This window comes from Ammospiza nelsoni, chromosome 6, assembly GCF_027579445.1.
Source record: "Ammospiza nelsoni isolate bAmmNel1 chromosome 6, bAmmNel1.pri, whole genome shotgun sequence".
Lineage (NCBI taxonomy): Eukaryota > Metazoa > Chordata > Aves > Passeriformes > Passerellidae > Ammospiza > Ammospiza nelsoni.
Window position 1 is genome coordinate 63,897,338 of NC_080638.1, and position 287,758 is coordinate 64,185,095.

General features: G+C 46.9%; 1 protein-coding gene across 1 annotated transcript; it reads left to right on the forward strand.

Annotated features, from left to right (window-relative positions):
• The first annotated feature begins 9,403 nt into the window (after positions 1-9,403).
• MDGA2 (MAM domain containing glycosylphosphatidylinositol anchor 2) lies at positions 9,404-219,097 on the forward strand. The gene is made up of 17 exons (XM_059474248.1): positions 9,404-9,602; positions 74,965-75,104; positions 93,122-93,296; positions 105,693-105,889; positions 110,677-110,809; positions 126,718-126,987; positions 141,844-142,173; positions 153,469-153,762; positions 172,999-173,268; positions 185,491-185,639; positions 196,638-196,815; positions 199,038-199,058; positions 205,234-205,389; positions 208,240-208,398; positions 212,156-212,286; positions 216,439-216,544; positions 217,001-219,097. Exons 1-17 carry the CDS (start codon positions 9,530-9,532, stop codon positions 217,087-217,089), a joined length of 2,871 nt encoding a protein of 956 aa, XP_059330231.1. The 5' UTR covers positions 9,404-9,529; the 3' UTR covers positions 217,090-219,097.
• Positions 219,098-287,758: the final 68,661 nt, after the last annotated feature.

Genomic DNA, 287,758 nt, shown 5'->3' on the forward strand with positions numbered 1-287,758 from the left:
GGGATTTAAATCCCTGTGGATGTGGTACTTGGGGACATGGGGCAGTGGTGGCCTTGGCAGTGCTGGGGACAAGGCTGGATGAACGTTTCCAACCTTCATGCTGGGAGGGTTTTTCCAACCTCAATGATTCCATAATTCTCTGGGGAATCAATTCTGGGGCCTCAGCATCCTCACACCTTACACCATCTCAGTTGGGAAGGTTCCAGATCCTAATCCAGGTCAGCAGAGTCCATCCTACTGGAATTTCAGTAACACTTTCTGCAGACACCTGCAAGCTCCCGGTCCACGGCCAGCACTCATCAGTGACACTCACAGTGCAATAGCCCAGGGAAAATTTCATGTGTTCCTCTCCAGCTTCCTGGGATGTGGAATTTTTCATCACTTGGGGTCACCAATTGTGGTGGAGCTCACAGGGGTCCCCAAACAAGGAAAGAGATGAGAATCTCACTCCATGTTTCGGAAGGCTGATTAATTATTTTATGAGATATATTATATTAAAAAGATACATTAAAATGATACTAAAATAATAGAAGAAAGGATTTCAAGGCTAACAAAGACTAACAAAGGCTAAGGAAGAATGGAAACTGAAAGGAATGATAACAAAAGCTTGTGACTCTCAGAGAGTCTGAGCCAGCTGGGCTGTGATTGGCCATTAATTAGAAACAACCACATGAGACCAATCCCAGATGCACCTGTTGCACTCCACAGCAGCAGATAACCATTGTTTACAGTTTGTTCCTGAGGCCTCTCAGCTTCTTAGGAGGAAAAATCCTAAGGAAAGGATTTTTCATAAAATATGTCCATGACACTGGGAAGTGTGAGACTGATTCCTTAGAGCCTTCCCAAGAGGTCCCATCCCATGTAATCCAGGAGGAAACTCCCAGCATCCCATCAGCCCCACTCAAAACGGGATTAAAACAAAGATATTCCTTTTCATCCTTGATCTCAGTGCGTTCTCCTGGAAGGGGAACTGGTTCCTGCATGGATTTCGGGTTGGGAAGCATGGCAGAACTGGGTGGTGCTGGGTCTCCTGGCCCATGACCACTCCAGAGAAATTCCATGCCTGTGGAAACTTTATCTCCTGCTGATAAAATCCCCCCTGTGCTCAGTGTGGAGTGGCTGCAGTGAGGAGCTCCTGGAACAATTTAATTGTTTCCCCCTGAGTGACAGAGAATGGAGAGGCTCCAGTGGGATTTCCTTTTATTCAGGGAAATAAGCTCCCTTTCATTGCCTTAGTCCAAAGAATTCCCAAGCTTCATTTCCATACTGCAACAGGGGCAGCTTCAGCAGCACAAGTGATGTGGGTTGATAATCTCATTTACCTTCACAAAATTTCCCTTTTTTCCTGGTTTTCCTGCTGATAATGCACAAGACACTTGTTATTTTTGGAATGTCAGCCATGCTGGAGTTATCCTTGTCCACTCCTTCTTTGTCCAACTGCCAATCTTTGGGAAGGAGCACATTTTCCATGTGATTTCTTGATGATTTCCAGGATGGAAAATTCAAATTTCGTTGCCATCATTGTGGCCACCCAATGGATTGAGCAGCCTCATTTGTCCCTGGTTAATTAAATGTGACCCATTTCTTTCCCATTCTCCCCAGGGACTCGCTGTTCCCATGCCAGGGAATGTTGGCACAGCAGGGCACGAGATTATTTTGATTATTTGACACCACAGGGTTGAGTTTTGCAGCCAGAGCTGGGGGAGAACACACAGAACCAACAACAGGAACATCCACACCCTGCTGAGGAACAGCAGCACTGCGGTCAGGAGCCAAATCCTGAACAATTCTATCCTTCCTTGGCAGGGCTTGGGATGAGATGGGCTCCAAGGTCCCATCCAAGCCAAACTGGGATTCTGGGGTTCCATAACCCAGCTCCAGGCAGGAGGTGCTGGGGGGTGAAAGGGACTCTGAGGACATTGAGGCCTTTCAGGAGTTATAAAAATGATGGAGAGGGAATTTTCCATGGGCATGGAGTGATAGGAAAAGGGGGAATCATTTAAAGTAAAAGAGAGTGGGTTAGATGGGATGTTGGGATATTGGAATTCCTGGCTGGGAGGGTGGGGAGGGGCTGGGATGGAATTCCCAGAGGATCCCTGGCAGTTCCCAAGGGCAGGTTGGACATTGGGGCTTGGAGCAGCCTGGGACAGTGGGAGGTGTCCCTGCCCATGGGAGGGGCTTGATTAAATGATAATTCGAGTTCCCTTCTATCCCAAACCATTCCATGATTCCATGGAACACGAATGTTCCTTGTGGTCACCCCACGCCCAGTCTCACAAGGAATTCTTGGATCTGCTGCTGGTTTGCAGCTCTGGAATCAACAAAAAACCACATTTCCATGGGGAAATTCCTGCTGTGCCCACCCTGAGCTGCTCTGGCCCAGCCTGAGGCCGTTCCCTCTGCTCCTGTCCCTGTTCCCTGGGAGCAGAGCCCACTTCTAAAAAGGAGGAACTGGGAATTTTTATATGGACAGCCAGCACCAGGACAAGGGACGTGTCAGAGCCAGAAGGTCCCCTCTGCCTCTCCCATGGATGGAATTCCAGGCTCTTTCCACCCCCAGCCATTCCATGATTTTCCTGGGCACTCCCAGAGGTTGGGCTTGGAGTTCCCTTTCTCAGCCATTCCTGAAAAACCCGAATCCTGAATTCCTGCATGCACAGCAATAACCCCAAAACCAAATTCAGCCACTGAACATCCCACAGACCTTGACATCATTGACACCCTTGACATTATCCTGGGATGTTTTGATCTGGGAAAAAAGGGAAATTTCACAGGGAGAGGCAGCCTAAGGCACAGCCTAACATTAAGCTTGGCCTTACACGTGTGTATATCCCACCAGCAGCACAAATTGTTTCATTCATATAAATATTTGGACATCAGGAGGATTCCTCTTTATCCCAAAAAATCCTGGTGAGCAGAGCTGGGCTGAAAGGAGATTTGATGTAATTTTTAATAATTCTGAGATTTGAACTGCACAGGTGTGGCTAACAGGTCTGTCACACTCTGTTATTTATCCCAAAACTCCATCCCTCTGAGGCTTGGCTCTAAAAATGGTTCCAATTTCCAGGACAAACTCCAGCTCATCAGGAGAGTGGGAAAAGCACAAGGCAGATGCTGCTGGAAGCTTTGGAAGAGCTGGGGCCAATTAAAATGGGCCTTCGGTGGTGATTTGAAATCCCAGCATCTGCCCCAAAAAAGGAAAATCTCTCTGGGATGGACTGAAATCCAAGGGCTGGGAATAAAGTTAGGAAGAGCCTGTGCTGGCCTAAAGGAGAGGGTTTGGTGTTGGGGCTCCTGATTTGTTCCTCTGCTGGTTTGAAGGGGAGAGAAGGATCTGTGAGAATCTGTGAGAAAAGGAAAAATTCCATGAAACATTTCAGATCATGGAGTTTTGGAATGGTTTTGGGGGGGAGGGATCTTTAAGTTCATCTTATTCACCCTCTGGGACACCTTCCACTATCCCAGGTTGCTCCAAGCCCTTCCAGGACACCTCCAGGAATGGGGAATTCACAATATCCCTCTTCCAGCGTTCCCCACCTCATTGTGGGACGATTTGTTAATTGTCTATAATCTGTTCCCACTCCAAACACACCCCAAATCCATCAGAATTATGAGACCAAGTGAAATTATTGAGTTTTCCCTTTGTTTTTATTGGAAGTTGGGAAAAGGAGGGGAATACAGCACCACAGAGCTCACCCACACCACGGAATTACTCAGGATTTTAACGGTGCTTAATGGTCTCCTTCAGTCAAATCCCAATTATTTGTGGACTTGCTCCCAACAGGGAGAGAGAAAATAATTTGCTCCTGTTTGGTGCTGAGTAAAATGGAAAAGCTGTCCAAGAGCTCCTGGAAGAAATGGCTGCTGGAATGTGGGAAGCGTTAAAACCCCGGAATTTTTGTTATTTGAGTGAGACTAATTCAGATTGATTTGATTTATCTGTGATTAAATTTAAAGTTGGTTTTATTTAGCTGCAATTTGTTCCCTCCTGTAGCAACTTGTGGAGGTTGTGTCCCCCCTCCACACCTTTGCACAATCCTCTTGATCTGAGAGTTCCAGTGGTTCCTCATTGCTGACGGGAGGAAAGCACAGTCAGGGATAACTCTGCCACTACATCCCACAGGGAAGGGCCGAGGGTGAAATCCTTGGGATCCAAGGGTTTTTATCCCTGTCTTAGGTTGGAAATGCCAAATGTATCTGGGGGTGTGTGTTCTGTCACCATCTGTCAGAGCTGGGGCAGCTCTCTGCTGTTCCTGGGGCAGTTGTTTCTTTGTCTCTCCCCCAGCCAACCCTCCCTGCAGGAGATCTCTGCTGTCCATGGCCACTGAGTGTCCCTGCAGGGCTGATCCAATGCCAGCATCCCATGGGGAGATGCTCCGCCCAGGGGAGGAGCCAAGCATTCCTACCTGGGCACAATCTGAGCCTGGCACAGCACAGCAGCCTTTGCCCCCTGCACTGCCAGAGGAGCAGCTTTCTGCTGCCCTGCATGGCCAGAGGGAGCCCAGGCCCATCTGCAGCAGCCCTGGAGCTGCAGAGGAAAACTCCCCCCTTGTGCAGGATCCCTGCTGCAGCAGAGCCACAGCTGGCACTGCAGGAGGGCTGAGCCCCCCTGGCATGGGGCTGGGACACCCCCTGGCACACAGGGGACAGGGACTGCTCTGGCTCTGTCACTGCTATTTTGTATTACATTTATATTTTTATATTGTCTTCCAATTTTTAAAATTTTTTCCTAATAATGAACTGTTATTCCTACTCCTATATCTTTGCCTGAGAGCCCCTTAATTTCAAAATGACAATAATTCAGAGCGAGTGGGTTTACATTTTCCATTTCAAGGGAGGCTCCTGCCTTCCTCAGCACACACCTGGCTTTTCAAACCAAGACAACAACCAGCCCTGATATTCTGATGGATCAAACCATTCCAGCTGTGGTCACCCACTGGACAATCCTTGGAATGTGAGGGATGGCTAAAGTGAAGAAGTTAAAAGCAAATTCCAGTGCCTGCTAAAAATATTTTTATTTTTCCCTTTTATAAACTAAGAACATCCTGGTGCTTGCAGAAATGGGTCACATTTAATTAACCAGGGACAAATGAGGCTGCTCAATCCATTGGGTGACCACAATTTTGAATTTTCCATCCTGGAAATCTTCAAGAGATCCTACGGAAAATGTGCTCCTTCCCAAAGATTGGCTGTTGGACAAAGAAGGAGTGGACAAGGATAACTCCAGCATGGCTGACATTCCAAAAATAACAAGTGTCTTGTGCATTATCAGCAGGAAAATCAGGAAAAAAGGGAATTCTTGTGAGGGTAAATGAGATTATCAACCCGCATCACTTGTGCTGCTGAAGCTGCCCCTGTTGCAGTATGGAAATGAAGCTTGGGAATTCTTTGGACTAAGGCAATGAAAGGGAGTTTACTTCCCTGAATAAAAGGAAATCCCACTGGAGCCTCTCCATTCTTCCTCGTGCATGGAGGGTGGCAAAAAATTCCAGGATTTCGTTAAAATCAACTTTTATCGTGAGTTTGGAGAGCTCTGCCTGTGACCGAGACCCCCAGCGAGCCCCTGGCTGCATCTCTGCAAGGTGTGGATGGATCCCAAATCTCCTGATTCCCTCCAAGGGATTCCCAATGCACACCCAGGATTTGGGAATCCTCACCTGCTGCTCTCCCAGCTCTTTTCCCCATGGATCCCATCCCAGGTGTGGTGGCCCTCTGGACACACTTTGCCAGCCCTGGCTGAGTGAGAGTTGAAATCTCCTGGGTTTGGGAGCAGGGACAAATCCAGGGATTTGTTTCAGGGTTAAAGTGATGGATGAGCCTCGTGAACCTTCCCAGTGAAGTACAGCCAAGGGGCTTTGCAGGCTCTGAATTTCCCATTCTCTGGGAAATGTTTTCCCACAAGTTCTGGAGATGCTGGAGCCCAACCACAAACCCCAGTCCTGCTCCTGGTTCCAGCTGAATTTCACAATTCCCAGTTAAATGATTCCAGCAGGGAGCAAGTCCGTATTTAACATCACAGAAAGTGATTTGGGACACGCAGGAAAATCAGCTCTGACTCAGTGAGGTCTTTTAATTCCTCCTTTCTCCTCCCTGTCCAGAGGGATTTCTGGATTTGGGATCACAGCTGAACATCCTCGAGCAAATCTCAGCAGTAGCTGCAATATTTAAACTTTTAAGAACAAATACTTAAAAAAAAAAAACCCACCTCAGGCAGAAATAATTTGGGCTCTCACCCCACAGAGATTTATGCACCTGCTTAGACTGGGAATTATTTTCCCCAACTCCAAGTGATTTTTTTGGTGAGGTTTCCTCCTCTGCAGTGCCAGAGGCTGAATTTCCAAGGAATGCTGTCAGTGGTGTGCTAACAGCCTGCTAACAGCATCCCTCCTGGAGGCTGTTTCATCCAGGTGATGATTCCAGCCTCCAGGATCCAAGAACACCTGGCTGTGCTGGAGGATCTTGGAATTAACCATGGGAAGGTTGGAAACAGGGAGAGAAAGGCCCAGCCCTTGAGCTTGTTCTTGATGTTCAACACACAGAGCAGCCAAAAGGGAACCTGGCACTTTTCCCACCATTTCCACCTGAGGAATGCCAGCTTTTCCTCCCAAACCTGCCCTGGATGGAACTTTACAGGTGAGGAAAACACTCAGAGAGGTCAAAAAAGTTTTGGAGCGTGGCCACATTTGTGCTGTGGGGCGTTTGGGTGGAGGAGGAAGAAAGGAAACTGGGGGGAAAATCCTTGGGAAGAGACCAGAGCTCTGGGTTGGGATGGGCACAGCCCAGATGTTGCTTGGAGGGCACAGAGAAATAGGGGAAAAGGGGAAAAAGAAGGGGCTGAAGGTAGAAAAAAGCCAAAATGCAGCCTGGAGGTTTGAAGGTGTTGAGCTGGAGGCTGAAGGTGATGGGCTGGAGGTTGAAGGTGATGGGCTGGAGGTTGAAGGTGATGGGCTGGAGGTTGACGGTGATGAGCTGAAGGTCATGCTGGGAGTGCAGCCTCTGGAGATGTTCCCAAATTCTCCTGGAAACTGAAAACTAGAGAAAAAGGAGCATCAGGTGGACTCAGAGAAGCCACCTGAGAGTCCCTTCAGAGAGGAGACCAAGCAGTGAAGGGGGTGGGAGGCAGCCAGAATGGCACAGAAGTGTCCCTTGAGGGGGACGTGGGATTTGAGCACAAGCACGGGGCCTCCTCAGTGCCACCCTCAGCACCCTCTGGGCACTGCTGGGTGCCAGCCTGAGCTCTGGGGGCACGGGAAAGGCACAGGGAAGGGCTGTAGCCATCCCTTCTCCTACTTCCCACATCCTCACCAGGCTGGGAATGGGGAACAGCCCCAGCTGGGAGGGAATTCAGCTCCCTGCTGGAATTCCAGTGATGGATTGGATGCCCCAAGCCCTCAGTGTGCTGGATCATCTCATGGAAGGGATGGAAAGGCTCAGCCCGTGTCAGGAGAGCTCTGGAAGCGTCCCAGCCTTGTTATCAGTGTCCTGTGGTGTCACACAAACCCTGACAATGCAATTGTCCCTTCCAGAGATCTGTCACTGCCCTGGCCGGGAGCACAAATCCTTTTGGGGCAGGCAGAGGGAGCTGATCAGTGCCCAAGGTGCCCACGGGTTTGGGGCAATCCTTGGAGAAATCAAGGAAAAAGGGCAGAGGACAGGGGCAGCCTTTTCCACAGAAATCCTTGGCTTGTTCTGAGGAATTGGAGAGAAGAGGCTTTGGCCAGCACGGATCCCATGGGATCCCAAAACGTGGGGACACCAGGGAGGCTGGGAAGGGGCTGGGAACCAGTCGGGGCTCTCAAGCATTTGAGATTCCTAAAGGGGGAATAACCCGATAAAAACCCAGCGGCCTCAGCTGGATCAGACACAGAGAGCAGCTGCTTTGTCACCTGCCTGTGCCCTCTGTCACTCCAGGGTGGTGACCTGGGACACGAGCTGGACCAAGCACAGGGGTTTATTGGGGTTTTATTGGGGTTTTACCCGTGGGGCTGGGGAAGCAGCGGGGTCTGTGCCCGGGGGTGCCCCAGAACTGGGCAGAGAGGGAGCGGGGTGGCATGGGGGGGACAGCGGGGGACAGAGGGGGACAGCGAGCTCGGAGCCGGGCAGCGCAGCCCGGGACGGACCCTCGGGCCGGGAGCGCAGCGCGGGCTCAGGGCGCCCCTCACCGTCCGCACCGCACCGCGCGGCACCGCGCATCCCGGGACAGAGCGGGACAGAGCGGGACCGAACCGCGCATCCCGGGACAGAGCGGGACCCCCTGTGCATCCCGGGACAGACGGGACAGAGCGGGACCGGGACAGAGCGGGACATCCCGCGCATCCCAGGACAGAGCAGGACTGCTCAGACATCCCGGGACAGAGTGGGACCCGATACAGAGCGGGACCACCCGGGACAGAGGACCGGGGACAGAGCGCGACATCCCGCGCATCCCGGGACAGAGCGGGACTCGGGACAGAGCGGGACCGCCCGCGCATCCCGGGACGGAGCGGGACCGTTCCACGCATCCCTGCTCCGTGCGAGCCGCCCAGCTCCGCGCATCCCGGCTCACAGCACCCCGTGCGCCCGGGATGGAGCGGGCCGGGCCCCCACGCACCGGCTCCGCGCGGGTCCCGGCGCTCCGCGCATCCCGGAGCGGCGCGGTCAGCCCGCGCATCCCTCCCGGGCGGCGCCCGCGGCCATGCGCGCCCGGCGGCGGCGGCGGCGGAGCCGCGGGGCCACGGGGGGCGGCGGCGGCGGAGGAGGAGGAGGCGGAGGAAGGCGCTCAGCAGCAGCAGCGGCAGCAGCCACGCAGCTTTGACGTCGCCGGGCTGCGGCTGCCGGCCCCGCACGTATAGCACAACGTGACGGCCCCGCCGCCGCCACTCGCGCCCGCTCCCCCGCGCCCGCTCGGCAGCGCACCCGCACGCAGCGCGGCCGCGGGAGCCCCGCGCCGCCCCCGCCATGGGCCCGGCCGCCGCCCCGCAGCCGCGCTGAGAGGAGGGGGAGCCGCTCCCGCAGCGCCGCAGCCGCAGCCGGAGCCTCCCCGCGGCCCCGCGCCCGCCCCCGCCCGCGCCGCCCCCGCCGCCCCCCGCGCTCCGCGCTCCGCGCTCCGCTCCCTCCGCGGGCACCCCGCGCACCATGCGGGGGCCGCGGCGCCGCGGTGGCCTCTGATGGCCGCGGGGCGCAGGCGGCTGCGGCGGCCCCGCGCGGCGCTCGGCGGCCCCGGGAGGCGGCGGCGGCGGCGGCCGGAGCTCTGAGGGCGCCGCGGCCCGGAGCGGGTGCGGGGGCTGCCGCTGCCGGGGGCTCGCTCTGAGCGGGGCTCGCCCCGCGCCGCCCGCTGCGCAGCGGGAGGAGGAGGAGGAGGAGGAGGCGGAGGCGGAGGAGGAAGGAGGAGGAGGAGGAGGAGGACCGGCGCGGTGCCCGCCGCCTGCCCCCGCCGCCCTGCCTGCGCGGGCGTGCGCGGCTCGGCCGCAGCGGAGCGCGGGGCTCCGGCGGGCGCTGCGCTGCCCCCCCCCCGCCCCGCCGGGCTGGATATGTGGATGCTCACGTGAAGATGGATGTAGCGATCGGGCTGCTGGGGCTGCTGACGGTTCTGCTGGAGGGCAGCTCCGGCCAAGGGGTGTACGGTGAGTGCGGGGCGCCGCGTGACCTTGTCGCGACTGTCGCCGGGGCGGAAGGGCGGGGGGGGGGATGGGGGGGTGGGGGCGAGCCCCGCTGCGCGCCGCGGGAGCCGGCGGAGGCAGAGCGGAGGCAGCGCCGTTGCCATGAGACGCTGACATTTCACGGCGATAACCGGGCCGGGGGGCGGGCGGGGGGGCGATTCGGGGGGTCCGCAGCCGGTCCCGGGCCGCGCTGGCCGCCGCCGGGAGCCGCCTCCGCGGGGCTCGTCCGCGCCCGCGGAGCGCCCGCGGCCGCCGCACTTGTTACCGGCGGCGCTGCCGCCCGCGGCCGCGGAGCCAGGGGCGGGGGCGAAGGCGCCGCAAACTTCCCGGGGCTCCGCCGGGGGCGCGCGGACCCCGCGGGCGGGCGGCTCCGCTCCCCCGGCCCCGCTGCCCCCCGCCCGTGACTTGCACATCACGGGCGGCAGCGCCCGCTCCGCGCTGGGGCCGCGCTCTCGTTGCTTCCCCCTCGCCCCCGCGCCCCGAGGTGGCCCCGGTTCGGCGCTGCCCGGAGCCCGGAGGGGCGGGGGAACCGGGCGCTCCGCCGGGGCCGCGGCCGGGATGCTGCCCCGTGCCCCGGTGCCGGCGCTGCCGCGGCCGCGGTGCTGCCTCCGTGCCGGTGATGCTCCGGTTCTGTCGATGCCCTGGCCGCGGTGTGGCCGGTCCCGGTGATGCCCGGGCCGTGGTAATGCTTCGGTGCCAGTGATGCTCCGGTTCCGGTGATGTCCCAGCCCCAGGGATGCCCCGGTTGTGGTGATGCCCGGGTTGTGGCGATGCCCCGGCTGTGGCGATGCCCCGGTTGTGCCGATGCTCCGTTCTCGGTGATGTCCCAGTCCCAGCGATGCCCCGGTTCTGGAGATGCACCGGTAGTGACAATGCCCCGTCTCCGGTGCTGCCCCATTCCTGTGCTGCCCCATTCCCGGTGCTGCCCCATTCCCGGCGGTGCCCTGGCTGTGGCGATGCCCCCTTCCCGATGCTGCCCGCTTCCCGATGATGCCCCGGTTCTGTGATGCCCCGTTCCCGGCGGTGCCCTGTACCCGGTGCTCCCCCTCTCCCGATGCTTCCCCATTCCCTGTGCTCCCGGTTCCCGGAGCTGCCCGCCCGGGCGGGGGGGTTATGTAAGCGGCTCGGCGCCGTGCGGTGCCGCCGGCAGCTCCGGCACCCGGGGCTGAGGAAGGCGATTCACGAATCTCCCAGCAAATGCTTGGTGTGACATTGCCTCCTCCGAGCCCGTCCGCTCCCACACTTCCACATTCGCTTCCCACCTGGAACGGAGCCTCACTTCGAGACTCAGGGACTCACTCTCCTTTTTTTTTTTTTTTTTTTTTTTTTTCTCTTTAATTTTGGAAAATCTGGACGTGCCCGCGGATGTCAGAGGGGCCGGGCGGGCGGAGGAGGCTCGGCTGGTGCGGAGCTGGCAGCGGCTCCTGCCTCCCCCGGCACACAGGCACATATTGTTGGATGCTCGGGAAGAGCAGCGAACAGGAGAGGGCTTGTTCAGGAAGAGCGAGGTGGGGGCTGGAAGGAGGAGATGCGGACTCAGCTCCGGGCTCTGGGCTTTGGAGTAAAGACTTTGGTGCTGCTGCTTTTCTCCGCCTGATATAGGCTGAGAGCTGAGAGCGCTGTGAACTCAGCCGTGCTTTGTGCTCCAGAGCGGTGCCCCGGGCATCTTGGGTGCCTCCATCGGCTCGGGAATGTGGACAAAAAATAAAAAATATTCCAAGCCCGGGGTGTGCCTGCAGCCCCCGGTGCAGCAGCAGGGCCATTTTGGGGAAAGGAGGATGGGAAGGCTGGAGCCTGCAGATTATCCAAAGTGAGCCCCAGCCTGCGAAAGGACCTCGCTGCTTTGGAAAAATCGGTTTGTGGGATTTTAACAAGTTTTTGGCCTTTTTTTTAAACATTTCCAGAGCCTGGCAGCTCTGCTTGCGAGCGTGGTGCTGCCGAGGAGGTGTCTTGCCATGTTAACACTTGTTCCTGGTTCCTGCGCTCCTCTGGGAGCGGGCACAGCTCCAGAGCCTCTCCGTGAGGAAGGTGGCGAGGGGAAGGAAGGAAGGAGCAGCCTGGAATCCATCCCTGCTGCTCCCTGTTGATATTCCCAGCCCTGCAGGTGGCTCAGAGCCGTCCCTCAGGCTCCTCCCTGGCTCATGCCACCTGTCCTTGGCACGGCACGGCTCTGCCAGGCTGTTTTCCAGCCCTGGATGCTCCCGGAGGTGCGGGAAGGTGCCGGCACAGAGCCTGGCACGGCACCGCCCGTGCCCACCCGGGGAGCAGCACCGGCGCCTTGAAATGCAAAATAAATGCTCAGTTTGTGGATTGTGAGCTCGTTTAAACTCCAGGTTAAGGTGCCGGGCTGGGCAGCACCTCTGCAACTTCCCTCTGTTCTGGTGGAATGCTGCAGCTGGGATGGAAAACTGGGATCCTAAAGGGAAACTGGGAGAACTGGGAGCAGGGCAGGCCCGGCCCACGTTCTGCTTCCTCAGGGGATGGAGGAGAGCAGAGCTGCTGAAATCCTTGGGGATTCGTGCAGTTCCTCAGCTCTCCCTGATTTCCTGGCCAGAGATGGAGAACAACTCGAGATCTGTGCACGTTTCCTCCCCTTTCAGTGGTGCATGACTTGCACTGCTAACAAAGCAGGAAATGTAGGGATTCAGGACATGGTGGCTCTCCTTTCACCCAACTTCCAATTTCCAGAGGGAAAAAACAGCTCAGCAAAGAGGCCAAGGTGGGCACGGAGAGTTTTTGACAGATCAGAGGAATTTTGGGAGAGTGGAGAAGGGATTTTTGGGTTTGTTCCTGAGCTGCCTCAGCTGGAGGGGCTCACCAGGCACTTGGGGTCGGATTTTGTGCCCTGCAGAGTGAGGAAGAGCCCAGAGAATTCCCGGACAGGAGCCTGGAGAGCCTGAAAGCTTCCAGTACCTCTGGGGTGGGGGCTGGAAAAATCCTGGGAATGGGGGGGGACCTGGCTGGAGTGAGGCTCTGCTGGGGTGACAATCCTGCTCCAGGGGCAAAGCCAACACCTCCTGACCCTGGGAAGCTGATTCCAGGTGGTGACAGGGATCTGGGAGCAGCTGTGGGATCCCCTGGTTGGGATCGGGGTCACACAGGGGATGCAGCCCCCTCTGAGATCCTGGCTCACTGGGCTGGGATTTGTCCACCCCTCACCAAGATTTTAGGGTTTTTTCCATGATTTCAGCTGGAATTAAGCAGGGCAGACCCTCAGGATGTTTCCTGGGAGCACCAGGTGTGACACAGGAAGGGTGTGAGGGTGACAGCGACCCCTCTGTGCCACCCCAGCTCCTGCAGGGTACGGGGCTCAGCATTCCATCTGCGGCCATGGAAAACCTCAGGATGGCTTGGAATTCCTCCTGGAATCACTCATGGAGGGAGGAGTATCAGAGCCTTCCTCAGGCTTTGCACCAAATCCGGGCATGCAAAATTTTGGGAGAAGCACCCACAGCCTTGGGAAGAACGAGGCTTCCAGGAGTTTTCCCACTGGGAAAAAATGATATTTCCAGGAGTTTTCCCATTGGGAACAATGAGACTTCCAGGTGTTTTCCCATTGCTGGTTCAAAATGCCCGCAATTGAAGGTATTTAAGGTGTTAACTTCCAGCGAACTCGTCCTGGTTGATCCAGGCACCAAATGTCATCCAACGGCCTCAGCCCTCAGTGCAGCTGCAGGTTTTCCAAAGAAAACTGGAATTGGGCATCCCAAAGGTTGGAGCTGCCCCTTTTTCCCAGGATCCAGCTGGAGTGGGGCTGCTGGAGCTGCTTGGAGCCCAGGGGAGGTTGGAGTATGGGTGGAGGATGTCAGGAAAGATCTGGGAAATATCAGGGAAAGATCTGGGGAAAATCTGGGGGAAAATGATCAGGGAAAGATCTGGGAAAAATCTGGGAAAGATCAGGGAAAGATCAGGGAAAGATCAGGGAAAAATCTGGGAAAATCTGGGAATGTTCTGGGAAAGATCTAGGAAAGATCTTCCACTCCTGCCTCTTTGTGATGCTGGGATAATTCCCTGAGCTCCGATCCCGGAGGGATTTAAGGAGCGCTGCCTTTGGAGCTGGGAGTGGCCTCTGACCTGGCCTTTCCCAACATTTTTACGGATCCAGGAGTGGATTGGAGGGATGAGGGGAGGGGTGGGAAAACAAAATCACTGGGAGGGCATTTGGCTCATTAGAAGTGCCGGCTTCTTGTTGGGAAACCTCTGGATCAGAGGGGAGGAAACCTCTGGATCAGGCAGGGAAACCTCTGGATCAGGCAGGGAAACCTCTGGATCAGAGAGGAGGGAAAAACGTCTGGATTGGCAGGGAGGGAAACCTCTGGATCAGTCAGGGAAAAACCTCTGGGTCAGCGGGGAGGGAAACCTCTGGCTCAGCAGTCCCAGCTGGAGGATATTTCCATGGATTGTACTTCCAGGGGGGATATTTCCCTGGGGGATATTTCCATGGTGCTGCCGGCCTCGCTGGGTGAATGCCGGCCTTGTCCGGGGCGCTTTAACCCCGCACAATTCCCGACTTTGTGCCAGGGAAGCGTCCCTGGGAACAGGGCAGGGATTATGCGCTGCCGCAGGGGCAGCTGCGCTCCTCCCGCTCCTCCCGCTCCTCCCGCCTGCTCCGGGATCCCTGCGGACCCTTGGGAACTTTAACTCTTCCCTAAACCCTGAACAAGGATCTTCTCCTTCTCCTTCTCCTTCTCCTTCTCCTTCTCCTTCTCCTTCTCCTTCTCCTTCTCCTTCTCCTTCTCCTTCTCCTTCTCCTTCTCCTTCTCCTTCTCCTTCTCCTTCTCCTTCTCCTTCTCCTTCTCCTTCTCCTTCTCCTTCTCCTTCTCCTTCTCCTTCTCCTTCTCCTTCTCCTTCTCCTTCTCCTTCTCCTTCTCCTCCTCCTCCTCCTCCTCCTCCTTCTCCTTCTTTCTCCTTCTCCTTCTCCTTCTCCTTCTCCCGGGGATTTTTGGGATGAGCTTCAGCTTCCAGGGAGGGGAAGAATCCCTGGAGAGCTGAGGAATTGGGATCTGCTCCCATGGATGGGGTTGTGGTCAGGGTAAGGAATTGGGAATTCCAGAATTCCAGCAGGGGGAATTCTCTGGGTTCAGGTGTTGGTTGTGATTTGGGGTATGGAGTGCAATTGTTGAGCTTTCAATCCAATTTAAACTTGGTAAATGTGTGGGATTTAAGCTGAGCCTAAACTTCCCTGAGGTTTGGTGATCCTGGGATGTGTGGAGAGCTCCAAGGATCCTCCTGGAATGCCCAGAGCTGCATCCCAGCTCTGCCTCCCATGAAATGTCGCCTTTGATTCCATGGGAGGGGAATTTGGAGGGAATCTGGCAAGGAAATTCTTAAACCACCGAAAATTAAAATTCCTGGGTCTCAGAAGAGCAAAATCCGGTAAATTCTGAGCAGTGTAAGGAAGTTGAAGGAAATGGAAATGATTAGAGTTCAGTTCTGTCTTCCACATTCCTCAAAATTATTTGGGATTCCTACCAGTGGAGGGCTGACTGATCCTTGTCAGTCCATATATGGATTGCGTAGGATTATATAGGATTATATTGTCCTCATATAGGTTATATGCAGGAGTGTTCTTGTAGGCAATGGGGTCTGGATGTTTGGGATGAAACACAAAGGATTAAAGTTCAGTTCTTATCTTCCACATTCCTCGAAATTATTTGGGATTTCTGATCGATCCCTGTCAGTCCATATATGGATTATATAGGATTATTATGTGCATTATATCCAGGAGTATTCTTGTAGAGAATGGGGTCTCCTGCATTAAATTCCCCTTTTCCAGTGGGAAAATCCCTTTGGGATGGGATAGTCCCACTCTCCCTAATCTTGATGGGTTTAGGGACAAGATTGTTTATTTCCCATATTTTTAATAACTGGGAAGGAATTTATTTTTTGGAGAAAGGGGATTTTGGGAACCTGGTCACATGTTGGGTGTTTGTCTTCCACATTCCTCAGAATTATTTGGGGTTTTGGCCAGTGAAGGGCTGATTGATCCCTGTCAGTCCATATATGGATTATATAGGATTATTATATGGATTATATTGTCCATATATGGGTTATATCCAGGAGTATTCTTGTAGGGAATGGGATCTCCTGCATCAAATCCCCTTCCTCCAGTGGGAAAATCCCTTTGGGATGGGATAATCCCACTCTCCCTAACCTGGATGGGCTCAGGGACAAAATTGTTCATTTCCCATATTTTTTATAGTTGAGAAGGATTTTTGTTTTGGAAAGAGGGAATTTTGGGATCCATCTCACGCTGGATATTTGGGATGCTGCTGCTCCATCACCCTTCCCTCAATTCCTGACAAATCCCACCCCATCATCTCCTTGATCTTTTTATTTCCCTCTTTGCAATTCTGAGCCCTGTCTGGATCCAGAGGAATTATTTCCTGCCTTTTCCAGAAATAATCTCCTCTCCCAAAATCGCTGGGAATGGAGGGCACTCGCTTGGCTCTTCCCAGACAGATTTTGGATTTTTGGGCTCTTTTGGGATGAGGAATTTTTCCCAAGCTGTGGGATCAGGCTGTCCATGTGATTCCTCCTTCCATGCAATATTGAAGGACAACTTGAAATTCCTCATGGGAATTTTTTGTTGGATCTCAGGAAAGCACCCAGAGGGTGCTGGGCTCTGAATACAGGGAATGCCACAATCCAGAGGCTTCCAGAATTCCAGGAATTTTTGGAAAATATTTGGAAAATGTTTAGAAAATATCCCCAGGGATGTGCAGGGTGGGATTGCTGGGGTGGCTGGGCAGGCTCTGGATGATCCTGGGATAATCAGGTGCTTCCAGAAGGATCCTACAGAGATCTCCCAACCCGGGAGGCTGTGAGGTTTTCCTTGGAATTTCTGGCATCAGGGGGATCCTTGTGAAGGATTTTCCCAAGGATTTTCAGCTGGGAAGTGATGGGAGCTGGAATGTGCCTGCAGGGAATTGGGGTGGTTTCCATTCCAATCCAACCTTTTGGGAAGGATGATCCAATCTGAGGAACTGATGAAATTCCCAAATCATGGAATGTTTCTAACACCATTTTATCCAGCCTCTCCTGCCTTTCTATCCCTTTATACCATAGATATCACTCCTTTTCCCAAGAAAATTGTTTACACTCTTTATGACAATCTTTGATATAAATGGAGCTGGAAGACTGAAAAATACCTGGATTTCCATAGGATTTAAAAAAAAAAAAAGAAAAGAAGAAAAAAAAAAAAGGACTTTTGGCATCCCAGCTGCACCATCCATGGCTTTTTGTGCTGGGAATGGGAAAAGGGAGTGAGGAGCAGAAGGAAGGAGGGAAAAGGATGGGATGGGGGTTGTTCCTTCCCAAATTCCCACTGCATCCCATCCCCTTCCATCGTGGATCCCATCCCAGATTTTCCATCAGCAGCTCTCATCTTCCTTCCCCCTGAGCTGAAATCTGGGAGATTTTGCACCTCTGGAATGTGAGTTAGGAATTAAGGGAATATTCCAGGGAAGGGGAGGTTCAGGAATTGGGATCACCCTGGGATTGGAGGCTGTTTTCCGTGGAAATGGAAACTCTGCTCCCTGGATATTGGATTCCCCTCCCATTTTCCTGAATTTTAGCCTTCCTTTGATGGAACATGGAGCAATCCAGAAATTAGGGAAGTGTTCCACTGCAACACTCAAATCCACACAGGAATGCTGCCACAGGAGTTTTGGGACAGGCTTTAAGCTGGAATTTGCTCTCCTCAGGCACAAAGTAATTCCCTTTTTTCTGAGCTCTCCCTGCTGTAGGATGAGATGCAGAAAATGGGAATTATCTCAATTTGCTGCAGCTGGAGCACCTCGTTAACCAACCAGAGCTGCTCCCACTCCCTTCATTTTTAAACTCCTCCCACCTGGAGCTAATCCTGACCATTATGTAAAGATGGAGTTTGGTTTAATTCCCAAAAACCACCTTGGAATGAGCTGTTTGCTCCTGTTATCCTGCTTGTCCCAATGTAAGTTTTTATTTTATTAAAATCCTTCCTTTGTCTGAGAGGGTGGGAAATCTAGGGTTTTCCTAGATGTGAAATTTGGAATAAATTTGGGAGGGAGTTTCTTTGTTGTGCTCCAGGTTTTTCTGTGGTATTTGAGTGAAGGTCCTGGAGCAGCTTTTGTGGAGCTGGAGGGGCTTTCTGATCCCAGTGCTGCCTCTGGGTTATCCCATGTGGATTGATGGAATTCCAGGGAGAAAAAAGACGTTTGAAGGAATTTGGAGTCTCTGGGATGAGCCTGATTTAGGGTTTTTAAGGTTGAACCGAAGGGGAGAGATGTGGGGTTTGGGATCAATTATGATTTCCAAGAGTTATCCCAGGTGAGCTTTGGAAAATCCAGTGTTTTCCTAGGAAAAGCAATTTAATTCCAAATAAAGGAAAACAGAGATAGGGAGGGGATTGCCTTGTTGTGCTCCATTTTTTGGTGTTTTTTTTTTTTTTTGGGATAAAGGTCCTGGAGCAGCTTTTATGGGGCTGGAAGGGGGTTCTGCTCCCAGGGCTGCCCCTGGAGTTGCTCTCCCATGTGCTTTTCTAGGGTGTCCCATGTGGATTGAGTGAAAAAGGAGGTTTTGAGGAATTTGGAGTCTCTGGGATGAGGCTGATTTAGGATTCCTGAGGTTGAACCTAAGGGGAGAGATGTGAGCTTTGGGAGAAATTGTGATTTCCAAGAGTTATCCCAGGTGAGTTTTGGACAATTCATTGTTTTCATAGAAAAAGAAATTCAATTCTAAGTAAATGAAAACAGGGATAGGGAGGGGATTTCCTCGTTGTGCTCCATTATTTTGGGGTTTTTTTTGGGATAAAGGTCCTGGAGCAGCTTTTATGGGCCTGGAAGGGGGTTCTGCTCTCAGGGCTGCCTCTGCAATTGCTCTCCCATGTGCTTTTCTAGGGTATCCTGTGTGGATTGAGTTAATTCCAGGAGTTGTGGTAGAAAAAGGACGTTTTAAGGAATTTGGGAATCTTTGGGATGTGGCTGATTTAGGATTCCTGAAGTTGAACCTAAGGGGAAAATTGTGGGGTTTGGGGAAAATTGTGATTTCCAAGAGTTCTCCCAGGTGATCAGAAAAATGGGGATGTGCTGGGAGTTCTTCTGCTTTGAGCATTTGGTGTTTTTATTTTCCTGCATGAGTTCTCTGTTATAAAACAGAAGAGAACTTTCAAATCTGAGGAGTTTTGCTTCAAAGCTGTCACAACACTGAGATGTTTTCCAGTTATTCAAAAATCAGGAATTCATGGGATACGTCAGCCTTTGGAATCCATCCCTTTTCCTGCTGGAACAAAAGTTGGGTGGGAGGAGAGGGAAGGATGGAGCCATATCTTGGGTGGGTGAGGAAGGAGCTGCTCCCCATTCCAATGGGAGAAATCCCAGCTTTTCCAGAAATTCCTGTTTTTTTTTTTTTAAACCAGGCTGTGGATGTGCCATGGGCAGCCCTTATATTGGGACACCAATTAATTAATTGGAAGTTTTTGGAATTATTTATTTGGGATCAGCAAGTCTGGGCTTGCTCCTTGGCCTGGTTCCTGATCCCAGCTGGGCTCTAATAAAATTAAATTTGTTGTGTTTTGACACCAATTAATTGATTATCAGTTAATTCATGTCACCTGGCTGATGGAGCTGAAATTGTTGGGGTTTTCCTGTTCAGGGCCAAGGGCTGGATTTGATCCTTGTGGGATGTGTTCCTGATCCCACCTGGGCTCTATCAAGCCTAAATTTGTTGTTTTGGGACAGCAATTAATTGATTATCAGTTAAATAGTTGCATCTGGCTGTGGGTGCTGATGGAGCTGGAACTTTTGGGATTCTCCTGGGCAGGGCCAGGGGTTGGATTTGATCTTTGTGGGATTTTTGACCAGAGGTTCCTGGGCTCCATCAGCCATTGTATTGGGACACCAATTAATTAATTATCAGCTAATGAATGTCCACTGGCTGATGGAGCTGGATTTGTTGGGATTTTCCAGTGCAAGCCCAGGAGCTGGATTTGATCCTTGTGGGATTTTTGACCAGAGGTTCCTGATCTCAGCTGGGCTCTAGTCAAAATAAATTTCTTGTATTGGGATGTGAATTAATTGATTTAGTTAATTAATTGCACCTGGCTGTGGGTGCTGATGGAGCTGGAATTTTGCGGTTGCCAGGAGTTGGGTTTGATCCTTGTGGGTTCTTTGCACCTTGGGATATTCTATGAGTGGTTTGTGGCAGCAGAAAATGGGACTGAAATGATGAATTAAGTTTTTTCCCAAATTTATGGGGTGGGATTTGCCCTGGGTTGGTATCCATGGATTCCTGGGAACATCCAGGCAGTGCCAGCTCTTTTCCAAGGGCAGAATTCCACACAGCAGCAGATCCCAGCAATCTGTGCTCAGCAAAGCCTTTAAATAATACAATATGAGGGAAAAATCCCCCTGGAATGGTTTGGGTTGGAAAGAACTTTAAATCCCATCCCATTCCCACAACCAGGGAAGCTTCTCCATATCCCAGGCTGCTCCAAGCTCCAGGAACACTAATTGGATCTCGTTAGTTTAATTAAACTCTTTTTGCCTCATAGCAAAGCTTAGCTTTACCTCAGGCACCAAAACCCCCGGAATTCTCCTGCTGGGATCCCAATCCCAAGAAAAGGAACGCTTTTGCCCACAGCTACTCTGTGCTCCAAAAAAAAAAAAATCCCTCAGAATTCTGGGTTTTTTAGAAGTGCAGTGTCAATAGCCTGGAAACAAACTCCCACCTGGGGAAATCCAATGGGATTTCTCCTCTGGGTTTTCCCTCCTCCCCCAAGAGCCCTTTGCTGGATGTGATGAGGGAAGGCAGATCCTGAATATTTTTTTGAGGGTTTGTGGGAAATTGTAGGAATGATATAATACCAACCCAGGGTAAACCGCACACCATAAATCTGGAAAAAACTTCTTAATTCATCATTTCAGTCCCATTTTCTGCTGGCACAAACCATTAATGGAATATCCCAAGGTGCCAAAGAATCCACGAGGATCAAATCCAACTCCTGGCAATCCTAATATTGTAGGAATGTATGCAGGCCTTAAATGAGGGGGTTTAAGGCATAAATGGGATCCTTCCTTTTTTGTGTTTGCTGGGAAAGCTGTGGAGTTCTTCACTCATGGGTGGGATTTTCCAGCTGATTTTTTTTTTGGGAGAAGTTAAAGGTTCTGTGCTCTGCCTGAGCTGTTTGGGGATTTGTGGATGGGATAAACTGGTGAACCCTGGATAATCAATGACCTTTTCCTTATCCAGACTCTGCAGTTGGAGATTTGGTCAGGAAAAATCAGGGGTGTGGGAGAATCTGTGTCTGGATAAGGCCTGGAGTGCCAGGACCCAGGGAATGGCTTCCCAATGCCACAGGGCAGGGAGGGATGGGAGATTGGGAATTCCTGGCTGGGCTGGAATTCTCAGAGCTGCCTCTGGATCTCTGACAGTGCCCAAGGCCAGGCTGGATGGGATTGGAGCATTCTAGAATGGTGGAAGGTGTTCCTGGATTGGAATGGGCTTATTGGATGTCATCAAAGTCCTGATCCAAAGGAATTCCAATGGAATCTGGATGTTTTTTCAGCCTGGAAAGTCCTCACTGGACTCACACTGGGAGGCTGGAGGGTGATTTTGTGATCCCTGAGCTGTGCTGATGGATTGGGAATGGTTGGGTGTGATGGTGTTCGCAGGGGTCTCAGGTTGAGGGAAGAGACGAGGATCTGACTCCATGTTTCAGAAGGCTGATTTATTATTTTATGACATATATTATATTAAAACTATACTAAAAGAATAGAAGAAAGGATTTCATCAGAATGCTGGCTAAGAATAGAAAAAGAAGGAATGATAACAAAGGCTTGTGACTTGGGCTCTCTGTCTGAGCCAGCTGACTGTGATTGGCCATTAATTACAAACAACCCCATGAGACCAATCCCAGATGCACCTGTTGCATTCCACAGCAGCAGATAACCATTGTTTGCATTTTGTTCCTGAGGCCTCCCAGCCTCTCAGGAGGAAAAATCCCAAGGAAAGGGTTTTTCAGAAAATATCATCACTACAGTTGGGAATTTCCTATGCTCCAGACCCTCAGATTGATCTCTTAGTAGTATGGGAAATATTACCAGGATCCTTTGAGAAAAGTGGGAATGAGGTGGTGTTTTGGATTGGCAGAATGGGGGAAAGTTTGAGAGGACTTTGGGATTCATTTCAGCTGGAATGGGAAGGGGAGTTGGGAGATGGAGATTTGTGGAGCTGAGAATGGGAATGATTCCATGGAGAGGGACTTGGGGACAAGGCATGGAGGGACAGGAGCCAGGGAATGGCTCCCAGTGCCAGAGGGCAGGGATGGGTGGGAGATTGGGAATTGGGAATTCCTGGCTGGGCTGGAATTGCCAGAGCAGCTGTGGCTGCCCCTGGATCCCTGGCAGTGCCCAAGGCCAGGCTGGGCACTGGGGCACCCTGGGACAGTGGGAGTGCTGGGGTTGGAATGGGATGTTGTGGATTTTCCTGCAGGAAGTTTGGTTGCTGCTCCCAAACTTTGCAGAACATCTCCAACATTCCCAAAGGCTCCAATCCCCAGAATTGCTCAGATCCTGATGTTAAAAGGTTTCTATTTGGAGTTCATTTGGGATCAGGTCCTGGGAGTTTGTATCCAGCTGGGATCTGGGCTCTGCTCCAGGGAACAGGGGCAGGAGCAGAGGGAACGGCCTCAGGCTGGGCCGGGGCAGCTCAGGGTGGGCACAGCAGGAATTTCCCCACGGAAAGGGGGCTCAGGCCTTGGCCCTGCCCAGGGAGGGTTGCAGTGCCCATCCCTGGAGGGATTTTTGAAATCCATGTGGATGTGGCTTTGGCAGTGCTGGGAATGGTTGGATTTGATCTTGGAGGACTTTTCCCACCTCGAATGATTCCAAGTGGGAACAAAATCCTGGGTGGAAGCATGATCCCCTCAGAGATTTCTCTCCATGAAGACTTAGAGTTTCCAGCCCCTCCCTGGGAGAGGGAATTGCATTTTCCCTCTTCAGAAAATTCCTTCTTTAATTAACTCCTCATTGTGAGGTTATTCCACATCCAAATGTTCCTAAAATCCCTCACAAAGTGCACAAACCCAGAATTTTTATGGATCAGCTGGAATCAAGGTTATTTTATGCATGGACCTGGATTTTCTGGATTCTCCAGGGGTGCCTGATCTTGGATGTTCACAGCCAGAGAAATTCAGGATTCCTGGAGCATTAAAACCCCCAAATTGTGGGAAGAGAAGGATGATTCCTGAATTTAACAGGAGGTTGTTAAATGGGAATATTTCTGTTGGGAATGGAAGGGGAGAAATGGAGAATCCCAAGGAATAAACACCTTTGGCAGGGAGTGGAAATTGAAGCCGTTTTCCTTTTTATCCCCACTTGGATCCAGCTTTCCTTGGCCTCCAAAGCCTTTAGGGTGGGTTTGTGCATCACCTGGCCCAGTGGGATCTCAGCTCCTGGCACAGATTCAAGGATTTCTGGCCATGGAAATAATAATAGTCATCATAATTAGCGTGTCCTGAGGAAGCTGCCATGCTTGGATTGAGTTTAAGGGGAGAAAAAAAAAATCCCAACAAAAGGAGAGAGATTATTAATTACTGTAAGAAGCATTAAAGGATCATTTGGATTTCATGGAAAATTCAGGAAATCTGATCCCAGGAGCTCTTTTTAGTGGGAATTCCAGCAGCTTTGAGCTGCCCAAATCCAGGGGCATTTCCAGGAGGTGCTGGGAAATAATTCCCACTTTTATTTCAAGGAAAAATGAAGAGAAATTGGGAATTTAAAGAAAACATGGCAGGGGCTTGTCAGCTTGGTGCCTCTTTAAATGGGGAGAGGAAAATGAGGATTGTGGAGAAATGAAGTGGAAATCAAAGGATGGTGCTGCCTAAATTTTCCTTGGAATTCTCCTCAGTGCATCCAAGAAATCCAAATAAATCCTCCCAAACTCGAGCAGAGGGAGAGGTGGGAATTTAGGGCAGAGTCTGGGAATCTGATTTGGGTCCTGGGTTGTTGATGCTGAGGATATTCCCTAATTATCTTATGGAAAAATGGATTTTTTTCAGCATCTCAGAATTGTTTGGAGTAGAAGGGAGCTCAAGGCTCATCCCTGCCCTGCCCAGGGACACTTGCACATCCCAGGTTGTTCCAGTCCTATACAACATTTCTTTTCCAGGGAAAAATCTGGGTTTTTTTCTATGATGTTGGAATTCGGCAGAATGCAGATCCCATTCCAATTTTTCCCTGAATTCTCCCTCCTCTGGGCACCTCTGTGGGGTTTTGGGTGTGACTGGAAGAGTTTGGGGCTTCAGAGAGCCAAAAAAAGTCCAAAATTGGGGCAGGGATAAGGAAAACATCCCAGGGGCATCCACACTTAATCCAGGAGGAATTCCAGGGGCTCTAAAAGGATGAAAGGAAAAACAGAAACCTAAAACAAAGCTGGCGGAGCTGTCGTGGTATGGATTTTTGGGATCTCTTCCCTGATCCCTGCAAGCTAAAATAGATCTGGGACATGTCAGGAAATAATTCCCTTTGGGATTTGCTTTTGGGGTTTCATTTTAGGCTCAATCTGGAATTTCCTCTCATCTCCTGGATCTCTGAGCAGGGTTTTGGTCCCCTCTGAGGGTTTCAGGGATATTTGTGAGGAATTTTGCTCTGCAGGCTGCCCTGGATTTAAATTTGGGTCCCATCCACAACCAAAGTACCTCTCAGACCCCTCATCCCTGCAGGAAGCAGCTCTGCCTCAGCAAAAATGATGGGAAAATTAATCCATGATTATTTTTTAGGAAAAAGGATTCCTCTTGGAATCAATCCACGTGACAATTAATGGGGACGTTATAGGAGCCTAAATGAGGGATGTGGGGCTCCAGGGGCTCTCCAAATGCAGTTTATTGTACACAAAATGCAGTTTATTGTACCCAAGGTGTCACAGCAGCCCAGGGCCGTGGGTGACAGAGCTGTGCCCACAGCTGTCAGCTCCAGCTGCAGGCAGCCCTGGACACCCTTAGTTTAGGTTACAATGCATTATAGACTTTTCTGTGCTGAGCATCTTCATACAGCAGAACCAATCTATGCCTTAACTGTTACCTGTAGCCCATCATAACTGCTGTAATCACCATATTCATGTCACTGTTCTCCAGTCACTAGCAGTCAGTGCATTACAGTTTCAGCTAGAAGTTGTTTTCCAGTTTTCTTGCAGTGGAAAATTCTGAGACCTCTTTTCTACTTGCCACATTTGCTGCCTTGTTTGCCTGTGCTCTCTTTGTGCTTGGTAAAAACATCTTCTTGTTTGGGGTGGGTTTATCCTTTGCTCTAAGCCATAAAACCCCTTCTAACTAACACAGCCTTTGCCTCCTTGGTTATCCAGTGGGACTGGCTCAGCAATTCTTTTCTTCTATATCAAAACTTGCTTCCATCTCTATTCCTTCTTCGGATTCTGCATTCAAAAATCTTTCTGCCAAGCACACACATCTGTGAGACTTTCTTGTCAAACTTTCATCCTTCCCAGCAGACATTAAACAGCCACTGCCAGAAGTTCTGTTGTCCCGCCCAGCAGCTCTTCCAAAGCTCCTCCTCTCCCAAAAATCCCAGCCCAGCAGGAGCTCTGATGCTGTTTTCCAGCATCCTGCCCTCCCTGCTTTTCACTCATTCCTATCAATTTGAGTGGGGCATTCCTTCTCTCCCAGCACATGGAATAACCAGAGATGTTTGGATAATCGTGAGGGGAGGATGATTTTTTATTTTTTGGGAGATGGAAGGGACCTTAAATCCCATCATGGATGCGCAAGGACACCTCCCACTGTCCCAGGGTGCCCCAGTGCCCAGCCTGGCCTTGGGCACTGCCAGGGATCCAGGGGCAGCCACAGCTGCTCTGGCAATTCCAGCCCAGCCAGGAATTCCCAATTCCCAATCTCCCACCCATCCCTGCCCTCTGGCACTGGCAGCCATTCCCTGGCTCCTGTCCCTCCATCCCTTGTCCCCAGTCCCTCTGCAGCTCTCCTGGAGCCCTTCAGGCCCTGCCAGGGGCTCTGAGGTTTTCCTGGATCCTTCTCCTCTCCCGGGGAACATTCCCAGCTCTTGGAGCAGCTGTGACCTCTTCTGGCGTTGTTCCAGCAGCTTAAAAAAAATCCTTTATACCCACCAAAAATTCTTATTTATTTTTTTATAAATAGTAAAAACCACAATATAATAGAGTTTATCCATTAAAAATATATCATTCCCATATCCAAGGGCATCAGACCAAAATAAACAGGAAAAGGTTTATCCAACTTTTCCCCCTCCTTTGGATCATGAGGGCTGAGTTCAGCTCTGGCTTTATTTTATTTAATTTATCCTGAATAATTCATTCCTGTGGAAACAGCTCTTGGATAAAACCACATCTGAGAAAAGGGGGAAAAAGCTTGGAGAACTGTAAAGTTTCCCCTATTAAAATGTTATTGTCATCTCAATATTTTCATTTGGGGTTTTGTATATTTAATGACCTGATTAAAGCAAAGAACAGCAAGATAAATATTTTGGGTTGGCTAAAAGCACCCCAAATGTTGATATTTCAACAAAATCCAAAACCCAGCAGTGAAAACAAAATCACTTCGCTTCATCTTGGCTTAATTAATTTTTTCCCCTTTCATTTTGGCGAGTGAACACAATAAAAAAAAAATAAATCAGTGTTTGCCCAGAACTGGGTCACAAAGAGATTAAATGAAATTATTTCTGGGCCATCCAGTGGCAGCAGGAAGAGCTGGAAGTCCCCCTCCTGCAGAACTCCAATTGTTTAATTCCTTTCACGTTGATCTGGGATTGGGGGCGTGGGGAGAGGAAGGGGAGATTTGTAGGAATTTGTGGAAAGATGGGAACTGCCCAGGGAGGGTTGCAGTGCCCATCCCTGCAGGTGTCCCCTGGAGGTGGCACTGAGAGCTCTGGGCTGGGGACAAGGTGGGCATTGGGCACAGCTGGGTCTGATCTTGGAGCTCTTTTCCAGCCTCAGGGATTCTGTGGGGTTTGGATTGGATATTTGGGGAAATTTCTTCCCTAAAAGGGTTCCCTGGCACAGGTACAGGGTGGAGTCCCCATGCCTGGAGGGATTTCAAATCCATGTGGATGTGGCACCTGGGGACACGGGGCAGTGGTGGCCTTGGCAGGGCTGGGGAATGGTTGGATGAACTTTGAGGTCTTTTCCAACCTTCATGATTCCACGAATATCTGTCCTCTGGTTTGGAGTCCCCATCCCTGGAGGTGGCACTGAGAGCTCTGGGCTGGGGACAAGGTGGGCATTGGGCACAGCTGGGACTGAATCCTGGGGGGATTTTGCGAGCTCAGGGATTTTGGGATTACAAACTCAGGCTGGATGGGATGTGTGGCTGTGGGGTGGAAGGAGCAATCCCAAAGCTGCTGGAATTCAGCACCTGGAGCTGGATGAACGTGGAGGTGCTTCCTCTGTGCCCAGAATGTCACTCCACAAAATCATGGCATGGTTGGGATTGGGAAGAGACTTGGAAAGGTCATCCAGGGACCAAGCAGGAACAGCTCCCACTGTCCCAGGTGGATCCAAGTGCTCTCCAGCCTGGCCTTGGGCACTGCCAGGGATCCAGGGGCAGCCACAGCTGCTCTGGCAATCCCAGCCCAGCCAGGAATTCCCAGTTCCCAATCTCCCACCCATCCCGGCCCTCTGGCACTGGGAGCCATTCCCTGGCTCCTGTCCCTCCATGCCTTGTCCCCAGTCCCTCTGCAGCTCTCCTGGAGCCCCTTCAGGCCCTGCCAGGGGCTCTGAGCTCTCCCTGGAGCTTTCTCCTCTCCAGGGAACATTCCCAGCCCTCCCAGCCTGGCCCCAGAGCAGCTCCATGTAGAGGGGGCAGAATTCCCCCTTTCCCTTTTCCCACACTGCGGGATCAGCCCAGGGAATGGGAATTTCAGTCTGAGGCACTTCCAGCACTCCACTCCTTCTCCTCACCCCTGAGCCAATTTCCAGCTCATCCCAATTTTAGACATTGATCTGCTTTGGCACTTCCAGCCCCTTCCAGTGCAACCTGGAGGAAAATCTGGATTTTTCCACACAGGGAGTGAAGGTTTGGCCACATCCCAGCCTTGCACCCGGCATTGATCTGCTCCAAGCTTTCCCTGTTCCTCCCAGATAAATTGGAATACAAATGGAGCTGTGGGGAAGGGTTGGGAGCTTTTTTTGGGATGACAACTTCCATGTGGAGGATTTATAAACTGCCTGTTTTCCTTAAGGAAGAATCATCCTCCCTTTCCTGGGATATTTATGGGTTTATTTTGCATCCAATGGTTCAGGCTGATTTGTGGCAAGAGGAAAATCCAATCAAATCCCAACTTTTGTGGATGAAGGAATGGATCCGTGTCTCTTTGGAATGCTGCATTCGCTTTTTTGTTTTTTCAAAGGAGCCCTTGTACAGCAGAATCAATCCCAGGTATTTCAGGGCTGAGCCCAGGAATGTTTGGAGTATCTCAGATCCTGACTGGAATGCTGAATCTGGCATTAATCCTCATCTTTCCTTAGGAATGTGCTCTTGTGTCCATGCTGGGAGAAGAGCAGGGATTATGGATCAGGATCATGCTTAAAAAAGTAGGGGAAAAATTCCCTTTTCCTGTGCCTGTGTCATTCCCTTTTACAGCCAAGGACTTCCAATCAAATCCCAACTTTTTTGGATGAAGGGATGGATCTGTGTCTCCTTGGAATGCTGCATTCCCATTGTTGTTTTTTTTTTTTTTCCTATTAAATGGGCACTGATGGGCTCATGTACAGCAGAATCAATCCAAGTTATTTTCAGGATGAGCCCAGGAATATTGGAGGATCTCAGATCCTGACTGGAATGCTGATTCCAACATTAATGCTTATTTTTCCTTAGGAATGTGCTCTTGTGTCCATGCTGGGAGATCAGCAATTTTTCCATGGATTGTAGGGGTTGCTGGGAACTGGGAATTTATGTTGGATCAGAAGTCTGTGGTTTATTCCAGATGATTTTCTGCAGGGATTACGGATCACCGTAACCCTTAGAAATCGGGAAATAATTCCCTTTTTCCAGGCCTTTGTCGTTCCCCTTTGCACCCAAGGATTTCCATGCCTGGGGGAAATGGACAGAAAACAATTCCTCCCCTTTCAGTGGAGCTGGGAATGTGGGTCTGGGCTGCAGGGCATGTCTCCTGTGAATATTCCATTTCCCTAAACCTGTGAATTCTCCTGGATTTCAGTTCCTGGCAATATTTAATTTCATTTTCCCCATCAAATCTGGGATTTCTCCCTCAACCCCAGCCACACTCTCTCCCAAGAGCTTTCTTGGGAGCTGTTTTGCATGGATTTGTCCATCCAAACATTTTTGGAGGAAAACCAGGAGGTGCAACCAGAACCTTCCCCCGCAAATCCCCCCTGTTGTTCCTTCCCAAATTTCCAAACACAAAACCCAACCGGAGCCCTGAGATGTTCCAGGAGAGGGAGCTGAGAAAATGAGGTTGAACCCCAAGCAACCGCCTGACCTCCTCTCATCCCTCCAAATCCAGGATGGAATGGCTCTAATCCACAGTTTTAATGGAATTTTCCCCTGGAGACCCCACTAAGAGGCACTTTTCCCTCTCCTGATTGCCACCAGCAGGGCCAGGGGTGCTGATGTTGCAGAAATGCTTCATTAACCACTGAAAGTTTAATTGCTCCTTAAGTGCCGGCTGCATTCCCAGAATTCCCTGCAGCCTGGATAATCCATGAGCTGTTCCCACCAAAATGCACTGGGGGCGCTCGGAGTCATTTGGCCCAAATTCCAGAGTGGCCCATTTGGCGCTGAATTCCCAGAATTCTGCTGGAGTTCTGACTTCCCATGCCTAAATTACAGAGTTGCCCATTTGGTGCTGAATTCCCAAATTATTTTGCTGCAGCTCTGAGTTCCCTGGCAGCCAAATTGTTCCTCCTTGGCAGAGGGATGAGAGACATGGGAATTTTAAAAGTGCAAATTTGGATTGTTGGAATATTCCAGGCAACCAAGTCATGGGGAGATGATTAAGGAAGTCTGGGGATTCAAACTGGGATTGAGTTTTTAGCTCTGGGATGAGGGTGCGCTCTGAGTGTGTGGGGCTGCTCCATCAGAAATCCTGATTTTTTTCTTGGCTAAAGCAACTGGGAATGGAGCCCAGATTGATTTATTCCAGTGGCAAAAGGAGTTTATGATCCTGGTTTTTATTTTTGTTGTGGATTTAATTTGGTGGAGTGATAATCAATCCTGATTCCAAGGATTTATGCCCTTGGAGATGACCTGGTGTGAGTGAGCAAATAATCCTGGGAATGTCAATGAAGCCAGCTTTGATCCTGAGGTGGTGCAGTGTTCCCTAACACCTGGATATCATGGAAAAATGGAATAAACTTCAGGATTTGAAGAGGCTTCTCACATGGAATCAGGCTGGGAATGTTCCCCTGGAGAGGAGAAGGCTCCAGGGAGAGCTCAGAGCCCCTGGCAGGGCCTGAAGGGGCTCCAGGAGAGCTGCAGAGGGACTGGGGACAAGGCATGGAGGGACAGGAGCCAGGGAATGGCTCCCAGTGCCAGAGGGCAGGGATGGGTGGGAGATTGGGAATTGGGAATTCCTGGCTGGGCTGGGATTGCCAGAGCAGCTGTGGCTGCCCCTGGATCCCTGGCAGTGCCCAAGGCCAGGCTGGGCACTGGGACACCCTGGGACAGTGGAAGATCCCTGCCCATGGAAAATGGCTGGAATGGGATGAAATTTAAAATCCCTTCCATTCCATGTTCGGGATTATTTCGTTTTTATCCCAATTTTAAACCCTTTCTTCCCTAAGGCTGTAGTGCCCCAGGAATGAAATTCCCACAGGAATTTTTGGGTGGAGTCAAGGCCACTGCAAGTGGCTCCTGTGGGATTTGTGCTTCCCAAGGATTTGAGCCTTGGGCTGGGAATTATGGAGAGGTCCCAGGGTGGTTTGTGGAGGTCACCTCTTGGTGCAGGAATTTGGGATTTCCTGGAATTCTCTTTCCTGATGCTTTAAATTAAGGATTAAGCGCTTGGGGAAGATCCCAAAACAGAACCTGTGGATGCCCAGTCCCTGGGGATCCATTTCCAGCTGATTCCACCAACAAAACCTCATTGGACATGTCCCCAAGGCTGGATTTTGCCTCTGGAATTTTGGAACCAGCAGGGATACCAGAAAGCTGGGAATGGCTGCAGAAGGTGGGAAAACCATCCTTTATCCAGAAAATGGGAATGGCAGGAATTATTTCAGCACCTTTTGCAGCTGTACAACAAAGGGAGCACTTCCCCCCCCCCCCAAAAAAAAAAAAAAATTGGGATTGAGGAAGGAAAAATGGGGAAATTGTCTCTGTGTGTGATGCTGCAATCAGGGATTTGTGCTGCTGGGTCTTTTTATTTCCAGCTCCACAAATGCTCCCTCCCAAATCAGCTGAGTTTTCCAGTCCCAGCTATTTTTAGGGAAAAGGTTTTATTTTGGGTCCAGTTGATCAAAGGAAATGAGGAAAATTTTCCAAGAAACTCTGGAAAGCGGGAGAGCGGCTTCGCCAGCAATTGGCCTTGAGGGACACTGGGAGAGGCTCAAACTGGAAATCAGGAATTGTTTTATCCCAGTAAGGCTTGGAATGGGCTGCCCAGGCACTAGTGGAGTCGTTATCCATGGAAATAATCCCAGAAAAATGTGGATATGGCACTCAAGGACACAGTTGGACTCTGATACTAAACGTTTCTCCCAACTTAAGTAATTTTAGGATTCCTCTGGAAATCCTAAATTCCACTGTTGATATTCCTAGCAATTCCTGGGAATTCAAACCATTTTGAGCACTGCCAAATGGTGCCAAAATCCCACAAAACCCATGGAACGTGATTTTTATACCCCTCTGCTCCCAAATTTATAAGCTTGGAATTGTTGTCACTGGGGCTTGGAAGAAGGGGAAATCCCAATTCTTGCTGCTGCTGATTATTTGGATTATCTTAATTCGATTTAATTCCCTGGATCCTCATACATTTCAGAGGTCATGATTTGGGGGGAAAATGGCTTGGATAAAATACACGAAAGTGGTTTAATTGCTGGGCTAACTTTTTGTGAGATTGATGGAAAAAAAAAAATCCCATTAAAAAAATATCAGAATTCCATAACTGCAGTTTTCCCTGAGCTGGTGTTACATTTTCATTTCCACCTTGGATTGTTTTTTCCTGATCTTTGGAAATCATATCCCACCCATCCCTGCCCTCTGGCACTGGGAGCCATTCCCTGGCTCCTGTCCCTCCATGCCTTGTCCCCAGTCCCTCTGCAGCTCTCCTGGAGCCCCTTCAGGCCCTGCCAGGGGCTCTGAGCTCTGCCTGGAGCCTTCTCCTCTCCCGGGAACATTCCCAGCCCTCCCAGCCTGCCTCCAGCCCTGGAATCACCAGTGATCCCACTTTCCTAAAAGCTTTAAATGAAAGATTTGTTTTATTTTTTCATGGGTACTCCTTGCTTCCGACCCTTATTTCCCACACTAAGATTTCCTGTCTCTGGTTCTCCCCATTCCCACGTTTTCCCTGTTTAGCTGCTGTTTTGGGGTGCTCTCCTGGCCTTGTCCCTGCCCTTCCCCAGCAGGGTCACAACATCCTCCTTCCCCTTTGGGCTGAGATTTCATGGAATGGGATCTGAGCTGGGCTGGAGCTCCGTGTGGAGCTTCAAGCCCATCCAGAGGGGGAGGTGGAACATTCCAATCAATTCCTTTGAATTATTTAGGAATCCATCTTGCAATCCTGAGTTACTTTGGAAGACAAAACCCCTGAAATGGGAAACCTTTTTCATGGATTTTTCCACTCTCCCATTTCCTAATGGGAACATTTTGACTTTGCCACTTGGACACAAGGTTCTCCTTCAGAACTTCCTGTTTGGGATCTAAAAATCCAACAGAAAATTCAAGAAATTCACAACCAAAACCTCATTTTAGCTGATTTATTTTTCTTCTTTCTCCTCTGGAAAAATTATTTGCTGCCTGAGGATCCATATTTCAGTTGATCCCTGCTCCTCCTTCCTGGTGGGAATCCTGTCAGGATTTTGGGGATAATCCACTGAATTTTGAGTCTGAAGAAGTTCCTGTGGTTCCCAGATTTGTTATCCATGAGAATGGAAAGGCTCCTCCCAATTCCCAGTTTGGAGCCAGAGCGGTGCCAGCTGCAATTGGGGTAGGGATTATCCCAGAGATGGAAAATTCTCCTCAAGGCTGGAGAGAGGAGAAAATTCTGCCGGTGTTTTTTTTCTTCCCTCTCAGCTTTTTCCAACAGAGAAAAATCTGGATTTTTCCCTTTTTATGGCTTTTTTTTTTTTTTTTTTTTTCTCATGGAATGAAGGAAAATCAGTTTCATGGATATGGATCCCTAAGGGTGGGAGGAAGGTGAGGATAAGCCATGGATTGAGGTGGATTCATGTGGGAAAGGGTTGGAAAATCCCTGTTGAGGGTGCTGGGGGCAGTGAATTAACAACTACGAATAACTGAGCTGAAATATTAGGGAAAAACAGGGAATTTGGAATGTTTGTGGTCAGGCTTGGGAAGCCTTTGCTTCCTCAAAGTGGAGCTCCAGCTCTCCTGGATGAGCTCTGGAGCTGGGACAGCATCACTGGGGCAGATTTTGAGGGGAAAAAACCAGGAAGATAAACACTTGGAAAAGAAACATCCTTCTTTTTCTGGAGGGTTGGATCCATCTTTTTTGGGCCTAGATCCTTCTGGGTTTTTTTGGAGGCTTCTGTCCTGGTTCTTTTGGGTTTTTTTTAGGCCTGGCTCCTCCTTTTTTTTTTTTTTTTCTTTTATTTTTGGAGGGCTGGAAAGAAACACAAGGAATTATGGAATCCATGTCAGGATTGGTCACAGAATTCCAGAATGGGTTGGGCTGGAAGGAACCTTGAGGATCATCTCATTCCATTCCTCTGCCATGGCAGGGACACTTCCTTGGACATTCCAGGATTGGGGACTCCACCTTTTCATGGAGAAATTCCTCCCAGAACTGAGAAAATGAAGCACCAGAACAATTCCCAGAAGGAATAATCCAATCCCTTTATCCCCATTCCTATCAGTCCTGCTACAACTCTGGAATAAATAATTCCTACATCGTCAGGAATATTTCTCATTTAGGGAGCTGCTAATGAGTTTAATTAAGCTCAGCCCAAATTAGGGATTAGGAATTTGCACCTCTGAGCTGGGGAAGGTGTGAGGGTGAAGAGCAGCTCTGGATGAGGACATTGCTGGAATTGGGGAATTTTTTTCCTTCCCTTTCTCAGCCTGGATGTTTGGGAAACATGGATTTGGGGTTAAACTGGGCAAATTCAGCCAATAACTCATTTTTCCCATCTCTGCTCCGGCCTGGGGCTGAAAGGATTGTCTGGAATGTCCTTCCAGGGAAGTTTTCTGTGCTGCCTGCCTGAAGATTGGTGTCCCAATGCTTCCCACTGAAATATCCCCACTCTTTGAATTGCTGGGAAGTTCTCCTGATGTTCCTCAGCTCATCCCTCTGAGCTTGGCACCTCAGGAAATGCAGGGAATTCCTCAGGAAAAGCAGATTTTGGTAGAACTTCTCCTTCCAAGGTGCTGGTGAAGCTCTGAGGTCCTTACGTGTGTCCCCTGCTCGCTGTCCCCTGGGAGTTTGGGGCAGGACTCACTCCAGGAGAACTGGAATGACCTGAGGCCATAAATCCCTGGGTGTTTCTGGGATAATTCCTTTGGGAATGTCCCACTTGGAATTCCAGCTTTTCATGGCACAGTCTGGGAGACCCCCAGGCTCATCTGTCACCTCTGTCCCCCCCCCTCAGTGCCTGGCACCACCTCCAGCCCAGCTCAGCCTTGTTGAGCTTGGATGATGTGCTCTTGGACCTGAGCTGAAGTGCAAACTCACGAGGCTGGATGTTGGAGGTTTTAGGCCCGTTTGATCTGGATCGCCGGGATGTATGAGCTGAAGAGAAAACTGCGGTTCTATTCTTAAAAATGCAAAAAAAAAAACAGCAAAAAAAAAAAAAAAAAAAAAAATCAGAATTTAAACTGAGGCTCCAACTTCCTCCTCCCCATCCGGAAAAGGGATTAAAAACCATCCCAGATTTCTGCATTGGGAAAATGGAGATGAGTTCATTATTTTTAGCCCGTGGAGCTTTTCACGTTAATCTGGGGCTGACACACTTTCTATTTTCACACAATTCTGATCCGAAGGCGCCGGCGGTGATGTGCTCCAGGAGCCGCCAAGGTCGGGAGTTAATAATGACCTCTAATAACCCAACGGTGCTTATGTTAATTAATAATTATCAAATTCCTATTAGCATTTATAGGTTCTCTAGGATTATTATTATATTTAACAATAAAGTGTTATGAATTGAATCAATAATATGATCTATAGGTTCTATAGAACTGATATTACATTTAATTATAAATACTAAATTTGCGTTAGTTAATCAATATGGAACTATTGATATAGTTTATAGGTTTGGGAGAATTAATATTTATTAATTAATATTAAGTATTATTATAATCAATATCAACCTATTATTAGAATGTATAGGTTCTATAGAACTGATATTATATATCTGAATACTAAATTAATGTTATTTAATCAATATGAAACTATTAATATAGTTTGAAAGTTTTATAGAAGTAATAAAATATTTAATAATGAATATTAAAGCAATGTTATACTCAATGCAAAATTATTATTAGAATTTATAGGTTTTATATAATTGATATTATATTTAATAATAAAATTAAATTTATATTAATTTAATCAATATAAAATTATTAATTGAATGTATGGGTTCTATATAATTGACATTTAATTATAAATATTAAAATAATACTAAATCAATACCAAACTATATATTGTTTATAGGTTATGTAGAATAGATATTATCTTTAATAGTAAATATGAAAGTAATATTAATTTAATAGAAAATTATTACTATATTTTATATATTATTTTAAAGTTATTATATGTTATAGTTTATAGATAATTGATATTATATGTAATAATCAATATTAAAGTAAGAATAATAGTTACTGTTTGTTTTGATTAAAGTGATATTTAATCAGTATAATAGCAACATAATTTATAAGTTCTATGGAACTGAAATGATATTTAATAATATAACCTAAAGTAATGTTAATTAAATTAATTAATATGAAATCATGGCTGGCTTTAGCCAAGCATATTTATTAAGCACTGAGACAGAGTTCCCTGACCTCCCCAATCCCCTCCAGAAAATGGGATTGATTGGAAAAGCACTGGAGGAGATGAGCAGGAATTTGCTGGAAAGCCTGGAATGTTGTGTTTCCACTGGAAATTGCTTTTCTCCTGGAATAATTTTATCTTAAAACCTCTGGATTTATCCCTTTGGACCAGGATGAGGTGGGAAAAAAGGAATTTCCTGGAAATTGTTTTAGGAATTAGAGCCATAGTGATGGAGGATGGGACAAAAATGGCCTTAAATGTCTTAAATTTGCTAAAAAATTGAATTTTCTGGAATTTTTAGTGTATTAGGCCCAGATTCCCAGAGAAGCTGTGGCTGATCCATCCCAGGCTGGGCTGGATGGGTGTTGGAGCATCCTGGGATAGTGGGAAGTGTGGAATGGGATGGGATTTAAGGTCCCTTCCACCCCAAATCCTTCAGGGATTCATCATTAAGGCTGCATTTTTAATGGATTTATCAATTATTGATTAATTTGGGATTGGATGAATCCTGGCCCAGACTGTGGGATCAGAGCTGGGAGGTTTTTTGGAAATGCTCTCCTGAAGAAACCTCACAAAATCTCACCATGATTTATTCCTGTTAGCTCAGATCAGGAGTTTCCTGGAACACAGGGGAAAACCAGGTGACATAGGGAGAAATGGAATTCTGCCAACTCCCAAAGCTCCCACTTTTATCCCCTCTTCATTAATTCCAGGCCTGAGCTGTGTCCTCTTTTCCCTCTGCTCCTCCTTGTTGTGTCCCTTTTGCGCTGAATGATGATTCCAGCAATGAAATTCCCTTTTCCAGGAAAATCAGCCCAATTCCAGGTCACTGCAAGCCTCATCCAGCCTGGCCTTGGGCACTGCCAGGGATCCAGGGGCAGCCACAGCTGCTCTGGCAATCCCAGCCCAGCCAGGAATTCCCAGTTCCCAATCTCCCACCCATCCCTGCCCTCTGGCACTGGGAGCCATTCCCTGGCTCCTGTCCCTCCATGCCTTGTCCCCAGTCCCTCTGCAGCTCTCCTGGAGCCCCTTCAGGCCCTGCCAGGGGCTCTGAGCTCTCCCTGGAGCCTTCTCCTCTCCAGGGGAACATTCCCAGTTATCCTGTTCCCTAGCAGAGGTGCATTTTTGAACAATTTTGGCTCCTGGGTGGTAACTCCTGCCCAGAATTCCTGGAATTGCCTCACCCTTGGATCCAATTCCCTTCTTTCCAGCTCTCCCAGTGCCCATCCTTCCTGGTTTTCAGCTCTTTCTTGTGGAACAGCTCCTAAATCCTGTGGGTTTAATTAAACCCTAGCTGTTTTTTCCTCTCTAAAATGTGAGGATTTGATCAATTCCTGAACCTGGATGGCACCATCAGCAACTTCTTCTGTCCCTTCAGGCCCTGCCAGGGGCTCTGAGCTCTCCCTGGAGCCTTCTCCTCTCCAGGATGAACATTCCCAGCTCTCCCAGCCCAGCTCCAACCCTTGGAGCAGCTCCGTGGCATCCTCTGGATCACTCCAACATCTCCATGTCCTTCCTCTATCAGGGACACCCCAGCTGCTCCTCGTAGGATTTCCTCCCTATAATCCATGGAACCATGGAATGATTTGGATTGGAGGGACCTTAAATCCCACCCCACCCCCTGCCATGGACGAGGATCCTTCTTCTATCCAGAGTTTCTCCAATCCCCACTCTGTGCCCATCCCACGTGTCCCTAATTACTCATTCCAGCTCCTTTTCTCCTTTACCTTTAATTACTGTTTCCACCAAGGCTTCAAGCACCCGGACCTAAAGAATAATTAGCAAGCGCTCCCTAACGAACCCCCCTGCACTGAGACGTCTGAAAGCTGCAATCAATCCTCTCCCACCTGCAGGAGCATCCAGGCTTTAATTAGCAGCTCGGGAAGACCATTCCAAACCCATTTGTTCCTCCTCTCCCCCTCTCCCCGTCGCTCCTGTTGCTCGTTTTTCATTCGTGGGGTTTTTCCTCAGCCGTAATTCATCAGCTGAGGGAGGTTTGCAGAAGCTGGAAAAGCAGGATGGGGAGTGTGGAGCCAGCCAGGCACCGAGGGGGCTCCTCCACCTTCAGCTGATGAGGAGGAGAAAATCAAAAATAAATCCCCAAAGCCCTGCTGGTTTCATTCCTTCCTCCATACCTGCAGGATTTGGTGCTTTCCCTGGATTTCCTTATTTATAGTTGTGCCCATCCCTGGTCTTGCAAAAAGATTTTCCTCTCCCAGGATATCACAGATTCCTTCTCCTGCATTCCCTGGGTCACTGGGAATGATTTTTCCAGCCTGGCTGGTGAATTTTTAGGAAAACTGTTCAATCCAGGTGCGTAGATTCCAGCAGGGGTTGGATTTGTTTGGAGGAAGGTGTCTGGGTCCTTGGATGAGCTTTGTTCATGGAAAGGTGCAATCATCTCACTCCAGGAACCACTTCCCAAAATATCAATGCCATTGATCTCCTTTCAGCTTTAATTATCCCCATTTTCCTCCAGGAGAGCACATGGAAGGCTTTTCCTGTTTGTTGCTGACAAGGATTCAGCCCTAATCCTTCCCCTGCTGAAAAATCTATGGAAGCAACACCCTGACGCTCTTGGAAGCATTTCTGGGAAGGGCATGGATTGATAGGATGAGGGGAAATGGATTCAAACAGACCAAAATTCAGTTTAAGTTGAAAATGAGGGAGAAATTCTTGGCTGGGCTGGAATTCCCAGAGCAGCCGTGGCTGCCCCTTGATCCCTGGAAATGTCCAAGGCCAAGTTGGTCATTGGCACCTCGCCTGGGACAGTGGGAGGTGTCCTTGGCCATGGAAAAGGGGTGGAATGGGATGGGATTTAAGGTCCCTTCCCACTCAAACCTTTCTGGAATTCTAGGATTGCTCTTTGGGCCGAAGTTGGAAAACTGAGTCAAACTTGGGTAATTCCCAGGGCACATGGAATCATCTTTGTGGGAATCTGCTGGGATCTTTTGTCTTCGGCCTAGAAAGAGAAAAATATTTGCCTGAGTCTTTCCATTTTCCTGTTTGTTTGGTAAAATGTGTGGAGGCCAGATTTTAATTAAAGATAACGATATTTATTTATATTTATTTCCAATAAGAAACTGTGGATAATTTGTATTTTACTGGATTTCCTATGAACAAAATCACTGCTGTCAATGGCTTGTTTCTTCCTTATCCAGTGGCATTAATAGAGGGGGATAAAGTCCTTCCTATCCCACTCTGGTTAATGGGATGATCCTTGAGGGAATGGTCCCAACCTTGTGTCCTTGGGTTTCCTGGTGCTCTGATGAAGCAAAATTTATTTCCATTATTATTTCCATGATTATTCCCACATTTAAGTAGCCTGTGATTGCCAGGTTGTTGTAAATACTCAGGAATATTTTGTTTTTCAAGGTTTGTCCTTATTTAATTTGTTAATTTTCTTGTGTGAAACAACTTGACCATGGAAATAATTTGTGTAGTTTTTTTCTGGATTTTTTTCTTCTTTATTTTTTATGGAAAAAACCGCCCTGATAACTTCAACTTAACCTGGAAAACTCCCTAATTAGAGTGGCATGGCTGGTTTCTTGTTTTCACATTTATTTTTAGGTATAAAAGATGCTTTTCTGAGGGCGGAGGAAAAAAATCCCAGAAGAAAAGCTGGAATCCTGAAGGGGAAAAAAAATCCAATATCAAGCAGCCACTGAAGTAGGTCAGGTTTTAAATCCAGCAATTTGTCTGAGCCTTTGGAAAACAGGAGCTGTCAGATGTCCAGGTCCTCTGTCTGCCTCCAGGATTTCTGTCTGGCTCTGCTGAACCCAAGACAGAAATTCCCATTCCTGGACTGACCTTGGAATGCTCACGTCCTTCACCTCAGTCACCGTGTTCGGCATCCACATCTGAATTTGCTGAGCAGTTCTGAGTGTTCCTAAATCCAGCAGGACTTCCCAGAGATCCAGACTTTGGCTCAGGTCTGCTGAGCTGGCAGAAACCTGCATCCGTGGTTTTTTAGGAGCTGTGTTGTTGCTTCTGGAGTCATCCCAGAGGATGGGAAGAAAAGGGAGCGGTGGGAAAAGCTCATCCCAGGGTGCCCGAAGTTAGGATCTCGTGGATGGGGTGGATGCAGCTCTGGAGAGGAAGCAGAGGAGACAAAGGAAAGTTTGGGTGAAGAATTATCCCAAAGTAAGGAAAAATGTGGAGGAGGGAATCCTTAAAGTTACGGACTCACTGGATTTTTTAGGATCAATATCAAGACCAAGCTGGTGCTGTGGGATTGTCCCTGCCCTCGGCAGGGCTTGGGCAAGGTGGACTCTGAAGGTCCATTCCCAGCCAGATATCCAGGGATTCTAAGGCAGCTGAGTGGGAATTCCATCCCAAAACCTGAGGGGTGGCCGAGGTTATCCAGCATTTCTGTGGGGTGGTTTGGGGATCTGCTGTTCCCAAAATGCCATCACTGATATCCATCGTTCATTGCAGTGATAAAAGGGACAATTAAAGCCTGCCCTAAGTTAGGCTGGGTTCACAGAGGCTTTGCACTCCAGGGATTTACAGAGCAGCTAAGATTGGGAATCTCCATGTTCCAGGTTCTGTTTAAATCAGGAAAGGCAGGACACCCACAAGGGAAGGATTTGGGGGTGGCTGAGGGGAGTGGAAGGTTCTGTGTTTGTCTGGAGAATATCCCGGGCTGGACGGGGCCCACACGGATCATGGAAATCCAATGGATTCCCAAAAATGCAGATCTGCAAGGGGGTGGCAGGGAAGGCTCCCAGAGCTGCCCAGTGACACCAGTTAGGTGTGAGGGGAGCAGCCACCATGGTTCTGTGATCCTGTGAGGTGGTGGGAATCCATCCTGGTGGATTTCCCATCCTCTGGTTGGGATTGGGAAGCTCTGGGTTTATATCAGGACAGTCCTTGCACAGCAGCCCAGACACCTGCAAACTCCCGGGATTTGGGGTTTCCTCTGGGAAAACACTTCTGCCTTTGCTTTGTCCCTCTTTAAATTAGATCCAGCTCTGGGGAAAAAACTATGGAGTGATGGAAAATGTTGGTGTTATTGTGTGTGAATCTCATTCCATGCTGGAATTTTCTGAGACCTCTGAGAAACCTCCATCTCAGAGCGTCGTTTTCCCAAAAAATGTGCTTTTATCTTCCTGTTTGATAAGAAAATGAGGGAATTCTACCTGGATGTGGCTGTTGGCACACGTGGGAAATGAAAGTTGAGGGAAGATCAGGCATTCTGGGTTGGGATTGGAGGTGACACTGTCACTTCCTTGTCCTTGGAAAAGTCACAGAGAGCCCTACACTGCAAACAGACTTGGGAGGGAGGAAAAGCATCTGTTTGTTTTTCATGGAAAAGTTGGGGATTTTGGGGATTGTTGTGGAGAGATACAATGTTGGAATTTGCTGGTGCTCCCAGGGGCAAGGAAAAGGACCCACCCCAGGAAAAGTTTATTTGTTGGTATCAAAGTTTGGTGTGGGATCAGCCCAGGTTATTTTCATCATGGATCTGCTGATAGAATTCCCACTGGGAAATTGGGATTGGAGCTGTTTGTTGGGATGGAGAAATGGAGATGGGAGGGTCAAGGTGGAATAGCAGTTCCTGATGTGGTGGATCCCAAATCCAGGCAGCCTGGTTCATCAAGAGCCCCATGACTTCCCAAAGTTCCATGATTATTCGTGGAAAAGTCATTCCAGTCTTCCATTTTTTCTCCTTGAGAGTTTTGTTGGAATTTTTCCTTTCTAAGTTGGTTGTGGGCGGAAAAAAATCTTGGATTAATCACAGGATCCTGGAATGGTTTGGGTTGGAATGGGCCTTATAGCCCAACCCATTCCAACACTTCCACTATCCCAGGGTGCTCCAAGCTCCATCCAGCCTGGCCTTGGACACTTCCAGGGATCCAGGGGCATCCTCCATGTGAGACATTTTAAATCCAAGTTATTGGTCAGGATTTGTTTTCCCAGTAAAGGGCTGCTGTGGTGATATTTGGATATTTGGATGTAAATAATAATCCTGTCTCTGTCACATTCCCTCAATTGGGTTTTGTCTGCACTCCCATTTATTTATCAATATGTGACCAGGTTTTGATATTCCAGACTTTCTCTGGAATACTCACTTGTTCTGCTGGAATGAAAGAAATAGAAAAAGAGGCTGTGGATGTTTTTTTTGTTTGTTTTGTTTTTAATGGGAACTGGCCTATTCTTGGAAGGAAACAATTTCCTAGGAAAACAAGGCTGAATTTCTGGAGTCTCCCACACACAGCTCATGGAATCCTGACCTCCCAGAGATCCAGCTGTGCTTCCCAGTTACCCGGAGCTCAGAATCCATGAGGTTCAAAATCCATCTTCTGGAATGAGCTTTGAGCTTGAATTTCTGCTGTGGGGTGGATTTACTCCTCTGCGTGCCTTTTCCACCACCTCCTCCATCCCTGCCTGGAATTAGTCCCTAAATTAGCCTTGTTCTCCTGAAAATCAGATATTAAAGTCAGGAGGAGGTGGGATGAGTTTAACTCACAGAATCCAGAATTACTTGGGTTGGTAAGAACCCTAAAATCACCTCATTCCAAGCACCATTCCATGGGCAAGGACACCTTTTCCCTGTGGGATATTTTCCCTAAAATAATTTCCCCCATTGCTTCCTGCCGTGCCTTTCCTGTACTTCCAGCACTTTCCAGGCTGCTGCTTCTCTCAGACACCATTCCAAGCTCTCCCAAGGCTCCTGCTTCATTTGCAGGAGGGGTCATTCCAGCCTCAGTCTCCTGGAGTTTTTGGAGGAGCTCTAATAAAGCCTCAGGGGTGGTGGTCTCATTTTTCTGTTCTTGTTTTCCTTCTTGGAGTGGTGTTTAAGGGAATTTTGGGATCTCTGCGGTGCCCACTGGGATGAAAATGAGTGAAAAGGTCAACACCAACCTTCTCATTCCCCCTCCTGCCTGGAGAGAGCTGTCTCCCATGGGAAAGGCTGTGGGCTCTAATTTGTTGCTTTGAGAAAATGCGGGAAGCTTGTTAGGAAAAGAAAAGGGAAAATGTTATTTTGGAAATGCTGGGAATTTGGGAAAGGAAGGAGAGAAGGAATTTCACTGTGGAGGGGTTGACTGGGCATGGCACTGAGGAGAGCCATAAATTTTGAAGAGGTTTATATGGAATTGTTGATGTTGGAAAAGAGCTCCAAGGTCACCAAGTCCCAGCTGTGCCCAATGCCCACCTTGTCCCCAGCCCAGAGCTCTCAGTGCCACCTCCAGGGATGGGCACTGCAACCCTCCCTGGGCAGTGCCAAGGCCTGAGCCCCCTTTCCGTGGGGAAATTCCTGCTGTGCCCACCCTGAGCTGCCCCGGCCCAGCCTGAGGCCGTTCCCTCTGCTCCTGTCCCTGTTCCCTGGAGCAGAGCCCGACCCCCGGCTGTGCCCTCCTGGCAGGAGCTGTGCAGAGCCACAAGGGCCCCTGAGCCTCCTTTGCTCCAGGTGAGCCCTGCCCAGCTCCTCAGGGATTCTGCAGCCCCTGCCCGGCTCCTCAGGGATTCTGCAGCCCCTTTCCAGCTCCATTCCCTTGCCTGGACTATCTCCAGCTCCTCCAGGTCTTTCTTTTCATGAGGTGCCCACAACTGGACCCAACCCATGAGGTCCCTCACCAGTGCCCAGCACAGGGGACCAGGAGAATCCCAGCTCTGGTCCTGCTCCCACACAATTCCTGATCCATCCCAGGAGCCTTTGGCCTTCTTGGCCACCTGGGCTCATGGGTCTTGTGCATCTCCTTTCCCAAAGGATTTTGGAGGAGCTGGGCATGGATGAAGGAGTGTGGAATGCTGTTTGCAGCTCCTGGGATGTCTCTGGAGGTCTCGAGGTCACTGTAAAAGCTGAAAACAGAAATTTTTTACACAGTTTGACTTTGTCTCGTGCACAGAACATGTGCAACCCTCTCTCTTCCCCCACTGTGCTTTGTTTGCTCTCCCGAGGAGGGTGAAAATGAGGGAATTGGCTCCCAGAGAAGCCCTGATGGGAGGCAGTGGGAGCAACTTCCCTGGATTCTGTGCCTCCAATCCTCTGGCTCCTCATTCTGCTCCTCCCTGATTGAAATTTTAAGTAATTTAACAATTATATTTAAAATAATTAAATATTATTTAATTTTTGGTTAAATAAAAAATTTATTTAACCAAATAAATTTTGGAGTGAGGTCAGATGTGCTGGTAGGATTGCAGGAAATGTCTGGAATGAGCATTCCCATTTCCTCTGGAGATTCCTGGGTCGGTTTAGTCCTGTTGCCAGGTCCTGTGAAAAGCTCATGGAAGAGCAGGAACCTTTCTCCACCTCAGCCAGGCTCTGGTGCTCCTCTTTTCCCAGTTTTTTCCATGTGTGTCACTGTCATATTTTTTGGAAAAATCCCTTCTCCAGAACTTCTCCCGGGAAGCTGAGAAACCTCAGAGAAAAATGAAAACAATAATTGTCTGATTTGCTTCTCCTGTGTTTTGCTGCTTTGGAATGTGTTTGGAGATTGTTTACCCACAGGTGATTGTTTGATTGGTTTCATGTGAATTGTTTTTACTTAATGACCAATCAGGGTCAGGCTGTGTTGGGACTCTGGAAGGAGTCAGGAGTTTTCATTATCATTCTTTATAACCTTTTGTAAGTATGCTTTCTCTATTTAGTATAGATATAATATAATATAATATAATATAAGCCTTCTTAGAACATGGAGTCAGATCCATCAATTCCTCCTTCATCCTGGGCACCCCAAAAATCCCACAGATGCAAACTATTCCCTGGAAAACATGGAATTCCAGCACCCTGAGACCTAGACTTTATTCCCAATGCAATTTCTGTGGGATTTCACCACAACCCAAAATTCCAGACCTGAGCTGGGAATGCTGAACAAGAACCATAAATTTTCATATTTAACCTGCCTGAAAACCCACAACTGCTCAGGGACCTCAGGGTGATGATGCCACTAATGAATTCTCCCCATTCCTCCACCATTCCAGAAATTCTTAGTCCAAGAGCCACTCCTTCCCTGCCTCATTTTTAGAGCTGATTTGTCTTTGAGGGCATCAAAAAGTTCCAAATGAGCTCAAGTTGTCATTTTCTGGCTTTGAGGCTGCTTTGCTGGTCCTGAGAGAGCTTTAAGGTGGGAAGAGAATAAAGAACAGCCAAAAATGCTCAGCCACATGTGGCAGGTGTTCAGCAGAAGTGAAAATTGAGTCTGAACTCGGCTGCAGGAGCCACTTGTGTGACAAAAGTGACCTCAGTGAGAGCTGTTTGGGTGACAGACACGAAAAGGTCACCATAAAAATAGAGATGATTGTGTTGTTCTACTGCTGGGGGGAAAAAAATCATTCCTGAGACAGTCAAGGAAAATATCAGCTGGAAATGTTGGTTTGTTGGTTTTCTCTGAGGCTTCCCAGAGCTTTGAATGGAAGCAGGAGTTGGGTTGTGTCACACAGAAAGTTCAGCTCATGTTTGGGAGCCTGGAGGCTGGCACGATGTGGATTTTGGGGTGGGAAGATCATTTTTAGCTGGGATGACAGGAATGGGGGAGGTTTCTGGGATCTCAGCTCTCAATGGGCCTCACACCTCACAGCCCAGGTGGGTCAGAGTTTGTGGAGTTTCATCCCTGGGGATCCTGTGTCCAGCTCTAGGATCAGCAGGACAGGAGGGACCTGGAGCTCCTGGATCTGGTCCAGGGGAGGGATGTGAGGATGAGGAAGGGCTGGAGCATCTCCATGGCCAGGAAAGGCTGAGGGAGCTGGGGCTGCTCAGCCTGGAGAGAAAACCCAGCTGAGAGGGGCCTCAGCCCTGGGCATCCCTGTCTATCCCGTTCTGTCTGTCCCTGTCTATCCCTGGCTGTCCCTGTCTGTCCTTGTCTGTCCCTGTGTGTCCCTGTGTGTCCCTGTCTGTCCCTGTGTCTGTCCCTGTGTGCAGAGGTCAGAGCAGGCCCAGGCTCTGCTCCAGGCCCAGCAACGGCCCCAGAGCCAGGGGCAGGGATTGATCCCAGGAATTCCCGGGCACAGGAGGCAGAACTCCTGCCCTGGGCAGTGCCCAGAGAGGGGCTGGAGTCTCCTCCCTGGGATATTCCAGAGCCACATGGACACAATCCTGTGCCCTGGGCAGGGACTGGCACCTGTGACCCTCTGTGGCCCCTTCCAGCCTGATCCATCCTGGGATTCTGTGCCCCTCCAGGCCCATCAGTGTAAAACACAATCCTATAAAACCAGGTTAGAACTGGAATGCAGTTCCCAGAAACTTCCTTGGCTCTCGAGCAGACTGGTTTGGGTTCCCAGTAAATCCATCAACATCACCACATCCCCCAGGAGAATTCATTCCCAGAGCACAGCTCCTTCACTGCTGACCTGAGCAGGATGTGGGATTCTGGTTATCCCCGGGAACTCAGCATGGTGGGAGCTGCTCTGGGCACCAGGGAGGGAATTCTGCCTGGGAGGGACTGGGCTGGAATTGCCAGAGCAGCTGTGGCTGCCCCTGGATCCCTGGCAGTGCCCAAGGCCAGGCTGGACACTGGGGCTTGGAGAATCCTGGGACAGTGGGAGGTGTGGGATGGGATGGGATTCAGGTCCCACCAACCCAAACCAGTCCCTGATCCTTTGATGGTTCCATGATTACACCTAAACCCTTCAGGTGAGACATCAACCAATCGACATCTCTTTATCCCAAGACTGGGAAGAGAATTCCAAGACCCTGCCAAGGCTCTTGAGGAACGTTTGAAGGAGCTGGGGGTGCTCAGCCTGGAGAGGAGGAGGCTCAGGGGTGCCCTCATTGCTCTCCACACCTTCCTGCAGGGAGGTGCAGACAGGTGGGGTCGGTCTCTGGCAGAACCAGAGCGCACAGTCTGCAGCTACGGCAGGGGAGGCACAGGTTGGATATCAGGAAGAAATTTGTCGCTGAAAGAATAATAAAGCACTGGAATGCTCTTCCCAGGGAGGTGGTGGAATCACCATCTCTGGATGTGTTTAATAAACACTGGACATGGCACTGGGTGCTATAGTGTGGGTGAGGTGTGAGGGCACAGGTTGGACTCAATCTCAGAGGTCTCTTCCAACTTCATCATTCTGTGATTCTGTGAATGTTCCAGAATCCAACAAAGCTGCCTGAACAAAGTGCCAGCTGTGCCTCTCGTCTCCAAGAATTCCTTTTATTCAAAATCTGACTCTGCTTGGAGCAGGACCTTGGTCCAGGTGATCTCCAGAGGTGCCTCGACCATTCTCTGGATCAAGGGGTGAATCCACACTCAGGAGACAAGTCCCCTATTTTTCTTCCATCTTCTTGGCCTCCTTCCCTCCTAATCCCCATCCTGCTACCCAAACTGGGAAGCACTCGGATGAGATTTTGGAATGCATCCCATGGAGAGGGGTCTGTTAGAATTGCTGCCACAAAGATCTCAGCAGAAAGAAACAAAGCCCAAAGCTGAGCCAAAGGCGGTGCCAGAGCTGCAGGAACACAAAACATGAGCGGTGGAAAAAAAAGGGAAAAATCAAAATCTTGGATAGTGGTGCAAAATTAAATTAGGAGGTGGAAATTTAGCAATTAATAGGGGATGAAAGCATGGATTGTGTCTGCCAGAAAGTAACAAAATACTTTTTAAAAGCTGTTGTGTGAATTCCAGCCCCTTGGAAAGTACGAGGCTCTTGGGTTTTGGGCAACTGATTGTTTGATTTGCTGTGTGAAAAACAGAATTAAAGCTGCAGTTTTCAGATTTATCACTGTTTTAAAGGCACTGAAAGTGCTTGGAAGAGGTTACAAGGAAAGGTTGTGGATGTCCCTGGAACTGTCCAAAGCCAGGCTGGATGGGGCTTGGAGCAGCCTGGGACAGTGGGAGGTGTCCCTGCCTGTGGAAGGGGATGGGATTTAAGGTCCCTTCCAACCCAAACCATTCAATGATTTTGTGCAGGATTAACCAGTTAAAGGCAGCTGGGTGGAACAGTCTTGGATCTGGGAGAAGAGATGGAGAACGTTGTCCTCAGATTTCCTGTAGCTCCATCTTTTTTTGGTGCTCCTTTCTCTCTCTCTTTCCTCTCCTTTCCTCAGCAAAACCACCCAAACAGATTTTGGTTTGCAAGGAATTTTTCTCCAGTTGTAGTTTCTGGTTTGAAGTTGGTTGTGAGCTTGGAATTTTCCTTTTTAGCAAATCTGGCTCTCCTTTGGAGATATGGAAGTTTGGAAGTCTTGCTAAGAGTTGGCTCAGTGTGTGAGAAATTATTTGGGAATGTTCAGCCTGGAGAAGTTTTGAGGTGGCCTCGTTGTGGCCTTCCAGGACCTGAAGGAGCTGTGGGGAAGGTGGAGAAAGACTTTGGACAAGGGATGGAGGAACAGGGCACAGGGAATGGCTTCAAACTGACAGAAAGGAGATTTAGATGGGATATTGGGAAGGAATTCCTGGCTGAGAGGATGGGAAGGGGCTGGAACAGAATTCCAGAGCAGCTGTGGCTGCCCCTGGATCCCTGGAAGTTTCCAAGGCTTGGAGCAACCTGGGACAGTGGGAAGTGTCCCAGAACTGCGCCTCTGGACATCCTGTGAGGACCTCACCTCCTTTATCGTCGTGGACCACTTGGTTGTCCCTAAAAACTTGGGAATTGTCAACTCCCACCTTGCTCTTGAAGGAATTCTGGGAATGGTTGTTACCCCAGGATATTTTCTAGGGAGATCCCATAATGGATCCCTTGCCTGTGGTCACCCCTGAGCAGGAGAAAGGGCAGATTTTGGGATCACCAGCCAGGAAGTTTGAGCCCATCTCTTCTCTCCAAAGCCAAATTTTTTATATTTATAAATATAAATATATATTTATTTATATTTTAAATAAATAACAATAATTACATAATTTATTAGATCACCAAATATCCCCAATATAAATCAACTTCCAGCCAAATCCACATGGAAAACTTCCCTGGGAATTGTGTGAAAACCACATCAGAGCAGGCAGCCCTGTGCCCCAGCAATTTTATCCCATTCTAAGCAGGAAAATCAGGAATATTTTGGGAATTTGGGCTATAAATAGATGTTATGTAAGGTCAGGATGACGTTCCCGTCTCCAGTCACCTTTTGGCTTTGCTCAGCAGCTGCTCTGGTGCATCTGTGGTGCTGCTGGGCTTTGGAGATGTCCCTGGAAATTTAAGTCAGGCCTAAACCTCCTAAAAAAAATTCCTAATGGCCAAACAGTGGAAGGAACATGGGGAAAAAATTTAATGTGTTTTAAGTAATCAAAAATAATTCCGGAAACATGGGAGAGCTTCATGGGATCTTGGCAGCTATCAGAAAATATCTATTTTATTCCTTAAATATTTGCTCACTTCTTTCCTTCTTATCCATGAAAAATTCCTGTTTTTATTGGAAAATCTGGATTTATTTTGGTTTTTAAGGAGCTTTCTGTGGTCAGGACTGCCTAAAATCAGGCTGCTAATGAGCCACCCTAATGAAACCCTTCCAGCTCCAGATATTCCATGGATTTATGACCTAAAGATGTGGATGTGATGGCTAAATATCCTGTCCTGGAGCTCTCCAGAGGGAATATTGCAGTCTGGGATTGGAAGAAAGCTGGAAAAGCCTTTGGAGATCCAGCTTAGCTTTGATGGGCCTTCCCAATCCATTTTCCATCTTCCTGAGTGATTCTTCTCAGGATCATAATTTCTTTCCTATTTCATCCTTTTTCTTGGTTTTTGGGGGTTTTTGTGACCTTCAGGAATCCTCTTGGGAGAAGTGAGGGAATAATCTTATAATTCCTGACTATTTATGTGGATTTCAGTATTTAAAGGGGCTTAAAAATGGGATTGGCTTTTCCCAGGGACATAGAGTGATAGGAAAAGGATTCACATTGAAAAGGGTGGGGTTAGATGGGATTTTGGGAAGGAATTCCTGGCTGGGAGGGTGAGGAGGCCCTGGAATAGAATTCCTAGGGAAGAGGCAAGAAAGGACCTGTTTTCCTCTGGAATTCTCAGAGCCAAGAAAATACTTGTTTTCCTCTGGAATTATCCTCAATTCAGAGCTGGGAAAGGACCTGTTCTCCTCTCCAATTCTCCTTCTCTCAGAGCCAGGAAAGGAGCTGTTTTCCTCTGGAATTCTCAGAGCCAAGAAAATACTTGTTTTCCTCTGGAATTATCCTCAGTTCAGAGCTGGGAAAGGACCTGTTCTCCTCTCCAATTCTCCTTCTCTCAGAGCCAGGAAAGGAGCTGTTTTCCTCTGGAATTCTCAGAGCCAGGAAAGGACCCGTTTTCCTCTGAATTTCTCCTCAGTTTGGAGCCAGAAAAGGACCTGTTTTCCTCTGGAATTCTTCTGAATTCAGAGCCAGGAAAGGACCCATTTTCCTCTGGAATTCTCAGAGCCAAGAAAAGATTTGTTTTCCTCTGGAATTCTCCTCAGTTCAGAGCCAGGAAAAGGACCCGTTTTCCTCTGGAATTCTCTTCAGTTTGGAGCGAAGAAAGGACCTGTTTTCCTCTGGAATTCTCTTCAGCTCAGGGGTCTTCATCTGGAATTCTCATACCCAAGAAAGGACATGTTTTCCTCTGGAATTCTCAGACCCAAGAAAGGACCTGTTTTCCTCTGGAATTCTCAGACCCAAGAAAGGACCTGTTTTCCTCTGGAATTCTCAGAACCAGGGAAGGACCCGTTTTTCTCTGGAATTCTCCTCACTTTGGAGCCAGGAAAGGACCTGCTTTCCTCTGGAATTGTCCTCCTATCAGAGCCAGGAAATGACTCGTTTTCTTCTGGAATTCTCCTCATCCAAAGGGAAATAACAACTTGTGAGCTCAGTGCCCTGCAGCCCCGTTGGGATGTCAGGGTTCATAAGTGTCCCTGGATTCTGTACCTGCGGAGCTGAGCTAAAAATAGGGAATGTCGTGTGCTGGTTCTCAGGCTGGGAGACCAGGCTGGAAAACAGGCTGGGAATTTTCCTCCTTGGTGGAAAAAACCTCATGGATTTTTTTTTTTTTTTTATCCAGGGCTGAGCAGCTCTGCTTGTATTTAGGGAAAGCTGGAAAGGAAAATTGTGGATATTGATTGAAGGGAAGTTTTTCTGTTTGGAGAAATATGGGGTAAAGGAGAGGGAAATTCAGGAATGTTGTGGAGAGAGTAAGAAAAGAAGCCTTGGGGTGTTATCCATGAGGAGCTGTAGGAATCAATGGGGAGCTGATCATGGAATGGGTTGGGCGGGAAGGGACCTTAAATCCCATCTCATCCCACCTGGAAAAACTTCCATTATCCTAAGCCCTGCCCATGGACACTTCCAGAGATGGGGCAGCCACTTTTATCCATATTTACATAAATTTTTCATGGATATGTCCACTCTGTCCCTCCATGCTCTTTTCCACTTGCTCAGTTCCCAGGTAACCCAATTCTTAGTGACCTTGGCTTTATTTCCTGGGTTTTCCTCTTGTTAGGAGTGGATTTATGGAGTTCTCATGGATGGAATTGTTGCTCTGGGGATCATTTTGTGAGATTTAAAGGGAGTAAAGATTCTCCCATCCTTTCTTTTTAACCATCCTTTCTTTTAGCCATCCCATTTTTTCCAAGAGCCTTTCTTGATGCTGCCCAAGAGAAGAGAAATATAAAATATATTAAGATAATCTGTTGATTAAGATAAATCCTAATTAAGTACCTAATTAATAGCAAGGGGCAGGGAAACCTAGGAATGTGGTGGCAGCCAAGGCTGGATCAGGAGCACCACAAAAAAACCTGGGAATTTGCTCAGGGTGCTCATCATCTTCTATTTATGAGGAAAATCTCTGGAATTCTGGATAACGCCAGGTGAGGGATGCTCCAGGGATGTCTCACTCCATTGGAGTGCTGATGGATTAGGAGAAACCTCTGGTAATTAATTGTTGAGGGATGTGGGATGTTTAATTAGCAGGGAATTCTGTAATTTATGATTTCAGCGTGTACTTAATCGTGCATGTCCTGTTGGTCCAGTGGCTCTGGTGGGCTCAGAGGATTTAGGGAATAGAGATATCCCAGATTTGATTGGAAAAGGTGATGAATTCCAGCAGAATTCATCTGAGTGGTTTTCCCTCTCCTGTGCAGGAATCTGAACCTCAATGTTTACCAAGCTGTGAAAAAACCCCTCTTTTCCCTCTCCAAGTCTTTGGGATCATCCCAAATACCAGCTGCTAATTTTCCATGATTCCAAAGCTCCTGGAAAAGACCATTAATAGCTCAAATGTTTTGTTTCCCACTGACTCCCTCACAAATGCTGATTGGAAAAGATGGGGTTTATTAGGAGAAAAGTCCTTTTTCCAACACTGATATTTAATCCAGATCTTAAATTTTCCCCAGTTCTGGCAGTGTCATTATTTCACCTCAGGTATTCCCAACCTAAAGTCCTCCCTCCATTGTCCTGGGCTCCAGATTCTGGGAGGAGTTTGTGTAATTATGGGAAAAATGCAGGGATGGGAACAAGAAAATTGCCTGCAGTCCTTTTTGGGAGCTGCTGAGGAGTTTGTTCTTCTCAGGAGGAATTTTTCAATGGATTTGTCAGGGATTGGAAAGGGTGGGTCCCCATCCTTGTTGGTGTCCAAGGAATGATTGAGAAAACTCCTCAAAGGAAAAGCGGGAATGACAAAATCTGCTGGATTTTCCTGCTGTGTTATTTTTGCCAGAGAATCCAGAGATTTATTTTAAAAAATGGGGGAAAAAAGCCGAAAAAACCCCATTTATCTGAACTGAATTATCAGATGTAGCTGGTGACAAGGTGGGAATTGAGCATAGCTTGGACTTGGTGGTCATGGAGAGCTTTTCCAACCTCAATAATCCTGGAATTCTCTCATTTAAGGACAGGAGGATGTTCCTTGGTCTGGCTCCAGGATCATGGAATTTTCAGGCATGGGCAACCTGGATTTACAGGGTTTGTGTAGGATGGGAATTATGGGAAATGCCAAGGGAATTATGGAATTGTTGAGGTTGGAAAAATCCTCTGAGATCATCAAGTTGAACCATTCCCACCCGTGCCCCGTGTCCCCAAGTGCCACATCCAGAGGGATCTAAATCCCTCCAGGAATGGGGGATTCCACCCCTGCCCATTCCAAAATGGATCTCATGGAAGAATTAAAACAGGGCCTGATTTCACTTTTAAGGAGAAAACTCCTTAAAGGAGCAACAGGAATGACAAAATCAGCTGGATTTTCCTGCTGTGTTATTTTTGCCAGAGAATCCAGAGATTTATTAAAAATAAGGGGGGAAAAAAAAGCCAAAAAAGCCCGATTTATATGAACTGAATGGAACTTTTCTCCCTGGGGAATTACAAGTTTTAGAGCCCAAATGTTGTGTTCCTGTGTTATCTTTTCAAGTACCTTGGAGCCACCATGGAATGTCATCAGCCCTCAAGGCAAAATCAGGAATAACATGGAACACAGCTGGGAGGAACAACAGACAAGTGATAATCTTATAAATCCTGATAAAGCTGTTTTTTCCCTGGAAACTCCAGGGTGTTTTTGTCTGTAGAGTTCAGCCTCAGGAATATTAAAAAGATATTTGATATTAAAGTAATTTAAATAATAACAGGAAGGTGCCCACAGGTTTTTTTTTTTCCTTCCTTGGGATAAATGATTGCAATAATTATTTTATTTTTTTAAGGAAATGAGGAATTTCAGAAAATAGTGATATGAAATTTAAGGTATCAATGACTTTGGATTCTGGAGCAACTAAAAGGTGTCAATATTTAGATTTTGTTAGGCAAATCTGGCTCAGAGTGTTCAGTGGGAATGGGGGGGCTTTAAAATCCCATTTTCCGATGGTGCAGAACCATTGAATTTCCCGAACTTCTTGGCTGTGAGGGATGCTATAAATACCCAGGGATTATTTATCCATAAAAAGCCTGAGCTCAGATCTGTAAACAAATACAGGAATATTTCTGGGTTTGAACCACTAAGGTTTTTTTCCAGTCTCCAAACAGGGTGGAGAAGGCTTGCAAGAGTTTTTCAGTAGGAATAGAGTTGCTTCCAAGATATCCAAGGTCAAACCTACTGCTCCAAGTGCTGGTGGAAAACAGGGATCAGCTTTTTTCCTCAGAGAGGGTTCTGCTCTCCTGGGTTTCCTGCCTGGAAGGGGAGAGACCCCTCCTGCAGAGCTGCCTTCAGCTCTGGATCCAACATCCAGGAGCATCTGGAGTGATCCAGAGGAATCCACAGAGCTGCTCTGGAGCCAGGCTGGGAGGGCTGGGAATGTTCCCCTGGAGAGGAGAAGGCTCCAGGCAGAGCTCAGAGCCCCTGGCAGGGCCTGAAGGGGCTCCAGGAGAGCTGCAGAGGGACTGGGGACAAGGGATGGAGGGACAGGAGCCAGGGAATGGCTGCCAGTGCCAGAGGGCAGGGATGGGTGGGAGATTGGGAATTGGGAATTCCTGGCTGGGCTGGGATTGCCAGAGCAGCTGTGGCTGCCCCTGGATCCCTGGCAGTGCCCAAGGCCAGGCTGGGCACTGGGGCACCCTGGGACAGTGGGAGGTGTCCCTGACTGGATGGGGTGTGATGATCCCTAAAGCCCCTCCCAACCCAAACCATCCCAGAATTCCATGATCCTGAGCCACTGGGTGGAATTTTTACACCAGAGTCCCCCCTGCTGGTGCTGAGCCCTTTCTCAGCTTGTCTGGATCTTGGGAATTGTTGTATTTCTGTATATGTGTTGAATCTTGTGGTGTTGTATTTATTGATATTTTATCCATTGTAAGCAATAATTGTTGCTTCCAAATCTGTCCTCCAGATGCTCCAACCAAATCCAATTCCAGGTGCACCACTTGTTGCCCTGGGAAGAGTAAATAATTCATTAAAAATGGAGAGTTCAAGTCTTTATCCTGTCCCTGTGTGGTAAAAGGGAGGTCATTTGTCACACCACTGGAATTATTCCTGATTTATGCCCGGAGCGCCCTGCTCAGTAATTCCTACAGATAAATTAATTGTGTGTGATATTCCCAAGCATCCAAACAAACATCTTGGTGATTAATTGGGATTTATGCCTCAGTAAAACAATGGGAAGATGCTGCTGTCGGGATAAATCACCTCCAGCATTTTGGGATGTGTTTTGTGTGGAATGTGTGGAATCAGGGTTAAACTCTGGGACAACAAGGTTGGAATTTGGGACTGGAGTGGAAGCTGCTCTTTGATATGTGTGTGAGGGGGGAAAAAATCAGGAATGCCAATTTATAAAAGTCAGGAGATGTTTTCCCTCTCCCCTGCCAGCTGAGCGCGATCAGAGATGCTTTTCCATTATCCCCTGACTGTAAAGGGATGTAAATTTTCCTGTGGAATAACAATTACCTTTGGAAGGGCGACAAAACCCCTCGCCGTTGCCGTGATGGATAACGGGAGCACTGGAGCAACAAGAGGAGAGGTGATTTAGGGTCACCTGGAGGAACAGTGGGAGAGGCTCCAAGGAGCGCCAGCCAAGCGCCGCCGCAGGTGCCGGGGTGGAGATGAATCCTTCAGGAAAACCGGCAGGTCCTGGCAGGTTCAGTGTCTGGTAGGCTCCTTGCAGGACTCCAGTGATGGAGAAGTTGGGGAGAAATGGAGCCAGGGTGGTGATTGTGAATTCCCATGGTTTTTATTGCAGGCAGCTGTCTCGGGTAATTAATTTTATTAATTGATTAAATTCCAAGCTGGAGGTTGTTATCCTTCTCTCTCGTGCCTGTTCCTGTTCTTGCCATGATAATTCAGGAGTTTGGATGATGAGTAGAAACATTTCCACTTTTATCCTGAGGTAATTTCATGGAATCACGGAATGGTTTGTGTTGGGAGGGGCCTTAAATCCCATCCCATTCCACCCCTTTTCCATGAGGGACACCTCCCACTGTCCCAGGATGCCCCAATGTCCAGCCTGGCCTTGGGCACTGCCAGGGATCCAGGGGCAGCCACAGCTGCTCTGGCAATCCCAGCCCAGCCAGGAATTCCCAATTCCCAATCTCCCACCCATCCCTGCCCTCTGGCACTGGGAGCCATTCCCTGTGTCCCACCAGTTGTATATAGCTGGGATAAAGCACAGAGAATTCCTTTAGGGATACATCTCCTGCATTGATTGGAGGCAGAAATCTTACTCCTGTTTTACTTTTGCTTTGGGAGCTCTACCAATGAGGAACATTTCTGGTAATTATTAATAATATTATTTAACTTTTAAGTTTTGCAAATCAGTGAAAACAAGTTTCTTATTTTGGAAAAAAAATTATATTTTGAGTCTACATGTCTCTATTTGATCAAAAAGAAATTTCCTAATTTTAAGAAACATCATAATTTGTACAATTTGCTATGTCAATTTTCTTTTCTGGAAGCATCCCAGCATTTATCTTCATGTTGGGAGTGATGGGTTTTTCTGAAAAGAATGAATTTTCCAAGATTTTTGGTGGTGGGCTTACGATAGAGGATTATCAGGCATTGTCTGAAAGCGTGGATACAGTTGGGTGAGGAATTCACTTTTGTCCTGGTGAGGTCACACCTCGAGGGCTGGGTCCAGTCCTGGATCCTCATGGCAGGGAGGGGCTGGAGCGTGTCCAGGGAAGGGAATGGAGCTGGGCAGGGGCTGCAGAATCCCTGAGGAGCTGGGCAGGGGCTGCAGAATCCCTGAGGAGCTGGGCAGGGGCTGCAGAATCCCTGAGGAGCTGGGCAGGGCTCACCTGGAGCAAAGGAGGCTCAGGGGCCCTTGTGGCTCTGCACAGCTCCTGCCAGGAGGGCACAGCCGGGGGGTCGGGCTCTGCTCCAGGGAACAGGGACAGGAGCAGAGGGAACGGCCTCAGGCTGGGCCGGGGCAGCTCAGGGTGGGCACAGCAGGAATTTCCCCACGGAAAGGGGGCTCAGGCCTTGGCACTGCCCAGGGAGGGTTGCAGTGCCCATCCCTGCAGGTGTCACCTGGAGGTGGCACTGAGAGCTCCGGGCTGGGCACAGGGTGGGCATTGGGCACAGCTGGGACTCTGATCTTGGAGCTCTTTTCCAGCCTCAGGGGTTCTGTGATGTTTAGATTGGATATTTGGGAAAATTCTCTCCCTAAATTTGTTGTTCAGCCGTGGTACAGGTACAGGGTGGTCTCCAACCCTGGAGGGATTTCAAATCCATGTGGATGTGGCACCTGGGGACACGGGGCAGTGGTGGCCTTGGCAGGGCTGGGGAATGGTTGGATGAACTTCGAGGTCTTTTCCAACCTTCATGATCCCATGAATATCTGTCCTCTGATTTAGAGTGCCCATCATTGGATGTGTCCAAGGAATTCCTGGAGGTGGCACTCAGAGCTCTGGGCTGGGGACAAGTGGGGATCGGGCACAGGTTGATCCTGGATCTCTTTTCCAACCTAAATATTCCAGGGATTCTGGGATTCAGTTAACATTGGAATTCCCAACTCATTCTCCAGTCTAGAGCCTGTTCTGCTTGCTTTTATTTATTTTTTTCCCCTGATTGCTCATTAATTGTGTGTAAACTGCTTGGGGTCAGCACAAGTTTGTTTATTGGGATTTATTTAAAGATTCATTTTGGTGATTCATTTCTCCTTGAGCATTTGGAGGAGATGATTTCAGCCACTCCCATTTGTGTTCCTGGATCCTGACAGAAGGGAGTTGGGAGCTCTCTCATTCCCTTATCCGAGAGCTGCTTTTCCATGGGTTCATGGACAAGTTCCCAGGAAAGTGTGCCCTGCTGTGCTGAGTGTGGGCAGTGCTCAGCCATGCCCTGTGTGTCAGTAATTGTTGTGTTATGGCTGCTTTGTTAATTAGCACTCATTAGGGTTTGTATCCCTAACGAACTGTGTGATATTATTATTGACTCATAATTACCTTCCTCAGAACCTGACTCCATGGGCAGAGCAGCAGAGCGGGAAGCTCCCAGGCTCTGCAATGTGAGTTTGGAGCAGCACTCAAGTTCAAGGCTTCCCTTTTCCCCGTCATTCTGGTTTTTTAAGATTTTCTGCGCCTTCTGATGTGGACATTCTTGTAGTGAACTTTCTCACACACTTTCTGTAAACAACTCATTGTTTTGCATTCCTTTATGGAGGAGGAGAAATTTGATGGACTGTTGGTTTGTCCAGTGTCATTTGAGAGGAGGCACCGTCACCCTCCAATCCACTGTCACTTTTGGAAATCTATAAATGTTGGAGTCAGAAAACAAACTTCCCATTTTCTTCACCTTGAGAGCAGTGGTGTGGCTTGTTTTTTTTCGTGTCCTGTAGTGACACCTCTCTAAATAATTTAAATATTTATTGATCTGCAGCCTTGAATTATTTATTCTTTTATTATTTTGACATCCTTCTGCTCTAGTTCAAGGCATCCCTGCCCATGGAATGAAGTGATCCTCAAAGACCTTTCCAAGCCAAACCATTCTGAAATGGATTGGTGGTTTTTAGGGGAAGTTCTGCCACTGAGTGTAGGCCAAGCTGATGCAGGTAGCAATCACTTGGCAGACACAGAAAGTTGTTCCCTTCAAAAACTTGCTGAAGTCATTCTCAAAAACATTGACAGGCTGATGCTGTGCAGCTCCAAAAGGGTTTTGTGCCATTTGGCTCCAGCCCATACCAAAGGATCTGGGCAGAAATCCTTCTGGAGTGATCTTACATCCCTAATGATGAACATTCTAATGCATCCTCTGATAAAATATGGGTTTGCTGGCGCTTTTAGCACTCAGATTTTTGGATCTGTGTTTTTAAGGGGGATAAGTTGAGTAGGTTTCAATGTGAGAGTGAACATTCAGGTGTCTGAGCTGGAAGAGAATTCCAGAATGGTTTGGGTTGGAAGGGACCTTAAATCCCATCCAGTCCCACTCCCTGCCATGGCAGGGACACCTTCCACTGTCCCAGGTTGCTCCAAATCCAATCCAACATGGCCTTGGACACTTCCAGGGATCCAGGGCAGCTTCTGTGGACTAGGGAAAAAGGCGGCAGAAGAAGGTTCCAGAACAATTGGATCAGGAATAGCTCTTCCCTTGTTTAGATGGAAGAGAAACCTTCAATATCCAACATTCCAGTGACTGAAATGCTCCTGGGAAGCAGGAAAGTTTGGACCTGGATGGATGTGGAAGGGAATTGTTGGAAAGCAGGGTCAGGTGAAGCGCAGGCTCCCCAAGCAGCAGGGCAGGATGAGAGGATGGAAAACATCCCTGGGTTGGTTATTTAGAAGGAAAGAGAGAGTCTGGATTTCTGCTGGCAGTGATAGACACGGACACGCTGGATTTGAGCATCCAAAGGTTTTCTTTACTAACTCCTGATATTTGTGATTCTAATTCTGAAGAGCTTCTAGGCTTGTGTCTTATGTATTGTACATGGAATTTGGTTTCTGTTGGGTTTCCATTGGGTTTCCATTGGATTTCCCTTTCCTGGAGAGGTTTGAAATCCATGGATGTGGCGCTTGGGGACGTGGGGCGGTGGTGACCTTGGCAGTGCTGGGTAATGCTTGGACTTGATGATCTCAGAGGCTTTTCCAACTTAAATGATTCCATGATTCTTTGGCCTCAATGTATCCAGAGGCAGGAAAATCAGGAGTGGGAGAACATCCCAGGCTGGAGGTTGGCACTGGGTTTGCACATTCCATGGGAACTAAACTGTGCCATGGAAATCTGAGTCTAGCTCTGGCTGAAATCATGAGGCACATTCCCAGAAAAGCAGGATCCAGCCCTGAACATGCTGCGCTGGTGGAAAATAACCCTCAGCCTCTCCCATGGAGGTCTGGATTCTTCTGAAAAGCTTTTATTCCTCTGGTAGATTTGAAGGAATCTTTGTTGTGTGTTGTCCCAAATTCTTCTCCGTCAAGGGACATGGGTATAGGGTGGAGCATCCTTTGGGAAGATCCTGTCCTGGATGTGTGGATGGAAGCCCATAGAATGTGGCAGAAGGGATGGGCAAATCTCCTGTCCTGGGATATCATCCCGGCATACTCTCATCTGTTCAAGAATAGAATAATGGAATCCACAATGTCCTGAGCTGGCAGGGACCCACAGGGATCATCCCAGCCCTGTCCCTGCCCAGACCCCAACAATCCCACCCTGGGCATCCCTGGCAGCTTCTGGAGCTCTGGCAGCCTCAGGGCTGTGCCCATTCCCTGGGCAGCCTGGGCAGTGCCAGCACCCTCTGGAATAGTGGAACCTTTCCCTGAGGTCCAAACTAACCCTCCCTGCCTCAGTTTTGTCCTTCATGGATCTGTTTTGGGAGAGCTTTCTGATCAGCATCTCTATTGTAAATGGCAGGCAGCTTTTCCTTCTGGGAAGGAACTCAGGCAGACACATGTTGGGATTGCATTTCTCCATCATCCAAACTTGTTCAGCCTCGTCTGGAAAATCGATGCTGTCTGCAAACACCCAAAACCCAGGACAAAATGCCTCAGGTGAAAGCCCATGGAAAGAGAATTCCTTTGGAGGGATGGATGTGGAGTGGAACAAAGCCTGGCTGTCTGCAGGAGCTGCTGTCAGATGTGACAGGAGCAAAGGAGGCTCAGGGGCCCTTGTGGCTCTGCACAGCTCCTGCCAGGAGGGCACAGCCGGGGGGTCGGGCTCTGCTCCAGGGAACAGGGACAGGAGCAGAGGGAACGGCCTCAGGCTGGGCCGGGGCAGCTCAGGGTGGGCACAGCAGGAATTTCCCCACGGAAAGGGGGCTCAGGCCTTGGCACTGCCCAGGGAGGGTTGCAGTGCCCATGCCTGGAGGTGTCCAAGGAATTCCTGGAGCTGACACTCAGTTGTGTCCATTCTCCCAGCCAGCACGCAGAGGAGTTGGACTGGCCCAGGTTGGATTCATGGACCCTGAGAAGCTCCAGAGCCAACTCCAGCAGTCCCTGGGGTGGGGCTGATTTCATCCTCTGAGCATCCCAGGAACTTCTGAGAGGGTGGGCAGGCCCTGGCACAGAATTGCCAGAGCAGCTGTGGCTGCCCCTGGATCCCTGGCAGTGCCCAAGGCCAGGTTGGACATTGGGACACCCTGGGACAGTGGGAAGTGTCCCTGCCATGGCAGGGGTGGCACTGGGTGGCATTTAAGGTCCTTTCCAGCTCAAACCATTCCATGATTCTGTTTTTAATGCATCCCATTCCCATATTTTGCATCCAGAACCCATCCCAGCTTGTTCATCCTCAGAGGAATTCTTGGTGTTGCTCCAGAGGGAACAAAACCTGGAATAAACCTGGAATAAATCCTGCCATGGTGCTGATTCTCCTCTGGGTGACTTCTCCCAATGAGGAGCAACCCAGCCCATGGATGCTGCCAGCCTGGGGTCCCTGGGCCGGTTCCAGCCTTTGGAGAATTCCAGAGTTTGGTTTGGATGGGAAGAGACCTTAAATCCCACCCAGTGCCACCCCCTTCCATGGGCAGCGACGCTCCATTGTCCCAGACTGCTCCAAGCCCAGTGTCCAACCTTGGCCCAGCTGGAGCTGGGGGGTCCTGGGATGTCCCCAAGTGCCACCACTCGCACAGAGGGGAATTAAAGTTGCCTTTGATGTCTCATTTTTTGCCTGCAGTTTAATGTGGTTTGATCAAAGCTTTGAGCAAGAGCTTAAACCTTGATTTTTCGCCCACATCCCGCTCGCAGTGGATGGATTCTCCCATGGATGTGTGGAGAGATGTTAAACCTTTTGGATCTTGTTTTTAATATTTAACAGACACTTCTGAAATCGGCTCTAATTTAAAGCTATCAAACACTTTGGGGCCCAGATAATGAGGAGGATATTAGGTAGCAATATTTTATTTTTTCTGAGCTTGCACGGAGGATTTATGCAATCATTATTTTGATTAAGGACGTTTGAAAGCATCTGTGAGTATTTTTCATTCTTCATTGCTATCTTTAGTCCTTCCAATTAATTTCCAATTCCAGGAGTCCATGGAATCTGACAGAGTTTGCTGTGCTGAGGGATGTATTAAGGACAGCTTATGATCCATTAATTAGGAATGTGTTTAAAACCATAATCTCTGCATTTTGAAGGCATCTTCTTTCCACCCTTCCCATTTTTATCTGGTTTTCCTCAAGTATTTTCTTTGCTGAGATCAGTAGAAGGATTGACAGCTCCTGGAAATAGAAGCTCTTGGATGCTGCTGGATTCCTCCAATGTAGGATCCTGTCCCAAAACTCAGCCTTAAACATTTAATCCTCTGTGGCTTCATCTTCCTTGTGTGAAGTTCTTCTTCCCTTGCCTGGGCCTTGAAGTCAGATCTGTACCAGGAATTTGTTGTTTTGCCTGGGGAAAAATGCAAAAAAAAACCCCATTGCCTAGGGAAAAATGCAAAAAACCCCCCATTAAACTCACCAAGTCAAGGCCTTGTGCACATGGAAAAATATTTTGGGATGGATTTATGGAGGGAAATGGGATTGGGAATACCCTGAGTGCCACCAGGATCTGCTTTATGTGGAAATGACTGCAAATTATTCCCTGGTGGTGATACCTGTGTTGATAGGAAAATACAAAGGGATTTCTTCTTTATTTTGGTGGAAAAATCAGTGATCAGGATGGAGATCTGGAAAAGGCAGGAATCTAATTTAGGATGGAGTTCTGGAAAGGGCTGGAATCTAATTCAGGATGGAGGTCTGGAAAGGGCTGGAATCTAATTCTGCTGTCCTCTGAGGGAACTTGCTGTATCCCTGTTCCTCAGTGAGAATTCCAGGCAGGCAGATGCCACTTCCTCATTACTCATCTGCTGGAAGTGTTCTCAGTTCCAATTAAAAAATGAAAAACATTTTGAGATCACTCCCAAAGCTGATTTAAAACAAATCAGCAATCTGACAAATCCGAAGGTTAATCACCATGTTTGAGATTCAAAATTAAGTTCAGAACTTTTAGAAGAGAATGGAGCTGGGAAGGGCCTGGAGCACCAGGAGAGGCTGAGAGAGCTGGAAAGGGGATGGAGAATTCCTGAGGGAGCTGGGAAGGGGCTCAGCCTGCAGCAAAGGAGGCTCAGGGTGGATTTTGGGAAAATTCCTGCATGGAAAGGGTGCTCAGACCCTGGCACAGCTGCCCAGGGAGGTTTGGAGCGCCCATCCCTGGAGGTGTCCCAGAAAAACCTTTGGGTGTGGCAGTTGAGAGCATGGATGAGTGGTGACCCCAGTGGTGGTGCTGGAGTCTTCTGGTCATTTCCTGCTTTAATGATTCTGTGATTTTATGATGAGAAAGAAAATTTTGGAACAATGTTTTTTTGGGTTTTTTCTTCTTTCTGCCACTTCTTTTCCCTGCTGTTTTTGAATGGATTTGTTCCCATGTGTCAGGACAAGGGAAGTTTGGGTTCTGAAATGACCAAAGGACAGAAGCTCTGGAGAAGGGCAGAGCTGCTGGGAGGTCCAAAGGCAGCCAGGCATGAAGGAGAATCCCCCTTTGGGCCTTCATCCACTGCCTTGGCTCCTTGTTGGGAGTTGAGGAATTCCTTAATGGACACTGAGGATGTGGGGTTCCTTGTTGGAAACTGAGGATTAGAAAATCCCATCCAGCAAATCCCTGTATTCTCCATGCCAGAGGGTTTTGATGATAATAGGGAAAGATGGAAGGAATACACTCTTTTTCCCCCTTACCTCCTTCTTTGTATTCTCAAATCTTGGTGCTGATGTTTTATGAACGTGCTGAGCTGGTGATTCCAGCAGAGCAGAGACTTGTTCTGGAAAAGCTGAGATATTGTGGATAACATTTCCCTTGCATCCATGGGCATATCCATGAGTGGCACTGTCATATTTTCTGAAAAATCCTCTTTGCCCAGGAATTTTCTCCTGGGAAGCTGAGAAGCCTCAGAGAGAAATGAAAACAATAATTATCTCATTTGCTTCTCCTGTGTTCTGCTGCTTTGGAATGTGGTTTGGAGATTGTTTATCCAACATGTGAATTGTTTTAATTTAATGACCAATCATGGTCAGGCTGTGTCGGGACCCTGGAAGAGAGAGTCACGAGGTTTTAATTAGTCACAAGGTTTTAATTACTATCTTGTTAAACCTTCTGTAAGTCTCCTCTCTCTATTCTTTAGTATACTTTTAGTATGGCATAGTGTAATGTAATGTAATGTAATGTAATGTAATGTAATGTAATGTAATAATATAATATAATATAATATAATATAATGTAATATAATATAATATAATTCTTCTATTATTTATCATTCTTCTAAGAATAATATTCTTTATTATTTAGTAGTCTTTATTATTTATTATTCTTCTAAGAACACAGAGTCATATTCTCAATTCCTCCTTCATCCTGGGGACCCAGCAAATGCCGCACATGAGGAGCTGGCAGCTCCTGTCCACCATTCTTAGGCCCTGGGAAGCCACTGCTGCTGGACAGGGTTCAGGTGTGGATTTGCAGCTGCCGTCAGAGCTGGGAGATGAATTTGGGCTGGTAAATGTGAGATCCTTTTCCCACTCCCACAAATTTTGCACGGAGGGAGTGACTCCCTAATGGAAGTTAATGACTAATTGCCCTCTGTTAATAGGACTGGAACCTTTGGAAAAGGGCTGGAAAATCATATAAACAGTAACACCTGACCTGGCAATGTCTGAGTACCCAGGTGGGAGTTTATTAATTCTCCTCATTAATTTTTATTGATTTGTTGATCGCTCATTGATGCCTGTCCAAACAAATCATGGAATGCTGAGGAGTGAGAGGCTCTGGAGTTGTTCACATCAATACTGAGCTGTTAGTTTGGATTCCCAAGGAATCAGATCCATAGGAAGATAATTTATGCTTCTCCTGGACTCTGTGTCAGTCCAATTCCTAATGAACATTGATATTCTCCAGTGAGGAGGAGCCTCAATAATTGCTCAGACCCACAAATCTCGTGGAATTGTTTCCATTTCCAGTGGTTGGACACAAAGGAGTGATCCAGGAGAAATATTGCCATGGGAGCTGGTATCCATCAAAGAACTGGGAAAGGGAGAGGGCAGGGATGGACTGAGAGATGTTATGAATTCCCAGTGCCAGGAGAGCTTGGATCAACCACAGCATTTCCCTGGAAACTGGGCTAAACCTCTCCATAATTCCGGGTGGAATTCTCCCCAGCAGCCTGGAGGGGTTGGTGCAATGTTCTGCTCTTGGTTGTGGGGAAGTTGGCACAGAAATCATGGAAGCAGCAAGGACCCCTCAAGACCTCTGTCCCCTCAGCTCCTCTGCTGCTCTTTCCTGGCCCAGCACATTTTAGCATTACTAAAATGAAGGAAAACCCCTGGTTATCTACCCTGAGTTGCCCCAAAATTTGGGAATGGGGTGATTTATGCCGTGAAAATGTGGAATTCCCCTTAAAAAGCTCTCAGGCATTCCCAGCTTGGTGCTCCAGAATTTTTCCACAGGAGGAAAAGATTCAGGGCTGACAGAACTCCCAGTCCTTTTCCCAATGCCAGGGCCTGAAGGAAATGGGAGTTTTTAAGGTGAATTAGATTTTCCAGTGGTTGGAATATCTTGGAATGACATTTTAAGTGCCAGATGTGGCACTTAAAGCTCTTTGTGGTTGCCCTGATGAAGCACATTTGGAGCTGAAGTGGGAGGAAGGGTTAGATGGGATTTTGGGAAGGAATTCCTGGCTGGGAGGGTGGTAAAACCCTGGGATGGAATTTCCAGGGAAGCTGGGGCTGCCCCTGCATCCCTGGAAGTGTCCAAGGCCAGGTTGGGCATTGGGACTTGGAGCAGCCTGGGACAGTGGGAAATGTCCTTGCATATGGAGTGGGATGAGCTTTAAGATCCATTTCCAGAAATAAATGTTGATGCAGCCTGGAAAACACAAAGTCCATGTAATAAATTCCCATCTTTAGAAAGGGAAGGCATTCCAGTCATTCAGCTGCTCCTGCTCCACCCGTGTTTGACAACAAAGATGTGAGAACGAGGTGTGAGACATTGAAGTGCAGCAAACACGGCTTTAATTCAAGAATTCATTTTATTCCCTGAAAAGAGATTTGTTTTCCTTGTTTTGCTCGGGACAGATCTATGCTGGCTCCCAAGAACTGCAAATTGTTGTTTAAAAAGCTGCTTATTTTCGTTTAACATGCCAAAGTGGCATTTCCTTCCTTGATTTGCATTCGTGGAACTGTTCAGTGTTTTAAATTTCCTCTTTAATATTAAACTGTGCATTTTTCAGGCAGCAGACTAAACTGAGATACATTCCATAGTCAGTGTAATTTTTGTTCTGGAGCTGAAACCAGGCCTGGTTTTTCTCAGGGTAATTTGCTGGAATTTGCATAGGGGGGTTTGTAGCACCGGCAGCACTTCCTCCTGCTTTGGGACAGCCTCAGAAATTTTATTTTTAGGGCTTTTCCTGGGCTGTGAGGGTGAAACATAGGAGAAGAGGCTGAGGGAGCTGGGCAGGGGCTGCAGAATCCCTGAGGAGCTGGGCAGGGGCTGCAGAATCCCTGAGGAGCCGGGCAGGGGCTGCAGAATCCCTGAGGAGCTGGGCAGGGGCTGCAGAATCCCTGAGGAGCTGGGCAGGGGCTGCAGAATCCCTGAGGAGCTGGGCAGGGGCTGCAGAATCCCTGAGGGAGCCAGGCAGGGGCTGCAGAATCCCTGAGGAGCTGGGCAGGGCTCACCTGGAGCAAAGGAGGCTCAGGGGCCCTTGTGGCTCTGCACAGCTCCTGCCAGGAGGGCACAGCCGGGGGTCGGGCTCTGCTCCAGGGAACAGGGACAGGAGCAGAGGGAACGGCCTCAGGCTGGGCCGGGGCAGCTCAGGGTGGGCACAGCAGGAATTTCCCCACGGAAAGGGGGCTCAGGCCTTGGCACTGCCCAGGGAGGGTTGCAGTGCCCATCCCTGGAGGTGGCACTGAGAGCTCTGCGCTGGGGACAAGGTGGGCATTGGGCACAGCTGGGACTCTGATCTTGGAGCTCTTTTCCAGCCTCAGGGGTTCTGTGAGGTTTGGATTGGATATTTGGGAAAATTTCTTACCTAAATTTGTTGTCCAGCCCTGGCACAGGTACATGGTGGAGTCCCCATGCCTGGCGGGATTTCAAATCCCTGTGGATGTGGCACCTGGGGACACAGGGCAGTGGTGGCCTTGGCAGTGCTGGAGAATGGTTGGATGAACTTTTCACACCTTAATGCTTCCATGATTCCATGAATATCTGTCTTGAACTCATGCTGAGTGGGGATATGATTGGATTTAGAGGATAATCCCAGAGAACTTTCCAAGTTCCATTGTCCCAGTCTGCTCCTAGCCCCAGTGTCCAGCCTGGCCTTGGGCACTGCCAGGGATCCAGGGGCAGCCACAGCTGCTCTGGCAATTCCATCCCAGCCCCTCCCCACCCTCTCAGCCAGGAATTCCTTCCCAATATCCCACCCAAATCTCCTCTGGCACATCTTGAGAGCGTTTCCTCTCATCCTTGTTTTATGTACGTGCTTTTTCCTTCAGGATAAATCCATGTCCTTGCTGCTGCCTGTCAGGAACTGCTCTACCAGCACGTCCTGCAAAGGAAAAAAAAATTAGTTAAAAATTACCTTAAAATTTAAAAAATAAATTAGTTAAAAATGCGTTTCTAAAAGGAATTTTACCAACCTGTGTGAATCATTTAGTATTCAGGAGTTGTTTTGACAAGGTGATCTTTATCATGCGTGATTTTCACCCCTCTCTGTCTTTTCCAGTGGGGGGAAACTCCACATTTTCGTGTGCTCCCAAATAAGTGAGATGTGTTTGCTGCCAGCCTGTGATGGTGCTGAAAAGGGTCTTGCACCGTTGTCAGTTTTGTGATGCCAGGAACAACAAAGTGTTGCTGCAATTAAGGCCTCCCTTGTTGACAATTCCTTATTTTAGCAGATTCCTTGATCCCACTGCTGGCAGTCTGTGGGATGCCAACGGCTCCAGGAGCACTTCAGGGAGGGAGTGGAGTGTGGGAAGGGTTCCCTCTGTGCTCATCTCTGTAATTCCCCCTTAATCAGTGGGGAAAAAAATGGAAAATGCTCCTTTTTTTTTTGGGTGTGAGGGACAGATCAACCTGGAATGCTGTGAGTTAACCAAGTGTCATTCTCTGGAAATGCTGGAATAAGGGGCTGGGGAATTCAAAAGCACCAATTTCCCAGGTTGTTATTTAAGCACAAAAAGCTGAAAGAAATCACAGTTTCAGGCTTTCAAGCAGAAATAAAAATTGCAAGGCAGCATCTCTCAGTGACTTTATTCTCACTTAAAAACAGCACAAAAATCCTAAAATTCCTCTGAAACCCTGCCTGGAATTCCCAGACCAGAGGGATATTTTCTCAGTGCTGATGCTCCAGGTAATTAAATTTTTAATTCCAAGGTTATTGGCCAAGAGTGTCCCACACATGGTGGAAATGAGGATACCCACATTATCCCTGGATTTCTTTTGGGTGAAAAACCGTGGCACCCAAAATCCATAAATCCACTTGTGGCACCAGGCATGGAGAAGAGCAGCTCCTCTCCTGGAGCTGAACTCGATGAGAGAAAGAAAGAGCAGGAGTTAAATCAGGAAATAAATCCCTGCAGGAGCACAGAGGGAATTATCCCTAATTGTCTGCCTGGGCAGGGACACACAGATCTTTGGGAGACCTTTGCTCCTGTGGAAATGGCAGGAATTGGCCTTGCAAGGACGTGTCTGGGGCTCAGCTGGAGGAAAAAGAGGCAGCATTCCCACAGGGAATGAGTGTGGAGCAGGAAAAGGGGTTCCTGATGTTTTATTTTCTCCCACAACTTCCTAAAATGGGATTTTACCCCAGTGGGGATTGGTGGCTTCTTCCAAGGAACAAGCGGTAGGACAAGAGGAAATGACCTCAAGCTGTGCCAGGGGAGGTTTGATTTGGGTATTTTAGGAGTTTTTTCATGGAAAGGGTTGTCCAGCCCTGGCACAGATGCCCAGGGTAGGGGTGGAATCCCCATTCCTGGAGGAATTTAAAATCCCTGTGGATGTGGCACTTGGGGACAGGGGGCAGTGGTGGCCTTGGTAGTGCTGGGAATGGTTTGGTTTGATGGGATCTGAGGGTTTTTCCAACCTGGACAGTTCCAGGACATGAAGGGACTGGGATGTCAGCAGGGTTGCTTTGGGCCGCAGGATAAATAATTAAGGACAAATTAAAGCTGATGAAAAGTAAGTAGGGAGGTGTTGAATCGTTACAGCAAGCTAGAAACCAAATTCCCGTGTTTTTAGGAAATGTTTCCTTCTCTGACTTCCCTAAAAAATTGTTTTTTGCAGAGGATATTCTGTATTTGTTCTCCTGCAATGAACTGAGGGTGAGACAGCCCCAGTCTGAGTGGGAGACTCCTGATTTCCCAGGCATGGAGAACTTCAGGATCCCAGTGCTTCCAAAGGAAATGAGCTGGAGAGGGACTGGGGACAAGGGATGGAGGGACAGGACACAGGGAATGGCTGCCAGTGCCAGAGGGCAGGGATGGGTGGGAGATTGGGAATTGGGAATTCCTGGCTGGGCTGGGATTGCCAGAGCAGCTGTGGCTGCCCCTGGATCCCTGGCAGTGCCCAAGGCCAGGCTGGGCACTGGGGCACCCTGGGACAGTGGGAGGTGTCCGTGCCATGGCAGGGGTGGCACTGGCTGGGATTTAATTCTCATTCCAACCCAAACCGTTCCATGATTCTTTGGGCATATGCACAGATGGAAAAGGATCAGTGGATTTTCCCAGTCATAGGATTTTCCCAGTCAATGGATTCTCCCAATCACCAGGAGGCAGAAAGTCACACAGACCGAGGCACATCCATGAACTCCCAGCACCAGGGAACGACCAGAAACTGCCCCAGGCATGGCCTGAAACATTAGAAAAGTCCTGAAATATTGGGAATTTCTGGGATCACTGTGCAGGAAGCATTTCATTTACTCCCACACTCAGAATCAGTGACTGGAGTACAAGGGTGGGATGGGATAATCTTCAAGTTTCCCTTGAGAACCATTCCATGGTTTTATATTCTCAGCCCAAATCCATGTCTGAGGAGCTCTCCTGGCCTTTTCCTGATCCCTCTCTGAACTCCAGCAGTTTTTACACATGCCCAGCAGCAGGAACAATAACCAGCAGTGAGAGGAGTTGTAAAGGGTGGGAAAAAAGCCATAAATCTGTCTGTTCCTGGAGAAACAGCATTAGGACAGCCCAAACCCAATATACCCAGCACTGCTAAGCTTGGTAGTGTCAAAATTAGGTCAGGCCTAATTTTGTGGCAGCAGTGTTGGGAAGCAGCAGTGGGATTTGATTATCTGGGAGCCTTGGGATGGCAGTGCCATCAATCATGGAGCTCCACAAACACCAGGATAGGCAGGAATATTGAGCAACATGGAAAAATTATCCCCAATGGGATAAAAGGTGACTTTGTCCTGTTTGATGGGAAAGTTCAGCTCAGAGGAAAGTGCCCAATAAATATTCCCGTGGGCGTCAGGTGAAAGCAGGTGGAAAATATTTAGGAGTGATATGGAATGATCCAGGAATGGCACAACTGGTTTGAAATCTGGTCAGCATCACACCTGGAAGTTTCCTCTCTCAGGCACCTGGGATTTGGCTCAGCTTGGACCCAAAATGAAAGATTTCACTATAAATGGAATATTTGTTTAATTGAAGCTACTTGTGTAACATTTGAATTTCCCCAAAGAAAAATTCACTTAGAGAAGAAATAAAAAAAAACCTGTTTCAATATTCCATTTATTTGTGGACTGGGCCTCACCTCCAGCTGGAAAAATAGCCCAAAATCCCAAATTAGCTGCAGTAAAATGCTCCAAATTCTGCATTGATGAGGGCAGTGCATTCCCATGGCAATACTCAGAGATTCCTGGTCATTCCATTTGCAGTTTAGGAGAATTAAGAGCTGGGAAAATATGGGAAAAGTGAATTCTGAGAGTAGCAAGTGCCCGCAATTACTTTAAATCTCCTTTTTCTTCAGAAAATCACATTATTTCCTCCTTGTTCTGCTGCAGAACTGCGCAGAATTCACAGGGACTTCACTCCTGCTAATTAATTTTCAAGGGGAAAGCTCAAGGCTGCAGGAGGGGAGAGGGATTTTATTCATGGCAAATCCATCCTGCATTTTCTAGCAGATCCATCATGGATCTCCTATTTCAAAAAAAATAAAAAAGGAAATTTCTCATTTTAATAAAGTTTTAAGGAACCCCACACATTCCATGAATCATAAAGATCTTGGTACTGCTCAGATTAAGGGAATTCAAGTTCTGTTGTTAGTCAGAGTTTAATTCCCTGTTTTCCAACAAAGACTAGACCAAATCTCTATGTGTGGGAAACTTTGAACCAGGAAAGAGCTGTGCCAAGGGATCCTGGAACGAAATCCTGGAATGTTTTGGGATGGAAGGAACCTTAAAGCCCATCCAGTTCCACTCCTGGAATCCACACCTTCCCTTGGATGCTCCAGCCTGGTCTTGGACAATTCCAGAGGTCCAGGAGCAGCCACAGCTTTCCTGGGAAATCCATTCCAGCTTCTCCCAGCCAGGAATTCCCAATTCCCAATCTCCCATCCATCCCCGCCCTTTGGCACTGGGAGCCATTCCCTGGGCCCTGTCCCTCCACCCCTTGTCCCCAAGTCCCTCTCCATGGAATCATTCCCATTCCCAGTTTCACAAATCTCCATCTCCCAACTCCTCTTCTCATTCCAGCTGAAATTAACTCCAAAGTCCTCTCAAACTTTCCCCCATTTTGCCAATCCAAAACACCACCTCATTCCCACTTTTCTCAAAGGATCCTGATAACATTTTCCATAAATAAAGGTCAACGTGAGCTTCTGAAGCTGAGGAAATTCCCAACCATTCCCAATCCACCAGCATAGCTCAGGGATCACCAAATCACCCTCAAGCCTCCAATATTTTCCCAGTCCAGTGAGGAGTTTCCAGGCTGAGAAAACACCCAAATTCCATTGGAATTCCTTTGGATCAGGACTTTGGATCACAGCTTCTGTGGGAAATCCTTTCCAGGGCCTCCCTACCCTCCCAGCCAGCAATTCCTTCCCAGTATCCCGCCTAAACTTGGAATTGGTGGAAAAGAGCAGTCAAGAAAGGAGAACCTTTCAATTTTTCATGGAAAGAGGGAATCTTGTGGGGTCACACAACTCCTGTAGCAGAACAAGGGGGTTGTGCTCGGATTTGTTGTTTTACCTTTTTCTTGGAGAACCTTTCCTTCCTCCAGGTTGTGCCTTGCAGGAATGGTGCTGGGAATGGTGCTGGGAAGAATCCACGCAGCATCTTCCATGTGCAATCCCTAGCCAAATTCTCCTCAAATGTCACAAAAAAATCAATGCTAAGCTGATATTGTTTTAATGGATGAAATCCCTGGAGGCAGCTTTCAGAAGGAGCTGGGATGAATATTTCTGCAGGAAGGAGGGAGGTGACATTTCATAATTATGGGATGTCTCCTGAACCATAAGATTTTTCACTTACTGGAAGAGGAATATTTGCTATTTTCCTTGATTGGTTTGATCTCCTCTCAAAGCAGTGTTTTCCTTGGCAATAACGACACCCAGGGGGGCGTTTTCCCTTTCCTGCTCCTTCCCAAATTTAATGGTTTCAGGAGAGTGGCACAGCCACTAAAATGAAGGACACTTCAGCTGTGATTTGGAGTTAGATGAATATAACATGAATAAGAATGGAATATTAATGGAATATGGATTTAAAAGGATGTTGGAATATTGCTGCTGACTGCTCTAATTTGGTCCCAAGTTTGATGAGCCGTGCTGAACCCTCGCTTACCTTTCTGCTCTGTGGCTCTGCTTCAGCATTCCTGCATTTTGGAATCCGTGGTGTGGGAGATGATGGAAGTCCCAGTGGTGACTCAGAGCCCTGGAAATGGCAGAGCAAAGAGCGCATTCCATGTCCTTGGGATGCTGAACTCCCGAGGAGTGTGGAGGGGGATCAGCATTCCTAGGAATTCCGGGGAAAAATCAGCACACTGAGTGTTGGTGCTGCTGTTCTACTTGGAAAAATAATCATAGTCAGGAATTCACGGATTGTTTCCAGGTTAGAGTGTGACACATGGCCCTGGTTCCTAACCAAGGACATTCCAGGAGCTTCATGGGAAGATCCACCTGCATCTATGGGACAAGGCAATCATGTAATCCTAGAGGGATTTGGATTGGAATGGATCTTAAACCCAGTTCCACCTCTGCCAAGGGCTGCGACACCTTCCACTATCCCAGGTTGTTCCGAGCATCTTTATTCCATCATTGTGTTGGACTTGGAGCAATTGGGACCACTTTTGGCTGGAGCAGGGCTGTGTTGTTCCTTGCTAAACCTTCTGGAAAAGGGAGGAGGGAAAGTTCCTGGGGCTTTGGAACTCGGGATGTGGTGGCTGAAAGAGCAGAACTTGCTGGAGTCTTTGCTGGAATGATGGCTTCAAACTGAGTGTGGGGCTGGATGGGATATTGGGAAGCAATTCCTGGCTGGGAGGGTGGGGAGGCTCTGGAATGGAATTCCCAGAGAATCTGTGGCTATCCCTGGAAGTGTCCAAAGGCGGGTTTGGATGGGGCTTGGAGCAGCCTGGGACAGTGGAATGTGCTGGTTGTAATGAGATGGGATTTAAGGTCCTTCCCACCCAAACCATTCCGTGTTTCTATGGAGGAAGCATCCATTCCCTGCTCCTCTTCTGCCTCTTCTGCCTCCTTGGCTTGAGCCTCATTTTCTCCAGGCTGTGGAGAGCGAGGCTCAGACACTGGAATTCTTGGCAGGTTTGGATCAATCCTAGGCCTTCAGATCGGGATCCCACGATGGGCTGTGTCCACAGGGAGCTGTGTGTGGACTGGACCAGGAATGCCAAGGTGAGGGGGGGTCTGCAGGGATGCCAGAGCCCTGCATCCTGGGAATTCCATGTGGATCCTAGCAGAGGAATTGCAGGATGACCAGAGAAGCAGGGTTGGTGTGATGTGCAGCATGGAGACCTGGCAAAGCAGCCTTGGGAAGGGGATCCAGCTACTGCAAAGAGCCTGGGGAGAAGCTTTGAGGCTCTTCCATGGGAAATGGGGCTGGGAGCTCAATGGCATCACATGGATGAACAGAAAGGATGGAATTCCAGGTGTTTAAATCCCACAGAATTCCATTTTATCTTTTGTGCCCTTTAGTTTCTGTGCTTTTATTAGGGTCAGTAAATCAGTTTCCTTCTCCTATTGATCCACTCCCTGGAAATTGTCATAGCTGTGAATTTCATGGTTCAGAAGCGAAATTGTGGAGCTGGGAATGTACTTTGGAGACTTGTGGAAATGGAGCTGGGATTTATGCAGGTGTAATAACAGGAATGTCGTGCATTCCTTACACTTACGACGTGTAAATCTGAGTAATTCCTGTACTACAGGTTGTACCAACAAGGAAATTAAAGCAAGGTTCTGCCTGAACTTAACTCCTGCTCCAAATCCTGATCCCGCTGACGGGATTTGGAAAGGAAGCAGCAGCATCAGTGCCACTGTTTCCCCTGCTTAATTTTCCTGCTTTAATTAAGTCTTTTCATTTGCATAACGAGTGTGATAATGCATTTAGGAAGATATAGAATAAAAACAATAATGCCAAGTTCATTTTGGAAATGGAAACAAAAAAATTGGAATGCAAGCGGGGGGTGCTGAAGGTTTCATCCAGGGGATTGACAAGGATTAATAAAAACCATGGAAATTTCTTGTGGTGATGAGTATGTGCTGAGTAAACAGTGAGTAACTATGTGGGAGAGATGCTCAGTGCTGGTTCCGGGGCTGGGGTGGCCTGGGATGGACTTGGTTGGTTGGATCATGGAGCTGAAAATGCCGAGGTAGGTTCAGTTCCCTTAAGAGCTGGACTCAATCCTTGTGGCTTTTCCAACTCAGAACATCCTGTAATCCTGTGACCCATGTGGTTCTCATCCCATTTCTCTGTTAGCCTTGCAGCCCCCTGCTTCAGGGTCAGCCCCAGGGGTGGAGTGGTCTGGGATGGGCTTGGTTGATTGGATCTTGGAGTTGAGAATACCAAGGTTGTGTTTGATTTCCTTGAGGGCTGGGCTTGATCCTTGTGGGATTCCTCCAACTTGAAACATCCTGTAATTTGGTGATCCATGTAGTTCTGATGCTGTTTCTCTGCTCGCACTGCAGCACCCCAGCTCATAGCCACGTTCAGGAGTGGAGTGGTCTGGGATGGGCTTGGTTGGTTGGATCATGGACCTGAGAATGCCAAGGTCACATTGGATTTCCTTAAGAGCTGGACTTGATCCTTGTGGATTTTTTCCAACCCAAAACATCCAATAATCCCATGATCTATGTGATTCTTATCCCATTTCTCTACTGGCTTTGCAGCCCCCCAGCTCATGACCAGGCCCAGTGGTCTGAGATGGCTCAGTTCATTGGATCTTGGAGTTGAGAATGCCAAGGTCGCGTTTGATTCCCTTAAGAGTTGGATGTGATCCTTGTGGAACCTCCCATAATTTAATGATCCGTGTGTTTCTGATCCCGTTTCTCTGCTGGCCTTGCAGCCCCCCCCACGGTGCGGATCGTGCACTCGGGCCTGGCCTGCAACATCGAGGAGGAGCGCTACTCCGAGCGCGTCTACACCATCCGCGAGGGGGAGACCCTGGAGCTCACCTGCCTGGTCACAGGCCACCCCCGGCCACAGGTGAGTCCCTGCCCACCACACCTGTCCCCTCCACACCCCCAGAGCCTCCACAAGCCGGGTTCACCTTCAGAGTCTGCGCGGTGGGCAAGGTCCACTGGGATCCAGGTGGGGGATCCATCCCAGATGTTGGGTGGATATTGGGTGTTCCAGAGGAACTTGAACAGCAGGAATGTTGGTGATCTGTTTTGGAAAATCTGGTGTAAAAATCAGATTTTTACACCCTATATTCCTGGGTTTATTCAAGTGTAAATTCCTAAATTTACACTTTAAATTCCTGGTGTGTTTGATTTCCATGGAGGTTGGTAAAAGAGAGGGAAAACAATTATAAGGGTGACAATTATTGGGTGAAAATCCCTAAAGTTGTCATGTTGTCTGGGATCTTCACACCCCAGTCCTCAGAAATCCAACTAGAACTATGGAAGAGGAAACAGCTGGAGCAGGGAACCCAAGAGCTTGGGAAAGTCTCCCTGTTCACCTGGATCAGCAATGTCGGGGAACCCCCAGCGTTGCAGCTGGATAAACCAGAATTACCTGGGATTTGTGCTTTAAATTCCTGGTGTGTTTGATTTCCTTAAGAGGTTGGTAAAAGAAAGGGAAAACAATTAGAAGGGTGACAATTGTTGGAGAGTTTTCTTGGAAAATCTGGTGTCAAAATCAGCAATATTGTGCTTTAAATTCCCGGTGTGTTTGACTTCCATGGAGGTTGGTAAAAGAGAAGGAAAACAATTCTAAGGGTGACAATTGTTGGATGAAAATCCCTGAAGTTTTGCTATTGTCTGGGATTCTCACACTCCAGTCCTCAGAAATCCAGCTGGAGCTCTGGAAGAGGGAACAGCTGGAGCAGGGAACCCAAGAGCTTGGGAAACCTTGTTTGCCTGGATCAGGAATGTCATGGAACCCCCAGTGTTACAGCTGGATAAACCAGAATTACCTGGGAATAAATCAGCTTTTTCCAGGCCTATCCTTATTTTATCAAGCTCAAGATTGTTGGCAACTCCTGCTGCACCTCCCTGGTGTGACCCCCTTGGGCCAGGACACCTCGTTAATCAGTTATTTTTAATTAGGATAATCACCAGGAATTTTCTTTCCAAAGTGATGAATTATACCCTTTGTTTTTGGAATTGCAAGGGACGGGCAGGAACTGGGAATAGGGAATTCAGAGACCTTCAGTGTGAGCTCCTCCAGGAAGGAGGGGTTTGCTGTTTTTGTTGCTCATTCCATGATTGTTCCCAATTTAAGGAGAAGATTTAAAGCTAAAGCAGTGGAAGTTTATTCTGTGTTGGTTTAGGGATGGTGTTTCCAGCATTCCAATTTTTTCCTGATCTTTCCACAGGATGCTCTCAGATTTGGGTTGCAAATTGCATGGAAATTGTTTTCCAGCTGCTGTTTGATCAGGTGCTGGGGAATGAGGTTATAAAATATGGAATTGTGCATTCCAAGAATGCTTTCACACTTGCACGTTGACTCAAATTTTCCAATTTTTCTTGGCATGGAAACTCCTTTTGGTTTCACTACTGGAAGAATTAAACAACCCTGGATTGGCAATTTGTAAAATCACAGAATTGTGGAATGGTTTGGGCTGGAAAGGAGATGAAAAATGAACCAGTGCCAACTCCTCCCATGGGCAGGAATATTTTCCACTCCAAGCCTTGAACATTCCCAGGGATTTCTAATCTGTAGGATTTGAGGATGCCCGTGATGGCTCTGGGAGGAGAAATGAATTAATGACAAAAAATTCTATTTTTTTCCTTTTCTCTCCTGTCACTCCTTCCTGCTTTACCAAAGCACACATTTGTTCCTTTTTTGTCTTTCCAACATTTGCTCTTTTAACTTCGGGATCAACGGATGTCGTTCTTTGGGGTCTGATGACTCAAGGATGTCTCTGATCTGCTCCAAGTCATCCTTGCAGTGATGCCACTCTGGGGGGCCTCCCTTTGAACACAGATCTTCAGATTTATCAAATCTTCCCATTTTTACAGCTCTCTTTGCTGCCTTTCCCACAAAAATTTTCCCCTAGGGTTATTTCCAGGCAGGGAAATTCCTGTGTTCAGAGTGGTGGTTGCGCTTTCCAATTGCTGGAAATTTTCTGGAATTTCTCCTCTAAATTTTCATGGAGTCTTCTCAGCATCAGTGAGGGTTTTGGGAGGAATAATAAAAGGGTATGAGAATTATCAGAAAGAAGGAGAATTAAAAATAATCACTCTGTTAATCCCAAAAATTCACCTCACTCCTAATTAGGTACAAGACTTTGAGCACCCCAACACATCCTTGAATGTCTGCTTGTTATCCATGGGGTGATTTTGAGATGTTCCATGTGATTAATATTTGTTATTCCTGATTTCCCACCTTCTCACACCCAGCTTTGGAATGCACCATTTGTTGCCATAGAAATAGTTTTCCTGGCTGGAATTTTTAAAGCACTTTATCCCTGCTCAGGTGAGGTGAATGCAGCCCTTTTTTCCATAAATTGTGGCTGTCAGGAGAGGTTGGTTTGATTTTTGGATAAAATCCTGCCAAGTTTGGAGCAGGATCACCCTGTGGAGACCTGTCCTTTTCCCAGATTTTATCCAGGATCCTGGAGTTGGGCTGTCCCCGCTCTCCAGCTCCAGAGGGATGTGCCAGGATATCCAAAGGCCACTTACCCCTGGACAGGAATAAGGGATTTCCTGGACTGAGTAGCTAAGAGGTGACATTTTATCCCCGCTGGTGACAATCTCCTGCCCAGCCTTGAGGAATGTGTTTTTTCCTGATTTTCCTTGGGAATTCTCACCCATGCTGGGCAGGTCCAGTCATTGGAAACAAAACCTGAGACTTTCCAAAGTGTGGAATGACATTTGGATCATGGGGAGCAGAGGAAGAGGCATCTGATGAGCAGAGATCAACTGGAATTTTGAATTCCTGGTTTTCCAGTGAAGGATGAACAGGAAATTCCTGACAGGAGGGTGTGTCCAGGCTTTTTTCCCAGGCTTTTTTCCCAAGTAACAAGAGGAACTGGCCTCAAGTTGTTTCAGGGAAGGTTTATATTTGAGATAAGGAAAAATTTAATGGAAAAGATTGCCCTGAGGCAGTGGTGGAGTCACCATCCCTGAAGGGATTTAAAATCCCTGTGGATGTGGCACTTGGAGACATTGGTCAGTGGTGGCCTTGGGAATGCTGGGATTCAATCTTGGATGGCTTTTCCAGTCTCAGTGGCTCCAGGAGTTTATAAAGGCCTTGTTTGTCAATCCAACCTCCCCCTCCTTGGGCTTTGCTTTCCCCTGGCTGTGATTTTTCCAGAGGTTCACCCCCGAGTGCTGTCCCACCTCGGGTGACGTTATCCCGGTGGGAATGGCACATTCTGTCACATTATCCTGGTGGGAATGGCACATTCCAAGCAGCAAAAGGTGCAGAGCCGACAGGGGACAGTGTCCAAGTGCTCCCCCAGTCCCTCCCAGTGCTGCAGGGTGACCTCTGGCCCTCCCACCATGTCCCCCCTCTCCCAGGGGCTGCCTCCCCACTCTCATTCCCGAGGCTCACGAAGGAGCAGCTGCCAGTGCCACACGTCATTCCCACCATCTGGAAGCTGCACACTCCGGGATTTTTTTTTCCCTGTTTGGAGGTTGCAACACATCTTAACGAGATCCCACCTCCTCCTCACATCCTCCTGCCACCCTTCTTCCAGGCAGGGCTGTCGGAGCACATCCCTTTCTCCCGGAAAAATCCAGGAGTGCTCACGGTGCTGCTGGGGTGTGAAGAACGTGATGGATCCGTGGCTTTCCCGGGAAGTAAAGCAGGGGAGGATCTGCTTTTAGGAGCTCTGGAATTTCTCCCTGCCTCTGTTTGGTTGTGTTTTCTTCCCACTTATAGGAGTTGGGTGCTGTGCTGATGCCACTGAGGCAGCAGGAGCTGTTCCCCTTGGAGCTGCCAGGAGATCCTGTGGTTTCCTGGGATTGTGAACCCGGGGCAGAGGCAGGGAAATGCTGCTCCAGAGGGGTGTGAGCCTGGAAAAACACATCCTGCCTGCTGGGAATTGGGGTGGCCAAAGGGGGTAACCCAAGTGACAAAAAGCGAGGAATGGTTTGATTGGCAGGAGCCTTGAAGCTCATATTTATATATATGATTCCATATATATATATATATATATATATATATATATATGGAATCATATATATAAATGTATTATATATTATATTTTTATTGTATTATATGTATTATATATTATATTTTTATATATTATACACATTATATAATTATATATATTATATATATATATTATATTTATATATATGGAATTCATGGAGTCATGGAATGGTTTGGATGAGAAGGAACTTAAATCCCATCCAGTGCCACACCCTGACATGGACAGAGACACCTCCCACTGTGCCAGGCTGCTCCAACCTGGCCTTGGACATTTCCAGGGATCCAGGGGCAGCCACAGCTGCTCTGGCAATTCCATCACAGCCCTTCACCTCCTTCTCAGCCAGGAATTCCTTCCCAATATTTCCTGTCAGTTTATAGCCATTCCCCATTATCCTGTCACTCATAAACTCCTTGGGAAGCTCTGATCTCTACCCATGGACAGACCCAGGTAACTGTGGCACTAAAAAATAAAAAACCCTTAATTATTTCAAATGCATCCCCCTAATTACTCCCTGTGATTAGTGGAGCCTCCTCTGACACTGCAGAACAGGATCCTGCCTTTTCCTTAATAATGCCAGGAAAGGAAAAATTCCCACTCCCTGGAACTGCATCCATTAGGCCAGAAAAGGCAGCATTCCCAAAAAACCCCCAACAAAACCCCCACATTCTGTTCTCTTTGATCAGCTTTGAGTCAGACATAAAAGGATCCTTTGGGGCAAAGCGGGTGCCACGTTTTTGGTTTGAATTGATACGAATCCTTATCAAGAGCTGATGCAGCCCAGGGAAGAGGGGGATGGGGGTCCCTCACACGGGAGCAGCTGTTTTCCCACCCCACTCTGCAGCTCCTTGGAGCAGTAATTGGAGCCTTGTTAGGAAAATTGATGCTGATTCCATCTGACACTCCTCAGTTCACGGGAAGACTTTACAAATGTTCACTGAGCACCTGACAAAACCCAGCCTGACTCATGACTAAATTAGCCTGGATTTTATGCTGGAGAAAACCCTTTCCTGAATGTTTGACTCCCGTTTAGCAAGGAAAAATGTTTCCATCCTGCTCTGGCATGAAAAGCAATCTGTGGTGAGGCTTCACATGACGTTTGTGCTGCTCCAAGGAGTTTATTTGATGTTTTTCTCCCCCGAGCACAGCACCTGAATTCACACCTCTGCAGAGCTCTGCAGGGCTCCGAGCCTGCCCTGCTCTGTCTGCCAGGAGGGAGGAGCAGGAATTGTGTCAAAAATCCAGGGCAGGAATCACAGCATCCACAGCACGGAGTGAGGGACTCCTGGAGCTGCACCAGGATCTTTGGGAATGAGCCACTGGTGCCTCTGAGCTCATCTTTTATGTCCCTTGCATCCCAAACCATTCCATTATTCCAATGGTTTGCAAGCTGATAAAAGGAATTAACTGCTGTTGATTCTCCAGTTAAAACTCCTGTTTTATCCTGAATAATTTGAGCAGTTCCTACCACTTTTCCCGTTTCCAGGTGGCTGCTTGTCTCTCCACAAGGAATGTGTTTGCAGTTTCCTAAAAAAGGCTTGGAAGTGCTGAGGGAGAGAGGTCAAATCCAGATAAAAAGACGTTCAATCCAAAGAGTTTAAATCCGGGAAAAAAACAGCAGCAGGGAAGGGAAGTTTGGGTTGGGAATATCCAGCCCAGACTTGTTACAGCCTCAGCAATCATTGGGATGAGCCTGGAGGGAATCTCATGGAGCTGGGAATGACATCAGGGTTGAGGAGTGGCACCAGAGCAGTTTCATTTTGACATTTGGGCAGCTTAAATGTGCCAGAAATCCCGTATGGAAAATTCCCAGTGCCCACAGAGCAGGACTTGTATTATTTTAGGGGAAACAGGAAAAAATTCCACTTTTCCTGAAATATGGACACTTGTCCTCTGGCTATTTTCCATCTGTTTTCTCCCCTCCCAAAGCTCTGCAGTGTTTTGTTTTCCCTCTGTGCTGTCAGCTTGTATTTCCGTGTTCCTGCTCACGGCTGGAGCAGGAAAGGCTGGAGCAGCAGCCCTGGGATAAAGCACCGGGAGCTGCTTTTCCATGGGCACATGGAAAACCATTCCTGTCTCCTGGCACAGGGATGGGGGTGGCTCTGGAATAAAGGCTGGAGCTGGGAGGTGTGCCTGGGAAGGAATGGGTTTGATGAGTACATGGATAATTTGGTAACCAGGGAAACCAGCAGCTGATGCAGATCAGGCGGTGCTGGTGGCTCTGGAGGGAGATCTCCCAAGGAAACGCTCGGGAGGCTTTTTCTGGAGGATTATCAGGAATCCTTCCCATTGCTGTGGAAGGAATGTTGGCCATGAAATCCCACCTGCAGAGCTGCCCCAGACCTGGGGACAGAGCAGGACATGGAGCTGCTGGAGTGATCCAGAGGAATCCACAGAGCTGCTCCAAATGTGGAGCTGCTCTGGAGCCAGGCTGGGAGAGCTGGGAATGTTCCCTGGAGAGGAGAAGGCTCCAGGGAGAGCTCAGAGCCCCTGGCAGGGCCTGAAGGGGCTCCAGGAGAGCTGCAGAGGGACTGGGGACAAGGCATGGAGGGACAGGAGCCAGGGAATGGCTGCCAGTGCCAGAGGGCAGGGATGGGTGGGAGATTGGGAATTGGGAATTCCTGGCTGGGCTGGGATTGCCAGAGCAGCTGTGGCTGCCCCTGGATCCCTGGCAGTGCCCAAGGCCAGGCTGGACACTGGGACAGTGGGAGGTGTCCCTGCCATGGCAGGGGTGGGATTATCCTTACAATCCCTCCCCCGCTAAACCATTCCAGGATTCTGTGATCCCACAAACTCCTAAAGCTCTGGAGTTTGTTGCTTTTATATTTTAGGGGAAGAAACTCTGCTCCCAAAGCCTCACCCAGCTGAGGTGTCTGGTGCGGAGAATTGGAACAAATTTGGTTTTTCCTGCTGGGATGGGGGAACGACGTCTCAGGATCATTCTGGGATGTTTTAATCTCCATGCTGACGTTTCCATGGATAACATTTTCTCCTGGATTGAGCTCTCCTCCCTCCTCTGGCAGCAGGGAATGGTTTGGAAATCTCCAGGTGGATTTTGCTGCCTTTCACCTGAACACGTGGATGCTGCAGTGGAATTCATCAGGCTGGAAAGTCTTTATCCTGAAATATTTATATTCCCAACTAAGATTTATTCCCAAATACCTCTTTTAAAGGCTTCCCCTTTACTCCTCTCAAGGTTTTGGGCAGCTCAGCCACTTGATTTTTAATTTTGTTTTGGCTGTTTAAAATAAACTTCTAAAAAACCCAAGAACCCTGAACTAGAAAAGCAGAAGTTGAAATAAATTCAAATATTTAAATTGGGTCAATATTTAAAAGTAATATTTAAAAGTAAATTGATACTATTTAAAAATAATTTTTAAATCCTAATTTTTGCTGTCCCAATTAAATTATTCCATGCCAGATGTTTGTTCTAGTGCTGTCCTACAGGCCCCCAGCACAGATGTTAAATAAAACAAACTCGACCTAAATACTGAGTTTTCAAATAAATCTGGTTTTCTCAGAGGGGATAAAAATCCAAGGAATTTTAAAATCCTTTTCTAGGATGCAACAGCATCTCCATAGAACAATTTCTGTAGGGTTTTTCTCTTTTTCTGTATTATTTTTCTTCCTCAAATCCAGTTATATTAGAAATAAAAATTAAGTAATTTGAGATAGTTCCTGATTTCTTCACAGAAAAATCTCACTGCTGTTCTGTTTTCTCTTTTCCTGTATTAGATTTCTTCCTCAAATCCAGTGATATTAGAATTAAAAATCAAATATTTCCAGAGAATTCTTAATTTCTTTTTACAGAGAAATCTTGCTGCACTTGGTGCCTCTTTCCTGAATTTTTCTCCTTATTTTTGATAATTCTTAATTTCTTTTTACAGAAAAGTTCTGCTGCATGTGGAGACTCTTTCTTGAGTTTTCATATTAGGATATTAGACATGAAAAATTCCAAGTATTTCAAAATAAATCCTAATTTCTTTTTCCATAAAAATTTTGCTGCACTTGTCCGATTTTTTCTTATTTTCAAGTAGTTTTTCTCCTCCTCTTCCAGTGCAATAACCTCAACATAATTTTGATCAATATTATCAGATTTTAAAATAATTCCAGTGCCATTCTGGGTTGAATCCTGGATCCTCCTGCAGATTTCGTGATTCAAGGAGATAAAAATAACGAGTGGGATTTTTTTCCTTCCCCCCCTTCCCATATGCCTGTCAATCAAAATGATAAAGATATTTCTGACTCGCAGGCTTTAATGGTGTAATTAGGGCTAATTACATGTTCCAATGATTACACATATGAACGCTAATTACATAATTGCAGACAATTATGCTAATGAGGTAAATACATCGTTAAGGAGAAAGCGCTGACAAAATCCAGGGGATTTGCACCATGGCCAAAGAAAGTGGAATTACAACAAAAGAGAAATAATCCTGCAAGTTTGGGAAATCCAGGGGACATTCCCGTGTGCGGAATTGGAATGGTTTGGGTTGGAATGGTGGTGTTGGGAAAAGACTTCAGCTGTTCTGGAATCATGGAATGGTGTAGTTGGGAAGAGTCTTTGAGTGCTATGGAATCTTGGAATGGTTCAGGTTGGAATGGTGCAGCTGGGAAGAGTCTTAGAGTGCTGTGGAATCATGGAATGGATGGGTTGGGTTCCCAACAACACAATTCCATGAATGGATGGGCTGGAATGGTGAAACTGGGAAAAGCCTTTATGTGCTATGGAATCCTGGGATGATTTGGGTTGGAATGGTGTTGTTGGAAAGAGCCATCAGCTGTGGAGTGCTGTGGAAAAGAAATCCAGGGAATCTGCACCAGAACCAAAGGAAGATGAATTAAGTAAAAGAGAAAAAATCCTTGAAGTCTGGAAAGTCCAGGAGCCATCCCCATGTAGGGAATTGGAACGGTGTAGCTGGGAAGAGCCTTTAAGTGCTATGGAATCTTGGAATGATTTAGGTTGGAATGGTGTGGTTGGGAATATTCCTTTAAAGGCAGTGGTATCATGGAATGGATGGATTGGGTTCCCAACAACACTATTCCATGAACAGGAATGGTGAAATTGAGAAAAGCCTTTAAGTGCAGGGGAATCCATGGAATGGATGGGTTGGGTTCCCGACGACACCATTCCATGAAGAGATGGGGTGGAATGGTGAAACTGGGAAAAGCCTTTAAGTGTCATGGAATCTTGGAATGTTTTGGGTTGGAATGGTGTTGTTGGAAAGATCCATCAGCTGTGGAGTACTGTGGAAAAGAAATCCAGGGAATTTGCACCAGAACCAAAGGAAGATGAATTAAGTAAAAGAGAAAAAAATCCTTGAAGTCTGGAAAGTCCAGGAGCCATCCCCATGAAGGGAATTGAAATGATTTGGATTGAAGTGGAGTAGTTGGGAAGAGCCTTGGAATGGTTCAGGTTGGAATGATGTAGCTGGGAAGAGCCTTTAAAGGCAGTGGAATCATGGAATGGATGGGTTGGGTTCCTAACAATGCCATTTCATGAATGGATGGGCTGGAATAGTGAAACTGGGAAAAGCCTTTAAGTGCTATGGAATCCTGGGATGATTTGGGTTGGAATGGTGTTGTTGGGAAGAGCAATCAGCTGTTGTGGAGTCTTGGAATGGTTTGGGCTGGAAGAACCTCAGATTCCCCCCAGTGCCACCCCAGCCATGGCAGGGACACCTCCCACTGTCCCAGGGTGCCCCAGTGCCCAGCCTGGCCTTGGGCACTGCCAGGGATCCAGGGGCAGCCACAGCTGCTCTGGCAATCCCAGCCCAGCCAGGAATTCCCAGTTCCCAATCTCCCACCCATCCCTGCCCTCTGGCACTGGGAGCCATTCCCTGGCTCCTGTCCCTCCTGTCCCTCAGGCAGTTATGGGTTAGTGGCTTCTCTCCTTTTCGCAGTGCTCTTTTATCCAGTTTTAAACATTCCCTGATTTTTAGCTCTCTTCCCTTCCCTTTGGAAATTCCCATTGTTGCTTCCCATTGTGCTGATTCCCTTAACCCTGCCTTTCCAAACCTTTAATCCCAGCCCTTAGTCCTGGTTTTATTCCTAGCTGCAAGCTGATCCAGGCCTTTTTAATTTTTTTTTCCTTTCCATCTCCTTGCAATTCTCCTGAAATGTGGGAAGCGTTCCCAGATTCCGTTCCTTGGCACTGGTGGGAGTTGTTGGAAGGTGTGCCAGGAGTGCTCCACAAGACATGAATGATGCTATTTGGGATTACTGGAGTTTGCAGAGTTTTTCTTCTCCTGGAATTGGAAATGAGCTGGAATCTCACCCAGTGGGTTGCCAACACCTTTCCAATTCCTTTTCCCAGAACAAAGGAATTGCTGGGATCTTTTTAAGCCATGTCAGGTTCAGGGAAGGAGAGATTTGATCCTTTTGCAGTGTTTTTTAACATTGTTTGAGGTGTTTTCCTGCCTGGAGGAGGCTTTGCCAGTTTAGCCTCAGGAAAAAAGGGAAAATCGCTGCTCACAGAGCAAAAACCATTGAGTCAAAATCTTTGGAATTTCCATCTTGACTGATTCCACATATTCTTTGTCCTGTCTCCAACACCTGGAGTGTGCAGGTAGGGCATGCTCAGGCTGATATTTTGGAATTGCCTGATGAAAAATTTGCATCCAATGACTGGGATAAGGAGGTAAGGATGGAATATATTGCCGCCAAGGAATAATCTCCTTTTTGGAATGTGTTTAGATCCCGGAATTTTGTATCATCACATTTTTAATACTTTGTGACCATCAAGACCTCATCATTTGAAAGGAAAAAGGGATTTTTTAGAAAAAATCCCAAACAAATAACCCTTGTTCAGCCAGTTACTCTGATTCCTGATTTTCTAAGGATTTTTTAATATGGAATATCTGATTTTTTTAAGGAATCAGGGAGTTTTTTGCAGGATCTGTGACTGGTTCTCAGCAGCTGCTGCTCCTGCTTGGCCAAGCTGGGCTGCCAAATCCCTCTTATGGAGATTCCCACCCTTTTCCCATTTTTCTCTGCTCCCCCTCCCCAGTTCTCTCACTTTTCCAGCAAAATCAAATGTCAGCTCCTTTATTTGTTGCCACAGCCGAACCCGGTGGCAGCTCAGGCTCCCACTCCCATTTTGGGATCAGGGAGAGCATTGGGAGGAATTGGGATCCTGTGGGAGGAAAATATGGCACAGCTGATTGGAATGACTGGGAGATTTAGGGTTTGGATCACTGGAAAGTTTAAGGTTTGGATCTCTGGGAGATTTAAGGTTTGGATCTTTGAGATTTAGGGTTTGAATCACTGGGAGATTTAAGGCTTGGATCACTTGGAGATTGAATGTTTGGATCTTTGAGGTTTAGGGTTTGCATCACTGGAAATTTTAAGGTTTGGATCTCTGGGAGATTTAGGGTTTGGATCACTGGAAAATTTAAGGTTTGGATCACTGAGAGATTTAGGGTTAGGTCGCTGGGAGATTTAGGGTTTGGATTGTTGAGAGATTTAAGGTTTAGATCTTTGAGATTTAGAGTTTGGATCTCTAAACAATTTTGAGCTTGGATCTCTGGGAGATTTAGGGTTTGGATCTGTGGGAAATTTAAGGTTTGGATCATTGAGATTTAGGGTTTGGATCACTGAGACATTTAAGGTTTGGATCCCTGGGAGATTTAGGGTTTGGATCATTGAAATTTATTGTTAGGATCACTGGGAAACTCACAGTTTGGTTCATTGATATTTAGGGTTTGCATTACTGACAAATTTAGGGTTTGGATCACTGAGATTTGGGATTTGATTCAGAAAATTTCCTGGACATGAGGTTGGGGTTCATTTTCAGTCTCACCAGGATATTCCGACAATACCAACAAGCTCTGATGTGAACATAACCTGGGATGTATCAACTCCCAATATTTAGGGATTTTCCTGGAGTTTCTTTCTCTGCTGTTGGCACTGTCTGAAGGACAGCATGATTTTTCTGGATTATTTTTATGGAGTTTTAAAAATAGGAACAGGTTTAATCAAACAGGCTGATTTTGATCTGCAGAGAATTAATAACCTCAGTGATGTTCCAGAGCACGACACGATGGGAACAGATCCCTTAAACCCGGCCTGGGGGAGCTCCACAGAGCTGGATTTAGTCTGGTCTAGAAGGGGCTTCCCAAAAACCGACACGTGGAACCTACCTTGGAGGACAGTGGGAATGTTGTGTGGGCCTGATGGAGAAAAAAATTGGGGATGGGTGAAACTTTGGAGACTGAGCTTGGCATTGGTGAGGACCCACCTCACATGTTGCAGTCAGTTGGGATCATTCATGACAGGAAGGACGTGGAGGGGCTGGAGCTGGGAAGGGAAAGGAGCTGGGCAGGGGCTGCAGAATCCCTGAGGAGCTGGGCAGGGGCTGCAGAATCCCTGAGGAGCCGGGCAGGGGCTGCAGAATCCCTGAGGAGCCGGGCAGGGGCTGCAGAATCCCTGAGGAGCTGGGCAGGGGCTGCAGAATCCCTGAGGAGCTGGGCAGGGGCTGCAGAATCCCTGAGGAGCTGGGCAGGGGCTCACCTGGAGCAAAGGAGGCTCAGGGGCCCTTGTGGCTCTGCACAGCTCCTGCCAGGAGGGCACAGCCGGGGGGTCGGGCTCTGCTCCAGGGAACAGGGACAGGAGCAGAGGGAACGGCCTCAGGCTGGGCCGGGGCAGCTCAGGGTGGGCACAGCAGGAATTTCCCCACGGAAAGGGGGCTCAGGCCTTGGCACTGCCCAGGGAGGGTTGCAGTGCCCATCCCTGGAGGTGTCCCCTGGAGGTGGCACTGAGAGCTCTGGGCTGGGGACAGGGTGGGCATTGGGCACAGCTGGGACTCTGATCTTGGAGCTCTTTTCCAATCTCAGGGATTCTGTGAGGTTTAGATTGGATATTTGGGAAAATTTCTTCTGTAAAAGGGTTCCCCAGCCCTGGCACAGGTACAGGGTGGAGTCCCCAAACCTGGAAGGATTTAAATCCATGTGGATGTGGCATATGGGGACATGGGGCACTGTGGCCTTGGCAGTGCCATGTTTGACTTCATGATCCTGGAGGACTTTCCCAACTTTCATGATTCTGTGAAATTATGAGGGACAGGAATCTCCTGAAAACCAATTTGGGGTTTTTGAAGAAGGGCTTGGTTGGTTTTGTTTTACCTTTTTGTTTGTTTGGAGTTTTTATTGTGTTCCTTTATTTATGACAATTCCCAGCCCCAAATCTTTGTGTCAGCCCCAAAATCCCTCCCCTAATGATTGTCACAAGTAATGGAGTCTAGATTTTTCTTGCTGAAGGGTTAGAGAAAAAACATTTCCTGGTGTGGAGCTCAGTTGAGTTGTTGTCATCCCTGACAGCATTTTGGGAATGCTCTGTGAAGCTGCTTCCCTGTTTTTTACTCCTTCAGGGGGAATAAAATGAGTGCAGATGGGGAGAAGGAAAAGCAGAAACAACACCTGAAATTGTTGTTTTAAGAGGGTAAAAAAGTCTCAGTTTGAGCTGCCTGGGTTTCACTGTGGCTTTGTCACTTTGAACCACGATTCTGCTCCGAGGAGTGGATTTGAAGTGGAAAAAAATCAGTGTTAGGCATTTTCCCCTCTCTGTTTAGACTGCAGTGTTCAAATTTAATGACACAAACACATTTCGATGCCTTTTTACTCTTGAGGGAAACAAATTCCTTTGGGAACCGGGAACTGCAGGCTCCTGGTTTCCCAGTCCTGCTTGGGGTGGGAGTGAGCAGCTCCAAACATCTCCATCCTCCAAAGATCCCATTCCCAAAGGGGGTGAAGGCATCACCTCTGGGTTGGGGTAACAGCCTGGGGTAAACTGGGACCTAAGAGGTTGTGCAGAGAGACAAATTCCTGGGAAAACTTGGAATGCTCAATGATTTTTAGGGAAAAATTGGGATTTGCACCTTTGGACACTGAGGGTGGTGCATTGGTGGCAGTTGGGGGATGGAAATGCTGAACCTGGGAATGGTTTAATGGAGCTGATCCTGGTGCTGAAGAGGAGATTTCCAGTCCCTGGGTCCATCCTGAAACTTCCAGCATTCCCAGAAATATCCTTTGGAAGTGCTGACTCTGATTTGATGGAACAGAATGGGATGAAGAAGTTTTACATGAACATTTGGGGCTGAGCAAACAGGAAGTGATTCCTGATCCATTTTGTTCCTTCTTTAACTTTGCCTTTTATATTGGAAATTGATCCATGATCGATTTCTGCTCTCCTCTGGATGTTTTAAATCTGTTGATGGTTATTCCCTTATTTTTCCTGGGATACTGTGCCATTGCTGAGCTTATCCCTTACTGTCCTGAAGTAATTTTTGTTATTTTAATGAGTTCTGGAGGTTTCTTTCAGACCTTTCCTTGGTATTCTACGTCTTCATCATCTACCTCTCAGAGAGGGCCCTTTCCTTGGACTTTAATCCAAGGGAATTGTAGAAGCTTTAGAGGGAGGGACTGGGAAATTCCTACTCTGATTATTTTCTGGTTTATGGAACAAAAATGAATTTTTTAGTTCACTGGGGATTCAGAGCAGTGCTGGGACATGGAGCAGCAGTGCTCACCATGGAGCGCTGGGATCGTCTCCCCATTCCCAGTTCTTTCCATGGAATCCTGGAATGGGTTGGAAGGGACGTTAAAAACCATCTTATTCCACCCCACCCCTGCCATGGCAGGGACACCTCCCACTGTCCCAGGGTGCCCCAGTGCCCAGCCTGGCCTTGGGCACTGCCAGGGATCCAGGGGCAGCCACAGCTGCTCTGGCACTTCCAGCCCAGCCAGGAATTCCCAATTCCCAATCTCCCACCCATCCCTGCCCTCTGGCACTGGGAGCCATTCCCTGGCTCCTGTCCCTCCATGCCTTGTCCCCAGTCCCTCTGCAGCTCTCCTGGAGCCCCTTCAGGCCCTGCCAGGGGCTCTGAGCTCTGCCTGGAGCCTTCTCCTCTCCAGGGAACATTCCCAATTATACTGTCTCCGTAGCATTTTGGCTCCTGGGTGGTAACTCCTGCCCAGAATTCCTGGAATTGCCTCACCCTTGGACCCAATTCCCTTCTTTCCAGCCCTCCCAGTGCCCATCCTTCCTGGTTTTCAGCTCTTTCCTGTGGAACAGCTCCTAAATCCTGTGGGTTTAATTAAACCCCAGCTTTTCTTTTTTCCCCCAACATGTGAGGATTTGATCAATTCCTGAACCTGGATGGCACCAACAGCAACAACTTCTGTCCCTGGGAAAAAAAATAAAAATAGGATTTAGACAGGTCCACAAGGGAAATAAGAGTCTGGATTTGGATTTTATGGAGTTCTCATCCCCAGGCTTGATTTTGTGCCGGTTTAGAAACTCAAAATGACAAAATGTGTTGTATTTATTTGCCTTTAAAGAATTCCAGGGGATTCCCAGGAATTGAAGTTATGAGGATGTGTTTGTGATTCCAGGGGTATGACATGGAATTGTAGCATTGGAAAGCCTCCATAAAAAGGAATAATTAGGAATTCCAGTGGAGATTTGTCTGCTTCTTTCTGCCCTTAATTATTTATTATTTATTAATCTTTATTGTGAAGGTAAATTTAAAAGAAATTATTAAATTTGCTGAATAAAAAAGCAGGGACAAATAAACAAAAATATCCAAAATTTGGAGCTGTTCAGATAGTTTCCTCAAATTCCTGGGATAATTTAGGTAGGTGCCAGTCCAGAATTTCCCACCAGGAAGGTTCAAAAAATCCTGTGAAAAACTCAGTGAAATTTCTGACCTCAGCTCCCAGTTAATGCTGAAAAAGACATTTTGCAGCTGTGCAGGATGGAAAATCCATCATTCTTCAGTGGGATATTGATAGAAAAAATGTTTATGGATTATTCAGGATTAAAGTGCTAAGTTTTTGGAAGCAAGGAAACTTCTGAAAGTCATAAGGAAAAACATTGGAATCAAAGTAATCCAAATTAATAAAAGATTAATTGCTGCAATTAATCATTGGCCAGGTTATTCCAAGGCTTTTTGGGAAAGAATTTGTGGGTACTTCCCTAAATCCTGCTCTTCCATTAAAAAAAGACTGATCAAACTGAGCAGGATAAAGGAATTTTATCAGTTTATTATTTTTAACCATTTTTTACCTGAAGTTTTACTGATCTACCTAAGAATTAAATATTTTTTTTCCTCAGGATCCACTCACTAAAACCCTTTAAAATTATTTAGCAATTCCTTAAAATCCCTTTATTTTTTCCAGTAGTATTTGGAATTTCAGCCTTGAAATGTAAGGAAAGTTTCCTCTGCAATTCCAAAGCTGAATCCCAAATTTTTGGGATTCACACCTCTTGGATATCTGCCTGATTGTCCAGAGTTTGGATGCCAATGTGTAAAATCTGAATTCAAATGTGAAAGAATGGAGTTTTAAAATTTATTTTATTTAATTGATTTTATTTATTTTTGGAGGCATCCCCAGATTCCAGTTTCAGAATTACTCTGGAATCTTTGGGAATAAAGTGAAAAAAACCCTGAAACTTTTCCGTAGGAGTTGTACCTTTGTGGGTTTGCAGCTGATTTTTTCATTATTTTCCAAAGTTTTCCTCTGCTGGAAAATAAAAGGAAATCTCCTTTTTGCAATGTGTTACAACAACCGAGCTGGAAAAGAGCAATTTCCATGGGATCCTTGGCACGGAATCTGGATGCTCATGTCCTGCCTGTTCACAGCTCCTGTCACTGCTGGCTTTTCCTTGGATCAGGAAAAATTGTGTTTCCCTGGGCAAAAGGAAGAGTTGGGATGTGCAATCCCAAGGGCACGAGTTGGCCCATAAAGGCAATTTATCCTCTGGAAGTGGGAGAACATTCCCTTTGATCAGGGAATCACAGAATCCTGGAATGGTTTGGGTTGGAAGGGACCTTAAATCTCATCCCATTGCAGCCCCTACCCCATTCCACCTCCCACTGTCCCAGGTGGCTCCAAGCCCCAATGTCCAGCCTGGCCTTGGACACTTCCAGCGATGCAGGGGCAGCCACAGCTGCTCTGGCAATTCCAGCCCAGCCCCTCCCCACCCTCCCAGCCAGGAATTCCTAATTCCCAATATCCAACCTGGATCTCCCCTTTTCCAGCTTAAATCCATTCCCTGGCTCCTGTCCCTCCATCCCTTGTCCCCAGTTCCTCTCCAGCTCTCCTGGAGAGCGGGGGCTTGGAGCGCCCTGGCATGGTGGAAGGTGTTCCCGGGCTGGAATTGGATTGGATTTAAGGTCCCTTCCCACCCAAACCATTCTGTGATTTTGTGATTACAAAAATAAGAAAACCATGAGAAAAAAAGTAAAAAAGGAAATATTAATTCATTTCTGCTCCCAGACCCAGCACAGGCAGCCCCAAATCCCATGGATCAGAAATCCCTGGGAATTCAAGGCTTGGAGCAACCTGGGATAGTGGGAGGTGTTCCTGCCATGGCAGGGCCTGGAACAGGATCTTTAAACTCCTCCAACCCGAACCATTTCATGATCCCATGAAATGCAGCTCCTCAGGGACTCTTGGATGAAGCGTTTGTTCCATGAACTGTTGAGTTTCTTGGGAATTTCCTTGAATCATCCAAGGTGAAATCCTGGTACCATTCACACAAATCTTGTGGTTTGGTGCTGAATTTTAGACTCTGCCCATTTTCCAGACCTAAAGGTAATCCTGGGTTTTGGTGCTGAGTTTATGACTGTGCCCACTTTCCAGACATAAAGGTAATCCTGGGTTTTGGTGCTGAGATTTAGACTCTGCCCATTTTCCAGACCTAAAGTTATTCCAGGTTTTGGAGCCGAGTTTTAGACTGTGCCCATTTTCAAGACCTAAAGTTATCCTGGATTTCAATGCTGAGGTTTAGACTGTGCCCATTTTCCAGACCTGAAGTAATTCTGGATTTTGGTGCTGACTTTAAGACTGTGCCCATTTTCCAGACCTAAAGGTAATCCTGATTTTTGGTGCTTGCTCAGATCAGGTGGACCAAAACAGCAGGAAGTGCCTCTGACAGATTCCAAGATTCCAGTGTCTTCAACGAAACCCTGAGGATTTCCAACATCCAGAGACACCAGGGAGGCCGCTACTACTGCAAGGCTGAGAACGGCCTGGGCTCCCCGGCCATCAAATCCATCCGAGTGGACGTGTACTGTGAGTAAATCCTTGGAATTCTGCCTTTGCTCCTTTAGGAATGCCTTAAAATATCTGTTGTTCCCAAGAATCATTCAGCTCCTCGGGAATCCCAATTTTAATGGTGGATCCGTGGGTTCGTGGAGTTTTTATGGTCGGAAGAATGTGGAGGGTTGGGATTGCAGGGAAAAATGCGAGAGTTTGGGATTGTGGTGAGGGATGTGAAGGACTGGGATTGCAAGGGAAATGTGAAGGATTGGGATGGTAGGAAAAAAATGTGAAGGATTGGGATTGTGGTGAAAAATGTGATGGATTTGGACTGCAAGGAAAACATGAAGGATTGGATTGGAGTGAAAAATGTGAAGGATTGGAATTGTAGTGAAAAGTGTGAAGGGTTGGGATTGCAGGGAAAATGTGGATGTTTTGGATTGTGGTGAGGGATGTGAAAGACTGGAATTGCAGGGAAAACTGTGAGGGATTGGGATGGCAGAAAAAAACGTGAGGGATTTGGATTGGAGTGAAAATATGAAGGTTGGGATTGTGGTGAAAAATGTGAAGGATTGGGATTGCAAGGGAAATGTGAAGGGTTGAGATTGGAATGAAAAATTAATGCGATGGATTTGGATTGGAGTGAAAAATGTGATGGATTTGGATTGGAGTGAAAATGTGAAGGATTGGGATTGTAGTGAAGGATGTGAAGGATTGGGATTGTGGTGAGGAATGCAAAGGATTTGGATTGCTTTAGGCTCTGGAAGGGGCTCTAGGGTCTCCTCAGAGCCTTCTCTTCTCCAGGTGAACGTTCCCAGCCCTGCCAGCAGAGCTGCTCCAGCCCTTGGATCATCCTGGAGCCTCCTCTGGGCTCCAGACTGTGAAATTTGCTTTGGGTTCACTCCTAGAATCCCAGAATGGTTTGGGTTGGAAGGGACCTTAAACCCCACCCAGTGCCACCCCTGCCATGGCAGGGACACCTCCCACTGTCCCAGGGTGCCCCAGTGCCCAGCCTGGCCTTGGGCACTGCCAGGGATCCAGGGGCAGCCACAGCTGCTCTGGCAATCCCAGCCCAGCCAGGAATTCCCAGTTCCCAATCTCCCACCCATCCCTGCCCTCTGGCACTGGCAGCCATTCCCTGGCTCCTGTCCCTCCATGCCTTGTCCCCAGTCCCTCTGCAGCTCTCCTGGAGCCCCTTCAGGCCCTGCCAGGGGCTCTGAGCTCTCCCTGGAGCCTTCTCCATGCAAATAATCCCAATTCTCCCAAGCTTTCATCATAGGATAAGTGCTGAAACCCTTGGATCATCTCCACCACCCGCTCTGCACTCCCTTGTTTATTATAAATGAAGAAATAATCAACTATTTTTTTCTCTATTCAAATATATTTATTTCCCTTTTAGACCATTTAAAATCCAGAATAGGGCATGGAGAGAGCAGTGGGGTCTCACCAGGAGCCCCTCCTCATTATTTACACTCAATTAATTCCGAATTTCTCTTTTAACAGGGATTTATTTAAACCTTTTATGGAGCCTCTGGAAAAAATTTCTCTAAGTAGAGATGGATGTGCTCTAAAACCAGACTTTCCTAACCCAGTTTGTTGTTCATTAATTCCACAAAATTAAGTTTCTGTCATTTAAGAAGTGGAGGAATGAGCATTAATTAGGTTTGGGATTATACCAATAATTACTGATTTAAGATGTTAATACTCCCAATTTGTAACAATTATTCCACGTCGAGCACGTCAGGTGGCCTTTGGCATCAACGCCTGTTTTTCCTGGCTTGGGAAATCCATTTTTCCTGCTTTGTTTATGGAAAAATGATGCAGGTACAGAGGGAATTAATAACCCAAAATTACTGTTAGAAAACCTCAGTCCCTGCAGTGTCAGAGTGGGATTCAATCTTGTTTATTCCACATTTCTCTGGTGGGTGCTCCTGGTCCAGCTGGATTTTCCAGCACGGTGGGGATCCAAAGTGAACTCTGGAACAGCCTGAGGGAAGTGGGATTAAAAATGCTTTCAATGACTCCATGTCTTGATTCGAGTGTGCTTGATTTAATGGTAATCATCTGGAATTTTTTAATCAGCTCTGATTGCATTTTTCCACGGAATTTCATCTTGGAATTGACCACACCACATGTTTAGTTTGGCCTCTTTTATCTCACAGTTCTGACTGCTTTTTAGAGTTGATTTTTCCTTTGCTGCTCTATTAAAAATCAATTTAAAGACTTTTTTTCCCTAAAAACAATCTGATCATGGAAGTTTGAGGAATCCTCTCTCTGCCCAAGTTTTTCTGTTCAGCTGTTTCATTTTCTAAAAAAAAAAATCAGTCTGGTTCTTCCCCAAACTGAACTGGGTTTCCTTCCATTTCCAGCTATTTTTATTTCTTATATTTATATTCCCTGGAGCCAAAAGAGCTCTTCTGTACTGATTTTCCTCATGTGGTGCTTACAGCCAATAATAATCTCTATATAATACATGTAATTTCTTTATCATTAATTTTATTTTCATTTTAAATTTACTTTTAAATAAAATTATTTAATTTTAAAAACATTTAAACTTATTTTTCATTTTTAAAATTTTGCTTTAATTTTTTTATTTTTAAAATTTCATTCAAAATTATAATTATTAAATGTTCTCTTTGGAGAAATTCAATGTTTTGTGCTTGCAACATCTTGTCAAGCAAACTCAGATCCTGAGCTAATTTTCCAGTGTGGAAGAGTTTCCTGTTGGACTTTCCTTTGCCTTTTAATTAATTATTTTTACTTGCCCTTTAATTAATACATTTTTGTTGCCCTTTAATTATTTAATGTTGCTTAAAAACACAAGACCAGGTTAAGATCCTGTACTCGAATCACTGATTCTGAGTGTGGGAGTAAATGAAATCCTTCCTGCACAGTAATCCCAGAAATTCCCATTATTCCAGACTTTTCCAATGTTTCAGGCCATGCCTGGGGCAGTTTCAGGCCATTCCCCAGTGCTGAGAACTCATGGATGTGCCTCGTTCTGTGTGAGTTTCTGCCTCCTGGTGATTGGGAGGATCCATTGACTGGGAAAACCCAATGATCCTTCTCCATCTGTGCATATGCCCAAAGAACCGTGGAACGGTTTGGGTTGGAATGAGACTTAAATCCCAGCCAGTGCCACCCCTGCCATGGCAGGGACACCTCCCACTGTCCCAGGGTGCCCCAGTGCCCAGCCTGGCCTTGGGCACTGCCAGGGATCCAGGGGCAGCCACAGCTGCTCTGGCAATCCCAGCCCAGCCAGGAATTCCCAGTTCCCAATCTCCCACCCATCCCTGCCCTCTGGCACTGGCAGCCATTCCCTGGCTCCTGTCCCTCCATGCCTTGTCCCCAGTCCCTCTGCAGCTCTCCTGGAGCCCCTTCAGGCCCTGCCAGGGGCTCTGAGCTCTGCCTGGAGCCTTCTCCTCTCCAGGGAACATTCCCAGCCCTCCCAGCCTGGCTCCAGAGCAGCTCCAGCCCTGGGGCAGCTCCGTGGGTTCCTCTGGATCTCTCCAGCATCTCCACATGCTCCTGCTGTTGGGTCCAGGGTTGGAGCAGCTCTGCAGGTGGGCTCTCACCTGAGCGGGGCAGAGGGGCAGAATCCCATGGTGAGGGCTCAGCCCAGGGCACAATTCCAGGTCATGTCCAGCCTCTGATCCTCCAACATTCCCAATCCTTCTCCTCAGGGCTCTTCCCATCCCTATGGAGGTCGAGCATTGTCCTGGATGTTGTTGTTAGTTCTGCCTGCTCCCTGGTGATTCCAGTGCTCATCCAGCCTCAGAAACTATGGGAATTGGTTTTGTTTAGTGTCCTTGGAGCAGGGAAACCCTCCTTGAGTGCTGCTCCCCGCCGTGCCATCCCCCTGGTGTCACCAGGCCATGCTCATATTTCCAACCAGCTGTATTTATAACCTCATTAAAAGAGGGGAGAAAACATTTTCTCCAGAAAATCCCATCCCCGAGAGCTCATTATATTTTTCCTTTTGGAATTCTGTTGTAGCCTGGGCCCTCGGGAAAGCATCAGAGGCTGGAGCTGTGTGGGGATTGTTGACACTGAAGTCATTTGCTTTGTCCTTTTGTGTTGGAGTGTGTTAACAGGCTCCTGGCAGGGCTCTGATCCTCCTGAAATTCCATTGGAAATCGATGGCAGCTCCTCAGGGGGCTCCCAGGGTCGCGCTCTCCATGGTGGGAACAGGGAGGGAACATTTGCTTCCTTCCAGCAGCTGGAAATGCTGCTTGTTCTCAGTGCCGGGGCTGTTCTGCACATGCAGCACTGCAGATGCAGAATAAATCTCTTTGAAAGGCTTGGAGAGGGGAAAATAGCTCACAGGGAGCTGGGAATAACTTGATTCCCGTCCTTCCAGCTTGGTTAGAGCTGTTGTGTGTCCACACTGGACACGTGAAGGGTTGGAGAGCAGGAGAGCTCGTTTTCCTTGCTGTAGGATGCAAGAAATAGAGAAATTAAGTGGATTTTTGAGGTTTATATCCCACACAAAGCATTTCAAAGCTGCCCTGATGGAGAAACTGTGACTGCTTCATCCCTGGAAGTGTTCGAGGCCAGGTTGGATCGAATTTGGAGCACCCTGGCATAGCAGAAGGGGTCCCTGCCCATGCCAGGGGTGGCGCTGGATGGGCTTTATGTTCCTTCCTTCTAACCTAAACCATTCTGGAATTCTGTGAATTTTTGAGAATAATTCTTATGAGGAGCCTCTGAGGGAGCTGGGAAGGGTTTGGAGCACCAGGAGAGGCTGAGGGAGATGGGCAGGGGCTGCAGAATCCCTGAGGAGCTGGGCAGGGGCTGCAGAATCCCTGAGGAGCTGGGCAGGGGCTGCAGAATCCCTGAGGAGCTGGGCAGGGGCTGCAGGATCCCTGAGGAGCCAGGCAGGGGCTGCAGAATCCCTGAGGAGCTGGGCAGGGCTCACCTGGAGCAAAGGAGGCTCAGGGGCCCTTGTGGCTCTGCACAGCTCCTGCCAGGAGGGCACAGCCAGGGGTGTCAGGTTCCCATTTTCCATGTAAAAACCTCCAGGGTCAGAGGAAATGACCTCAAGTGTCACCCAGGGAGGCCCAGGTTAGATACTGGGAAAATTCCTTCATGGAAAGGGTTCCCCAGCCCTGGCACAGCTGGGAGGGAGGGTTGCAGTGCCCATCCCTGGAGGTGTCCCCTGGAGGTGGCACTGAGAGCTCTGGGCCGGGGACAAGGTGGGCATTGGGCACAGCTGGGACTCTGATCTTGGAGCTCTTTTCCAGCCTCAGGGATTCTGTGAGGTTTAGATTGGATATTTGGGAAAATTTCTTCCCCTAAAAGTGTTCCCTAGGCCTGGCACAGGTATACATGGTGGAGTCCCCATGCCTGGCGGGATTTCAAATCCATGTGGATGTGGCACCTGGGGACACAGGGCAGTGGTGGCCTTGGCACTCAGACCTCTGGGCTGGGAACAAGGTGGGCATTGGGCACAGCTTGGACTCAATGATCCTAAATTCTTTTCCAACCTCAATGATTCTGTGTTTGAAAGCTTGTGCTGGGTCAAGTGGGGAAAACAGCTTGGAAAACAGAGGACTTCCACATTTAAGGATAGTTGAGGAGCTGAACAACTCCCAGAGGAAAAATAACATGGAAACAGCAGGGCTTTCACATTTGAGGATAACTCAGGAGCTGAACAGCTCCAGCTCAGCGATGCGTCACCGCTGTCTCCGCTCTGCCCGCCGGGATGAAGCCGCTCCCATCCCTTCCCCAGATGTGTTTTATTCTTATCCCGCCTGCTCCCAACATCTGAAGACAAAGGCAGCTAATTAACAAATGAAATCAGCAAACTGCAGGCCCAGCAGCTGGGAGAGGATGATCCAGCAAATCCAGCCTGGATCCTGCCAAGCTGCTCCTCTTTGTGACGCTCCCGGAGCTCAGGTCAGGAGGGGATCGTGATCCCTGTTTCCCTCTCCCAGGCAGATTTTGGAATTCTGCACAAGGAGGATTTGAACAGCGTCTGCCACACTTCTGTGCACCTCCACTCCAGCACGATGATGCAATTCCCAGGGAGTTTGGATTAGCCCCGTTTTGATCAGCTTAGGTTGAGTTTTCCATTTGTTCAAGAGCTCAGGGGCGTGCGAGGGGAATTCTTCCAATCCGGTGTTTGCTGTGCCTGGCCCATCTGGGTTTTGGGGAGTGCTTGGTTCAATTCAGAGTTTAAAGACTGAGAAATTGAACCTGATGGTGGCACAAACCTCTGTGGGAAACATCTTTCCCTAATTATTTTCAGGTTGATTAAGAGACTTTAACTGCATAGCAGCACCCATGACTTCAGCTTGATTTAAAGATTGATTCATCTGGTGACTCCTCGTAATTTCATCAACCCAAACAGAATATTTTGGGATACTTTTTCCTTTTCTTGTAAAACAGTGAAGAGATTCATCTTGTGGAGCTTCCCAATGTTCAATCTTTATAGGTTTGTTTTTGCGTGGTATTTGAAATTATAGTGTCTGGAATGGTTTGGGATGGAAGGAACCTTAAATCCCATCCCATCCCACTCCTGCCATGGCAGGGACACTTCCACTGTCCCAGGCTGCTCCAAGTCTCCTCCAGCCTGGCCTTGGGCACTGCCAGGGATCTAGGGGCTTCTCTGGGTGACTATTCCAAGCTCTTCCCTTCTCTCCCTGCTTTCTAAGCCCCTGGATATTCCCATGATGCTGGGAAAGAGTCACCACCTCCAGCCACCCCCAGTGTTAAAAAGAGGGGTTTTAAATTCTGTTTAGAAAATTGAAAAGCAATTAGTGCTGATTCAATCAGAATTGAAGTTGGAATTCTGGAGAACTTCCATGAGCACCAGGATCAGGTGATTTTAAACTACCTGGCTAAAGGCAGGGAATTTTGGAGTTTCCTGTAGGGGCCTGAATATATGTATTGTTATAAAGGAGTCCTTGTGAATATATATATATGTAGTGAGAGTCCTATGTATTAGATAGGTGGGTCCTGTTGCTCTGGATGAGCTACAGCTGTGGGATCCTTGGTTGGGTAGCAGCTGTAGCTCATGAAGGGCTCTGGGATAAAAGGGGGTTGGGTCGAGAGCCCAGAAGGAGCCCCTGTGGAAGCCATGAGGAACTGTGCTGCAGAGAGGAGCTGCATAATAGGACCAGCAAGAAGGTATGGACTTTAAGATGGGACTCCAGAAATATGAAATACAATAAGATAACAACAACAATTGGTGACCCCGACGTGATAAAGAACATGCAGCCAAGGAGAAGGTATGGAATCCCCCGGACAGCCGAGAGCTGTGGCAGCCGGAGAGCTGGGACAATGGAAGATAGGACAGCTGAGAGCTGTGGCAGCCTGAGAGCTGGGACAGATATGGATATTGTAACTGTGTAATGGAGAAATTGTTAAAAGAAAAGGGGGGAAATGTAGGGGCCTGAATATATGTATTGTTATAAAGGAGTCCTTGTGAATATATATATGTAGTGAGAGTCCTATGTATTAGATAGGTGGGTCCTGTTGCTCTGGATGAGCTACAGCTGTGGGATCCTTGGTTGGGTAGCAGCTGTAGCTCATGAAGGGCTCTGGGATAAAAGGGGGTTGGGTCGAGAGCCCAGGAGGAGCCCCTATGGAAGCCATGAGGAACTGTGCTGCAGAGAGGAGCTGCATAATAGGACCAGCAAGAAGGTATGGACTTTAAGATGGGACTCCAGAAATATGAAATACAATAAGATAACAACAACAATTGGTGACCCCGACGTGATGGAGGTATGCAGCCTGAAGAGCTGTGGAAGATAGGACAGCCTGAGAGCTGTAGCAGCCTGAAGAGCTGTGGAAGATAGGTGTAGCAGCCTGAAGAGCTGTGGAAGATAGGACAGCCGAGAGCTGTGGCAGCCGGAGAGCTGGGACAGTGGAAGATAGGACAGCTGAGAGCTGTGGCAGCCTGAGAGCTGGGACAGATATGGATATTGTAACTGTGTAATGGAGAAATTGTTAAAAGAAAAGGGGGGAAATGTAGGGGCCTGAATATATGTATTAGGTATGGAATCCCCCGGACAGCCGAGAGCTGTGGCAGCCTGAGAGCTGGGACAGATATGGATATTGTAACTGTGTAATGGAGAAATTGTTAAAAGAAAAGGGGGGAAATGTAGGGGCCTGAATATATGTATTGTTATAAAGGAGTCCTTGTGAATATATATATATGTAGTGAGAGTCCTATGTATTAGATAGGTGGGTCCTGTTGCTCTGGATGAGCTACAGCTGTGGGATCCTTGGTTGGGTAGCAGCTGTAGCTCATGAAGGGCTCTGGGATAAAAGGGGGTTGGGTCGAGAGCCCAGAAGGAGCCCCTATGGAAGCCATGAGGAACTGTGCTGCAGAGAGGAGCTGCATAATAGGACCAGCAAGAAGGTATGGACTTTAAGATGGGACTCCAGAAATATGAAATACAATAAGATAACAACAACAGTTTCCCTGCAATATCCCTGCAGAATCCTTTGTCCCAACACCATATTTTCCCTGCTTTTTCTCTTTTCCAGCCCTCACATGGCCTGAGCGAAGCCCAGCCTTATGTAACCACCCAGTCACACATTCCCAACACTGGGAATGTTCAGGGAAATCTCCCAAAAATTGGGAGCATACTTCACTCTCCTGGTAGTGCTTCTGCTTTGGCTTTGCTGCAGCTGTCCGGATCTTTCCAGCACTGCTGCTGGAAAAAAAAAATTCCATCAGGTTCTGCAGTGGGAATTTTCCATTAATTGACCATTATGAAATGCTTTGGCAGAGGCTTTGCTGCAGTTCCATTCCCAACTTGGATTTCTTGGAGATTTCCTGATATTCCTGTCAAAATCCATCCCTTGCCATAGTTCAGTGCTTGCTTGGAAGGGATTAGCTGCAGAGGGACTGGGGACAAGGGATGGAGGGACAGGACACAGGGAATGGCTCCCAGTGCCAGAGGGCAGGGATGGGTGGGAGATTGGGAATTGGGGATTCCTGGCTGGGGATCCCTGGCAGTGCCCAAGACCAGGTTGGACACTGGGGCTTGGAGCCATCTGGGATAGTGGGAGGTGTCCCTGCCCATGGAAGGGGCAGGAATGGGTTGGGATTTAAGATCCCTTCCAACGGAAACTATTCCCTGTTTCCATGATCCAGCATGGACCTGTTCCAAGAGAGCAGATTGGACAAGCTGATGATGACATCACAGCTCCTGGAATCATGGGGTGATTTGGAATCACTTACCTAAAATGACCTCTTGTCCCAAGCCCCTGCTCAAACCAGGGCCACCTTCAAAGTCAGATTCCTCAGGTCTCTGTCCAGCCAAGCTTTGGATGCCTCCAAGTATCCCATGGCTTCTGGACACTTGGCCAATTGCACAGGGAATTTGTTTTCCCTATATCCAGGAGAAATTTCTCTTGGTGCAACCTGGACCTCATGGTCCTTTCCTCTGCACTTCCAAGAGTTTTTCGCCTACTCTAGAACTTTCTGGAAGCAAGATGAAGACAGAAATTCCATGTGCTCTTCATCCAAGCTTCTCCTTTGTCTTCATCTTCCCAAGGAGTCCCTGGTTGGTTTTTAAAGGCAGGAATTGGATTTTCCCTTCATCCAACCATCTCCAGGTTGGCCAAACCCTCAGGATCTGGATGGCCTCCAGTCACCTTGGGGGCCTTCTCTGCATTGTCCCAGTTAATCCACGTCTGGAGCTGGAAGGGCGCTCAGGAATTTTTCTCACAGAGATGGGTTGGATGAGAAGGAATTTTTCCCTGGAAAGAGGTCTCTTGCAGCCAGGAATGGACATGGTTTCAGTCCTGGTTCCAGGTATTAAGGGATTTCCTGTGCCTTGTCTTGAGTAACTCCATGAAAATGGAGCTGAGCACAGATTTTATCCAGCTCTTTTATCCAAGGATTCACCCTCATCCAAGGGTCAGAGGTTGGAAGAGCATCCCTGGACTCGGTGATGGAGCTTGTGGCTCCTTGTTTGCCATCCAGGAATGTGCTTTAATAGGGATAACCTGGGAATTAATGTGGGAAACGTTCTGTTCTCCATCACAACTCAGGAGTTCGACCCTAAAAATTGCAGCAAGTTGATTTTCTCCTTTTTACTTTCAACCTCATGAGGAGAAACCAGAATTTCTGAGCACTCTCAACCCTTTTCAAGCACTGCTGTGATTTCAAATAACCTTTTGAACAAAACTGAAATCTCATTAGGAAATGCCATTCTAATTTGGAGCAGTAGATCCATAATTTTCTTCTGTGATCTTAAATTAAATGTTTTGGAAGGGGGGGATGAAGGTAACATTTATTAAAAACCTGTGCCCCATTATGAGGTATTATTGCTGGAATTGTTGGGAATTTTGGAAGAGTTTTGTTTCCAATTAATCAAGAGACTCTCCAGCTTCAGTCTTCTTATGCAAATAGAAATGGAGCGGCTCAAGATGAACTTTTAGTCTTAAGATGAATTTTTTAGGCTTGGCCTTTTTTTCTGGAAATTGCTTTTCAACATGGAATTTTCATGTGTTTTAATCTATTTATTTTATTAACAATATTCTTCCTTAAGAATTCCATGGTTTGTTAAGCTTTGGAAGAGGCTGCTCAGGGAAGGGATGGAGTCAGCACCACTGGAAATGTTCAGACAGTTGTGGAGGTGGCTCTTGAGTCTGTGGTTTAGTGGTGAACATGGTGGTGGTTGATGGCTGAATTTGGTGATCTCAGGGGGCTTTTCCAACCTCAATGATTCCAGGATTCTCCACCTTAGCAGAGGGATTTGAGGGTGCCTTTGACTGGTTCCTTTTGGTCACGTGAAGATTTGAGAATCTTGTTCTCCATTTCATAGAAATTTGACCTCAAATAAACCTGATGAACCAACATTTTGATAATTACGCACACCAGACTTTGCAAAAATAGGGTTACATTTAGGATAAAGGAATAATTAACCCCTACCCAAAGGGTTTTAAGGAATTTTAAGGAACAAGCAGTCCTGGGAGGTTCTGGAATGGCTGCAGCCAAGGCTGAGCTGCACATGGAATGTTGTGTTCCTGTCTGCTTGGAGGGCGCACATGGAATGCTGAGTCCAGGATTCCAGCACACAAACAACCATGGAATTACTGGAGAGGAGATCACAGAGATGCTCCAACGGCTGGAGCCCCTCTGAAGCCAGGCTGGGAGAGCTGGGAATGTTTCCCTGGAAAGGAGAAGGATGCAGGCAGAGCTGAGGGTACCTAAAGGGGCTCCAGGAGAGCTGCAGAGGGACTGAGGACAAGGGATGGAGGGAAAGGAGGCAGGGAATGGCTCCCAGTGCCAGAGGGCAGGGATGGGTGGGAGATTGGGAATTGGGAATTCCTGGCTGGGCTGGAATTGCCAGAGCAGCTGTGGCTGCCCCTGGATCCCTGGAAATGTCCAAGGCCAGGTTGGACATTGGGGCTTGGAGCAGCCTGGGACAGTGGGAGGTGTCCCTGCCATGGCAGGGGTGGGATGGGATGGACTTCAAGGTTCTTCCCACTGAAACTGTTGGTTTCCAGGGATGGGAGGACAGCAGAAGGGGGAATAACTTCCCACTGGGAGGGAGCCAGGACTGATGGGATATTAGGAAGGAATTCCTGGCTGTGACAGTGGCCATTTGGAAGTTGTGTGTTTTTAACCAGTACTTAGCAAAATAATCCCTTGCTTTCCTTGTTTTTCCTTGTTTCATTTCTTTCCTTCCTCAACAAAAATTGTTCCTCCAGACAAAGATCAGAAAAACCCCAGACCAGGAATCTTTTTTTTTTTCCTGGTGGGATAAAGCCCAAATTAATTACTTTGATATCCTCATATTCCAAGGGCTATTGTGTTTTTATTCCTTGTGGAAGCCAATTCCTCGTTGCGGGCATCTCATTTTCTTGGAGCTGCTGCAGTGGGAGTAATTATCCGATATCTGTATTTTAATCAAGAGAAATGTGTTCTAAAGCCCGGGATGAATTTACCTGCTGGAAGTTAAATGCCTGTAACTAAAAGCAGGGAATCTGCATTAAATTGCTGCCTTAAATTGCAGCTTTAAAAGCAAACAGCTGCGTGCACATGATCCATGGACTCCTGGATCCTGCCATTTGGATGCAAATCAGGCTGTCTATTTATTGCCAAAGCTTTATAATTTTGTGGAAAAGAGTTAGAAGAAACAAGGAGTAAAGCTGCGAACCAGACGAAACCGCGGTAATCATCGCACTATAATAGAAATATGATTGACATTTGCATGAGATTGGCTGCGTTGTTCTGCCTAAAAATGTGAGTTTTGAAGGAAATCCAGTTGGGGAGAAGGAAATAAATCCTAAACCCGACTTTTGCTGCAAAATTCCTAAAATCTGGGGCTTTTCGTGCTGTTTTGTCTCTGTTTTACCCATGACTAGTTATGAGGCGTCGCGGGGAATTCCTGACTCCACGCTGTCGTTGAGTCGACTAAAGCCTGGCTTAAACTTGCTTTTCCCTGCCTGTTTTTTTCCCAGATTTGGATGATCCCATAGTCACGGTCCACCAGAGCATCGGGGAAGCCAAGGAGCAGTTTTATTATGAGAAGACCGTGTTCCTCAGGTGCGTGGCCAACTCCAACCCGCCCGTGCGCTACAGCTGGCGCCGCGGCCAGGAGGTGCTGCTGCAGGGCTCCGACAAGGGAGTGGAGATCTATGAGCCCTTCTTTACCCAGGTAGGACTAAAAAACGGGATTTTTTTTTCCCATCTTGAGGCCTTGTAATGGGATCTGCCCACTGGGTTTGTAGGGTGGGGACTGGGGATGGCCTCCAGATGGTGATGCCCCACCCAAATGCTCCTGGGTGTTGTTAGTAGATTTGCTGGCATAAAATATATTTAGATTTTGTAAAAATATGAATTATTAAATGATGGGGGAGTGATATCGACAGGAGGCCTTTTAAAGGGATTTTTATTGGATCCTGCAAGCCCAAACTTCTGATTCCCATTTCCTCATCCTTCCTAATGCAACTCAGCAATTCCACACTCAGCCTAAATTACAGCCTTAAAAATCTCTTCAGGCAGATTAAATTTTAGGAAAAATTTCTTTATGGAAGAGGTGCAGGCTGCCCAGAAGAGGGGTGGAGTCTCCATCCCTGGAAGATGAAGATTTTTGTAAAAATATTAATTATTAAATGATGGGGGAGTGATATCGACAGGAGGCCTTAAAAAGTGATTTTTATTGGATCCTGCAAGCCCGAACTTCTGGTTCCCATTTCCTCATCCATCCTGATCCAACTCAGTGATTCCATGCTCAGCCTAAATTACAGTCTTAAAAATCTCTTCAGGCAGATTAAATTTTAGGAAATTTTTTTTTATGGAAGAGGTACAGGCTGTCCAGGAGAGGGGTGGAGTCTCCATCCCTGGAAGTATCCAAAAATCAAGTGTGGATGTGGCACTTGAGGACATGGATTCATGGAGAACATGGCAGTGGTTGTTGGTTGGAGTTAATGATCTTGGAGGGCTTTTCCAACCTTAAAAATTCCATGATTCCCGACTCTATGGGAGCTCCCCATGTCGGTTTTTATACTCCTTTTTTTCTGCCTCTTTTATCTTTAAATGTAAGGTTTCATTTGACAATTCCCCCATTTAAAAATGAGGTGTCAAAAAAGGAAATAAAACCTTTTCCAAAGTGCTCCTGCTCCCATTCCCAGCCCCGAAGGAATCCTGGCTCTGTCAGATAAGCTGAGATTAATTTATCATGCACACATTGGCACCGAGGCAGGATGAAAAAAGGTGGCAAATCCCATTGTCTGTGGCCAAAAGTGTGGGATGGTGTTTGAAGAAAAAAAAAATAAAAAGAAAAAGGGGAAAAAAGAGGGAGAAAATTGGTTTGGAAAATCTGAAGGAATAACAAGGAAAGACAGAGGTGAAAACTGCTTGGTAATTTGGTGTTCAGAGCAGAAAGCAACTGCGACTTTCATAAATAATTTTCAGTTAATGATTTGAGAGCACCTTCATTTGTGGCTTTTTATTGTACTTGACAGCTTTATATTGCTCCAACAGCTCCGTGTTTTCCGGAGATATGTGGAGCCCGGACCCTTGCAGAGATGGGAATTAAATCACAGAGCAAGTTATTGGTGTCCTAAATGTAATAAGATTATATTTAATTTAACATGAACGGACTCAGTTTAGCAAATCTGGGGTTTTGCTTGGACTCGAGTGTAAACTGGAGTTTAGAAATGTTTTAATTAAAAAGGGAAAGTGGATTTTTTTATTTTATATTTCATAATGGAAATGCTGAGAATTGCCTTCCCTAAAATCTAAGGATTCATCTACTAAAATGTGCCACATTAAATTAGGTTATTTTTTTTTAAGTTATTAAGATCACCCTTCCTAAAATCTCATTGTGGGTTTAATTAATGAATAAATCAGATTGTCCTAGTGATATTCCAATCTTATCCATAACCTTTCTCCAGTTATTGGAGGGCAGCTGGAATTAGCATGGCCTGGATCCGTGCAGGCAAAATCTGCTCTGTGTTTATGAGAGGAAAAGATGTAATTAAAGGTTCAAGAGTCATCAACATCTTCTGCTTAATTAGTTCATTTCATGGTAGGGATGCAAACAGGGAGAGCTGATGGGAAGAGGGACAGAGGGGATTTGGCTTCAGAGGTTCAGGACTTGGGAATTTTGAGAGGGAATGTTTTTCTTGAAGGTTCTGAAGTTGAATTTAATCTGAAAGTGAAATGGAATGGAAAGGGAAAAATAATTTCTCGGGTTTTTACCCCCTAAAAAGAGGTTTTATTATGATGCTTTTATTATTCTGGTAAACACAGAATCCTGGAATGCTTTGGGTGGGAAGGGACCATAAAGCTCATCCCTTTCCAACCAAGGAATCCCAACCCTGTCCTACCTGGCCTTGGGCACTGCCAGGGATCCAGGGGCAGCCACAGCTGCTCTGGCAATCCCAGCCCAGCCAGGAATTCCCAGTTCCCAATCTCCCACCCATCCCTGCCCTCTGGCACTGGGAGCCATTCCCTGGCTCCTGTCCCTCCATGCCTTGTCCCCAGTCCCTCTGCAGCTCTCCTGGAGCCCCTTCAGGCCCTGCCAGGGGCTCTGAGCTCTGCCTGGAGCCTTCTCCTCTCCAGGGGAGCATTTCCAGCCTGGCTCCAGAGCAGCTCCAGCCCTTGGAGCAGCTCCGTGGGTTCCTCTGGATCTCTCCAGCATCTCCACATCCTGTTCTGTCCCCAGAGCTGGAGCAGCTCTGCAGGTGAGGGTCTCACCTGAGCGGGACAGAGGGGCAGAATCCCCCCTCTTTCCCTTTTTGCCCATACTCTGGGATGATCCCAAAATCCAGTCAGCAATTAAATCACAGGAGACACTTGGAAAACTGGGCAAATCCAAATGAAATAATATGATCAGATTTTTCCAGTCAATCAGGAAACATCAGCCACTTGTTCCAGCATCCATGAGGGGACAAACAGAGCAAATCTGTCCATCCTCAACCACAAAGTGTTGTGAAAATGAACTTCCCAAATCCCAAATCTCAATGGAGATTTTTTCCCTGACAGTTCTCATCCTCCTCGTCACTCATTGGAATTGCTCAGCCTGAGCACGAGATTAAATTTGCTGTATTTACGATAATTATGCAATTAGACATAATTAGACTAATTATCCCAACCACTGAGGAAAATATGTACATTTTTTATAAACCTCTGCGAGCTGGGGACAGGATCCAGAATTCCATTGAGAGTTCAGCCCAAGTTCAACCTGGAGCTAAGGAGGGAATGCTGGGATGAAGCTGCTCCATGCTTCCAGAACTCAATGCCTTTGGCAGCCTGGATCAGGCCCTCCCCTCTTCCAGAAAAAACCTCCTGAAGCAGGAATTTGATCCTTAGGAGCAGCCTTTCCACAGCTTAATTTTAATCTCATCATTTCCATGGGATTGTTTGTCCATAGAAATAATTTAAATCCCAATATTCCCAAAATCTCTCCACAATTTCAAGGACTGTTTCTTTTCTTTCCTGCTCAGCTGTATCTTTTTGGTGGATTTCTTTTTTTCCCAGTTCTATGCATTCATTTTCTCAAATTTCCTCATTTTTCCTAGACATTCCTGGACAGTTTATCCGTGTCCATGTCTTCCTAAAGGCTGTGCCTTCCCAGGCCCTTCCCAATTCCAAAGAAAACTCCTAAAGCAGGAATTTGATCTTTAGGATCAGCTTTTCCAAGGCTTGGCCTTGCAATGGGCTTCATTTTAATCCCATCATTTCCATGGGATTGGTTGTCAATGGAAATCGTTTAAATCGCAACATTCCCAAAATCTCTCCAAAATTTCAAGGACTGTTGCCTTTTTTATATGGATTTATTTTTTTTCCCAGTTTTGTACATACATTTTCTCAAACTTCCATATTTTCCCTAGACAGTCCTAAGCAGTTTATCCACTGATATTGTTAAAAATAATTCCATATCTTCCTAAGGCTGTGCCAATATTAAAGTTTTTTAGATTTATTGGGACACCGGATAATGAACATTTCCCACATTTTTCTTTTGGAACAATGCAGGGGGAATCTCACATTTCCCATTTCCCATTTCCCATTTCCCTATTTTCTGCTTTCCATTTTTGAAGGAATTTGATATTCCATGTCCCGTTCAGCTCCCTGCTCCATCCCTGCTCCCTGACTAAAAATAGAATCCATCAGCTCCTCATTTTTAAAGGAAAACAGGAGGAATTTTGTACCGTGGGATTTTTTCTTCATGGAAATTGTACCTTATAATAAATAATTCTGAACAATTTGCTACTTGAGGGACTCAATCAGAGCAATTTTCCCCTCATGTTTCAGTGTTGATATTCCCTGTATCCTTTGGAAATACTTTGGGGGAGACTCTCAAAGCCTTTAGGTAGAATCCCTGGAACAGTTGTTTCCATTTTGTGGAATTTCTTTTGAATTTACTCCTTTTTTTTTTAGGGTCATCCCTTCTGGATCAGTCGGGTTGTATTTTGTGTGTGGTATTTTCAGGGTCTTTTGTGGCAGGAAGGAAATGATGGATCTGACTCCATGTTCTTAGAACGTTAATTTATTATTTTATGGTATTATATGAAAAAATGCTATACTAAAACCATACTAAAGAATAGAGAGAGGATACAGACAGAAGGTTTAACAAGATAGTAATGAAAAACTCGTGACCTCTTCCAGAGTCCTGACACAGCTGGACCATGATTGGTCATTAAGTCAAAACAATTCGCATGTTGGATAAACAATGTCCAACCACATTCCAAAGAAGCAAAACAGGGAGAAATAAACAACATAATATTATTTTCCTTTTTCTCTGAGACTTCTCAGCTTCCCAGGAGAAGAAATCCTGGTGAAAGGATTTTTCAGATAATGTGACAGTGACACTTGTGGATATAATATCAGGGGTCAATCCCAAGAAATCCACTTGGGAATGCTGGAGGAGGATGGAAATCCCAGATGCATATCCATTTTTCCTCTGTCCCTTCCTAAGGTTCTCTCCTCCTTTCCCAGGGAGAAACCAAGATCCTGAAGCTGAAGAATCTGCGACCTCAGGACTATGCCAACTACAGCTGCATCGCCTCGGTGAGGAATGTCTGCAGCATCCCGGATAAAATGGTGTCCTTCCGCCTCTCCAACAAAACCGGTGAGTCCCAGCAGCACCCCCTGCCCTGGCTGCACTCAGCTCTGGAATCTGGGGCTCTTTCAGGGAATCCTGGAATGGTTTGGGTGGGAAGAACCTTGAAGTCCATCTCATTCCCACCCCTTCCATGGGCAGGGACAGCTTCCGTTATCCCAGGTGACCCAAGCCCCAATGTCCAGCCTGGCCTTGGGCACTGCCAGGGATCCAGGGGCACCCACAGTGCTCTGGCAATTCCAGCCCGGCCCCTCCCACCTTCCCAGCCAGGAATTCCTTCCTGATATTCCATCTAAATCTATCCTCTTCCAGCTTAAAGCCATTCCCCCTTGTCCTGGTCATTCCAGCCAGGAATTCCTTCCCAATATCCCACCCAAATTTCCTCTTTTCCACCTAAAAGCCATTCCCTGTGTCCTGTCCCTCCATGCCTTGTCCCCAGTCCCTCTGCAGCTCTCCTGGAGCCCCTTCAGGCCCTGCCAGGGGCTCTGAGCTCTGCCTGGAGCCTTCTCCTCTCCAGGGGAACATTCCCAGCTCTCCCAGCCTGGCTCCAGAGCAGACGGTCTCCACGGAGCAGCTCCATCACCTCTGGAATCGCTCCAGTAGTTCCTTGTCTTCCCTGAGCTGTTGAAACTTCAGAATTTTTATTCCACAAAATATTTCATGGGAAAACCCCAGCCTTTCTCTACTCTGGCATTGATTCCAGGGATTGATTTGACCTTTTCTTACATCGACCTAAACATCAATTCCTTCATTGATTCCAACCAAAATGTTTCCTTTCGGATTTAATTGTTCCAAGTGGAAATATCCAAGGGGTTGTGTTGAAATCCTTTTGTGGGAAAGTCTCTGAGCCTTTAGGTAGAATTTGTGGAAAAGTTGTTTCTATTTTTGGAATTTGTTGTGAATTTATTCTGGTTTTTGGGCTCATCCCCTATGGATCAGTCAGTTGTGTCTCTCCCTCTCGTTGTGGCTGTAACCCCATGGTCAATCCCAAGAAATGCACTTGGGAATGTTGGGGGAGGATGGAAATTCCATATTTTACCTCTCCTAAAGGCTCCATGTCCAGGATCAGCACAGGATGTGTCTGAAATGGTTTCTGAACCTCCCACCAAAGAGCCAAACTAAGCTTGGATTTCTGACTAATCAGGAATTTCAGGGCAATGTGCTTTAGAAAACAATCCCACAGGAAGTGTTGGAACATTTGGAGACTTCAGGTTAGATTAGGGTGGGTTAGCCTTAATAATTTGTGTCTGAAGTCAGGGAGAAAATGAACACAAAATTAAAATGCTGAGCGTGGCTGGTATCAACGAGGAATTTTATTTGCACTTCCATATTTTCCATAATTCCCACCCTCAGGGCTTTATTCCAAGGAGTTTCCTCCAGCTTTTTTGGAATTGCTGATTGGACAACAGAGCTGTGGTTTCCCACTGCTGTCCACAACGCCTGAAATCAGCTCCACCAGGAATTATGGTTTTCTCCAAAGATATCCAGGAAAATTATTAAAAGGCCTTAATTTACAGTCCCATAAATTTTTCCAGGGGAAAAAATATACCCTGAAGTGAGGTTTGAACTTCATGAGGAGCTCTGCTTTCCTGGCAGGAGAAGCCTTTCCATGAGAGGTGGGGTTGGGAGTTGGGAGCAACTCCTGACCTTCATCCACCTTCATCCACGGCAAGAGAGTGTGGGAATTGATCCTGCTCCCATTTTTCCTTGGAATTACTTTGCTGTTGGAGCCAGCACAGTCTCAGTTCATGTTGAGCCTCATCTTAAAAAAAAAATTGATGTTCCAGCACTTGGGGAGCAGCAAACTCTCATTGCCTGAGCCCAGGATGGGTGATCCTGGGGCAATTTTGCCAAAAGAGGGAGTTATTGCCACCTTACACATGCCAAGGTTATTTGGGGAGAAAATTGTCTTTTCTGGAGTAATTTCCCAAGCAAACAAACCTGGAAAATAACAAAGATTCCCTCTTTTCCATTAAGAATTTGATCACAACCATCAACAGTGGGATTAGGTGTGCAAAGTGATTAATGCAGGACTTCATTAAGGACAGGGACTGACGTGGGGGTGACTCTAAACTAAAACTTTGCTCATTTAACAAAACTTTACCTCACAGAAGTTCTTCAGTTGACCTTCAGCTGGTGTAACTTGGGAGAAATTAGAGAAATTGTAAATCCAGAGGAATCAAGGATAAATCCAAAGTAATGAAAATCAGAGCCTGAAGTTGAAGCTGTTTCAGTCCTGTCCTGTCCATGGGATTTAATTGGAAGCTGGAGGGATGGGATGGAGAGCCAGGAACATCTGAGAGGTGCAAAGATGTCCCAGATTTATTGTCACTGTTGTGGTTCTGAGTGTGTTTAATTCAGCTGTGGGGTCAGAATGGGGGAATTTGGCTGTTCTGCATTTGATGGAATCATAGAATGGTTTAGATTGGATCTTAAACCCCACCCAGAGCCACCCCTGCCATGGCAGGGACACCTCCCACTGTCCCAGGGTGCCCCAATGTCCAACCTGGCCTTGGGCACTGCCAGGGATCCAGGGGCAGCCACAGCTGCTCTGGCAATCCCAGCCCAGCCAGGAATTCCCAGTTCCCAATCTCCCACCCATCCCTGCCCTCTGGCACTGGCAGCCATTCCCTGGCTCCTGTCCCTCCATCCCTTGTCCCCAGTCCCTCTGCAGCTCTCCTGGAGCCCCTTCAGGCCCTGCCAGGGGCTCTGAGCTCTGCCTGGAGCCTTCTCCTCTCCAGGGGAACATTCCCAGCCCTCCCAGCCTGGCTCCAGAGCAGCTCCAGCCCTTGGGGCAGCTCCATGGATTCCTCTGGATCACTCCAGCAAAGCCACAACTTTCTTGTGCTGGGCATTCCAGAGCTGGAATTTCCCAGGTGGAGTCTCCCAAGGACAGGACAGAGGGGGACAATCTCCTCTCTCCAGCTGGTCCATGAGACCCTGCATCCTCAGCCCCCTCCTCCAACTCTGTGACCTCACTTTTCAGGCAAAAACATTTAGTTTTTCCAGCACAAACCAGTTTAAAACACAAAACCAGCCCCAAAACCCAAAGTGGGTCCTGAAAATGGAGCAGCTGAGGCCACCCCGGAGGTGTCACCGTGCACAGGCCAAAGCCCAAGGTGACAATCAAAAACAATAATTTGAAGCTGAAGGTAGAAGGGCTTGTTGAGGCTGATTTTGTGTCTAAAGGCAGCAATTAATCTGCAAAATTCTTAATAGATAAGAAATTTGAATGGAAGCAGCCCCATGGCAGGGCTGGGATGGGATGGGATGGGATGGGATTTAAGCCCCGTCCATCCTAAACCATTCCATGATTTTGGGCTTCTCTCTGCCTTCACCTACCTGGTGCTTTGCTCAGGTTTCTCTGAGCAGCAACAAATTCTTCCTCGTGCAGAAATCTCTGGATCTGTTGTTCCAAGCCCAGCTCAGCTGAGTGTCAAAGAGGAATTACTGACAGCTGATGGTGTCACCAGTTTTCATGGGAGGCACTGAAAAAAGGGAATTTTTACCCCCAGCTCCTGCTGAATGGCACATGCAACACTCCGAGCTAAGAATAACCTGAATGGAGCTTTTCAAGAGTGTTCATTGTTTCAAAATGCCAGAGAAAAAGCAGGATATTTACCCAGAAAACCACGGGAATTCTGGGCTCCTCAGAATAGCTCCTGTAATATGATTGAGGAAAGGCAAATCAGGCTTTTATCTCGCTCCACAAAGCAGCTTGGGTGGCACTGATTCATTTGGAAATGATATTACTTTGTCTATTAGCAGCCAGTTTAGTGCAGGTGATCATTAATCCATAAATTAAGGCTGAGCTTTGGCAGCTTCGAGGAGAAAATAAACCAGCCCAGGAACTTTTCCCGAGCAAGAAGAGTCTTTCAATCCGTGATTTTTCAGCTGCCTGCCACAGCTCATTGAAATCACAGCTGAAGCTGCTGCTCTGTCTGGGGCATGTGGTGGGAGACAAATTAAAAAAGGCTTAATTCACTTTTAATCCCTCGATTAGGCTGAAGCCTGTCATGATAAACTTGCTTTGTTTCCCATCAGTCAGACAATGCACTGCAAATGGAATTATGGAAGGTGGAAAAAATATTTCTCTTCACATTTCCTGGCATTCCTGGGGGAAGGTGACTGGGATCTGTATGAAAGGGGCTGGAAATCCTGATGGTGCTCCAAGCTGAGCGATGTAGGTGGATGATTTTATGGAATGCCAGAATGGTTTGGGATGGAAGGAGCTTAAATCTCATCCAGTTCCATGGGCAGAGACACCTCCCACTATCCCAGGCTGCTCCTAGCCCCAGTGTCCATCCTGGCCTTGGGCATTTCCAGGGATCCAGGGGCAGCCACAGCTTTTCCAGGATAATTCTTTAGCAAAAAGGAATAATAAGAAATAAATCTGGAAAGGATCCCAAGTGATCCCCCAGTCCTGTTCTTTATTAGGTCTAAACCTTGCCCTGCCAATCCTGTTATCCTGGCTGGTTTTGGTTCCCTTTCTAGCAGGATTTTCCCTGTTGGAGTGTGAGTGTCTTGTTTCAGGAATCCCTGAGGAGCTGGGCAGGGGCTCAGCCTGGAGCAAAGGAGGCTCAGGGGCCCTTGTGGCTCTGCACAGCTCCTGCCAGGAGGGCACAGCCAGGGGTGTCGGGTTCCCATTTTCCATGTAAAATCCTCCAGGATCAGAGGAAATGACCTCAAGTGTCACCCAGGGAGGGTCAGGTTGGATTTTGGGAAAATTCCTTCATGGAAAGGGTTCCCCAGCCCTGGCACAGCTGGGAGGGAGGTTTGGAGTGCCCATCCCTGGAGGGATTTAAATCCCTGTGGATGTGGCACCTGGGGACAGGCTCAGTGGTGGCCTTGTCAGGGCTGGGAATGGTTGGACTTGATGTCTTAGAGGTGTTTTCCAATCCTAACAATTCCATTAGTGTATGAAGAACATTTTCCTGATTCCCTGGAGCTCACATCATCCCAGTGTCCCCATGTCCTGCTGATCTCCTTGGAGAATCCCAGCCCTGTGGGAATGCAGAGCTCTCCACGTTCCCAGCCCCACAAACACCAGGTCCAACCAGAGCTGCTCCCCTGCATTTCCAAAAATTCCCTTTTACTACATCCCTGGATCCCAGCTCCCTTTTCCTGAGCACATTGCTGATGTTTGTTCCTGTGTCCTCCAGAAGCCTGAGGGTCCTTCCTTGGCAGCTCCTCGTTAGGCAGCCAGCCCTAATCCACTAATTAGGATGTTGCTGTTGCAGCAGGGCTGGGCTGAGGTGTCTGGAGCTGTTCAGGCAGAGCTACACTCGGGGAACTGAGGAACAACTCATCCCTTCTATTTTTGGAAAGCAGGAATTGTGCTCTAGGGGCTCTTAGATCCACGACCTCGGCTTGCAGGCCTGACTTTGGCATGGCTGGGATGGATTTAATCCTGCATGGATTTAATCCTGCATGCATCTAAATTCAGCAGGGAAGGGGCAATACCATGATGGGTTTAAGCTGCCAAAGGGAGGATCCCGCTTCCCTCAGTGCCTCTGGATCAAATTCCCACTGTTGGGAAGGATGAAAGTTTGACAAGAAAGTCTCACAGATATGTGTGTTTAGCAGAAAGATTTCTCAATGTAGAGTCTGATGAAGGAATAGAGATGGAAGCAAGTTTTGATATAGAAGAAAAGAATTGCTGAGCCAGTCCCACTGGATAACCAAGGAGGCAAAGGCTGTGTGAGTTAGAAGGGGTTTTATGGCTTAGAGCAAAGGATAAACCCACCCCAAACAAGAAGATGTTTTTACCAAGCACAAAGAGGGCACAGGCAAACAAGGCAGCAAATGTGGCAAGTAGAAAAAAGGTCTCTGAATTTTCCACTGCAAGAAAACTGGAAAACAACTTCTAGCTGAAACTGTAATGCACTGACTGTTAGTGACTGGAGAACAGTGACATGAATATGGTGATTACAGCAGTTATGATGGGCTACAGGTAACAGTTAAGGCATAGAGTGGTTCTGCTGTATGAAGATGCTCAGCACAGAAAAGTCTATAATGCATTGTAACCTAAACTAAGGGTGTCCAGGGCTGCCTGCAGCTGGAGCTGACAGCTGTGGGCACAGCTCTGTCACCCACGGCCCTGGGCTGCTGTGACACCTTGGGTACAATAAACTGCATTTTGGAGAGCCCCTGGAGTCCCACATCCCTCATTTAGGCTCTTACAGTGGCGCCCAACGTGGGGCACCATTAGTCAGGGCCTGAATGAGGAATGGGGGACTCCAGGCCTGCTGGCAGCTGGAGCTGACAGCTGTGGGCACAGCTCTGTCACCCACAGCCCTGGGCTGCTGTAATGTCTTAGATGCAATAAACTGCATTAGGAAGAGCTGCCTGGAGTCCCACATCCCTCATTTAGGCTCTTACACCCCACGGAATGAATCTCTCCAGTGTGGGAGCTGGGAGCTGCAGTGTGGGAGCTGGGAGCTTTTGTAGCCTGTCCCGAGCAGAAGCAACAAGGAAGTGCCTTGAAAAGCTGAAATCTGCCTCCCTTCCTCCTGCTGCAATCCTCGTTGCCACCTCGGTTCCTGAACGGCAGCATGAGCCCACCCACGAGGCAGCAAAGTGCTGGGAAAGGGAGAGGAAAAGCACCCAGGAGAAAAGGTAGAACCCAGGTAACTCCTCTGACTGCCCTGGAGGACTCGAGATCCTGCCAGGGAGCTCAGAGACCTTGGCACAGAGCCCAAGACCCCTGTGCCTTTGGTTTAGCCCTTAGAAAAATTACCTACCTTATATGAGGATTTACAAGCCAGAAAAATTTAAGTAGAATGATAGTGAATTTGTCACAGGGTGGAAAGTAGAATTTTGGGGTTTTTAGAATGGGGGTTCAAGGGGCAAGATGGAGGGATCTGGGTGTGTCCTGTCCTTCTTCTTCTTCTTGGCCTCCATCTTCTGCTGTGATGGTGGCATTTCTGGATTGGTTTACAGTAGAAAATCACTGTCTAACATAGGTGATGGGTATTGGGAAGTTATGGTAAATAAAGTACACTTAATTTATATAGTTTTTATATATATATATATATATATATATATATATATATATATATATATATAAATAAAGATATCATCCCTCCCAAGGACAGGCAGCGTGCCTCTGTCTGACCTGTTGGACAGATCTCAGCAGGTCAGAGAAAGAATGTTATAGATAAGAAATTATAAAAAACCTTGAGAATAAGAATAGAGGAATCCTGACTCCTTCTTCGACAGCAAGACTGGGAAAAGAGACGTACGTATCATGGGGTCACTGTGAGCAGCTGAAATCCTGAGAAAAAGGAGCATAAAGATGTGAGTCAGCAGAGCTGCAGCCCGCAGGCTGGAAAAGCAGAGGGATTCTGGAAAAGTTCTAGAGGAGGGGGGAAAAGGGAAATTCCACTGAGGAATGGATAGTGATACCTGGATTGGCTTGTGTGGAGATTCAGGAATTTATAAAGACTGAGCTCAGCTGAAAAAACCTTCATAAATGTGATTTATTGTTATATTTATTTATAGTTTTTGATTTTAAGGAATGGTTCTTCCCCCAGAGGGTGCTGGCACTGCCCAAGCTCCCCAGGGAATGGGCACAGCCAGAGCTCCAGGGGCTGCCAGGGATGCCCAGGGTGGGATTGTTGGGGGTCTGAGCAGGGCCAGGGGTTGAGCTCTGTGATCCTTGTGGATCTTTCCCTCAGGATATTCCAATTTACAATTCTGTGGTAATTCCATCATTTATTTCTATCCTGTAACTCCCCATTCTGCTACCTGAACCTCAGAATTTTCCATTTCTGACAGGGTGCCCAGACAAAATGATCTTGCTCTTGCCTCAACTTTAAGCCTCTTTATTTCAGGAACAGGCTCAGGGCAGACCGAAAAATAGGATTTTTATTCATTTTAATCCCTGACAGGAGCAGTGACTGCTCAGGGACTCCAGCAGGTGGTTCAGGGACACAGACAAGGGTGGCTCTGGCCATCAAGGTACACCTGCCCTGCATGGGGGGAGACACGCCTTTGTCCCAGAACAGATCCAGGTATTTTACCAGCTGGAAATCTCTCCTGTGTGCCAGGGAAAACCCTAAATCCTGCCTGTGACATGAGGGGTTGGATTAGATAATCTCTGAGGTCTCTTCTACCCCAAACCATTCCATGAGGAACCATTCCACGATGATCCTAAAGCAACTGCAATGCTTAAAGCTGCTCTGGGAATATTTTACCTCAGTCATTCCATGTATCAAGTCAAAAAAAGGACACAAACCTGAAAGATCTGGGATTTGAGAAGATTCTCTTTATTTCTTCTTGACCTGGAAGTGCTGGGAATTTAAATGCAGTGAAAAGGAAATAGGAGAAATGAGAGAGTAAGTAAAAAAAAAATTATGAGATTAAGATAAATATGTTTTATTTGCCTAAACATGAATTTTTTGAACTAGAACTGTTCTAGAACTCTGGAACTGTTTAGCTGAAGAATTTTCTCCTCTTTTCACGTGGTGTGCAACTTCCACTGGGATCTCTCTGTAGCAGCAGCAGAGGATAAACACAGAAAAATATAAGAGAGATTTTCATCTCTTGTTCAGTTTTAGGATTCTTTTTCTTTTATTTTTCCCTGGGTTTATATTTTTAGGGGTAATTCGAGTTTTTTCATGGCCTGATGATGAAAAGTAAGCACCTGCCTTATTGCAGGGTGGGCAACAAAAAGTTGAGTTTTCCTCTGTAAAATAACAGTAAAAAAAAAAAAAAAGATGACCGGGAATGGAGCTGAAGGAGGGGAGATTTAGGTTGGATTTATGGAAGGAATTGCTGGCTGGGAGGGTGAGCAGGGGCTGGGATGGAATTCCTGGAGAAGCTGTGGCTGCCCCTGGATCCCTGGCAGTGCTCAAGGCCAGGCTGGGCACTGGGGCACCCTGGGACAGTGGGAGGTGTCCCTGCCATGGCAGGGGTGGAACAAGGTGAGTTTTAAGCTCCCTCCCAATCCCATTCTGTGATTTTCTGATTCTAACTCTAAATCTGGGAATTCCAACCCACTCTTGTTTGAACTTTCTGGAGTAAATAGTTACAGGAATGCTGCTTCCAGCCTGGCAGGGAGCTCAAACCTTTCCTCTCTGAGCACTGCGTGTCTTGTTAGGAATATTGGCTTTGTGTTCCTGCAAGAAATGCTGGCTGTAAATGAAATGGATGCACACACAGCAATGGATATAAAAATATAATTCAATTATGTTCTATTACTTCGGTTCTGCCTTTCAAATAATGCCCCAAACTGGAGGAAATAATGTCCTTTCATTTCCATTCATCACAGCTGAGAGCCTTGTCAAGGACATGACTTGCTGCCTGTACTTTGATATTGCTATTAAATTATTGGGTTTCTTCTGCATTTCCAGTAATCCCTAAAGCCAATTGTGACATTTCCTCAATTCCATACATCCAGCCTAAATACCTCTATTTGTCTCTCTGTAATTATGACACGTTGGCAGTGGATTTTTTCGGGCTGCTCCAAGAATGACAGATGGATTTTCCTCCCCATGTGATCCCAGCCTCAGCTCCCCATCCCAGGCAGCAGCAGAGACTCCACCCCTTCAAATTCCCTCAACATCTTCATCTGATCCTTGAATAAATCCCAGAATGGTTTGGGTGGGATGGGACCTCCAGGTTTATCGCATTCCACTCCCTGCAGGGCAGGGAAACCTTCCACTCTCCCAGGTTGCTCCAAAACTCATCCAGCCTGGAACATTCCAAGGATGGAGCAGCCACAGCTTCTCTGGTCGGAGTGCTTGGCAGCCTGATCTAATTAAGCATGTTAACAATGACTTAAGGAGTGCTTGGTTTGTGCTCAGTCTGAGAAAGCCTTGCCTCTGTCATTAATCAAGCCCAGGGTGTGTTTCCTGCTGGTTTAGCACCTTGTGAGGACTGGGCTATGTTGGAGCCATTAATTATTAATTTCCTAATCAATCTCCATCCATCTGCCACTGGTGACTGGCTTGCCTTTAACACACGGCCACAGAAATGGATGTAATTCCCATTTAAATTCCTGGTAGTGCCTGGAGCAGCAGGGCTGGGCTTTGTGACCCACCATAATTCCAAGAGCATTTTGTCACCAGTGCTGTTGGCTCCCCAGGCAGCTCTGAAATCCTGGGATGTGATGCTGGGGAAGATGAAACAGGAAGGCCTTATAAATATGATTGCCTGGCAAAAGATTTGGAGAATATGGAAACTATAAGCGAGATTGAAATGAAAGCAAGCTTTGAGATCCCTCAGTTACTGAACAATTGGAAAACAATGGTGTGGCCAGCTGAAGGTGATCCCCTTGTGATGGAACAACACCCTCTGCTTGCAGACAGGCCCAAGGGTCAGAGCAGACCCTACAGCTTGGCAGAAGGGCCCAAAGAGGAGTTTTTAGGGTTTGAAATGTAACACAGTGTGGTAATGTAATGATTCTTATAGGCTGTATGGAAATGCTGTAGGATTTGTATCTTGTACTGGATTGGTTAGTGAGAATCAGAATATTCAGCACAGAAGAAGATTTATTGTATTGTTATGGGAACTTCACTCTCTTTTTACTCTTCCTTACTCTCTTACCACGCTTCTCAGAATCTCTCCTGGTCAGAGTGACTCCAAGATGTGTACAAGTCTCTTTTTCCCAGCTGGGCAGTCAAAGAAGGAGTCAGGATTCTTTTGCTCTCGTTCTCAAGGTTGTTTATTATTTCTCATCTATAACATCCTTTCTCTGAGCCACTGAGGTCTGTCTGACAGGTCAGTCCATGGCACACTGGCCACCTCAGAGGCAGTGTTGTCTTTTTATACTAAAACCTAGGTGTACTTTATTTACGATAATTTCCCAATACCTATCACCTATGTTAGACAGTGAGCTTCTACCTTAAACCAGTCCAAAAATGCCAACATCACAGCAGAAGATGGGGGCCAAGAAGAAGAAGGAGAAAAGCTGAACACACCCAAATTCCTTCATCTTGCCTCCTGAACCCTCATTCTAAAAACCCCAAAAATCTATTTTTTACCCTGTGACAAACTAACCATTATTCTACTTAAACTCTCTTGACTTATAATTCTTCATATAAAGGTTGGTAATTGTTTTTTCCAAGGGCTAAATCAAAGGCACAGGGGTCTTGGGCTCTGTGCCAAGGTCTCTGAGACCCCCAGGCAGGGTCTCGAGCCCTCCAGGGCAGCCAGAGGAATTTCCTGGGTTCTGACACACACTCTTGTCTTCTCTCTCTTTACCACTGTCTTTACCTCTCTCTCCCTCTTTGGGGCCTGCTCCGAGCTGTGGCTGGCAGCTCCCAGCAGGGCCCTGCTTGGAGCCCTTTCCAATAAACCACCCAGGCTCTTTGCAATAAACCACCCAGGCTCTTTGCAATAAACCACCCAGGCCCCTTTGTAATAAACCACCCAGACCCTTTGTAATAAACCACCCAGACCTTTGTAATAAACCCCAAGTTCAAAGGCCTGGCTTCAGAGATCTCTGGTCTCTGTCCATCCTGATCGTCCTACCCCCGTCCGTGGCTCCCGCACGGAAGCTCTGAATGGGAGCCCCTTTCCCAAGGCTGCAGCTGCGGCGTGAATGGGAGCGGGGCGGATTCCCTCCGATCAGTAGGGCCTTGTTCTGCCAGGGGAGGAGCTCCCAGGGGCTCTGCCGCTCTCTTTGTGCCCTCTCAGAATCTCTGCTGGTCACAGTGACTCTGAGATACGTACAAGCCTCTTTTCCCAGCCCGGCCGTCGAAGAAGGAGTCAGGATACTTTCGTTCTGGTTTTCAATGTTGTTTATTATTTCTTATCTCTCTCATTCTTTCTCCAACCCATTGAGGTCTGCCTGGCAGTTGGGTTGTGGCACAGTCCCTGCCCTTGGGGTGGTGTTGGCTTTTTATACAAAAAACTACGTGTACTTTATTTACAATAATTTCCCAATACCTATCACCTACATTAGACAGTCTGTCTCTACTCTAAACCAATCCAGAAGTGCCTCCATCACAGCAGAAGATGGAGGACAAGAAGAAGAAGAAGGAGAAAGAGAGGATGTGCCCAAATTCCTCCATCTTGCCTCCTGAACCCCCATTCTAAAACCCCAAAATTCTACATTTTCACCCCATGAAAAACTAACCATTATTCTACTTGAACTCTTGACTTGTAATCCTTCATATAAAGGTTGGTAATTGTTTTTCCAAGGGCTAAATTAAAGACACAGGGGTCTTGGGCTCCGTGCCAAGGTCTCTGAGCCCCCTGCTAAGATCTGGAGTCTTCCAAGGCAGCCAGAGGAATTTCCTGGGTTCCGACAGTCCCCTGCCAACCCAAGGCTGACTCCAAAATGTGGGAAACCCCAATTCCAAAGGACAGGGGGGACGTAGAGCCCTCAGGACAGGGAGGCATTCTCGTAGTGTGCAAATGGGATGTTTGGAAAGTGTGCTCCAGGAAAGTTTTGGAAGTATTTCCTGGAGCTTGCTATTGTTTGGTGATGATTTTTATTATTCCTAATGGAGTCCAAGGGAAGTTTTGATGGGGAATGTTGGCTGGCTGAGGCTCTGCTGGGTTGGAGGTTGTGGCTGGGTGAAGCTTTGCTGGCCAAAGCTCCACGGCCCAGTGTTCCCCTCCTGAATCCTGGAAGTCATTTAGGACAGACCTTGGCTTGGGAAGAGGCTTTGAGAATGAAAACAAACCCAATTTAGTCCTGACTCCTTCTGGCAGGGATGGCTTTGTTGCATTTGGAATTTTTGGAATTTATGGGATTTCATACATGAACCTCTCCCATGTTCCCATGGCTGCCCCTGGATCCCTGGCAGTGCCCAAGGCCAGGTTGGACAATGGGAGAGTGGGAGATGTCCCTGCCATGGCAGGAGTGGCACTGGATCGGATTTAAGGTCCTTCCAACCCAAACCATTCCAGGATTCTATGTTTCCCTGGCTGTAACTCCCTATTCTTTCTCTTTCAGCAGAGAAATATCAATTTAAAGGCTCATTCATGAATATTGGGAATATTGGGAATATTCCCTTCATAAGAGGGGTTTGACCCTTTATCTGCTCCACTGAGTCCTATTTTCTGAAAACTTCAACAACCTTCCTAAATTTCTTAATATTTTTTAGAATAAATCCAGCTTGCTGTGTCTGCGGCTGCAGAAATCCAGGGATTTTTGTTTGCCTTTTTGGGATTGGAGCTGAAAGTGAAACTTGTGGTGTAAATAAAGGGAAACTGCTGTATCCAAACCCTCATTTCCATGTTCTTTCTGTCTGGAGTGTCGGGATGAAAGGGATGTGTCCCAACCTTTTTATCCCATCCCACTTTGCTCCTGGAGGATGGCAAAGGGCTCCCTTTCATCTGCAGGATTATGGAAATGGCCCCACCAGCTTGGGCTGACGTCGGTGCTTTTATCTTTTGCTTCAAGTTTTGAAGGATTATCCGTGGTTCCCTTGTTCCCTGTCTCGAGATTTGATGGGAAGTGGGAGCAAAGAGCAGCTCCTTGCTGGAATTGTTCAGGAAAAATGATGAAACCGAGGAGAGAGGAAGGGAGAGGGAAATAGGAGCCAGCTGGGTGTTGGTGATGACCCCACAGGATCTGGTTGTACCTGGATCCTTGTTTTTGACACCTTCTTCCAAAAATAAACCTCCTTAAGCAGAAAACATGGCACAAATCCCAGTTTCCCAGCTGGAATTCCAAACCAGGGATCCATCAGCTGCTGGAGACATCGGCTGATGGAAGAAGAGCTCAGAGGTTATGAGCAAAGAGACCCTGGCACAGATGGCAGAGCTGACTGGTTTGGGGTCTGCATTTTTAGCCATGAGCCCAATTCCTTTGGTTTTAAATTACCTGAATCAGGAATTCATGCTGGGAAGGATTTGAGAAGTCCAAAAATGGGAGGAAGAGGAAGAGAGGGCTTGGATTGTGAATCTCTGCTCTCTTAAGGAGTTTCCTCTGGTTACCAAGGACGGGACTGAGGCTGGAGCTGTGTCCAGGAGGGATAGGATGGACAGCAGGGAAAGGTTCCACTATTCCAGAGGGTGCTGGCACTGCCCAGGTTCCCCAGGGAATGGGCACCGCCCTGAGGCTGCCAGAGCTCCAGGAGCCTTTGGACAGCACTGCCAGGGATACCCAGGGTGGGATTGTTGGGGGTCTGGGCAGGGACAGCAGCTTGATCCATAATCCTTGTGGGACCTTCCTACTCAGGATATTCCATGAATGCGATGTTCCCAGTTCTCCCAGTGCCAGGACAGGTACAAAGGAAGCTCTTCCCATTTTTCTTTTGTTCCTGCTTCCAAATGCAGACAAAGCAAATTCCTCCTGGGTGAAGCCCAAATGAAGCAAACTCTGATTTTATGGCTGATTCTTGTATTTGCCTCTAGTGCTTGGTTTGTATTCCTTTAATATTGAAATAAGATTCCCATCTAAAGCAGAACACCCGGGAATATCTCCCTGTAATAACAAGGATGGGAATGTGATTTGGAATGTAACATTTTTATTGCCTTTCCCTTTTTATTACCACATTTGCTGGCATTCTTGGCCCAGAAAGTCAATCCTTCACCTTCATTCCTGGCTTTTTTTTCGGAATTGCTGCTTTTCCTGGCCTAGAAATGGATATTTATACATTGCTTCATCATTTATGCAGCTTAAAGGATGCCTTGGAGCAAAGCCTGGATCCAGCAAGGGTGGATCCCTCTCCCCAGGGAACACAGGATGTCACAGTTCAGAGTGGGATTTTACATTTATATTTATAGGTTTATTTTTATTTTTATTTTATTTTTATTCTTTCTATTTTATTTATATCTATAATCTCCAATTAATTGCTGCCCTGTCCCTTATTATTGAGCATTTACTTCTCTTCTATTACATGGAAATATTTCATGGAAAAGGAGAGAAAAGAAAAGAGAATTAAATTTAATCACTTCTTTCCGAGGTCAGCAGCATCTCCCCATCAACCTGTGCTGACTGCTGCTGCTACACCTGGAATTTTATGGGAATTATGGGAATGAGGTGTGAGCTGAAGGTTGCACATCCCAGAGAGGAAAAAACGCCCCTGTCCAGGGTGGTTCAGTCTCTCCATATACAAAGAGATGATGTCCCAAGGGAGATGCTTCTCTGCATTCCAACTCCAGGGATTCATCCCGCTTGGCAGCCAAGTCCCCAGGAGTTCACTGGGGAGAAGGTGGATGGAGAAGGATGGATGAGTGGCAGGATCTGACTTGAGGAGAACAGGCTTCCCATGCCAAACAAATTCTTGACTAATTCCTTTTTCCAAGATTTCCAATCCAGTGAGCCGGCACCTGTCCCACACACAGGCGTGTTCCATCCCAAATTGTAACTGCAGGACTGTCCGTCCATCATCCATCCATCCATCCATCCATCCATCCATCCATCCATCCATCCATCCATCCATCCCTACCTGCCTCTGCATGCCCCGGGAATGTGGCTGCCCCTGGATTCCTGAAAGTGCCCAAGGCCAGGTTGGACACCGGGGCTTGGAGCAGCCTGGGACAGTGGGAGGTGTCCCTGCCGTGGCTGGGGTGGCACTGGATCAGATTTAAGGTCCCTCCCAACCCAAACCATTCCATGATTTTGTGATTCCATGGCTTTAAGTGTCCCTGCTTTTCTTTATCTCCTTCTCCTTCTCTTACTGGAACCACCAGTCAGAGCTGGAACAAGAAACCAGTGAGTGCCAGGACACAGGGAATGGCTTCCCACTGCCAGAGGGCAGTGATAGATGGGATTCTGGGAATTAGGAATTCCTGGCTGTGAGGGTGGTCAGGCCCTGGCACAGGGTGCCCAGAGCAGCTGTGGCTGCCCCTGGATCCCTGGCAGTTCTCAAGGCCAGGTTGGACGCTGGGGCTTGGAGCAGCCTGGAATAGTGGAAGGTGTCCCTGCCTATGGCAGGGGTGGGATGGGATGATCTTTAAGATCCCTTCCATCCCAACCATTCCCTGATTCTGTGATCCCTGTTGTTCTGCAGCATCCCCTTCCATCAAGCTCCTCGTGGATGACCCCATCGTGGTGAACCCTGGAGAAGCCATCACCTTGGTGTGTGTGACCACCGGGGGGGAGCCGGCGCCCAGCCTGACGTGGGTGAGGTCTGTGGGGGTCCTGCCCAACAAGACTGTGCTGAACGGGGGCACCCTGACCATTCCCGCCATCACCTCCGAGGATTCCGGCACCTACAGCTGCATCGCCAACAACAACGTCGGCAATCCCGCCAAGAAGTCCACCAACATCATCGTAAGAGGTGAGTTCAGTTGGAAAACCATGGACTTTTCTCCTGGAAGATTATTCCAGTCCTAATCCCGTGGGACAGCAACATTCAGGGTTCAATGTTCAGTGTTCAACATTCAATGTTCACTATCCATCATTCAATGTTCATTGCTCAACATTCAATATTCAATGTTCAACATTCAAGGTTTAACGTCCAACATTCAGCATTCAATGCACAACATTAAATATCTGATGTTCAATGTTCAACATTCAAAATTCAGTGTTCATTGTTCAACATTCTATGTTTAATGTTCAACATTAAATATCTAATGCTCAATGTTCAACATTCAAAATTCAATGTTCAATGGTCAACATTCAAGGTTTAACATTCAACATTTAACATTAATCCTCAACATTAAATATCTAACATTAGATGTTCAATGTTCAATGTTCAGCAGTGGGTGTTTCCTCTGTTTCCAAATGGTCCTGGTTGGACTAAATATTGAAGGTCTCTTTCAACCTTGATAATTCTCTTACTCCAGGATTTCTGAACACCTCTAATCATTTATGGGATGAATTATTGTTGGTTTCCAAGACTTCCAGAGTTCTTGTCCTGGGATCAAAGCCCTAAGGTGGAACAAGGGTGGTTTGGTGCCTTTTTGTGTTGGGGTGATGCAGCAGCTTTTCCTTGCAAAGTAGAGAGAAATTGGTTAGTTCAGCCTGGAGGACATTGACTGGAGACCTCACTGTGGTCTTCAACATCCTCCTGAGGAGCAGCTCTGATTGATGGTCCCCGTGACAGGGACAGGAGCCAGGGAATGGCTGGAGCTGGGCCAGGGCAGGCTCAGGTTGGATCTCAGGGAAAGGTTCCCCTATTCCAGAGGGTGCTGGCACTGCCCAGGCTCTCCAGGGAATGGGCACGGCCCCAAGGCTGCCAGAGCTCCAGGAGATTTTGGACAGCAATTCCAGGGATCCCAGGGTGGGATTGTTGGGGGATCTGTACAGGGAAGGATTTGGACTCCATGATCCTTGTGGGTCTCTCCCAGATCAGGATATTCCATGGTTCTATGAAATGATCACCAAAGGCCTTGGATGCATCTCAAGCTCCTGGAGTTCTCATTGCCTCCTTCATCTCTTCCTTCCTCCTTATCTGAAGCTGTTCCTGAAACTAAGGCTGGGAATTTCCTCCCTGGTGGGGAGCTTGAGATGGATCCCTGTGCTTGAATTCCAGGAAATATCAGGAAAAATGTTTATCTGAGGTGAAAATGAAAGAGGAGGGCTTACACAAAAACTGCTCCCAGCTGGAGGGAATCTTTCCCTGCTCATTTAATCCCTTCTGGAAAGCCCCTGGGACACGGGCAGTTGGTTTGGATACAGAGCTGGATTGGCATCATCAGAGAGGATTCAGCTCCCTGAACCAAATGCTTCATCTGAACCTCATTTTCCACATAAACTCCAAGCTATAGGAATTTGAAAGAATAACCTGGGATTAATCAGACTCAGGAAAAACTGATGGATAAAGAGTCTGTGTGGGAATATTTCATGGAAACCACAACCCCTGCTCACTTATTCCCCAGCACCTCCTGCTCTCCAGCAGGATGAGGAATTGGGAGATATTTCTGTCCTGGAGGTCAGGGAGAGAGCATTGGATCAGGAGATGGGCGTGGATTTATTTGGAATTTTGCGTTTGAATTTGAATTTCTGACATTTGGCTCTGAGGTTTTGTTGTCATTCCTTGGCTCAGGAATATTCATTTGCTGGGATTTACATGGGGATGAGGTGGGGAAGGGGAATTGGGAGTGGATAACAGCTTCGAGTAAGGGAAAGGAGAGAAAGAACTTGGTGTGAAAAGAAACCTCAATGTTTTCTTTGACCCAGCAGACAGTGCCAGGCAGCCCTCAGGAAAAGCCACATCCCTAAATCCCTGCAGACACAAATTCCATGAGTCATGGCATCATAATAAAAATAATAATAATATCCCCTCCCATTTTTATTTATAGAAGATGATGCCTGGGAGCTGCTAGATATTGAACAAAGTCTCATTGTAACACTCCAGGTGATTTTTTTTCCCCCTTTTCCCTCTCTTTTCCATGGCCCTGTTAATGCTGAGAAGGGACCACAATGAGAAGAACCCATTAAATAAATGAAGCTCAGCTCCTTCCCAGCCCCAGTTTTATTATTTCACCCTTATTATTTCTGTTAAATGGGAAAAACTCTCCTTTAGAAGGAAAAAATCTCCATTCCACTCTTGGGTTTATCTTTGCTGCAAGTGATGCTGAGTTGAGGAGTGAAATGTGAGAGAAAAGCAGAGTTTGGGTTGACTTTGTGCTTTGTGTGTTTATTTCTCAGCATTTTGCCTCATTTCTCTCTCACTTCAGCTCATTTGGCTGTTGTGGGTCAGGATTTTCACACAGCAGCTGAGGAGAGAAGAGAATTTGCTGGAAATAGAAACTTCCATGCCAGGCAGGAAAAGCATTTGGTAAATGGAGTTCCCATCTTGTGCCAGGTGCATCCTGAATCCCAGGATTCAACAATAATCCCCCAGTCTGACCCAGAAATAAATCTTTCCTCAAAGCACCAGCAGGGCCCAGAGGAAAATTTTTTCCCTTTAAATTTCGCTAAATGTCAGTGTTTTTATCGGAGTGTGCCTTTGTTGTCTGTGCTCCATTCCATGAATGAAGCATCTCCATGAATTTTTTCTGGATGTTTTCCTGTTTTTGTGGCTGCTGGCCACTCACACCTGACTCCAAACGTGGAGAGGGACTTGGGACAAGGAAGGTGTGGATGTGATCCAGAGGAGGGCATGGAGCTCCTCCAAGGGTTGGAGCCCCCCTGGATCCAAGCTGGGAGAGCTGGGAATGTTCCCTGGAGAGGAGAAGGCTCCAGGGAGAGCTCAGAGCCCCTGGCAGGGCCTGAAGGGGCTCCAGGAGAGCTGCAGAGGGACTGGGGACAAGGCATGGAGGGACAGGAGCCAGAGGGCAGGGATGGATGGGAGATTGGGAACTGGGAATTCCTGGCTGGAGTGAACAGGATTAGGGGAAATGGCTTTAAACTGGAAGAGGGTGGATTAAATGGGATACTGGGAAGGAATTCCTGGCTGGGAAGGTGGGGAGGGGCTGGAATGGAATTCCCAGAGAACCTGGGATCCAGACACCCCTGGATCCCTGGAAGTGTCCAATAGACAGGTTGGATAATGGGGCTTGGAGCAGCCTGGGACAGTGGGACGTGTCCCTGCCCGTGGTAAGGATTGGAATGGGATGAGATTTCAGGTCCCTTTCACCCCAACCATTCCAGGATTCTCTGATTCCAAGGTGGCTCCTCCATCCAGTAAGAGAGGAAAATGCTGGATAGCATCCTTGAGGGACACCTCCACATCAGATTGGGGCACAGGGAGAGCCACAGAAACGTTTTCCAGGGCTTAAAGTCAAGAGCACTGGCAGGGTTGGGAAGGGTGTCAGGCTGTGTGGAAATCATGGAACATGAGAATTGCTGAGCTTGGAAAAATCCTCCAAAAACATTGAGTCCAACCCTCCCCCAGCACTGCCAAGGCCACCACTGCCCTGTGTGGTGCCACATTCACAGATCTTTAAATCTCTGCAGGAATGGGGATTCCATCCCATTCGTGGACATCCTGTTCCATTGATTCCCTCCTGAGGGAATCCCATTCCAATCTTTATCGGATCCCTCCTTCTTTTCCATTGTAAGAGCAGCACATTTTTAATTCCATTGGACTCTGCCTGTGTTAATTTCATCTTCTGGGAAGTGGAAACCTCATCCTTGGAGTTAATTTTTCCGAGGGGTGGGATTCCCTGTCAGTTGAAATAGAAAATAATGACCGTGCTCAGCAGCAGCACAAAAGCTTTTCCTGGACAAAAAGCTCTCCAGGGAAATCCCTTTTTAGGGCCAGGATTGCTGGAAGTACCTCTGGATTATCCCTTTAAAAACTGCGTGTGAACTGTAGGCGTGGCCGCTAAAAAAAATAATTAGGGAATAAAAACAGAAGGAGGAAGCTCAGATTGGGAAATTAATGTTGCTTTTATGAATTAATGAACTTTTGTTGCTTTTTTAATTAAATAAAAATCCTGGGATTTTGTTCTCTACACCTGCCTTCCTTCTGCTTTCCTGTTCTTTATTCCAAAGCTATTTTTAGGAATTTCCCTTGGGGTTTAGAGGAGTAAAGGATAAAATTAAGGCTGGTTGGACATCAGCATCTCTGGAATGGCCCCAGATTGCATCAATTGAAATGTGAGCAGGGCTCCCATGAGCTGCCGAGCACCAGAGGCTGGGAAAGGCTCTGGAATTTTTTCCCAGAGGTGGAATTGGGGTTTGGTCACCCAGCAGGTCACTCCTGGCAGGAGGGTGAGCTATGATGGGCACATCTGGACTTGTGGTCTCTGCCTGGAATCTTCTGGGATTGTTTGGGAATTCTAACATCCTAAAATGTTGGATTTCCCATGAAACTGGCACAAGGATCTTTTTTCATTCTTTCTTTCCTCTCTGTATCCTGGGAAGGGCTCCCAGGAAACAGAATTGAATAAATTTTGAGATGTGGATCTGGCATGTGTGGTCACTGCCTGAAATCATCTGGGACTGGTTGGAAATGCTAAAATCCTAAAATGTTCATTTTTCCATGGAATTGGCAGAAGGGTTTTTTTTTTTTCTATCCTTTTTTTTTCTTTGTATTCTTGGAAAAGCTCCCAGCAAGTGGGAGAATGGAATAAATTTTGGGATGTGGGTCGGGCATGTGTGGTCACTGTGTAGAATCATCTGAGGTTGGTTGGGAATTCTAAAATCAAAAAAAGTTGGATTTTCCATGAAACTGGCACAAGGAGCTTTTCCCAATCCTTCCTTTCTTCTCTGTATCCTGGGAAAAGCTCTCAGGAAACAGAATGGAATAAATTTTGGGATTCGACAGTGCTGGGATAACACCTTGGCTCGGTGATCTCCAAGACCTTTTCCAGTCTCAATAATTCTGATTTTCCATCTTTTTTCCTGGCTGGAGAATTCCAAAGGCCTTGGCAAATATCCTCAGGCATCTGCTTCATGGAGAGGCGCCCTCTGTGATGGGATTTCAAAAGGTTTTAACCAAGTGAACCTGATCTCCTCATCCAGGATGCTCCTACAGCCATAAATTCCCAGTGTGCTCCTTAAAAGCTTACAGCTCTGGGAATGAATGTGGGGAAAATCTGAGCTTTGGAGTTGAATAAATCCATTTATTTTTATTATCTGCCAGAGGCTCAGGCCTGTGAGCTCTTCCCAGGCTGGAGGGTCATGGATGAGTTCATAAAAGGCTCTCCAATAAAAACGGAGATGGTTTATTGATCCTTCTGCCCTTTCATTAGGACTTCCTGGAATTTTTCTGAGCAGGAATTTGATTTTGAAAGGAGTTTGCTGCTCTGAAGGACATCGTGAGGAGCCTTTTTGGCACCACGTGTCTGGAAGGATTTATCAGAAGGGAATTCAGGAGATGGGATTCATCTGAGCCCTCTCCTTGGGTTTGGATGAATACAATTTTCCCAATTTTGTCCTGGGGGTCCTGGGGACAGTGGCTGGACATTCCCTATGTGGCCAGGTGGGAAGAGGCCAAAGGCACCTGCATTGGATCAGGAATTGTGTGGGAGCAGGAGAGTGAAAGGGATTGTCCTGATTGCCCATTGTGCTGGAAACTGCTGGAGGACCTCGAGGGCTGTGTCCAGTTCTGGACCCCTCAGCTCTGGAAGGACCTGGAGGGGCTGGAGCGTGTCCAGGGCAGGGAACAGAGCAGGGAAGGGGCTGCAGAATCCCTGAGGAGCTGGGCAGGGGCTGCAGAATCCCTGAGGGAGCTGGGCAGGGGCTGGAGAATCCCTGAGGAGCTGGGCAGGGGCTGCAGAATCCCTGAGGAGCTGGGCAGGGGCTGCAGAATCCCTGAGGAGCTGGGCAGGGGCTGCAGAATCCCTGAGGAGCTGGGCAGGGGCTGCAGAATCCCTGAGGAGCTGGGCAGGGCTCACCTGGAGCAAAGGAGGCTCAGGGGCCCTTGTGGCTCTGCACAGCTCCTGCCAGGAGGGCACAGCCGGGGGGTCGGGCTCTGCTCCAGGGAACAGGGACAGGAGCAGAGGGAACGGCCTCAGGCTGGGCCGGGGCAGCTCAGGGTGGGCACAGCAGGAATTTCCCCACGGAAAGGGGGCTCAGGCCTTGGCACTGCCCAGGGAGGGTTGCAGTGCCCATGCCTGGAGGTGTCCCCTGGCGGTGGCACTGAGAGCTCTGGGCTGGGGACAAGGTGGGCATTGGGCACAGCTGGGACTCTGACCTTGAAGTTCTTTCCCATCCTCAATTATTCTGGGATCCCACTGGAGACAAGGATAAAGGTTATTCTTACTCTTGATTGGCAGAAGTTATTAATTACTAAAGCTGATAATTGTTTTGGCAGGGTTTGTGCTGTACTTTAAATATTGTTTTAGATCCTGGCTGATAACACACGGCAAGATCTGGGGACTTTTACCAACATTTTCTTTTTGGCAGAGAAAAAGTTGGATTTTTCCAAGTTTTTTCTCCTCTTGGAGGGGGAGGAAACCAAGAGGAGAAGGATGAGCTCAGAGTGGTTTCTTCTTTTCCCAAGGTGCTTTGCTGTCCTTGAAATGTGTTTTAAGACACTTCTACTGCTGCATCAAGCAACTGGGACTGGGATTTTTAGATCTCTGTCCAGTCTGATAAATAATTTTGGGAATTTTTACAGGATCCTGATATAGCTTTGAGGTATTTAAGAGTGGAAGAAAAAGTGTTGGAGGGAAATGCATTCCATATGCATTCCAGAAATCCAGGCTCTAGGGAAATCCTGAACTCCAACAAAGTTTCTGAGCCACCTCAAAAGCAGAAATGGGGATAATCCAGTGCGGAACCTTGGGAATGGGGGGTTTGTCTGGGACTGGGAGAATGGCTGAGTCTCATGTACAAAGAGGGAAGATTTTCAAAGGATCACTTTGGGGCAGGAAAACTCAGCAAGCCTTTTTTTGTTTTTCTTTGGAGGATGGCTTTGGCACAAGAATTAAACTTTTTAAAGGCCCTGGAGAACATCCAGCTGCCACATTCCAAGAATTTAAAATTTCTTTGGCAAGTGCAGAGCCCACTGAGGGTTGTGGCAGCTTCTCTGAAGGGTTTCATTTATATCCCAATCCTTGTCTGGCTTGTGACAAGAGTCCTGAATTCCCATTTTCTTGTGGGATGGGACAGCCCCAATCCACTGCTCCATTCATGCCTTGTCAAGCTGGGATTTTGGAGCTTAGGAAATATTTTGGCTTTTTTACCCTTTTTCCTATGCTTGGGATTTTAAAAGTGACAAAATTCCAGCTGCTAAGTTGTCCCTGTTTCTTCTTGGTCAAATTCCTGTAGTTTTTGGAAATTTCACCCTCACTTGAATGTGTTGGGATCTCATCCGTGATCCATCATCTATATCCCCTTCAAATCAGGGAGGAAACACCTTTCCATCAGGAAAAATGTAAGGACACAGCAATTTCTGCCTCCAAACCCCATGACACCACTGGCACAGCTCCTGGCTTTTCCTGCGAGTTGAGGGTAGGAGGTTGTGAAATTTCCATCCTTGGAGGTCTTCAGTCCTTGGAAAACGCGTGGTATGAGCTGGAGATCGGAGAAGGAACACCCTGAGCTCAATCCCACCTGGCTATTTCTTGGAATTACGGAGTGGTTTGTGCTGGAAGAGATCTTAGAGATCATCTATTCCCAGCCCCCAACGTCTTTCCTCCCGGTGCCGCTGATTTCCATAGAATCTTCCCTTCTAAAAGCCGCTAAAAGAGGAACCACGCTGAGTTTCTCCCCCTTTGATCTCCCCTTCATCTCTTTAATGGATCAGATTTGGAGCAAGTTGTAAACTGAAATTTTCATCATTCAAAGGAATCCAAACCTCCCCCTCCTTCAAAAGAGCAGCTCCGAAGGAGCCGGGAGCTAATTAAGCCGAGCACACGGAAAAACAGGAATAAAAAACCCTTTTCTTTGCAAAATTAGCAGCAGTTTCTAAAAGTAGAGACAAAACCTGAAGTCTCTCCGTGGGATTTGCATTTAAATTGGAAGTGGGAATGCATCTGGCCTTGGAAGTGCCAAATAATTACTTGATATTAAAAAGTTTGGAGACGTTTTAGAAGAAGACGTTTGACATCTTAATTGTTCAGTGAGCTGCTGGAAGTTCAGGATTTTAAAATCTTCCAGCTCAAATCGTGTTGACAGGAGCAGAACGAGCTGGTGCTGAAATGTTGGGAATGTGGAGCTTTTTTTAGCAGGAATTTGCTTCAAGCCTGTCTTGGGATGCAGAGGGAACTCCGGGGAAGCAGCATTTTCTCAGTTACCTCAGAGTCTTTTCCTCATTTATTGGGAAGTGTTGGAAGAGGCTGCTCGGGGTGGGATGGAGTCAAAATCCCTGGAATTGTGCCCAAAATGTGTGGATGAGGACAAGGTTTAGTGATGACCACAGAGGTGGTACTGGTTGGTGGTTGGACTCGGTGATCTTAGAGGACTTTTCCAACCTGAACAATTCCATGATTCTAAATGCCCAATTTAAGGAATTTGAATTTTATGAGTGGTCCAAGTTGGAGTGTTGTCCCTAAAAACTCGGGCTATTTATTACATCACTCTCTTTTCAAATGATTGTTGAATTACTTTTTATTTCCTTCCAACCCAGACTGGTCCTTATGACCGGAATTGCATCCAGGTCTGGGCTTCTCAGGACAGGGAAGGTGTGGATGTGTTGGAGGAGGCCACGGAGCTGTTCCAAGGGCTGGGAATGTTCCCTGGAGAGGAGAAGGCTCCAGGGAGAGCTCAGAGCCCCTGGCAGGGCCTGAAGGGGCTCCAGGAGAGCTGCAGAGGGACTGGGGACAAGGCATGGAGGGACAGGAGCCAGGGAATGGCTCCCAGTGCCAGAGGGCAGGGATGGGTGGGAGATTGGGAACTGGGAATTCCTGGCTGGGATGGGATTGCCAGAGCAGCTGTGGCTGCCCCTGGATCCCTGGCAGTGCCCAAGGCCAGGCTGGACACTGGGGCACCCTGGGACAGTGGGAGGTGTCCCTGCCATGGCAGGGGTGGCACTGGGTGGGATTTATGTACATTCCAACCCTAATCATTCTGGGATTCTGTGCACACTTTGATTATGCTGAGCTGATATCCACAAACTCTATTATTTGGGGTGTGGTTTTGCTCTTCTATTCATAATTAAGTTTTACAATTAAACCAGAAATCTGTAATTTCCTCTCCATTATTTTCCTCTCCAATATTTTCCTGGTCCATGATGGCAAATGCGAATTTTTGGCAACCACGAATCTGAGTTTTTCCCATTTTTTCTCCACAGAATAATGCCAAAATGTATTTTCATGTAAAGAATGAAGTTTAATGACCGCACTGAGATAATCACTACTGAAAAAGGTCTTTTTGACAGTTGTTAAAGTGTTTGGATAAGGGAATTTAAGGGAGTACGGGAGAATGTTAAAGACAGACCCAATTTTATTGCCCACAGCCAAAACAAACAAAAATTTGGTGTCTCTTCAGAGCTTGGGATAAAAACTTGGATTTTCCTTCTCTTGATTTGATAGCAGTGGACAAGTTACTGCCAAGACATCAGGGAAGGATTTCTGTGGGTTTTTATTCAGTGGGAATGAGGGTTTTGGGCAGTAAATGGATAAATTTAGGCTGGAATTCCAGATAAAAATAAATATGGACTGCAGAGCTCTTCCCATGTGGGATACAGGAGCAGATATTGTTGTTCCATCCATTATCACATCATTCCAGGATGGTTTGGCCAGGTTGGATGGGGCTTGGAGCAACCTAGGATAGTGGAAGATGTCCCTGATCATGGGGTTGGAACTGGACAATCCCTAAATTCATTTCCAATCCAATCCATCCTGGAATTCTGGGATCTTTGGCCATTTCCCTGCTGTGTCTCTGTAGTCCATTGTCCTTAAAAAATAGGTGAAGAATCTTTCCCAGGATCACAAACTCTTTTCCCCACATGTGAGAAGGAAACAGGAAGGGGTCAGGAGCACCTGGACACCAGGAAAGGTTTCCTGGCTCCTCTGACCCAGCCCACAGTGAGATCCAGGAGATCACAGAATTCTCTGTGATTTTGGAGGATTCTGGAAGTGGGGTGTGGCCGGGAATGAAATTATTGGAATATTGGAAATTTCCTCCTCTGGGAGCTCATGAAAAGGGCCAGGCTGGATTCTGAGTTTTCCAAACCTCCAACATCTTCTCCAAGACCATGCAGGGCTCCACATCTGCTTGAGTGAGGTTCTTCTCTGGTTCACTGTGAATGGGTCAAAACAAAATCGCTGACAAAAAGTGAAGGGAAACAACCAAAATTACTCCAAACCTCCTCTGGAGAGGGCACAGAAGGTGCCTCAAGGGGCCTCTGGCTGCTCAAAGAAGGTTAAAGCCAGAAATTTGGAGTTTTGCTGCTCCATGGCCCTGTTGTCACAGGTAAAACACGGACAGAACCATCAGCAACCACAAATCTGAGCCTTCCCTGTCCTGCATCCACTGGGGAAGCAGCCAGGGGTCCGTAATTCTGGTGTTAAAGCCTAAAAATGGTGCAGAAAATCGTGCAGAGCTTGATGTATTTAGTGGTGGTGTTTGAGCCATTGGAAATTGGTGAGGCAGGAACATTCTGAGGCATTAAAGGAAAATTTGGGGTTGATCAGGGAGGGGGTGGGAAAAAAACCAACTGAACCTGATGAATGCAAATAGACCTTGCTTGAGATCCTGAACTGCATTTTATTACTTTGAAAATATAATTAATGAGGGAGGGCAGGGACTGTTTGTGAGCAGTTTGAGGACAAAAGTTGTTTCATCTCGGATTGTTTGATCACATCCTCATTCTTTGGGGTCTCTTTGGAGTGAGGCTGGCACTTTGCTGAGTCTCAAAGAACAGTTTCAGATTTATTTGCACGTTTGCTGCTCCTTTGCAGCTCCGTGGGCTGGTGACGTTCCCAAAAATCCGCTGGGAGGGGTCTGCAGCAGCATCTCCCACATTTTGCTGGTTCATCTGAGGAATCCTGGAATGGTTTGGGTGGGAAGTGACTTTGGAGATGATTCCATCCACCCCCTGCCGTGGCAGGGACACCTCCCACTGTCCCAGGCTGCTCCAAGCCCCAATGTCCAACCTGGCCTTGGCTATCCAGGGATCCAGGGGCAGCCACAGCTGCTCTGGGAATTCCAGCCCAGCTCCATCCCACCCTTCCAGCCAGGAATTCCCAATTCCCAATATTCCATTAAATCTCTTTAGGTTTATAACCATTCCCTCTTGTCTCTGCCTGTGTAAAAACCCCTTAACCTTTAATTTCTCTTTAATTTCTGTGTCGCACCCCATGAGAACTTCTCAGCACATAACTGATGCCACAGATACAAAATCCATGGCATGGCTCAATTTTCTTGGCATTTTGGAATGCCCTCCTGGAAATTTCCTCGTGGAAATGGAGGTGCAGGAATCTACAGCTGAGGAAAACCCAAGCCACTCTTTTATGGGATTGCTAGACAGAGGAAATGATACAAAAACCCCTTTTTCCTTTACCTGGTGGGTTGGGATCAAGCTCAGCTCAGGTGTTCCCAACGTGGTGGAAATCAGGAAGCTCTGCAGGGATTTTGGAGACCTCATCCATAGTCATGGAATGTTTGGGTTCAAAGAACCTTAAAGACCATCCACTTCCAACCCAGTTCTGCTTGCAAGAAACAGCTTTGACCCAAACTTTGAGGTTCTTGCCCCCTTTCCCTACCTTGGAATTTGTGCTTTTCTACAAAGGAAAGGTACCCTGACTTCCCTGCTAGACTTTGTTCAGTTCTAGGCAGGAGAAAATGCTGAAAACTCAGAAATAAAAATAGTTTATTGAGGTTATGAGCAACTAATTTGGGCTGAAACATTGCGCTGGTCGTGCCCATCGAGTTCTTTTTTGGTTTTCCCCTGCCTGAAAAGGATCTGCATAAAATATTGAGGGGTTTTTGTGTGTGTAAGCATTGTTTGTGCTGTTATTTCCACACACACAAAAAAAAGCTCAGCTCGTGCCTCAGAGTTTAATTCTCTGGCAGTTTCCAACTGGTTCAGCCTCGTGATTCCAACTTGGTAGTGCTGATTCCTGGGAATTGGCTGAGAATTCCCCAAGGGATGGAGAACTGCTAGGCAAAGAGGAGTGCAAAAAATTCCATTCTTGATTAAAGCCATGGAAATCCCTTAAATAAATATATGTAAATGAATAATGTAAATAAATTAAATAATGAATGAATAAATAAAATCAACCAGTTGGATGCTTTTAAGATGTGGCTGGAACTGAGGAGCAGCATCCAAAGTGACGCTTTTCCTAGAAAAATACCAAATTTTCCATTCTCTCCTTAAAAATGTTGCCTTACTCAATGGAGGAATCCTCTCCTACCCTGTGAGATTGAGGGTAAATAGCTCAAATTTAGACTTTCCCCCCCTATTTTGAAAAGACAGCCTAATAAGTAAGTAAGTAAGTAAATAAATAAATGTGAATTCTTTTCTGAGCTCTGGAAGTGTTAATTCTTTTCCAGGTGGTGGGAGTGCTCCTTCAGCATGAAATTTGTAAGTCCTTGTTTAAGGAGCTACTGAATTACCAAAATTGAGTTGGAATTACCAAAATTGAGTTCGAATTTGCAAAATTGTGTTGGAATTAGCAAAACTGAGTTTGAATTGACAAAATTGAGCTGGAATAAGCAAAACTGAATCTGAACTCACATTTTCACCACTCGTGGATGGAGTATATAGATTTTTTTTAGTATGTCCAAAGTATGGAATCTCTAGAACCTTCCAGGGCCTGAAGGGGCTCCAGGAGAGCTGCAGAGGGACAGGAGCCAGGGAATGGCTCCCAGTGCCAGAGGGCAGGGATGGGTGGGAGATTGGGAATTGGGAATTCCTGGCTGGGCTGGGATTGCCAGAGCAGCTGTGGCTGCCCCTGGATCCCTGGCAGTGCCCAAGGCCAGGCTGGACACTGGGGCTGGGAGCAGCCTGGGATAAGGGAAGGTGTCCCACCCTATGGAAAGGGTGGAATGAGATGGGATTTAAGGTCTCTCCCAACCCAGACCACAGTGGGATTCTGTGAAATGGATCCAGGACAGAAGGAATGGGGAGAGGAGCCCAGGGAATTGGGAAACATCTCAGGAGAAATCTCCATAAATGGTGGATATCAATATTTACTTCTACCCTGCCTGGGATCTGTACCATTTCTAACCAATAGTTTTTGTTTGGGACCATCCAGAAAAAACCACATGGAAAAAACCACTTGGATAAACCCATAAATATTCTTTGGCACATCTCTATAGGAAAAAAAAAAAGGGATTTGGGGATTTTGTCAGGAGCATTTTCTATTCAGTTCATCAAAAAATCTCTGTCCTTGGAAGGTTAAATGCCTGATCCTGAAGCATTCTCTCAAAATAAACCACCAAAAAAATCAGGATCATCCCAACCCTCAGCTGATGTCAATGGAGGTAGAGTTTTGGAGAGTTTCAGGTTCATTTACAGAAAATTGAGGTGAGTGAGATACAGGAATATTTCATTCCTGGAGATTGAGGATGGAATGCCAGGATAAGATGCTCCTTTATGAGGAAGATGATGGGAGATGTGGTTTTCCACAGCTGCTGTGTCCCTGCTGTGGAGGTTATCCCTCAAAAAATCCCCATGTGGAACCCTGAGATTTCCTTATCTCTGGTAGGAGGTGGAGAATTAATTGGATTTGTACTGGGGGTTTGGATAGTGTTGGGCGCAGGAGAAATTCCAGATGGATTGGAGGCGACCTCACTGGTTGTATCAGTGATTTTAGGGTGATATTTCCCCTTTTTCTGGTGCTCTGACAGGACAGGGAGGAGGAAAAGCCTGGAAATCCCTCCAGAGGTGGAAAACAACCCCTGAAATCTCAGGAATTATTTTGGTTGGCAGCAGCTCAGCCTGATTTAGGTGCTGGGACTTTCTAGTTTTCATTGTGGAGGTGACAGTGCTTCACAGCTGCCTTATCCATGATGGAATTTAATCAGGATTTCAGTGCCTGGGAAAAATTATTCATGTGTTTAACATGTGCTTAGGAAGGTCCAAGGGTTAGGGTTAGGAGTTCCACCAAAAAATCCCAGAATTATTGGGGTGGGAAGAAACCCTCAAGTTCACCCTATTCCATCCCAGGATCAAGGACATCTTCAACTATCCCAGGTTGCTCCAAAAAGAACAAACCTGGCCTTGAAAACTGGTTTTTCCAGGGATGGAGCATCCATTGGCTCTCCAGGGAACCCATGCCAGTGTTTCATCCTAAAAATAATAAAATCATATTTCATACATGAAAATATTATATAAAATATTATATATTTCATATATAAAAATAATGTAATCAATTTCTGCCTGATATCTTGTTTATTTGCACACAAAAAAAGCTCAGCTTGTGCCTCAGAGTTTAATTCCGTGCCAGTTTCCAACTGGTTCATCCTCGTGATTCCAAGTTGGTGCAGATTCCTGGGAGTAAAATCAATCCTGTGGCTGCTGCCCCTTTGAAAATCATATTTAGGCCTCCAGTGTGTCTCCCCAGTTTTTTAAGTTCTTTTAAGTCTTCTGATGTTTACATTCTTGTAATGAACTTTTTTATACACTTTATGTAAATAACTTATTTGTTGCATTCTTCTCTGGAGGAGGAGAAATTTGATGGCCTGTTGGTTTGTCCAGTGTCATTGGAGAGGTGGCACTGTCACCCTCCAATCCACTGTCACTTTTGGAAATCTGTAAATGTTGGAGTCAAAATTAAACTCGCCCTCTTTTTTACCTTGGAGAGCTGTGTGTCTGCGTCATTTTATTTCATGTCCTACAGCAACACCAGCAAAGCCAAATTTCCACTCTATTATATAAAATTTCTCTTTTCTTTTTGTGTTCCAGCCTTAAAAAAAGGACGCTTCTGGATCACCCCCGACCCGTACCACAAGGACGACAACATCCAGATCGGGCGGGAGGTGAAGATCTCGTGCCAGGTAGAAGCCATCCCCCCGGAGGAGCTCACCTTCAGCTGGTTCAAGAACGGGCGGCCCCTGCGCAGCTCGGAGAGGATGGTGATCACCCAGACCGACCCCGACGTGTCCCCCGGCACCACCAACCTGGACATCATTGACCTCAAGTTCACGGATTTCGGCACCTACACCTGCGTGGCGTCCCTCAAGGGAGGCGGCATCTCGGACATCAGCATCGACGTCAACATCTCCAGCAGCACGGGTGAGGAGGAGCTCCTGGGCTGCATTTGTGGGGTGAAGGCACCTCGTGGTGGGGAGGGCTCCCAGCACGTTCCAGGGGCGGCAGGGAGCTGGAGAGGGAATGTTCATCGAGAGGTGGTGGCAGGAAACGGGGAGTGGGTTCAAAGGGAAAGAGGGGAAATTTAGGTGGTATGTTGGGAATTTGGAATTCCTGGCTGGGAGGGTGGCAGGCCCTGGGAAGGAATTCCCAGAGAAGCTGTGGCTGCCCCTGGATCTCTGGAAGTGCCCAGGGCTGGGTTGGACAGGGCTTGGGGCAGCCTGGGACGGTGGGAGGTGTCCCTGCCCATGGCAGGGGTTGGAATGAGATCAGTGTTAATCCCAAACCACTCTGGGATTCTCTGACCCTTGATCAGGGAACCAGAGAAACATAGAAATTCTTGGTTTTATTTCCATCCGTTTTTTAATTTCTGCTCAATCCTTTTGAGGTGGATTGCTCATGGAGACAAATCCCACGTGCCCCTGCTGTGTCACCCTTCCCCAAAACCAGGGATTCATTTCTTCAGCCTGTTGCTAATTCCAGCTACATTTGCCAGTGGAACACACAGCTCAGAGATAATTAAATACCTGTGAGGTTGTGACAACAAATAGCTGGGCTGGAAAGGGGAAACCCTGCCAAAAACCCTCCTGTGCAAAGGTCTGGGCTTTTTCTCCCCCTAATTAGAGAGTGGAGAATCCACCTAATTAGAGAATTAGAGGGTCTAAATTGGGGGGATCTGGAGCCATAAATGGGGTGAGGACAGAGAAATTCTTGGTGGGACCTCATTCATTTGGTCACTGTTCCTCAAATGTGATCAGGGGCTGAGTTGCTTTGGTCAAACAACAGAAACCTGAGGAGGTTCCGTGTTGGATCATTTTTGGTCATGGATGTGCTCCAGGGTTGAAGCTGCTCTGGAGCCAGGCTGGGAGAGCTGGGAATGCTCCCTGGAGAGGAGAAGGCTCCAGGCAGAGCTCAGAGCCCCTGGCAGGGCCTGAAGGGCTCCAGGAGAGCTGCAGAGGGACTGGGGACAAGGGATGGAGGGACAGGAGCCAGGGAATGGCTCCCAGTGCCAGAGGGCAGGGATGGGTGGGAGATTGGGAACTGGGAATTCCTGGCTGGGCTGGGATTGCCAGAGCAGCTGTGGCTGCCCCTGGATCCCTGGCAGTGCCCAAGGCCAGGCTGGGCACTGGGGCACCCTGGGACAGTGGGAGGTGTCCCTGCCATGGCAGGGCTCCACCGGATGAGATTTAGTGTCTCTTACATCCCAAGCCATTCCATGATTCCATGATTTTACTATCAGGAAAAGAATTGGGAGGATTCTTAGAGGAGAAGAGGCAACTTTGGAATGCTGGATGAGCATTCCATGCAGACTTTGTCAGCTGCCTGCCCAGGTGGAACAACCAGTGCAGGGTGTGCACTCATGCATCCAATAACTACTGAATTCCCTGGACTTCTTTGGGAATCCTGTGGAAAACTGATGGGATTTCCTGGAGACAGCCATTAGTTGGCCATTCCTATCAGCTCATCACAATCCCTGCAGGAAATGATGAATTCTGTCACCCCTTAAACTTCCTGTCCTGGAACACTCCAGAAAATCAGGAAAGGGGAAAAAAATCATGGAATTTGAGCTCAGCCTTTTGCAGTATCCTAAAAGGAATTCTGCTCTTGGAATGACTTCATTACCCAGCCGAGTGGAAGCTGAAATAGTTGCAGCGCTTTGAAGGTCATTACTGATTCATCAAGATTCATTACTGCTCTGCTAATTAGGAACAGAAGGCCCAGGCACAAACACATTTCCCAAATGCCACGACTTGCAGGGCTTTATTAACATCCCTCTGGATGTCTGGGATGGGGGGGAATTTCCTCTTCCTGGTGTTTGTGCAGCTCCTCCTGGAGTGGGGCTGTCAAATCCTAAGGAAGGAGGAAATCCATGAATTCTCCAGGAGGTTGGGAAGGGATGTGTGGCTCTGGAATTGCCCTTGTTTAGCAGGAATATTTTTTTTTCCCTTGACATTTTCGGCAGGAAAAATCAGGGATTTATGTCCTGAGTATCTTACATAAATGGACCTGAAGTAATCCCCTCGCTGCTCCCCCCATATCTCAATAAAATAGGTCAGTGAAGAGTGGGAATCGAGACTCAAACGTGGAATATCTGCCCTAGAAAAACCCTGTCATCCATAAAAACCACCCTGGGCAAATGTTACCGAGAGCCAGGCTGGGTTTTTCGGGATATGTGGGATCATGCCATGGAAACCTGGAGGCAGAAGACGCTAAAAAAGCAACAAGATGTTAAAAATGCAACGAAAACCTCAATAAAGTGGGTTTGTGTTAAGCGAAAAAGAAGAGGTGGATTGGAGGGTGTCAGCCTGTGCAAGGGATTTTTTCTCTGCCTCAAATGTTGGATTTAAGCAGGAAGAATCAGCTTTGGGATTGGGATGGTTTGCTCTATTCAGGACACTCTTTTTATTCCCAAAAATCAGCATTTATCCCTTCTGCCTCATTCCCTTTCCACCTTTTCCAAGGAGACATCCTTGAGCAGGGAAGAGATTTGTTATTTTGGGCTGTTTTCCTTTATTTTCTGGTTTTGCTGCTCTGAATTACCACAGGAAGGTCTGGAGGAAGTGCTGATCCCTCTTTTTCTACGGGAGTCCTTCCTGTGGGTCATCCCCACCCCGTGTGGGCACAGCCAGATGTCCCACATGGAAAAACATCAGAAAAATTCCTGCCCTTGGGATAAGCCTGAGGATGTGCTGAGCTTGTACCACCTCGGGATGGGAACATCCCGGAGCAGGACGTGGATTTTGGATGAGCACAGGGTGGCCTGGAGGCCTCCAGATCTCATGGAATCACGGGATCATGGAATCATGGAATCATGGAATTATGGAATCAGAAAATTATGTAATCATGGAATTATGAAATCAGAGAATTATGGAATCATGGAATTATGAAATCACAGAATTATGGAATTGTGGAATCATGGAGTCATGGAATCAAGGAGTTGTTTGGGTTGGAAGGGATCTTTGAGTTGGAAGGGCCACCTTCCACTATCTCAGGTTGCCCCAACACTTCCAGGGATAAATTTGCCTTTCCAGAAGTTCTGCCACATTCCAGGCAGAGAAATTCCTGGAGAGCTGCTCTGTGTGAGGCTCTGCAATATGAAAAGGGCTTCCCTGTCAAGCTAATCAGCTCTCCATTAAATAATGAATTAATTAAAGCTCCAGGCTGCTGTTCCAGGACCTGCAGCCTTGATCTGGTGGTGCCACAGGACTCCTCTGGTCATCCTGGTCCTGCTTTGATGAGACATAAAAGCGACCTTTATTCCAGTTTCAAATGTTTATTGGAATCACAGGCATTGCATAACGAGGATGTGGGGTTGGGGAGGTAATTAGTGGCTAATTAGGATATTTGTAAACCTTAAGCACCGTCCAGAGCGGTCGTTGATGGCAGAGGCCTTTGGTTATTGCAGCAAATGGATGGGTTTGGTGAGCTGCTATCCTTGGGATTTATCCTGGGAAGGAGCAGGGAGCAGAAGGGACAGGAAAATGCTGTATTTTGTTACAAATCTCTGTCTTTTATAGTTCTGGTTTTGTGCCGAATGTGCAGAGCTTTTCTTGTTGATTCCATCTTTGGGAGCTCCTTCCTGTCCTGCTCACAATCCCTTGGGGAATCTGATTTCTCTGGGATAAATCCACCCTCCATGGATTGATTCCAGCAGAATTTCTGTAATTTCTGGGATTTCCACACCCCCTGTGTGGCAGAGTCCCTTTGTTCTTCTCCAGAGTGCTGTGGATGGACTCCTCATCCCATGGTTCTCCTCATCCATGGATGCTCCTCAGCACGGGTCCTGCAAAAGCGCTGGAATTCATTTCCCTAATTTGCCACTGGCTCTGCGTCTTTGGGTTTTAAATGTTCCTTTTTCCTCCGGCTGCAGAGTGGTTTAGGGCTTCAGTGCTGTGTTCCAAGCACTGATCTTGGAATTATTTCCCTGCCTGAAGAGATTTTTTTGTCCAAAAATCAGGATCATCCCAACCCTCAGGATTGGAGCCTTTGTCCAAGGCCTCACCATCATTTCAGGGCAAGAGGAAACGGCCTCAGAAGTGGTTTAAATTGGATCTTAGGGAAAATTCCTCCTCAGAAAGGATGGGAAGGCTGTCCAGAGGGGTTCCCTTCCCTGGAAATGCTCAAAAAATGTGTGGATGTGGCACTTGGGGCCATGGGTTGGAGGTGACCGTGGTGCTGGTTGATGGTTGGACTTGGTGATCTTGGAGGGCTTTTCCAATTTAAAGGATTCTGTGATTCCAGAAAATCCATGGTGGATTTTGTGTCCTGATGTGCAGTTAGGAGTGGTTTGTGCCCCAGATTTCCCCTTTGGAAATTCCCCTTTGGAACTGGGACCTTGCCTGGGGGGACATAGGAGCTGGAATGATGGGAAAGCACCTGTGAAATGCCAGGAATTCCTGACAGGCCGCTCCATTTCCTTCCACACCAGGGCCTTGATGGACCCTCTTCCACGGGGATGAAAGAGTAAAGGAATTTCTCTTAAGTTTTCTTGGCTTCAGCTGCTTTTCCGATCATTTTCCTGGATCAGCAAATCTGGGTCCCTTCCAGCAGCAGCTCCTCAGTGTTCCCCAACATTCCTCCCAAAAAACCAGAGCAGCTGAGCAGTTCCAGCCTCTGTTTACAGACAGAAGCAGCATAATTATCCCTCAGGAATAATTATCCCTTGCTGCCCTTCCTGGGTGGAATGATCTTGCTCAAATCCATTTTGCGCCCCGGCTCAGCCCTGTCTTAACTCCAGCATCACGTCAGGGCATGAATCATGAGCTGGGCCCAAACTGCAGCTCTCAGGCAGAGGATGATTAATCCTGGCCACTCAGCCCTTCAAATTCATAAATATTGTACAAGTAGGACACACAAATAACTTTGTTCTCCCTTCCAGCCGGCACAGCGTGGATTCCTCAATATTCCTGAGCCAGGCTGGGCTGGAATTCCTTGGATAATGTGAATTCCAACAGCTCCTTGGGGAGATTCTCTCTGGATGATCTCCAGTTTTGGATGATTTCATGATGTGCTGCTCAAACACTCCTTTGCTGTGCATGATCCTAATTATCCAGATGAATCCATGTGGAGCAGCCTGGCCACATTATCCCAGGATTTTTCCCTGTCACTGACAGGGATTATTCCAAGGAAACGTTTTCCTCAAGGCTCCCAAGGACACAGAAGTGACAGCAACCCCCAAAATCCCCAGGGAAGAGCTCAGCAGGTGTGAGGCCACCACTTGTGGGGGCTCCTCGTCCCCCTCTGATTGTCCTGGAATCATGGAAATAATGGAATTATTTTAGAGCCCGTCCAGCCTCTGTGAGCAGGGCGGTTTTAATGGGATCAGAGCGCCTCTGAAGGATTTCTCTGTCTGCAGCTTCTTGCCTCTGCCAACGGCTCTCTGGCATTTAATTAATCTGTCTGATCCGTTAATTAAGCTGGAATTTGATCCATCAGGACTTCAGAGAGCTCGAGTAGAACTAACAACACCCAGAATACACAAGGAATAAACATATTAGGCTCAGGAGTTTTGGGTTTTTTTCTCCGAAATGTATGTCTTGTCCTGACCCCGTTCTCCTCTAGACCATGCTGGATCATGGATCCTCTGGAATTTCACTGGAACTGCCACAGGAGAGCAGCTGGAAGAGTTCCTGTCTGGTTTTACTCTCTCCAGCAGCAGGAATGTCCGTCTGGGGAGCAGAACAAAGAATCAGAGGACAGGAGAGCAGTGACCTCCTGCCACCTCACCCCGTGCTGGATGAGCAGCCCAGGGAGGCTGAGTTGTCTCAGATATTTTATTTAAAACCAGGGTTGGACACAGATCAGCAGAACCTGCTCACCACGGGCCACTGCCCACTCACAGGGTGACAATGTGGCTTTAAATCGGTGCTACCAAAGTGTCACCAAGGCTGTTTGTTCCCCAGGCGTCACCAAAGATTTTTGTTCTCCAGGCGTCACCAAAGCTTTTTGCTCTCCAAGTTTTGTTCTCCAAGTATCAACAAAGCTTTCTTTCCTCTGAGTGTCACCAAAGCTTTCTGTCCTCTGTCACCAAAGCCTTTTGTTCTCCAGGCGTCACTTTTCTAAGTGTCACCAAAGCTTTTTGTCCTCTGAGTGTCACCAAACCTTTTTGCTCTCCAAGTTTTGATCTCCAAGTGTCAGCAAAGCTTTTTTTCCTCCGAGTGTCACCAAAGTCTTTTGTTCTCCAGGTGTCACCAAAGCTTTTTGTCCTCCGAGTGTCACCAAAACCTTTTGTTCTCCAGGTGTCACTTTTCCAAGTGTCACCAAAGCTTTTTGTTCTCCAGGTGTCACCCTCCGCTTCAGGAAACTGCTGAGGGTGTGAATTTATTTTAAACCCCTTGGTGCAGCAATAAGAGAACCTTTGTTGTTTCCACTTAGGATGAGGAAAAAGGATGGATTTGTCCTTTTCCAGGCCGGGCAGTGGGCTGCAGGAATGAGGGAACATTTCTTGTTTCCATCCAGGATTTGGGTAACTTTTCATTCTGCAAGGCAGGGGCAGAGCTGCCCTTTCCTTGGAGCTGCAGGAGCACTCAGGAAGAGGCTGAGCCCTCCGGGGCTCTCCTTGTGCCACAGCAGCACCTGCTGGGAGACAGCAGCTGGCACAGCTGGTGACAGCCTGGCACAGTTGGTGACAGCCTGGTGACACCTGCCTGGCACCCTTCCCTACCCATCCCAACTTGGCTGGCACACCCTTGGTTCACCCCTGCTCCTTTCCTCATGGATTTGAGCCCCCAGAGCCACCTTTGCCTGCTCATCTTTGCACAAGGGGTGGAAAGAGAGGAAACAGCCCCAGGTTGTGCCAGGAGGGGTTTAGTTGGGTATCAGGGAGAATTTCTGCCTGGAAAGGGTTTAGTTGGATATCAGGGAGAATTTCTGCCTGGAAAGGGTTTAGTTGGGTATCAGGGAGAATTTCTGCCTGGAAAGGGTTTAGTTGGATATCAGGGAGAATTTCTGCCTGGAAAGGGGTTTAGTTGGATATCAGGGAGAATTTCTGCCTGGAAAGGGTTTAGTTGGATATCAGGGAGAATTCCTGCCTGGAAAGGGTTTAGTTGGATATCAGGGAGAATTCCTGCCTGGAAAGGGTTTAGTTGGATATCAGGGAGAATTTCTGCCTGGAAAGGGTTTAGTTGGATATCAGGGAGAATTCCTGCTTGGAAATGAATTCTCCTTTCCAGGGCAGGGGTGGAGTCCCCATCCCTGGAGGGATTTAAAGCCCCTCTGGGTGTGGTGCTTGGGGCAATGGTGGCCATGGAACAGTTGGACTCAATGATCTCAGAGGATTTTCCAACCTGAACAATTCCATGATTCTCTGTGTCTAACCTTGCTCATCCAGACTCACCATTCCCTGCTCTGGGGTCTCCCAAAATGTTTGGGGGAAAAAAAATTCCAATTTTTATTTTCTCCTCAATCCTTTTGAGGTAGATTGCTCATGGAGACAAATCCCACATGCCCCTGCTGTGTCACCCTTTCCCAAAAGCAGGGATTCATTTCTTCAGCCTGTTGCTAATTCCAGCTACATTTACCAATGGAACACACAGCTCAGAGATAATTAAATACCTGTGAGGTTGTGACAACAAATAGCTGGGCTGGAAAGGGGAAACCCTGCCAAAAACCCTCCTGTGCAAAGGTCTGGGCTTTTTTCTCCCCCTAACTAGTGAGTGGAGAATCCTCCTAGTTAAAGAAATTAGAGGGTCCAAATTGGGGGGATCTGGAGCCATAAATGGGGTGAGGACAGAGAAATTTGTGGTGGGATCTCATTGTTCCTCACATGTGCCCCACAGGTGCAGCCAGGCTTTGGATTGATGGCATTGTCCCTGGAATTTTTCATCTTTGAGCAAAGATTTGGGGCTTTTTCTCCCTCTAATTAGAGAGTGGAGAATCCCCCTAATTAGAGGGTCTAAATTTGGGGGAGCTGGGGCCATGAATGGGGTGGCGGACAGAGAAATTCTTGGTAGGACCTTGTTGTTACTCAAAAGTGACCCAGAGGTGCAGCCAGGCTTTGGATTGATGGCGTTGCCCCTGGAATTCTTCATCCTAATGGATGGCCTTGTCTCTCCTGTCCCCTGTGCTGCTTCCAGGAACAGCAGGAATAAATCCTGGGAACCATAACGAGCTCTCAGCTGCCTCGCAGTGACAGGCACTGCAAAATGCCACGGGAGACGAGGAGTCAGGGATTGGAGGGGATCTTTCCATCTGGGACACTGACAGAGCCTTCCTTATCAGCTGTCACCACCCTCGTGGTGCTGCTCCTTATCTCAGCGAGGTGCAGCTTTTTCTGCTGTGCTGTTATCTCTGCTTTTTCAGGAAAAACTGGTGGGAAAAGAGGGGGAATTATTGTGCTTGCACAGGGGATTTTCATCGTGGATCTGCTTTTTTCTCCCTCCAAACATGGACGTGCTTCTTGTTTTTTCCCAAATTTCCTGCCTTGTCCCAGCTGGAATGGCTGATTCCCAGGTTGGGATTGGATAGCTCAGACTGGGATTGGATAACTCAGGCTGGGATTGGATCGCTCAGGCTGGGATTGGATTCCCAGGCTGGGATTGGACAGCTCAGACTGGGATTGGATTTCCAGGCTGGGATTGGATCGCTCAGGCTGGGATTGGATAACTCAGGCTGGGATTGGATCGCTCAGGCTGGGATTGGATTCCCAGGCTGGGATTGGACAGCTCAGACTGGGATTGGATTTCCAGGCTGGGATTGGATCGCTCAGGCTGGGATTGCATTCCCAGACTGGGATTGGATAGCTCAGACTGGGACAGGATTCTCAGACTGGGCTTGGACAGCTCAGACTGGGATTGCATTCCCAGACTGGGATGGGATTGCCAGATTGGGATTGGATAGTTCAGACTGGGATTGGATTCCCATGTTCAGATTGGATTCCCAGGCTGGGATTATGTTCCCAGGCTGGGATTGTGTTCCCAGGCTGGGATTGTGTTCCCAGCTGGGATTTTATTCCCAGACTGGTACTGGATAGCTCAGACCAGGATTGGATAGCTCAGACTGGGATTGGTTAACTCAGACTGGGATTGTATTCCCAGACTAGGATTGGATAATTTTTGCTCACCCTTTGCTCTCACACAGCCTGGAATCCCTGGAAATGTTTGGGATCTGGAAGAGGCTGCCAGCACCACATGTCCAGGGCTAGCTCCACAGGGACAATTCCCAGAGGGAGAATTCCCATCCGGGCCCCAGCTGGGGCTGCAGCAGAGCTGGCTGGGCCGGCCCAGGGCTTTTCCCTCGGGATATTGGGATCACAGGGACCTCAGGATGTCAGGGATCTCATCCCAGTAAGCCCTCATCTCTGGAGGGCAGTGAATCCCTGAGCCAGGGCGGGCTGAGATTCCCAGGGAAGCCTGAGGAGCCTCCAGCATCCATCCAGCTGGGAAAGGCCTGCATCCAACAGCCCCAGCTGGGAGCAGATCCACTGCACAGGCTGGGAAAGGACAAATCCAGGAATTTTCCTGATCCACAAAGGGTTCTGTCACATTTGCCCTCAGCTGGGAAGCCACAAGCCAGGGGAGCTGGAAAATCCTGGCCGCAGGCAGACACCTTTCCCTATGAACTGTATTTTCCTTCTTGGAACAACACATTTCCCCCACTTTGGTCCAGGATTTCATAGTGCTCCAGCTCCCCTGGGAATTTTCCTGTGCACAGAACCTGCCGTGGCACAAAACCACATAACTGAAAATTAATAATGTTTTATTCATATTGGAAATGTTTTATTAAGCAGTTGTTGTTTATTTCTTTTTAATTTTTCTGGATTTTTTTTTAATATAAAATAATTTTTCCTTCCCTTCCCTGTGGAAAAAGTTCTTCCCATGTCTGCCTGTCCCACCTGACAGGAGCTATTAAAGCCTTCAAAACAGCTGAAAGCAGCACTTTGCTTCCTGTGAAAGGCCCAGATTTCAACTGTGATTCCTACCAGGCTTGTCAGGGCTGGAGACAGGGAGCAGATCCCAGGGGAAAGCTGGAATTGCTTCTCACTGGGACGAGTTTGTTGTTTCTGTCCCCTGGGGGTTGAAAATTGCTCTGGAATATTTTTCCTGCAGACAGGAGGGAGGTGCAGGCTGGGTTTTGTCAGGCCTGGCATTGCAGGAAAGGAGCTGAGGGAAGGGCAGGGAGGAGAGGAAAAGCTCCTGAAGGGGTTGTGTTCCCACAGGGAATGTCTGTCCTTGCTGCAGGACAGGAGCTCCATCAGGGAAGATGAGTTTTCAGGAGGCATCAAGGGAAAAGGAGGGTGGGCAGTGTTTAAATCAGGATTTTCCATCTCTCCATGCATACCACAGCATTCCAAAAGTGTTCCAAGCAAGGCTGGACACCTCCCACTGTCCCAGGGTGCCCCAGTGCCCAGCCTGGCCTTGGGCACTGCCAGGGATCCAGGGGCAGCCACAGCTGCTCTGGCAATCCCAGCCCAGCCAGGAATTCCCAATTCCCAATCTCCCACCCATCCCTGCCCTCTGGCACTGGGAGCCATTCCCTGGCTCCTGTCCCTCCATGCCTTGTCCCCAGTCCCTCTGCAGCTCTCCTGGAGCCCCTTCAGGCCCTGCCAGGGGCTCTGAGCTCTCCCTGGAGCCTTCTCCTCTCCAGGGAACACCCCCAGCCCTCCCAGCCTGGCTCCAGAGCGGCTCCAGCCCTTAGAGGAGCTCCATGGGTTCCTCTGGATTTGCTCCCCCACATGCACATCCTTGGTGTCCTTGGCCATCACCTGCTCACTGTGAGGTGCTCCTGCTCCATGGGGCTGCTGGGAATAATTACAGCGTCCTTTTTGGAATTGTTAATTCCTGTCTACATGGAATAAACACCACTTGATGGACCTCAGCTGCATTTTGGGGTCAGGCCTCCAGTTCTGAGGTGATTTCTCAGTTGCCGCAACCCTTCCTCATCCACAGCCATTTATCCATGCGCTGGATAAAAATCAGCAGCCAGGCTGTTCTAAAAAAATGGGATTTAGTGCCAAATGGTCCTTTAAAGGAAAGCAGAACTGGCAGTGGGGGAGTGAGCGATGGTGGGAGGGTACTGGGAGCACTGGGAGGGCACGAGTGTCACAGCAGAGCTGGGAAATCTCCTCTGAGGCTCTCCAGGCCGCTGAGAAGTAAATGTGGGAGCTTCCAAAGGGCACAACCCACACATTGCTGTGGACAAATCCCCTTTTCCGTGGATGGTCCTGGCAGGAAATCCATTCCTGGTGCCTGATTGCTGACCCCTCTCCTGTCCCCTTGGCAGTGCCCCCCAACCTGACGGTGCCTCAGGAGAAGTCCCCGCTGGTGACGCGGGAAGGGGACACCATCGAGCTGCAGTGCCAGGTGACGGGGAAGCCCAAGCCCATCATCCTGTGGTCACGGGCTGACAAGGAGGTGGCCATGCCCGACGGGGCCCTGCAGACCGAGAGCTACGACGGGATCCTGCGGATCGTCAACGTCTCCCGGGAAATGAGCGGGACCTACCGGTGCCAGACCAGCCAGTACAACGGGTTCAATGTCAAACCCAGAGAGGCCTTGGTGCAGCTCATCGTGCAGTGTGAGTAAAGCCTTGCTTTCCCTCGGTTTTCTCTTTGTTGCGCTGAGAAAAGGCTGATTTATTCCTCACCTAAACAAACAGCGGCAAGAGTCTTACGGCTGTTACATATTTGATGTGGGGTTGTTTGTCTCTGTAGTTCCCTGAATCCATGAATTCCATGTAAATGTGGAAGTAAAAATGACATAGGAGTCTCATTTCTGGTAAGAGAAACCAGAAAAATATCAAAACAAAAAAAAACCAAGCAAGTGTGAGGCAATCATTATTTTCCCCACAGCTTTGAATTCCTTGACACACGAACAAGCAGATGAGATGGGAGCACGTATTTCTCTAAATGTTGAGCTGATCCTGAGCTCATTTGTTGCTGCTGTGTAAAACAAGGAGGGGAAAAGGAGGGCAAGAACTGTTCCCTGGGAGCTGATCCGCATCCAGATCCAGCCTGCTCTGCTCTGCCAGCCAGCCTCGGGAATGGGGAGGGAAAAGGGGGGAATCAGTTATTTTTTATTTTGGATATGTGCGGTGTTTGTTGTCAGAGCACGGAAAGCCTGGTTTGAGGTGGCTTCTGGGGAATAACGGGGGGATAATGAGCCATTCTTTGGGCTGAGTGACTTCCCTGCCTCTGCTGCTCTGTCAGGACTTAATTTGGGTGTTTTATGAAGTGCAGCCCTCATTTATTCCACTTTCAGATGCCCCAATCTTCTGTCACTTGGCTTTTTAGGAGCGCTCGGTGCTCAGCACAAGTGACCTCTTTCAGGGCCTCCAGGGAAGAGCTGCTCCTCACACGTCCTCAGTGCTAATAAGGAACTGATTTGTTTTTCCTGGCTCTGCTTTGTAACAGACTATGGATGCATTGATTACATGGCTGGGATCTGCAGGACTTCCACCACAGCTTCTTCCTGCTGCTCCAGCTTTAAATCCCAAAGTCGAGGCTGAAGGGAGGATGGAATCTCCTCCCCTGTGGGTTTCTCTTGTTGTGTTAGGAGCGGGTTCATCCCACTGGAATTAGAGTGAGGGATCTGTGCCTCCTGTCCTTGGCTCAGTCATTTTTTCCCAGAGCAAAAGAGGCTCAGGGGGCCCAAGCCCAGCATTGCTTGGATTCATTGCACCCACAGCAGGAATCTCCCCATGGAAAGGGATTGGCACTGCCCAGGGAGGTTTGGAGTGCCCATCCCTGGAGGTGTCCAAGGAATTTCTGGAGGTGGCACTGAGAGCTCTGGGCTGGGCACAGGGTGGGCATTGGGCACAGCTGGGACTCTGATCTTGGAGCTCATTCCCAACCTCAATGATCCTGGGATTCTCTGAATCTGGGAATGAGAACCACCACAGAAACAGTAGAGTGTTGATCCTTCTAAATAAGGAGAGGGGAAGTAAATTCTTTCTCCTTTTTCTGGTATGAATTTGCTGAGAAAAGTAGAAAATATTTTGTGTCTGAGGAATTCCAACAGCTTTGCACTTCCTCAGGACCTGAGGCAGTTCCTGGTGGATCCCATGGGATGACTCTGCTGACTCTCAGATTCTGGGATGCATTGCTGGGGTTGCTGTTATTTTCCCACCTTTTCCTGCTGCCAAACCCCCTCTTTTGATTCATTTTTATTCTGCTTGAGATGCAAAATTTTCCTAATTCTGAAAGAAGAGGCACAACCTGAAAACGCTTCCAAGAAGTAGGAGTTCAACAGGTATTTCCAGGCGTTTTCCCTTTCATCTCTCCATGTTTAGAATTCTGCTCCCTTTGTTCACATCCTGGCAAGTGACAAATTGGAGATGAATGGAGAAAAATTATGGAAAGCTTTGATTATTTTTCCTGTGGGAGGAAAGTTTTTGTTCCCAACGACTTGAGCAGCGTTTCTGTACTGACGGTGGCATTTAACCAATTGTCATGAAAACCAGTTCTTTTCAGAATTTGGGAATATTTATCCTGGATGCTTCCATCACTGATGAGCGGGGAAAGATTTTTAATGGAACTCTTTTATTTAGAGAATAACTAATGGATTTCACTGTGGATGTGCTGAGTGAGAATATTCCCATGCTTGGGAAGATTCTCCTTGTGACACTCATTAAAAGTGGTTAATTAATCTATTTTCAAGGAATTATGGAATATCCTGAGTGGGAAGGGACCCAAAAGGATCACAAATCCAACCCCTGGCCCTGCACAGACACCCAACAATCCCACACTCTGCAGCCTTGGGAATGTGCTCATTCCCTGGGAATCTGTTCCACAGGGCAAATCCTTCTGTGGAATTACTGCTCCAGGCCACACCTGTTGGGTCAAGCTAAAGAGAAATGAAAAGTAAATTCAAATATAAAGGATTTATTTTTAATTTGACCCCCTCATGTAATGAGGTTTTTTTTTCCTCACCTCTGTTCTCTGCTGCCATCCCTTTATCCCATCTCAGTGATGTCAGGATCCCAGCCTGGGAGTTCTCCAGGAAAATTGTGGATTTTGGTCTTGCTCAGTTTGTCCTTGAACTGTGGTTTAAGATTTTTTTATGTGTGTGCGTTTACCTTAAATCCTAAAACTTCTCTAGGAAAACGAGAATCCTGGAGTCACAGAATGGTTTGGGTTGGAAGGGAATTTCAAACCCATCCCATTCCAACGCCCTCCACGGGCAGGGACCCCTCCCACTGTCCCAGGTTGCTCTAAGATGAGATTTCCCATCATGGGTTGGGTGGGAGATTGGGAATTGGGAATTCCTGGCTGGGCTGGCATTGCCAGAGCAGCTGTGGCTGCCCCTGGATCCCTGGCAGTGCCCAAGGCCAGGCTGGGCACTGGGGCACCCTGGGACAGTGGGAGGTGTCCCTGCCATGGCAGGGGTGGCACTGGATGATCTTCAAGGTCCCTTTCCAACCCAAACCACTCTGGGATTCTATTTTATGATATTCCAGCTGCAAATGTGGATAAATGAATTTTTAAGGAATAAATCAAACCCTGCTGGTGGCAGACAGGGCTCAACCCAGGGATGATTTGCCAGCCCCACTTTTCCAGCTGCAGGAAAGGGTCGGGACATAAAAGTGCCACCAGGTGCCACCTTGGGCAGCATCTCCATCACGTCCCATCCCAAGTGATCAGAGCAGTGAGGACGGGATCGTTTTCCCCATCTCCCTTTTCCTTCTGCACTCCATAAATTCCTATTTAGAGCCCAAACCTCTTCCCAAACTCATCCATCTCCAAACCCTTGGAATGCCTCTTAAAACATCCAAGATACTTCATGGAAGCCTGGCTGGCAGAGCTTTGCTGGCCACATTGGGATGTTCCAGAATTTCCTGTTCTGCTGGAGCTCAGCTTTATTTGTGTCATTCTTCCTTGGTAATAAATCCCAAATAATTCTGGGAAAGGGGCTCATCCTGCAGGGATTAGATTGGGAATGGAACTGAGCTAATTAAGGAGAAAGATGAGGCTGAGTGATGATCTCAGGTGCTGAGGGAGCAGCAGAAATGCATTATTCCCATTTTCCATCAGCTGGAGGATCCAACCCTGAGTCCTCTTTCCTTGATTTTCGATTTCTTTGCAGCTGGGAATGGGAAAAGGAATTTTTCTGCCTTGGAAAGGCAACTTGGCAGCTCAGGAATATGCTGGGTCTGCTCTGGAAATATCTGCCTAATTAAATATTTATATGCAAATATTGTATTAATAATGAAATAAAAATTGTTGTGAGGGAAGGAAACGTTCCCCATCCCAAATGGGACTGAGATTAATGAGCTAAAAACTCTTGGAATTTTAGGAAAGTCATTGGGAGAAGATGTTTGAACAGGTACGGTGGCCAATCTCTGTGGGAATTTACCAACTTCATGGAATTGTCTTGGGAATGCAGATCAGGAGTGTGGTAAAACTCCCAAAGAGTGAAATCTTCCAGATTATAAAATTTTAATTATGAAAACTCATTAAAAAGGGATAACCAAGCAATCTGAGAAATCAAGTGGGGCAAATATCTGGATTTTAAAACAAATCTCTTATAAATCTATGCTTAGGCAGGCTGGAATGATGAAGGAAATCAGAATTTGCATTTAATATTAATATTATTTACATCTTTTTTTTTTCCCTCTTATGATTGAAGATTTGAGTGGGAAAAGCTGATTAATATTCAGGACAAATATTACATAACCCAATCCATTCCCAGGCTGGTGCGTTTATCACTTTCTGAATGAATTCTTTCTCTGGAGATAAAAGTTAGGTTTAATTTGGGCTGTTTGTGGGGGGAGAAAGGACAGCCTAAAAACAAGTTTAGAAGAGGGTCCATTTTTTAAAATTTTTAGCTGTTTTTTTCCTTCTCTTCCAATGATGTAATGACCTTAACAACTTGAAAAATATCAAAATAATGGTGCTCCCATTGCTTTGATAATTTTGATTTGCTTTCCAAACTGGGTTTTTCCACTTTCCTGCCCAAAAGGATTTTCCCAGGATATGGCAGAGGTCGATGCTGCTAAACTGAGCTTAAAGCTTGGACCTTCCCGTGGGGATATTTATTGCTACGTTTATTTTATATATAAATACAGAGAGATTGAGGCACTCCAGGTGGATAATTCCCATGTTGGGGTTTTTAACCAATGGATCCCTCCCTGCTCCTTAATTCCTAGTCCAGAAACTTCCCAGAAAATTGTAAAACAGCAAAATCTATTCTCTAGGATCCTCATCTGATTGAGGCTGATTTCAGAATAACCCAGAGGCAAGGATGGCTTTGGGTGTAATTTATCCACATGGAGCAAGGCAGGGAAAAAACAGGGAAATCACAGATGGCTGGACCAGGAAAGAGAAATCCCAGGAGCTTTTTGACATTTAGCAAGGTCAAGGGCAGCGTGAGTTTGGTGACCCAGGGAGGTGATGAATATGCAAACCCTGGTGCCGTGGAAAATTTAGATGAGAACCAGATAATTTGAATTTTTTTCATATTTTTTTTAATTAAAATTATTATCAGGGATAGGCCTTCCTGTCAGAAATTGCAAAAAACCCAAAGCACTCCAGAACCTGAATAAACAGAGACGTTATTGAGAGAGGTAATATGAATTATTTATATTGGGGTTTTTTGGGAATTGGTCTTGGAGAGGATAATCCTGCACTGTCTGAGAGCAGGAGCAAAGAGTCTTCCAAACAAAAATGGTTTTGGAAGAAGAAAAAATGAGTGGAAAGAGATGTAAATATTCCATATCCATATTCAAAATAGGAAGGATCAGAGCTTTGGCTGATCCAAACCTCATCCAACCTTGAACACTTCCAGGGATGGAGCAGCCACAGCTTCTTCTTCTATTCCCAATTCATAACAGGTTAAGAGGTTGGATTTGAAGGGAAAATGGGAATTCCAGACCCAAAGAGCTGAGGAAAACTCATGGGATTATTCTTTAAACCTTATGGAGTTCAGGGATATCCATCCCCACAGTTACCATGGGAAGAAGGTGAGCAGCAGGATGAGAGGGAATGTTGTGACTGGAATAAAAAGGAGTCACAAAAACCAAGGACAACTCAACACCAGCCAGGGAAAGGTAAATTGGAATAATTAACTTGTCCTTGTAGTTAATTTTTAACAGCAGAAGATGCTGAGTAAATATAATTCCTTTGTTGTCCTGTAATACTTAGGAGATTAATTCCCATAATTACACAAAATATGGATTTCGACAGAACTCTGCTTGCAAAGCGCTGCATTAAAAATTAAGATTATTTGGACTGACACAGGACACAAATAACGCTGTCCATGGATGCTGCTGGAATTCATCCCAGCTGATTTTTTAGCTCCATATAAATCCCTCTCCTCCTGTCTCACTTTCCAATATTCAGCTTTGTACCTGTAATTGCCTCATAAAACAGAGTTTGGAAGGCAGTGCACAGATTTAAAGACAAGCTGCTGCTTTCCCCGTGCTCCCTCCCAAATCCTTTGGATTCTATTCCCAATTCCACTGTTATTATTCAGGCCTGTCTGCAGCTGTTAATAGGGAGGTTTGCAAATCATTTTGCCTGTGGAGCTGGGACCAGTGTCAGTAGGAAGATTCCTTCCAGCAGGAATGAAATTAGAGCTTTTTGTGTCCCACAAAATCAGGTTTTCCAGCAGAGATGGGCCGAGGATGTTTGATTCAGTATTGGAGGTGCAGGATGCAGGGAATGCTGGGAGGGTTGGTGGGAATGATGATTTTTGGGAGAGATTTCCTTTGGGTTCCACCAGGCTTTGAGGAACCATATCAGGAGCAAAATCACTTAAGGCAAGAGGAGTCTTGAGTGAATTCACTGAGGTTGGAAAATCCCTTTGAGATCATCAAATCCAACTGTTCCCAGCACTTCCAAGGCCACCACTGACCCTGTCCCCGAGTGCCACAGGGCTTGGATATCCCTCCAACCCTCCCTGGGCAGTGCCAAGGCCTGAGCCCCCTTTCCGTGGGGAAATTCCTGCTGTGCCCACCCTGAGCTGCCCCGGCCCAGCCTGAGGCCGTTCCCTCTGCTCCTGTCCCTGTTCCCTGGAGCAGAGCCCGACCCCCCGGCTGTGCCCTCCTGGCAGGAGCTGTGCAGAGCCACAAGGGCCCCTGAGCCTCCTTTGCTCCAGGTGAGCCCTGCCCAGCTCCTCAGGGATTCTGCAGCCCCTGCCCAGCTCCTCAGGGATTCTGCAGCCCCTGCCCAGCTCCTCAGGGATTCTGCAGCCCCTTCCCAGCTCCTCAGGGATTCTGCAGCCCCTGCCCAGCTCCTCAGGGATTCTGCAGCCCCTGCCCAGCTCCTCAGGGATTCTGCAGCCCCTTCCCAGCTCCTCAGGGATTCTGCAGCCCCTGCCCGGCTCCTCAGGGATTCTGCAGCCCCTTCCCAGCTCCATTCCCTTTCCTGGACACTCTCCAGCCCCACCAGGTCTTCCCACAATTCACCCCAGGACTGAAGGTGCCCCAGCACAGGGGGATGAAGCAGATGGAGGTTCTGATTTTGTGTCCTTGGCTTGGTAGGACATGGATCTCCCCCTGGGTGTTGTCCAGCTCCTCCACCTGCCTGGGGGAGCCTCCATGGACCACCATTCCCTTGGGGATCACTCCAGTCATTATCCATCATCCATGGAATTGGTGGTGTCACCACAGCTCCTCTCTGTGGAGACCACACTCATCTCCTCGGGAGGGGCTCCATGAGCAGCTTCCCTGCTGGAAATTCCTGATATAGGAAATTCCTTGTGACAGGATTTCTCACACTTTCCTTGCATTCAGAAGCTCTCCACAGAATAAAGGGAACTTTCACACCTTCCATTTATTATTGCTTTGGCAAACCAAAGCAGGGACATTCTAATTCTTTCTAGAGGAATTGTTATCTCCAGGTAGTTCTGAGCCTTGATAATAAATTCAAACCATTTAAAATTGATACATATCCCTCACAATTGATCCATACTCCTCACAATTGATCCATATCCCTCACAACTGATACAAATTCCTCATTTTCCAGGCTCCATTGCAGTTCCAGTGACCATTAATAGATATTTTTATCATAAAGCCACTTTTCTCTCTGCTCTCATTGACTGTTTTCCTCCAGATGGGGCAGTTTATTTGGATTTATTCCATCATTCCAATGGATTATTAGCACATTTTATTCTCTATCAAGGAACAGACTGATCCTATCCTCATTTTCTAATCTGTGGCAGGGCTGGCTTGCAGAGAGGGACAGAGACACAAAGAATTCCCATTCCTGGATGGGATTTCCATAGAATGACAGGACTTGGGACTGATTTTTCCAACAAAGGATGGTGATTTTTCCTTTTAGGAATGTCTTGGCTTGCAGTGGAGAGGCTACAGATTCACACTCTGCTGTAATTTGTTTTATCAGGAAAATTATGATTTGTCTGGGCAATGTAAAATCATTCTAAGAAGTTTCATGGTAATTTCTGGAATGATCCATTGGATGTTGGGTTTGGCACCTTCAAGTCATTGGGAGAGATGAAGGAGAAGCAGCAACATCTCTACATCACCTCTGTTGAAATAATCTTGGAATCTTGGAATATCCTGAGCTGGAAGGGATCCCAAGGATCCTCCAGTTCAGCTCCTGGTGCTGCTCAGACACCCCAACAATCCCACCCTGACCCTCAGAGCTCCTGGAGCTCTGGCAGCCTCGGGAATCTGCCCATTCCCTGAGGATCCTGTTCCTTCTGGGTTTTGTTGTCCTTTGCAAGCTGAAATCCCTCACTTGGAACCTGGAAGACCAAATATGGACCCATGGAATGGCTGAGGTCGGAAAAGTCATCGAGCTCAGCAGGATATCCAGCACGGCCAAGGCTTCCACATCTCTGTTGGAATTGGAAAACCATAAAATCCCAGGATTGTTTGGGTCAGAAGGGACCTTAAAGCTCCTCCAGTTCCATCCCTGCCGTGGGTTGCTGTCGACCTTCAGGGTTCTCCAAACTTCATGGATCCATCCAAGTCCAGGCTGGATGAGGCTTGGAGCCACCAGGATCCCTGCTCCAGGAATAAATAATGGATTGTAGTTGATTTCCGTCCCGTGGCTTGGGCTTTGGCTGGTGTGGAAAAGAATCCCAGAATTCCAGAAGGATTTGGTGGGAAGGGACCTTGAACCCACCCAGTTCCAGCCCTGTCAGGGCAGGGACACCTCCCACTATCCCAGAGGATTTGGAATGGTGGGAAAGCAAGGAAAACAGGGAATTCAGGCTGTTCCAGGATGTTTTTCATGGCAACCCCACTGACTATGCAGAGCTCCCAGATATATATCCAAGGGGAGCCCTGATGGAGTTTGGGGAGGAAATGAAAAGAGAGAAAAATATATTCCTTCAATAACCTTGGAAATTCAATTTTGGAGATAAAACAGGGCTTGATAAAATTGGTTGAGGGGGAAGATGAACTCCAACAGGAGAGGAAGCAGCTGGAAGAAGGAGAGGAGCAATATCTGGATTTACTGGAAACAAAAAGGCAATTCTGTATAAAATATTGGAGAGAAAAAGCAGACTTTGAAGCAATAATATAGAATTTTAGAGACTCCTGTGGGAGGAGGAAAACAAGGAAATGTTGGAGTTTATTCCATTCAGCATGAAATCGTTGGACACAGAAGACAAATCCATCTGCTCTAAGAACAGCCCCATAAAGAGAGGTGATACCCCTTATTTAGGCATTTATTTATTTAGTTGTGAGGTTTTTTATTCAGTTGGAGTAGAGCCTAAATACAAATCCAGGCTCAAAGATGATGAGCCAGGCCTGAGTCCTTGGAATCTTCCAAATGGGATCCAACTACTCCCAGAACTCAGGACCAGGAAAATCCAAATGGACTCAAACCCTGTTTCTCTGAGGTTTTTTTACATCAGATCTACTCAGGGCAGTTTCATTTCAAAGCAAGGCTCTGCTTTAATGCTGGACATTAGGACACATCTGAAATGGGGAATATCATGGGGTGGTTTTATTTCAGGAGTTGTAATTCCTTCTTTCCCTGTGGCCACGCACAGGAGTGAACTTTGGGGCACTTTGGGTTTGGTTGGAGGGATCTTAAATCCCATCCAGTGATTGCCATGGCAGGGACACCTCCCACTGTCCCAGGGTGCCCCAGTGCCCAGCCTGGCCTTGGGCACTGCCAGGGATCCAGGGGCAGCCACAGCTGCTCTGGCAATCCCAGCCCAGCCAGGAATTCCCAGTTCCCAATCTCCCACCCATCCCTGCCCTCTGGCACTGGGAGCCATTCCCTGGCTCCTGTCCCTCCATCCCTTGTCCCCAGTCCCTCTGCAGCTCTCCTGGAGCCCCTTCAGGCCCTGCCAGGGGCTCTGAGCTCTGCCTGGAGCCTTCTCCTCTCCCAGGGAACATTCCCAGCTCTCCCAGGAAATCCATGGGAAAAGTTTTATCCCATTGTTGTTCCAATGTCATTTGGTGCTCCCACCAATGCTCAATTTCAATGTTCCTTCCTTTAAAACCCCTTGATTTAAAATCCCTTGATCCCTTTTGAATGCTGGCAGCGAGGAAGGGAAGGAAGCAGGGTTTGTATTCCCAGCCTGCTCATTCTGCCTCAGCTGGGGGCTCCTTGTCCTGCTTGTCCTTCTCAGCAGACACCAGGAATGATCATGGAGAAACTCTGGGCTGAGAATTTGCTCCAATAAATTCCCCTTTTGCCCCTGCCCTGCTGCTCTGAGCTGTTCTCTTCTGGCCCTAACTTTCTTTTCTATTTTATTTAAACCTTCCCAAAGCTTTTTTTTTTTTTTATTTTGGAACCTGAGGACAATTTGCCCTCTGGCTCTGAGCTGAGTCCTTCTCATTTTCCACGGATCCCAGGCTGAGCCATCCCCAGGGTTTCAATCCCTGACCCCAAAGTTTCAAGCCCTGACCTTGGCTGCTTAAAAATAGGGGCAGTTCAATGAATTCTGGTTTCTGAGGTTTGTTCTAAGTCCCAGGTTCTAAAGGAGATGAAAGCCTCCCCCAGCCCAAAGGTAAATGCATAATTTAACCTAAAGCCATGACTCCTGCACATAAAACAGGCTCCAAATCTCCCAAGGACAGAGAAAGAAAGAAATTTGGGGGGTTTATTGGTAATTCTCAGCTCTGATCAACAAAAGCAAACCCCCTTTGGGTCTAAAGTGACCTTGTCCACAGGAGAAATAAAATACAGAGGTGAGAACTGATCTCTATTTCAAGGCAAATAAAATTTGTTGCAAGCACTGTCCAGAAGAGCAGTAAAAATGGGATTTTGGTGCTGTTTGAAGTCCATACATTTGTTTTATGTGCACATTTCTGTGTTTTCTGCTCTCCTCACAACATCTCTTTGCCTCCCCTGTCTGAGTAAAAAACACTTTTTATTTGAAGCCATCATGCTGAGATCTCCCCCAGGTGTTACCAGTTTCTCTGCTCCTCTCTCTGCCTGGTCCTTCCATGTTTATCCCTGGTTTATTTGGCACTTGAGGCTGGAACCTCTTTGTCCATCACTTTTTGGGAGCATGAGCATGGTTGGGATGGAGTGACCCCAACCCTGGGATGAAGGCTGTCACCAGTTGGGGTCTGTACAAATCCCCAACAGGACAGGGCTGTTGGGAACTGCCTTGAGCTGTTTGATTTTCCAGCATCACTCTCATTCCATGGCTATGGCAATGGGAAGATGCCACCAGCTCACATCCCAGGCAGCAGACACAGAACTCAATGTCACAGCTCACTTTATGAGTTTTGTGCCCAATCACACAAAGCAAAAGCACATTGACAGCAGTTCCATCCAACCACTGTAAGCACAGGTACCTTTGGTTAAACAATGCTTGCTTATTTCAAATCCAATACCTGCTTGTGAGCCCTCAAACACAATGCACACAGCTCCATTACTAAGCTTTAACCTTCCTAATATCTCGCTAGATAAACTTTTCTGTAGCTTAGGGAGTTATTCTAGACAAGTGTTAATACACAGACCATTGTTCTATTTGTCCTTGCTTTCCTACAGTTTAATTCATTTTTCTGCTGACCAATCTCACGGCTGCTGCTGGGCTCTAATCCCAGTTCTGCTGTCTCTGGGGCCTGCCTTTTGCAGCCTTCCCAAAACCCTCTAATTTTGTGAATTCCCACAATTCCCCCTCTCTGTTCACCTAAAAAGAAACCTTCACAATTGTGTCGTTTATTACTTGCGTTTCGTAGCCTTACTATAATATTTCTGCTTATTGCCTGCTTAAAGCATGTTCTTGCTTGCACTAAGCATTGCTCTATCACAACACAGCAATTTAATGCTGTGAAAGTCCAGTCAGTTCAAAGGGCATTAATTACGCCTGATAATAATTGCAAATCATTGTTCGAAAAAGTCTTGTGGGTTCCAAGGTCCTAATTCCAAACCTTCCTCCATGTCTGTACCTTCATCCACCATCTCTGTGAGGTTTCGAGCACTCTCTGTGAATCCAAAGGTCACCTGGGCTGGCCGAGCTCTGCTGGAGCTGGGTGGCACTGGTGGCATCTCCAGGAGGGTGCAGCCAGGTGGGATGGGGCTCTTATGCCAGGAAACCAGGGACAGGATGAGTGGCAACAGCCTCAGGTTGCAACGGGAGAAGTTCAGGTTGGATACTGGGGAGAATTCCTCCATGGAAAAGTTGTCCAGCCTTGGGTAGTGGTGGAATCCCCATCCCTGGAGGGATTTAAATCCACGTGGAGGTGGCACCTGGGAACGTGGGGCAGTGGTGGCTGTGGCAGTGCTGGGAATGGTTGAGGTCGATGATCTCTGAGGGTTTTTCCAGCCTAATTTACTCTGGGATTCTCTCTGGAATAATGAGGCTTCTCCAGGGGCTGCAGCTCCCTTGTTTTACTGTGAAAAAGTAAAGAAAAGGAGCAGGGAACTCTGGAAGAGGTTTCAGGAGTGGGGGAAGCGTTTAAAATGCCCCATTAATTATTAGCAGTTTTGTGTGCAGATCAGAGCAGGTGTCACCACCTGGCTCAGTGTCACCTGTCAGGGACAGCCTGAAGGGAACCAGGAGAAGAATCCAGCATTTCCCCTGTGCTGATAGGAGCCCTATCTCGAATTTCCTGTGTGCTTTTCTAAACTTCCTTGATTTGTCCTCCCTTCCTGGGTATTTGAGTGTCCTTGGAGGAACTTGGGAGAGTGGGGATGGGACTGGAGTGCAGTCCCAGCGCAGCTGTGGCTGTCCCTGGATCCCTGGCAGTGCCCCAGGCCAGGTTGGAGCAGCCTGGGACAGTGGGAGGTGTCCCTGCTATGGCAGGGGTGGGATGGGACGGGATGAAACCTAATATCCCTTCCATCCCAACCCAGTCTCCATCCTCTGCCCTGCCCTGTTCATGTCCAGTGGAGTTCAGCCCCACAAATAATGGAATGTGTGCTGCAGGAATGAGTAAAAAAAAAAAAAAAAATTATTTTCCCACTAAATATTCCAAAGGAATTGGAGTGAGTCACTCCAGGAATGAGCGAGGATGTTGCACCCCTGGCTGGATCCCTAAGGGAGGAGACTTGATTCAAATCCCAAATGGAATCCAGAAATTGTTTGGATTGAAAAGGACCTTAAAGCCCATCCCATCCCACCCCTGCCATGGCAGGGACACCTCCCACTGTCCCAGGGTGCCCCAGTGCCCAGCCTGGCCTTGGGCACTGCCAGGGATCCAGGGGCAGCCACAGCTGCTCTGGCAATCCCAGCCCAGCCAGGAATTCCCAGTTCCCAATCTCCCACCCATCCCTGCCCTCTGGCACTGGGAGCCATTCCCTGGCTCCTGTCCCTCCATGCCTTGTCCCCAGTCCCTCTGCAGCTCTCCTGGAGCCCCTTCAGGCCTGGCAAGGATTTCCCTGGGTTCTTTCCTTCTCCAGATGAGCACCTTCATCATTCATAACCTGCCTCTGTGATTTTTTAGCTGGAAAATGCTTTAGAATGAGTGCAGAGGGTTTTATTCCCAGGTCACCAGTGGGTCCCTGCACCTCCAGAGACATTCCTTAATCCTGGGTGTGGAAGAGAAAAATTTGGGATGCAGGACCTGCCCATAGAGCAGGACCCTTAACCCAGAGCTCAGCCACGGCTCCCCTCGTGAGCTCTGTAGGATTAAAATGTTGTTCACTGCTGTTCATTGATTTATATTCTAGCCAGGACAATTTAAATTCCATAAAATCCAAGGAACAGCAGCAGCAGAGCCCATAAAAGATGCTCAGAAGAGCAGACACTTTTAAAAACCCATGGATTATTCCCATTTCATGGTTCTTTAAGGAAGCTCCTCATTATTCACCCATCCCCTTCTGGCCCCAGCTGGACAAATCAACCAAATCAAGATTTGCAGATATGGAGGGACATGAATGGTGCAGCTTTGCCCCAAAGTTTTCGTTTTATTCGTTTCTCTTTACTCATCTGAATATTTATCACTTGCAAACGTTGCACATGCTCCAGCACAAATATTGAAGCTCAGGAACCTGGGAGTTGCTGGGTGAGGCTGGATCTGGATTTCCACAGAATTTAATGCCCTGTCAAGGAGCCAAACCAGGACAGAGGCACCAGCCTGGAAAATCCCAGCAAATTCCGCAGACACGGGAGACAACTTGAAGCACAAAATCCAAGTTAGCAAATTCCTGAGAGCGGGGACTGGGATTTTCCATTGTAAATCCTTCTGCAAAGCAGGCACGGACACAGAATGCAGAAGAAAATGAAATTAATAATAATTTTACACTGAAAGTTACCATCAAAATCCTTCTAACTTAAAATAAGGACCTTGCCAGGGATAAGATGAAAAAATTAGGAGTCCATGACGAGAATATTTGGAGTTCTGACAAGGGATGGAGGGACAGGAGCCAGGGAATGGCTCCCAGTGCCAGAGGGCAGGGATGGGTGGGAGATTGGGAACTGGGAATTCCTGGCTGGGCTGGGATTGCCAGAGCAGCTGTGGCTGCCCCTGGATCCCTGGCAGTGCCCAAGGCCAGGCTGGGCACTGGGGCACCCTGGGACAGTGGGAGGTGTCCCTGCCATGGAATGGGATGGGATTTAAGGTCCTTTCCATCCCACAACATTCCTGGATTTAATAAAACAGGGATTTTCATCGCTTTACCATGGATATATGTGTGCAGGCCAGGGTTTGGAATGCACAATTCCAGGATGGATTTGCACACTTGCTTTAGTTTACTCCTAAATGTTCAAATGGCTTTTTTCTATCTCCGGCCATGGTGGTTTCATTTCACTGGAATAAATCCATTATCCAAGGTGTGATGCCCCTATTCCAAGCTTTGGCTGGAAAATTGTTGTTGTAATTTCACAGGGATCACAATCCCTGCGCACTGGAGCTTCCAAAGCTCTTAAATCCCATCTTGTCTGGGCTTCTCCATGTCTCCATTCAGGCACCTCCGGACCCACCTCAGGAGCTAAAAACCTGGAAATGTGGCTGCAGTGGAGAGTCTGGGAATAGATGGATTGAGAAGTGCTGGATAACATTCCTGTTGTGTGAATCCAGCAGTGGCCACAAATCCAATGGAAAGAGAGCAGAGGCGCCACTTTTTATTGTTATTTATTTATTATTCCCTTGCTGGAGCTGGGAGTGAAAAACTCGGTATTTGTTTAGCTTAAAATGCAAATTGGAGAGGCCAAACCAGCGGGTGAAGCCTCTGCTTGGGGCATCAGGGTGGAAATAAATTCCATGAATTTTCTCCTTAACAAATCCCGCTATAAGAACCAGGATTTGACCCTCACCGCGAGGAGCAGCTGTGTGATTCAAACCAAACAAGCATCTCGCTGTCATTTCCCAGGATAGCTCCAGAACTTTCCTTTTTCTGTTTCCTAATCCTTAAAACATGAATGTACTTAGGCTAAAAAACTTCATTAAACGTTAATAGAGAGCCTGATTTAACTCCAGCCCCGTTTGCTTCCCAAAGATAATTGTGGGAGAGAATGAATCGTGCGCCCTTGGCAGCTTTGCTGGAGATTTTTCCAAAACTAATAGTGGAATTATGAAAGGAATAAGGAGGGAAAAAGTAAATTAAATCAAATTGCCAAAGCCTTGGGGAAGAGCTGATGCAAATGAGTTCAACACAGAGGAGTCACAAACAACTCCAGTTTTTCTCCTGCGCATCTGGGAAGCCACAATCCTATAAAAACAATGGGAAAAAAATGATGGGAAAATTAGGTGTTAACTCTGGCAGGGGCTTTTATCAGCCCTTCCCTTTCCCATTAAAGTTATTACCTGCAAAAGTGGGATTCAGGAATGAGCAGCCCGAGTTAATTTTCTCTTCCTGTCACTGGGGATCATCAGCCCCCGGATAAATGGGAATTGTGGGGTTTAAAGACTTTTTTGACCTTAAAGGCAGGGGAAAGTTTCATTTAAAAGCTGTTTATAAGGCTAAAGTAGCTTGATAAGTAAATAAAGCAGGGGGAGAAGAGAGAAGGGCCTGGATACAAATTCCCGTTAAAGTTGTTGAACTGAGGAGGCACAGGAGGGGAAATCATTCCCTGGGTTTGGAGCGTTCCATGGAAGCAGCAAGAAAAACAAAGGAGGTAACGTTATTCCAAACCAGAGATGAGTTTTGGATGTTCAAACATTCCAAGGATTTATGAGCAAGGGCATAAAATGATGGAAAAATTGTCCATTAAAGGCTTGTTAACACCTCAAACATGGAACTTTCGTGATACTCCTGTTCCAGAATTTCTGTGCTCATCCTCGGGGATTTAGGGTCAGGACATTGGATCAGGACGGTTAAAATCATTCCCTGAAATCTTTCCCTAGATTTGGAGCATTCAGTGGAAGCAGCAAGGAAAACAAAGGAGGGAATTTTATTCCAAACCAGAGATGAGTTTTGGATGTTCAAACGTTCCAAGGATTTATGAGCAAGGGCAGAAAATGATGGAAAAATCATCCAATAAAGGTTTTTTAACACTTCAAACACAGAGATTCTGTGATACTCCAGTCCCAAAATTCCTGTGCTCATCCTCAGGGATTCAGCATCAGGAGACCCTTCAGCTGATGCTACTTGAGCATCTTTTTGTTGTTATTTTAGAGATTCTTCTGTGCTTTTCTCAAAGTTTAGGGAGAATTTTCCCAGGATTTTAAGGTGTATTTTGGTGTGGCAGGAAGGGCTGGAGAGGTGATGGATATGGAATTATCCTGGCTGGAATGGGAAAAAAATAGAGAATTTCCAATTAAAAATAAAATATTTATTTCAGATAAAATTGGCTTTGTTATAAAAATTATACCAGGAACAGCAGTGGGTGCCTTGTTGTGATCACGATCCATAAAAATATGGAGAGTTCATGGAATCTTGGAATGCTTTGGACTGGAAAAGCCCTCTGAGATCAAATCCAACCATTCCCAGAACTTCCAAGGCTACCACTGATTGTGTCCCCAAGGGCTTTAAATCCCTGCCAGGATGGGGACTTCACTGCCCTTTTCCAATGTTTTCCAGCTTTTCCAGCTTTTCCATGGAGAACTTTCCCCTTGGACAACTTACGGAAAAATGCCTGGAAAATAGTAAATATTAGTAAATCTGATTAATAATTCCTTTGATATCCATTGTATAGGAGGATCTATGAGTTTTTTGGGAAGTACAAATCATTTAAGACAGGATGGTCAGAGGAAAACAGGAGATTTGGGAGAGGCAGCTGCACAGATCTCCCTGAGAAAACAGTGGAGATCTGAAATATTTTCTTTCCCAAGGAAAATTCCTGTCTTTAAGCCAACACTTCCCTGCAAAGCTGCTGCCTTGGGAAACTTGGGGAAGCAGGAGCATTTTAATGTTTTATGTAAAACACCTCGTAAGGATATAAAACCTCCCTGTGCCGCCATGGAATGGGAGGATTTCAGGAATTCTTCCTTCTCAGGGGTTAAAAAATGAGCTGAGTTCTTTAGAGAGCCAGAATTCCGTGTTTTTCATACCTTTGGGAGTACATTTTCCATGTGTGTTTCTGGCTCTGGAGAGCTGAGCACAAACCATTGCTGGGCCAGATTATCCTTATTTTCCCGCCATGGTGAAGTTTTCCAAAGGCAAATGGCAGCGGGAAGTTGGGTCTGTGCACACACACTGGACGTTGGTTATATTTTATTTATTTGGTGTTTTGCTAGAATCAAAATTCTGGTGGAGTTTGAAGCTGTGAATGTGAATTATTTAAAACCGCTTTTATTGGAGTTAGGGAAGAACAGGCTGTTCTGGGTGTGGGGAACTGGGACAGCAAAACCTCCACCAGAATGGAGAAAAGAGATCCAGGGGTGATGATTTTTGGGGAAGCCAGATTTTTGGTGAAGCCCCTGGGGTGGAGACTTCATGGAATCATGGAATATCCCAAGCCGGAAGGAGCCCAGCTTCCAGCCCTGCACAGACACCCCAAAAATCCCAGCCTGTGCATCCCTGATGTCCAAACATTCCCAGAGCTCTGGCAGCCTCAGGAATGTGCCCACATGTGAAGTCACCATTGAGCACAGATTTATTATTCCCCGGATTTTTTTTTAAATTATTCCATATTTATTATTGTGAGTACAGAGTCACCAGCCCAGCTCTGTGCCCGGGGTGTTGCTGCCTGGTGCACTTTATCCAGAGAAAGTTCCAGAATTCCAGGCTGGTTTGGGATGGAACAGACCTCCCGGGCCACCTCATTCCACCCCTGCTTTGGGCTGGGACACCTTCCATACGTTGCTCCAAGCACTGTCCCAGTTAAGACAAGTTTATTGGCTCTATTCAGTGCTGTTCCAAGGGATCTCCTAACAACAACTTGGCTTAGTCTTGTCTCCTAAGCCAGGCCCTAAACACCAACCAGGGCTGGTCGACTCTCCTGGGATGGGTCCTAAACCAGAACCTTTAACATGATTAGTTTTTAGGATGTGCAAAGAAGAACCCACCCTGCCTCCTGCAACAGGAATGGACCAGGTTAGTCCTGTCTCCTAGCACTGGTCCTAAATTAGAGTCTGAGTTAGTCTTGAGTCCTAGGATGGGCCCTAAAGAAGAACCTGGGTTGGTCCTGTCTTTAGGACTGGTCCTAAAGAAGAATCTGGGTTAGTCCTGTCTCCTATGATGGGTCTCAAACAAGAACCTGGATTAGTCTAGATTCATATGACAGGTCGTAAACAAGAACCTGGGTTAGTTTAGATGCCTAGGATGGTTCCTAACCTGGGTTAGTCCTGTCTCTAGGACACATCCCACACACGAACCTCAGTTAATCCTGTCCCTAGGCTTGCCTTCCCCTCTCTAACCCCCTGCTGCCCCGGCTGTGTCTCCGCAGACCTAGGAGAGGTCCTGAACAAGAACCTGGATCAATCCTGTCTCTAGGACAAGTCCCACACAAGAACTTTGGTTAATCCTATCTCTAAGAGACATCCTGAACAAGATCCTGGATCAATTCTGTCTCTAGGACACGTCCCACACACAAACCTCAGTTAATCCAGTCCCGAGGAGAGATCCTAAACAAGAACATGGATCAATACTTTCTCTAGGACAGGTCCCACACAAGAACCTGGATCAATCCTGTCTCTAGGACAGGCCCCACACACAAACCTCAGTTAATCCTGTCCCTAGGTCTGGCCTCAACCCTCTAACACCCTGCTGCCCTGGTCTCCACAGACCTAGGAGAGATCCTAAGCAAGAACCTGGATCAATCCTGTCTATAGGACAGGTCCTAAACAAGAACCTTGGTTAACCTGTCTCTAGGAGAGGTCCCACACAAGAACCTTGGTTAATCCTATCTCTAAGAGACATCCTGAACAAGATCCTGGATCAATCCTGTCTCTAGGACAGGCCCCACTCAAGAACCTTGGTTAATCCTGTCCCTAGATGTCCCACACAAGACCCTGGATCAATCCTGTCTCTAGGACAGCTCCTAAACACAAACCTCAGTTAATCCTGTCCCTAGGCCTGGCTGCCCCGCTCTAACCCGGTCTGTGTCTCCGCAGACCCCCCGGCGGTGGAGCCGGCGTTCCTGGAGCTGCGGCAGGGCCAGGGCCGCGCGGTCACCATGAGCTGCCGCGTGCTGCGCGCGTACCCCACGCGGGTGCTGAGCTACGAGTGGCGCCTGGGCGGGCGCCTGCTGCGCTCGGGACACTTCGACCTGCAGGACTCCACGGAGTTCACCGTCAGCAGCCTCTCCCGCGACTCCTACGGCCTCTACAACTGCAACATCATCAACGAGGCGGGCGCCGGCCGCTGCAGCTTCCTCGTCACAGGTAGGAGGAGCGGAGCTGGGAATGAAGCCGCTTCTTAGTTTGGTTTTTTAATGGTTTTTGAAGGGGGTTTAGGCAGTTTGTTTGTGTTTTCCCAGGTGGTTGGAGTTTGTCTTCAGAACTGTGTTTGTGGAGTGTTTGAATTGTTTGGGTTGTTTGGGTTTTGTTGGGTGAGGCTTGGTAGAGCTCAAGCAACAAAAGGAAGATTCTAGATTTTGAGTATCAAATCTGTCACTATATAGGAATCTGGAATCTATCACTGTAGGAATTCTGAGTTTGGAATCTGTCCCTGTAGGACTCTGGAATCTGTCCCTATAGGAATCTGGAATCCCTCACTACAGGAGTTTTGAGTTTGGAATCTTTCACTTATAGGAATTCTGAGTTTGGAATCTGTCCCTATAGGAATCTGGAATCTGTCACTTATAGGAATTTTGAGTTTGGAATCTGTCACTGTAGGACTCTGGAATCTGTCACTTATAGGAATTTTGAGTTTGGAATCTGTCACTGTAGGACTCTGGAATCTGTCCCTATAGGAATCTGGAATCTGTCACTATGGGAGTTTTGAGTTTGGAATCTGAAGGTTCTCTTCAAAACCGTGTTCATGGAGTGTTTGGGTTTTGCTGGGTGAGGCTTGGTAGAGCTCAAGCAACAAAAGGAAGATTCCAAGATTTTGAGTTTGGAATCTGTCACCACAGGAATCTGGAATCTGTTACTTATAGGAATTTTGAGTTTAGAATCTGTCCCTATAGAAATCTGGAATCTGTCACTACAGGACATGAAATAACATGAGCCCACACCCTGCTGTTTTCAAGGTAAAAAAGGGAAGTTTATTTTCTGACTCCAACATTTATAGATTTCTAAAAGTGACAGTGGACTGAAGGACTACAGAGCCACCTCTCCAATGACACTGGACAAACCAACAGTCCATCAAATTTTTCTTCTTCTATAAAGAATGCAAAACAATAAATAATTTACATGAAGTGTGTGAGAAAGTTCATTACAAGAACATAAACATCAGAAGGCTTAGAAAATCCTAAAAAATCAGGGTGACAGGAATCTCTGGTTTGGGAGTAGCCAGGAGATAAATGGATGTGATGGAAATGGCATCCCCTTGGCAGGAATTTCTCACAGCACAAATGTGGTGGGAACACAGCAAATCCCACAGTTCTGGATGGTTCTTCTCCTTCCAAATGGGACCCAACCTTTGGCTGACACCATTCAGAGCCTGCTGGAGGGGTTTTCACAGCCACCAACTTCTCCAAATCTTGGGATTTTAATCCCAAAGGCAGCTCTGAAGGAAAACAGAAAAACTGTTTGGCCTCAAATGAGTAAATTTGGTTCAATCTATTCATCAGGATTTGGATCCCAGACTGTGGAAACCTATTCCAAGGCAATCATTTTGCCAGGATTGGGGCAACTGGAGTGATTTTAGCAAACTACAAAACTGAAAATGAGTCCTAAAATGATTTTATGATGTTTTCCATTTCCCACCTCTGCCTGTGCTCATTTAGGGTTCATCCCATCCTGGTAATTTATGGTGGATTAAGGATGCTGGAAGTAACACTTTGACTTTTCTTAGCCTTTTAAAGTTAAAGTTGAGTATATTTAGCAAATAAATTCTTTTCCACTGCTCTCAGAGCAGTGGCTCTGTTGTGCTCCTGAATCTCAGCAGCACAGATGGAGTCAAAGCCCCAGGGAACTGAAAACGCTGAAAAAAATGATGAAATGGTTAAAAAGGAGGCTTGGATTTCACTGGGAATGTGAATAGAGACAAGAAATTGGGCACTTCTTAGGCATAATTGGAAAAAAAAGCCCAATAAATAACTGCAAGGCAGGAATGTGGCAGTTGTGTGGAGCTTTTGTTTTGGGGGGAATAATGGGTTGTTGTAACCCATTTTTAGCTGGTTTATTTCTGGTTTTTCATGCAGGAAAATAGAAATGTGCTGGACTGGGGCTGCAGAAAACCATTGGTATGCTCAGAGAAAGCTTTTTAGTACAGCATTTCATGCAGCCTGGCTTTAAAGATTTATTCTGACCCCCGAGCCTGCAGAATCTCCTTTTTGTTTTTTTTTTGTTTTTTTTTTTTCCTGTATATTTTGAGCCAGATTGGAGGAGATGAAAGCCAAATAAATCACACATGGAAAAGGGGTTAATTTATAGCATCTGGGCCAACACGAGGCAGATGTAACCTGCCAGTCTCTTCAAAATAAATAAGAAGTGACAAGGCAAATTGTGTTTGTGGGGAAGCAGAGCTGAGTTCATGCTCCTCACAGCTTCACCACCTCGAGATTTTATTCAGGGCCAGATCACATCCAGAGTGCAGCAAGAAGTCCATTCCAGGCTGTGGCTTCGGAAATCCCTGCCAGGGCTGGGAGCAAATAAATCAAACAGATCCATGAATGGCAGAGGCTGAGGAGGCTCCCTGAGGGAGGATTTGGTGCTGGAGAAGGAGGGGGATGAGCACAGGGAGCTTCTCCCTCCCTGGAGCAGCTGCTGAGGTGGCAGAGGTTCCTCCAGGACACACCTGAGCCCTGCTGGGTCATGGCCTGGCCTGGCCTGACCAGCTGGGGACACCCCGGGAGCAGCTTTGTCACTGTAGCGTGGCTTCTCAAGGCAGCGGGGGAGCTGGTCTCTGTGTTTTGCAGGTTCCCAGTTTGCGAAGGAGGGACGAAGAATTCTTCTTCTTCTTCTTCTTCTTCTTCTTCTTCTTCTTCTTCTTCTTCTTCTTCTTCTTCTTCTTCTTCTTCTTCTTCTTCTTCTTCTTCTTCTTCTCTTCCTCCTTCTTCTCCTCCTCCTCCTCCTCCTCCTCTTCCTCCTCTTTCTCCTTCTCCTTCTCCTTCTCCTTCTCCTTCTCCTTCTCCTTCTCCTTCTCCTTCTCCTTCTCCTTCTCCTTCTCCTTCTCCTTCTCCTTCTCCTTCTCCTTCTCCTTCTCCTTCTCCTTCTCCTTCTCCTTCTCCTTCTCCTTCTCCTTCTCCTTCTCCTTCTCCTTCTCCTTCTCCTTCTCCTTCTTCCTCTCCTTCCCCTTCTTCCTCTTCTTTTTCTCCTCCTCTTCTTCCTCTTCTTTTTCTCCTCCTCCTCCTTATCCTTCTCCTCCTCCTCCTCCTTCTATCTTCTTCCTCATCTTCCTCTTTTTCCTCTTCCTCCTCCTGCTTTTCCTCCTCCTCCTCTTCCTTCTTCTCGTTCCATTTCATCTTCCTCATTGTTATTTTTCTGCATCATTCCAAGTGTCAGGACAAGAGGGAACGGGCGCAGGCTGCCCCAGGGAAGGTTAAAGTTGGATATCAGGGGAAATTCCTCCAGGAAAGGGCTGTCGGACACTGCCAGGGGCAGCATTGGAGTCACAATCCCTGGAATTGTCCCAAACCCACGGATGAGGCTCTGGAGGCCAGGGGATAGTGGTGACTGTAGGGGAGAGGATTGACAGCCACACTTGATGGTCCTAAAGGTCTTTTCCGACCTGAACAATTCCATGATTCTCTGTGCCCCCAGGAAGCCATTTAGGATTAGGATTACCTAGAACTGATTTTACCTGACAACTCCTGGTTTAAAATTTCTCCTCAGTTTGGGAAGTTTGATCCCCTTGAGCTGGAATTTTCTCTGCTGGGGCTGAATTTGTCTCCAGAGTTGCGTCCAAATAGGGATTTTTCAATTTTTTTAGACAAAATTTTGTTCCCTCTCCATGAAATTATTTAATCAGGGCTGGATACACATCTGTGGGGGATTCCTTCCTGAATTTCCACAAGGAATCTCTGTCCATAGTGGATGGGGCTGGCTTGGCAGGGCTGCAGATTTAATATTAAAATTCAAAATTTCAATTATTCATCACAGCCCTGGGTAAGACTGAACAAAGCTCTAATGTCATTCCATGGACTTAATTCCTTTTATCAACCAACTCCTGATCCCACCAGCGAGGGAAGACACTTTGGAATATTAATTCTCTGTTGTTCTGGCCTGTGGAATATTTTTGCCATGGGATATTGCGTTAATTAACGAGCTCATCTTTAATTATTTACTCTGTCTTACATCACCCCGTCAGTGCTTCCAGCCAAGTGCAACATCAAGCCAATCAAGGGCTAATTGGGGAGGGTTTAATTGTTAGCTCGTGATCAGAGCTTTCCCTTTCCTTGAAGCTCTTGGAAACTCTTTGGGGCTGGTGATGCTGAAACCTGACAATCCAAACATTCCTTCCCTGCCAACATCTCCAGAAGGGATTATCCCCATCCATGGCAGGAATAATTCAGGTTGGAAAAGACCTTGGAGATGATCCAGTCCAATCTTCCACCACTAATCCATGGAACAGTCAGGTACCTCACATCTCCTGCCTTCCCTCATCCCAGAAAAATGGGATTTGAGGAGATGGACACTGGATCATCCCTTCTGTTGATCCCATAATCCACCTCTGGAAAGAGCTCTTTGGAAACTCATTTTTTCTTTAATAAAAAGCATCTTTTGGACATTTCCAGGAGAAGAACACATAGAAATATTTATTTTTTTTTTCCAAGTTTTCCCTGATTTTTGGATATTTTAAGTGGCAAAATGGAGCACAGCAAACCCTGGATTGGGTTTGCCCCCATCCTGTTTCATATGGATGGAGCAAGGATGGACCTTGGAAAGGATGAACAGGTCCAAGGATGGACTTGTTCCATAAAAGATCTTGGAATTATGGAATGGTTTCGGTTGGAAAAGGCCATGGGAAGGGACATTCTTAATGAAATCTGGTTGCTCCAAGCCCCATCCAAGCTGGCCTTGGACAATTCCAGGGATGGAATATCCACCCCACCCCTTGGCAAACCCTCCCCATGGATTTAAGGCAACATGAACTTGGATTTAGAGGATTTGGGAAAGTTTTGTCCTCTCTTTGGGAAACCATCCTCAGTTTTTTCCACATTTTTGAAGGATGAATGCTTGGATGTGATCGTCTCGTTTTTCCCAATTCCCTGGGAGATTCCCTTTTCAAGATCAGGCACCTCTCCAGGTGCTTCGTTCAGGAATTTCTCAGTGTTTGCTCTGTGCCCCTGCCGCCATCCCTGGCAGCATAGCACCGTGGTCCTCAGCATTGGAAATAACTTGGAATCATTTCCAAATTCCCTCTGGTACAGGATTCCCAGAGAAGCTGTGGCTGCCACTTGTGTGAGCTTTAAAATTCCAACTGGAGCAGCAGCAAAAATCCTTTTCCATTCATCTGCCAGGAAAAGGGTTTTTTTTTTTATTTTAATTAAAAACCTTGGGGATTCCAACAAAGCCTCTCCTAAAAATGGCCAAAAACTCCTGGAGGACAGGGAAGGCCCTGGAACTCATTCCTGGGGGATTAAAGGAAGGCCACAAAAGAAAAAACATCTTTAAGGTCTCTTCCAAACCAAATAATGCCCTGATTTTCAGCTTCCATGGTTATAGGGAGGCAGGAGGTGACTGGGATGATCCAGCTGCAGGATTGGGACGAGGAGTAGATCCAGGAGGAGACAGATGTTGCCTTTCCCAATTGCAAATAAAGAACAAAACATCTTCTCTTTCTTCCTGCAACCTTTCCATAAAATAGAGATCCTGGAATAAAGCAGAGCATGGAAGGGGCAGCATTTTCCATAAATTCAGTGTCTCCCACTATTTCACAGAGTTAAATGCAGGGTTTTATTCAGAATTTATGCTCTCCCAGCACTGCAAAAATGGAAAGGGCTGGAACTGAGGTTGCCACGAGGGAAAGCATTTATAAATCTCTGATTTTATTTCCTTTCCCTGAGCGTGATAGAGTGGGAGCTGCTCTGCTCAGAGCTCACAGCCAGCTCCTGTCACCAGCAGTGCCACAAACGTGGGACAGAGCTGCTGCAATTCCCAAAACTCCAAGGAACTGGCAGAACTCGATGGGAAAATAAGGAGGAAACAGATAAGGAAATGATTGCTTGAATGCTCTATGTCCACACAATTCCCATTGTTTGTTTCTGCAGGACAGGGAGCCAACACCAGTCTCACCCTCTGGGATCTGGGACATTTAGGGACACAGGGTTTGGGGCATTGCTGAGGTCCCTGTGCTGCTCTGCTCTCATCCCAGCTGGAATTTGCAGTGCCCCGTCCACAACAATTCCTTTAAGGGATTAATTTCCTCAGGGATCAATGGCTGAGTGATCCCAATGGAGCACAGGATGAGGAATTCTGGGTGATTGTTGTCTCTAAAAAGGACCAGCTGAAGCTCTTTCCTTTTATTTTAAAAACTCAAAATCCCCCAGTCTTCAAAACCAAGGAATGTGGAATCCAAGGGTGCAGAATGTGTTAAATACAGATTTTATGGGCTACAAATTGACAGCTGAGAAATTCGGGTGTCAGAAACAGCTGAGCCAGATTTATTGTCTGAGATCTGAGGATGAAAGGGATAGGAGCACTTCAGGGAAAGTTGAAAAGTTGAGGAAGCTGCAGAGCCAACAATGAAATCCTCTTGAAATGTGGAAAACAGCTCTGGGATTGAAGGCAGGGTGGGAAATGGTCACCGAGAGAGGGTTCCTTTTATCAGAGTGAATTCAAACTCCAGCACCAAGATCTGCTAGAATCTGGAGAATTGGGAGAGAAACCACTCTGCCTCCTGGATTTCCATCCCAAGGGATGATAATAAATGATCTTGGAAGTTCTGGGTTACGATATTTCAGTCCATTTGGTAAATAAATGGGAATTTTTTTTTTGGGGGGGGGGGGAGGATGATGTTTCCTTGCTTGGAACAACTTCAAACCCAGGGACAGAGAGACAGGGACTTTGGATAAAGGCCTGGAGTGCCAGGACAAGGGGAATGCCTCAATCCACTTGTGTTCAGGACAATTCTCCAGTTTTTAGATCCCAGTGGAGCTTGGAATGGAGCAGCTGAAGTGACTTTTTCCCTTTGCTTGGTTTCTCTAATTCAGTGCCACAGAGATTTCATCCCATTTTTGACCTTACACTGGTACAGGGCTGGTGGAAAATGTTTGGATGTTTGGATGCACTGCCTGGAGGGATTGAATGCTGCACAACAAATGCTCATGACTGAGAATGTTCCTCTGGAGAGGAGAAGGCTCCAGGGAGAGCTCAGAGCCCCTGGCAGGGCCTGAAGGGCTCCAGGAGAGCTGCAGAGGGACTGGGGACAAGGGATGGAGGGACAGGAGCCAGGGAATGGCTTTAGGCTGGAAAAGGGGAGATTTAGGTTGGTTATTAGGAAGGAATTCCTGGCTGGGAGGGTGGGGAGAGGCTGAGATGGAATTGCCAGAGCAGCTGTGGCTGCCCCTGGATCTCAGGCAGTGCCCAAGGCCCTGTACCCAGGGACACTCAGGGACACACAGAGACAGCCAGGGACAGACTGGGGGGCACGGGGACAGACAAGGACAGAATTGAACACCCAGGACTGAGGCCCCTCTCAGCTGGGGCTCCTCTCCAGGCTGAGCAGCCCCAGCTCCCTCAGCCTTTCCTGGGCATGGAGATGCTCCAGCCCTTCCTCATCCTCACATCCCTCCCCTGGACCAGATCCAGGAGCTCCAGGTCCCTCCTGTCCTGCTGATCCCAGAGCTGGACACAGGATCCCCAGGGATGAAACTCCACAAACTCTGACCCACCTGGGCTGTGAGGTGTGAGGCCCATTGAGAGCTGAGATCCCAGAAACCTCCCCCATTCCTGTCATCCCAGCTAAAAATGATCTTCCCACCCCAAAATCCACATCGTGCCAGCCTCCAGGCTCCCAAACATGAGCTGAACTTTCTGCGTGACACAACCCAACTCCTGCTTCCATTCAAAGCTCTGGGAAGCCTCAGAGAAAACCAACAAACCAACATCCTCACATCCCTCCCCTGGATCATATCCAGGAGCTCCAGGTCCCTCCTCTCCTTTTAGGGAAGCTGAACCAGGAATGCCTTATCAATATGATTGCCTGGCAAAAGGTTTTGAGAATATGGAAACTATAAGAGAGATTGAAATGAAAGCAAGCTCTGAGATCCCTCAGTCACTGAACACCTGGAAAACAATGGTGTGGCCAGCTGAAGGTGATCCCCTTGTGATGGAACAACACCCTCTGCTTGCAGACAGGCCCAAGGGTCAGAGCAGACCCTACAGCTTGGCAGAAGGGCCCAAAGAGGAGTTTTTAGGGTTTGAAATGTAACACAGTGTGGTAATGTAATGATTCTTATAGGCTGTATGGAAATGCTGTAGGATTTGTATCTTGTACTGGATTGGTTAGTGAGAATCAGAATATTCAGCACAGAAGAAGATTTATGGTATTGTAAGAGGAACCCCGCCCTCTTATCCTCTCTTTTACTCTCTCACCCTCTCTGCCCCTCTCTTCTCTCAGACCTGCTCTGAGCTGTGTTTGGCAGCTCCCAGCAGGGCCCTGCACCCAGGCCCTGTGCAATAAACCCCAAATCCCAGCAGGGCCCTGCACCCAGGCCCTCTGCAATAAACCACAAGTTCCACGACCTGGCTGCAGAGATCTCTGATCTCCATCCTTCCTGACTGTCCTACCCCCTGGCACTCCTACACTCTCCCAAGACCCAGAGCCAAGGGATTTGGGGACAAGGGACATTTCCATGTTCCACATAACTCCCACCACACTTACAGAAGCCACCTCTGCTTTCCCTGCACTCCAAACCACATCCCTGCTTCCCGAAGCTTACAAGGGAAGCTCTTGGTGTTGTGCTGTTGAATTTCCAGCCTCTCCATTCCCGGGGTTGTTTTCACAGGGATTTGGGATAATGCAGCTCTTCAGGAGCCTCATTATTGCCCCAAAGGTGCCGGTGTTGTTCAAGTGCCCCTCCTGTGACAAGTGGCTCATTATGGCTCCTCTCAGTCTCCCCCAGAGATCCCATTATATCCAACAGCAGTGGGAGTGGGAAGAGGATAATTTGCATCCAGCATGAGCTTTTCCCATTATTCCCACTTCTCAGGAACAAGGAAAACAAATCGTCTCCACCGCTGCTCCCTTTTCATTCCCACCGCAGTTCCTTTTTGCCAGCAGTGGTTTTGTTTGCTCCCTCTCCTTGGAATATTGTTGTTTGCTCCTCCACTCCGGGCTAATTCCAGGTCCTCCTTCCCCAGGCAATTGGGAAAAATATCTTGGCTAAAAGGGCTTTTTATGCTTGGGAAAGAAAAGCGTGGTTGGAGAGAAAAGCTGGATCAATAGGTGCCGTGTTGCTGTTTATTCCCAGGATTTTGCCTTTGTTCCTTTGCATTTGGGGGGCTTTTAAGGCATTTTTTCCTCCTCTTCTCACGGGTTTTCTGCTGATGGAAATTGTCCCATTTGGAATTTGAAATGCCTCTCATCCCTCTCTATTTCCACTTTCAGGGATAGTTTTGAGGACAAAATCCCGAAGTTCAGTGTTTGTTTTGTCACAAACTCCTGAAATCAAAGTTAAGGGAAGTGAGTAATGAGCTCATATCCCTCCCATATTCCATGTGACAGGAAGGCCATGTCTTCCCAGGTTTTTCCAGCCCTTTCCCAATTATTCCCACTGTCAAATCCCTGCAGAAGTATGAATGGAAATAGAAAGCTCTCAAGGCCTTGGATCCTGGGCATGAGGAGTTGGATCTCAACCCTTGGATCCTGGAAATGAGGAGTTGGATCTCAACCCTTGGATCCTGGGAATGAGTGGCTGGATCCAGTTGAATCTCAACCCCTGGATCCTGGGAATGAGGGTTTGGATCTCAACCACTGGATTTTGGGAACGAGGTGTGGTTGCAGCTGAATCTCAACCTTTGGGTCCTGGGAATGAAGGGATGGCTGCAGTTGGATCTCAGCCCTTGGATCCTGGGAATGAGGGGCGGCTCCAGCTGGAACCCTTGGATCTGGAAATGCCCCACTGAAGTTATTTCCTGATAATTTCTATGTGTTTTCCCTCCTTTTCCTGATGGATAGGTGAATTCTTGGCTGGCTGAGTTATTCCCTGGCTGCCTGGCCATTCTGTGATTTTCAGTGATGCCTTATCAAGGCTGCCCTAGAGCAGGGATTTATTCAAAGCATCTCCTCCATGGATCCGCCTTGGGCAGCACCAGAGCCCAGCCAGGGCTGCACCCAAGATCAACCAAAATGGCCCCAAAATGCACGGCCGGGCACGGGCTCTGTCCCTGGGATCAGTTCTGCTCCATTTGCACCTTGCAGTTCATTGTCCCATTCCAGCTTTAGCCCCTGCAGTCCCACCCTGCTTGTTTTTCTCCCTCCAGTCCCCCTTGTTTATGTAGCCACATTTCTCTTCACAGAGAAAAGCAAGGCACAATTCTGCCCAAGAATATTTCTGAGATTCACTTTCTCTGAACCTCAGAGAAAGAAAACACAATTCTTATCATTTGCTGTGCCTGTGTTTGTGCCACAGCAGAATGCAATGTGGAGATTGTTCACCCACAGTGATGGGGTTTGTGTTCCTTGGCCTGTCAAGGCCAGGTGTGTGTGTGTGTGTGTGAGTCAGGACTGAGGGTGACACACATGAGATTTTGGGCAGTGTGAGCAGAGCTGAGCGCTTGGCAGATTCAGTTTAGATGTAATGTAATATGGTGTAATATAGTATAGAATAATATAGTATAATCAAGTAATTAATTAGCCTTCTGATAAGATGGAGTCAGATGCATCATTTTCTCCCTGCCATGGTGATACAGCAACCTCTTGAGCTGGGTTTAATAAGCTCTCTGAGGCCTATAACACACCTCAGATAACTCAGCTGCTCTTGGAGGCATAAAAAAATCAGCAGGATGTCTCCTGTTGCGGTGTTGAAAACAAAAAAAGTTTAATAAAAGGCAAAATAACAAACAGAGAAAAACTGAGCTAAGTGCTAACCATTCTTGCTCTTAGTAAAACCCCTCACAAAAGCGATTGCTTTCTTTTTTTCTAGTTAATTGCCCAGGAAGGACTTTCTGGCTTTTGTCCAATTTGCTATCCTTAATTTTGAGGTGAAGTCTCCTAGGCCTATGAGATGTCTCTTCACCTAATTGAGGAGAGAAACTTGTGGGCTTCTTTCCTTTTTGAGGGGACAAAGGATATTTTTATCACTCCGTCAACAGGGAACACATTCCAATACCATGGGGGTCGTCCTGTTTTGATATGTTTGTGCTCTTGGGGCTCTAAGGACTTGCAGGGTCCCTGTTGGTGGCTCCTTTAGTTCTGGAGAAATCCAGTAAAGTTTGCAAATTTGTGTTGGTGATGGAGAGGGACGGGGAGACTGACTCGGTGATCAGAATCCAATTTTATTGTGGGATACAAATGATTATATTCTCTTTCAGGGAGACTAGTAATGTGTACTACAATGATTAGGTTAAAGTCACAAACGCAAACTTATGCATATAACAACATCTCTGGCTTGCAGAGTTCAATGGGATTTTCTTTTTCCTGTAAATCCGTTTGATTTAATCTTCTCGCAATCCAGGTCTAATTTTCAAAGTTCCCTTTGCTTTTGCCAAGGCATCATCCTGTTATCAAATCTCTTATGAGAACCAGGTCCAAAGTCCATCATCTGTCCTGTGTCCCCCAACATTCCAACAAATTTCAAGCTTGGCACTGCCCTATCGGGCAGGGCAAGTGGCCACAAATGGAGGCCATTTTCCATGGGAAAAGAAGTCATTTCCCCAGGGTCTGGGTATCAGATTAAAAGTGGTGTTTGTGGCTTTAAGGACTTGCAGGGTCCTTATTGCTGGCAACTTTAGTTTTGAGGAATTCAGCAAAGTTTGCAAAGTTCTCGCTTGGCATCACAGAGGCAGTCAGGGCGGGTGGCCACAAACGGAGGCCATTTTCCGTGGGACAAAGAAGTCGTTTCCCCAGGGTCTGCGGATCAGATGAAAGGCGGCCTGTGGGGCTCTAAGGACTTGCAGGGTCCTAGCTGCTGGCAACTTTAGTTTTGGAGAATTCAGCAAAGTTTGCAAATTTAACGCATGGAATGTCGCAGTCGGACATTGCGAGTGGCCACAACCAGAGACCATTTTCCATGGGAAAAAGAAGTAATTTCCCCAGGGTCTGGGAATCAGATGAAAGGTGGCCTTTGGGGCTCTAAGGACTCGCAGGGTCCTTGCTGCTGTAGGCAGCTTTAGTTTAGGGCCTGAGATTTGGATCATTTGTCCTTGGTGCCCAGCTGGAGCAGGAATTGTTTTGTCTCCCTGCTCTGTGCACAGAGCTCAGAACTGCACCTCATCAGAACCATCCCCTGATATGGAGCCCAGACCCTCACACTAAAGCAGCACAGAATGTGAAAAACAGAAAAGCTCAAGCCTGAGACATCAGTGCTTTCCCTAATTCCATCTTTTCCCCAGGAAAAGCCTACGCCCCGGAGTTCTACTACGACACGTACAACCCGCTGTGGCAGAACCGGCCGCGGGTCTATTCCTACAGCCTGCAGTGGACGCAGATGAACCCCAGCGCCGTGGATCGGATCCTGGCCTATCGCCTGGGCATCCGCCAGGTGAGACGGGACCACTGGGGGGTTTGCACCTGGGGCCTCGGGGCTCTGGGAGAACGGCTGGGCTGGCAGGGAAATCTGCTTTATTTTACTTTATTTTATTTTATTTTATTTTATTTTATTTTATTTTATTTTATTTTATTTTATTTTATTTTGTTTTGTTTTGTTTTATTTTATTTTAAAAATTTATTTTATTTTGCTTTATTTTACTTTGTTTTATTTTATTCCATTCCATTCCATTCCATTCCATTCCATTCCATTCCATTCCATTCCATTCCATTCCATGTTATTTTACATGAATTATTTTTTGTTTCATTTAATTTTATGTTATTTTATTTTGCTTCAATTTATTTTCTTTTCCTTTTGAAACTTCATTTTATTTCATTTTACTTTTTTATTTTTTAATTTTATTTTATTCTACCTTTGTTTTATCTTACATTATTTCACTTTATTTTTATATTATTTTACTTTTTTTTATTCTATTTTTATCTTATTTTATTTAATTTAGTTTTATTTTATATTTTTATTTTATTTTTATTTTTTGTATTTGATTGCATTTCATTTCACTTCATTTCACTTCATTTTAATTTAATTTAATGTAGTTTAATTTAATTTTATTTTATTTTACTTCAATTTAATTTTTATTTTATTCAATTTAACTTTATTCAATTTAATTTTATTTTACTTTATAAACTTCCTTTTATTTCCTTTTACTTTCTATGTTTTTATATTATTTTATTTTATTATACCTTAAGTTTTATTTTATTTTACTTTATTAATTTTTTATTTTATTTTATATTTTATTTTATTTTACTTCATTTTAATTAATTTTTTCCCCCAGTCCATTTCCACAACCCCTCCTCCTCCAAGTCATCCTTCTCCATTTGCCTCCTTCCTTGGGAGCATCCAGCTGATAATTTTCAGGAATTTTGCCAGCCTCCCACAGAGTTTTTGCTTCAAATAATCCCCCAATAGACTGATCCCAAAAATCTTTCTTTGGATATGCAGCACCTGGAATAATAATTTGGGTGGGAATTGAGTGGAAGGATCCCAGTGGATTTTGCAGAGGGATATTTTGAAAAATATAAGGAAGAAAATCCTTTGTTATCCCACAGATTTCCCACTAGGATGAGCTTTGGAAAACAAATCTTCAATTTTAGCATTTTGTTTACTGGGACTTTGTCTTGGGCAACTTCCCTGGAAGTTGTGGAGCTCCTGGGACACGCCCAGGGAAGGGCTCTGGTGCCTGATGGGGCTGGGGCTGGGATCTTCCTGAATCCCAGAAACTGGAGATGAAATCGGGGGATTGTCGGAACCCAGGACATTGCTCTGGCTGCCCTGGGGGACTCCAGACCCTGGCAGGGGCTCAGAGACCTTGGCACGCAGTCACAGACACCTGTGCCTTTGATTTTAGCCCATGGAAACAATTCCCAGCTTTGTGTGAGGAGTTACCAGCCACAAGGGTTTGAGTAGAATGACAGTGAATTTGTCACAGGGTGAAAATGGAGAATTTTGGTGTTTTAGAAGAATGGGGGTTCAGGAGGCAAGATGGAGGAATCTGGGCATGTCCTGTCCTTCACCTCCTGCTTCTTGTCCTCCATCTTCGGCTGTGATGGTGACACTTCTGGATTGGTTCAAAGTAGAGACAGGCTGTCTAACGTAGGTGGTAGGTATTGGAAAATTATTGTAAATAAAGTACATGTAGATTTTAGTATAAAAATCCAGCACCATCCCAAGGGGGTCAGTGTGCCACAACCCGACTGTTTTGGTTTGGAAAGCCAGGTGCCTGCTAAGGAAGGCAGGAGCCTCCCCTGAAATGGAGAAAATGAACCCTCCCCACCCCTCTGAATTGCTATAAATTTGAAATTAAGTGGCTCTCAAGCAAAAAATATGGGAGCAGGAATAAGAGTTCTTTAATAGGGAAGAAAATCAAAGGATAAAATAAACAATGCAGTGCACTGGAACAACACTGCCAGAGTCAGAACCCAACCTGACACCCTGTGGGTCAGGCTGGTGGCAGCAGTCCCATTGCAATTGTGGCTCAGCCCTCCTGCAGTGTCAGGGTGGCTCTGCTGGAGCAGGGATCCTGGAGAAGGGTGCAGTCTCTGCCTCTGAAGATCCAGGGGAAGGAGAGGCAGCTGCTGTTCCTCTGGGGAATCCAGTGCAGAAGCCGTGCTGCTGTTCCAGAATCTCCAGATTATATCCAGGTAGGAATGCTTGGCTCCTCCCTCTGGGCTCACATCTCCCAATGGGATGCTGTAGTTCTTATCAGCCATGCAGTGACATTCAATGGCTGTTATCAGCAGGTGTCTGCCCAGAGGGAGGAGTGATAGTGGAAGAGATAAGGAAAACTGCTCACTTGACAAAGACAACTGCCATACAGATGGTGATAGAACTCATCTTGCCTTGCAATCTGGAACACCCTCAGTGGGTTAGAGAAAAAATGATAGAGATAACAGCAAATAAACAACCTTGAGAACCAGAGACAAGGAATTCTGCCTTCTTCTTCAGTCTTGGGGCTGGGAAAAAGAGACTTTCCAACACCTCAGGGTCATCTCGACACCAGAGACCTCATCAGGGGATGTTTAATCTGTGTTTGTGCAACTCCTGGCACTGCTGGGCATGAATCAGCTCTGGGGGTCCCAGGCCCTGGGAGGAATCAGGAAATTCTGGAAGGAACTTGCTGAAGGAAAGGAATTTCTGATGGAATTAACTGCGTTAGGAGTTATAGCTGCTTTTCCCATTCAATTTTAATTTCATTTGAATTATCTGTTTATGTAATTAACAGAGTTACTCTGTGTCAGCCTAATCCAAATATTCCCATTTTTCCTCCCCAAAGCCCCATTTCTTTGGGAATTCTATCTCAGCCTCTCCTCACCCTCCCAGCCAGGAATTCCTTCCCCATATACCACAAATCCTGGCTGAGTCACAGAACCATGTGACACATTCCTGTCACATCCTGCTTCTCTGCTGTCACTGGAATTGAGAGAAATTCCTGTCCCCAAGAAAGATTCAGTGCTGAGAAAACAGAATACAGGGAAAACCTCTGGCATTCCAAGCATTGGTTAAGGAGAATTAAAAAAAAAATCACAGATAATGTTATAAATATTATTTGATAAAATAATGAAGCTTGGCTTAATTACAAATCAGGGAAGCCAGGAGGGGAGGGAAAAGAAGTCACAAAGATAGGGAATTGTCGCTTTTCCACTTATGGAACACGAATGGAAAGATGGGAAAGTGGGAACTAAGGTGTCCCAGGAGAAATGGATGTATTTATTATTCCTTTTATTTCAGACCCCACCTGAAGAGCAGGAATTCTGCAGATTCCTTCTCTCAGGATCATGGGGGTCACAAACATCTGCTCCAAAGGGGAAGATGTGGGCAAGCTGGGAATTTCCAGCAAATCCATTGGATTTGCTCTGGGACATGAAAAATACCAAAAGTTTTCTTCAGAACTAGTCACAAAAATTACAATTCTAGCAATTAATTCAGTGAGAAAAGAGAGTTGGAACTCCACATTTTTATTGGCATATTCTTCATGTTGTTCCCATAAAGGATTTTAATTTTTCTCCTCCAAGGGAATATTTTCTGTCCCAAAGATTTCCCTGCATGCATTGATTTTGGAAATCTAAAGAGGCTTTGGTTTTTTTGTGGAATGAGGGAGAAAAAGTTTGGCCAAAAAAAAAAAAAAAAAAGAGATTGTGACATGCAGGGACACGTTTTTCATTGATGTTCCTGGCATTGGGAAATTAAATTAGAACAGGAATGGTTGTGATTCCCAATTTCCACTTTTCAGGGCTGATTCCTCCCGTGCTGCTTCTTCACAGCTCTGAGGCTGCATTTGCAAACAGCAAGGTGAGGTTTGGACCAGGTCTGCTCCTGCCCACTTAAAACAGGTTCTAAGCTTCAGGTGGATCAGGGAAATATTTATGGATCATGCTGAAAATTAAATTTTTGCTGATTTTGACTTAAGGAGTTCAGAGCTGGGAGTTGAACCTCCTGTGAGGAAAGGCTGGAAGAGCTGGGAATGTTCCCCTGGAGAGGAGAAGGCTCCAGGCAGAGCTCAGAGCCCCTGGCAGGGCCTGAAGGGGCTCCAGGAGAGCTGCAGAGGGACTGGGGACAAGGCATGGAGGGACAGGAGCCAGGGAATGGCTCCCAGTGCCAGAGGGCAGGGATGGGTGGGAGATTGGGAATTGGGAATTCCTGGCTGGGCTGGGATTGCCAGAGCAGCTGTGGCTGCCCCTGGATCCCTGGCAGTGCCCAAGGCCAGGCTGGGCACTGGGGCACCCTGGGACAGTGGGAGGTGTCCCTGCCCATCCAAGATGGGATTTAAGGTCTCCTCAAATGTCCATGGGGAATATGCTGTAAAATTCACGTGTGACACCATCAGAATCCCAGGTCTGGAGTCTGGATCCTAGAGCAGCTCAGGAGGTTCCAAATCCACCTGCATGGAGCATTTATGGAAAAGGAGCTGGAAGGGGTCCACCAGGATCAAGTCCAAGTCTGGACTTGTCTTTGGGAGCCTTCGGGCTCTGTGAGTTTCCTGGTGGGACCTCACTTCTTCTGCCACTGGCACACTGGGATTTGCTTTGGGATTTATTTGGTGGCCAAAGGAATCAGCCATAAAACTGGGACATGTGGCACTGTCAGGACATCTGCTCTGGATCCTAGAGCAGCTCAGGAGGTTCCAAATCCTCCTGAGTGGAGCATTGATAGGAAATGGAGTGTGGAGCACAGGGAATTTCCATTCCTCGGGGCACTGCTGAGCACAGCCCATCATCTGGAGCTGAAGGATGGAGACAACCTCGGTGTCCCATCAGGGGAACCGCCTGGATTGGGTCACCCTCAGATTCCTTGGGAATGTGCCAAGGTGTGCCAAGACATTCCTGCACAGAAGGGACATTTTCCCATCTCGTTAAGAGACCTCTGAAGAATATTCCAACAGTAATGCGTTTCATGGATGTATTTTTGCATTTCAATGATGCATTTTTTGATATGGCTTTGGAATCAGTGACCCAGGTTCTTCCACGTTTTTTTCCCTTCCCAAGCATCCCTGTGTGTATTCCCTGGCCAGCCTTTGACACTCCAGAAATTGATTTTATTAAGTCTTCAATAATGGAATATTTAGGTTGGAAAAGCTCTCTCAGACCAGCAAATCCAATCCGCGTCCCCAAGTGCCACATCCACACTTCCAGGATGGCAACTCCAGCACTTCCCTGGGCTGAAGTTCCGAGAAAATGTTTTCCAAGCATGTAAAAAATGGTCCTGGGAGTTTATCCACCCAGACAAAACCACTTTCGGACCTCCCCTTCCAGCTCCTGCCTCACAGAGCTCAGTTTGGAGCAGCTGTGAATATCCTTGTGCTATTCCAGGAGCTTCACCTGGAGATCCCAGAGCAGCTCCATTCCCGCAGCTGCTCCAACCACCTCTGGCTCCACATGGAGATGTTCCCTTCCCACACTTTGCCTGTCCCCAAAGCCACATTCCCATTTCTTCCCAATAAAGGACAATGTTTAGTGACTCGCAGCATTCAAGCAGGTGCCCCCAGCTCTCTGATATTTCCTGTCAGCAGGATGAAAGCAAATGGAACCCGGAAGAGATATCCTTGTGCTTTTCCAGGAGCTTCACCTGGAGATTCTGGAGCGGCTCCATTCCTCCAGCTGCTCCAACTACCTCTGGCTCCCTCTGGCACCACATGGAGATGTTCCCTTCCCACACCTTTCCTGTCCCCATAGCCACATTCCCATTTCTTCCAACGTTTAGTGACTCCCAGCATCCGAGCAGGGCCAGGTGGGCGCCTCTGGCTCTGATATTTCCTGTCAGCAGGATGAAAGCAAATGGAACCAGGGAGACTTTCCCAGAGCAGCCAGGAAGGGCGTGCAGCTCTGATCTCTGCGGTGGCTGCTCTCAGCAGGTGACAGCGGGTGACAGCCGCGTCCCCGCAGCCACGGTGACCTAGAAAAGGAGCTGTTCCGCTGTGAAGGAGTCATAAAAATTCAGCTGGTCCCTGTAAACCAGAGAGCAGCTTGTTCCAGCTTGTTACATAAAAGATTCAAGCTCCCACCTTTCCTTTATTCCCAGCCCCAGGAGCCTGCGGTGTCTGTGGGTTGGGAATGAGGATCTCTTCAAACAGCCCCAAGCAGGGCACGGCTCTGGTGCTTCCTCCTGGTCACCCTTTGGATTTGAGTGGATTTTTGACTTCTGCTGTCACTCAGCAGTGGGCAGGGACAGGTGGATTCAAATATCCCGGGAAAGGTCCCTGGGAAGGCTGAGCAGTCACTGCCTGAAAACAGAGACGGGAATTTTCTGCCCATGGCACAGATCCCACAGGCCTGGATAAATGGCTGTGGATAAAGGGAGTGAGGGTACATCTATTTTGTTTCTTATTAAAGAATCCCAGATTCCCAAAATGTTGTGGCTTGGGAGCCCAAATCCCATCCCATCCAATCCCTTCAATGGCAGGGACACCTTCCACTGTCCCAGGCTGCTCCAAGCCCCAGTGTCTCTACTCTCCTAGCCTGGAATTCCTTCCCAATATCCCATCTAGCCCTACTTTCTCACAGTCTGAAGCCATTCTCCTTGTCCTGGCACTCCAGGCTTTTACCCAAAGTCCCTCTCTCTGTCTCTGGGTTTGAAGTTGTTCAAAGCAAGGAAACACCATCCCCCTCCCAGCTCTGCAATCCCACAAATTCCCATTTATTTACCAAATGGACTGAAATGTCCTAATCCAGAACTTCCAAGGTCATTTATTATCATCCCTTGGGATGGAAATCCAGGAGGCAGAGTGGTTTCTCTCCCAATTCTCCAAATTTTAGCAGATCTTGGTGCTGGATTTTGATTTCACTCTGATAAAAGGAACCCTCTCTCAGTGACCATTTCCCACCCTGCCTTCAATCCCAGAGCTGTTTTCCACATTTCAAGAGGATTTCATTGTTGGCTCTGTGGCTTCCTCAACTTTTCAACTTTCCCTGAAGTGTTCCTATCCCTTTTAATCTTCAGATCTCAGACAAAAAGTCTGGCTCAGGACCAGCTGTTTCTGACACCTGGATTTCTCAGCTGTCAATCTGTAGCCCATAAAATCTGTATTTAACACATTCTGCATCCTTGGGCTTCATATTCCTTATTCCTAAATACTTGGGAATTTTAGTTTCTAGAAAAAAGGGGGAAAAGATATTTTTTTAATGGATGTATCTCACAAAGCCAATTACATACATGATAAATGTTGTAAAGTCATGAAATAATATAAATGAATGGGAGGAGCAAGTCCAGGAGGATTGTTGATATAATCCTGCAAGAAGAAATTCGATTACACGCCCAGGATTGTTCTCCTGGATTAGGAATGGTTTAATTGGGAAAGACTGTGCCCACTGTTGAATGGGCTTTAGAGCAGAAAAGGCAGGGAAAGAGTTTTGTCAGGGAAAGAGCTGGAATATCATCATGGAATATCCTGAGTTGGAGGCATCCCAAGGATCATCCAGCCCAACTCCTTCCTTGCCCAGACCCCCGACAATCTCACCCTGGGCATCTCTGGAAGCTCCTGGAGCTCTGGCAGCCTCGGGGCCGTGCCCGTTCCCTGGGGAGCTGTTCCAGTGCTGATTCCACCCTCTGGGGGAGGAATTTTTCCCTGAAATCCATCCTAAACCTCCCTTGGAATGTCTGGATTTCCCCCTGTCCTGTTGCTGTTCCCTGGGAGCAGAGCCCAACTCCCACTTGGGACACTTTTGGATCAGTTTGTCCCTGGCTCAAGCCAAGGCTCACCTGCCCACCTGGGCTGGGTTGGAGCTGTTGGTCCCTGTTGGATCCACAGGAACTGGGAACCTCCTCTGTAGGAGAGCAGGGAGGCAGGACCAGCTCCACACGGAAACACAGCCAGGGTTTGGGGTTCTGCTGCTTGTGAAAAAATTAATTAAAGAGAGAAATGAGGGAAAATGAGGGGAATTGTGTGAGGAGCAGCTGAGGGCATTGGGATGGTGCAGCTGGAGAAGAGGAGACTGAGGGGAGACCTTGCTGTGGTCTTCAACATCCTCCTGAGGGCCGCTCCAATTTCCATTCCCTGGGACAGGGACGGGACCCAGGGAGTGGGCAGGGAACTTTTAGGGTGGATTTTAGGAAAGGTACTTCCTCAGAGGGTGAAGTCAGCACTGGAAGAGCTTCCCAGGGAATGGGCATGGCCTGAGGCTGCCAGAGCTCCAGGAGGGTTTGGACAACACCCTCAGGGATGGCCAGGGTGGGATCGCTGGGGGTCTGGAGCTGCCCTGGATGATCCTTGGGATCCCTTCCCACTCAGGATATTCCAGGATTCCCTGATTCTCTGCCAGCAAGAACAGACCATCCTTCACAGCTTGCCTGAATCCCAGACATTTGTCACCGAGTCATTCCAAATCCATCCTTAGGAATGAAGATGACACAGGAGCCACACCTCAATTTAATATAAACCTGGATAACTCTAACTGGATTGTATTCCAGTCAGAATTATGAAAGAAAAGCAGGAATAACACAAACACTCCCTGTGAATTTTCCCCCTGTGATGTGCGAATGGAATATTTGTCCATGAACTGAACAGCCCAATTTTAGATGTAAAACTTCCAAAGAAATATCTTATTTTTTAAGGAAAATCAATCTGTGAGGTTATAAAAGGCAAAGAAATAACTTTAAACACTGACACAGTTTTTTATGGAGTATCCAATGGATTAGTTGACTTTGTCATTAATTTTTTTGTCTTCAATTAACGTTGTCATTAATTAAAGATATTTTGTCCAGCTAGAGGAGTCAGTGAAGGAATTTCTGCTGGAAATCAATAGGCCATGAACAACAGAGTGAGGAGCTGTTTATTTTTTATGAACATATCTGAGCACACAACGAATCAATCTTAATCATCCCAGAGGATCAACTCCTCAGGAGATCCAGAATTCCAAGGCTTTAAGAGAATATAGTTTTCCAACAAAAACCATGGAATAAACCTCCTTTTATTGGTGTAAATAAAATAAAAAAGCACCCCATAAAATAAAAGAGTACCATGTAAACACAATAAAAAACACCAGGGTAGTTCCAACCTTCTGGAATGAAAATCTGCCCTATTCACAGCCCCTTTTTCTTTTCTGTCTCCCTTGGGAACAAAGATTCCTAAACATTCCAAGGAAAAAAGGAGTCCTGTCCCAGACAAACTTTCAGTGCTCCAAGTTGCCAGAGTGTGGATATTCTCTGCTTAATTAATTACAGGATAACGGAAAAAATGCTCCAGAATTGCTTCCATTTTTCCTCAGAGCTTCATAAATATTCCCAAACCACTGGAAAACTGTTATTCCAGCTTGGTCAAAGTCAATTCCTCACTGTTGGAAAACTGTAATTCCAGCTTGGCCAGAGGTTATTCCCCACCTGATTTTCGTCTTCATCTTTGTGAGAAAATGGGCTTTGATTATGAGACTTTCTTCCTTTCAAAAATTCCTTTTCAAACCAAATCCTGGTTCTAATGGATATTCCAGCTCTGGACACAGGGACTGAGGTACAGGGTTGTGTTTTATGGTTGTTCCTTGTGGATTTTCTCTTGGAAGCCTCAGTCTCGGCTTTTTCATGGAAAAAAAGCACAGGCTCAACGTTAGGGATGGGCTGAACAGGGAATTTTGGGAAGTGGTGATGAGGATTTGGCTCTTTCCCATCCTGGAGAGCCAAGGTGATTCCCAGATCTCCAAGGGAAACAGTCTTGGATGCTTCCAGCTTGAAATTAGCTCAGTGCTGGGAGTTTCCAGCACCACAAGGCATTGTAGGAATTAAATCTTACTTTTAGGGTGTCCTGAGCTCCATTTATTTTCAATTTTTTTCATATTTTTCATCCCACGTTGCTGGTGTTTCCAAAGTTTAGGAAGCAGCTTCTGGGATTATGGCTCCATTTCTAATGCTGGATTGGTTTTACAAGTGAGAAAACCAAAGCTGGGTGTGGCAGATCCTGAATTTCTATATTTACATCAATATATTTATATATTTATTATTTATGTATTCGCTTTTATATATTTGTATTTTGATGTATTGATACATTTATTGCATATTTTTATATTTGTTTTTATTTGTATATTTTATTTTTGTATAATCTATATATCTGTAGCTTTATTTATTTATTTATTTATTTACTTACTTTAATATATTTATTTATTCCACCGCAGAGCTAGAAAATCAGGGTTATTTTCCATCCAACAGAGAGAAAAATTTCTGTTGTTTTGGATTTTTTTTTCCTCTGGTTTCCATGGTGAAAAATAAGGATTAGACCAGAGCTAGTGTTGATTGCGAGGGAAAAAAACTCAAAATCTGTGTTGTTTCCTATGGAGAAATATCTATATCCAACCCTGGTTTTGGAGGGATAATCCTGAAAGGAAAAACGTAATTGTTTTCCTTTCTGAAAGGAGAAAATTATGGAGATTTTATTGCTTCTGGAAAGAAGGGCAAGAATTCAAAGCAGAGGCGGAATTTGATAGGAATTAATGTCTGTTTTGGGTAATTGCAAATTTTCCTTGCTAATTATTGAAATTCTTTGGGAAATCTCTGTTTCTGTGGTTCCTTATCCAAAGATGAGGTGGAATAGGGAATATTTTAATATTTGTCCTACAGTGTTCACAGATATCATTGACATAATGACATAAAACTTGGCTTTAAAATCTTAATTTTATTTATTTTTTAAAACTTTATCACCACAAACTGGCCCTTGCTCCTTGGCTGTGTAGTCCCTGCCTGATGAGCATCCCAAATCCTCAGGAATTGGGGGAACTCCTGCCCCAAAACACATCCAAGTGGGCCACTGGACCTCTGGAAGAAACATTCCCAATTTTTTGGTGCGGTTTGTTACAGAAACACTCCATGGTGGGACAGTTCAAGAAGTTCATCCCTTGTTGAATTCTGTGTTGTATTCCTCGTTGATTCTTCTGGAATTTTGAAGGCTTCCCAGGTCTCCTCTGCTTTCTAAGGTGAAACCAAATCCCAAAATGTCTGACTTTTGGGTTTTTTGGATTGCAGGCCGGCCAGCAGCGCTGGTGGGAGCAGGAGATCACGGTGAACGGGAACATCCAGAAGGGGGAATTGATCACCTACAACCTGACGGAGCTCATCAAACCCGAGGCCTACGAGGTCCGCCTGACGCCCATCACCCGGTTTGGGGAGGGGGACTCCACCATCCGGGTCATCAAATACAGCGGTGAGGACCCCAAACCCAAGGAAAAGGAGGTTGGGAATGTTCTGGGTCATCTGGAATGGCGTCGCTGTTCCCAGCCTTGGGATAACGTCATGAGCATGCTCATGGGTGTGGTCACCGAAAGGAAGCGGAGAAATGGGAAGAGAGGAAAATCGCAGCCTCTCGTAGCAACAAAAATGCCCAACCAAAATAATTCTGAACAGCCAAACCCCAAAATCCCATCCATTTTTTTTGTGGGAAATAAAGAAAAGTTGGAATAAATTAATGCCAGCTTCATGAAATTGGAGATTTCAAGTTGATCCTTGATGAGTTTTGAAGAAAAATCTACAAAGGTTATTTTTTTCCCCCCAGGACAAACAGTTTTTATTTTAATGTGAATTATTGTCTTTAGAAAAAGTGACTGTGCTCCTATGCAAGATTATAAAATCTATAAATTTATATAACAAATAATGGAAGGGCTTTGTAATTTTCCCATGTCATGAGTGTGGTCATCCCAAAAGGAAGGGGAGAAACTGGGAGAGAGGAAAATCTTTACCTCTCATAACAACAAAATCAGCCAAACAAAACAATTCTGAACAGCCAAACCCCAAAATCCCATCCAATTTTTCTGTGGGAAATAAGAAAAAAATGGAATAAATGAATGTCAGCTTCATCAAACAGCATATTTAGAGTTGATTCTTGTTTTGAAGGATGAGTTTTGAAGAAAAATCTGCAAACAAAGTTGGTTTTTTCCCCCAGAATGAGCAGTTTTTATTTTAATGTGAATTATTGTCTTTAAAAAAACAGCGACTGTTTGTAGTCCTTTGCAAAATTATATAATCTATAAATTTATATAAGGAATAATGGAAGGGCTCTATAAATTTCCCTCTAAAAGGTCACTCTGACAAAGATTAATCCACTTACATTTAAAAAGAAAACCACAATATCCATACATCCTATTTACCATATACCCAGAAATTCAATCCTCTGTTAAATCCATCCAAATTCCTATTTTTTGTGTGTTTATTTAATGAAAAATTGAATTTCTTTTTGTTTGTTTGTTTTTGTGCTTTAAAAATTGCAATGAATGAGCAAGAAGGACCTTAAAGAGGAGGCTGAAGGATCCCTAAATGTGACACTTACATAATTCCTTGTTTACCACCATCTTCCTGCCACAAAATTCTCACCAAAATGATAAAAAAACTTCCCCTAAACCCATCTCATTCCCATCCCAAACTGCTCCAGGACCCCTCAACCTCCTTTACACGTTGTCCTGCAGCTGCGCTGCTCCAAAATTGGGATTTTTGTGGGTTTTTTTTCTGGTTGTTTTGGAGGGCTTTTTTCCCCAGGTTTATGATGCTGAATAAATTCAGCTTAACCACCTTCATTTTCTTGTCTGCTTTTGTGCCTGGGTGTGACACAGAGCGTTGGTTTTGCTCTGCTGGGAACAATCCAAACCGTGTGACTCGAGGTGACACCTGATGAGATTTTCCATCCAAAGCCCTGCATTTAGTTACAAATCAAGCCTCAGTCAATGCAGCTGCCAGCGAGTGCAGCTAATTCCAGGTTCAATCACTCAGGGATCCTGTAAAATTGAGGTTTTTTTGGAGAATCAGAGGTAATTTGTAGGTAAAAGATGTAAAGATTGGGTTTCTCGGGGAGATGACACTGGAGCAAATCACTGCTCGTGTTTCAGGTAAAGTGGTGCTGATTCAGAGCTGGTGTGGAAAATCCAGATTGAATTTGGGATTTTGCTGAATCTTAGGCTGGGTTTAAAGCAAGGAAGGGCAGCAGGAAAACCTGGAGTGATGCTCTGGCATTGTCAGATGTCCCCGTTAACTGGGGATAAAATTTAATTTTGGATTTTCTGTGGTTAAAATTCAATTCCAGCCCTGATCTCAGCCTCCTTCTGCTTCCCACGTGTGTGGGGCTGTGGCAGAAGGGCCTTTTCCTAAATCACCCATCCTCAAATTTCTCCTTCTGCAAACAGACCCACAGAATGATCCCTCCTTCAATCCCATTCCCAGGTTTTAGCATTTCACAGATTCCTCTGGATTAACCTGGGAAGCCATTCCCAGGCTTAGGATGTTGTGAACATTGTGAAGGTTTGGATTTCATTCTCTTCCAGCCTTTTAAGGAATAAAGTAGATGAATTTCAATATTCAGCAAGGGGAAATTTAGGATAATCTGAATATTGAATTAGAATTTTTTCTTTGTAATAATTTTATTTTCCCTCTGTTTTCCAGCTCCGGTTAATCCACATCTCCGTAAGTATTTAAAATATTTATTATTTCATCTTCCATGCCATGAAGAACAGTCTTTGCATTGGCTGTCCCTCATAGCTGAAAAGTAAATTTGAAGTATTTTACTCCCAGTTGAAAAGTAAATTGGAAGTATTTATTATTTTATCTCCCATGCCATGAAGAACACTCCTTGCATTGGTTGTCTGTCACAGTTCAAAAGTAAATTTGAAGTATTTTTCTTCCAGTTGAAAAGTAAATTTGAAGTATTTTACTTTCAGTTGAAAATTGAATTTGAAGTATTTTACTTCCAGTTGCAGCCCATGTGTAGCAGAAACCACCTGAAGGTGTCATTTGGGATTCCTCTTGTTCCAGCAAGGATAAAGGAAGGAAAATCACAGCTCCAGCTCATCTTTCTCATTGCCCCAGAGAGTTCATCCAAAGGAAAATATTCAGGGGTTGAAGTTCAGATCCAGCTGTGGTGGAGCAGCTCAGGAGCTGTTGGGGATGCCTTGGGAAATCATGGAAGGGCAGGGACACCTCCCACTGTCCCAGGCTGTTCCAAGCTCCAATGTCCAACCTGGCCTAGGACACCTCCAGGGACCCAGGGGCAGCCACAGCTGCTCTGGCAACTCCAGCCCAGCCAGGAATTCCCAGTTCCCAATCTCCCACCTAAATCCACCCTCCTTCCTCTTCAAGCCATTCCCTGTGTCCTGTTCTCCCATCCCTTGTCCCCAGTCCCTCTCCGGCTCTCCTGATGCCCCTTCAGGCTCTGGAAGGTTCTCTAAGGTCTCCCCAGAGCCTTCCTTGTCGTTCTTGAGTTATTTCCATGTTTGTTAGGGCAGATGGAAACCAAAAAGAAGGAAGTTCTTCCCCACAGAGATCCAGGAATCACAGAATCATTGCACAGAGAAATGGGGAGAGCCCAAGAGGATCTTGGTCCTCCCCAAATTCTCAGGACACTCAGGCACGACTGGGAATGCAAACTCTGACACAGGGGTGTCCCAGGCTGGAAATCACAAAGTCACACTTTGTTCTTCCACTTTTCCATGGGCACCAAATCCCTGCAAACATCCAGGCAGGAGACTGGGCTGGAGATTTGGCACATCCCAGTAAAACCACCCTGTTCCCACAGTCCCACATCTCCCTACTCCATCATGTTCTCCCAAACCCCAACAAATCCATTTTTTCTGTCACAACATATTTTTGTTTTTAATAACACATCCCAAATTATTCCCTACATAAGGAATGAGGTCCAATCTCCCATTTTTCCTGCTGCAGGAAGCAGGAGCGATCAGGCAAGGAGCAGGCCCTGCTCCATCCCTCAGATTCAACTTTAAGCCTTTGTGTAAATTTTAAACTTATTTGCAGAAGATCTTGTCCAACATGTTAATAATTAAGCAGGGCTTAGCTCAAAACTGCTGGGAGCTGCAGGAACATCTCCCATGGAGTCTTAACGAGCAGGGAATGAGACTCTTGCTAATTAATATATTAAATCTAGGCTCTGATGGGAAGAAAAATACAATCCCAAGTACTTCATGCTCCTCTAGGATTTTAAGATCTCAAACTAATTTTCCAAGAGTCTTGTAGAATCATGATGGAATGTGGGTGGCATCCAAATGGGAATAAGGAATGTGTTGGCTCAAGGGAAGGACTGGAAAGTTTTTCCACCAAAGCTGCAGGGTCCCCAGGGCCACTCCTTTCAGGTGCCCAAAGCCATGGTAGAATTCTGCTTTGCTTGTTTTCCCTGCGGACTTTTTGACTGGAATCCCTTGGTAGGAAAGAAATCCCGGTCTGTATCCCAATTCCCCAAGGCCACCACTGCCCCCCATGGCCCCAAGTGCCACCTCCACACGGCTTGAAATCCCTCAGGGATGGGCACTGCAACCCTCCCTGGACATTGCCAAGGCCTGAGCCCCCTTTCCATGAAGGAATTTTCCCTGATATCCAATTTCAGCCTCTCCTGGCCCAGCCTGAGGCCGTTCCCTCTCCTTCTGTCCCTGTGCCCTCCTGGCAGGAGCTGTGCAGAGCCACAAGGGCCCCTGAGCCTCCTTTGCTCCAGGTGAGCCCTGCCCAGCTCCTCAGGGATTCTGCAGCCCCTGCCCAGCTCCTCAGGGATTCTGCAGCCCCTGCCCAGCTCCTCAGGGATTCTGCAGCCCCTGCCCAGCTCCTCAGGGATTCTGCAGCCCCTGCCCAGCTCCTCAGGGATTCTGCAGCTCCTTCCCGGCTCCTCAGGGATTCTGCAGCCCCTGCCCAGCTCCTCAGGGATTCTGCAGCCCCTGCCCAGCTCCTCAGGGATTCTGCAGCCCCTGCCCAGCTCCTCAGGGATTCTGCAGCCCCTGCCCAGCTCCCTCAGCCCCTCCTGGGGCTCCAGATCCTTCCCCAGTTCCCTTGTCTGCGCTTCCTACAAAATCCCTGTTGTCCCTAAACCTGTTGGGCAGATTTCTGGTTTTATTTATGTGAACAAAGATGAGGAACTGTATCCAACCAGGACAAGATTCCTGACTGGAAACTGAAGTCATGCTCTTCCTGCTTCAATTCTGGAATAATCCCATTCCCTAAATCCTGCCTTTTGATGCAATCTCCACAAAAACATCAAAATATTTCAACTCTGAGGTGGAGCCTCACTTCTCCACTTCATTTTTTACCGCCTAACAGAAACCATTTAATGTAAACCAGAAGGATTTTAGATCAATTTGTACAATTAGAGGTCACCCCTGAATAACAGAAGAGAGGAGATGTTCGGGAGTCACATCCAGCTTGGATTTTATGGGAATGGATGACACAAATCTCTGCTACAATGAAGGGTTTCACCTCCAGAACAGCTTCAGCTTTTGTTCTAATTGGCAAGGAAATTATTAATGACCTGAATCCACTTCCAGAGCTGCCATGTGCCCTGACAAAAACCACCACTCTCATTAATGTTAATTAGCACCATCGTTAGGGCCATGGCTGGAGCACCTGTGGAAGAGCTGCTCGTTCCTCCTGCCCTCCTGCTCAGCAATTAACAGCTCCAGAGCATCCCAATCTGTTTAAATGCTCCTACAAAAGTACGGAGCAAAGCCCGAGGAGCTTTTTCCCATTTTTCTTCTTCTGTCATTTTTTAAGGAGTGTTCAGTGCCAAGAACATTTAGCACTAACCTTTTCCAAGGTATTCCACATGAAATCAATGTTTGACTATTAAATAAATGGCAAACTTCGACTCTTCTTTTTTTTCCCCACATGGCTTGAATATTTATCTTATTTTTTTTCTTCACCTCAGGAAAAAAATTTTTTGTTCTGCTGATATGGAATTTCTTAATGAAGCTCGGAGGGCAGAAGACATTTATGCAGCTTTTAAGGCACTGGAGGGGCAGTGCAGAAAGTGCTGAATGGCTGAAAATTCCTTCTTTTGTTCACTTTGCTCCAGGACTGGATCTGGGAATGAAAACTTTTCTCCTTCTCTCAAGTTTTGCCTTTTGATTTCATCCCTTTGTGTAGAAGCAGCAACTTCTGTGTTGCAGGAAGATGCAAAAGTGGAGGTGGAAGCAAAATCCACAAAATGTGGGGTAAACCAAGAGAATGCGGAGCTCAGGTGGTGTAAAAAGAATTCTTGGAGAGGCACAGCTGGCACTTTGTTCAGAGAGCTTTGATTGAGTCCTGGATCATTTCAAGAGCCTTGGTGGGGTCTTGGAATTCCTTTCCCAGTCTTGGGATGAAGATGGAGATGACGATCAGTCAATGTCTCTCCTGAAGGATTTGGGTGCAATCATGGAACCATCAAAGGATCAGGGACTGGTTTGGGTTGGTGGGACCTGAATCCCATCCCATCCCACACCTCCCACTGTCCCAGGATTCTCCAAGCCCCAGTGTCCAGCCTGGCCTTGGGCACTGCCAGGGATCCAGGGGCAGCCACAGCTGCTCTGGCAATCCCAGCCCAGTCCCTCCCAGGCAGAATTCCCTCCCTGGTGCCCAGAGCAGCTCCCACCATGCTGAGTTCCCGGGGATAACCAGAATCCCACATCCTGCTCAGGTCAGCAGTGAAGGAGCTGTGCTCTGGGAATGAATTCTCCTGGGGGATGTGGTGATGTTGATGGATTTACTGGGAACCCAAACCAGTCTGCTCGAGAGCCAAGGAAGTTTCTGGGAACTGCATTCCAGTTCTAACCTGGTTTTATAGGATTGTGTTTTACACTGATGGGCCTGGAGGGGCACAGAATCCCAGGATGGATCAGGCTGGAAGGGACCACAGAGGGTCACAGGTGCCAGTCCCTGCCCAGGGCACAGGATTGTGTCCATGTGGCTCTGGAATATCCCAGGGAGGAGACTCCAGCCCCTCTCTGGGCACTGCCCAGGGCAGGAGTTCTGCCTCCTGTGCCCGGGAATTCCTGGGATCAATCCCTGCCCCTGGCTCTGGGGCCATTGCTGGGCCTGGAGCGGAGCCTGGGCCTGCTCTGACCTCTGCACACAGGGATAGACAGGGACAGACTGAGGGACACACAGGGTCAGACAAGGACAGACAGGGAAGCCAGGGATAGACAGGGACAGACAGGGGGACACAGGGACAGAGAGGGACTGACAGGACAGACAGGTAGACACAGGGACGCCCAGGACTGAGGCCCCTCTCAGCTGGGTTTTCTCTCCAGGCTGAGCAGCCCCAGCTCCCTCAGCCTTTCCTGGCCATGGAGATGCTCCAGCCCTTCCTCATCCTCACATCCCTCCCCTGGACCAGATCCAGGAGCTCCAGGTCCCTCCTGTCCTGCTGATCCCAGAGCTGGACACAGCACTCCAGATGTGCCCAGGGCTGAGCAGAAGGGCAGGACCCTCCCAGTCTCCTCCCTGCTGCCCCCTGGACCCCTTTGGCTTTGTGTTGTTCTTTCTAAAAACAGAAGGAGAACCAGGAATATTTGGAAATCACTCTGAGTCCATTCAGAGGTTTGAAGTGAAATTTCCAAGCTTATTTCTGAGCCTGCAGCATCACCTGAGTGTTGCAGCACTAAGCTCCAGGTCCCTCTCTCCTCACTGATTAACAGGGAAGCTCCAGTGGCTTAAGTGGATTTAGAGCTCCCCAAAAGCCCAAACCTGCAAACATTTATCCACCTTCTCAGTTTAACAGGGATGAACAATCCCCCGACACCGGGGGGTTGGAGTTTCTCCTAGCAATGAATATAAATTGCACCCCTCCAAGCTGACACCGTGTGCAGGCAGCTGCCTTCTCCCTGGAGAAGGGAGATTTCCTTCTTTTCTCAGATAAATCAATGGACTTTGCAGAAAGAGTAAACTCAGCAGGAATTGTTCATGCAGTGAAATTCAGCTTTTGCACACTCTACTCCACGGGGCCTTGTAATGCTCTGAGTGAGAGCTGAACCTCCAAGCTGGGCTTTGTTTTGGTTCTTAAATTACAGGAGGAATTTCTCATCCCGTCATCACCCAGCAGGGCAGATCACTGGGATCACTGGGCTCTCACAATTCCATGCAGGAGAGGATCCCAGGAATCCTCCTTGGGCTTCTTGGCAATTTTTATTCTTTAGACCTACGTGTTTACCACTTTCTTCAAATACATCACAGAAATCTCAGTGAAAATCCAGGAGGTGTGTCCAGGACATGATACAGTCATCTCTCCTTCCCATATGGATTCAGATATTCCTCCCAGGAATTTGTTATGATAATCTGGTGATGGGGACTCAATTCTCCTCCTGGTATCCCTCCATGTGCTGCAGTGTCCTGATTTTTAGACATTTCCTTCATGTCTATCCCAAAGCTCCTTTGCCTCATTTTAGCCACTTCCTTTTCCATCCCTATTGAAACGAAGGATAATTTAGGAGATGCCGCTTGGAGATAATGTTTACAATTTGAAAAACTGCTGTCTCTTATTCCTAAACCACATTAACCCACTTCCCACATTTCTCCCCCCCATATTTAATGTTTTATGAGAATGATTCTGTTCTCCCCAGTTTTTTAGAAATGTGAAAAGAGACAACACCTCTAAAAACCACTGTATAAATCTGAATAGATGGGGAGGAGCTCTACAAAAAGATATATATATAATTTCAATTTCACCAGCACAAATCGATGACCCTGTTTTTTTGTTTTTTGTTTTTTTTTTTTTTTTTTTTGTTGAGCTTGCTGCTAAAGAAAACTGTGGATAATTGACAAGGAGTTTGAAAAATAAGGATCGGATGGCAAACCTTGGCCAGTAAATTCCTGTTATTTGTTTTGGCAGGAGAGTTCCACTGTGGCTTTGAGGATGGGAACATTTGCCTTTTCACTCAAGATGACACCGACAACTTTGACTGGACAAAACAAAGCACTGCCACGAGGGACACGAAATACACGCCCAACACGGGGCCCAACGCCGACCGCACCGGCTCCAAGGAGGGTAAGATCCAGCAGTGAGGAATGTGGGATAAGGGAACTGTCCAGGACAGGCACTTCAGCCATTTCCTGCTCATGGAATCCCAGATGGATTGGGATAGGAAAGGATTCAAGTTCATTTTGTCCCACCCCTGCCATGGCAGGGACACAGAATCACAGAATCACAAGGTTGGGAGAGACCTTCGAGATCATTGAGTCCAACCCAGCCCCAGCATATCAACTCAACCCTGGCACCCAGTGCCACATCCAGGCTTTGTTAAACACACCCAGGCATGGGGACTGCACCACCTCCCTGGGCAGAACATTCTAGAACTTTGTCACTCTTTCCATGAAAAACTTTTTCCACTATCCCAGGCTGCTCCAAGCCCCAATGTCCAACCTGGCCTTGGGCACTGCCAGGGATCCAGGGGCAGCCACAGCTGCTCTGGCAATCCCAGCCCAGCCAGGAATTCCCAATTCCCAATCTCCCACCCATCCCGGCCCTCTGGCACTGGGAGCCATTCCCTGGCTCCTGTCCCTCCATCCCTTGTCCCCAGTCCCTCTGCAGCTCTCCTGGAGCCCCTTCAGGCCCTGCCAGGGGCTCTGAGTTCAGACCAAGATCCTTCAAGGACTACCAGAAGGAATTACCGGGGCTGAGGAGTGACAGGTCCCAAAACACAACCCTCGATGGTGCCATTCCCACCTTGCCTCATTTTTATTGTGCCGTTTTCAAAGTGATTCCCTTCACATTAAACTCTACTGGGGCAATCTGGCTCATCTTAAAACATTCTCCTGCTTTACATAATTTAAATTCTCCCTTGGGCTCTCTCAGTGAGGGGATTTTGCCCCATTTTTGTTCTAGCTATTTTTCAAATGTGCAATTTTCAATCTGCTGCCCCTGCTAACGTGTGGTCCTGACTGCAGTGGGGATTTGCATTTGAAAAGTCCAACACATCGAGTTGAATTTATCCAGACCTGCAGTAATTCCTGCTATTTTATTGTGGGCACTTCCAAGGGGAAAAATTCATCCTGCACCATATTAATTTGGTTGGATTAATTCAATAAAATCTCTGTGGTTGGCACTTCCAGGAATGGAATAAAGGGATATTGTCTTCTGTGGGTTTGACATGGCAAGTTGAAGATATTCCTTGAAAGGTTTCCATCACGATATTTTCCCTCTATTTTACAAGTCATGTTTCCAGGGATAAATTTCCCCCTCAGGACTGAAGGCTGAACCCCCTCAGACTTTGTGCAAAGGTTCATCAGTTTGGAGATGTTTTCCAGCACTGGCCTGCTTCCTGGATTTTAGTTTTCATGGAAAACAGGGCTTTGGAGCAGCTTTTGGAAACACAGGGGCTTCATGTAGGAAAAAATTAGTCCCAAAAATGACATGGTTGGAGAAGGAAGTGAGAACTTCATCAGGATGCTTGGTAATTCCAAGATCTTCCTGCATTTGTCTGTGTTGGATGTAGAAGGCTTCATCCCAAGGATTCCCCTTTGGATTTTGCCAGGTTTTTATGTGTACATTAAGATGTCCCAGGTGTTGAGGGCCTCATCCTAAGGATTTCCATCTGTGTTGGATGTTGAAGGCCTCCTCCCAATAATTTCCTTTTGGATTTTTCCGCATATTTCAGTGTACGTTGAGACATCCCAGATGCTGAAGGCCTCATTCCAATGATTTTCTTTTGGATTCTCCAGGTTTTCATGCGTACATTGAAACGTCCCGGGTGTTGAGGGCCTCATGCTAAGGATTTTCTTCTGTGTTTGGTTTTGAAGGCCTCATCCTAAGGGTTTGCCTTTTGATTTTTCCAGGTTTTCACATGTACATCGAGACGTCCCAGGTGTTGAGGGCCTCACGCTAAGGATTTATTTCTGTGTTGAGTTTTGAGGGCCTTATCCCAATGATTTCCCTTTGGATTTTCCCAGGGTTTTACATGTACATTGAGACATCTTGGGTGTTGGAGGCCTCATCTCAATGATTTCCCTTTGGATTTTTCCAGGTTTTCAAATGTACACAGGTGTTGAAGGCCTCATCCTAAGGATTTGCCTTTGGATTTTTCCTGGTTTTCACACGTACATTGAGATGTCCCAGGTGCTGAAAGTCACATTCTAAGGATTTTCTTCTGTGTTGGGTGTTGTGGGCCTCATCCTAAGGGTTTCCCTTTGGATTTTCCCAAGTTTTCACATGTCCATAGATGTTGAAGGCCTCATCCCAATGGTTTTCCTGTTGGATTTTTACAGGTTTTTACGTGTATATTGAAACATCTCAGGTGTTGAAGGCCTCATCCCACTGATTTCTCTTTGGATTTTCCCAGGTTTTTTACATGTAGGCAAGTGTTGAGGGCCTCATCCCACTGATTTCCCTTTGGATTTTTCCAGGTTCTTACACACACATGAAGACATCTCAGATATTGAAGGCCTCATCCCACTGATTTTCCTTTGGATTTCTCCAGGTTTTCCATTTTACAAAGATGTTGAGGGCCTCATCCCACTGATTTCCCTTTGGGTTTTCCCAGGTTTTTACATGTACATCAAGTCATCCCAGGTGTTGAAGGCCTCATCCCAATGATTTCCCTTTGGATTTTCCCAGGTTCTTACATGCACATGAAGGCATCTCAGGTGTTGAGGGCCTCATCCCAATGGTTTCTCTTAGAATTTTTCCAGGTTTTTACATGTATATTGAAACATCTCAGATATTGAAGGCCTCATCCCACTGTTTTCCCTTTGGATTTTCCCAGGTTTTTACATGTACATTGAGACATTTCAGGTGTTGAAGGCCTCATCCCAATGGTTTCCCTTTGGGTTTTCCCAGGTTTTTACATGCACACAGGTGTTGAGGGCCTCATCCCAATGGTTTCCCTTTTGGTTTTCCCAGGTTTTTACATGTACATTGAGACATCCCGGCCCAGGCTGGAAGGGGAGAAGGCCCGACTTGTCAGTCCCGTTTTCAGCGTCGCTCCCAAAAATCCCTACGGAGCCACCAACACGGCCTACTGCTTCAGCTTCTACTATCACATGTATGGACAGCACATAGGTGAGAGAAAGCCAATTCCTCTGGGAAAAATAGCTGGAAAAAAATCCTCTTGTTTGGAGGAAAAGCATGGGAAGAGTGCCAGTTCCTCTGAGAGACTGGCATAACTCAGGGAGGTGCTTGAGGGCATCCAAATTGTGGCAACATCCTGATTTCCACTAACCAGGGAGTTTTAGGAAAGAGGAATTTCCCTCTTGCAGCTGGAAAGTGTTTCCTGCATGAGTGAGGTTTTGGGCGGGGAATTGCATGGGAATCCCATTGATCTGAATGGGAATTTTAGAGCCTTGCAAGGGAAAAGTTGATTCTAGCAAGGATTTTTCCTGAGTCTAATGGGATGTTTTAGGCATTCCTGAGTAGAATCAGGATCATGCAAGGAGCAGCAGCACTCCTCAGGTGTTTCTTGTGGAAAATTAATGTAAAATTTGCTCAAAAACTGCAGGAATATGAATTTTCAATGGACATCCGTGAGTATTCTAGGTATTCCTGATGGATTCAGGATCAGGCAAGGAGCAGCAGCACTCCTCATGCATTTCCCATGGAAAACATATGGAAAAAATTGCAGTAAAGCCACAGGTATTTGGATTTTCAAGGAGTATGTGTGAGTGTTTTCAGCATTCCTGACTGGATTCCATATCAGGCAGGGAGCAGCAGCACTCCTCATCTATTACCCATGGAAAAGTCCTGGAAAATTTGTTCAAAAGCTGCTGGAATGTAGATTTTAAAAGGATATCTGTGAGTATTTTAGGTATTCCTGACTAAATTCAGGATCAGCAGGGAGAAGCTACATTTCTTAGGGGTTTCCTGTGGAAAAGTCATGGAAAATTTGTTCAAACACTGCAGAAATATGGATTTTCAAGAAGCAGATTTGAGTGTTTTAGGTACTCCTGACTGGGTTCACGATCAGGCAGGCAGCAGCAGCATTCCTCATGTATTTCCCATGGAAAACTCATGGAGAATTTGCTCAAAAGCTGCAGGAATATAGATTTTCAAAGGATATCTATGAGTGTTTTCGGTATTCCTGACTAAATTCAGGATCAGGCAGGGAGCAGCAGCTTTCCTTTTGTGTTTCCTTTTGAAAAGTCAAGGAAATTTTGCTCAAAAGCTGCAGAAATGTGGATTTTCAAGGAGTATCTGTGAGTGTTTCAGGCATTCCTGACTGGACTCAGGATCAGGCAGGCAGCAGCACTCCTCATATATTTGTTGTGGAAAAGCCATGGAGAATTTGCTCACAAACTGCAGGAATACAGATTTTCAAGGAGTAAGTTTGAGTGGTTTTGGCATTCCTGACTGGAATCAGGATCAGGCAGGGAGCAGCAGCATGCCTCATGTATTTCCAATGGAAAAGTCATGGAAAATTTGTTCAAACTGCAGGAATGTAAATTTTAAAAAGATATCTGCGAGTGCTTTAGGTATTCCTGACTGGATTCAGGATCAGGCAGGGATCTGCAGCATGCCTCATACATTTCCCATGGAAAATTCATGGCAAATTTGCTTTAAAGCCGCAGGAATGCAGATTTTCAAGGAATATATGTGAGTGTTTTAGGCATTCCTGACTGGAATCAGGATCAGGCAGGGAGCAGCTGCATTCCTCATGTGTTTCCTGTGGAAAAATCGTGACAAATTTGCTCGCACACAGCAGGAATTTGGATTTTCAAAGGGTACCTGCCAGTTTATTTTTAATCCTGCCTCTTTCAACACCCACATTTAATTTCTTTTTGTGGTACATAAAAAAAAAAAGAAGTGGGAAAATATAAAGCCCAAACAACAAAAATCCAATATTTGGAAGTCCTTTGCGGGTTTCTGGGTGCTCCCAATGTGCCAAGAGTTTTTCCAATGTCAAAGTGACCTGGTTTGATGTATTTTTGTCTCTATTTCAAGGGCAAACCCATCCTCCCAGAGAGTTCTGGTGCTTGCTTTGTCCGAGCTCCCCCTGCCCCCAGGCAGAGCTCAGATTTTAAGCAGAGCAGACAAGAGCACTCAGGTTATTCTTTTTTTTTTTTTGTCTCTGTGCTGCAGGAAGGTGGATGCAGCTCCAGGTTGGAATTCTCCTGGCTCTGTGCTGGGGTTTTTATTGGAGGGAAGGGATTCAGCCACTCCGTGCTGAGAGAAAATCTAGAAATTGCAATATCTGGTCGTATTCTGGTTGTTTATTTGTGGTGAATTATGAAGAACAAATTACAAACATCAAGGGTCAAAGAGTGTTTCTATATTCTAAAAGTTAGAAAGTATTCTAAAAGTTTAATTCTACTTCCTATTATTCCTCCTTTTAATTACTAGTAATAAATTTTTCTTTATACCCTTTTAAAGTTTTAAGCCTACTTTATCTTTCTCCTAATCCTATCTCACAGCAAAAGTAAATAAATTAGCAATTAACCAACACTAAACCCCCCACACTCATGAAGAAAAAAACAACAAAAAAATCTCAAATTAACAAACCAAAACCACTACACATATAAATATGGAAATGAATATAAATAAATATAAAATAAATATAAATAAATTAAAAATAAATAAACTTTTAAAACTAAATAAAACTAAAACTAAAACCAAAACTAAAGCTAAAACTAAAAATAAATTTAAATATGGATATGAATATGAATGTAAATATAAATATAAATATGTAAATATAAACATATAAATATAAACATATAAATATTTGGAGGAGGGATGAGGCTGAGCAGTCCAAACACTTGGGCTGGGTTAAAGGAATCCCGTTCCAATCCCATTCCAATCCCATTCCAGTCCCATTCCAGTTCCATTCCACTCCTATTCTCTCACCCTGGTGCAAAGGCCAACAGGGGAATATTTCCTCCATTCAATCTCCAGCCTGATGTTTTCCAAGGCTCCAAGTTTGACTTTTGCTAGAAATAAGAACTGTTCCAGAGCAGGTGCAGCTGCCTCAGATCTGGGAGCTTCCCTTGGAATTTTTGGGATCTGCTGTGCCAGGCATCCCAAAAAATGCTGCTCCTGTGGGAATTTGAAAGTCTGAAAGACTCAGTTTAAGAGAAATACACTGAATTTACAGAGCACAAAGAGACCTCACTGCCCCACACACCTGCAGGCAACCACGGTGGCAAATAGTACCAAAACTCCCCAAATCCTGTGAATTAATGAGCCCAGAGAAATTAAATTTGTTATTTTTTGGTGAACCAAGAGAATCTGGTTCTCTTCATGTCTACAGGTGATCCTGGTGTCAAAAATGTCTGTGCTGGCAAAGGTGGCAAAAATGTGTGTGGGCAAAGGTGCAGCTCTGGGGGGTTTTCCTGTGCAGGGAAAGATTTTGGAGGTTTTTGAACTCAGAAGATGTTGAGGTTATTGTTGTCCTCCAGAAATATTCCCAATGGCATCAGGTCTCTCCCTGAGATGGATCTGCTGGGTTCTGGGAAACTCTGAGAGTTCAGCAATGGGCAGAGGAAAGCTGGGCAGGTTTAACAAGCAAGAATTCAGCACAAAACAACCAAATTGCTGATTTTGCCCTGGATAAGGAGGTCTAATGCAAATTTCTTGCTCTAAACCACAGAAAATTCCTTTTTGCCTGTTTTCCCTGGAATTCTCATGCCTGGCCTGAGCTGCAGGGTGGGTGCTCAGTTCCCCTCTGCTGGGAGTTCTCATCACCACTTCCCAGCTTTCCTGAATTTAAAAGGTTTTGAATTTACACCAAGAAAATTCCACGCCTCAAATCCATGGAAAACGGGTGAGGAGGGTCCCGCAGCATCCAGGCAGAGCCTTCCCAACTCCAGTTCTCCTGCTGTTTTTCCAGGAAGTTTGAACGTTTACCTGAGGCTCAAAGGCCAGACCGCCATAGAAAACCCCTTGTGGTCCTCGAGTGGGAATAAGGGACAGCACTGGAACCAAGCCCGGGTGAACATCAACCCCCCCACCTCATTCCAGGTAAGGCTGGCGCCTCCAGGAGCTGGGAATTCAGGGCTGGGAGGGAGACTGGGAATATCGACCCTTTTCTTCGGGATTTCCCGGCTCTGGAGGCTGCTCATGGACAGATAATTTCTTTCCTTGAGCACCACGGAGCTTAATAGCGCTTGAACTCAAAACACCTTCCAGCCTCCCAAAGATGCTGGGAGTGATTCCAGCAGGTTTTGATTTCAGATTAGCAAGTGGAATATAAAATCATTCACTGGGAGAAATTACTTAGGGCCCCTGTGTTAGAGGTTTTTGGAAATATCTGGACTTTCTGTGGGAAATGAATGATCCAGGAGCATGACACACGGGGGGCTGTGACAGGTTTTTCACACATTTCCTGCTGGGGTTGACAGGGAGGTGCTGATGAACCTTTAGGGGCAGTTCCCAGGCACACTGGGAGCTGCTTGGAACTGGAACACTCCTAAAAAAGCAGCTGCTGCCAGCACATCCTGCTGTGGGTGAGGCTGGGAATGTCCTCAGGGAATGTGGGAGTCACGAGCCGTGCCCTGAGTGCAGGGTTCTCCTCTGAGCCCTCTGTCACTTCTAGCTCTCCTAGGGGAGAAAATGTATTTTTGGGAAAAAGTCACAGGCTGGTTTGGGTTTGAAGTGACCTTGAATCCCATCCCATTAAATGCCATCCCATTAAATCCCATCCCATTATATGCCATCCCATTAAATCCCATCCCATTAAATGTCATCTCATTCAATCCCATCCCATCCCATCCCATCCCATCCCATCCCATCCCATCCCATCCCAACCAGTTCCATCACATTCATCCCCTATCCTATTCCACACCTCACAGAATCACAGAATCACAGAAATTCTAGGTTGGAAGAGACCTTTAAGATCATCAAGTCCAACCCATGTTCTAACACCTCAACTAGATCATGGCACCAAGTGCCACATCCAGTCTTCTTTTAAACTCTTCGAGGGATGGTGACTCTACCACTATCCCAGGATGCTTCAAGCCCCAATGTCCAACCTGCCCTTGGAAGATTCCTTCAGTACAAACCCAAACTGCTCTTCTAAAACCCTACATTGGGTTCCACTTCCTGTATTTCCAGGGAATTCCTGATACTGACCCTTTGTTTTTATTTCCATGCATGAGAGGCATTGGCAGGAGAGAAATGATTTGGTCTGTTGGATTGCAGAGCAATTCCAACTATGGGAATTAGAGGAAAATTGAGGGAGAGGGAGATGTGAAATACAGTGGGATGTGAGAGAGCTGGGAATATTCCTCTGGAGAAGGGAAGGATTCAGGAAAACCTCAGAGCCCCTGGCAGGGCCTGCAGGGACTCCAGGAGAGCTGCAGAGGGACTGGGGACAAGGCATGGAGGGACAGGAGCCAGGGAATGGCTCCCAGTGCCAGAGGGCAGGGATGGGTGGGAGATTGGGAATTGGGAATTCCTGGCTGGGCTGGCATTGCCAGAGCAGCTGTGGCTGCCCCTGGATCCCTGGCAGTGCCCGAGGCCAGGCTGGGCACTGGGGCACCCTGGGACAGTGGGAGGTGTTCCAGGCTGGGAGTCTGGGAGGTTTGATGGGAACAAAGTGTCAGGAACGGGGAGAAGAGGAATTGCAGAGCTCGGGAACACCCAGAGCCCAGGCCAGGCACAGGAAATCAGAGTGATTGAGTTTTTCACTGGTGAAGTTGAGATAAATCCAAGAATTCTGAAGGGTGAAGGAGAGAGAAGTGATTTAATGTCTGAAAATAATAAATGCCCTGGGAAAGGGAAAAAGAGATGGATTTGAGGGGGTTTTGGAGACCTGGGAAGGGCTTTAGAAAATCAGGGAAGAATCAAACCCTTGGGCAGGGAAATGCAAAGGATTTGGCAGCAGCAATCCAGAGGAGTGGAGGAGGGATATTCCAGAGGGAAGCTCCTCTCCTTGGCTGCTTTTCACCTTTTACATTGTTGTGTTTAAAGGTTTCAGCATAAAATAAATGTAAAGCTCTGACCAAATATAACAAATAAATGTCAGAACTCTTGGAGCCTTAAATTATCTTTTTTTTTTTTTAGCATCTCTTGCATCAGAGCAAATTTTATTTTCCATTTAGGAGTGTAAGTAGGAAGGAATATAAAGCTCCAAGTGAAATTTAAGGAGAGGGAATTGAAGTGAATCTTTGCAGTAAAACACTGCAGTGTCATGGAAATTAAAACTTTTTATAGGGTAATTTATAGGGGTAAAAGATTTTATAGCTTGTCAGTCCCTGTGATATAGAACAAAGCTTTTGTCATGAGGATCTGGAAGGACTGCAGTGCTTTAAATCTCAAAAAAGTGCATAAATCTAGCTCAGATATTCAATATTTTTAAAGAATGAATGCCCCAAAAATAGAGAACCCCAAACAGAGAGGGACACATTGGTTCTGTCATCCAGAAAATGTCAATTTTAGTTCAGGTTTGAACATCAGGACATGGTGATGATATGGATGATTGGGATCAGATTTATTGCTAATTTAGGATCTAAATATTGCAGTATCCAAATTAAAATTCTAGGATTTATCACCAGTGATTGGGATCAGCAGGTGTCTTGTTTGGGTCAGTGGCAGCCCCTCGTTGTGGAGCTCAGCCCACCCAGATTTGGTCCCTTTGTGTCCAGAGAATTCCAACATCAGCAGGACGGGCTGGGAACATCCAGGTCTGCAGCCCTTGGCCCTGCAGGATTCCCAACCCCAAATCACAAAACTCTTGTGGAGCTGGTTTGGCATTTATCTCTGTGTTTGAATGATCTCAGTGCTTTCACTCCCCCATCCAAAAGCGAATATTCCCAATTCTCAGGCTGGAGGTGTTCCTGACAGGGGGGATATCAGGAGACCAGTTTGTCCCAGTTTGTCCCAGTTTGTCCCAGTTGGCCCAGTCTCCAGCAGCATTTTAACTCCTTTTTCAGGTCGATGTGCACCAAACTGAGACCTCTCAGCTCCCCACTTTTGGGGGCGTTAATGATGCCCTGAAGCCCCTCCTGCACCCTCCACCTGGTGGGATTTTCCTGGGACACCCCCAGTGCCCAGCAGGGAAAGGGAGCAGGGTGAGGGGAGCACACAGGGATGGTGAAAATCTGCCTGAAATTCTGTGGAAAAATCAGAGAATCCCACACAGGTTTGGGACAGACGATATTAAAATCAGCTAATTCCACCTCTGCCATGGGCACGGACACCTTCCATATGCCAGCCCTGTCCAACTTGGCCTTGGACACTTCCAGGGGTGAGGCAGAAGCTGAATCCCATCAAAACCCTCAGGATTGGCTTTCTAGGATCATAATTCCATCCCATTAAGAGCAGAGTGACCTTTCCTGTAACCCCCATTCTCCAGTTTGATGCAGTGTTTTTAACAACAGCTGTCCAAAAGCATAATAGGGATTTTTTTTCAGGGTACTGATAGGGAATTCTGCTCAGTTGGCACCTCCTGCCATCCCTGGGAGCTGCAGGCTGGGTTCTGCTCCGTGCCCTGCCAACTCCTGTGCTGTGATTTGTTCTGAGTGTGGAGCAACCCCTCTCTGAGGGCCACCAAAATCACTGCCAAATGCAGCTTTTAATTAAATGCTGCCTGTTGTGTTTGGACAGAGCCTTTTAGGCTGGAAATTGTTTTCCATTGTCAGGAAAAATTGGACTTTCAACTCCACTGATTGGTGTTGTTCGTGCTGCCAAGGCGCAGGGGCTGGATTTTGGGGGAGCAGAGGTTTTCCTCTCGAGATCCAAGCACGATTTCCTCTTCCAGCAGTTTGGTTTCAGACAAGGAATATTTGAGAGAAAAGTGCCAACAGGACTTTAAAATTGCAGTCATCCACTCAGCAGAGGTTGAAGTTCATCATAAATTGCAGTAAAATCTCTACTGTGTCTCTCACTGTGATAAAACTCATCCCAATTCCTCTGTAAAAAACATTCCTAGATGGAATCAAAGCTTCAAAGCCTGATGAGAACCCACATGTTGGGAAAAACAGATCCTAGCATGGAATTTACTTCCACAATCTGAAATTAGATACTTGAATGTCTTAATTTTAAGAAAAATCCTTTTTTTTTTTTTGTGCTGGTTTCGATTTTAAGATCTGATCTTCTAGACATTTTTTATTCATCCCCCTCTGCTCCACTGGATGTTTTTAATTTACCACCCTCTGATCTTCTTTTTCCCAGCTCATCTTTGAAGGGATCCGTGGCCCTGGAATCGAAGGGGACATTGCTATTGACGACGTGTCCATTGTGGAAGGAGAGTGTATGAAATCCGACCAACCGGCCAACAGTGAGTGCTCCTTTTCCACAATTCCTTCCTGTCTTTCCCCTTCCCAAATGGGTTTTTTCCCACAGAACAATCCCTGCTTTGGGTCAGCTGGAAGGTTTAAAGTGGGATGTTGTCCTGGGGAATGCTTTGCTCAGATGCTGGATGGGTGTGAGGCAGAGGTGAGACTGGTGGGTGAGGTTGGGCTGGATTTGAGATACTCTTGCAGGTAAAGCAACATCAAAACAACGTTCAGGGGACCCAAAAAATGTGGAATCCATGGAAATCTCTGCTGTGATTCCCTGAGGGCTCTGTCTCACCCCTCCACCCATTAAAACAGAGGTAACCACATAGCCAGGTGGATTTTCATCCCAGTTCCTGCTTTCATCCCATTGATGAGAGTTGTCCTTGTTGGAACACTGTAGCAATGCTGAGGGGGTCTGGGCACCTCTTTAATTCTATTTTTTTCCCTTTTTGTAGATCTACGATCAGGTGCTGTTGGGCCATTAGCACATATACGACTTCTCCCACTCCTCATCCTCATGTCTGTCTTAAGTCATCAGAGGTGACCTTATCCTGGCAGAGGCTACAAAAGATTCACCAGGCACTGGCATGAAGAAAGAGTCTTTGTAAAATGGACATTTCCAAACAAACTACCAAAGATTCCTCCACTGACTGACTCGAAAGTTAAATAAATACGTAAATAAATAATTTAAAAATTTTAAAAAAGCGGATTAAGAAAGCACTGGGGACTTGAAAAGGCATCACGGGAGTGGAACTCACTAAGAACCAAGCTTGAGACCAAGATCTGGCCTAAGTAAGGAAGAGACCTTCAGGTGCTTTTGTGGTCACTGATGAATTCAGCATCATCTGGTTGAACTCTCGGCAAAGAGCTCTAGAAATCCTTGTCAAAGCACAAAGTCATGGCTGGTTTTGTTTCAAATGAATTGTTTGCTTGTTACCATGGAAACCGAATGGCCTGCCAAAAAAGAAAAAAAGAGGAAGGAGAGAGAGAGAGGAAATACAAACACAGAGAGAGAGAGAAACACCTCACTGTAAACAGGGTACGTGAAGAGCTGGCGTTCATTTTCCCTTCCCGAAGGTTTTCAGCGTAGAGTTAAACAAATGTCGGCCCTTTCTACTTCGGCTGTCACCTCCCCTCGAGGACAACCCGGAATCGGAGCTGTTTGCAGACATTCCCGTTTCATTCCTCACGGCTCTGCTTGGTGACTGTGTGCTGTCTCCTTTTGCATGCATTCCCACCCAGGACGTGCCACCTGGGCTTACATTTGTCACAGGCTTCACTGGGAGTTTGCTCGCGGCCGCTGGAAGATCCCTCTCCCCTCCCCACCGGAGTCATCAGCTCTACGGAAGTGAAGAAACCAAACCACCGTCTTTTATAAATTGCCATGGAAACCAAGTGCCTTCAATGAAACAAGCCTGATTTCAAAAAAAAACAAAAAACAAAAAAACCGAACAATATATATATATATATATATATATAAATATATATATATAAAAAATAAAAAAAAGTTATAATAAATGTAATAACGATGATTTCGACGCGGAAGCTTTGCACCGCTGAAAACGTGGGCTGTGCAAAGTCTTTTCTAAACAAACTCTGGAGCCTGGGTGTGCAGGCAAGGAGATGGAGCCGCTTCTGGAGATGGATGGATGGACCTAAGCTGCTGTGGAAAGCCTTTGGGATGAGATCCATGCTGTGTGACCTTGCAGACAGCCATGGCCTTTCAGCTTCTTATCCATTCGAAACAGCTCCCGGCGGTGCTGCCCGTGGGAGCAGCACCTTTTGTTGTTGTTGTCGTCGTCGTTTCAGGTTCTCCAGTGGGTCAACCAGAGGAACAAAGGTGGTTCAGACACACACTTGGTGCAGAAGGTGGTGAAACACAGGATGATTTTCTTACTCTCCCCCTCCGTTGGGATGGCTCCCGACATCTGGAGCTCCGGACGCTCCGAGGGGGCTCTGCCTCTGCCCCGGAGCCAGACTCGGTGCAGAGGGCGAAAGATTATTTTGTTATTGTAGCGAAATTCAAAAAACAAACAAACAAAAAAAGTTTAAAAAAAATTAAAAATAATCCACTTTTACAAGGAAAAAAAAAAATAAAAGCTGTACAAAATGGGTTTGAGCTACCCGAACACGTGCCGGTTTTCCACTGCATTGTAAAGTTCCCTTCCAGTTGGTTATGAAATTTGAAGACCTTTTTCCTTAAATTAGCTCAGCTTTTAACTTCATTTAAAAAAAAAAAAAAAAGACTTTTGTCTAAAGAAGAGTATTATTATTATTATAATTATAATAATTATTATTATTCTGTGTTCTCTCGACACCCTAGGATTAAAAAGCAAAACCTGATATGCAAATAATTGGAGTACAAATGTGAAAACAAACAAAAGATGAGTATAATAATTGCAAATATGAGTATAAAAAGCACAACGAGATGCAGTAAAACAATGACAAGGCTTGATTTTTTTTATTCTGTAGAAAAATGTTTGTGCAAATTCAGTAATTCCACTGAAGAGATAATTTTCCAGCTCTGTTCAATAAAGCCTCTTTCCAGGTAAGGCAGCCCCGTGGTGCGTGTGTTTGTTGAGACGCTGGCAGGGCTTTCCTTGGTCAACTGGTGTCAGCTGGAGTTGTACTGGTCCATACTGGTGGTGCCTGGGGGCTGGAGCATTCCCAGGATGCTCTTGGCTCTCTGATTTTTAGGCATTTTTGGTGTCTTTAAGTTCCTGTTCTTGGAAAACAGTGGGAGCTCCAAATCAGGACATTTTCAGAGAATCCCAGGATGGTTTAGGTTGGAAGGGACATTAAAGCTCATCCCTGGAATCATGGAATATTCTGGGCTGGAAGGGACCTGCAAGGATCATCGAGTCCAAATCTGAACTGAATGGTCCCTGTGGGGATTGAACCCACAACCTTGGGGTTATCAGCACCTTGCCCTGTTTGGAAGAAAGTGGGAACTCCAAGTCTGGAATGGACCATGGGGTTTGGAAGATGGTGGGAGCTCCAAGTCTGGATGGACTGTGGGGTTTGGAAGATAGTGGGAGCTCCAGATTTGGATGGACTGTGAGGTTTGGAGAACAATGGGAATTCTGAGTGTGGATGGACCATGGGGTTTGAAAGAAAGTGGGAAGCTCCAAATCCAGATGGACTATGGGATTTGGAAAATAGTGGCTCTGAGTCTGATGGACCATGGGATTTGGAATATGGTGGGAACTCTGAGCCTCGTGGCCTGTTGTGTTTGGAAGATGGTGGAAGCTCCAAATTTAAATGGACTCTGTGGTTTGGAAGAAAGTGGGAACTCTGAGTCTGGATGGACTGTGGTATTTGGAAGACTGTGAGAATTCCAAGTCCGGATGGTCTGTGAGGTTTAGAAGGAATTAGGAACTCAAAGTCTGGATGGTCTTTGGGGTCCAGATGACAATGGGAACGCAGAGTCTTATGAACTGTGGGGTCTGGAATGTAGTGGGAACTCTGAGTCTGCATGGACCATCGGGTTTGGAAGAAAGTGGAAGCTCCAAATCTGGATGGACCATGGGATTTGGAAGAAAGTGGGAGCTCTGAGTCTGGATGAACTGTGGGGTTTGACACCCTTAAAAAATACAAATCACTGAATTTCCCACTGGAAGCTCTGGGTTTCAGTTGTGGATGGATGAAGGAGCAGGTCAGGCATGTTGAGACCCTGAGGCAGATTTTTTTTGGAGGTTGGTGTGTTCTGGAACTCAGGATCCAAACCTTACTGTGCATCTTCCCATGGATGTTTCCTGAGAGCCACGTAACTGAGGGGTGATCCAAGAGGCTTCTCCATGGGTGATTTTGGCAGGACTCCCTTTGGAAGGGCTGGATCTGCTGGGAGCCAGAGTGACTGTCTGTCAGTCATTTCCACAGGAAATCCCAGAAGGTTTTGGTTGGAAGGGACCTTAAATCTCATCCCAATCCAACCCTATGGGCAGGGACACCTTCCACAGACCAGGAAGGAAAGGAAAACAGGAAGAATTCCACTGCCTTTAAAATATTTCCCTGCTTTTCCCTCGAATTTCCCTCAGAAATCCAAACTGAACTTTAGGTGCCCATTGGAGATGAACTTCCCAGGCAGAGCCCTGGCTGCAGGGCTGCTGGTGGTGGCATGATGGGAAATCTGTGGGAAGTTGGGATTTGGGAAGTGCCCTGTGATTCCTCTTTGATAAAGGAGTTGGATGATAAGGAACAGAAGATCCTGCTCCATTGTTTAGATCTCAAGCCAAAACTGGAGGCTGAAATCCATCTTTCCTCTTTCCATTTGGATTTTCCTTTCCCTCGCTCCCATGGAACACTTGATAAAGAATTTCAATTGACAAAGACCACAGATGTCTTTTTTTTAGGGCAGAATAATCTGCGTGTCCTGAAAATCCCAGGTTTTTGTGGGAAAGGAAATGTATTCCCATGCCTGTTCCCATTTTACTCTGGGTTGCAGGAGGTGCTAAGAAAAGCAGAATTTCTCTTCCAAATGTTGATTGTAGGAGTAGTTCTATCTTCTTTTACATTCCCAAAATAAAGCACAGAAAAGGAAATGGGATTTTACTCCAGGCCATGAATAAGAAGAACAAATTGAGATATAAATTTCCTACTCTTGGTTTTTATTTCATGTTACATTTTGGACTGAAAATGGATGTGAAAATGTTGGATCAGCCATCAAAGGCAGTCGGCACTGGCAGTTCCCCGGAATTTGAAACCCCTCTGATTCAGTTCTGGGGTATCCAACCTTGAAATGTCCTTGATGGATTTTTAAAATGGACATCAAATACTGAATTGTGCAGCAATTGAAGCCCTGGGATGTTGGGAAAATGGCTGGGTTTGATGGCATGGCTGCAGGAATTATCTGGCTGTTCCCAAAAGCAGAGGAGGGTGGAGCACAGGATAAGTTTTCCAGGTTTTTTCAGTTCTTTCTCAGGCTGATCTGGGAGCATAAGGATGGCTCTGGAGAACTTCATTTTTTGTTTCACAAAGCACATTGAATGTGAAATCATGGAATCATAGAATTATGGAATGTAGAATTATGTAGAATTACGGGTGAAAGGGACCTTAAATCCCACCCAGTGCCACCCCTGGATGGGCAGGGACACCTCCCAGTGTCCCAGGCTGCTCCAAGCCACAGTGTCCAACCTGGCCTTGGACACTTCCAGGGATCCAGGGGCAGCTTCTCTGGACAACCTGAACCCCACATTAAATCATGAAACAACACTTGGATCTCACCGTGCTACCAACCCACCTCTTCTGCAGCCTGGCCTGGATCCTGGATGGGACACAAGGAGGGATAGAAACATGGATTAGAAGGGAGTAAACCCATTCCAATGACACCATGGATGCACAATTAGAATTTGAAGGCCAGAAATGCATGGGAATGTGAAATTCCCTTTTAATTTGGGACAGGAACTGCTGGTTCCTCCTAAAGTGATGGAGCTGCACCATCCAGGCTCTGCAAGCCCCAACCTCCACTGACCCCAGAGCTTTCCTTGACATCCAGCACTGGAATTCCTGCTGCATCCACCATAGAGATGGAATAATCAGTTTTGGGGCGATTTGGATCCCCAAACTTTAAAACAAAGTCAATCTTCAGCTTCTTGTTAATTTTCTCTTTTCCTGCCTTGTCAGGGCAGTGAATTCCCTTCGTAGGGAGCAGTTCAGGCAGAAGGATCTGATTTTTTTCCATGCTGAGTGGAAGAGGCTTTCCTGGTTTTATTCTGGGAGAGTTTACCTGCTGGAAATGTTTATTTCGTATATTGAAGGGTAATTGAGACTCTCTTCCTCCCCCAGAAGTGTGTGATCCATCAGGAAAATGGCTCTTTGGAGCATTTCCATTTAAAAAGGCTCCCGTTTGGAGTTACATGCGCTCCCTGCCTCTCCCATGCTAATAAAGAGATTGGGAGCCATCTGGAATAATTCTTGGATTTTACCATAACCTATCAAAAGCTATAAAAAAGTTTACATTTCAAATTCTTTTTTACATTTTTATGGAAAATAAGCAGCACTGCAGGAATGTTTCCCCCTTTTTGCCTGCTCCACCATGATTCCAGTGTCAGCACAGAAGGAATGAAACTATTGGACTATCCTTTGTGCAAAGGAATTTAGGGACCTGCAGCTCCTGCAATCCCACATTCTTGGGATTTACAGTGTGCAGAAGTTTTCTGTCATCTGTCCCTAAACCCCTGACTGTGTCACCCCCAGATCCCACGGGAATGTTGGTGTAGGCAGGGAGTTATGATAAAAGACAAGAGTGATCATTAACCCAAACACAGGGAAATTGGGATTGTACATCCTGCTGCTCCCTGTCAAAATATTATTTCATTTTCCTTTGGATCTGTCAGACTGGGGAGCTTGTACTCAATGCATCCCCCCAGAATGGTTTGGGTTGAAAGGGACCTTAAATCCCATCCAGTCCCACCCTTCCATGGGCAGGGACCTTTCCACTATTCCGGTTTCTCCAAGCCCATCCAGTCTGGCCTTGGATATCTTGTGTGCCATCAAAACTCAAGTGAGAACAGACTGAGGGAGTAACCAGAGAACTCGATGGACTCTGTAGGTGTGAGGAGAAATTCCCTCTTCCCTGAGCGCGCCTCCTCAAATTCCCTAAAACATCCCAGTTCAGCCATGACCCACCACTCATTTCCCACTGGAAGCACCATAATGGAATCATGGAATCATTTAGGTTGGGCATTAGCTCCAAGAACATCGAGTCCAACCATGCCCCAGCATGGCCAAGGCCACCACTGATCCTTGTCCCCAGGTGCCACATCCACAGGGCCCTGAAATCCCTCCAGGAATGGGAATTCCCTGCTGCCCTGGGCAGCACCTGACAATGATGAAATCCATCTCAGATTCCTGATAAGAAACTGAAACCTAAACAGGACCAATTGTGTTCCCTCTGGATGGGCTGGATGGATGGGATGGATGGATCTGTGCCTCTCCTGCCTGGTTCCTCTGTGACACATTCGGGTTGGATGTCACCTTAGGAGACCTATGACGGGTGATTTACAACTGATTTCCTTTTCCAGTCTCTGTAAGATTTTTTTTCCCCATTGAGAAGGAGACTGGAATGTTGATTGCTTGGACTAGTGAATCTCGAGCTTTGCTCACCTCCAAGGTCACGGCTACAAGTGGAGAAACAATCCTGCCAATCCCTCGGGATCCAGGATTTGTGCAGGAAACTTTCACCTTCCACAGATAGGAGGCAAAAATGGGATTACTGCAACAACCATGCCTGAGGAATTTTTGGATGGATATGACCACAAAAGGGATTGGAGAAACACCAATTCATGAGAGTAAGGATGAAGAGCCTCAGCACCTTCTCAGGAACGCTCAGATCTGCTGCACACTCCAACTGCAAAGGGGACAAACGTGGTGTTTGTGTCTGTAAATACCCTATAAATACCTGTAATTGGATGTATTTAATGTAAATAGGATAACGAGGACATTTTAACGATCTCCACTGTTGTACAGAACCCAAACTTGCTCTCTTATTTTCCTACACCCCCACTGTAGATTGATTTTGGGTCATTGTTGGGTCTGTATCTGGTTGAGTTCCAAACTGCTCTCACTTTTACCTCAAGGGTTTCATGTTCTTTATGTACATTTTATAAAGAAAAAAAGAAACCACTCTGGATTTTTGGGTACCTTTTCCATTGCCAGCAGTATTTTCTGTCTTTTGCAGTTTTTTCTGCTCATGGATCCACTGGGATAAAGGGGAGGGATGGGGTTTGGTGGGGAATGGGGATGTTCCTCATTCTGTGTGTCCCTGCCTTCCTGGGACATGTAAAAATGAGGGAATGTGATTCCCTATCCCTCCACTTCTTGTTAAGTATGGAAAGGTCTTAATTAGAGAGGAAGAGGCTGGGCCACCCTCTTCCCTACTGGGGCCAGCCCTTCCCTTGACTGGTCCCAGCAGAGTTTTTCCAGCTTCATGGACAGTTGAGGGCCAAAGTCATTTTCTTTGGCTTTCCATAATTCCCATTTAATCCCTGGGAAGTGACCAAAAATGAAGATGTGTGTGCCCCGCCAGAGCAGGGTGTTCCCCAGAACTCCTCCTGGGGAGGATTCTGCAGCCCCTGCCCAGCTCCTCAGGGATTCTGCAGCCCCTGCCCAGCTCCTCAGGGATCCTGCAGCCCCTGCCCGGCTCCTCAGGGATTCTGCAGCCCCTGCCCAGCTCCTCAGGGATTCTGCAGCCCCTGCCCAGCTCCTCAGGGATTCTGCAGCCCCTGCCCAGCTCCTCAGGGATTCTGCAGCCCCTGCCCAGCTCCTCAGGGATTCTGCAGCCCCTGCCCAGCTCCTCAGGGATTCTGCAGCCCCTGCCCAGCTCCCTCAATAATTCTCCAGCCCCTTCCCAGCTCTGCTTCTTTCCCTGCTCCAGCCTCTCTGTGTCCTGTACCTGGAGATGCCAAATGTGCCCCCAGTACTGCTTTTCCTGTGGGTAAAATGAGACTATGTAAGTGAAAACACACTTTGTTCCTTGCGCTGTTTTCCTGTGTTTCCTTGTTTCCTGTTTTCCCTGCCCTTTTCCACCACGGAAAATGCCTCCATGATTCTCCACCGTGGAAAATGCCTCCATTATTTTCCACCTTGGAAATGGCCTCCATCATTTTCCATCGTGGAAATGGCCTCCATGATTTCCCACCATGCAAAATGCCTCCATGATTCTCCACCATGGAAAATGGCCTCCATCATTTTGCTGATTGGATCAGAGACATCCTGTGGAAAATCATGGAGGCCTTTTCTGTGATGGAAAAGGGCAGGGAAAACAGGAAACAAGGAGACATGGGAAAGCACCCATCAGTGTGAACACATATCCAAATGGATTCCTGAGGGAAAATCAGAGTTCCCAGATGACTCTTGCGCTCCACAGGTGGTGACAAACAGCAAACAATGGAATTTACACCTTAAAAAAGAGGAAATTTCCCATCTTGTATTTTTCAGCCTAAAATATCCCATTATCCCATTGGATCTCACAGCCTGAAGTCATTCCACAGGATAATTTCCCATTATCCCATTATCCCTGGGACATTTAGGGGTGGAGAACTTTCTTCATCCCATTGATCTGCTCCACCTTCCCTCACAGAAATTGGATTTTGGCTCCAAACTGGACCTGGAAGAGACCCCCGGGTACATCCCATGGATATGAGCACAGCCTGTGTTATCCACATTTCTGCTGGAATCACAGAATCCCTGAGGGTTTGGGTTGGAAAAGACCTTAAAGCTCAGCTTGCCCATGGGCAGAGATCCCTTCCACTATCCCAGGTTGCTCCAAGTCTCATCCAATTTTAACAAATCTTTTTTTTTTTTCTGTCCCTTGGAATTATAACAAATAAATTGAATTTACATCCCAAGACTTAAACCTTTCTGTTCCCAGCCCATCCAGTTCCATAAGGATTTTGGAAGTTGGGTCACAGAAACACCTCAGAAAATATGTTTGATTTTGGCCTTGCTTTCCTAAAAATTTCTGAGCCAAGCCAGAATTATCCAATCTGTCTTTTGGGATAAATTTCAACAGATCTTTGGAAACTTTATGTGCAGAACCAGGACCAATTTGGGACAAAATGAACTGGGATCGAGGCTGGCCTGAAAAATGCCTGGATAAATCAATTCCTGCTCCTAATCCATTGGTTATTTTTGTGGAGTTAAAATACTCCTGCTCTCCGGATGTAGCAGCACTGCCAGGACTGTCAGATTTGTCTCCTTAGGGAATATTTTTTATTCCTGTTGGAGGTTTTCTTGGCACATTGCTTTTTTTTTTTTTTTTTTTTTTTTTTCTGCCAGGAGGCCAGGGGTGTATTTGCAAGGATTAAAGTATTACTGGAGTGGCTCCAGGCCTTTCCTAATCCCCATTATTCCCTCTAATCCCACCACAACACAATGCTTCTCTCACATTGCTTAATTATGCGGTGAAAATTAATAAAAAATAGCTGTAAAATGACATTTTGAGGAGGGATCGAAATCCCAGTTTCTTTGGGATGCAGCAAAAATTTGTACTTTCGCCGTGTTCAGTAATCCTTGACATTTCCAGCCTAATTCCTCAGGGAACAAGGATTACAAAACCTCCTGGGAATCGATTTTTGCAGGATCTCAGGCCTTTTGTTTTAATAAATCTGGGGATGTGTGTCCCATTTCCAAGGGGCTTGAAGGGCGGTTGGGATCACAAGAACAATTTGGAGGTGGGGTGGTTTTATTAGGGAACGAGGCATTAGAGAAGAGAATTTTTTCCCTGCTTCCTAGGGAATGTGAGTTTGCAGGGAGTATTTCCTGAGTGGGGAGGATTTTTAGTGGTCACCAAAAATCCAGCCAGGAAAAATGCTTGGAGAGGGGGGTGGGATGGGATGGGATGGGATGGGATGGGATCCATGGGATGGGATGGGATGGGATGGGATGGGATGGGATGGGATGGGATGGGGATGGGGATGGGGATGGGAATGGGATGGGATGGGATTTAAGGTCTCTTTGAACACAAAGCAGTCTGGATTTCTGTAGAATACCCTGAAAATGCTAAAAGCTCCAATCCGGAATTAAGGGATACGAAGGAACAGTGGCCATGGAAAAGTGAGAATCCCTTGGAATTTTATTATCATTTCCGCCCCCCCCCACCCCGCCTATTTTTGCCTTCAGCCTCCTGGAATCAGTGCCCAGCATCCATCAGGAGCTGAGGATCAGGCACTGCTAATTACACTGCTAATGAGGTGGCTAATCAGGCACCCTAATGACTCCAGCACCACTCCATGCTCCAAAATCCTGGTAGGGTTCCTGCTCCAGACATTTTCTGCCTTTAGCATCTGCACAGAGAGGGGGGAAGGAACATGGCTAGGGTTCAAAGGGAAGGACAAAGACCTGAAGAAGAGGAATTGAGAGGGGTCTGGGAAATCTGGGAGGGTCTGGAACAGGCGTGGGAATGATTGTCCATGTTTCCCACGATCCAGAAGGGATCCCTCAGCTGTAGAATGATTTTTGTTCCCAAGTTTGCCTCAATGGACAGCACAAACCACGGCCCTCTGCACTGCCTGGCTGCTTTTCCTGACTTATTTCCTAGAAAATCCCACAGGTAGACATCTTCTTGTATAAAATATGGAATGGACTGGAAGAGAATAGAATCTCACAATGGTTTGAGTTGGAAGGACCTTAAATCCCATCCAGTTCCATGGGCAGGGACACCTCCCACTGTCCCAGGGTGCCCCAGTGCCCAGCCTGGCCTTGGGCACTGCCAGGGATCCAGGGGCAGCCACAGCTGCTCTGGCAATGCCAGCCCAGCCAGGAATTCCCAGTTCCCAATCTCCCACCCATCCCTGCCCTCTGGCACTGGGAGCCATTCCCTGACTCCTGTCCCTCCATGCCTTGTCCCCAGTCCCTCTGCAGCTCTCCTGGAGCTCCTCCCGGCCCCACAGAGGTCACCCCAAAGCTTCTCCTCTCCAGGCTGAACATTCCCAGCTCTTCCAGCTCTCCCACAGCAGAGCTGCTCCATCCCTCGGATCATCCCAGTGCCTCTGCATTGGCTCCAAATAGGAATTTTAAACTCTGGGATGCAGCCATGGCACCACTCAAACCTTCTAAGGTTAACACCTGCAGAAACACAAGCACCTTGAGCATCCAAAGCCCTTTTTGCTGGGAATGCTGCTTCCACAAGCAGTCCCTGGCAGCTTTCCCGTGTGGCTTTGGGACACCTGGACTCCTGCAGCCCACAGAGACAACCCCACTTTGGAGAAGGAAGGTAAAATCCCAGAATCCTCCTATTCCCCCTGTATTTTCTGGAAGATTTTATCACCCAGAGTGGAAGCTCCTGCTGGGAGCTGCTGCCTCCCCTCTGGCAGCCCTGTGTCCCACCGAGTTCTCACAGCACTGTTGTTCCCAAATTTGCATCCTGAGCTCCCCTCAGGCAGCCTCATTATTCCCAACATCGAGCAAACTCCCCAGGATCCATGTTTCCCACACGATGTTGTCCCAGATGTTCCCCAGACTGAATCCAATGGGAAATGCCAGCCCTGCTCTTTCCATCAGGTGTCCTGATAAATAAATCTTTTTAATTAAAGCCGGCTCTTGATTTCTTTTGCAATCAAATCAGAGGCTTTCTTATCTCTGGAGTGGTCAATCCCCCAGCTTTAGCTCCATATCAGTATTCCTGTGTGTTCCAAGCCAGCAGGGAATGGGATCAGCAGGGAGAAAACTCTTGCTGGGTGAGCAGCAGGATCCATAATTCCAATTAGGAAGAGCTTTAGAGGCTGCTTAAGCCCCAGCTGGACTCTCTCTGTGCCTGCAATCATCACCCATTAGCAAGGAAGATGGTTTAGGAACAAGTTTGGGAATATTTTCTCCATTGTAGCAAAAAAAAAAAAGGATTTGTGTTTATTTCATTCTCCATTTTCTGTGAGGAGAAAGAAGGCTAAGGGCATTATTGTCCCCTTGGAAAGGACATTATTGTCACCTTGGAAAGGACATTATTGACCCCTGGAAGGGACATTTTTACCCCCTCAGAGGGGACATTATTGACCCTTGGAGGGGACATTTTTAACCCCTGGAAGGGATGTTATCAACCCCTTGGAAGGGACATTTTTAACCCTTTGGAAGAGACATTTTTAACCCCTTGGAAGGGGCACAATTGACCCTTGGAAGGCATATTTTTACCGCCTTGGAAGGGACATTGTTAACCCTTGGAGGGGACATTATTGACCCCTTGGAAGGGGCATTCTAAAACCTAGAAAGTGACATTATTAATCCTTGGAAAGGACATTGTCAACCCCTTGGAAGGGTCTCTCCAAGGCTGACAAAATGAGGGGAAGGTGCAAAAGACCATCAGTGACAATTTCCAAGGGAATGGGAAGACCAGCCTGGTAGGAATATTGAAAATATCCAGAGGAACAAGGACATGCAGGGTACAGCCCCCATTGTCACCGGAGTTCCTCAGCCTGAGGGGAGTGAATGTCCCAATCCATATCCTGGTGCTGAACCTGGGCTGGGATAACTCCTGGGATCACTCCAGGCTGGGATGGGCAGCTGGGAAGGGATTTGGGGGTGCTGGGGGTGAGAGCTGGACCTGCCACAGCCCAGAGCCCCCCGAGCCTGGGCTGAGCTCAGCAGGAAGGGGTTGGCATTCTGCTGCTGTGCCCCTCGGTGAGATCCCAGCTGCAATCCCGGCTCCAGCAGGAAGGGGTTGGGATTCTGCTGCTCTGCCCCTCGGTGAGATCCCAGCTGCAATCCTGGCTCCAGCAGGAAGGGGTTGGGATTCTGCTCCTGTGCCCCTCGGTGAGATCCCAGCTGCAATCCTGGCTCCAGCCCTGGGCCCAGCACAGGGAGCACCTGGAGCCGCTGGGGAGAGCCCAGAGGAGGCACCAGGATGATCCAAGGGATGGAGCAGCTCTGCTGGAGAGCTGGGAATGTTCACCTGGGGAGGAGAAGCTTTGGGGTGACCTCAGTGGGGCCTGAAGGAGCTGCAGGAAAGAGGGAGAGAAGATTTCCATTCCACACAGGGAATGTGTGGGAGCAGGGAGGGATGGGAGATTGGGAATTGGGAATTCTTGGATGGGAGGGAGGTGAGGCCCTGGCACAGGTGCTCAGAGCAGCTGTGGCTGCCCCTGGATTCCTGGCAGTGCCCAAGAAGGCCAGGTTGGACAAGGCTTGGAGCAGCCTGGGACAGTGGGAGGTGTCCCTGCCATGGCAGGGAATGTAACTTCAGGGTCCCTTCTATCAAAACCATTCCATGTTTCCATTCCAACCAATCCATTCAATGATTCCATGATGTTTAAGGTGCATGGTGTATCTTGGGTCACATCCCCAAATCCAACCCAAATCCTGCTGTGATTCTGTTGAAATCCATCCCATTCCATGATCCTCCTTGACTTGAGATTTGTCCTGTCCATGACCTCTCACCCACCCCTCATGGACAGGACAGGAGATCACAGCCTTCCTTGCCCTAAACATCTCTGAACATGTGGAATCTGTGATTAGGATCCCATCTCCTGGCTCTAGGGAATTGCTTGCAGGTGCCAGGAAGGAATTCCCCTCCAGACATAGCTGCCTCAGCTCCTCCTGCCCGGATTTGCCTGGGAAAAGCTGAAGCAGCAGGAATTTCCCCTCTGGATGGGCTGTCCTTGCTGCAGCTCCTCTGGGATCCCTGCCAGGCTCTCTTGTTCCCATTTTCCGGGTGCTTTGGCAGATTTGCAGCTCAGGCAGGAATTTCTGGCCAGGTGGAACAAATCGGGATTGTCTGGGCCAGCCTGGCACAGGGCAGCTCCTCAATTCCTGCCCGGGCAGCCGCGGCCTCTTGGTGTCCCATGGCACGGAGCAGTTTCTCCTCCTGCAAAGAATGAAAGATTTCCGTGTCCTCCCAGCCAGGAGATCGGGATTTCCAGCGGGGTTTAATGGGCTGTGACATTCCTGCTCTGATCCGGGTGATGGGAGAGTTTAATCTGCACTTCAAAGTGGGGATTTCTCCTCTGCCTCGCAGCAGAAGTTTATTTTTCACGTGAGCCACCAGGCAGGAATTTTTATTTGTGGTGGATGAAGGCAGGGATGTTGTCAGGGAACGTGTGATATCTTTCGAATAGCTGTAACTAATTCAGTAGATGACATGGACCAAAAAAATTTCTGATTAAAATAATTGTAGTCTAATTTTGTTTCTTGAGAAACAATTCCAACATGCAAAGCAAAAGTTTTTTATTTCTACTATTTTATTTCTACTATTTTATTTCCACTATTTCAAATATTTTTAGTTTTTTACTTCTAATACTTCTAAAATCTTTCAAATACCTGTAACTAATTCAGTAGAAGGCATTGACCAAAAAAATTTTCTGATTAAAATAATTGTAGTCTAACTTTATTTCTTGAGAAACAATCTCAACATGCAAAGAAAAGATTTTTATTTCTACTATTTTCAAAAGTATTTGGTGGATAATATTTCAGTTCTTGCCAGGCATTTTTCCTGACCTGATTTTTCCCCATAGATAGATGGGATTTTTCCTCGTGGATGGCCCAAACCTGGGGACCCAATGGGGTCACCCTGTGCCCAGAGAGACCCAAACCCCCCATGAAGGAGATCCCCAGCTCATATCTGGGTTGGAGCTCTGCCCCCATCATTCCATGCCTGAGTTTCCTGGGAAATCTGTCTGTTGGGAGCTTCATCCAGCTTTTCCTCACCCCTTCTGATCAGATTGAGGAGGATAAGGTGGAAAACCTCATTTCCAACCTGCTCTTGTGGGTGATAGGGATCTTCCCGGGAGAAGAGGTGAAGTGAGGGATCCTGGTGCCAGGAGGTGAAATCATGGCAGGAGAATTCGTGAAATGGTTGGGTTTGGAAGGGATCACAGTGGATGATCTGGTCCCAGCTCCCGGCTCCAGCAGGGCCATCCCAGAGCACACAGCACAGGGCATTCCCTGCTTTTCTCCAATGTGTCTTTACCAATGATGCCTTGGGATGACTCTGGATTGTGCTGGAAAATAGTTTCTTTTTAGGACAAGTTATTTCAGGCTATTCCAGCACAGGAAGGACCTGGAGCTGTTGGAGAGAGTCCAGAGGAGGCACCAGGATGAGCTGGAGAGGGATGGAGGAAAGGCTGGGAGAGCTGGGAATGTTCCCCTGGAGAGGAGAAGATGGGAGAGCTGGGAATGTTCTTCAGGGAGAGCTCAGAGCCCCTGGCAGGGCCTGAAGGGCTCCAGGAGAGCTGCAGAGGGACTGGGGACAAGGCATGGAGGGACAGGAGTCAGGGAATGGCTCCCAGTGCCAGAGGGCAGGGATGGGTGGGAGATTGGGAATTGGCTGGGCTGGGATTGCCAGAGCAGCTGTGGCTGCCCCTGGATCCCTGGCAGTGCCCAAGGCCAGGCTGGACACTGGGGCACCCTGGGACAGTGGGAGGTGTCCCTGCCTGGTCTTTTCCAACCGTAATGATTCCATGATTTCAAAACTGAATTATTACATTAGAAAGGAGTATGGAAAAGGTGTATTGGGAAGAGCTTAGCACAGGTCAGTTCTTAGAATTATTAGCATTCTAGTTCTACTTATTATAATTTTATTCTAACTATTACAATATTATTCTAACTATCACTTTAGATATTAGAGTTCTTTATAATTACTAGTAACATTAATATCAGTGTTATTGATATTTATTAATTAAATTAATTATATTTACATTAATTATAATTAATTAAATTATATAATTATGCAAATAAATAATTATTTGTTTTTAATTTAATTTAATTTTTATTATTAAATAATAACAATTATATCATTAAATAATTAAATTTTTACTAAGAGTATGGATTGACCCTGCAGTCTGGAAGAGGGACAATTTGTTGGCTCTATGGGATGATCACAGCTTGGGAATCTAAACTCCTTGAGAGCTCTTTGTGTATTCCCAGAAAAACCTAACTTAAAATCCTGGGAAATTTCCACCACAACCCCACTCCACGTAGTGATGTTGATCCAGTGTCCCAGCCAGGGTTTGACATTCCAGGTTTATCCTCAGGGACTGGGGACAGATTCCTCACTGTCTGCACAGCTCTGAGGGGTTTAGAGGATGGTTACAGGCTGGAAAATTGGGAATTCTGTCATGGACACAGGTGCTGCTCCTGGCATGTTATCCATGAGTCCTGGATTTAGGAATATTCCCTGCTCAGTGCTCCCCCAAAAGTTCTCTTCACTACAAGCAGGAACCCCAAGCAGGGACCCCCAAACTGCTCCAGTTTGGATCTTCCAAGTGGAGGAGAGCCCAAGAATCCTTGGAATTGCAGGAAGGCCATGAATCCTTTCCATCAGCTCTGGAACGGGCACATCTCCCATAGCCCAGCAGAGCCAGAGGGGGAATTTTAGTGAATGGGAAGAGGAAATTCATCCTTCCCTCTTCGGGAGTGTCCAGAGCTTCCCATCCCTCACCCAGCAAATCCACGGAGCAACCACCAACAAATGGATCTGGTGGTGAAGGTTCGTATTTGTCTTGGTTTGGAAAGCCAGGTGGCTGCTAAGGAAGGCAGGAGCCTCCCCTGAAATGGGGAAAAAGGAAACCCCCCCACCCCTCCCAATTGCTATAAATTTTAAATAAAGGAGCTCTCAGGCAAAAGGTATGGGAGCAGAGAATAACAGTTCTTTAATAGGGAAGAAAATCAAAGGATAAAATAAACAATGCAGTGCACTGGAACAACATTGCCAGAGTCAGAACCCAACCTGACACCCTGTGGGTCAGGCTGGTGGCAGCAGTCCCATTGCAATTGTGGCTCAGCCCTCCTGCAGTGTCAGGGTGGCTCTGCTGGAGCAGGGATCCTGGAGAAGGGTGCAGTCTCTGCCTCTGGAGATCCAGGGGAAGGAGAGGCAGCTGCTGTTCCTCTGGGGAATCCAGTGGAGAAGCCGTGCTGGTGTTCCAGAATCTCCAGATTATATCCAGGTAGGAATGCTTGGCTCCGCCCCCTGTGCTCACATCTGCCAATGGGATGCTGTAGTTCTTATCAGCCATGCAGGGACATTCAATGGCTGTTATCAGCAGGTGTCCCCTCCTGAGGGAGGTGTGAATGTGGTCACTCAAAGAGAGAGATAAGGCAAACTGCCCACTTGACAGCAGAAGACAACTGGCATACAACTGCCATGGTGATAGAACACATCTTGCCTTGCAGTCTGGAACAATATTCCAAAGGTTTTATTGGATTGTGTGCTTGAGGTATTTCAGTATTTCAGCACTCCCCTTGCCTGTGCTAATTCCCAAAGGAAAATCCCTGCAAGGGAAAGATTTTCCAGCCAACTTTCAGTGGGACTCAGCAAAATGTTTTAATGACAAATTCCTGCTTTTATTTCTGCTGAGGAGGCTGGGGCTGGAGACAGGGCCATGGATCAGCAGGAATTGCAGGGCTCATCAATAAACCAGGACTGAATGGGATTTTTATTAAAAAATAGATTTTTTTTCCCTTTTTTTACTTGCTGGAGATTTAATTTTTAAATTGAAAAGAAAGGGATAAAAGCATCCCTTAATTCAGCCCCATGATGACTTCAGCAGAGGGAGTTAAAGGAGGAAAAAGAAGACAAAATGTGATTTTTCCTCTATATATTGCTGAAATTCCTCAAGTGTTTTAGGATTCCTAAGGCCAGGATGGTGTGATCGGAATTCCTGGCTTTTCCTTATCACTCCAGATTAGACCTGGAACAAATAAATAAAAAATTATGGATAATTCCTAATTCTTGCTGTTTCCTGGTGCTACCTGGAGCAACACAGATTTCTCCATTCCACAGCATCCCATAAATTGTCCCCTAAATAAAGGATCAAGTCTTCTCTCAGAATGACACAATTCCCAGTATTTCTGCCTTCCTGTGGAATTCAAACCCCCCTCTCAGCACAAAAACATCCAAGGGATGATTTTGTCACAGCCCAGGACAAGCTCTGAGTCTGAAGCTTCTCAAAAAAAGGAAATTAAAAGATTCAAGGAAAAGAATTTAAGGGATAATTAGAAGATTAAAGGCTGGTGCTTGCTCCTGGAGAACAATTCCCACCTGGATCCAACTTTCTGTCAGGAATTGTAGGGAGCAAGATTGAATTCCTTTCTCTGACATTGCAAATGATGGAGAAGACGAAAAATCATCTCAGATTTTGATTTTCCAAGATTTTGGATCCTAAATTCCAAGATATTTGTGTAAGAAAATTGGAGGAATCTATTCCAAGGAAAACTATGGACACAATATTGGCAAAATTTTGCTTTTCAGGGGTTTATTTCAAGCTTGGAAAAATGGTTTCCAGTGGGATTTTTCCCAGTGGCACAAAAAACCCCATAACCATTAAACAGCCAAGTCAGTCCTAACAAAAATTCTTGGGAATTGCCCTTTCCAAGGCCCAGGATGTCAGGCCAGATCTCCTACAGAATCCATTAGGGATTGTTTAAATTGAGATTATAACATCACTGTGATGTCATCACTGCTCAAAATTGAGTCTATGGGGGTTTCGTGAGGAAAAAAGATGGAAAAATTTCAGGAAGTGGAAATGAGATTAAAAATATCCTGGTGGACTCCTGGGGAAAGTAGAGTAGCTTCTGTCCTACATTAGGGATAAAAGAGGTGAGATTCCCAAAGTTCCAGTTTAATTCCAAAGCCTGAAGGGGTTCCAGGGGAGTTGGAGAGGGATTTGGGACAAGGGATGGAGGGACAGGACGCAGGGAATGGCTCCCAGTGCCAGAGGGCAGGGATGGGTGGGAGATTGGGAACTGGGAATTCCTGGCTGGGAGGGTGGGAAGGAGCTGTCCAAGGGAGAGCTCTCAGCCAGCCATGGAATATTTGCCTTGAAACAGCAAATATAAAATAAATCCAGAATTTCCAGACAAGCACAAGGAGCAGGAGCATGATTCCTGCTCTCTGTGATGTCCCAGCACCTTCCAGGACCTAAAAAATGAGCTGGAAGTCACTCTACTTTCCACAGGACAGAATCCACCAGGATATTTTTAATCCTATTTCCACTTCCTGAATTTTTTCCATTTTTCCTTTTCTCTCCACAGCAGCATTATCCAGCCTGGTTGCACAATTCCAGTTCTTTTCCGGGAAGGATGCTGCCTTGGAGCACCATGGGATTTATTGGGGGCAGCATGAGGGAGATGGGGAATGGGATGTGGCAATGAGGAGGCTGGAGCTGGGTGGGATTTTAATGGAGGAATTAAAGAACTTCAGGGATCCTGGTGAGATCGTACCTGGAATTCTGCATCCAGCTCTGGGGCCCTGTTGTAAATGCAGGCAACCCTGACGAGGGGAGAGACGATGAATCTGACTCCATATTCTCAGAAGGATAATTTATTATTTTATTATCTATATTATATTAAAGAATACTATACTATACTAAAGAATAGAGAAAGAATACTTTCAGAATGCTAAAAAGATAATAATGAAAACTCCTGACTCTTTCCAGAGCCCCAACACAGCTTGGCCCTGATTGGCCAAAGAGTGAAAACAACTCCCAGCAGAATCCAATGGAACAATCACCTGTGGGTGAACAATCCCCAAACACATTGCACATGAGCACAACACAGGAGAAGCAAATGAGATAAGAATTGTTTTCCTTTTCCCTGAGGCTTCTCAGCTTCCCAGGAGAACTATCCTGGGCCAAAGGGATTTTTTCAGGGAATGTGAATGCCACAGGGCCCAGCACAGGGAGGACCTGGAGCTGCTGGAGAGAGCCCAGAGGAGGCTCCAGGATGATCCAAGGGATGGAGCAGCTCTGCTGGGAGAGCTGGGAATGTTCACCAGGAGAGAAGAAGCTTTGGGGTGACAGTGCCTGAAGGATCCCACAGGAAAGATGCAGAGAGACCATTTCCAAGGGCAAGAGGCTAAAAACCAGGAACTTAAGGGTATAAGAGGCTGGAGGGATGCAGAATTCCAGGTGGGATCTGACCAGGGCAGGGCAGAGGGATGGAGCAGCAGGGATGGGAGAGCGGGGATTGCTCACATGGACAGGAGAAGCTTTGGGGTGACCTCAGTGTGGCCTTCCAGGACCTGAAGGATCCTACAGGAAACATGGAAAGGGACAATTTCCAAGGGCAAGGCAGCCACAACCAGAATATAAAGATAAAACTTTTGATTGAAGGAAGGAAAGCCAAAATTAAGGAATCTGGATATCTCAACCCTGTCTAAACTTTTCCAACATCCCATTAAATGGAGCCATTCCAATTTTCCATGGGCACAAACACCTGGCCGAGGGTTTATGAAGGTCTGGTTAAAATATTTGTGGGTTATTTTCCCTCCCTTTCTCACCTGAAAAGCCATTTCCAGGGAATGAACAGCAATCCTGCATTCCGTGAGCACTCTGACTCCCAGTATTTATTGTCTCCCATTGTGTATTTTCCCACCTCAAACATTTACATGGACATTTAGAACAATTATTTATTCCAGAGGAAACGCTGCTCTATTTATCCAAACGTTATTATGTGCAGGGGAAAAAAAAAATAAAAATCATTTTCCCAGCTGAAGCTGTGGTTTCATCCCAGAAAATTGGGCTTTTTATTTATTCCATTTTCCTTCTCAGCAGCTCCCAGGAATGTAAAATGACAAAACAATTCTGAGTACAATGGAGCCGCTCTTGGGCTGCTGGAATAACTCCTGGCAGTGGGAAGTTTATGGAAATCTCTGCTTTGGAGGTGGCTTCAGGAATGGCGGAACGTCAAAAAAGAGTCAGAATTTTGCCTCCAATGTTGCCTGAAATCCCCTGGAAGTATCCACGGAATTTCTCCCTGAAGAGCATGAAAAGGCTAATTAAAATTCAGTCATTTGTTTATTACCTCCCCAAATGCAAATGAAGACCTCCAAACACTTGGAAATGAATGTTATTGATCCTTGGGAGCTGCCAGGATGTCCCTCAGCTCATGGATGGATTGTATTCCCTCAGATCCCTGCGAGTGGCCCAACCTCCAACCTTGCAGCCTGAGCAGGGGATTTTTCCACAAAGCTAAAGCTGGGAATACTTCAGTAAAAATGATATGGTTTATTTATTTTTTTTTAATTGTATTTATGGTATTGATTTAGAAAGGAAGCAGGTCCTGGAAAAGCAGCTGGACTCAGTCTAAGCAGCACAGGGCAGGAGCTGTGCTTCCCAAGAAAATCCTGGAATTTACAAACTGCCTGGTCTGGAGTAAAGCACAGGCAAAGCTGTTAAAGAGAATCCACCAAAAATCTGCTTCAACAGACAGAAAATTACATTTCAACAAACAGAAGTCCTTCTGTTATTTATTTTCCCGTTTAACTGTATATCATGGAATTCCAGACTGGATTGGGTTGGAAAAACCTTAAAGTTCATCCCATCCCACCCCTGCCATGGCAGGGACACCTTCATTTATCCCAGGGTGGTCCAAGACCTGTCCAGCCTGGCCTTGGATACTTCCAAGGATGGAACAACACCTGGGGAGCCACAAAATGTTGGGAAAAGACCAAACTGAGGCTTCTGTATCAGGAAAAATCTCAGGAAGTCTGGGGGAAAAAATCCCAAAACCAAAGAAAACAGAGCTTTGAAAGCTGGGCACTTCTGATAGAAATATTAAAAAAGTCTGAAATATTGAAATATTTATTGGAAAAACCTGATTTATGCTCTGCCTTAATTGAGTGGAGAATTCCCAATTCCTGGTGGATCTCTGGGATATTTTCACTGCATTGTGCCACACTGGAGATGTCACTAAACCCAAACCCAAGATTTCCCTCTCCGAGTTTCAGCACTCAGCTGATGCCCCAGGCTTCCAAACCCAATATTTTTATTTTAATTAAAAAGTGTTCTGCCACTGGAAATCGCTTCCCTGGGCGTTTCCATCTTGGAAACAGCAGGAGCATGGGAACAAGCTGAAGATTATTTTTATTTCAGAGTAATTCCGACTGCTGGAGAAAAGTGAGGAATTATTCCAGCGCTGCTGCGCTGGGACACGCAGACCTTGGGAAAATGGGAAGAGGTTTCACTGGAATTAAATCACAAACACACCCCAGTGCAACCCCAGTTTAATTATGGGTACACTGGACTAAACTTGTTCTACCTCAGACCGAGTCTAAAATTAAATCAGAGCAAATGGAATGAGGGAAATAATGCATTCCAGGCAGGCAGGATTCCCTCCCCAGCTGCCCCCAGCAGGGCTGGGATCTGGCAGAGAAAATGGGCTCTGTTGCAGGGAAAACAGGGAAAAATGTGCCTGGGAATTTGGTGGGAATTTGGTGGGACTTCTGGAAACGCGTGGAGCAGAAATGGTGCAGAGCCCATGACTGGGCTGAAAAGTAAAAATCTAAATCTTCCATTTCAGTTCTCAATGACCTGGAAATAACTATCTCAATAAGCTCATCTTTGATATTTGGAGAAGGGTGAAATTCCCAGAGATAATTTCAGTGCTGGAGAAACAATTTTTCGTTCAGCTGGAATGAAATGCCTGGAAAAAAAACCAAAAAACCATAACCTCAAAAATCGGATCCTCTGTAGCTGTCACAAGCAGGGAATCAGGAGGGAGCTGAATTTTAGGAGTGGATCAATGTCCAGCCTGGTCTCAGGGTCAGCCTAATTTTAATATTCCTATTTTTTTGTAGTTCCCTCTGCATTTTTTTTCCAAGTATTTTCAAAGGAAGAAGGCTGCAGGGATGAAAAGGGAAATTTTTGTGCTTTGGTGGCTTTTACCCCACTACAGCTCATGTTTTACTTAACAAAGCTGATTTCAAAGCAATTTTCAATGGTTTTTCAGGTGTTAAGATGGAGAACAAACTAATTAGGGCTGGTGACAAATGACCTCGTGGATCCTTCTTCTCAATCCTGCCTTTCCTTTCACCTTTAAAGCTGGGAATGGAAAAAACAGGGAAGAGTTCTGTAATAATTGAGGTGAAGGCTGTGGGGATTCTGGCTTGACTTTTTTATGGAAATGCAGGATTTAATTATGAGATGGGGAAGAGAAAGAGACAAAAAATAAAATATTAAAATATTTAATTAAGAGACGGGGAAGGGAAAGAGATAACAAAATATTTTTATAATAGATAAAGATAAAATAAATATGATAAAATAATTTCCATTACTTTTCTGGGCTCTGTGGAGAGGGCTGAAATGGAAAGGTCCATAAAGCAGAGATGTGGCCATGGATGGGATCCATAAAAACACCTCAAGTTCAGCAATTCCTTTGGATATTCCTTCCCCTCTAAATGTCTATTTCCCTGCCCTCCAAGACCATCAATTAAAAATAGGACAAAAAAATCCTAGAAAGACACACATCTACTAAAAATATTACTCCAAAATGATGATTTTTTCCCTAGCAAAAATTGCCCTTCTGCACCCTTGGCCTGGCTGGGATTTTTCCTTTTTCCAGGTCTTTGAAGGGAAGTCACCATCCCACACTTTGGCATTCCCAAAAAAGAGATTTACATGTTCTTCCCTTGAACTCACACCCAGTGCCAGGAAAATACTGACAGCAAACCCCAGATCCTGAGGGACGGGGGATCTTGGAGGGTGTTGTTGGCATTTCCTTGGCTTCATCCATCTGGAAAAGAGATGGAGATAGTGGGATGTTTCCTTTAAAACTGGTGAATGGCATTTGGATCAAGTGTGGTGTCACTTCCGAGCTCTTTGCTGCCACCAGAAGAATTTTGTGTATTCCCAAGGGAATTCTTCACTGGAAGCTGGTCCAGCTTCTTGGAATAAAGATTTTAGTCCAGGATATATTTAGGAAGGAATTCTTGGCTGGGAGGGTGGGGAGGCCAAGGCACAGGTTGGATTTCACTCCAGGTTTTCCATTGTTGATCCTGGGATGGATTTAGGACAAAAGTTCCTCTCTGGAAGCAGGAATTGTCTCCCCAGCAGCTGTCCTGTGTTATTTAGTGGCTGCCATGCCTGAATTTTGGGAATGAATGGTTGGATTTCTCCATCTAGAAGAGAGGGACAGATCTGAGCTCTGCCTCTGTCTGTTCTGAGGGATTACAGGATATTTGCAGGAGGAATTGTTTAAAGGAAAAATGGAAGTGGCTGCCCAGGGAGGGTTGCAGTGCCCATCCCTGGAGGTGGCACTGAGAGCTCTGGGCTGGGCACAGGGTGGGCATTGGCACAGCTGGGACTCTGATCTTGGGGCTCTTTTCCAGCCTCAGGGACGCTGGGGTTCTGTGAACACTTGGTCAGAAGGGTCAAAGCACCAGGCGGTGGAGCCGGGCTGGAGCTCCCAATGTCTGCTGCCAACGTGCTCCATAAATTTGGGATGGAACCGTTCCCTGGGGAGTTAGCAGAGCACAGGGACCATCCCAGAGTTCAGACTATCCTGAAGTCCCGTTTTAAGGAGATATTGGAATTTCAAAACCAAAGGAGATCTCTCAGATCCTCATCAGCCTCCTGGCTCAAAAAATTTCATTCCTGGCAATCCCTGGATAGTTCCCAGAGGTCCCAGGTTGGGACCATACCCACAGGCAGCACTGCTGGAAGTGGTTTGGGACAGAAACTCTTTCCTTTTGGGACAAACATTCCCACGGGAATTGTTAAGGGATTAAGGGATGACAGACTGGGGGTGAATCATCACAAATCACCTTTGTTATAGAAAAGCAAGCACCTTGTACCTTGTACAAGCAAGTATCTTGTACCTTGCTGAAATTGAGGCCATTTCAATTTAGGAAATTCCTGGTTATTCTTGGAAATAATGAGGCTCTCCCTGGAAAAAAAAAAAAAAAAAAGGAAAGTAAAGACACATTCCAGGAGCTGTGTCACAATGAGGAGCAGGGACTGGAACACAAACCCCTCAACTGCTGGAACTCAAATGTCCCAACTGAGCTCCTGGGTTTGGGTCCAGCCCTGGGATCCCAGCACAGGGAGGACCTGGAGCTGCTGGAGAATGTCCAGAGGCACTGGGATGATCCAAAGGATGGAGCAGCTCTGCTGGGAGGAAAGGCTGGGACAACTGGGAATGTTCCCCTGGAGAGGAGGAGCTTTGGGGCGAGCTCAGTGTGGCTGGGGGAGCTCCAGGAAAGAGCGGGGGAGAGAGAGAGAGAGAATTTCCAAGGCATGGAGGGACAGGAGCCAGGGAATGGCTCCCAGTGCCAGAGGGCAGGGATGGGTGGGAGATTGGGAACTGGGAATTCCTGGCTGGGCTGGGATTGCCAGAGCAGCTGTGGCTGCCCCTGGATCCCTGGCAGTGCCCAAGGCCAGGCTGGACATTGGGCTTGGAGCAGTGGGAGGTTGGGGTGGGACTGGATGGGCTTTAAGTCCCTCCAATCCAACCAGTTCCATAATTCCATGATTTATCTTCTGGACACCACAGCGGCACTGTCATCATGATATTTTCTGAAAAATCCCTTTGCCAGGATTTTTCTCCTGAGAAGCTGAGAAGCCTCAGAGGAAAAGAAAAACAATGGTTATCTGCTGCTGTGGAATGCAACAGGTGCATCTGGGATTGGTCCTTGTGGTTGTTTATAATTAAAGGCCAAGGTCTCTGTTTCTAATTAAAGGCCAATCACAGTCAGCTGGCTCAGACTCTCTGAGAGTCACGAGCTTTTATCATTCCATTCCATTCCATTCCATTCCATTCCATTCCATTCCATTCCATTCCAGCCTTCTGATGAAATCCTTTCTTCTATTCTTTCAGTATAGTTTTAATATATCATTTTCTTTTAATATAATATATATCATAAAGTAACAAATCAGCCTTCTGAAACACGGAGTCAAGATTCTCATCTCTTCCCTCATCCTGGGACCCCTGTGAACACCATCACAATTGGTGACCCCGAGCGAAGAAAAATTCCACACAGCACAACCAGAACATTCCCTGGACATGCTCTGGGAAACAATGGGAGAATTCCAGAACTCCAGGAAGTGCTGAGGAACCCATGAAAATCAATTCCACGGGCAGTGGGGACTCAATGAATATCTCAGCACCTGCATAAATCTCCTGCTCTTTATTAAGTCCCGCAGAGATTTATTAAATTCCGTGTGGCTTGAGAAATACAAAAGAACTGCAATAAAAAGAGAGAGGGGATTGCTTGTAATTCACATTTTAATAATGGTCAAATGAGTTGATTTTATCTTTTCTGCTGTGATGGATGTTCTATAAACTCATATTTGGGGGAAATTTATGCAACTCAAACTCATGGCTCAGCTGTAAATAATGAAAAGAAATCATTTTGTAACTTAAAATATCTTTGGCATCAAGGTTTCTACTTAAAGACTATTATTTCGATCTGAATAATTTCTTCCTTTTTTCACATAAATTTAATTTAGATGAATTTGCTGTTGTGAAGAGTGAAAAGTTTGATTTCTTATGTACTGGACCTGCAAAAATGCATGCCAAAAAGATAATTTAGAAGTGTAAGGAAAAATTACTCCTTTGAAAAAATATGCCATGAAATCAAAAGAGGGAAGAAATCAAGGTGGTTTTCCTGTTTCTTAATTCCTTAATCTGGAAAAATATTGGCAAGAGTCAGATTTTACCCTCAAAGTTCATGGACAAAAGGTCTCAGTCCCTTCCAGGCAATTTAGGGAGTGGGACCTTTCCAAGATCCGTGCCAGGATATTTGAGAGATGGGAAAGCTCCTCCCAAATCTCTGAAAATTCCAAGCCTTCCTTTTCATCACTGACAGATTTTTACGCCAAAGTAAAGTTATTAAAAATCCTTAGCAATTAAAAATTCCTGGATTTCTTTGGGACCTCTTGATAAAGAAGAGGAAATGAATTGATTGAAGGGTGAGGAAGGAGTTAGGAAGAGAAATAATGAATTTTTTATTTGCATTTCCAGTTAAAATCCCAAATTCCTTTATCCAAGGGCACTTGTCAGGGGAGCCCAGAATGGGGCTTCGGCAGAGAGCAGAGTCTCAGTGGAAGCTGGGGAAAAAAATCCACAAGAAATCCAAGAACAATGAACCCTCAGGAGGAAAATAATCAGTTTTTCAAAAGAAATCAAGTGTAAAGTAAGAGGAACTAAAGTCCCATTTCTTCTCTCAGTGATAGGATTCCCAGGAGGATCCAAGGCAGGATTCTTTAAAGGGAAGTCTAAAATATGGGTATTTGCATATTTGATTGATATAATTGCCTGTGGATTGCAGAATTCCCTCTGTCCAGCACTGATAATTCAACACTCTCTTGTATTTAAATATTTGAGGGAAATGCTTTTCCCTACAAGAGCTGAAGGTCGTTCCTGTTCCTTTCTTCACCCAAAAATCATGGAAAAGCAAAAATCCATGAGAGGTCACTGCTTCCCTGCCGTACTGACAGAGAGATATTCCAGATGTTGGAGAGGAGGAGGCTCCAGGGAGAGCTGGGAATGTTCCCTGGAGAGGAGAAGGCTCCAGGGAGAGCTCAGAGCCCCTGGCAGGGCCTGAAGGGGCTCCAGGAGAGCTGCAGAGGGACTGGGGACAAGGCATGGAGGGACAGGAGCCAGGGAATGGCTCCCAGTGCCAGAGGGCAGGGATGGGTGGGAGATTGGGAACTGGGAATTCCTGGCTGGGCTGGGATTGCCAGAGCAGCTGTGGCTGCCCCTGGATCCCTGGCAGTGCCCAAGGCCAGGCTGGGCACTGGGGCACCCTGGGACAGTGGGAGGTGTCCCTGCCATGGAATGGGATGGGATTTAAGATCCCTTTAATCCAAATTGTTCTGGGATTCTCTGCTGATCTGTGTTGTCATCATGGCAGAGCTGCTCCTTTGGGTTTATAGCATCTTCAGGTCTCCAGAAAAGACTAAGAAAGAGACTCAAAATCAAGGAACCCTCAGATCATGGAAAGACTTCCTGGAGCTCCTGGATGCCTGATTCTCATTAACACCTGTAGCTATGATATTTTATGAAAAATCCTTTCCTTAGGATTTGTCCTCCTGAGAAGCTGACAGGCCTCAGCAACAAAATGCAAACAATGGTTATCTGCTGCTGTGGAATGCAACAGGTGCATCTGGGATTGGTCTCATGTGGCTGTTTCTGATTAATGGCCAATCACAGTCAGCTGGCTTGGACTCTCTGTCTGAGACACAAGCTTTTGTTATCATTCCTTTTCTATTCTTAGCTTAGCCAGCCTTCTGATGAAATCCTTTCTTCTATTCTTTTTGTATAGTTTTAATATAATATATATAATAAAATAAATCAAACCTTCTGAAACATGGAGTCAGATCCTCAAGTCTTCCCTCTTCCTGGGACTCCTGTGAACACCACCACAAACACCAACTGCTAATGAAACTCAGGGAAGACAGAATTCCATCATGTTTCTGGTGCTTCTTACAGAATCTTGGAAGCTGCTCTTGCTCTCCTGTTTTCTGGTTTGGCATCTTTGAGTTTCAGGATTGCTGACCTCAATGTTCTCCTGAAATTCCTGACCTTTCCCTCCATGTTCTCCTGAAATCCCTGGCCTTTCCCAAGGGACATCATTTGAAGTCTGCCATGGTAGCCAAACATTTTAGTTTATGGTTTATCCTGCCCGACTTCCGGATTGAAATTTTGATTTGAAGTCTTCATCCCTAAAAAGAGCTGGGAAAAGTGGCTGAATCCGTGCTGTGAGCCCCACACTGGGTGCTGGACTTTGGAATGACGGGCAGAAGGAACAGGTCCGGGCTGGAGGGAACAGCAGGGAATCCTAAAATCCCAGAACAGATTGGAAAGGGGCTTAAAGCCCACCCAGCTCCAAGCCCTGCCCCAACCAGGGACACGTTCCCAGCCAGCAGAAATCTGATCCCATAAAACTTCTTTGAGATAAGGAACCATTTTAGCCTGAGGCTGCTCCTTGGCTTCTTTTCACTCCATCAAATGATGATAATAACAAAATTAAGTATTGAAAAGTGCAGCGGGGAGAGGAAAATATTTCTGTTCGTGGTCATTTCCAGGTTTATGTTTTCCTCTGGGAGATTTTGGAAGCTGATATTGGGTAAATGTTATGAGAATTCAGCCTTTAAATGAAGATCTGATCAGCAGCGATTTTTCTCCTCATGAAAATTCCTCTTGGATTCATGCACAGGAACCTGAGCCGAGTTTTCCAGACGAGAATTTTTCTCATTTATCACCTGTCATGCATTTTTCTGTTGTTATCTCTGCTGATTGCAGAGCTTTTGAATGTTTCTTTTTCTTTTTTTTTTTTGTCATCAGTGCTCTTTCCACCTTATTTATTCATTAATGCCACAGCCCAGGTATGGGATCTCAAAGCTGTTCCCATGGTGACAAATGGGGGACAAAAACTGGATTGTAATGGAACTGCAGGGACAGGGAATTCTGGGAAGCAGGGAATGGAAAAGCTGCTGGTTTCCCCACAAAAATCCTAATAATCCCTAATTCACACAGAGGAAATATTGGTAATTTAATGGGTGCCTGAGCTAATGAATTTTAATTGTTAATGTTCTGGGGTGGAAATGTTATTCTTCATGGAGAGAAATGATGGGTGTCATGGAAATTCTGGGGTAAAAGTGTTCCTGTGGGGCTGGGAGATGCAGAGATTCTCATCTATTCAACATTTCTTGGTGGGAACATGAGCCAAGAGCAAAAAATCCTCATCTGAGGAAGCTTTGGGAGATTTTTGGGTGCAGACTTAAAATTCAGGGCACCGCTGGGGGCAGCTGCTGAAGGTAAATTTAGAGCAACCAAAGCCTCATCTTTGGCTGCAGCTTCTCCCCTGGAAAATCTTTGGGATTCTGGTTTGGACTCGGAATCCAGAATTTCTCGCAGTTTTCTGCTTTGAGACCCCACAAAATCCCAGAATTCAGCCTGAGCAGCTCCTGGTGTGGGGCCAAGCCATGAGAGGAAGCCCCAAATCCCACCTGTGCCCCTGCATGGCCTTTCTTGTATTCCAAAATCCTAATTTCCATTCAAAATCCCAGAATCAGCTGAGCTGGAAGGAACCCTTGGGGATCCTTGAACCCAACTCCCAGCCCTGCGCAGAACCATCCCCAAAAAGAAGCAGCACAGAAAACGTTGAATCCATCATTGCTGAAATCTTACCCATTAAGTAAAAAAACATTGAATTTCCAGTTTAAAAGGGATGATCAGGAGCTGCTGATCTGCTCCTGGGTTTGATAGCACAGAACCCTGGAATGGTTTGGGTGGGGAAGGGACCTCAAAGCCCACCCAAGGCCACCCCTGTCATGGCAGGGACACCTCCCACTGTCCAAACCCCATTCCTTGGACATTCCAGGGATCCAGGGACAGCCACAGCTGCTCTGGGAATTCTATCCAAGCCCCTCGAAGTGAGAAACTTTCTTTCTCCTCTGATATTTAAATCTGTGCTCCAAGTCCTTCCAATCCTTTGTACTTTCCTCCAGAAGGATCCTGCACAAAGATGGATATTTGTCCCAAAACTTCCTGATTTATGGACACCCCAGCATCAAAACACAACCAAATTCCTCCTTTTTCACCTCTCACCACCCACGAGCCTCCCCAGAGGAATCAGGAACAGGCTCCACCTTGGAGAATGTGAGTTTTTACTAATCCTTCTGCCTGCCTGAAACAGACACTCCAAAGTGAGCAGGAGCCAATCAAACCCCATTGATCCCCAATTAAGCTTCTATGGATAGAAACTGCAAAAATTGAAATGAAAATTGATTTAATGTTTGTTTACTTCTATTTTAAAGAGGATTTTTAGGTAGCTTTATGTTTTTAAGCCCTTTTGGGATGATCTTTGTGTTCAGAGCAGCTGAAAAACACAGCAGCACAGCAGAATTTTTTAAATTCAGGACTTTCCTTGCTCAGGAGTTTTTTGCAAGCTCCTGACAAATTCCATGAGGGAAACCATGGAAGATAATCAAATTCTGTTTTCATTTTCATTCCTAACAGGCTTTTTAGCTCCTGACTGATGAGAACACACTGGGAAAAATATGGAAAAAAAGTGCAGAAGCAGCAACAGAGCAAAGCTGATATTGCAGAGATGACAAGAAGCCGGGCCTGAACCCACCACAGCCAACCCTGCTCTTGTCCCATTTCCCAGCCTGTCCTGCTTGGCCTTTTCAGAGGAATTTATGTGGGATTTGGAAGGGAATGAGCTAAAAGCCAAACAAAATTGCCAAATCAGACCCAGCTGAGGCCGTGACCAGCACAGGGAGAAGCTCCAGGTGGAAGCTCTGAGGCCACCAAACATTGGCACCACCTGGAGGAGGCTTTTTCCCACGTTTATGCTGTACCTCAGGTCCTTTCTTCCCTCTCCTCATTAAAATAACCTAAATTAACAGCTCAGTGCAGCTGGGGCTCGTTCTTGGCGTGCTCTACACAAATGAGCCAAGTCCTGCATTGTCCAGATTTTGTTTTATGTCCAGTTCCTGAATCCCTTCACAACGCTGCTGACAGCAGGAAATAATTGAGCAGCTGTTCTGCCATCGGATGCAACAGCCCAGGCTGCGAAATAAAACATTTAGGGAGATAAAAATGGCACTCAGCAGAGAGAGATGAGACATTTTCCATGATGAAAGGCAGCCTGGTGTTTGTACCAGGCTAAAAGTGCTCACAGAACAGCGCTGCTGGTTCTAGAAGGTCTTGGAGATCATAAATGGATCTGTTTGAGAAACGGGGAGGTTGGGTGTGATGGTGTTCACAGGGGCCCCAGGATGAGGGAAGAGATGAGAATCTTGACTCCATGTTTCAGAAAGCTGGTTTATTATTTAATGATATATATTATATTAAAAGAAAATGATATATTAAAACTATACTAAAATAATAGAAGAAAGGATTTCATCAGAAGGTTAGCAAGGAATGGAATGGAATGATAACAAAAGCTCGTGACTCTCAGAGAGTCCGAGCCAGCTGACTGTGATTGGCCATTAATTAGAAACAACCCCATGAGACCAATCCCAGATGCACCTGTTGCATTCCACAGCAGCAGATAACCATTGTTTGCATTTTGTTCCTGAGGCCTCTCAGCTCCTCAGGAGAAAGGATCCTAGCAAAAGGATTTTTCATAAAATATGTCTGTGACAGTTGGAAAAATGGGAATAAGAAATGTTCCAGCTGCTGCCAGGAGGGCACAGCCGGGGGTCGGGCTCTGCTCCAGGGAACAGGGACAGGAGCAGAGGGAACGGCCTCAGGCTGGGCCGGGGCAGGTTTAATTTGGATATTATGAAGAATTCCTGCATGGAAAGGTTTGTCCAGCCCTGGCACAGCTTCCCAGGGAAAAGATGGAGTTCCCGTCCCTGGGGGGATTTAAATCCCTGTGGATGTGGCACTTGGGGACACGGAGCAGTGCTGGGGAAGGGTTGGACTCCATCATGGAGGGCTTTTCCAGCCCTGGTAATTCCATGATTCACCCACATCTTTATCCTCCCCTCATTCTGTCCTTGATGTGCAGCTTGGGGAGAAATCAATGCCAGAAAACCTGAAAATCCAGGGGTACTCATCATCCATGGAACTTTGCTTTCTTCACCCTTCATTTTTCTGTTGTTCCTAAAATCCTGGTTCCTGTGGAAGAAATAAAATGAGCAAGGCTACGATTTTAAATTGTTTATTCATATTTTTCATAAAAAGGCTTTAAAATCAGCAACGTTTTGAGTTTATGCTTGGGAAGGGGCTTAGAAATGTTGCTTGTCTCTAAATGGGGCTTGGAGCAACCTGGGATAGAGGAAGGTGTCCCTGCCCATGGAAGGGGTGGGATGAGACAAATTTAAGGTCCATTCCATGATTCCATGATGAGATAAATTTAAGGTCCGTTCCATGATTCCATGATGAGATAAATTTAAGGTCCGTTCCACCCCAAACCGTTCCATGATTTGTCCAAGATCTGCCACCACCAGGGACCTCCTCACTGGGAACAGGGAAAACAGAGAAGCCTTTGCAGCCTTCAAGGGTGAAAGAATTCCGTAAAAAGGATTTTGTGCTCCAGGTCTCCATGGAAAGTGAGGAATGAAATGCACAACACAAACCTGTGGAATAATTCCGATTAATCCAGGTAATTGGATCCAATTGTTCTGAGCAGTGACCTGGACACAACCCCCAGTATCCTGGGAGATTCCAGAGTTTCCTTTGCCAGCTCCCTTCTGGGAAATTTCCACTCCCATTCCCTCGTCCTGACAGACAGCCCTGATACCATTTTTTGGGAATCACCTGCAGCAATTCTCCCCAAGCAGCTCCCCTTCCCTTGTCCTCAGATTGTACAGCTGGGCTGGAATAAATTCTGGAATAAAATTCCTTCCCTATCAGCAATAATTGCATTGCCACCTCAATGAACATGTTGGTCCATGCTCTAATTCCAGGGGATTTGTCCCAGAGAGATTGCCAACAGAACCTCTGCATCCCTGGGAGCTCTGGGTGATGCTGGCAGTGAGACAGGGCCATGCCTGTCACCCCAAAATGACTCCACATCAACGGTCAGGCAAGGGAAAAACAAACCTGACAATTATTTATCACCCGAGACAAGGAATTTCTCCATGTGCCCAGTACAAGGAAAAAAGGAAAACCATTTATTGCTGCACTGAATCCTGTCAAGCCCAATGGATAGCACAGAATCTGTGAGAAAATCAGAATTATTCCACCCATTTTCCCCTTTGATAGCTGGGGGTTAAACGGAGTCAATAACGTGCCAGGAAGTCAGCAATAAAGTGCAAATTCTGTCATTCAGAGGCTGCCAGGACCCTCCTCTGAGCCCAGCCCGTTCCCACAGGCTGGGAATTGCTGTTTATTCCAAGCACAGGTTTTTCCCTGACATTTCTCTCTGGAGAGCGGCCCCAGGAATGCCTGGTCAGCACTGGGCTAGTGAAGGTCACTCCTTCTGCTGACTCCTGTTCCCTGGACACAGCTTCAGCTCCAGGCAGTCCAGGGGCAGCCAGGATTCCCTTTGCCTTGTTTCTTTTGCACTGTTGCCCAGTCCAAGCCTCTGATTTATTCCATCATCTCCACACATTTCTGTGATTGTCTCGGAATGTGTTTTAATCTGTGCTCAACGCTGTGGCCTTCCATAAATTCCTGCATTTAATAAGGGACTTCTCCATTAATTCTGTGGTCTCACAGTGTCCCAATGTTTTTATTTTGGTTTTTTTCAGGAAAAAAAGATGAAATTTCACCTTGGAATTTTAATAACCCTATTATTTCTGCTTTTCCTGCCACTCCCTTTGTGTAGATCCCATTTCTGTGAGAAGGATGAGGCAGGATATGGTTTATCCCACTAAATATCTCAGTCCTGCTTCTGTCTGGCAAAGGAGTTTTAGTGAGTCCAGAAAATTGGGGGATCAACCCATTAAACCTCAGGCTGGGCCGGGGCAGCTCAGGGTGGGCACAGCAGGAATTTCCCCACAGAAAGGGGGCTCAGGCCTTGGCACTGCCCAGGGAGGGTTGCAGTGCCCATCCCTGCAGGTGGCACTGAGAGCTCTGGGCTGGGGACAAGGTGGGCATTGGGCACAGCTGGGACTCCATGGGCTGGGAGGGCTTTTCCAAAAGAAATAATTCTGGGATTCTGTAAACGGGGAAAAAAACCAACTGATGACCCATCAGAGAGAGAATGAAGAAAGAGAGAGCTCCACCAAGAGAGAATGAAGAAAGAGAGAGCAGGATGATCCAGGGAAATCCAGGAGGACCCAAATCAATGACAGGAGACAAGGAGGAGGCCTAAATCCACAAACTTGCCAGAGCTCTAGGAGACTTTGGAAAACGTTCCAGGAACAGGTGGGATTGTTGGGTGTCTGCGTAGGGCCAGGAGCTGGGCTGGATGATCCTTGTGGTCCCTTCCTGATGCCTCAGGTTCAGCTTTTCTATTTTTCACATGCTGTGCTGCTTCAGTGTGTGAATCTGGGCTCCATATTCAGGGATGGTGAGCTCTGTGCACAGAGCAGGGAGACAAAACAATTCCTGCTCCAGCTGGGCACCAAGGACAAATGACCCAAATCTCAGCCCCAGAGCACAAACCCCGTGGGCTGGAGAGAGAAAAACAAGCAGGGTGGGACTGCAGGGCTAAAGCTGCAATGGGACAATGAACTGCAAGGTGCAAATGGAGCAGAGCTGATCCCAGGGACAGAGCCCGTGCCCGGCTGTGCATTTTGGGGCCATTTTGGTTGATCTTGGGTGCAGCCCTGGCTGGGCTCTGGTGCTGCCCAAGGTGGATCCATGGAGGAGATGCTTTGAATGAATCCCTGCTTTATTCTGGAGCTCCATCCAGCCTCTGCTCTGGGGCAGCCTGCACCAGGCATCATTCCCACTCTGGATATTCCATGATTTTTCAAACCCATTCCCCTCTCTCTCCAAAGCACTCCTGGAGCTCCTGCCTTGCAGAGAGCTGGACTTTTCTGGCTGCCTCTGAATGCCCTCATGGTGGGGTTTATTCCTCTCATTCCAACCCAGATCCCAGCAAACTCCTGGCAGCGCTCCCAGCTCAGCTCAGCACACGGATCCAGCCCCAGAGCTCGGGAATCACTCATTTTTCCAGGCTGGAAGCAAAGCACGTGCTGAGGAACGTGCAAACCCTCTGCAGCCCCCCGAGCAATGAACCTGGAGCAATGAACCTGAAGTCCTGCAAATGCTGCAAGAAAAGCTGGAATTTGCTGCTGCCTCAGCTGAAATCTGGGATTGCAGCATCTCCCGGGAGAGGGGCTGGATGAGAGACCTTTAGGGAAGAAAAGGAAAGAACAGAGCTCCCAACAAAGCTTTCAGAGGAGGTGGAATGTGTTTACCAGTGATGCGGAGGGACCTTTGCTGTGCCTGGGAGCAGCAGAGGCCTCATGAATAAAACATCCCCCAAGCACAGCTCTGGATGCATTTTCCACTTGGATCAAGCCATGCCAAACCTGCTGGAATTCAGCCCAAAATGCAATGTTTATCTTGCATCGCTGTGGTGCTGCACCCACAGCCTGCCCCACAGAAAACACCGGGTTAGGGGGAATTTGGGAAAGATTTAAAGTTTTCCTGAAATGCACGCAGAAAAACAAGGGCAGATGTGACGGATTTGCTATGTCTGAGGGGAAATATTGTAGTTTTTATAAAGGTGCTCTGGGTTTGCCCTAAACCAGGAAAAAAGGTTATTCATAATTTGGACCATTTTAATGTGTCTAGGCCTCGGTCACATTTGCTTTGTGCTGGGCTCACCCACACCCAGGTGAAGGCAGAGATGACCTGAAAAATTTATGGTGTAAAAAAAGGAAACAATGGAAAGAAATGAAGCAAAGGAAACCTGGGTGATCCTCCAGAAAGTCTTGCCATGATCTGAGGGTTTCTTAATTTTGAGTCTCTTTCTCTGTATTTTCTGGAGACCTGAAGGTGCCATAAACCAAAGCAGCAGCTCTGCCATGGTGACAGCACAGATCAGAAAATCCCAGAATAATTTGGATTAAAGGGGTCTTAAATCCCACCCAGTGCCACCCCTGCCATGGCAGGGACACCTCCCACTGTCCCAGGGTGCCCCAGTGCCCAGCCTGGCCTTGGGCACTGCCAGGGATCCAGGGGCAGCCACAGCTGCTCTGGCAATCCCAGCCCAGCCAGGAATTCCCAATATCCCATCCAATCCAACCCTACTTTCAGTTTGCAGCTCCTTCCTCCTCACACACCCATTTACCTGGAATCTCCATGAATTAGCCAGGAAAGAATCACTTTGAAGACAGCCTGTTTGTGGAGAAAATCCAGTTTCTTCCAGGCTTTTTGACCAAAAAAATCCTCTTGTTCCTACTTTGCCATGTAGAATATTTGCAGAAAAAAGTGACTTTTTCAGCCAATTCTTCAGCAACGATCCCACACTGCCCAGTGCTAACTGTTGGATAACAAAGCATCACTGGTGAAATCCCTATTTTTCAAAGGAATATCCACGTGGGAGTGAAATATTCCACTTTCCCAGCTGCTGCTTTGTTCCTGTGTCAGTAAGACAAGCCTTGGAAAACAAGGTGACACATTTGCAAGCCTCGGAGGCAGCTGATGATTCCACACTTCTCTCTGAGCCGTTTCCCAGAGGAATTTCACTGCAGACAGTTATAAACTCAGCATATTCCTAACTCGGAGACACCTCAGCAAGGCTGGGGAATATATAAATATACTCCTTTGTTTTACCAGGAATGACAGGTCTGGGAATATATATTCATACATAAAATTACCTGGTTTTTTACATGTGTAATTATAGTGGAAATAACTGGCAATTAATTGGTACAAACTGATTAAGTGCTGTGGTCAAACCACAAATTAGTGATTTTTCCTTCCTGAACATAATTAAGATTGTCTAAATCCACAGAACTGCAGCAGGAACTCAATGGAAGTCACTTATTAAACTGGAATTAGGGAGGGAGATCCCCACCTCTGGTGCAGCCATGGATTTTGGATGGATAACAGGGATTTGGAGAAGGACAGAGCTCAGGTGTTCCTTTAATGAGCTGGAAGGAAACATGGACAAGGTGCAGGCTGCGGATGCCGGGAGAAAAGATGATCCCAGACGTGTGCAGTGGCCAAGTCCCATCGTGTTTTCTGCTCCACTTTCAGCTGCAGTCACTTCCCGGTGACATTGCCTCAGGCAGCTCCTAAAATCCCACTGTTCCCACCCCCACCCTCTCCCAAACTCCTGCAGAGCTGCTGCTTGGCTCAGGTGTGCACTGAAGGGAATAATTCACCTTCTGTGCATGGCGACACCCAAAAAATGGGGTTTCCAGGCCATCCCAGAGCTGGGAATTCCCAAAGTTAGCATCCAAGGCTTGGGGGACTGGATTATTCATGGATATGTTTGTTCCAACTCCAGTTTGAGGCAGTGGGAAGATGCTGGGTCCCATTTTAGGTGTTTTGGATGCAGAGAAGCCCCTAAAACATTCCTGCAGCAAATCCCAGCTTTCTGTTCCTGCCTGGAAGGCAGGAGGGCAATGCAGAGTGGGCTGGAGGCCAACAGAGAGAGAGCAGAGGTGAAAATAGAGAGAAAAGAAAATATTTCATATTGGAGGTGCAGGAACCAGGGGAGCAGGAAGAGGGATGGAAAATATGGGAGCTACAGGGAGAGGGAAAAGAGCCAGGAATGGGGCAGGTCTGTTCTGGCAGTGACAGCACCCTGAGGTATCCAGGGCATGGAAATTGTCCAGAGGAAAAAAAATATGGACAACTCAAAGGAGAGAAGTGAGGAAAACCCAAAGGATCAAGAGAGAATGGCTTCCCATTGCCAGAGGGCAGGGATGGATGGGATACTGGGAATTGGGAATTCCTGGCTGGGAGGGGCTGGGCTGGCATTGCCAGAGCAGCTGTGGCTGCCCCTGGATCCCTGGCAGTGCCCAAGGCCAGGCTGGACACTGGGGCACCCTGGGACAGAGGGAGGTGTCCCTGCCATGGCAGGGGTGGGATTGAAGATCCTTAAAATCTCTTCCAACCATTCCAACCATTCCATGGTTCCACGGTTCCATGGTTCTATGATTCCATGATTCTTTGTTTCCATGATTCCATGGTTCCATGGTTCCAGAATTCCATGGTTCCAGGATTCCAGGACTTCATGGTTCCATGGTTCCAGGATTCCATGGTTTCATGATTTCATGGGTCCATGATTCCATGAGTCCAGGATTCCATGGTTCCATGAGTTCATGGTTCCGGGATTCCTTCCATGGTTCTATGATCCCATGATTCTTTGTTTCCATGATTCCATGGTTCTATGATTCCATGATTCTTTGTTTCCATGATTCCATGGTTCCAGGATTCCATGGTTCCATGGTTCCAGAATTCCATGGTTCCATGGTTCCAGAATTCCATGGTTCCAGGATTCCATGGTTCTATGATTCCATGATTCTTCGTTTCCATGATTCCATGGTTCCAGGATTCCATGGTTCCAGAATTCCATGGTTCCAGGATTCCATGGTTCTATGATCCCATGATTCTTTGTTTCCATGATTCCGTGGTTCCAGGATGATTCCTGGATTCCATGGTTCCATGAGTCCATGGTTCTATGATTCCATGATTCCATGATTCCATGGTTACAGGATTCCATGATTCCATGCTTCCAGGATTCCATGATTCCATGGCTCCAGAACTCCATGATTCCATGATTCCAGGACTCCAGGATTCCATGGTTCCATTATTCTAGGATTCCATGGTTCTATGATTCCAGGATTACCTGGTTCCATGGTTCCAGGATTCCATGGTTCCATTATTATAGGATTCCATGGTTCCACAATTGCACAATTCCATGATTCCATGGTTCCATGGTTGCAGGACTCCATGATTCCATGATTCCATGGTTCCATGAGCAGCACATTCACTCCCACAGAGAACATCTGGGATTACTGGGAAGGCCCCGTCTTCAGCCAGAGCATTCCTGGGGCAGCTGGAGATCCTGGACAAGGAGGGAAATCCAGGGATTGTCTGAATGGAGACAATCCTGGGGGATTTTTCTTGCCATCCAAGGGGGATGGCTGAAATCCGAGCAGAGCTTATAGAGCTGTAAAAAAGGACAATATTGGGCTATTAAAATACAAATTACTGTTAAATCCCAAGGGGAAAGGGATAAAGGCAGGGACACCAGAACTGGTTCTAATCAGCAGGATCTAATTAAATCTCTTATTTGAGGTTTCAATGGGCATTAGCAATTATTGCAATTCAGTCTGGTGTTCAGCAGCTTTCATCAGGTGTCCTTGGGAGATACCTGGGGATAAAAAGTTACTGCATGTGCTCAGTCCAGAGAGAAAAATGGTGTTAAATAATTCTGATTATTTAGATTAGCTCAGGCAAATGGAGCTTTTTTATCATTCCAGCTCAATGAGATCAGCGTGGGAAAGGGGGAGGTTGGATTCCTGGTTAAAGGGATGCTCAGAGGGGAATTCCTGGGGTGAAAAGTTTTGGGATCGCTCAAATGACGGCCCCATGGTGGGAGGGTGACAAAGGAACAGCTCCATGAGGCTGCTTTGGACTGGAAATCTCTCAGAATCTCCTCTTCCTGCTTTGCTGGTGTTAATTTTATAATAATTAATTTTCATCTTTCCAGAGAGTCACACTTGTGTTCTGAACAAAACTCCTGTCATGGTTTAGCGCTGAAATTTGGGAATTCTCAAAGCTGTTGTCACATTTTTTTCCTGGATCTGGCACTGAGGGAAGGGAAAGGGACCAGCAGGAGCTGAGCTCTGAGCACGGGAGCTAAACCAGAGCCAGAGCATCCCAAAAACAGCACCCAAAATCAGTGGAAGCTTTTCCTGGGATCTCTTTGAGTCTCAATTTCTTCATGTGGAAAGGAGAGAAAAAAAAATTTTTGCTATTCTTCCCTCAGGGTTTACTCATTTATGAGTGACTTCCACCCTGCAGCCAGCACTCCTTTGAGCTCCAGGAAATTGTGTCCTGTTTTCCACCCCGAGCCAGGATGGAATTCTCATGAGCACTGAGGCCATGGGCTGTGTAAACAGCATGAAATAATCAGGATACGGGGTTTTTAAACTCTGCAAGAAAGGGCAGGTAAGTCAGGAGGACAAGGATGTCAGGAGGTGAAGCAGGGGGAAATCAGAAGGGCAAAGCACAGCTGGAATTTAATGTGGATACTGCCAGGAAGGACCTTAAAAATATTCCTGTAAATATTTCAGCAACAAAGGCGGGGATGAGGAGAATCTCCAGCCCTTATTGGACATGGCAAAGGTGAGGAAAAGGTTCAGGTACATCAAGGTTCTCTGCTTCCCAAGGCAAGGAGGACATGGAGGGGCTGGAGTGTTGACAGGGAAGGGAATGGAGCTGGGCAGGGGCTGCAGAATCCCTGAGGAGCTGGGCAGGGGCTGCAGAATCCCTGAGGAGCCGGGCAGGGGCTGCAGAATCCCTGAGGAGCTGGGCAGGGGCTGCAGAATCCCTGAGGAGCCGGGCAGGGGCTGCAGAATCCCTGAGGAGCTGGGCAGGGCTCACCTGGAGCAAAGGAGGCTCAGGGGCCCTTGTGGCTCTGCACAGCTCCTGCCAGGAGGGCACAGCCGGGGGGTCGGGCTCTGCTCCAGGGAACAGGGACAGGAGCAGAGGGAACGGCCTCAGGCTGGGCTGGGAGAAATTTAATTTGGATGTTAGGAAGAATTTCTTCATAGAAAGGGTTGTCTAGCCCCAGTACAGCTGCCCAAGGTAGGGGTGGAGCCCCCATCCCTGGGGGAATTTACAATCCCTGTGGATGATGTTGGGACCCAGGACATCGCTCTGGCTGCCCTGGGGGATTCCAGACCCTGGCAGGGGCTCAGAGACCTTGGCACGCAGTCACAGACACCTGTGCCTTTGATTTTAGCCCATGGAAACAATTCCCAACTTTGTGTGAGGAGTTACCAGCCACAAGGGTTTGAGTAGAATGACAGTGAATTTGTCACAGGGTGAAAATGGAGAATTTTGGGGTTTTTAGAATGGGAGTTCAAAAGGCAAGATGGAGGAATCTGGGCATGTCCTGTCCTCCTTCTTCTTCTTCTTGTCTTCCATCTTCTGCTGTGATGGTGACACTTCTGGATTGGTTTAGAGCAGAGACAAACTGTCTAACATAGGTGATAGGTATTGGGAGATTATTGTAAATAAAGTACATGTATTTCATAGTATAAAAAGTTAGCAACACTCCAAGGGCAGCGGCTGTGCCAAAACCCGACCTGCTGGACAGAGCTCAGCAAGTCAAAGAAGGAATGTAATAGCTAAGAAAACAAAACAACCTTGAAAAGCAGAACTGACAAATCTTGACTTCTTTGGTCACGGACCAAGGTAATAAAAATACTCTGTAAACCTCAGGGGTCATCTCAACCACAGAAAACTGAGAGATGTGGTACTTGGGGACATGGGGCAGTGGTGCCTTAGCAGCGCTGGGGAATGGTTGGGTTTGAAGATCCAGAGGGCTTTTCCCACCCAAACAATTCCCTGGTTGTGTGCTGAGTGAGCCCTGCTGCTTCTGCTCCCTTCCAGGGCCCTCACTGAGGAGGGAGGTGCAGTGCCCTCCCTTTCTGTGCCACAGTTCCCATCCCTCAGGAGGAGCAGCTGAAATCCATTTATCTGCCCCTGTTTCCCAAGGGATTGTCCCTGTCACCTCCAGCAGCAGCTTTTCCAGCAGCTCTGGGTGTTACATGTGTAAACAGAGCCTCCTTGAACCTCCTCTGGCTTTTGCAAAATTAACATTAATTTGTTTTCCACGCCCGCCGCGGAGCTTGATCCAGCTTTCCCCAAATCCCTGGACAGCCCCTGCTTTGTTTTCCTGAGGAACAAAACTGCACCTGGGAGGGCTGCAGCCATCGGCTGCTTCTCCACAAAATCCTTGGGGCTCCCAGTCCTATTGATTGCAGGCAGAGCCTTGGAACAACAATTAACCTTTCTAACGACGCCGCTCTCTCCGACACGCGGCTCGGTTGCTCTGCAAAGTTTGCTTTTAAAAAATGAGGGGATCGATGCGATTTTGAATCTATTGACCCATCTCAAATGCCAAGGCTCTGGTGGGGAGGAACTCCGAGGAGATGCAAATCTTGTTCTGGGCTTTGTGGGTGCTCAGCCCTCAGCCTTGGTCGCTGCTTTTTTAACATTTATCTCCTTTAATTCTCTAACGAGCGCCACAGCTGAAATCGGTGTTGTTAACGCCTTGGAAAACATTCTGGGCGTGTTTAGAGCTCAGGGAATGTGTGTTTCCAGATTTTGGCAGCATTTCTGATTTGAATGGGGCTCAGCACTTGTCCTTTATTCACAGGGATGGGCTCAGCTCAGTGCTGAGCTCTATGAGCTCCTCAGTGAATTCCACGTCCTGCTAGGAGTCATTTCTTCCTTGGATCTTCCCTTAAAGCAAAATTCTATTCCTTAACTAGTCATGAATAGCGTGCCAGGGATTTCTTGCACCTTTAGTGGCTTTCCAGAGAGAAAATAAAACACTTTTCACCCCAAACCTTCTCCATGTCAGAGCAAAACACAAAGAAAGGGCCCGGCCCAGCCCAGCCTGTCCATGATTATTTCATCTATTTGGGGTTTTTTCACTCCATACCAACATGGAATTTCTGCCCCCAGGAATCCCTTTTGCTGATTTATCTGCTGATTAACACAGGGTAATAAATCATTTTAATTTGCAGCCAGCTGGGCAGAATAGCACAACCAAAATTCCTTTGTTAGTCAAGGGCTGAAGCACCAACCCAGCAAGATTTGATACCAGGTTTGAAGCCTTCAAATCAGTGTTCAGTGCTAATCTGCTTGATTGAAAGTACAGCTTGAAATTCTCAATAAAACCCAGATTTCTCAGAGTCTCAGGATTGTTGAACGGTGCTGGCTCCTGGTTAAAGTGGGCAAGGCAAAGGAAAAAGGAAAATCAAGACCATAAAATCCTCTTTTTATTGTAAGGAACAATATCCTGCTGAGTGGTGATGGAATCATCCCTTCATGCATCCACAGGCTTTGAGCTGATATTAAATAATGAATAACCAGCATCCAGTTGAATTCCCAGCAAACTGAGAATTCCAAATCATTGGGTTCGACTGGAGGCTGATTTCGGATGCTTTGCCTTGACTGGCATTCCCTGAATTGATGGCATCACATGTGAAGGGATGTGAAGGGATGTCCTCAGATTTGGTGGGGTGCAGGTCAAGGCAAAGCAGCTTCCAAGGGGATTCTGTGCTGGGAAGAGTCTCCAGCCAATGCTCCCCCTCTGATCTCCAGATCTTTCCCTGAGAGATTTGTTCCCACCAGCCTACGTCCTTTGGATCTTCCCACGTTCCACTTTTACCCCCTGCACAGGAGCCACAGGGACATCCCTGTCCCATGTCACCCCTGCCTGGTGGCCTGGAGAGCCTTGGGAGCAGGATCACAGAACTCCAGAACGGTTTGGGTTGGAAGGGATCCTAAATCCCACCCAGAGCCAGCCCTGCCATGGCAGGGACACCTCCCACTGTCCCAGGGTGCCCCAGTGCCCAGCCTGGCCTTGGGCACTGCCAGGGATCCAGGGGCAGCCACAGCTGCTCTGGCAATCCCAGCCCAGCCAGGAATTCCCAATCTCCCATCCATCCCTGATCCTCCAAACCTGAAGATCAGAATCACAGAATTCACAGAATGCCCAGGTTGGAAGAGACCCCCAAGACCATGGAGTCCAACCCAGCCCCAACAGCCCAACTGAACCCTGGCACCCAGTGCCACATCCAGGCTTTGTTAAACACACCCAGGGATGGTGATTCCACCACCTCTCTGTGCAGAACATTCCAGAACCTTCTCACTCTGTCTGTGAAACCTTGTCCACATATCCAACCTGTATTTCCCTTGGCACATGTGAGATGGTGATTTTAAAGCCCATTTCCCCCCCCAAATAAGCAGCACTTTGGTTTTAATAACGAAGAAATAAAATATTTCCTGAGAGGCTCATTCCAAAGCCCAGAAAAACCAGTGGGATGTCCAGCCAGCAGCAGCAGCATTGGCAAGAGTCCCTCAGCTCCCATCCACTTGTTTTCCCAAAATGTGAGGACACAACAGAGAGGATTCAGCCTCCACATCATTCCATGCTTCCTAAAGAGACCACTCCCTACCTTAAAATTGAAGGAAATAAGAAATTTATTTTTCAATTCATTTTAAACCTAATTTTGAGGAAATTTCCCTAAAATATTAAGAAATTCAGGATGGGGATAAAAAGTCTTTGTGCATTAATACCGGACTGAAGTGGTTTCTAATTAGCTCACAGTGATGAAGGGAAAACCTTAAAGAAAAGTGAATTTTAAATGAATTAAGGTGCTAGAAATGATCAGTGTTTCCTTGTCCTACAGATTAATTTGCTGACTATTTTATTTTCCTTTTCCTTGAGGGCCTTTTAATTATGCAGAGAAATCTCATCAAACCCAGCTGACGAAGGGCAGGACAATTAGGAGCAAACAAACCCTTCAGAAGGAAGCCCCACCTGGATTATTTCTGTAACAATCACTCAGTGAGCTCCAAGAACTTTTACTGCATTTCCAGCCAAATCCTGATCAGATTTTTCCAATAATCCCAAAAATTCAGCAAATCCCAGGCTGGGCTCCCTGGGGAAGGCCACAGGCTTTGAGTTTGTTGTTGCTGGGGTGTAAAATTTAATCACAATGGGCTCAATAAAGAAGTTTTAACATGGAATAAACCATACTTGGAAAGGAAATAAATAAGGATAAAGGAAATTTGTAGTAAATTATTGATTTTGTTTACTGCTGCTCCCACTTTCCAGACATTTTGAGTTACCTCAAGTGCCAAAAAATTCCTGATTTCATGGTTTTGTCACATTATGGCTGCTCACACACACCTGATCCCAGAACTCCAGGATGATTTCAGTTGGAAGGGATTTTAAGGACCATCCATTTCCAGCAGGGGCAGCAGTGGATGGGATTTAAGGTCTCTTCCAGCCCAACCTTTTCCATGATTATCCCTAGCAAGGCATCTCCTGCCTTTTCCATGCTCCACTTTGATCTTCTCCCCATCCCTTCCCTTCTGCCTGCTCCTTTTCCAAACACAGATTGGGATCTAAGATGAGTTTTTATGGGAAATCCATGGCTCAGACAACATTTAACCCTCCTGCTCTGTGGGTGACAGTACAACCAAGACTTTTCCCCCAAACCAGGTTTTTGAGGCAGTCTCCTTCCACACCCAGGATAATTGAGATATTTTCATTCTTAAGCAGCTCAGCAAGGCATTGACAGGAGAATTTATCCAAAGGATACCTTGCTATCCAACTTGATTGTTCTTCCAATAGATTTATCAAAGCAAACTCAAGGAATCTGAATTATTTCAGAGGGAAGTGGCAGAAATGTCTCAGGGAATGTCTACCCTGAAAACCAATTAAATGGGCTTAGACAGAATCACTTTCATGTGGGCTGGAAATTAATTGCAAGGCAGAACGCAAAAGGTAATGATGAATATTAATGAGCTGAGTTGGTGGCAATATCTGAGGGGGACATTTTCATCTGCTGTGGACAGGGGAATGTGACACAGAGACTTTAAACCCCAGATGGCTGCAATTCAAAAAAATCAGGTTTATACACACACAGAGGCTTGGAAGGAAATGTGTTCAGCAAGGTGTGAACTCTTAGAGTGAGTGGGAGTTCATTCCTTCACCATCCCTTTGAGAGCCTGATTTTCCATCCCATAAATTATTAGTAGACACATAAATACCTGTTCTTCATGATAGAAGCTGCTGTCAATTATCTCCCTTTTTATTTCAGAAGATCTGAAAGAAAGACACAAGATTCAAACTGTTTCTGTTTCACCCAAGTGGGTTCTTTTCCTCCTCAACTCCTCATTACCACATTCAGTTTCCATTAAACAAATTCCAGGGCACTTCAAAATGATGGTGCTGGGAGAAGAAGTTTCATTTTTACTGTTTTGATAAAAAACTCAGAGGTTATTGCACACCTGAGTGGAGAAACCACCATTCCTCCAAGATAATTGCAAGGAACTGGGAATTTTCTCCTGGGATGTCTGGAAACACCTGGAGGGGCAGGGATTGAGACAGGTAATGACAGCCTCAGGTAAGAATTTGTTTTTCTATAGAGCCAAGGCAGTAAACTCAATAAACTCCCAAATCTGCCCTGTCATTTTAGGCTCAGTTTAAGAAGGGGATTGGCACAGGAGTCTCATGGTTGAGCTCAGCAGCTCAGTCCCTGTATTTTTCCATCTCTTATCTCTGGGATGGGTTCTATCTGTGCCCTTGGTAACTGCCTGACCCCAATCCCAGCTTTGATGAGAGGGAAAACCTTCCCAGAGTTCTCCAGATGTTCCTCAGGGCTGGCAGCTCCATCCACCCTGAACTGATCCTATAAAAATGAGCAAACAGGGATCTCCACTCACTTCAGAGTGGGAGCTCAGGGAAATGAAGTTGGAAAACCAAAATTAACATCCCTGCTGTAAGAAGGGCCAAGCATGAATATGGATGATCCATTAGGGAATTGGTTGATGGATGATCCCTTCCAAGGCCTGACCACCCTTTCCAGGAAGAAATTGAGCCCTCCTGACACAGCGTGAGAGATGAAACAACAACCTGACCTCAGGGCAGGAAATGAAAGGGGAAATTTTGGAAACTCTACATTTCCTTTTCCTATTCCTACAACACGTCCGTGTTACACCTGCAGCTGGACAGAAGATTCTGCTGGAATCATTTTGAGTGGAAATACACCTCAAACTGGAAGTTCCCATCTCTTATCTCTGGGATGGGTTCTATCAGTACCCTTGGCAAATGCCTGACCCCAATCCCAGCTTTGCTGAGAGAGAAAACCTCCCCAGAGTTCTCCAGATGTTCCTCAGGGTTTGCAGCTCCTTCCACTCTGAACTGATCCTATAAAAATGAGCAAACAGGAATCTCCACTCACTTCAGATCAGGAGCTGAGGCAAATGAAGATGGAAAACAAGTCAAGGAAAGCAAAATTAACATCCCTGCTGTAAGGAGGACCAGGCATGAATATGGATGATCCATTATGGAATTGACTGACGGATGACCCGTAACTCATCCCAAGTAATGGCTCACACTGAGTAATGGAGTTTCTCTTTCCAGATAAAACATTTGTCACTTAAATGCCTTCCACGTCCACCAAGAAAACCTCTGGGCAATTTAACTTAAGCACTGTTTGCTTTAGGATTTAAAAAAAAAATAAATCCTCTTTCAGGTTTAAACGTGGTGCCCTGCTAATCAAAACCAACCCTGCACCCTCAATTTCTGTGGAAACCCAGAGCACCAGGAATATTTCTCTCTCTGCTCTGGGGTGCCCTGAGCCCCAGGGGAGCACTGACTTTGACCCTCATTCATGGAGAAAGTTTTCTAAACTTCAAGATAGACTGGAATCCACAAAAGTGTGAAATAGATTATAGAGAGCAGTGTAGGTGTGTCACTTGGTGAGAAATTGAGGGTTTGGACTTTTTAGTGTGTTGTGGATGGAAGCAAGATGGAGGGCACAGGGTGTCATCCTGGGCTTCTTCTTCATGCTTCTTCTTCCTTCTTCTCCATGGGTTTGGGTGGCATTTTGTAATTGGGCAGAAAAGTCCCCATTGGGAGATCTTTGGGATCAGTTATTGGGTTAAAAGGGGAAATAATCCAGGTGTCAGTTCTTAATTTGATGGTTTTGTCTTAAAAGACCTTGTACCAAGAGACTGTTGGCCATTTTGTGCCTTCTAATGAAAAGCTGCAAAACTCACAGTAATGAGACTGTTTCACTGATAAGAAATAATAAACACCTGAGTCCAAACATAAACTATCATCATGCCTTCAATTCAGACTCAGATAAGCCAATAAATTTCCTTGGATAACCTTTAGTTTGCTGTCACAGTTCTATCAATGCTCAGCAGGAATTCTGCCAGAGTGGGAGAATCCCATTCCCTTAACCAGGAGAAAGGTTGGAAATGAAGCAGGATCCCCTCACAGGGGTGGAGATGGAGAATGGGCTCAGCCACGGGAGCTGGGATGCTGGAAAAGGATTTTTTAACAATTTATCATTGCTCTGGTGAGTTGGATGCTCTGGGACCTTCTGGATGCAGAAAGGAGGAAGGAATAATGGGATTGAGACTCCTGCTCTGGGATCCCAAGTTAGAAGGATGTGGAGATGATGGAGCAAGTCTGGAGGAGAACAGGAAGGGTTACTCTGGATTTCCTCTGCTCTGGGGCCAGGCTGGGAGAGCTGGGAATGTTCCCTGGAGAGGAGAAGGCTCCAGGGAGAGCTCAGAGCCCCTGGCAGGGCCTGAAGGGGCTCCAGGAGAGCTGCAGAGGGACTGGGGACAAGGGATGGAGGGACAGGAGCCAGGGAATGGCTCCCAGTGCCAGAGGGCAGGGATGGGTGGGAGATTGGGAATTGGGAATTCCTGGCTGGGCTGGGATTGCCAGAGCAGCTGTGGCTGCCCCTGGATCCCTGGCAGTGCCCAAGGCCAGGCTGGGCACTGGGGCACCCTGGGACAGTGGGAGGTGTCCCTGCCATGGCAGGGGTGGCTCTGGGTGGGGTTTGAGGTCCCTTTAAAAGATGTCTGTGACATTATACCATTCCATGATTTCATGACTCTCAGGTTTGTTGTTGCTGAAATGGCTCCCGAGGTATTAAAGAGTCTTTTTTCCCAGCCCCATGACAGAAGAAGTTGGGATTCCTCAGCTCTGGTTCTCAAGGTTGTTTATTTTCTCTTATCCAGTCCATTCTTTCTCTGACCTGCTGAGATCTGTCCAGCAGGTCGGGTTGTGGCACAGTCCTTGCCCTTGGGGTGGTGTTGGCTTTTTATACTATGAACTACGTGTGCTTTATTTACAATAATCTCCCAATACCTATCACCTATGTCAGACAGTCTGTCTCTACTCTAAACCAATCCAGAAGTGCCTCCATCACAGCAGAGGATGGAGGACAAGAAGAAGAAGGAGGACAGGACATGCCCAGATTCCTCCATCTTGCCCCCTGAACCCCCATTCTAAAAACCCCAAAATTCTCCATTTTCACCCTGTGACAAATTCACTGTCATTCTACTCAAACCCTTGTGGCTGGTAGCTCCTCACACAAAGCTGGGAATTGTTTCCATGGGCTAAAATCAAAGGCACAGGTGTCTGTGACTGCGTGCCAAGGTCTCTGAGCCCCTGCCAGGGTCTGGAGTCCCCCAGGGCAGCCAGAGCAATGTCCTGGGTTCCGACACATGTCCATCCCTGGGGAGGTGTCTCCTGCCTTTTCCATGATCCTCTTCAAGCTTCTCCCAAATCCTTGCCCTCTAAACTCTTACAACAACCCTGGAAGACATAAAATACCCTCAATATTGTCAGTCCCTTTCATTAAATGAAACAAACTTGGAGAAGGAAATTTTCCTTCTTTATTCACCAAAATTTTCAGGAAGTGTCATCTCAGGTCAGCTTTCCTGCTCAAGATTCCAAAGAAAAGCAAGCACAGAAGGCTTTGGGCTACATTGGATTGCATTTGCTGTTTGATGGTCTGGTAACACTTTAATAGTCTTCAATGAGCATTTAATTTAGATTTAATAGGGCAGCTTCTCTGTTGTAATTAAATATCAATTGATTGTTCCAAGAGCACTTGCTTGATTTAATATCGAAGAGATAAACCTGCTTTGCTGTATAATTAACTCCAAACACAACAATAAAAGTGCAATTAAATTTCTGGAACACAGAACTTGTAAAAAAAGTTGCTCGAACTGCTGGACACGAGGGAATGAAAGAAAAATGATGTTAAAATTGTGCACTAGCAGTGATCCTAAGAGCTAATTAATTACTGTGCTTAACTATTGATGATTTTGACCTTTGATGTAGAGATTCCTTTGAGGTGGAAATCAAACCCTGGAAGTGCTGTTCCCACTGGGAATGGCATCAGGAGAGAGTTTTCTTCAAACAGGTAAAGGAAAAATGTCATTTTAATGGATTTTTCCCCCTGCATTAATAGCTGGTGTTCATTGTATCTGCACTTAAATATTCATCCTTTGAAACAGTCCACCTTATTTTTCAAACAGATAATTAATTCCCATTGTGGGTTTTTCCTGTTTGCCTTTCCCCTTTTTCCTGAAGATATTTTAATGGAGTCAATGACTTAAAAATGGAGAAAACAAAGGAAAAAAAATCAAGCCTGGGAATGGTTTTAGTGCTGACCAGGAGAAGCCATCCTGAGCAGGGCATAAATCCCACATTTTCACAAGGGCAGCACAAGAGGGAATGGCCTGAAGCTGAAGGAGGGCGGGGATGGGTGGGAGATTGGGAATTGGGAATTCCTGGCTGGGCTGGCATTGCCAGAGCAGCTGTGGCTGCCCCTGGATCCCTGGCAGTGCCCAAGGCCAGGCTGGGCACTGGGGTTTGGAGCAGCCTGGGACAGTGGAGCCCATCCAGAGTGGAATGGGATTTAAGGTCCTTTCCAACCCAAACCAGTCTGGGATTCTATAAAATCCCCAGGAGCAAAGAGGTTTTGGATTTCCTGGTACAAAGCTGGCAAAAGCAACCCTGTATCTTTATTCCTTCTGAAATCTGCGCTCATCCAACTGATCCCTAAAATCCAGGTCCTTCCTCCTGCACATCCTTAGGGCAGGGAGTGACTCCCTGGGGCTTCACACATTTCCCACCACTCTGAAGCCCTAAATTGGATGAAAATCCCTAAACTCCACCCTAACACAATCACTGAATAAATAAAAGAAATCTCTTCATTAAAGGCAAAAAATCCCAGAATCCCAGGATCCCTGAGGTTGGAAAAAGCTCCGAGATCAGAGTCCCAGCTGTGCCAATGCCCACCCTGTGCCCAGCCCAGAGCTCTCAGTGCCACCTCCAGGGATGGGCACTGCAACCCTCCCTGGGCAGCCACTTCCATTTTTCCTTTAAACAATTCCTCCTGCAAATATCCTGTAATCCCTCAGAACAGACAGAGGCAGAGCTCAGATCTGTCCCTCTCTTCTAGATGGAGAAATCCAACCATTCATTCCCAAAATTCAGGCATGGCAGCCACTAAATAACACAGGACAGCTGCTGGGGAGACAATTCCTGCTTCCAGAGAGGAACTTTTGTCCTAAATCACATCCCAGGATCAACAATGGAAAACCTGGAGTGAAACCCTGCCTGGCATTATTAAGATATGTTTAGATTAGATTGGATATTTCATCAAAATCAGTCCCAAAAATCTTATCAAAATCTTATCGAAATGAGCCCCAAGCTGGAACTCCCAGGTACAATTTTCCAACATTTCAATCTTACTTTGGCACGTCTCAAAAATAACAAACTCAAATGCTTTGCAGCTGAGTCCCAAGCAGTGATCCAGCTCTCTGGAGAGTTCCAGAAAATCTCCCGTTCACTTTTCCAGGCCTTGGAGCAGCCCCTGGGCTGATTTCTTAAGCTGCAAAGGAAAAATAATTGAGATTTCCACAAAACTGGCTGAGGCTTATTTTAACACTCCCAGGGTTTCAGCTTGGAAGAGCTCAGCGTGTTTTTATCCCAATCCTTAAAATTGTTCCCATAAATTCTTTGTTAAGATGCTCCTTGGAGAAGTTCCCATCCTGGAGGGATTTGCTCAGGACATCTCAGGAGTGACTTTTATTTGCCCCCACCTCCTTTCCAAGTGCTGATTGCTCCTACCAGCCCTTCCAAAATAGGCAGGGATTTTATTCCTCCTTCCAAAATTCTTCCCACTTTTTCAGAGCTGCTTTTCTTCCTCCTCCACCTTTTATTACAGCAAGGAAGGAATTAAATCCTAAACCTTTCCAGTATTACACCAAGAGGGACATAAATGGAAATTTCAGCATCCAGAGTTTGAAAATTCGGGATTTTAATGGAATTTACTCAATGGTCCTGTTCCTTGGAAGCTTCATCCCTCTCCTTGTGTGATTCCAGCTCAGCTCTGGGGAATTTTCAAGGCTTTTAGGTTGGATTTCAGGGAAAAGTTCTTCCCCCACAGGGTGGTGGGCACTGATTCCCCAGGGAATTCCCAAGTTTTCCACATCTCCAGGAGCATTTGGACAGTGTGGGATTGGTCTCCTCCAAGCCAAACCAGCTTGGAATTCTCTGATTTATTTGAGAAGGAAACACCAGGAGAACTCTGGCTGGGTAAATTCCTGGGAAATCCTCTCCATCCCACCATTTCAGAGTTCATGAGGAGCTGGAGATTTCTCTTTGGTTTTTTAATTTTTTTTAAAAAACCAACATTCAATCAAAAAATCCAAACGGATTTTCTACTCAGATAAAGACTTTGGAGCTCCCATCAGGATCACCTTCCTGAATTTCCAGGAGATTTTGTGCCTAAACATCCGATAACTCATTTTTAGAAATTTTCCCATTTTGCACACAAGAGTGGGAATTCCTCATGTCTAAATTAATTTGTTAATTATGAAACAACCACCCTCAACATCTTTTTCAATCCTGGGAGACCAATCAGGGCTATCCAGCTATTTCCATCTCCAGGTCAGCTGCTGGAAAATCCTAGGAAATATTCTATAAAAGTGATTAAATTATGAGAAGCTGATGAAGACCACTAGGAAGTATTAACCTAATATTAATATTTTAATATTAAAATTTCTATGAAAACATAAAAATGACAATACTTGGCCAGACCAAAGGTTCAACCAGGATAAATTCCTGTCCCTGAGCATTCCCAGGCTTTCAACTTGGAGACTGAGCAGGCAGTGAGACAAAATCTGCTGGATACACCACAAATCCCATGCAAAGGCCAGCAGCTTCCCTTTGGAGATGAAAGTTATAATTTCCCACAAAAGGACCCTCAAACCTTTCAAGGAGGGCCAATAAACACAAAATTCCCACTGGGAAGCCTGGAGATGCATTTTGCTTCCAGAAGGATTCCGTTCATTAGGGTGGCCGCTAATTAAAGGGTATTTTTTTTCCCCCTGCTGGATTTACAAACATCTCCTCCTCCTTCTGCTTTCCCAAATGTGCTTTCCAGAGTCTTTAACAATTCCTCACAGCTCTGAGATTCCCGGGAAGTGAAGGTGAGGCTTGAGGGATGGGAATGCTGCCCTGGGGCTGCTCCAGGTGCCCCCGGCCGGGAGCTGAGCATGGATCTGCTGCTCTCCCTCGTCAGAGCCCTGCAACTGCACCCACCGCCGGGATTCCTGGAATTTCCCTCCCGTTCCCTCCAAAAATGGGCTGGAAAATGACATTAAATGGATGCTGGGAGATCTGCGGGCATTAACCCTTTAAGCGCTGCCCCTGCATGGGGCCGTGCCAGGATTTTGTGGGAGGGAAATCTGCTTTTCCTGACTTGGTGAGTGGTGGGTTTTTTCCCCAAGGATTCACTGCAGTAGGAGTCACAGCTTTGGGAAATTGAGGGGAAAATGAAACGGCCAATTTCCACCCTTTTGGGATGACACCACTGCTCCTCTTGCCCGCATAATCCCAGAATGGGTTGGGAAGGAAGAGACTCAAATCCCATTCCATGGCAGGGACACCTCCCACTGTCCCAGGGTGCCCCAGTGCCCAGCCTGGCCTTGGGCACTGCCAGGGATCCAGGGGCAGCCACAGCTGCTCTGGCAATCCCAGCCCAGCCAGGAATTCCCAGTTCCCAATCTCCCACCCATCCCTGCCCTCTGGCACTGGGAGCCATTCCCTGGCTCCTGTCCCTCCATGCCTTGTCCCCAGTCCCTCTGCAAAAGCCTGGACCAGGATCCATCCCAACAACCACATCAAACACATCCCTGTCCTTCCAGGCCCTCTGCCAGCCTGGCACAAATTTAGGAAAAACCTGTCCCTTGGCAGCAATGCCCAAGTGCCTGAATGACCCTAAAATCCCAGGAATTTCTTGCATCTTCTAAGGGAGGTTTCAATTCTTGCTGATTTTTTAATGCCATGGTGCAAAGCAGGGCCTGTCAGCAACGTGATGTAATTATCATCCAGCCTCAGTAAAGGATTTTAAATTAAAGCCAACTCTCTCTGTAAATACTTTGTGTCTCCATTATTGTTCTCTCCTCCTAATGGCTTTTGGCACGGGCCTTGTCAGGGGTTTATTGTACAACCCCCCGGCCGTGCCAGAGCCTGCTATGAATAAATCACACCCTCCACTGAGCACCAGACGATGGCAAAATGCAACAGCAGATGAAAAAAAGCAATAAAGAACCATAACAGCTGCCTGTTCTCCTCGGCAGGTTTACATCAGCCCCTGATTTAATTTCCTCTTTGTAACGGCAGCGGGAAAGAAAATCAGGAATGTTCACACAGGGCTGCTTTTCCCCAAGAAAAGTGAGGAGCTGCGTGGTTCACTGGGGTTTCCTCCTCAGAGCTGCTCAGCATCTTCTTGGGGCAGCAAGAGGAGAAAATCACTCGGAGGTGTTGCTGCCACAGCTGGAAAACGCTGGGCTTGGATGCTGGAGTCACATAAAGGGAACTGGAATGGGCGGGAATGAATGTCAGGAAAGCTTCTTCTCCAGAGGGTGCTGGCACTGCCCAGGCTGCCCAGGGAATGGGCACAGCCCGAGGCTGCCAGAGCTCCAGGGGGGTTTGGGCAGCGCTGCCAGGGATGCCCAGGGTGGGGTTGTTGGGGGTCTGGGCAGGGACAGGGTTTGGGATGATCCTGTGGGCCCCTCCAGCTCAGGATATTCTGTAATTCTGTGGAAATGGGCTGCATGTGAATTCCTGCTCTGGACTGAGCTACTCCTGGAGCTGGGAACCAGGAGATCCAACCAGTCCTTCAAACCCTCCAGCAGAGGATGTGACCTGCTCTGAGACACCAAGGACAAGAAGGGAAACGTTCAGGGCAGGACCCAGCCCCTGTTTGCTCCCCCCTGCCTCTCCCAGCCCCACACCTCCCTGGAATGCCAGGAACTCCCCATCCCTGCAGGGATTTAAAGCCCCGTGGATGTGGCACTTGGGGACATGATCAGCGTGGCCGGGGCAGTGCTTGGCAGCTCAATGACCTCAGAGGGCTTTTCCAGCCTCAAGGATTCCGTGATTCCATCAAACCACCCAAAGGTTTTAATGAATTAAAACCTTTTCCCTCTTTCTGTTGCTGCTCCCAGCAGGGAGGGAAGCACTGGAGCCATCCCTGAAGGATCAGCTGGGAGATCCCTCTGCACTCACCCCGTGGTGACTCAGGACTTTCCTGGGTCCCTTTTGCACCTGGGGGTCTTCTCCTTGACCCCCTCCTGCTTTTCCATTCCTGCTTTTCCCTTCCTGTTTTTCCCTTCCTCCTTTTCCCTTCCTGCTTTTACTTTCCTCCTTTTCCTTTCCTCCTTTTCCTTTCCTGCTTTTCCCTTCCTTCTTTTCCCTTCCTGCTTTCCTTTCCTCCTTTTCCTTTCCTGCTTTCCCCTTCCTGCTTTCCCCTTCCTGCTTTCCCCTTCCTCCTTTTCCCTTCCTGCTTTTACTTTCCTCCTTTTCCTTTCCTGCTTTTCCCTTCCTGCTTTTCCCTTCCTGTTTTCCCTTTCTGCTTTTCTTTTCCTCCTTTTCCTTTCCTGCTTTTCCTTTCCTCCTTTTCCTTTCCTTTCCAGCTTTTCCCTTCCTTCTTTCCCCTTCCTCCTTTTCCCTTCCTTCTTTCCCCTTCCTCTTTTTCCCTTTCTGCTTTTCCTTTCCTCCTTTCCCTTCCTGCTTTCCCCCTGTCCCTCAGCATCTCCCAGCCTGTTTCCCATCCACCTGAGCCGTTTCTTGCTCCCTGTACAGTTCCTTCTGCTCCAAGCCAAGGAAGAGCCCTGGATTCAGCTGCTGTGATCCCTCCCCACCCTTCCTGCAGCTCCTCAGCACGGGGATGGATTTTTCCTGTACTTTTTAAGAGAGCTGCCAACTTCCCTGAACTCCTTTTTTCATTTGGGCTCATTTCCCAAAGGATCTTCCCTCCCAGCTCTGCCTTTATTGGATTTGGCCTTATTGAAGGTCATGGCTGTGTTATTCCCTTGGCTTTTAAGGGTTGTTCTTGGTGGGGTTTTTTTTCCATTTTCTGCACTTTTTATTCCTCCATAACCTTCCTCCAGCTTGTGACCTCTGTATTCCATGGCCAGGTTTGGAATTTACCTTCTGTCCTTGTCCTGGGGCTCAGGATCCAAGCTGGGAACCTCCTCTTCCCTCTCCAAAATCCAATATTTGAATATTGCCTCTGACACCTCTTCCTGGGTGGCTCAAGAGCCTTTTCACTCCATTCCCTGGACTGGGAATTTCCATAGGATTTCCAGTTTCACGCAAAGCACCAGGTGGGATCTGGGATTTGTGCAGCAGCTCTTTGTTTCCAGTAAGAAAACAAAGGCCAAGGTATGGACACATCCACAGGGCCTGGGAAAAGGCAGCTCCAGGAATCCTCTCCCTTCTCCACCTCCCTGGGAGATTTTGGTTTGGAGCCTGGAGAGAAATGGAAAATTCCCAGAGTTTTTATGCCCCACCAAGGGGTAATGATTGTGCAGATCTCTGCAAGCCTGAGAATTCCGAAGCATGGGTTTATTGCCACACTGCAGATTTGGGATATTGGGACTGTGGGATATAAACCCACTGCAGGGATGGATGGGAGATTGGGAATTCCTGGCTGGGCTGGGATTGCCAGAGCAGCTGTGGCTGCCCCTGGATCCCTGGCAGTGCCCAAGGCCAGGCTGGGCACTGGGGCTGGAGCAGCCTGGGGCAGTGGGAGATGGATGGGATGGGATCCATGGGATAGGATGGGATGGGATGGGAAGGGATGGGATGGGATGGGATGGGATGGGATGGGATGGGATGGGATGGGATGGGATGGGATGGGATGGGATGGGATTTAAGGTCCCTTCCAACCCAAACCATCCCACAGTTCTATGAACTGAAGCTCAGGGAAGAACTGGGGACCCTTTCCTTAGGGATTGTGCCCCATTAATGCCACCAAGGTGCTCAAAGAGTCACTCCAGGAATTCCTGGAGACACCAGTATTTTCCACCAAACCTGAGGAAAAATTCCCCCAGGACCAATGTTTCCAAAGGGAAGGGCGCACACAGTGTCTGGAGAGAGGGAAAAGGCAGATCCTGCTGGAGTTTAAAATCTGAGGAATATTTTTAGGGGTAATTTGTCGTCTAAAAATTGTGTTCTCCAAACCCTGCAGCTGCAAATTGGATAATTGCACATTTCTTGGAGACAACTTTAAAATTCCAGATTTCTGACCCAATTCCACAGCTCCATTTGGTTTTAAAACAACCCCAAATAAAATAATGGAAACTTTTCCCAGCCTTTGGTGCATTTTCTACTCTGGTGGCAGAACAGGGAGGAAAATCAGGGACCTCCTGCTCCTGAAAGATTTTTAAGTCTCCCATAACGTGAATTTATAAATTATTTAAGGCAGCAACCAAACCCCAAACAAACAAAGATGATTTTGTGAGCAGGATGTGAGGGAGGGAAAAAAAAATCCCCCTATTGCAATGGGTGCTATGGGCTCCCAAAGCTGGGAGTGCTGCAGGAGGTCAGAAATATTGGAGAGACATCTGGGTTCCTTCTAAATCTCAATTATAATGTTAAATATCCTGTAAGATACTGGGATCTCAATGGAATAATTATTTGTAGGATGAGATATTGTGGATAAAGTGGAATAAAGCAGAAATCTCCTTTTGATTGAAAGACTTTGCACATGACTTTGGGTGCAGTAATTAGTGGTGAAAAAAATTTCTTGTTTGGACAGTTCTTGGAGTCCATTTACAGCAGCAGAATGGATGAATATTCCATAAAATGGGATATGGGTGTTGACATTGATGGGAATCCATTTATGGCTAGAGCCCCTCTGCTCTGGTGCCAGCCTGGGAGGGCTGGGAATGTTCCCTGCAGAGGAGAAGGCTCCAGGGAGAGCTCAGAGCCCCTGGCAGGGCCTGAAGGGGCTCCAGGAGAGCTGCAGAGGGACTGGGGACAAGGGATGGAGGGACAGGAGCCAGGGAATGGCTCCCAGTGCCAGAGGGCAGGGATGGGTGGGAGATTGGGAACTGGGAATTCCTGGCTGGGCTGGGATTGCCAGAGCAGCTGTGGCTGCCCCTGGATCCCTGGCAGTGCCCAAGGCCAGGCTGGGCACTGGGGCACCCTGGGACAGTGGGAGCTGTCCCTGCCATGGAATGTGATGAGCTTTAAGATCCTTTCCACCCCAAACCATTCCAGAATTCTGTGACTCCCTGAACCTTTCCCACCCCTGTTTCTGGCAGCTGTAACAAATTTTTAATTTCTTCTTTTTTTTTTTTTTTTTTTTTTTTAGAATTAACATATTCAAAATAAGTTTCATGAGCACCTCTGTAGAGCAGAATTCTGTTAGATTCTTGGAAAACATAAATCCCCTCCAGGGGTGGGGACTCCATCAGGCTGGACAACACTTCCATGAAGGACTTTCCCCAATATCCACCCTGAGCTGCCCCGGCCCAGCCTGAGGCCGTTCCCTCTGCTCCTGTCCCTGTTCCCTGGAGCAGAGCCCGACCCCCCGGCTGTGCCCTCCTGGCAGGAGCTGTGCAGAGCCACAAGGGCCCCTGAGCCTCCTTTGCTCCAGCTGAGCCCCTGCCCAGCTCCTCAGGGATTCTGCAGCCCCTGCCCAGCTCCTCAGGGATTCTGCAGCCCCTGCCCAGCTCCATTCCCTTCCCTGGACATTCTCCAGCCCCTCCCTGTCCTTATCTGGATGTGTCCCAACTCCTGGGGACAGCAGAGGGAAGTAATCGCTCCAGCAGCAGCAGGCAAGCCTGGGGATTGTGGGTGCCCAACCCAAAGCTGAGGCTGGATACTTTCTTCCACCAACTCACCCCAAATCACCCCAAACCCTCCCAAGATGATTGAGCTCTCTGAGGAGCTGATTTTGGGATCACCTCCCACTCTTCCTCACTCCTGAGCTGGCAGGGAGCAAGTCCCACCTATGGAGAAACTCCACCATGGTTTTTCCGGGGAAGTTTGGATGCTCCCACTTGGTTATTGGAAGATCCCAAGCCCAGTTAATTAGGAAAGGTCCAAATTAACAAAAACATCACGCACTTCCCTTAATTCCAACTTCCATGAGCAATAAAGGCATCCCGTAATTTGCATTATTGGGAACACACAGGATTTGGAGGCATGTTTGGATATGAATCTGACATGATAGCTTTAGGAAGTTAATTAGGTAATTGCCAAACATCCTAATTGATTTTTAATTACTGAGTGAGGCTCGCAGCAGAGCCCAGCCTGGCAGAGTCCTCTGTCATTACAGAACAAAAGGAACTTCAGCAGCACTTCAGCATTCCCAGGCTCCCACGTGTCCGGGCTTTCTGCACCTTTTCCTACAAATCCACCAGGATTTGCCCATCCCTTCATTCCTTCCTGGTTTCGGAATCTTCAGTCAAAAGTGGGGAAGCTGAACAACATCCCAGGAGAGGGAGATTTCCTTAAACTCAGGCTCTTGGAAGTGGAGGTTGGAATTGGATGATCTTTAAGGGCCCTTCCAACCCCAGCCATTCCATAAACACAAATCCAGGACCTAACCCAGCCAATTCCATAAGTCTGACACCAGGATTAATTTACAATTTCCATTTTGATTTAGGCTGTCCCAGCTGTTCTGAGATCCCACATATCCATCCTCTGGAAACCACCTCCATTCCCTGAGCAGAGGAGGAGCTCTGGAGGAGTCCTGGAATCTCCTGGGTTGGTGGAAAGCCTCAGAGCCTGATTTCCACAGGTGGAGTTCCAGACTGGTTTCTCTGGGAAGGGACTTTAAACCCCATCCCATTCAACCCCTGCCATGGCAGGGACACCTCCCACTGTCCCAGGGTGCCCCAATGTCCAACCTGGCCTTGGGCACTGCCAGGGATCCAGGGGCAGCCACAGCTGCTCTGGCAATGCCAGCCCAGCCAGGAATTCCCAATCTCCCACCCATCCCTGCCCTCTGGCACTGGGAGCCATTCCCTGGCTCCTCTCCCTCCATCACTTGTCCCCAGTCCTTCTCCAGCTCTTCTGGAGCTCCTTTAGGTTCTCTCTCCCTCCTGTACTCACCTCCCCAGACCCACATCTTTCCCAAGCTCTGTCCACAAGGCAACATCCTAGGATATGGGAAAGAAGAGGAACACCCATTGGAAAAGAGAAAAATCCGAACTGTGGGCTTTGCCCCCAGCCCAGGGACAGCAAATCCCCTCCTATCCTTGGCAATTCTCTTTTTTATTCTTAAAATACCAGTTGAAGTGACAGCCAAATGGCTACCTGGGGACTGGAAAACCCTTGGTGTCTTGGTTTGGAAAGCCAGGTGTCTGCTAAGGAAGGCAGGAGACTCCCCTGAAATGGAAAATGTGAATCCTCCCCTCTCTGAATTGCTATAGATTTTAAATTAAGGGGCTGTCAGGCAGCAAAAATTATGGGAACAGTTCTTTAATCGGGAAGAAAATCAAAGGATAAAATGAACAATGCAGTGCACTGGAACAACACTGCCAGAGTCAGAACCCAACCTGACACCCTGTGGGTCAGGCTGGTGGCAGCAGTCCCATTGCAATTGTGGCTCAGCCCTCCTGCAGTGTCAGGGTGGCTCTGCTGGAGCAGGGATCCTGGAGAAGGGTGCAGTCTCTGCCTCTGGAGATCCAGGGGAAGGAGAGGCAGCTGCTGTTCCTCTGGGGAATCCAGTGGAGAAGCCGTGCTGGTGTTCCAGAATCTCCAGATTATATCCAGGTAGGAATGCTTGGCTCCTCCCTCTGGACTCACAGCTCCCAATGGGATGCTGGAGTTCTTATCAGCCATGCAGGGACATTCAATGGCTGTTATCAGCAGGTGTCCCCTCCCGAGGGAGGAGTGGGTGTGGAAGAGATAAGGCAAACTGCACCCTTGACAGAAGACAACTGCCATACAGATGGTGATGGAACACACCTTGCTTTGCCACCCAGGACACACGGTCACTCCAGGGATGTTCAGCATCCCTGGATGTGCAGAGGGGAGAATTTCCTGCAGCCCCTCCATCCTGCTCAGCCCAGCTCTGCAGAGCAAGGAGGACAGGGGACACAAGGGGACAGTGGTGACAGGGCCCCACCTGGTACTGGATTCCTGAGTCAAGGCTTTGGGAAAAAACAGGAGCTGTTTCAGGAGCTCCAACACCAATGTTAGTGCTGCTTTCAGGGGAATCCTGCATTGCAGTAAGGGAGAAAAATCATAAAGAAAGGCTTAATAAAATCAGGCCTGCTCTGTTAAAATCAGTGGCTGGCTGTGTCAAGCCAGCCCTTTGCAAGTTCCCATGTGGGAGCAATCCTGGTGTGAGCAGTTTGTTAACATAACAATCTATTCCTGGGGAAAAAAATTAACTTGCACCTGTATAAATTGTTTTTACATCATTAGAAAAATAAAAACTGTCTCTCACAATAAACTGTCCCTGCATGTACACACTGAGAGTCTGAGTGACCAATCAATGCAGAATAACAATTTGTTAGTAACCAATGAAGTGATTGGCAGGAAAGCTCCTGACAAATGGGAGTCCCACACAAGGTCTGTAAAACTGAATAAAAGTGATTTATGTGAATAAAGAACGGGATTTTTCCACCATGAAGAAAATGGATTCCTGTGTGATTTATTCCCATAATCCTGTTCTTTTCCTTTCTGGAACCCTGTTATTCAACACCTGCCTTTATAAATAGGAACAGGTTCTTTGCAGGGATTTTTGTGTTCTGGCTTTGTTTGCTTTTTTCCAGCTTTTTGTTTCCTTTTTTTTTCAGCTTTTTGTTCTTCCTTTTCCTCCAGGACAGCTTTGGGGAGCTGTAGGAGTGCCAGGAGTGTGTGGGGTGAGCCTCATCACACACCAGGGAGCGGAGCCTCAGGAAATCCTGGCAGCTCTGAGCAGCCACCAGCACCACAGGGAAAACAACACTTTTTCATTTTTCCTTTGAAATTTCATCCTGTTTGTCCATGGGAGCTTCGAGCACTGGTTTCAATGAGAATGGGATTCCAGCTGTGGGGTTTAAAATGCAGCATTTGGAATATTTGCACTCCTGTGCTGTTCAGGTTGTGAGGGATGAGGTGAGAGATGAGAATCTGACTCCGTGTTCTCAGAAGGCTGATTATTATATTATATTATATTATATTATATTATATTATATTATATTATATTATATTATATTATATTATATTATATTATATTATATTATATTATATTATATTATATTATATTATGCTATACTAAAACTATACTAAAGAAAGAGAAAGGACACAGACAGAAGGCTTAACAAGAAAGAAAAATAAAAACTTGTGACTCCTCAGAGCCTCGACACAGCTGGCTGTGATTGGCCATTAAATTAAAGCAATTCACATGTGGGATAAACAATCCCCAAACACATTCCAGAGCAGCAAACACAGGAGAAGCAATCAGATAATTATTGTTTTCCTTTTTCTCTGAGGCTTCTCAGCTTCCCATGAGAAAATCCTGGGCAAAGAGGATTTTTCAGAAAATGTGACAGTGGCACTGTGCTGGACACAAGGATTTTTACACACTTCAAGCAAGGCTGCTTTTGCTGCCTTTCCTGATGAATGAACTGCACCAGGATTTATGGAGTTGAGGTGTAGAACTCTGGCTGCTTGGCTGAACTGCCTGGAATGAGTTCCCCAGTGGCAGCATCCCTGTCAGGCTGCTGCCAAATGCCAGAAGGTCAGGGATTAATCTGGGATTGCACTGACAGGGCTGATGGGAAAGGGCTCCTTGGGATGCTCCGAGGTGCTTCCATGGAATTCTGAAAGTCCTACAGTACAGAGATGGACTGTGCCCTCTGGGAGATGTGGGATATCCCAGGGAATTTCCTAGCTGGGAGGGATTTTCATTTTTTTTTTTTTAATTAATTAGAAGAAACTTCAGCTTTGTGATTTTGTTCCATGAATAGCCCGTGGATTTCATTCTGCAGCTTTCAGTGGGATTCCTGAGATTGCCAGGAAAGGGAAAGGCTCCCAGTGGCCACCAGTTTGCCATGGATGCCCAGCGGGATCAATGGGAGAGCCCAGTGACCTGCGAGGTCACAAGGAACCCCTTCCTTGTCCCTTCCCCATGGGAAATCCAGGATGTGAGCATGGAGCACAGGAGGCCACAAAGAAACCTTGGAAAACCTGGGATTTGGGCAATGGAGATCCCTGGATGTGCCCAAAGAGGTGAGGAAAAATTGTTCTCCCCATAGACCTGGCAGTGGTGAAACTGAGAATCCAACACTGAGCACAGACCTTGTGCTGTCATTCCCAAAAGGATGTTGGAAAATTGCTGTGGGAAAGGATGAAAGGAATTACTCAAGGACTGGGGAAAATGCCCCAGGCTGAGTTTAGAGTGAAAGGGAATGGGATTCCATTGGAAAAGAACATCCAATGGGATTCCATTAGAAAATAACATCCATGGGTAGAAAAAGGGAAGAGAGGAGGACTGGCTGCCATCCCAAGGAAGGCAGGACAGGAAAATTAAAATGGGAAACCAGCCTGGATGTGTTGGGAGAGGTGGGAACTGAGCCCAGGCTTCACCAGGAGCCTCCATCCAGGGATAACTCCCAGATACACAGAGCCAGGAGGTCCCACAGACCCCTGAGTGAAGCTTCAAAATCCATGACGCCAGGAGGGTGATCAGACACTTTGACTCCTTCCTGAATCCTCCCATGGGAAGAAGTTTTCCTTAGGGAAATGATGCACTGGAGCAGCTGTGATACAAGACAAGGCTGAGCTGAGTTATTCCAGTATGGAATTGCATTTGGATCTTCACCTTCCAGCACATATCCCTGGTAAATTCAGGAATCCAACCCCTCCATGAGGGAGGAAAAACTCTGGGAATTTAAGGATCAGCTCAAGGAACAAGCTGGAAAACCAACAGGGGACAAAACACAGGGAGGCTCAGGTTGGATACTGGGAAAATTTCATGGAAAGGGTGGTCCAGTGGTGGAGTGCCCGTCTCTGGAGGGATTTAAAACCCTGTGGATGTGGCACTTGGGGACATGGTCAGTGTGGCCTTGGCAGTGATGGGAAAGGGTTGTACTCGATCTCAGAGGGCTTTTCCAACCTAAAGGATTCCATGGTACCATCTTCTTCCAGAGGACACCAGCATGGAGCAGAAAATCCCTTCTCACATCCCAACCTGCTCCACAGACCTCACAATTCCATCTGGGATTGGGGTCAGTCTAACGTTGCCAAGGCTCCTCCAATTGACCCTAAATGGGGCACAAAACCCTAAAATTCCTGACAGGACCCAGCTATTTCAGCTGGAGGAGGAACACAAAGCAGGAGCCAAGAAGAGCATCATTCTCAGAAAAAACAAAGCTGGAATTCTGATGTGTCAGGCTCAGATTTTGAAGCTGATGATGATGTGGGAAAACAAAAACTTCCTTCTCTTTATTCCATTCAAAGTTTGGTTTCATCAACCTTGGAAAACTCTTCCCAGGCGCCTCTCACAGCCACCCAAATGTCACACCTGAAATTAGACAAATTTTTCATCCTTCTGCTCCTGCAATGCCAAATTTTTGCAATTGTCTGGAATAGCCTTCTCCTCCTCCTCTTTCTAAAACACTCCACGGGAAATATTTCCATTTTGACAATGGAGTTTTGATGGTTGAGCCTCAGGGTTCATTTTTAATTGGAGCAATTTTTTCCATTTGCTAACGATGCCTGCTCGAAATCCATTGTAACATCCATTAATTTGTCAAGGGAAAAATAATGCCCTAATCCATCTCTCTCATTAATTTCCTATTATGTGAGTTGTGCTTCTCTGGAATGGACAAAACTTTACTACAGAAATTGCACTTCACTTCCAGTATTTTATGCTAAAAAATCAATGTAAAGGAAGTAGTTGGATTCCCACACTGTAATTCTCCCTAATTTTGTGGTTTTGACAAGAAAATTATGGGTAAAGCTTTGAAACACAGAATCCTGCACAAAAGTACTTGGATTTCCACACTGGATTTGTCCATAATTTTGTGGTTTTGATGAGAGACCTTTGGGCAAATCTTTGAAACACAGAATCCCACACAAAATGTGCCCATCCAAGCAACTTGAAGTAAAAATCAGGCTGGGTGAGAGAGAAATTCTTCAGTCAACCCCAATAAATAACTTCCATTGAGGATCAATTTCCTTCTTACCCCAATATTTAACTGTGGGCTGTTGAGTGGGGTTAATAAACCTCCAGGAAATGGGGTTAGACATCATCATGGCTTTTAATCGTGCTGAATTCCCAACCTCCTGCAGCAGCTCTGCTTCTAATCCAGGCTGGTTCTCTGGGCACCACTGAGCAAACACCTATAATTCCTCTTTTTTTAACCATTTTTCCGCTTTGCTCACAAGGTTTGAGGTTGAGACTCCGGGACTGTTGGCACTGGATCCTAAAATCAGGGAATTTTGGAATGATTTGGGTTGAAGGGAACATAAAACTCATCTTGTTTCAATGGCCAGGGCAAGGGACACCTTCCTCTATCCCAGGTTGCTCCAAGCCCCACCCAGACTGGCCTTGGACTCTTCCAGGGGTGGGAATTCCACAAACTCCCCACAAACAAAAATATCCATTTCTACATGCTGAAAATGAGAAAGGAAGGATTCACATTAAACATTGATCAATCTTTAAAAATTTATTTTAAAACAGTTTTTATTTACTGATTCTGTTGGTTAATCATGGAATCCTGGAATGGTTTGGTGGGAAGGGATCTTAAAATTCATCTCATCCCACCACTGCCATGGCAGGGACACCCTCCACTGTCCCAGTCTGTCCTGTGTCAGTCCCCAGCTGGATTTAGGAGCCCCAGAAGGGATTAATGTTGTTGTTTTCCCTTAATTTTTTAAAAGCTTTGAAATTCTTCATTTATTTAGTTTTACTGATTTAATTATTCATTGGGCTGAAATATAGAGAAGTTGAGCAGAGCTCTAATTTAAATTCAATTTTATGTTGTGCAGTTGCATAAAATAAGATGAATTCCAAAGAAAGCCAATTAGAGAATTGTCAAAGAATCATGGAATGGTTTGGGATTTTAGGGATCATCCAGTGCCACCCCTGCCATGGCAGGGACACCTCCCACTGTCCCCAGGGTGTCCCAATGTCCAGCCTGGCCTTGGGTACTGCCAGGGATCCAGGGGCAGCCACAGCTGCTCTGGCAATTCCCAATACCCAATATCCCATTAAATCTCTCCTCATTTAGGTTATCCAGCCTGCCCTCACCCTACATCCTCACTCAGTATCCTGAAATATCTGGGCATAAAAACATCCACTGAAGGATTTTCCAGCAAAGGCTCTGATTGTCGCCATCCTCCCTCAGCCACATCCGAGATTATTCCCCACACTGAGCATTAAACCCAGGAACGATCAGCAAGCAAACACCTCCCCCTGTGGAGCATCCCAACCCTTCCTCCTGGGGTTGGGAACAGAGACATTAAAAGCCTGAGAAGGTTTCTAAAACTCCTTCAGCCCCTTGGTGCTCCTTCCCATCTATTTGTTCCAGGGGCCTCGAGGCCACAGAATTCTCACAGTAACTCAAGGAAGCAAGTGTTGATTTATTTGAAATATCTCCCGTGGCTCCCTCCCCTGCAGCAAAGGCTCCACGCTATTTATTCTGGGAAGTAAAACAAAGTTATCCAAAGGTAAAACCAGGGAATTTACGCTCTTTTCTTATCCGTTGCTCTGTTTTCCCTGGTGCTCCACAGCTCCTGAACTTTCTGCCTGTTCAGAGCATATTTACTCTCCCAGGCTCCACAATGGAGCTCTTCTGTCCCATTCCTTGTGGGAATTATTGCTCAGCCAGTGCTTTTCCCTGCTGCAAACATTCCCTGGACAAGGGACACCCAAAACTGCAGGAATATACAATTCTTTTAGAATTTTCATGGTGGAAATGGAATGTATGGAATTGTTAAGTTTGATAAGCCCTCAAGTGCAGCCCCCAACCCATGTCCCCAAGTGCCACATCCATGTGGTTTTTGTGCATTTCCAGGGATTTTACTCCACCACTTCCATGGAATATCTGTTCCACAGCCTGAGAAACCTTTCCAAGGAGAAATTTTCCCTAATATCCAACCTAAACTTCCCCTGGTGCAGCTTGAGGCTGTTTGCCCCAATCCATGTGCTTCAGAAGGATTGATTTCCTGAAATTTCAAAAATAATCCGTCGCTATTCATGACATCCAAAGGGTTTTGTGGTGGAGTGCCTGTATTTCTCCATAATTTTGTTGTTTTGACAAGAGACCTTTGGGCAAAGCTTTGAAACACAGAATCCCACACAGAATGTGCCCATCCAAGCAACTTGAAGTAAAAATCAGGGTGGATGAGAAAGAAATTCTTCAGTCAACCCGATAAAAAATTTCCATCGAGGTCCCACTTCCTTCTTATCCCAATATTGAACTGTGGGCTGTTCAGTGGGGTTAATAAACTCTGGGGTTAATAAACTGTGGGGTTAATAAACCTCCAGGAAATGGGGTTAGACATCAACATGGCTTTTAATCTTTAATCTTTTAACCTTGCTGAATTCCCAACCTTCTCCATCCCAATGGAAGGAGAAGCAGAGAGGGAAGAGGAGAGCAAAACCAAGCTCAGTAATCACCAGGAGGGGAGCACAGAGGGAAATTTCACCACCCAACAGAACTGGAATGTGGGACCATGAGGAGTGTTATCCCATGGAGGTGAAAAAAATCAGGAAAATGCTTCCTGTGGGAGAAACAGCCTGGAGAGGGATGTGGGAGCCATGGGGTGGTTCTGGCTCCTCTGGTGCCACCTCCCTGCTCAGGCAGGGTCATCCCAGAGCACATGGCACAAGAATGCAGCCAGGTGCCTCTGGAATATCTTCCTCCCTCTGGATGTATCTGTATTTTGCCCCAAGATACGTGAAATAACTCAGCACATAAAAATAACAACAATTGTGTTGATACGAGCTCTGACAAGGACATAAATTCATTTATGACCCTCAAACAGCTTTTTCCTTCCAAGAGGATATTTAACCTGCCATGCTTGGAACTCACACTTTGGAAAGGGGAGATCTGCAAATGTTGAAATCATTTCAGTTGGGAGAGGTTCTGGGGGTAAAACTGCTCAAAGAGACAGCCAGAAGCATCTTCACCTTATTATCTTATTATTTTATATTTCATATTTTGTATTTTACATTTGATATTTTGTGTTCTTGATTTGTGGTGGAAAACTGATCCTGATTCCGCTAAAAAACCTGCAAAGCTTCCAAAGCAAAGATGGAGAAACCAAGGAAAACAAAATATTTGATCCCCATCCTTAACTCCAAGGCACCCATTCCTCTGCTGGGCTTTGGGCAGGGAATTCAGAAATGGATCCCTTTTCCCTAATTCTCCTCCCTGGATTTTGGCAGCTCTTACAAGGCTCAGAAGCAGAACGGGACAAGCTGTTGGAACCACAAGGATTTTTTTCCTGCTGCTTTTTTACAGGATTTTCCTATTAATTTTTGTAACCCCCCTCAAATTCTGTGGCATTGCAGGTATTGGACAGCGTGACCTTTCCAGCTACTCATTATTAAGAGAGAGCCAGAAGTATCTTCATCTTAATATTTTATATTTTATATTTTTGATCCCTTGTCCAAACTCATCCTGATTTCACTAAAATCTGCAAAGCTTCCAAAGCAAAGCTGGAGGAACCAAGGGAAATGAAATGTTTGATCCCCATCCTTGACTCCAAGGCACAGTTGAAAGCAGAACAAGCTTGGAACCTCAAGGATTTTTTTCTCTACTGCATTTTTCCAGGATTTTCCTATTAATCTTTGTAACCCCCCTCAAATTCTGTGGCACTGCAGGTATTGGACAGCCTGACCTTTCCAGCTACTCGTTATTGACCAAAAACTAACACTGACACACACTCTGCTCTTTGAGAGGGGAACCTTCCCAGTTAATTGTGAGGAAATTATTCTGCTGGAAAACCTGGCTGAATGTTCTCCTTCCAAGGCAGATATTGGAAAAGATGAATTCCTTTTCCAAGAAGTACAGGATGAGAATTGATGAGGGCAGCATCCCTTAACGAGCTATGATGGTGAAGTGTTGTGCTCAGGGCTGGAGGGGTTGAGATGCCTGAAGGAGCTTTTCCAATTATGAACAGATTCCATGGGAAGCAGGAGGGAAACACCTCTGGAGTGATGGGAGATCAAATCCAAACTCTCAGGGCCTTGCAAATACACAGCACCGAGGTTGCGAGTGTTGAGGGTTAACAACAGCTCTGAGGTGAGATTTGTAATTATGAGCCTTTAAAATAACATGAAAAATTATAAATGTTTACAGGAAAATGGTGGGATTGTCCCAGATGGGACATCAGCAGGAATTTCCCCATGGAAAGGGGGCTCAGGCCTTGGCACTGCCCAGGGAGGGTTGCAGTGCCCATCCCTGGAGGTGGCACTGAGAGCTCTGGGCTGGGGACAAGGTGGGCATTGGGCACAGCTGGAACTCCCTGGGCTGGGAGGGCTTTTCCAACCTCAGAGATTCAGGAATCTTTGTCATCAGCTCCGCCCAGCCCTTCCCTGACTCCAGATGTCCTCAGGGAAGGAATTGGAGTTTCAGGGATGATCCTGGCTGGGTGTGATCAATATCCCAGAGCTCAGCTGTTCCCCTGGGCTTAATGAGGGGGGGAATCCAGGGAGAGCTGTGAAATCTCCTCGTTTGCATCCCCAGGCTGGATAATCCTGCTCATGGAGTGCCCTGACCAGCTCATCAGGAGCACCGGAAGACAGAGTCACTTTATTGTCCTAAAACTCAATGACAATAAACCCAGATCCCCCAAGGCTCCTCTGGCAGATAATTCATCTTCCTCAAAGACTGTGCTGATAAAAAAATAAATAAACCCCACAGAGCTGCTCTTCAAGGTCTTTGCCAGCCATGCAATTCCCAGATCCTGCTGCTTCCTCAAGGTGAATGCTCAGGAATATGCATAATTCACCAGCTCTGGTGTTTATCTGTCTCACTATCACCCTGCACATTCCCTGCCTCCCTCTGAACATCTCTGCCCAGCCAAGTCTCCAAGAGCAAAGAAAAGGGAAAAAAACAAGATACCAACATCATAAAAACCTCAATGTCTTTGGGGCAGGGTGTAAAGCACCCCGAAGATGACAAGAGAAATGGGATAGATGGAAAACAGCAGGAGATTGGATCTGCACTTGTTTTGTTATGGGAAAAAAAATCACAGCTGGAAAGGAATAGCTGGAAAAGATCTCTCAGCTCATCAAGAGCAGCCACTAAAGCCGCACAATTTGGGTGCAAAACTTTGCCCTTGGCAACTTTTCCAAACCTGCTCAGCATGAAAAGAGGGAATTGGTGTGTTGTGTTTGCAGGTGTCCCCGTGGCAGGGAAAAATCTGACTCCATGTTCTCAGAAGACTAATTGATTATTTTATGATCTATATTATATTAACGAATACTATACTAAACTATACTAAAGAGTACAAAAAAGATACTTACAGAAGGCTAAAAAGATAATAATGAAAACTCCTGACTCTTTCCAGAGCCCTGACACAGCTTGGCCCTGATTGGCCAAAGAGTGAAAACAACTCCCAGCAGAATCCAATGGAACAATCACCTGTGGGTGAACAATCCCCAAACACATTCCACATGAGCACAACACAGGAGAAGCAAATGAGATAAGAATTGTTTTCCTTTTCTCTGAGGCTTCTCAGTGTTGGTAAAATTAATCCATGAACACCAGAGGTTTATGTCCAAAAAGGAGACAGAGGAGTCCTTTGACTTTATTCCAATAAAGGGAGAGGCCTTGGGGCATTCCCCTGGGGTCTCAAATTTTTGGAGGAC

Coding starts and splice junctions, on each gene's coding strand:
- MDGA2 (XM_059474248.1), top strand. CDS start 9,530: ATGGATGTAGCGATCGGGCTGCTGGGGCTGCTGACGGTTCTGCTGGAG. Junction 93,297..105,692: donor CATCCGAGTGGACGTGTACT/GTGAGTAAATCC, acceptor TTTTTTTCCCAG/ATTTGGATGATCCCATAGTC. Junction 205,390..208,239: donor CCGCACCGGCTCCAAGGAGG/GTAAGATCCAGC, acceptor TGGTTTTCCCAG/GTTTTTACATGTACATTGAG.